The sequence below is a fragment of the Simochromis diagramma genome, unplaced genomic scaffold (genome assembly GCF_900408965.1).
Source record: "Simochromis diagramma unplaced genomic scaffold, fSimDia1.1 OVJJ01000583.1, whole genome shotgun sequence".
NCBI lineage: Eukaryota > Metazoa > Chordata > Actinopteri > Cichliformes > Cichlidae > Simochromis > Simochromis diagramma.
The window spans coordinates 219,093-476,965 of NW_024387285.1; the positions used below are offsets into that span (position 1 = coordinate 219,093).

The 257,873-nt window shown below is 44.4% G+C and overlaps 11 protein-coding genes, 2 non-coding genes and 1 pseudogene across 27 annotated transcripts in view; 6 read left to right on the forward strand and 8 right to left on the reverse strand.

Moving 5' to 3' along the window:
- LOC120716210 (granzyme K-like) overlaps positions 1-2,852 on the forward strand; it is a 4,769-nt gene extending 1,917 nt beyond the window's left edge. Inside the window, exons 3-5 of the mRNA XM_040003658.1 lie at positions 689-824; positions 1,433-1,702; positions 1,799-2,852. Of these exons, the coding sequence (XP_039859592.1) occupies positions 689-824; positions 1,433-1,702; positions 1,799-1,951 (559 nt within the window). The 3' untranslated portion in view covers positions 1,952-2,852. The remainder of the gene's footprint in view (positions 1-688; positions 825-1,432; positions 1,703-1,798) is intronic.
- Positions 2,853-12,569: 9,717 nt separating this feature from the next.
- On the reverse strand, positions 12,570-14,164 carry LOC120716113 (annotated as a pseudogene).
- Positions 14,165-19,023: 4,859 nt separating this feature from the next.
- On the reverse strand, positions 19,024-23,549 carry LOC120716186 (GTPase IMAP family member 8-like). The gene is made up of 3 exons (XM_040003621.1): positions 23,331-23,549; positions 21,988-22,590; positions 19,024-21,788 (listed from the first exon to the last, which is right to left on the reverse strand). Exons 1-3 carry the CDS (start codon positions 23,410-23,412, stop codon positions 19,042-19,044), a joined length of 3,432 nt encoding a protein of 1,143 aa, XP_039859555.1. The 5' UTR covers positions 23,413-23,549; the 3' UTR covers positions 19,024-19,041.
- Positions 23,550-36,220: 12,671 nt separating this feature from the next.
- On the reverse strand, positions 36,221-43,819 carry LOC120716185 (GTPase IMAP family member 8-like). The gene is made up of 4 exons (XM_040003620.1): positions 43,710-43,819; positions 43,143-43,202; positions 40,859-41,461; positions 36,221-40,658 (listed from the first exon to the last, which is right to left on the reverse strand). The coding sequence occupies exons 1-4, from the start codon at positions 43,723-43,725 to the stop codon at positions 37,900-37,902; spliced, it is 3,438 nt and encodes a 1,145-aa protein (XP_039859554.1). The 5' UTR covers positions 43,726-43,819; the 3' UTR covers positions 36,221-37,899.
- Positions 43,820-53,234: 9,415 nt separating this feature from the next.
- On the forward strand, positions 53,235-117,413 carry dapk1 (death-associated protein kinase 1). 5 transcript variants are annotated; one of them, XM_040003661.1, is made up of 26 exons: positions 53,235-53,414; positions 54,005-54,189; positions 77,596-77,817; positions 81,984-82,122; positions 84,965-85,094; positions 87,195-87,243; positions 87,372-87,398; positions 90,541-90,693; positions 92,470-92,515; positions 92,599-92,688; positions 93,474-93,566; positions 95,296-95,415; positions 97,228-97,326; positions 98,625-98,723; positions 100,734-100,832; positions 100,927-101,124; positions 101,270-101,467; positions 103,727-103,825; positions 106,775-106,852; positions 108,512-108,728; positions 110,928-111,113; positions 111,204-111,401; positions 111,715-111,853; positions 112,260-112,380; positions 112,491-112,679; positions 113,025-117,413. In XM_040003661.1, exons 2-26 carry the CDS (start codon positions 54,128-54,130, stop codon positions 114,318-114,320), a joined length of 4,347 nt encoding a protein of 1,448 aa, XP_039859595.1. In that variant the 5' UTR covers positions 53,235-53,414; positions 54,005-54,127; the 3' UTR covers positions 114,321-117,413. The 5 variants fall into 5 exon arrangements, with proteins under 5 accessions (XP_039859595.1, XP_039859596.1, XP_039859598.1 ...); XM_040003664.1 differs by lacking the exons at positions 53,235-53,414; positions 54,005-54,189 and adding exons at positions 59,452-59,455; positions 66,962-66,967; XM_040003662.1 differs by lacking the exons at positions 53,235-53,414; positions 54,005-54,189 and adding an exon at positions 54,200-57,539.
- An 8,893-nt stretch (positions 117,414-126,306) lies between these two features.
- Positions 126,307-130,241, forward strand: ctsla (cathepsin La). Its single transcript, XM_040003647.1, has 8 exons — positions 126,307-126,413; positions 127,247-127,383; positions 127,465-127,587; positions 127,784-127,936; positions 128,683-128,907; positions 129,117-129,285; positions 129,436-129,553; positions 129,843-130,241. The coding sequence occupies exons 2-8, from the start codon at positions 127,255-127,257 to the stop codon at positions 129,940-129,942; spliced, it is 1,017 nt and encodes a 338-aa protein (XP_039859581.1). The 5' UTR covers positions 126,307-126,413; positions 127,247-127,254; the 3' UTR covers positions 129,943-130,241.
- Positions 130,242-131,144: 903 nt separating this feature from the next.
- fbp2 (fructose-1,6-bisphosphatase 2) lies at positions 131,145-142,261 on the reverse strand. 2 transcript variants are annotated; one of them, XM_040003648.1, is made up of 7 exons: positions 141,962-142,256; positions 140,779-140,941; positions 139,401-139,493; positions 138,460-138,600; positions 137,234-137,371; positions 134,475-134,594; positions 131,145-131,467 (listed from the first exon to the last, which is right to left on the reverse strand). In XM_040003648.1, exons 1-7 carry the CDS (start codon positions 142,132-142,134, stop codon positions 131,282-131,284), a joined length of 1,014 nt encoding a protein of 337 aa, XP_039859582.1. In that variant the 5' UTR covers positions 142,135-142,256; the 3' UTR covers positions 131,145-131,281. The 2 variants fall into 2 exon arrangements, with proteins under 2 accessions (XP_039859582.1, XP_039859583.1); XM_040003649.1 differs by lacking the exon at positions 131,145-131,467 and adding an exon at positions 132,650-132,797 and having other exon boundaries at positions 141,962-142,261.
- A 585-nt stretch (positions 142,262-142,846) lies between these two features.
- On the reverse strand, positions 142,847-151,186 carry LOC120716201 (fructose-1,6-bisphosphatase 1-like). Of its 4 annotated transcripts, XM_040003646.1 has the most exons (8): positions 151,076-151,186; positions 149,839-149,940; positions 147,127-147,289; positions 146,574-146,666; positions 146,221-146,361; positions 145,973-146,119; positions 145,692-145,811; positions 142,847-143,447 (listed from the first exon to the last, which is right to left on the reverse strand). In XM_040003646.1, exons 2-8 carry the CDS (start codon positions 149,874-149,876, stop codon positions 143,256-143,258), a joined length of 894 nt encoding a protein of 297 aa, XP_039859580.1. In that variant the 5' UTR covers positions 149,877-149,940; positions 151,076-151,186; the 3' UTR covers positions 142,847-143,255. The 4 variants fall into 4 exon arrangements, with proteins under 4 accessions (XP_039859580.1, XP_039859579.1, XP_039859577.1 ...); XM_040003645.1 differs by lacking the exons at positions 149,839-149,940; positions 151,076-151,186 and adding an exon at positions 148,947-149,178; XM_040003643.1 differs by lacking the exons at positions 149,839-149,940; positions 151,076-151,186 and adding an exon at positions 147,980-148,828.
- A 75-nt stretch (positions 151,187-151,261) lies between these two features.
- On the forward strand, positions 151,262-199,974 carry kank1a (KN motif and ankyrin repeat domains 1a). Of its 5 annotated transcripts, none has more exons than XM_040003636.1 (12): positions 151,360-151,468; positions 178,197-178,326; positions 188,205-190,862; positions 192,787-192,951; positions 195,117-195,213; positions 195,429-195,656; positions 195,773-195,860; positions 196,034-196,253; positions 197,636-197,778; positions 198,616-198,816; positions 198,937-199,035; positions 199,151-199,974. In XM_040003636.1, the coding sequence occupies exons 2-12, from the start codon at positions 178,290-178,292 to the stop codon at positions 199,211-199,213; spliced, it is 3,999 nt and encodes a 1,332-aa protein (XP_039859570.1). In that variant the 5' UTR covers positions 151,360-151,468; positions 178,197-178,289; the 3' UTR covers positions 199,214-199,974. The 5 variants fall into 5 exon arrangements, with proteins under 5 accessions (XP_039859574.1, XP_039859570.1, XP_039859572.1 ...); XM_040003638.1 differs by having other exon boundaries at positions 151,362-151,468; positions 178,204-178,326; XM_040003637.1 differs by lacking the exon at positions 151,360-151,468 and adding an exon at positions 151,575-151,714.
- A 1,334-nt stretch (positions 199,975-201,308) lies between these two features.
- On the forward strand, positions 201,309-201,380 carry trnac-gca. The gene has a single exon. It is a non-coding gene; the product is annotated as a tRNA-Cys (tRNA).
- Positions 201,381-210,633: 9,253 nt separating this feature from the next.
- LOC120716197 lies at positions 210,634-230,021 on the reverse strand. Of its 2 annotated transcripts, none has more exons than XM_040003635.1 (7): positions 228,012-228,086; positions 227,260-227,307; positions 225,086-225,718; positions 215,602-216,573; positions 214,779-215,366; positions 213,242-214,396; positions 210,634-213,153 (listed from the first exon to the last, which is right to left on the reverse strand). In XM_040003635.1, coding segments are annotated over exons 2-7 (4,881 nt in total). In that variant the 5' UTR covers positions 227,261-227,307; positions 228,012-228,086; the 3' UTR covers positions 210,634-211,621. The 2 variants fall into 2 exon arrangements, with proteins under 2 accessions (XP_039859569.1, XP_039859568.1); XM_040003634.1 differs by lacking the exon at positions 228,012-228,086 and adding an exon at positions 229,694-230,021 and having other exon boundaries at positions 210,635-213,153.
- A 1,776-nt stretch (positions 230,022-231,797) lies between these two features.
- On the forward strand, positions 231,798-231,869 carry trnac-gca. The gene has a single exon. It is a non-coding gene; the product is annotated as a tRNA-Cys (tRNA).
- A 4,362-nt stretch (positions 231,870-236,231) lies between these two features.
- LOC120716200 (GTPase IMAP family member 8-like) lies at positions 236,232-239,924 on the reverse strand. Of its 2 annotated transcripts, none has more exons than XM_040003642.1 (3): positions 239,852-239,924; positions 238,313-239,467; positions 236,232-238,216 (listed from the first exon to the last, which is right to left on the reverse strand). In XM_040003642.1, exons 1-3 carry the CDS (start codon positions 239,916-239,918, stop codon positions 236,700-236,702), a joined length of 2,739 nt encoding a protein of 912 aa, XP_039859576.1. In that variant the 5' UTR covers positions 239,919-239,924; the 3' UTR covers positions 236,232-236,699. The 2 variants fall into 2 exon arrangements, with proteins under 2 accessions (XP_039859576.1, XP_039859575.1); XM_040003641.1 differs by having other exon boundaries at positions 236,232-238,225.
- A 4,969-nt stretch (positions 239,925-244,893) lies between these two features.
- Positions 244,894-247,899, reverse strand: LOC120716114 (GTPase IMAP family member 2-like; the record flags this gene model as incomplete). The annotated part of the gene is made up of 2 exons (XM_040003493.1): positions 247,866-247,899; positions 244,894-245,390 (listed from the first exon to the last, which is right to left on the reverse strand). Coding segments are annotated over exons 1-2 (498 nt in total), but the record flags the coding sequence as incomplete, so codon positions are not given.
- Between the last annotated feature and the right edge of the window lie 9,974 nt (positions 247,900-257,873).

Below are 257,873 nucleotides of genomic sequence, written 5' to 3' on the forward strand. Positions count from 1 at the left end.
TCTTAGGCCACATCCTTCGGAGGCCGCCAGAAGGAAGCTGACAGGGAGGGCGAGGCACAGTGTGCCGGGAGTGCGGTATTCTCGCCGTCTCTTTGGGCCTTGACCTCCCAGTCAGCTATCGAGCGCAGCGGGTGGGTAACAGACGACTACGAAAACATCGGAGCACTTTTTACAAATATGTGATGTCTTGATAAACCAATCAGATATTTGAAGTTTACACAGCTACATTTTTTCCTGAAAATATCTTAAAATTTTATTTTGTGACCCAGAAAGAATAATATTAAAACTAAGTAGCTGCCACCATTGTTGGAAACTGGAATTGGCTGGGCTGCGCTATGAATTCTGGGATAGGATGGGCCACAAAGGACACACCTACTTTTGCGAGGTCTCGCAAAAGTTCATCTTCATTTTTTTCCTTCCATGTTTGTTGCGGGGGAAAGAAGTGTTGCACTCACTTAAAATAACACAGAAGCCACAGCTACATACACATCAAACATTTAAATTTCTTCATTCAGCTGGAAGAAAAAATAACGCAGATTCACCCAAAGCTCAGTAACAGCTATAACCCAGCCATATGTAGTAATACACAATAATAAAGAACTATGATGACTGTTTTAGAAGCCGCTGACCTGTTAACCTTTTAAATATGTAAACCTTCATCACCAGATTGTGTTTTTTTCTTTTACAGGAGTTACTGGGTGACGCTGGGAGCCCACTCCAGAACGAAAAACGAACATTCCAAGCAACTCCGAGTCGTCGAGAAAAGTTTTCCTCATCCTGGCTACTGTTGTGCAAAGCACGACAATGACCTCATGTTGCTGAAGGTAAGGTGATATATCAGGGTCTGATGATGATGATGATGATGAGATGATGAGATAGCCGTTATTTGTCAGTTGCAGGTCTTTTGCCCACAACCGATACAAACGATGTAAATGCACTGCTTCTTATTTAGCACCTTTCTACTCTACCTGAGCACTCAGAGCGTTACACAACATGGCTTATTCACCCAAACACATCTTTCTGTGCTTAAGTGCTTTCTAACACTCGCACACACTCACACTCTAATGTAGCATCAGAGAGCATCGTGGGGTTCAGTATCTTGCCAAAGGATTTCTGACATGCAGACTGGAGAGACCAGGGATCAAACACTAAACCATCCGATTAGTAGATAACCTGCTGTACCTCCTACAGCCAACTCAGGTTTTGCTTACTTAACTAAAACTTAGTTTCATTTTTTAAAATATAAGATGTATTTCCATGTCTTTATAGACATGTTTCAACTCATCACTGCACATATTTCATATTTTCCAAGCAAAATATTAGAAATAAATGAGTGGTGCTACAACTCTTTAGCAAATATCTGTTTATTTAATGTAGTTAATGTGGAGAGATTCATCACCAATATCTGAGATTCTTTTTACCTTTTTTTCAGCTTAAAGAACCGGTGAGGAAAACCAGGGAAGTGCAGTGGCTCGAGTTTGGCGACACTGTGAGAGACCCGGCAGCTGGCAGCACGTGTCTGGTGGCCGGATGGGGAGTAACTGAAACAAAACGACCATCAGACGTCCTCATGTCTGTCAATGTGACTGTGGTCGGCAGGCAGAAGTGCAACTCTCGTGATTATTACGGCCACAACCCTGTTATCACTGATGACATGATATGTGCTGGTTCAGATGGTACAAACGTCGCTGATACCTGTCAGGTACGTATGAAGAATCCATGTATTTTTCCTTGTTTGAAGTAAATGTTCATTCAGCTCAACACCTGAAACACTGTCATGTGTTTGTTCTTGCTGCAGGGGGATTCAGGAGGCCCGCTGTTGTGCGATGGAGCGCTGGTTGGAGTCACTTCTTTTGGAGAGGATTGTGGTGTCATTAAAAAACCTGGAGTCTACTCGTTTGTCTCAGAGGGACAACTGTACTGGATCAAAACCACGATGAAGTTATTCTAAATGTCTTGAAACCACAGCATGATTTGATTTTACAGGTGTCAAACTCCAGGCCTCGAGGGCCGGTGTCCTGCAGGTTTTAGATGTGTCCTTGATCCATCACAGCTGATTTAAATGCCTTAATTACCTCCTCAACATGTTTTGAAGTTCTTATGAAAGGTACTGGTAATGAACTCATCATTTGATTCAGGTGTGTTGACCCAGGGTGAGATTTAAGACCTGCGGGACACCAGCCCTCGAGGCTTGGAGTTCGACACCCCTGCTGTAGACCATTATCCGGTTTATAATTTCATTGCTCCTTTTAAATTTTATGATAGCTTAGTTTCTGCTAGCTTGCTGCACTTTTTTTATAGATTCTGCACTTGGCTAGTCTGCTGCATACACAATTGGAAACACAGTTTGGCATTTTACCCTCTTTCACCATACAAACTGTACAGAAACAGGGTTATTTCTAATAATAATTTTTTCAAATAAATTAAAGAATTCCCAAACATAAGTGTTCCTGGTTGTTGCAGTGAAAACCAGGGAGAAGCATTTTTTATGTATATACAAAACCAATGAACGTAAAATATTATTGTATTATATCCTACTGTTTTATTGTAGGGTCTACTTTACAATATAAAGCACCTTGAGGTGACTGTTGCTGTGATTTGGTGATGTTTGAATAAAATTTAATTTAATATAATTGAAATTGAAAATAAAAAAGTGAGATATTCAGACTGTCAAACAGATTCAACACATCTTATACAACCAACTGAAAATGAGGCTTGTGGACAGTTTTTTTTGAAAAAGACATTCTTTACATTCTTATTTGTTCCATTTCACATTATGACTGTGTGCTTGATATACTTGCTACTTTTTTACTTTCTAATAAAGCTGGAGGCATGAATAAATAAAGACACAATTCCTTCTCTTTTTCTTTATTTGTTTGCACTGCAGTTTCAAACTGTACCTTTCAAATGTCATTGTTAAAATGCTTAGAGAGTTTTATTGTCATTGTGCAGTTTCTTGCAAAGTGAAAGTGGGTAGCTGGGCCACAAGGTGCAAAAGTAAAGAAGGGAAAACAATATACAATGAGGGGGGGGAAATAAATAAAAACCAATATATATGTATATGTGTGTGAGTGAACTAACATACATGGTGTATACATAGGAAAGATTGAAACACAAACATAACTACAGTATGCAACTGTACAGAATAGAATAAAATAAAATACTATATACAGTAGAACAAAATATACAATAGGATAAAAATAGAATACAAATTCTGTATACAACTGAGTAAAAATACAACGATGCCAGAAAGGAATATTGCACTTAGTGTTATTGCACATGTGTGGATGTGTGTGTTTGATCAGTTGGAGTCTTTGTTGTGGAGTCTGACAGCAGTGGGGAGGAAAGACCTGCGAAATCTCTCCGTCCCACACCGTGGGTGTAGATGATCAATAGCAGCATTAGAGTGGATGTGTTGGAGAAGTCTGCCACCAAGGACTTGTTTAACTTCCTCAGTGCCCTCACCCCCAGTGATGGGCAAGTCTTTCCCCTCATCTTCAGACTCTGCTTCCTCTACAAAAGACATGTCACTGGGATTAAGGAAGTCCTCAAAATATTCCTTCCACCAGCAGGCAATATCCTCAGTTCAAATGATCAGCGCTCCACTCACACTATACACAGTGCAGATATATCACTGCTTTCCCCTTTCGAGTTCCCTGATGGTTTGCCAGAATCTCTTCGAGGCAGTCCAAAAGTCTTTTTCCATGGCCTCTTCGAATTCCTCCCACACCCAGGTTTTTGCTTCACCCACTGTACAAGCTGCGTTCCACATGGCCTGTCAGTACATATCTACTGCCTCTGAAATCCCACAGGCTAACTAAGCTCGATAGGACTCCTTGTGCCTGATTCTTCCCTTTACCTCCAGTGTCTACCATCTGGTTCAGGGTTACCACCGCGACAGGCACCAACCACCTTGGTAATGGAGGTGCTAAACATAGTCCATTTGGACTCAGTGTCCCCAGTATCCATCAGAATGCTGCTGGAGCTCTGCCTGAGGTGGGAGTTGAAGAACTCGCAGATCAGGCATTCCCAGCGCACCCTCCTTATTCGTTTAGGCATGCCATGTCTCCAATTGGGCAAAGCTGTCAAAGACCCTGCAAGTGTCTGGACGGGTATAAACTTAAAAGAAAATAGTTCAGTATCCTCATGTCTGTCAATGTGATCTTGTGCAAAATATATATATATATATATATATATATATATATATATATATGGCTCTAATGTATATATATACTGCTGCTATACATGTATATATATATATATATATATATATATACACACACTAAAATTATTATTTTATCTTACTTTATTTTTTTTATTTTTTTATTTTTTTCTACTGTACCATTCTGCTGAGTGACTGTCTTCTGCTCGTCAAATACATTTGATATACCTTTATTAGTCCCACAAGGGGAAATTTCATTGCGATGTTGACCCTGTGCTAACTTGCATATGACAAATAAAACTGAAAACTGAAAACGCCTACAGACACCAAGTTATTTTTGCACGATACTCAGCATTTTGCACTTTATCGTTGCACTGCCTTGTCTTGTTTATTTTTGGAATTTTTTGCACATTGCACTTTACATAGTCCTGTGTTTGTCTGTTATATGTCATATCTAGCAGTAGAGGAACGCTGTACCACTGTACATGGTTGAAATGACAATAAAAGTGACTTGAGGAGATGGAGAAAAGCAGCAGAACAGCACAGAGAGGACTGAGAGGCCATGACACAAACCTGGTCTGTAGTGATGGCCACATGAAGCTTTCTGAAGCATTAACGCATCAAAAAAAGGCTTCATTACTCCAAGCTTTTCAACACAGTCCTCTTTGGGGACATCTGGTGGCCAAAAGTATGAAGAGCAGCTTGAATCTACAATTTAAATAAACTGGTTTGTTATTATTGCCCACTCTACAGAGCTCAGTTTATTTAACATCATCTGACAGCTCTGTGTGATATCAGGCTGCCATTGTGGTGCTTTGAACAGGTTTTTTGTGGTAGAAATATTGTTACATCCATAATAATAATTTCAATGAATTAACCTTCCTTGTTTAAACATGTGCTATGATGTGTTCTCACTTTGCTTCTGACTTCTTGACATTTGTAAACATAAAAGATGAAAATGCATCATATCTTGTAAAATGCTGCTGCTGTGAGGTCCCGCCTCTATGTGGTATATTTGTATAGCGCTTTACTTAGTCCCTATGGACCCCAAAGCACTTTACACTACATTCAGTCACACACACATTCACACACTGGTGATGGCAGCTACATTGTAGCCACAGCCACCCTGAGGCGCACTGACAGAGGCGAGGCTGCCGGACACTGGCGCCACCGGGCCCTCTGCTTTTGATGGAGTAATGAAACAAATCTTGTTGTGTCGGCTATTTTAACATCTTTGGAAAAAAACTAAACAAAACACTAAGCCAGTATTTTGGTAACATGTTGAGTTTCCTGTGGACTGTTATCTTTCAAGGTAAGGCTCACAGTGTTCCTCTGATCACTGTATCAAACACTGATTTCCAATTCTGAGAATCACTCATCTATGAATGCAGCCAGTTTCTTCTATGATTTTCCAAACAAAGACAGTTTTACCAACCTCAGATAAGTTCAAGTTCAGATTTATTTGTATAGCACTTTTTAAAGACAACAAGTGTTGAAGAAAGTTCTGTAAAATAAAATAGACAAAGCAGAAGACATAAAAGTATTTTAGGAGAGAATAAAATCATTAAAAGAATAATGGTAACAAAGTCATGATGAATCAAAAGCCAGAGAATAAAAATGGGTCTTTAGACTGATTTAAAAAGTATCCAGTGCTGGGGAGGACCTGATATGCAAAGGCAGTGTATTCCACAGTTTGGGGGCAGTCACAGCAAATGCCTGGTCTCCTCTGTGTTTCAGTCTGGACCTAGGGACAACCAAAAGCATTTGGTCTGCAGACCTCAAGGATCTTCACAAGGGGAGAATACCAGGTTAGGAGATTAGCAAGACACGTAGGGGCTAGTCCATGCAACGTCTTAGAAACAAGTCTTAAGATCTTAAAGTCAATTTGAAAGCTGACTGGCAGCCAGTGTAGTGATGCAAGTATAGGAGAATAATGATCTGATTGCGTGTGCCAGTTAGGAGTCGTGCTGCAGCGTTTTGGACTAGCTACAGTTGGCCAGTTGATGAAGAGGTAACACCGGAGTAGAGACTATTACAGTAGATGAGATGAAGGCATGGATTGCTGAAACAGAAAGGGCTTAACCTTTGCAATTATGCAAATATGAAAGAAGCTGGTTTTGAATACATTAACTAAATGTACATTGAAATCTACATTGACCCTAAATTTCTTGCAAACAGTTTTTTATAGTATCCTAAGGTGTCAAGGTCATAACAGTCAGAAGGACCCAAGACAATGACCTCAGTTTTCTGTTCATTTAGAGCCCGCCATGCCTTGACATCTTCTAGACAATCAAACAGTCCCTTCCCAGGATTCACCGATTTCCATTTCAGTGGAATATGAGAATCATCTGCATAGCAATGAAACAAATTACCTTTTTTTAAAACAAGTGATCCCAACGGGAGCGTGTAAATTCAAAAGAGAACTGGGCCAAGGGTAGAGCCTTGGCCCTTGGCCCTTGGCAAAAAAGCGTGGTTCTTGGAGACAATGTGTCTCTGAATCTAACAGAGAAAGTACGATTAGATAAGTAGGATTTAAATCATTCCAAAGCAAGCCCTTTAATTTCGGCACATTGTTCCAGTCGAGAGATAAGAATCCTGTGATCTACCATGTCAAAAGCAGCACTGAGGTCTAATAATACTAAAATAGCAGAATCTATAAATCTATAGTCTGTAAAAGTTAAAAGGTCATTAAAAACTTTAAAAAAAGAGTGGGTTCAGTGCTGTGGTGCATTTAAAACCGGACTGCAATAGTTCACCAATGTCATGTTGATCTAAAAAGGTTTAGAGCTGCAAAAGGACAATTTTCTACAGAACTTTTGACAAAAAGAACAATTTAGAGATTGGACGGTAGTTTGATAGAACTGTTGGACCCAGATTCTGTTTTTTAAGGATTGGTTCAACCACAGCATGTTTAAAGTCAGAGGGAACAGACCCAGACTGAAGACTGCTATTAACAATGGAAGCAAACATGTGCAGTGTCTTGCAAAAGTATTGGGCCCCCTTGAACTTTCCCACATTTTGTCACATTACAGCCACAAACATGAATCAATTTTATTGACGTGAAAGACCAACACAAAGTGGTGTACAGGTGAGAAGTGGAATGAAAATCAGACATGATTCCAAACATGTTTTACAAATGTTTTTTTTTTTTGTGATCACACTTGCTAATGTGTATCTTCCTCCAGAATGGGATAGAAAATTCTTTAAGTCATTTTTTGATGCTTTAATTATAGCGAGCGAATGTATTTTAATCTTTGGTGAAGACTGGAATACTATTCTGAATTTCTCCCTGGATACAACAAGTTGTAAGAGACAAAAATTATGATCTCGAAAAAGAACGGAAAAACTTAGAAATCAAACTATAACAAAACGGTAAAGATTAAAGCTTGGCCAACAAAATTAGAGTACTTCCATCCTGGCGCGAGGCGGTAATATCTGATCTACCTAAAGAGGGTAAAATTACTATGAATCTTACCGCCCCATTTCTATTTTGAATGTAGACTATAAATTATGTACCTTAAGAATCTCTAAAAGACTAGAAGTCCATTTGCTGGATTTAATACATTAAGATCAGACAAGCTTCATAAAAGGCCACCAAACACATGACAGTATTAGAAGAACGCTTCATATTATAGAAGAAGCAAAGAATCACAAACTGAGTATGGCATTAATAAGCCTAGACACAGAGAAAGCCGTTGACTGGGTCAGCTGGCCCTTTCTTTATAAGGTACTAGAGCGTCTAGGATTCAACAATAAGTTAATTAAATGTATACAATTATTATACAGTAATCCAGTGGCCAGGTTAAAGATCGATGGACATCTTTCCTCTAGTTTTTAATTGAATAGAGGCACCCGGCAAGGCTGCGGGCTCAGCTCTTCACTTTGTTTATAGAGCCTTTAGCCCAGGCAATAAGACAGAACCCAGAGTTAAAAGGCATCACCATATCCAATACTGAACAGGTAGTTACTCTTTTTGCTGACGATATCATTACATACCTCCAGAATCCTGATATGTTACTCCCTGAGCTCATGTCAACTCTGAAAGAGTTTGGGGCCCTGTCTGGTTATAATTTAAATATAACTAAAACACAAGTCCTGACAATTAACTACTCTTCATGCAATTCAATAAAACAAAATTATAAGCTAAAATGGGATGCAAACAAGATTAAGTATCTTGGACTTTACATTTCACAGGATTTTAATAGTCTGTTCACTTTGAACTTTGATAATCGAACTCAATTCAGGAGCACATAACTTGCTGGTCTTCACTGACTCTGGACTTTAGTACAAGAATACAGATTGTGAAGATGAATCTGTTGCCCAGATTCTCATATCTTTTTATGGCTCTACCCATTAAAATCCCAGATTTCCAATTCAATGCTTGGGACAAGTTAATATCACGCTTTATATGGGCAGGAGTTAGACCAAGGATAAAATTAAAAACCCTTCAAATCGATAAAGAACATGGCGGACTGGCCCTCCCTAACTTAAAGGAATATTACTTGGCAGCACATCTGAGAAATATTGTTTGTTGGTGTTCCCCAGCAGTGGAGGACCAATGGAAACAAATTGAGTTGAGCATGGGCAAGTCTCCTCCCCAAACATGATTGGTAGAAAAATCAAGGAGAGGCAACTTAAATAACCATATTGTGAAAAACACTCTTAATTTGGCATGAAGTTGTTAACAAATACAATCTGGGGAGCAATATTAAAATTTTGTTCCCACCTGGAAGGTTAGATCCAACATACTCAGAGCAGTTAAACCTTTTCCAATCCAACCTGTGTCTGTTTGTGGAAGGGGGCACTTTTAAATCATTTTAAAAAATTGAAAACAGAATTTAATCAGGAAAATGCGGACCTGTTCAGATATCTGCAGGTACGTCATTTTTGCAATTTAGAAATAAAGGGTGCCTCCTCCCCAGTAATTGATCTTGTCAAAGTTTTTACAAATGCCTACAAATGTCTGCCCACTAAACCCATGTCTAAACTCTACGAAGGGCCACAAAAACAAAATGGCAACAACACACTATATCCATTCACTTCCGCTTATCCTTTTCAGGGTCGCGGGCAGTGCTGGAGCCTATCCCAGCTGTCATAAAGGCAGCTTAAGAAGCTTAAGAAGGCTTAAGAAGGATCCTGTCCGAGTGGACTTTCTTCCTACGTTTAAAAGGTCACCTTTTTCTACAACGTTGGACTAAATGGCATAAATACAAGCAGAGCCTTGAAGATTCTGTGACTTAATTCAGCTAATATATCTCTTTATTTGTATGATGCCTGGAGCAGTGCCCCAATTTGTTCCTCTTTTGTTTTTGTTGGGTTTTTTTGTTTCTTTTTGTTGTTTTTTGTTATATTCTTGTCACAATGAAAATTTAAATTAAAGTTGTTGGGGTTTTTTAAAGTAAAGCAACACTACTTTTATAAAGCTATTTGTAGTAAAAAGATATCATTGAAAAGGTGACATCCCAAAATCAACCAGAATGGGTTCAATTTCATTATAAAACTCATAACTGATCCCTTATTTGTTTAAAAATAAAGGATACTGTCATGGTCCTGCGACCATGACTTGGTGACTTTGTGTTTGTGTTCTTTATTGTTATTACTTTCATTATTATTCATGGGCTGTTTTGGGATGGTTTGTGTTTTGGGATTTTAGATACTGGGTTTTGGGTTTGTGCTCCCTCTATTGGTCCCTGGTGTCAGTGTTCCCCTGTCTCGTCAGGTTAACCAGGTCCAGCTGTGTCTCCCACCTGTGTGTGATTTCCCAGTGTCTCTCTGTGTACTTATAGTGTGTGTTTTCCTCTGCTCCTCGTCGCGTCGTCTGTATTCATACCTTGTGAAATCCCCTGCGTGCTCTCCCTGCTGTTCTCCCTGCTGTTCTCCCTTCATGTTCAGGTTTGCCACTCCTCTGTGTAGTTTATCCCAGTTTAGTTCGTCCTTAGTTCTGTTTGCCATCTCCACTTTATGTTCAGTATTGTCAATAAATCACCTTCACATCTGAGTAAGTGCTGCATTTGAGTCCTCCTTTCCACTCTTCACACGGCCGCTGCCCCGGACCGTGACAGATACAAATAGCATGTGTTCTTTTCAAAAACTGGATTGTAGTAGTGTCATTGCAACTAAAAATCTCCACTTAGAATGAAAAAGTAGCATCACAGGAAGAGTAGTCCCAGGTGGGGCTGTGGGACTTGTAAATGGCAAGGACCTGGTTTAATTTTGATTCTTCACTGGAGAACATAGATTTGGTTACATAGACATTCATTTGCCACGATCTTCAGTATGTAGGCTCTCAGGAAGAGATACAGTTCAATGGATTTATCTGATGTGCTTAGTGGAAGTCAGGAGTTCTCTGACACTATAAGGCAACACAAGCTGAAAACTGTTTCATCACAGGTATAATTTCCTCTCTGTTGGCATTCCTGCTTACAAGCATCCACTGCCATTATAATGTACAAACATGAAAAGTATATTGTTAGAACAGTAAAGTCTTCATGGTATACCTCTATTTCTCTTTTGCTTGGGTGGCAGCTCTATGCTTCTGTAACTTGATCCAACAAAACTGAAGAACAACATTTTAGCCCTTTTAGATTATTTATAAAGAAAGTCTGCCACATATCCATATATGTTCCCGACTTTCCAGTAATCAGACCACACACAATGCATTAATAGGAGGACATTTTATTTTTATAAAACATTCTTATTACATAATGACCAACAAACTTTTTTTTCATTCACTCTGATTTTCCATATGGAAACTATGGCCTGCAGGCGTATAGTGTCCAACAATAAAGTCAGAGTAAAAACTGTTCATAGTCAATAAAAGTCAATAAAAACATTTCCTACGTACTGAAATAATTGCATCAAACTATATAGAAACATAGAGTGCTCAAATGCATTGTTTTATTTTAAACAGACCAGGACATACATAGAAAATAATGTAATAACATCATATAATTTTTTAACCCTCAATATCAGTAATTATTCCGTGCATGTATTTTGACATTCACCAGTTTTATATCTAAGTTTGTTATCTTATTCTTTACAAAGTAAATTTAAAATACATTTTTCACAACTATTTTTCTTCCCATTTAAATGAATACAACTTGCAAAGAACACTTCAGAAGTTATTACAATTATGTTTTTAACCCTGCCATAAAATATTTGTGGCTCATATAATACAAATCATACAATTAATATTTCAGATACATCATCTGTAGACTGTTCAGTATTTCCAGGTTTGCAGTGGAAATCATAAACAGACAATAATTTGGTGAATTACTTTTACTTTCAAACAGAGAAGATAGAAAATTAATGTCCTTTTATGAGAGCACCACCTGCTGGGCACAATAGTAAAAACACTCACAGTGTAAAAATATGGCTCTAATAATAAACACAGATGTTGGTGTCTTGCTGACACTGCTGCCTTTCCAGAGTCTAAAAATGACAGGTTTCAGCAGTCTTCTTCTTCATTGCAGCGATTTTGCATTTTGCTGCTTTGTTAAGTAAAACAACAAAAGTGGTGCTCTCTCTATCACTCGCCCATTTTTATTTTATGTTCACTTTCAAACACTGGTATGAAACTCATGTGTTCTTCTCTGTTTTACTGCTGCACTGTTTAAAGTCATCAGGCTATGATGCATTTATGCTTTTGTTTATATTTCTTAATTTCATCTTCGTGCTTTTTCTGCATTTCCTCCAATTCTTTCTTCAGTCTTTCTTCGTTGTCACTGGAGACCTTGTGCAAATCAGCATAATTATGTTTCTGTTTCTCATGCTCCTGCTTCAGATTCCTTATCTCATCATTGTATTTCTCTATCAGAGATTCAAAGTCCCTGGTGTATTTCTCTTTGAAGTCATTGATGTCTTCAGCTTGATTTCTGGCCTCGTCTTTATGTTTCTGCTTCATTTGTTTCATTTCTTCCTTGTGGTCTTTCTCTAATTCTTTTCTTTTTCTTTCCTCCTGTTCTATTCTGACACTGTATCTTTTATTCTTCTGTGATAATCTTCTTTTTCCTTTTCATATTTTTCTGTCAGCTTTTTAATTTTCACTTCTTCTGCTTCTTGTCTCGGTTTACTTTCTTGATCCCTATTGTCCCACCAGTCTTTCCTTTCCATTTCCCAGGCCTCTCTCTCTCGTCTCATTTCTTCTCTGTTTTGCTCCAGCTCTTTGATGAGCTCTTCTTTTGATTCAGATTCTATTTGCTTCTCCAAAGTTTCCAGTTTTTGTTTCCATTGTTCTCGTTGAGTTTCTTCCTGTTTTTTCTTCTTTCTCTCCTCATCTTCTCTGATTTTCTGTTCTGTCTCTCTCGCTTCTCGCTCCTGGTTAATGCGTTCCTCCATCTGTTTGAGTTGTTTCATACTCTGCTCTTTCTCAGACTCAAATTTAGAGATCTGTTCCTCCATTTCTCTTTTATTTTTTGCATTTCTTCTTCATGTTCCTTTTAAGCTCCTCCCTCTCTCTCATCATGTCTTCATCCTTCTCTTTCAGTATCCTCTCCACTTTCTTCTGTATCGCTGCCTCGGCCTCTTGGAACATCTCAGTGGTGTAGTATCCACCACCATTGTCTTTCAACATGGCTTCAATTTTCATCAGCAGGTCTGACACTTGTCTACGGTTTTTTGGATCTTTGTTGTTGAAGATGTGGTATCTGCCTCCACAGTCTTTAATCAGAGTTTTTACAAAATCAGAACAGTCTTCTTCTATGTAACTTTCAATGGATGTGTCTTCAAGCTCATCTCCTCTGGTGAAGGTAACAATGATGAAGTTTCCTGACTTCTTTCCAAAAATCTCTTTGATTATTTCACAGTTTCTTTCTCCTCCTCTGTAAATCGACCGATCTGCAGCACCAGTAAGAACACGTGAGGTCCAGGAGACAACATGCTGATACAGTTCAGAAGCTCCTGTCGAACTTCATAACTGGACAGTTTTGTGTCAAACAAGCCGGGGGTGTCGACCACAACAACAGGACATCCATCAATCTCTCCTGCGGCTTTCTGACATTCTCTGGTCACAGAAATCTGACTGACTCTGGATAAAAACACCTTTTTGCCCAAAATGGTGTTTGCAGTTGCACTTTTTCCATTGCCAGTTTTTCCAAGCAGCACCATCCTGATGGACTGTTCAGCTTGATGTGCATCATCAGATGAAGCCACACTGCTGCGTTTAACTTCCTGCAGTTCAGCTTTAAGTCTTGTTACCTTCTCCATTTGAGCTTTGGTGAACATGTCCTTTGTGAAGCATTTGGATCCTTCAGCTTTCATATTTTCCACTTCATGCAGAAGGTTCATGATGGTTTGCTTTTCTTTGATGTTAAGAACAACATATTGTCCTCTGTAAGTCTGACAGAGCTTCTGAATGTCTTTGTCTTGTCTTACAAAGTTAACAACAGCTGGATCTGTAGGATCTGAGTCCACAGTGAACAGAATCATGGTGAAGTCATTGACTCGAGAGCTGAATGTGTCCTGGATGGTCTCTAACTCTCCCTTGTCGTCATCAGTGAGGGGAGCCACAGGTAGGACCAGGATGAAGGCATGGACACCCTCAGGATCACAGAGGGAGATACACCTGAGTGATTCCTCCATCACTGCCTCCTGAGGTTTTCCATACAAGGCAGGCAGCTCCACCAGGGAAGCCCAACGTCCACACACCTCTCCCGATGTTTAACACACTCTGATGAGTTTGAGGCTGAATGAAGCTCAGTCTGACCTAAAATGGCCTTGGCTGCTGACGTCTTCCCTGCTCCTCTCCTCCCAAACAGAACCAGGTTTAAAGATGGTTTGAAGAGTTCTGATTCTATTCTTCTGATCTTTTCAGGTGGTTCTTTTATGTCTTCAGACTTTGGTCTGATGGTCTCTTCGGTGACTGTGAGGAATTTTCCTTTGAGAACATCGTGCATGAGAACAATCTTCTGCATTAACTGTCGATGATCATTTTTAAACATGTTGTAGTGTCTACCTTCACAATCTCTAAGTAGAGAATTAACTGAACGTCCCATCTTCTCCTCATCTGTGATGATGACCATTGAGTGTTTAAAGGCATCTCCATTAACACACTCAGGGTCAAACTGAGAGTTTTTCTGCTCTGCACAGTGAAATCAGAAGGTTTCACCATCAGCAGCAGAACGTTTGGTCCAGGAGGACAGAGACTCACACAGCTCTTCATCTCTTCTCTCGCTGCTTTCAGAGACGGACTTAAGAAGTCGGGAGTTTTCACTACTGTTAAAGGTTTTCCTCTCCACTCTCCATGGAAAACTTGTCTGTCTGGAGAAAATCCTGAAAAATCGTAATTTTTCTTCACAATAAAGTTACAGAGTGCTGTCTTCTTTGCTGAGTTTCCTCCAACAGCAACATGCAGAGTCCACGTCCTGTAAAGGAGCAAAGATACAAACAGGAAATTACTCTCAGACAGTCTGACTGATCCTAAAAGCCTTTTGGTCTTTCTTCACTTTTTCCATCTTCAGTAAATGCTGCTTCATGTTTTTTTGGTGGATCGTTCCTTCTGAGCACTTTAGAAGTGTCTTTATGTTAAAATATCTACAGATAGAGTTTGGGGGTTTTTTACTTACCAACAGGCTGAGGATCATTCAAAGTAACAGGAGCTTCTTTTCCTTTGTTCAGCGCTGGGTGTGCTGACAGGTCACATGTGTTCCATTGTTCATTTCTACATGCGTTCCATGTTTTCTAGTAACTCCCGAATGTTGAGGTTTTCAAGCTGCAGTGACTTGTTATTACATCGTCTGATCATTTCCTGTATAGGTTGCATGATACATGACACGATGCCGTAAACCTGGACGCCTGGGTGGTGATATCAGAACCAGTGAATGATCAAAGGAATGATCACTGAAGAAGTTCAGGACTCTGCAGAGTCTCGTTTTTTGATGCTCAGTGAAGTCTTCAGGCGGTAGAACCAGCAGGAACACATGAGGTCCAGGATCAGAGAGCCTCACACAGTTGTTCACATGTTCCTTTAATTCTCCTCTGAGATGTTTGGATGAAGCAGATCTGGAGTGTTGATGAGAACTATTTCTTTCCCTTGAATCTGTCCGCTGACTCTCACACATCGGTCCAGATCTTCCTCAGGGTTGAACTTGTTCTCTCCCAGTATAATGTTCCCCGCTGAGCTCCTCACAGACCAGCTGTTCCCCAGCAGGACAGCTCTGAGCTCAGACACTGAAACGACAGCAAAGACCAACACTGAACAAAGAATCTTTCAAAGTTAATACAAGCAGCAACAACATTATATCATAGGTTTTAATTAATCTAAATTTAATCATTTTCCACTTGTAACCACTGAGTTACTGAAAAATGCACAAAAATTGTCAGTTTGTTTAAATATGTGTTATTTTTTTCTCGTATTTATGGATCATTACTGAGCCATAATATATATTCACATGTGAGAATACAACATAAAGTTTGAGAGTTGAAAAATAAACTTAACCTCTGTTAAAAGCTCAGTTTTACATCCACAGAACTGAAGACCAATTTTTTTTTCTTGTTTGGCACAATTTTATTTCTATAATCTCTTTTGATCATCATTACCACAGGATACATCACAGTTTCAATAAATTGCACCAACAATTATACATATCTTTTTTATGGTCTAACCCATTAAAATCCCAGATCTTCCAATTCAATGCTTGGGACAAGTTAATATCACGCTTTATATGGGCAGGAGTTAGACCAGGATAAAATTAAAACCCTTCAAATCGATAAAGAACATGGCGGACTGGCCCTCCCTAACTTAAAGGAATATTACTTGGCAGCACATCTGAGAAATATTGTTTGTTGGTGTTCCCCAGCGTGGAGGACCAATGGAAACAAATTGAGTTGAGCATGGGCAAGTCTCCTCCCAAACATGACTTGGTAGAAAATCAAGGAGAGGCAACTTAAATAACCATATTGTGAAAAACACTCTTAATTTGGCCATGAAGTTGTTAACAAATTACAATCTGGGGAGCAATATTAAAATTTGTTCCCACCTGGAAGGTTAGATCCAACATACTCCGAGCAGTTAAACCTTTTCCAATCCAACCTGTGTCTGTTTGTGGAAGGGGGCACTTTTAAATCATTTTAAAAAATTGAAAACAGAATTTAATCAGGAAAATGCGGACCTGTTCAGATATCTGCAGGTACGTCATTTTTGCAATTTAGAAATAAAGGGTGCCTCCTCCCCAGTAATTGATCTTGTCAAAGTTTTTACAAATGCCTACAAATGTCTGCCCACTAAACCCATGTCTAAACTCTACGAAGGGCCACAAAAACAAAATGGCAACAACACACTATATCCATTCACTTCCGCTTATCCTTTTCAGGGTCGCGGGCAGTGCTGGAGCCTATCCCAGCTGTCATAAAGGCAGCTTAAGAAGCTTAAGAAGGCTTAAGAAGGATCCTGTCCGAGTGGACTTTCTTCCTACGTTTAAAAGGTCACCTTTTCTACAACGTTGGACTAAATGGCATAAATACAAGCAGAGCCTTGAAGATTCTGTGACTTAATTCAGCTAATATATCTCTTTATTTGTATGATGCCTGGAGCAGTGCCCCAATTTGTTCCTCTTTTGTTTTTGTTTGGGTTTTTTTTTGTTTCTTTTTTGTGTTTTTTGTTATATTCTTGTCACAATGAAAATTTAAATAAGTACGTTGTTTGGGTTTTTAAAGTAAAGCAACACTACTTTTATAAAGCTATTTGTAGTAAAAAGATATCATTGAAAAGGTGTACATTCCCAAAATAAACCCAGATGGGTTCAATTCATTATAAACTCATAACTGATCCCTTTATTTGTTTAAAAATAAAGGCTACTGTCATGGTCCTGCGACCCATGACTTGGTGACTTTGTGTTTGTGTTCTTTATTGTTATTACTTTCATTATTATTCACTGGGCTGTTTTGGGATTGGTTTGTGTTTTGGGATTTTAGATACTGGGTTTTGGGTTTGTGCTCCCTCTATTGGGTCCCTGGTGTCAGTGTTCCCTGTCTCGTCAGGTTAACCAGGTCAGCTGTGTCTCCCACCTGTGTGTGATTTCCCAGTGTCTCTCTGTGTACTTATAGTGTGTGTTTTCCTCTGCTCCTCGTCGCGTCGTCTGTATTCATACCTTGTGAAATCCCCTGCGTGCTCTCCCTGCTGTTCTCCCTGCTGTTCTCCCTTCATGTTCAGGTTTGCCACTCCTCTGTGTAGTTTATCCCAGTTTAGTTCGTCCTTAGTTCTGTTTGCCATCTCCACTTTATGTTCAGTATTGTCAATAAATCACCTTCACATCTGAGTAAGTGCTGCATTTGAGTCCTCCTTTCCACTCTTCACACGGCCGCTGCCCCGGACCGTGACAGATACAAATAGCATGTGTTCTTTTCAAAAACTGGATTGTAGTAGTGTCATTGCAACTAAAAATCTCCACTTAGAATGAAAAAGTAGCATCACAGGAAGAGTAGTCCCAGGTGGGGCTGTGGGACTTGTAAATGGCAAGGACCTGGTTTAATTTTGATTCTTCACTGGAGAACATAGATTTGGTTACATAGACATTCATTTGCCACGATCTTCAGTATGTAGGCTCTCAGGAAGAGATACAGTTCAATGGATTTATCTGATGTGCTTAGTGGAAGTCAGGAGTTCTCTGACACTATAAGGCAACACAAGCTGAAAACTGTTTCATCACAGGTATAATTTCCTCTCTGTTGGCATTCCTGCTTACAAGCATCCACTGCCATTATAATGTACAAACATGAAAAGTATATTGTTAGAACAGTAAAGTCTTCATGGTATACCTCTATTTCTCTTTTGCTTGGGTGGCAGCTCTATGCTTCTGTAACTTGATCCAACAAAACTGAAGAACAACATTTTAGCCCTTTTAGATTATTTATAAAGAAAGTCTGCCACATATCCATATATGTTCCCGACTTTCCAGTAATCAGACCACACACAATGCATTAATAGGAGGACATTTATTTTTTATTAAAACATTCTTATTACATAATGACCAACAAACTTTTTTTTCATTCACTCTGATTTTCCATATGGAAACTATGGCCTGCAGGCGTATAGTGTCCAACAATAAAGTCAGAGTAAAAACTGTTCATAGTCAATAAAAGTCAATAAAAACATTTCCTACGTACTGAAATAATTGCATCAAACTATATAGAAACATAGAGTGCTCAAATGCATTGTTTTATTTTAAAACAGACCAGGACATACATAGAAAATAATGTAATAACATCATATAATTTTTTAACCCTCAATATCAGTAATTATTCCGTGCATGTATTTTGACATTCACCAGTTTTATATCTAAGTTTGTTATCTTATTCTTTACAAAGTAAATTTAAAATACATTTTTCACAACTATTTTTCTTCCCATTTAAATGAATACAACTTGCAAAGAACACTTCAGAAGTTATTACAATTATGTTTTTAACCCTGCCATAAAATATTTGTGGCTCATATAATACAAATCATACAATTAATATTTCAGATACATCATCTGTAGACTGTTCAGTATTTCCAGGTTTGCAGTGGAAATCATAAACAGACAATAATTTGGTGAATTACTTTTACTTTCAAACAGAGAAGATAGAAAATTAATGTCCTTTTATGAGAGCACCACCTGCTGGGCACAATAGTAAAAAACACTCACAGTGTAAAAATATGGCTCTAATAATAAACACAGATGTTGGTGTCTTGCTGACACTGCTGCCTTTCCAGAGTCTAAAAATGACAGGTTTCAGCAGTCTTCTTCTTCATTGCAGCGATTTTGCATTTTGCTGCTTTGTTAAGTAAAACAACAAAAGTGGTGCTCTCTCTATCACTCGCCCATTTTTATTTTATGTTCACTTTCAACAACTGGTATGAAACTCATGTGTTCTTCTCTGTTTTACTGCTGCACTGTTTAAAGTCATCAGGCTATGATGCATTTATGCTTTTGTTTATATTTCTTAATTTCATCTTCGTGCTTTTTCTGCATTTCCTCCAATTCTTTCTTCAGTCTTTCTTCGTTGTCACTGGAGACCTTGTGCAAATCAGCATAATTATGTTTCTGTTTCTCATGCTCCTGCTTCAGATTCCTTATCTCATCATTGTATTTCTCTATCAGAGATTCAAAGTCCCTGGTGTATTTCTCTTTGAAGTCATTGATGTCTTCAGCTTGATTTCTGGCCTCGTCTTTATGTTTCTGCTTCATTTGTTTCATTTCTTCCTTGTGGTCTTTCTCTAATTCTTTTCTTTTTCTTTCCTCCTGTTCTATTCTGACACTGTAATCTTTTATTCTTCTGTGATAATCTTCTTTTTCCTTTTCATATTTTTCTGTCAGCTTTTTAATTTTCACTTCTTCTGCTTCTTGTCTCGGTTTACTTTCTTGATCCCTATTGTCCCACCAGTCTTTCCTTTCCATTTCCCAGGCCTCTCTCTCTCGTCTCATTTCTTCTCTGTTTTGCTCCAGCTCTTTGATGAGCTCTTCTTTTGATTCAGATTCTATTTGCTTCTCCAAAGTTTCCAGTTTTTGTTTCCATTGTTCTCGTTGAGTTTCTTCCTGTTTTTTCTTCTTTCTCTCCTCATCTTCTCTGATTTTCTGTTCTGTCTCTCTCGCTTCTCGCTCCTGGTTAATGCGTTCCTCCATCTGTTTGAGTTGTTTCATACTCTGCTCTTTCTCAGACTCAAATTTAGAGATCTGTTCCTCCATTTCTCTTTTTATTTTTTGCATTTCTTCTTCATGTTTCCTTTTAAGCTCCTCCCTCTCTCTCATCATGTCTTCATCCTTCTCTTTCAGTATCCTCTCCACTTTCTTCTGTATCGCTGCCTCGGCCTCTTGGAACATCTCAGTGGTGTAGTATCCACCACCATTGTCTTTCAACATGGCTTCAATTTTCATCAGCAGGTCTGACACTTGTCTACGGTTTTTTGGATCTTTGTTGTTGAAGATGTGGTATCTGCCTCCACAGTCTTTAATCAGAGTTTTTACAAAATCAGAACAGTCTTCTTCTATGTAACTTTCAATGGATGTGTCTTCAAGCTCATCTCCTCTGGTGAAGGTAACAATGATGAAGTTTCCTGACTTCTTTCCAAAAATCTCTTTGATTATTTTCACAGTTTCTTTCTCCTCCTCTGTAAATCGACCGATCTGCAGCACCAGTAAGAACACGTGAGGTCCAGGAGACAACATGCTGATACAGTTCAGAAGCTCCTGTCGAACTTCATAACTGGACAGTTTTGTGTCAAACAAGCCGGGGGTGTCGACCACAACAACAGGACATCCATCAATCTCTCCTGCGGCTTTCTGACATTCTCTGGTCACAGAAATCTGACTGACTCTGGATAAAAACACCTTTTTGCCCAAAATGGTGTTTGCAGTTGCACTTTTTCCATTGCCAGTTTTTCCAAGCAGCACCATCCTGATGGACTGTTCAGCTTGATGTGCATCATCAGATGAAGCCACACTGCTGCGTTTAACTTCTTGCAGTTCAGCTTTAAGTCTTGTTACCTTCTCCATTTGAGCTTTGGTGAACATGTCCTTTGTGAAGCATTTGGATCCTTCAGCTTTCATATTTTCCACTTCATGCAGAAGGTTCATGATGGTTTGCTTTTCTTTGATGTTAAGAACAACATATCGTCCTCTGTAAGTCTGACAGAGCTTCTGAATGTCTTTGTCTTGTCTTACAAAGTTAACAACAGCTGGATCTGTAGGATCTGAGTCCACAGTGAACAGAATCATGGTGAAGTCATTGACTCGAGAGCTGAATGTGTCCTGGATGGTCTCTAACTCTCCCTTGTCTTCATCAGTGAGGGGAGCCACAGGTAGGACCAGGATGAAGGCATGGACACCCTCAGGATCACAGAGGGAGATACACCTGAGTGATTCCTCCATCACTGCCTCCTGAGGTTTTCCATACAAGGCAGGCAGCTCCACCAGGGAAGCCCAACGTCCACACACCTCTCCCTGATGTTTAACACACTCTGATGAGTTGGAGGCTGAATGAAGCTCAGTCTGACCTAAAATGGCCTTGGCTGCTGACGTCTTCCCTGCTCCTCTCCTCCCAAACAGAACCAGGTTTAAAGATGGTTTGAAGAGTTCTGATTCTATTCTTCTGATCTTTTCAGGTGGTTCTTTTATGTCTTCAGACTTTGGTCTGATGGTCTCTTCGGTGACTGTGAGGAATTTTCCTTTGAGAACATCGTGCATGAGAACAATCTTCTGCATTAACTGTCGATGATCATTTTTAAACATGTTGTAGTGTCTACCTTCACAATCTCTAAGTAGAGAATTAACTGAACGTCCCATCTTCTCCTCATCTGTGATGATGACCATTGAGTGTTTAAAGGCATCTCCATTAAACACACTCAGGGTCAAACTGAGAGTTTTTCTGCTCTGCACAGTGAAATCAGAAGGTTTCACCATCAGCAGCAGAACGTTTGGTCCAGGAGGACAGAGACTCACACAGCTCTTCATCTCTTCTCTCGCTGCTTTCAGAGACGGACTTAAGAAGTCGGGAGTTTTCACTACTGTTAAAGGTTTTCCTCTCCACTCTCCATGGAAAACTTGTCTGTCTGGAGAAAATCCTGAAAAATCGTAATTTTTCTTCACAATAAAGTTACAGAGTGCTGTCTTCTTTGCTGAGTTTCCTCCAAACAGCAACATGCAGAGTCCACGTCCTGTAAAGGAGCAAAGATACAAACAGGAAATTACTCTCAGACAGTCTGACTGATCCTAAAAGCCTTTTGGTCTTTCTTCACTTTTTCCATCTTCAGTAAATGCTGCTTCATGTTTTTGGTGGATCGTTCCTTCTGAGCACTTTAGAAAGTGTCTTTATGTTAAAATATCTACAGATAGAGTTTGGGGTTTTTTACTTACCAACAGGCTGAGGATCATTCAAAGTAACAGGAGCTTCTTTTCTTTGTTCAGCGCTGGTGTGCTGACAGGTCACATGTGTTCCATTGTTCATTTCTACAATGCGTTCCATGTTTTCTAGTAACTCCCGAATGTTGAGGTTTTCAAGCTGCAGTGACTTGTTATTATATCGTCTGATCATTTCCTGTATAGGTGCATGATACATGACACGATGCCGTAAACCTGGACGCCTGGGTGGTGATATCAGAACCAGTGAATGATCAAAGGAATGATCACTGAAGAAGTTCAGGACTCTGCAGAGTCTCGTTTTTTGATGCTCAGTGAAGTCTTCAGGCTGTAGAACCAGCAGGAACACATGAGGTCCAGGATCAGAGAGCCTCACACAGTTGTTCACATGTTCCTTTAATTTCTCCTCTGAGATGTTTGGATGAAGCAGATCTGGAGTGTTGATGAGAACTATTTCTTTCCCTTGAATCTGTCCGCTGACTCTCACACATCGGTCCAGATCTTCCTCAGGGTTGAACTTGTTCTCTCCCAGTATAATGTTCCCCGCTGAGCTCCTCACAGACCAGCTGTTCCCCAGCAGGACAGCTCTGAGCTCAGACACTGAAACGACAGCAAAGACCAACACTGAACAAAGAATCTTTCAAAGTTAATACAAGCAGCAACAACATTATATCATAGGTTTTAATTAATCTAAATTTAATCATTTTCCACTTGTAACCACTGAGTTACTGAAAAATGCACAAAAATTGTCAGTTTGTTTAAATATGTGTTATTTTTTTCTCGTATTTATGGATCATTACTGAGCCATAAATATATATTCACATGTGAGAATACAACATAAAGTTTGAGAGTTGAAAAATAAACTTAACCTCTGTTAAAAGCTCAGTTTTACATCCACAGAACCTGAAGACCAATTTTTTTTTCTTGTTTGGCACAATTTTATTTCTATAATCTCTTTTGATCATCATTACCACAGGATACATCACAGTTTCAATAAATTGCACCAACTTCATGTCTGTGGCATAGAGCTACACAAACACTGGTATCCTGAATGTTTGATCTGTTAACATGAAGTTAAGGAGACATTTGCTGTAACCTCTCCCAGATATGACCCCCAAAAGTTTACATAAAATAGTTTTCTTCACTTTTCTATACATTATATGAGCTCTAAATGTAAAGAGAGAAAGCAGAGTCCGTGCACTAAGAGGTTTTTCATTTTTCCAAACAGGCTTCACACTTCCTGCTATATTTTGTCTTCACCTGCTCCTGTCTAATGTCTTCCACCTTAAATTGCCCAGTTAAAGTTTGCATTAAACATAATCTTTTCTTTAAAAACTCACTGTGGGGTGGCACAAAATCGATGCTCTTCCTGCGACGTCTGGGAAAAGTGTCTTGTGGTCCTGCAAAGATAAAGAAAAACATGCATTGTGCATTGAGACGTGTTATCCTGCAATGACTACATCAGATGGAACAAAGCACTTTTAATGTCAACGGCTGACTGCATGAACAGATCACATTAGTTCTGGGAAAGATTATTAAATGTGACTTTTAATTTTCAGAAAACACATTCTGTCAAATGTTATTGGTTAAACACATTGTTAAAGCATGTTGCATGCAACACAGCAGCCTGGTTCAGCAAAGACACTCAGATGAGACCTGCTGTAAAATATTCACCTGTAGTCACATCGTTTATCCTCTAATAATCACGTTTTCTTCATTTTTTTCACATTTCTCCAAACAGGAGAAACCAAGAAACAATTAAATTATTGTCAAAAAGTGCTTGTAGAGGGAGGTAACTCACAGGTACTGCATGTAAGTGTGACAAAGTAAGACTCACCAGATGCTGCTGCCATGCTGTCATTCAGCTGCAGAACTCACTGACTGTGGAGTTAAAAGAAAAAACAACAATGACAGAGAAAACTGTTTGTTTTTCATGTTTGAACCTCTGACATCAAAGGAGTTTTGCACAGACGGTGCTGGATACAGACACTTGGATGGTTTTATGTAAATATTCACAACAAAGCGAACAAAAACTAGTCTTCAGAAGCATGACTGCCTGTAAAACATGGCAGAAAGTCCCTTTCAGACTGTTGTTCACTTTAAGGTGAATGAAAGTACTCTCAATGAATCATGTTCGGTTCTTCCAAATGAACTCTCCTTATTTGAGTCAAGAATAAAGTTGGGGGGGTTCAAACTGAAATCCAAAACTTTTCCGTTTGAGTGTCTAGTGAAGATCATCCACCCTTATTTCAGCATTTACTTAGTGGGTTATTCTCAGTGTCATTTGGCCATGTTGCTATCATTAGTCACAAAGAAACCTGATCTCTATCTTACAGACTATCTGCAGGTCAAAGATATGACTGTTTTTCAGCAATAAATACTTCATTTGTCAGTGTCTCGAAAAACTCATTTAAAGGATTTGCACATGTCATCATATACCCAACACATATAAGTTCTATAGAGTCTTGCTAATGACCTACTAATGTTCTTCAGGTGTGTTGCAGCAGAGACATTTAAAAGTTTCAGGACACCGGCCCTCGAGGACTGGAGTTTGACATCCCTGCCATAGAGCAGAAACCCACCCCAACCCCATCCCCCCTCCTTTGTGGGGTTTTCAGTCTGAGTCTCAGGATGTTTGTGTGTATTACTTCTAGTCTATGTACCCACCTTGCTTTTCTTGTGCTACAGCTCTCTGGTCACACCACCTGTTTCACGCTCTGACTCCTGGGAAGGATTTCAGTATGGCACCTGGCTGCCCTCTTGCCACCGCTTTGCACTGGATCTCTTTTAACTCAGGCCAGCCCAGCATCGCTCTCTTCAGCTCACCCGGACCTTCAGCTGCTCCTCAAAGTGTCACCAACTCTGCCTGCAACATGAGTCATATTCCTCTTTCAAATTCATTCACGCCTGGAGAAGTTTCATACCCACGCTAATCACCCACTCCTCTGTCCACAGTTACAGCTTTAGATCTCCACACTACGAGTCGTGTTCAAACAACAAGCCCCGAATCCCTCACCAAGTTTATTCCTTTGCTTAAACTTGTAAATAAAGTTTGTGAAAATTGCTCTGCTGTCTCCACAGTCACATATTGGCCCCTTTGACACTAAGCTTCTGATCTCTTATTTGTTGTGCAGTGTGTACAGTCAATCAATCAATCAATCAATCAAGGCTTTATTCGCCACGTGCAGGTTGCCCTGCAGTGAAATAGGACACCCCCCCCCCCCGACCTTACACACACAACACAGACATCACATGGGCATACAGGTCGGAGATCGGCAGCGTTACAGAAAAAAACACTGAAATATACACTACAATGGGAAAGTACAAGAGGAAAAAAAGAGACCTCTACTCATGCTGGGCTACAGGAGGACAGCATGAGAACAGGAAACAAAAAAACTCCTCTGCACAAAAAGCACATAAATGTCCACAGCACAACATTATGGAGCACGTGACCAGCAACAGGGTCGGGTGGGGGGTGAGGAGTCATCCGAAGCGAACACAGCAGCCATCCTGCCCAGCGCTACCATTCCAGCGCGGGCTCAGACCCGCCGTGTTCCCAGGAGGCAACAAGCATCGAAGGCGTTTGGAAAGGGAGGGGGATGAGTGTGTGCATATCAGTGTATATGTGTGTGTGTGTGTGTCCAGAGTCAAGCTGAGACAGTGTCCTTCGCCCTGCCAGGCTAAGTAAACAGTCTTCCAGCCAACCCAGTTGGCCTTGCATGGAATGGGAAGGAACAGACTAAACACAGTCGTTATCAGGGTGTTGTTGTTCAGCTCCAGCCTTGAGGCAGCAGCTGGCGCCAAAGGGGTATCCGCATGAAGTGATGGTGCTTTTTACTTTAGTGCGAACAGCTCATATGAATTTCAAAGCAGTTCTACAGTCCAACACTGGTCTCTCAATCTCCCATTGGAGAGCCGCGAGCTTCGCCATACTTGCGTTCTGTGATGTTGTCATTCTTGTGCTCAAGGAGCCGATTCTGCTCTTGCTCTTGACGAAGGCGGTCGCACTTTTCTCCTCTCCTCCTCCTCTCCCTTATCTTCCCTGCTTAGCCTCTTGTGTCCTTGTCTAGTTTCGTGTTTTTTGTATTACTTTTCCCTGGAATATTCTCTCACAGTCTGTTCTCTAAAACCTAAAAGAGGAATTATGGATTTGATCAACTAGTCTCTGAATGCAATTGACACCCCTTTCTCAACGACAAGTATGGGCTTGGGTGAGCCTGAGTACTGAAGATATCTACCTATTTGGAACCATGGTAACAGGGTTCTGGCTGATCGGAGCTGGCTTGGCCCTGACTTATCGCAGAATTAAGGAAGCGGAACCGGCTGTTCAAACCCCCACAAAGCTGCCCGCTGGGATTGGAACGATGGGAGAGGCGTGAGTTTCTCAAAATGGGCTCATTGAGTGCAGCACGGAGAAGATCTTGGAGAGGCTACGGCTGCTGTGGATACTCAGAATAAGATCTCTGACTGCAGACTGGATACATCTCAGGGAGGCTCACTGTCGTGTCTCAGACATTTGTGTTCACCTGTCCTGATAAAACACCTGGTCGCTGTGTCATCAAATACATGCTTAACTACATCTGCATGCACATCCAACAGCAATGTCGAGTAGCCCTGACCATCACTGCTGAGGTCATAAATAAACCTCCAGATTTGCATATACAAGAACTCTGAGAGGTCAGGTTACTCTAATATTTGCTCCCACCAAGCTTAGAGGCTTTACTTGATGAGTTTGCCTCTGTTCAAATTAAACAAGGTAACAAGAAGTCTGTGTTTATCTGTACACAGTGGATGTTATCTACTCTGTGGTCAATGTTCACTTTTTTCACACGTTATCATTTTCTTCTTTGTGCATGCTGTTACTCATCGACTCACAGGACATGATACACATCACATTTACTTTATATCTAACTGCAGGTCAAAGGTCGGCTTTATTAATATGAATGTTAGTTAATGATTTAAAAAGGCCCTTTCTGAATATTCTCTGCTCTCAGTTTTATGTTCCTAGATAATCTGAGACTAAGATTTATGAACCTTTTTAAAGATTAATACAAAAGTTTCAGATGTTGGTGCAGAAGAGAAAATTATGGCTACGGTCACAAAAATAAAAATACTTGAATACATAAAAAGAAAAATACATCAGGTTATGATGGAATAAGCACCTGATGTCATTCAAGTTGGGTTTTTTTGTTTTTTTCCTACAGACTAACAGGAGGTCATACAGGTCACAGTGAGTATTACATTACTGTTACTCAGCTGTATTCCTGTATTCATATTTATTACTCTGATGTCTGTAAACTGATGAAAAGAAGGAAAGCATCCATAACTGTGATGGCCATGAAAGCAAACTTAAAACCAGATGGGACATGACTGTCTGAAACTTTCTGAAAACCAAATGTTATTTTGACGGCTCCTGGTTATTAACATGAATAGAAGCTGCACTAATACACACAGATCTACATTTACACAGTTAATATTCTTACAGTTAAATATTATACTTTTATTATTGAATTTTTTATTGCTCCTAACATTATGGCTGCAATTAAATTCATCGTCCCTGGACTTTAGACTCTCCGCTCTTGAACAAAACTGCATCTGCCCGGCTGGATTAAAAGCGTAACTTTATTAAAATCTGAACAAATTTAAAACAGACGAGCTTTTTGACACGAAATTCAAAAAATAATTTCTCTGGATTTTTGTCTTTGAGATCAAACGTCACAAACAGAACCACAGAGATCCTGCAATCTGTGCATGAACTGATTTTAGTTCTTATTATTGATCAGATCATCCTGCAGATCTTACCTGAGCTGTGTGTCTGTGACATCACTGTGCTGGGAGCAGAATTCATAAAGTGACTCTTCAGATCTTTAAGCTAAAAACAGTCGTCTTTTGTTATTCCACACGTTTCATGCGACACCTCTTCAAAGTGAAAACTCACCTGTAACAAAGTCGTCTCAGCAGAGTGGGCGGGAGTCTCACTGCTGACATCAGCGTGACATCACTGAGACACCTGAACACCTGAGTCAATGTTTAACCTGCAACACCTCAAAGGAAACTGAGATTGAGAAATTTTACAGCTGAATAAGACCAAGGTTTCTCTTCAGTAAGCAGCCTGTAACTATGTCTGCTGGTTAATTCTTGCATTGTGAGCTGTCAGATTTTAACAGCAGAATTCAGTTTACCAGAGAATCACTGAGAGAGAGAAATGCATCAAAGTAGGTTTCTCACTGTAGCCAGGCTGACAGTCAGAGCTCTGTTGAGCCAACCATCCCTTTAACGTTAACTAGTAATGACTTCATGAACTTCTTCACAAATAACATTTTAACCATTAGAAAAAACATCACCAATAATCATCCCACAGATGTAATCTATCCATGAAGCCAGATAACACACACCAATGAGTTAAACTGCAGGAATGTCTTAAAGACATAAAGACCTGGATGGCCGCTAACTTTCTGCTTCTTCATTCAGATCAAACTGAGGTTATTGTACTCGGCCCTGAAAAGCTTAGAAATATGGTGTCTAAGCAGATTCTTACTCTGGATGGCATTACCTTGGCCTCCAGTAACGCTGTGAGGAACCTTGGAGTCATTGTTGACCAGGACATGTCCTTCAACGCACATATTAAACAAATATGTAAGACTGCTTTCTTCCATTTGTGCAACATCTCTAAAGTTAGAAATATCCTGTCTCAGAGTGACGCTGAAAAACTAGTTCATGCATTTATTACTTCCGGGCTGGACGACTGTAATTCATTATTATCAGTCCAAAAAACTCCCTGAAAAGCCTTCAGCTAATCCAAAATGCTGCAGCAAGAGTCCTGACAGGGACTAGAAAGAGAGAGCAGATTTCTCCTGTTTTGGCTTCCTGTTAAATCCAGAATTCAAAATCCTGCTCCTCACATACAAGGTCTTAAATAATCAGGCCCCATCTTATCTCAATGACCTTGTAGTACCATATCACCCTATTAGAGCACTTCGCTCTCGCTCTGCAGGCCTACTTGTTGTTCCTAGAGTATTTAAAAGTAGAATGGGAGGCAGAGCCTTCAGTTTTCAGGCCCCTCTTCTGTGGAACCAGCTTCCAGTTTGGATTCAGGAGACAGACACTATCTCTACTTTCAAGATTAGGCTTCAAACTTTCCTTTTTGCTAAAGCATATAGTTAGGGCTGGACCAGGTGACCCTGAATCCTCCCTTAGTTATGCTGCAATAGACGTAGGCTGCCGGGGGATTCCCATGATGCATTGAGTTTTTCCTCTTCCGTCACCTTTCTCACTCACTATGTGTTAACAGACCTCTCTGCATTGAATCATATCTGTTATTAACCTCTGTCTCTCTTCCACAGCATGTCTTTATCCTGTCTTCCTTCTCTCACCCCAACCAATCACAGCAGATGGCCCCGCCCCTCCCTGAGCCTGGTTCTGCTGGAGGTTTCTTCCTGTTAAAAGGGAGTTTTTCCTTCCCACTGTCGCCAAAGTGCTGCTCATAGGGGGCCATTTCTCTGCATATATTATTGTAGGGTCTACCTTACGATATAAAGCACCGTAAGCAGCTGTTGTTGTGATTTGTTGCTGTGTAAATAAAACTAAATTGAAAGTGAAAGAGCAGCAACTGTCCCAAAGGAAAGAATGAAACAAGGTCGTCAGACAGATGACTTTGTTATTAATTCAGTGTATTCGATCACTTTGCTCAGTTATCATTGAATAATGTTTACTTGCCACTGTGGTGAAACAACCTCAGAAGCAAATTATAACTCAGACATGCGCGTGCATGTGGCGCTCAGCTCCCTGGACAAACACCACAACACCCTCTGAGTGCTTCCTGCTCCACAGCAGTGTCTTCATGTCCTTGGAGGTTCATGTTGGTGCAGTGGTCCTGGATACAAGCCTCCTTATTGGCTCAGGTGTTTCTATGTGCAGTTTGCCAGGTCTGCCTGTGCCTGTCCTACTGTTGCTGAGTGTTGCTCTGATGCTCTTACACTGAAGATAACAAACTCATTCACGTACAGTAAGGTGATGATGAACTGCAGTCTTACTTTTGTCTTGATTTTAAACAACAATTTTCAGATATTTGCTTCAGTTTTTATTGCTAACATTGAACATTAATCTGTGTACTTGGTTTTATTTCTCATTGGGTGTAGTTTACCATTGTGACCACCAGATGACGCACGCTACGTGTTTAAAGTGAGTGAAAATGAAGCAGTTTTTGTCTGTGAAGGTTCTCAGTCATCCAGGTCATCGTAGTCAAAGGAGCTTGCAAAGAAAAGCGTCTGGACTTCTTTGAGTTGCTTGAAGACGTTTCACCTCTCATCCGAGAAGCTTCTTCAGGTCTAAGGTCAAATGGTGGAGAGTCCCAGATTTAAACCTAGTGGGAGTTTCCCCCCACAGAGGGACAAAAGGACCCCCTGATGATCCTCTAATCACACGAGCCAAGGTGTGAAAGCACAGTTTTTGCACAGTTTTTGCTCCTCACTTAAATACTTTGGACAGAGAGACTTATTCCAGTGTTTAAACACTCAGTTTAAACACTTGGTGCATTTTCTATCTTCTATGATCAATTAAATCTGAGTTTTGCAAATCACTGAATTTTTTTAAAAAATTTTTTTACGCTTTTGTCCTAACTTGTATGAAACCTCTGACAAAGCACTAAAACCTGCTTTGGGTTAAGTTCCTGCTGCAGTTTGTTTCCAGCATCATATTTTAAAATGACACACAAACTTTCAGAAGAATGAAAGAACACCAGGATCGGCTCTGCAGCCTCTCCTGCTCTTACTATAAATGACCAGAATATGAAATGAATACTTTGGGGCTGAAGCCGTCACATCACTGTTATTGTGGTGTTAATAGGAGCTGATGGAAATGTCAGAGGTGGAAAAGCTGCTGGTTAAACAAAAGAAAAGCCCAAAGATAAACGAAGTCAGCAGACTTTGTTTCCTCTCAGGGTGGTAATCTGTTTAATACTGGCTGATAATCCAATCCAACCATTCGGTGCGCCAACGACATCATCTTCTTCAAAACTCTTCATCTGTCCCTCTGGCTGCAAACTGTGACAACAGGAGTCGTTTAATTTTCCTCTTTTCAGCCCAAACGTTCCTCTGCTGCTTTAATCATCTCCCAGTTTATTTGGTTGAGATGTTTGACTAAAAATAAATAATATTTTTAAATATTAATTTTTTAAACCTATATATGAAGATCAGCTGCTGAGAAAAGACCTGCAGCTGTGATCAGCTGTAAACATCTGCTTTGGTTGAAAACTATTGATCAGGCATGAAGACGCCCAGAGAGTGAAAGGTCAACAGAGACTTTAATGTATAAAGTTTGTTTCCTTGTTAATCAACCAGACTGTAAACTGCCTTTTTACCCTGTGTGCAGGAGCAATTAGTGAGTTATTCATTTATTCTTATACATCACATCTTTAAGAGAAGTTTTCTACTGAAAAATGTCAAAATCAGGTTCATGCTACAGTGTTTAGAACTTTCTTCACAGACTGACAGATAAATATCATCTTTTTAATCTCATATTGCATTTTACTTTAGATACTGGTCATGTTTATTCTTCTCTCTCTTAAATAAACATAAATACAGGCAAAAGCTACAGTTTTACATGTTTTAGTTCCAAAACACAAAAACCAGCTTGTACACAGCAAATCCAGCATGTCCAAATTAACACTGTCAGATTTGATTTCAACACTATTAAAGTGTCTATATGGGCCCACACCAGAGATTGTTAATTTTACTCTTTTTGGAGAGTTGGTACGTTAACTCTGATTTAGTGTGAAACACCAAATCTGTCTGGAGTTGATAATTTAACACTTGGTGTTAAGAGTTTATATATTAACTCTCAGAGAGTATTTTAGTTTAACTACGTAAGAGTTATCTTCTAATTCATTCTAAAAAGCGGGAATTTTACTGTTCTGAACTTCTAGAAATTTTTTTTGGAAATAAACATTTACTAAAAAGACGCAATGGTTTTTGAAAAACATTTATTCTGAACTGTGCACCACAATTTCAAAACATTTTCTGAAAGATGTAACAGTGTACATGTTCTCACTTTCATTAGAATTGTGTTTATCAAAAGGTCTGACATAGGTGAGCTGGTAAATGCAAATAACAGCATTCTCATCACTTATTTCTTCAATACAATATGCATGTCCTTCATTCATCCCTTTGTGGAACTTCAACGCACTTCTGCTCTCCCCCATATTCCATCTTCACAAGCATATCCTGTGCGGAGATTGAATAAAAATTAGTTGACACTAATTAATGGCACAAATAATCCAGTAAACAATTACAGCACAGTAAAAAAAAAAAGGAATCCTCTTTGAGCCATTACTTGTGTAAAGTATTTTCCCAAAAGACAAAGACACAGGCAACAGGTAATACTGAACTAAATGTAAAACCTCAACCTTTTTCATTTTTACCTAAACCGTGTGCACAAAACTCTGGAGGGATCTATGCTAACGTAGAACCCAGTCAGGACGTCTGCTACTGCTGTTTGCTCGTTTTTGTTTTTTTTATGGGCGATCGTTTTCAGGCTTCAAGCAGCACCATTATACCAACATTTCACATTCAGACATTGTTTTAGGTGTATTTGACCAAAAGTTTGACTGAAAATTCACATGCAAGCTTTTTTTCAAGGCTGTGGTATTTGCCCGCAAACAATACCTTTCAGCTAGCTAAAACAGAATATTATGCTATCAGCGAGCAACATGGCTAATGCCTTTCACACAGCTTTGTCTCAACTCCAAAGAGCCACAGAAGTAAAAGCTCATAATAATAATTGAAACAATCTTCGAAAAAATGACTTACCAAGCATGGCAAACAACTCAAATATGTAGAGCAAAATGTTCTGAAACGGCTTCACTTCAGCTTCGATTGGAGCCGTGCTGGGGGCGGAGTCTGTGAATTTACTCTATTGGTGTCATAGCCCCTGTAGGAGTTCAGAGTTAAGAGGTCAAGAGTTAATGTTTCCATTGTAACACCTCCAGATTTGACATGGAAACACTCGTTTTTAACACTCGATTTTAACTACTATCATTTTACACCTCAGAGTTACATTAAAAGAATGTGACTCTGCTTAGAGTAAAATTAACTCTACTTTTGCAAGAAGACTACTAACACCAAAACATTTAACACTTTTGAATTTGCTGGTTTCAAATGCAGCTGCAGTTAAACCAACAGTTCTTTCTTCAGTCTGCATTCACAAACCCCAGAAGGTATTTAAAAAGCACAAGGAGCAGTATGTATATTTGAATATGCAGTGTATTAATCTGTCCAGATGTCTGAGACCACACAGAAAATCATTCAAATTTAATAAAACATTGAAGTAATCAGACAGTGTTAGAAACATTCAAACCTTGTAAGATGGACATGAAGTTCTTCTGATTCTGAGTTTCTCTGTCGGCATCAGGGCTGGACTGGGGCAAAAATTCGGCCCGGGCATTTTGACTAGAGACCGGCCCACCAGGTATTATAGGAAAAACCATAAAGCCTTTGAATAAAAACAAACGTCGTTGTCACAGTGATGTACACTGTCTTGTTGGTATATATGTATCAGTCTAATAAACTTAAACCTACACCATCCTCCCTATTCTGGTATTCTAAACAGGACCCGAAAGTAGACTGCTTGGTCGAGTTAACCTCCTGAACTATCTACAACACATGGTGAAAACCTGAAATTAAGACAGAGGAGACTAGAGGTGAGACATGATCATTACTGATTACTGATGACAGATTTAGATATATTTTCATAAACCATTCATTTGCCACATCAATAAACAGCACGGCAGGGCAAAATATTTTTCCTAACATGGCAACCTTTAAAAAGTGAAAGGAGACAAAGACAGGTGAGAAAGAATAAAACTTCATTGACTTTTTGATGGCATTTTACACACAGTACTGGTGCAGTATCTAGAAAATGTGGGAAAATACTGGCATCATATACAGTACTTAGTTACTTCTGAAGAAATTGTGATGGGACCCTAAAGAAATTACTATGTACAATAATGGATTTCTATACATTCTATACATTGAGAATAAGAAAGAAAAGTATTTCTTTGTGCCCCCCTCTCCCTGTTAATACCCTACCTGCCCCCTGGCAACACTTTGCTAGACCCGCCCCTGCACAGTTACCAGCTGTCAGCTACATAAAAAAGGATCCTGGTGTTATTAGTCTCTCAGAAACAGTTCATAACTTCCCTTCAACTCATTCATGTCACCTCAAAGGTAAACCTGTTTCTCCATCACCTGTTCAGCTCTGATGATTCAGTAAGGACATCTCCTGGTTTCATCTTCATGTTTCCCTCTCACCACATATCCAAACCGACATCATGACCAGCAGCTTTACAGCTGTGGCTCCAGCAAACATCAGCTGATACTAGAAATTAATATGAAATAAATTCTAACAACAGCTGATCAAGTTTAAAGGCGCTTCTGCTGTTTAACGCGACCTCCGCTGGTTTCCTCTTTCTGGCGCAAAGCGGGAGATAAACAACCAAGAGAGAAAAGCCGATCAGCTGATTATTGATCAGTTTCATGATTGAAGTAGTAGCAGGAGAGGGAGGGGGGGAATGAGAGAAGAAGAGGCAGCTGTGCAGCAAAGATACAGAATAACACCAGCTTTGTGTCTTTTTTTTTCCCTTGTAGCTGAAGTACGGGACAAATCGTGTTTATTTTCAGCTCAATACAAAACGTGTAATAATTTCTCTGAATACCAGAGGATTCTGTTTTTTACAAGACGGTTGGCAACTCTACTACTAACCTTATGAATTAAATAAAGTTCACTATCAGTAACATCATAGCACCACCCAGCTGTATAGAAACTCCGTCATGCTGGCTAGCATGCAGTACGAGTTATTGTAACTGACTGTAAAAAGTCAGCATAACAAAAATAAACTCCACCTAAACTTGGTTTATATCTGACCCAGATAGACTGCAGGTCATAACTTCTTACCTGAAGTCCAGTTCACCTGACACCCGGAACGGTGGCCGCCTTGGGTCTCTGCTCCTCCGCCTCCCCTTTCCCCCATCCACCTGCTGGCCTCCACCACTTGCTAATTTTACTGAACCTGTGAAAGCTCCACCATAGCCACTACCAAACAATTGAGTTATTTTTACACACCGGCCAGCATCTGTCCAATCTGCCACCTTTCACTGTTTACAACGTTACGAAAAAAAGACAACAACAAAAAAACATCGGCCCATTTAAAACGAAAAATTACCATCGGCCCACTGGGCCAGTCCAGCTATACGTATCAGTCAGAACAATAGAGTTTATCAAAAAATACCCAACAACAAGAATAACAGTGGTAGATGCGTAATATTGGGGAAAATTTAAAGTAATTATTGAACGGGAATTGTTTTAGTCAGCCTGATTTTATGTTTCTGGCCAATGAAATATGACTTTTTTTCCTATTCTGAACACAATGATAATAAGCCTGGTTTACAAGCATGATGGCTGTTAAAGCCAACTTTTTATCCTCTCTCTGTCTGTCTTTCTCTCAACCCCATAAGGATCAAGATATTTCGGTAAATGTCTCACAGTACTCTGCGTGACAACATAACCTGCCTGAATGCAGTTCAGGTGGTGTAGTTTATATCCATGGACCCTGCCATGTCCCTCCAGTTGATCAATAAGAAATCCTGCCACCTCAGTCGGATCTGACTCTTTCTCCTGTACGGTCCCATGCGTTTTAGGTTTCTTCTAAGTGTCCGCATGCTTATCACAGTACTGTCCAAACTGCTCAATAACAGCAAGATCTCCCCATGCCTCAGTCCAAGCACGAAATAGAACTTAATGAATTCAGATAAACGAGCCATTTTGTCGCACTCTGATCTGCACTGTCATCCACTTCACTATGTTTTAAGGCAAACAAATATATCGTGTTTGAACAATAAAAGATATGCTATAACGTAAAAACTTTATTGTTCAAACAATATGATTATCACATTTGAACAATATAATATTTATATTGTGAGAACGTGAAAGGCTTTTTGTAATAACGTGATATTATGTTGTTCAAATGTGAAAAGTATATTGTTAGAACAAGTTTTCATGTTATAATGTGATATACCTCTATTTTTCTTTTGCTTGGGTGGCAGCTCTATGCTTCTGTAACTTGATCCAACAAAACTGAAGAACAACATTTTAGCCCTTTTAGATTATTTATAAAGAAAGTCTGCCATATTTCCATATATGTTCCCGACTTTCCAGTAATCAGACCACACACGATACATTAATAGAAGGACATTTTATTTTTATAAAACATTCTTACATAATGACCAACAACTTTTTTATGTTCACTCTGAATTTCCATATGGGAACTATGGTACTGCACGTGTATAGTATCCACCAATAAAATCAGAGTAAAAACTGTTCATAAGTCAATAAAAGTCAATAAAACATTTCCTACCCCTTAAATAATTGTATCAAACTCTATTATAAACACAGCGCTCAAATAAATGCTTACAAAGACACATTAGAAAATAATGTAATAACATCATATCATTTTTTTAAACCCTCAATATCAGTAATTATTATGTGCATGTATTTTGATATTTACCAGTTTTATATCTAAATGTATGTTATCTTATTCTTTACAAACTACATTTTTCAAAGCTATTTTCCTTCCTACTTAACCCTTGTATGGTGTTCGGGTCTGTGAGACCCATGCCATTTAGAGGCTGCTGCCCCTTTAGGTAGTATATACCATCAAAACCTGCAAAATATGGTATAAAGATATTTACACTTGATTATAACTGATTTTATTTTTTTTATAACATTTTATTTTTAAAAAAAATTAGAAGCACATTAATTCATAAATGTGATGAACAAAAGTAAAGGGGAAAATGAACCATGTTTGCTGTTCACATGGCTCGTAACTGGGATGAAGTAAACATCTGAGTAATGTTAATTTCGGTTCTTTTGGATTCTTCAGGGCCAAGAAAGACACAAGGCTCAAAGTGGTGAAACTCAAAAAATATTATCTTTATTTACATATTCCGGAATATGGAGACCTGAGCACACAGCCCCAGGTCTGAAGCACAAACGGAAGCCTAGTTATTTCTATACTTGCTCTCACGTCACACCACACTTTAAGTTTCGATCAAACAGCCTAGTTGGTTTCACTTTCACTTCATTCTAGCTGCGAAAGCATGCAGTTACCTGTCAGCCTGCAACCTAGTTTTAAACTGAAGTCTGGGTCTCTCTTATATAAACCAATAATAATCAGCATATAAGCATTTAAGATTATATATTTATTACCTAACAGAAATTTAACATAAAATTGTTTGATAGTGTTAATTGGAAAGCCAAAACTCTAGCGGGTCCACAAGACCCATGAACATTGGCTGAGTAACAAAAATATGAACACCACACAAGGGTTAGATGAATACGACTTGCAAAGAACAGATCAGAAATTATTATTACAATTATGTTTTTAACCCTGCCATAAAATGTTTGTGGCTCATATAATACAAATCATACAATTAATATTTCAAATACATCATCTGTAGACTGTTCAGTATTTCCAGGTTTGCAGTGGAAATCATTAACAGACAATAATTTGGTGAATTACTTTTACTTTCAAACGGAGAAGATTAATGTCCTTTTATGAGAGCACCACCTGCTGGGCACAATAGTAAAAACACTCACAGTGTAAAAATATGGCTCTAATAATGAACACAGATGTTGGTGTCTTGCTGACACTGCTGCCTTTCCAGAGTCTAAAAATGACAGGTTTCAGCAGTCTTCTTCTTCATTGCAGCAATTTTGCATTTTGCTCCTTTGTTAAGTAAAACAACAAAAGTGGTGCTCTCTCTATCACTCGCCCATTTTTATTTTATGTTCACTTTCAAACACTGGTATGAAACTCATGTGTTCTTCTCTGTTTTACTGCTGCACTGTTTAAAGTCATCAGGCTATGATGCATTTATGCTTTTGTTTATATTCATTTATTTCTTCTTTGTGCTTTTTCTGCATTTCCTCCAATTCTTTCTTCAATCTTTCTTCTTTGTCACTGGAGACCTTGTGCAAATGAGAATACTCATGTTTGGGTTTCTCATGCTTTTGCATTAACATCTTATATGTTTCCTTCAGATCCCTTATCTCTTCATTATATTTCTCTATCAGAGATTCAAAGTCACTGGTGTATTTCTCTTTGAAGTCATTGAGCTCTTCAGCTTGATTTCTGGCCTCGTCTTCATGTTTCTGCTTCATTTGTTTCATTTTTTTCTTGTTGTCATTCTCTAATGCTCTTCTTTTTCCTTCCTCCTGTTCTATTCTGACACAGTCATCTTTTATTCTTCTGTGATAATCTTTTCTTTCCTTTTCATATTTTTCTTTTAGCTTTTTGATTTTCTTATCTTCTGCTTCTCGTCTCTGTTTACTTTCTTTATACCTATTGTACCACCATTCTTTCCTTTCCATCTCCCAGGCCTCTCTCTCTCGTCTCATTTCTTCTCTGTTTTGCTCCAGCTCTCTGATGAGCTCTTCTTTTGATTCAGATTCTATTTGCTTCTCCAAAGTCTCCAGTTTTTGTTTCCATAGTTGTTGTTGAGTTTCTTCCTGTTCTTTCCTCTTTCTGTTTTGATCTTCTCTGATTTTCTGTTCTCTCTCTCTCTCTTTTCGCTCCTGGTTAATGCGTTGCTCCATCTGCTTGAGTTTTTTCAAGCTCTGCTCTTTCTCAGACTCAAATTTAGAGATCTGTTCTTCCATTTCTCTTTTTATTTTTTGCATTTCTTCTTCATGTTTCCTTTTAAGCACCCCCTTCTCTCTTATCATGTCTTCATCCTTCTGTTTCAGCAGCCTCTCCATCTCCTTCTGTATCGCTGCCTCGGCCTCTTGGAACATCTCAGTGGTGTAGTATCCACCATAATTGTCCTTCAACATGGCTTCAATTTTCATCAGCAGGTCTGACACTTGTCTACGGTTTTTTGGATCTTTGTTGTTGAAGACGTGGTATCTGCCTCCACAGTCTTTAATCAGAGTTTTTACAAAATCAGAACAGTCTTCTTCTATGTAACGTTCAATAGTGTCTTCAAGCTCATCTCCTCTGGTGAAGGTAACAATGATGAAGTTTCCTGACTTCTTTCCAAAAATCTCTTTGATCATTTTCACAGTTTCTTCTTCCTCCTCTGTAAATCGACCGATCTGCAGCACCAGTAAGAACACATGAGGTCCAGGAGACAACATGCTGATACAGTTCAGAAGCTCCTGTCGAACTTCATAACTGGACAGTTTTGTGTCAAACAAGCCGGGGGTGTCGACCACAACAACAGGACATCCATCAATCTCTCCTGCTGCTTTCTGACATTCTCTGGTCACAGATTTCTGACTGACTCTGGATAAAAACACCTTTTTGCCCAAAATGGTGTTTGCAGTTGCACTTTTCCCACAACCAGTTTTTCCGAGCAGCACCATCCTGATGGACTGTTCAGTTTGATTTCCATCGTCAGGTCCAGCTTCACTCTTGTGTTTAACTTCCTGCAGTTCAGCATCAACCATCATGAACCTCTCAATCTGAGCTTTGCTGAACATTTCCATTGTGAAGCACTTAGGTCCTTCAGCTCTCATCATTTCCACAGTTTCCAACAGCTCTGCAATCTGTGTCTTGCCCTTGAAAACAACATGTCTTCCTCCCCAACTCTGACAGAGCTCCTGGATGTCCTTGTCTTGTCTTATAAAGTTACCAACAGCTGGATCTGTAGGATCTGAGTCCACAGTGAACAGAATCATGGTGAAGTCATTGACTCGAGAGCTGAATGTGTTCTGGATGGTCTCTAACTCTCTCTTGTCTTCATCAGTGAGGGGAGCCACAGGTAGGACCAGGATGAAGGCATGGACACCCTCAGGATCACAGAGGGAGATACACCTGAGTGATTCCTCCATCACTGCCTCCTGAGGTTTTCCACACAAGGCAGGCAGCTCCACCAGGGAAACCCAACGTCCACACACCTCTCCCTGATGTTTAACACACTCTGATGAGTTGGAGGCTGAATGAAGCTCAGTCTGACCTAAAATGGCCTTGGCTGCTGAAGACTTCCCTGCTCCTCTCCTCCCACACAGAACCAGGTTTAAAGATGGTTTGATGAGTTCTGATTCTATTCTTCTGATCTTTTCAGGTGGTTCTTTTATGTCTTCAGACTTTGGTCTGATGGTCTCTTCGGTGACTGTGAGGAATTTTCCTTTGTTCTCATGCACGATGTTCTCAATCTTCTGCATTAACTGTCGATGATCATTTTCAAACATGTTGTAGTGTCTACCTTCACAATCTCTAAGTAGAGAATTAACTGAACGTCCCATCTTCTCCTCATCTGTGATGATGACCATTGAGTGTTTAAAGGCATCTCCATTAAACACACTCAGGGTCAAACTGAGAGTTTTTCTGCTCTGCACAGTGAAATCAGAAGGTTTCACCATCAGCAGCAGAACGTTTGGTCCAGGAGGACAGAGACTCACACAGCTCTTCATCTCTTTTCTCACTGCTTTCAGAGACGGACTTAAGAAGTCGGGAGTTTTCACTACTGTTAAAGGTTTTCCTCTCCACTCTCCATGGAAAACTTGCCTGTCTGGAGAAAATCCTGAAAAATCGTAATTTTTCTTCACAATAAAGTTACAGAGTTCTGTCTTCTTTGCTGAGTTTCCTCCAAACAGCAACATGCAGAGTCTACGTCCTGTAAAGGAGCAAAGATACAAACAGGAAATTACTCTCAGACAGTCTGACTGATCCTAAAAGCCTTTTGGTCTTTCTTCACTTTTTTCATCTTCAGTAAATGCTGCTTCATGTTTTTGGTGGATCGTTCCTTCTGAGCACTTTAGAAAGTGTCTTTATGTTAAAATATCTACAGATAGAGTTTGGGGGTTTTTTACTTACCAACAGGCTGAGGATCATTCAAAGTAACAGGAGCTTCTTTTCTTTGTTCAGCGCTGGTGTGCTGACAGGTCACATGTGTTCCATTGTTCATTTCTACAATGCGTTCCATGTTTTCTAGTAACTCCCAAATGTTGAGGTTTTCAAGCTGCAATGACTTGTTATTACATCGTCTGATCATTTCCTGTATAGGTGCATGATACATGACACGATGCCGTAAACCTGGACGCCTGGGTGGTGATATCAGAACCAGTGAATGATCAAAGGAATGATCACTGAAGAAGTTCAGGACTCTGCAGAGTCTCGTTTTTTGATGCTCAGTGAAGTCTTCAGGCTGTAGAACCAGCAGGAACACATGAGGTCCAGGATCAGAGAGCCTCACACAGTTGTTCACATGTTCCTTTAATTTCTCCTCAGAGATGTTTGGATGAAGCAGATCTGGTGTATTGATGAGAACTATTTCTTTCCCTTGAATGTGTCCACTGACTCTCACACATCGGTCCAGTTCTTCCTCAGGGTTGAACTTGTTCTCTCTCAGTATAAAGTTTCCCACTGAGCTCCTCTCAGACCAGCTGTTCCCCAGCAGGACAGCTCTGAGCTCAGACACTGAAACGACAGCAAACACAAACACTGAACAAAGAACCTTTCATAGTTAATACAAGCAGCAACAACATTATATCATAGGTTTTAATTAATCTAATTTTAATCATTTTCCACTTGTAACCACTGAGTTGTAATTATTGAAAAATGCGCAAAAATTGTCAGTTTGTTTAAATATGTGTTATTTTTTCTAGTATTTATGGATCATTACTGAGCCATAAATATATATTCACATGTGAGAATACAACATACATTTTGAGAGCTGAAAAATGTCATGGTCCCTGTGTCTCCCCGGCCAGCCCAGTGTGGCCACAAGTGTTTGTTGTTTTGCTCTCCTTGCTCTCTCTCTCTCGTCTGTCTGCCTGGGCGGAGCTCAGATTGGGCGGAGCTCAGATTAGGCTCCCGCCCTTGGGATACGCACCTGCATCTGATCACTGGTGATTTACAGTTTGATCTCTGACTCTTCTTAAGGAGGGGGGCTCTGAGCTACTCGTCGCTGGAATATTGAGTAACTCTCGTTAGTATTGCCTGGCTTCATTGCGATTCTGTTGACCCGTGCTTGCCTTGGATTAATCCTCGTCTCTGTAAATAGGTTTCTCTGGCTCTGCCCTCATTGTGACCCCTGGACCCCGTGGGTGAGAGTGGAGCTGCTTGTGTGGAGATCAGGAGCGATTTCAGCCCATTTTTGGGGGGTGCTGAATGAATCAAAGCACCCCCAAAGATTTCTTACTTTTTTTTGACAATATTTGCTGTTCGTGTGACACGTACTAAAAATATAAAAAGCATACAGTACTTGGTTGAGATGTAACATTTTAACAACAAAAGTATAGATACCCCTCCCATAATGGTTTGTTCCAGCTCGCCTCTCCCCTGCTCTGACTCTAGTGCTCTTGCTGCCAGAGCGATGGTGGCTGAGAGCAGCGGCGTGGAGGTCTGGTTTAAAACAGGACATCTTAGCTGCATTAAACCTTCAGTTACTTTTTATATAGTTGGTAGGAGTCAGACCATGTTTCTTTGTAGCTGAAAAACATTTCACCAGGTAACCTGCAGTGTGGAGAGTGGAGCCAGTACGAAGGCATGTTTCCCAACCTATTGACCCCCAGAACCCTGGTCTATCCCCCCCCCCCCCCCCCCCCCTGTGTATATAGCGCACCAGTGTGGTGAATGAAGAACTTTGAACCGTGTTCTCTCAGTCTGTGCCCGAGTCCGATCCACCGCTGTGACAATAAATAAATGTAACCTCTGTTAAAAGCTCAGTTTTAAATCCACAGTGTCATAATCTGAAGACATTTTTTTTCTCCTTGTTCAGCACAGTTTTCTTTCCTACAGTCTCTTTTGAAAATTGCACCAACTTCATGTCTGTGGCATAGAGCTACATAAGCACTGGTATCCTGAATGTTTGATCTGTTAACATGAAGTTAAGGAGACATTTGATATGCTGTAATCCTCTCCCAGAAATGACCCCCAAAAGTTTACATGAAATAGTTTTCTTCACTTTTCTATACATTATATGAGCTCTAAATGTAAAGAGAGAAAGCAGAATCCGTGCACTAAGAGGTTTTTAATTTTTCCAAACAGGCTTCACACTTCCTGCTATATTTTGTCTTCACCTGCTTCTGTCTAATGTCTTCCACCTTAAATTGCCCAGTTAAAGTTTGCATTAAACATCTTTTCTTTAAAAACTCACTGTAGGGTGGCACAAAATCGATGCTCTTCCTGCGACGTCTGGGAAAAGTGTCTTGTGGTCCTGCAAAGATAAAGAAATAACTCTTCTTTTATTATTATTATTTGTAGTAGTTTATGCACTGAGACGTGTTATCCTGCAATGACTACATCAGATGGAACAAAGCACTTTTAATGTCAACAGCTGTATGAACAGATCACATTAGTTCTGGGAAACTGTCGTCTCGTCTCTCTATGTACTGAACTGTATATAGCAGAGGAAACAAAGTTTACTTTGAAAGATTATTAAATGTGACTGTTAATTTTCAGAAAACACATTCTGACAAATGTTATTGGTTAAACACATTGTTAAAACATGTTACATGCAACACAGCAGCCTGGTTCAGCAAAGACAATCAGATGAGACCTGCTGTAAAATATTCACCTGTAGTCACATCATTTATTCTCCAATCAGACAAATTTCAGATTTCAGCAACAAGGAGAAACCAAGAAACAAATTACTGTCAAAAAGTGCTTGTAGAGGGAGGTAACCCACAGGTCCTGCATGTAAGTGTGACAAAGTAAGACTCACCAAATGCTGCTGCCATGCTGTCATTCAGCTGCAGAACTCACTGTGGAGTTAAAAGAAAAAAAGAACAATGTTCTAAATATTCACAACAAAGTGAACAAAATCTTCTGTCTTCAGAAGCATGACTGCATTTAAAATGTTGCAGAACAGAGCATGCTCATTCCCGATGTATAACATACACATCGGGAATGAGAACACGTCCTGAGGTGTCCCATGAGAACGCAAAATGTTACCTTCCGTGTCCCTATGATACGTGTGGATGGAATCCAATAGGTTGATGCTCCCGGTGGTGACACGTGTTTTCCAGCCTTAACCCTAATTATAACCATAATCGCTAACTTTAACCACAACTGTGTTAAGATAGTGTTTTCCAAAGCGATTCATGATGAGAAAGTAAAATAAATGTACATGTGTAGATTCAGTACAAACTGTTCTCATGTTTCCTCCTGTTTCCAAACGTGTAACATAGGAAAGTGTTGGGTGGCCAAAAGCATAACATACAGACGACTTGTCACATAGCGGAGTATGTTACGCTTTGGGAGTGAGAACATGTTGGGCAGAGAGTACGTTTCAGACTGTTGTTCACTTTTAAGGTTTCAGTGCTGGTTTGATCGTAGAAGTTTTCGGTGCATTTAATGCTTCCTAGTAAATCTTGAATGTCAAAGTTATTAAGGTTCAGTAAATATTCTAAATCTTCTCATCCTTTCCTTTGGGGAAATAATTTAACACCATGCTGAAAGTTTGCTTCCCTCTGCCATCTCTGGTCACATGGTTCAGATTTTATTTATTCAGATCAAAAACATTATTACTGCAAAGTGTGACTGAGTGTGGTTAGATGTGTCTCTGGGGAAATTTCAATCCAGCAAGGTGAATAATTAAACCATCACAGTAATATCTGTACCTGTCTGCCAGAGAAGTTGTTGACTGAGTAACATGGGTGTGTCAGCAATCACTCTGGAGTTCGATAAAGATTCAATCAAACTCTGTAATCACTCATCTGTCAGCTTTCCTGGTGTTCGGGCTGCTCGTCTGTTCTTTATGTCTAAGTTCTCAGTCATCCAGTTCATGATAGTCTGAGGAGCTTGGAAAGGAGGTGACTGGGTTTCTTTAAGTCTTCATGCTCATTACACAAGTCTATTCTTTACATCACTTCTACTTTTCCATGTTTTCAGATTTAATTCTGTCTTAACACTAATCCAATAATTTTCTTGCTCACCTTCTGTAAGCCAGTCAGATTCTGTTCTGTGTGCTTTAAATATCTGTTCTCGTCTTTCAGTCTTTCAGTCTTCCTTTCAAACTCATTTATGCAGCACGCTTCCTCCCAGTCTCCGCTTCACCTTTGTCATTCGGAGCGCTGCCTTTGTCTTTGCATCCACCAGCATCTAGACTCTGGGTCTGTCCTCATTCCAATTATTGCGAACCATCTGCTATGATGGATCACGGAAGCCTATTCCACCTCAGCATGTAGTCTAGAGAGTCTTTAATGTTATTCAGGTGTGTTGCAGCAGGGACACAAAAGTTTCAGGACACAGGCCCTCGAGGACTGGAGTTTGAGACCCCTGCCAAAGACCGGAAAACCACCCCCACCACCCCTCCTTTGTGGGGTTTTGGAGTCTCAGGGTGTTTGTGTGTATTACTACCAGAGATGGGCAGTAACGCGTTACTTGTAACGCGATTACTTTTTTCAAGTACCGAGTAAAGTAAGGGATTACTATTGCAAAAACGGTAATTAGATTACCGTTACTTTCCTGTAGGAACGCTGCGTTACTGCGTTACTAAAACCGGGATTTTTTTTGCAAGAATGTCTCATGACAGTGACATAAGCGAGTGCGTCGTTAGTGGCAACAGCTGTGTGCAGATCAACAATGGATCACATATCGAGTGCAGAGAGAGTATGAGCGTGCAGCGTTTAAAGCGTGGAAGTACTGACCTTACTTTGAGTTTGATTCCATAAAAAGTGACAAAAACATTAGTGTCCGCTGTGCGTGGGAAGAAAACTTCTTTTTACAGCGAAAAAACCCCTAAACTTCCAAACAAGCACCGAGTAGCTACGACGTAATGGGAAACTCACAGAGAAACTCGCGGATTCTTCCACTGACCGCGGCACACCTGCACCAGGGTAAACCTCCGCCTACCCCACTCCTGCTTTACAGGTGAAAATAGAGCAACAGGACCGCTGAGTCTTTGACTTTATTTATGTTCTGCTGTGTTTTACTTGCATCTATTTGAAAGACTGAGTGTAAACACACAAAATATTTTGCTTTATGTGCTGGAATGTGCAGAAAATAGGTTTAAATATTAAACAAATTTCTTCCAGTCAGAGAATGTTGCATATAATTAAATTTTTGCTTGATGCATAAAGTTAAAAGATTAAAACTAATAAAACAAGTTAAAAAAAAGAGACTTTTCCATTTGATTACATTTTGTATGATGGATTATGCAGAAAAAGTAGAACTGGGCTGAAAGATCTATCGCTTTATCACCTCTTCAGGTTGTAAATCGTGTTTTTAAAAAGTAACTAAGTAACTAAGTAATTAATTACTTTTGAAAAGAAGTAATCAGTAAAGTAACGGGATTACTTTTTGGGGAAGTAATCAGTAATTAGTTACTGATTACTTTTTTCAAGTAACTTGACCAACACTGATTACTTCTTATTTTATTTTGATATTTGTCCTGTCCAATGTGTGCCGTGTTCAGTTTCCCACACACAGGGAAAGATTAAAGCTTTCATTATACTTTTATTTTGTATTCAGATTTTGACATTTAAACCATCTAAGTGTGACAGTCCGAGTGAGCTGCTGGTAGTTTTCCACCGAGCTCCAGATTCTCCTGTGCCCGCCCCCGGGCGGAGCTGTCATCTCCTCACCTGCCCAACTCACCTGGAGTTAATCCAGCACAATCTACTGAGAATATTTAAGACCAGCGTCTTCATTGCTTGTTTGTCACTTTACCCACATTGGTAAATGGCTCTCATGCTACATGCTTCTAGTTTAAGTCTATGTACCCACCTTGCTTTTCTTGTGCTACAGCTCTCTGGTCATCCACCTGTTTCACGCTCTGACTCCTGGGAAGGATTTCAGTATGGCACCTGCCTGCCATCTTTCCACTGTTTTGCACTGGATCCCTTTTAACTCAGGCCAGCCCAGCATCGTTCTCTTCAGCTCACCCGGACCTTCAGCTGCTCCTCAAAGTGTCACCAACTCTGCCTGCAACATGAGTCATATTCCTCTTTCAAATTCATTCACAGCCTGGAGAAGTTTCATACCCACAATAATCACCCACTCCTCTGTCCACAGTTACAGCTTTAGATCTCCACACTACGAGTCGTGTTCAAACATCAAGCCCTGAATCCCTCACCAAGTTTATTCCTTTGCTTAAACTTGTAAATAAAGTTTGTGAAAATTGCTCTGCTGTCTCCACAGTCACATATTGGCCCCTTTTTAAGCTTCTGAGCTCTGAGTTGTTTTGCAGTGTGTACAGACACATTTGTGTTCACCTGTCCTGATAAAACACCTGGTCGCTGTGTCATCAAATACATGCTTAACTGCATCTGCATGCACATCCAACAGCAATGTCGAGTAGCCCTGACCATCACTGCTGAGGTCATAAATAAAACCTCCAGATTTGCATATACGAGAACTCTGAGAGGTCAGGTTACTCTAATATTTGCTCCCACCAAGCTTAGAGGCTTTACTTGATGAGTTTGCCTCTGTTCAAATTAAACAAGGTAACAAGAAGTCTGTGTTTATCTGTATACAGTGGATGTTATCTACTCTGTGGTCAATGTTCACTTTTTCCAAACGTTATCATTTTCTTCTTTGTGCATGCTGTTACTCATCGACTCACAGGGCATGATACACATCACATTTACTTTATATCTAACTGCAGGTCAAAGGTCGGCTTTATAAATATGAATGTGAGTTAATGATTTAAAAAGGGCCTTTCTGAATATTCTCTGCTATCAGTTTTATGTTCCTAGATAATCTGAGACTAAGACTTATGAACCTTTTTAAAGATTAATACAAAAGTTTCAGATGTTGGTGCAGAAGAGAAAATAACAGCTACGGTCACAAAAATAAAAATACTTAAATACATAAAAAGAGAAATACATCAGGTTATGATGGAATAAGCACCTGATGTCATTCAAGTTGGGCTTTTTTTGTTTTTTTACTACAGACTAACAGGAGGTCACACAGGTCACAGTGAGTGTTACATTACTGTTACTCAGCTGTATTCCACGTATCATATTTATTACTCTGATGTCTGTAAACTGATGAAAAGAAGGAAAGTATCCATAACTGTGATGGCCATGAAAGCAAACTTAAAACCAGACTGTCTGAAACTTTCTGAAAACCAAATGTTATTTTGACGGCTCCTGGTTATTAACATGAATAGAAGCTGCACTAATACACACAGATCTACATTTACACAGTTAATATTCTTACAGTTAAATATTATACTTTTATTATTGACTTTTTTATTGCTCCTAACATTATGGCTGCAATTAAATTCATCGTCCCTGGACTTTAGACTCTCCGCTCTTGAACAAAAATGCATCTGCCCGGCTGGATTAAAAGCGTAACTTTATTAAAATCTGAACAAATTTAAAACAGACGAGCTTTTTGACATAAAATTCAAAAAATAATTTCTCTGGATTTTTGTCTTTGAGATCAAACGTCACAAACAGAACCGCAGAGATCCTGCAATCTGTGCATGAACTGATTTTAGTTCTTATTATTGATCAGGTCATCCTGCAGATCTTACCTGAGCTGTGTGTCTGTGACATCACTGTGCTGGGAGCAGAATTCATGCTGACTCTTCAGGTCTTTAAGCTAAAAACAGTCGTCATTGATATTCCACACGTTTCATGCGACATCTCTTCAAAGTGAAAACTCACCTGTAACAAAGTCTTCTCAGCAGAATGGGCGGGAGTCTCACTGCTGACATCACTGACATCACTGAGACACCTGAACACCTGAGTCAATGTTAACCTGCAAGAAAACTGAGACTGAGAAATTTTACAGCTGAATAAGAACAAGGTTTCTGTTCAGTAAGCAGCCTGTAACAATGTCTGCTGGTTCATTCTTGCATTGTGAGCTGTCAGATTTTAACAGCAGAATTCACAGTTTACCAGAGAATCACTGAGAGAGAGAAATGCATCAAAGTAGGTTTCTCACTGTAGCCAGGCTGACAGTCAGAGCTCTGTTGAGCCAACCATCCCTTTAACGTTAACTAGTGATGACTTCATGAACTTCTTCACAAATAACATTTTAACCATTAGAAAAAACATCACCAATAATCATCCCACAGATGTAATCTGTCCATGAAGCCAGATGACACACACCAATGAGTTAAACTGCAGGAATGTCTTAAAGACATAAAGACCTGGATGGCCGCTAACTTTCTGCTTCTTAATTCAGATCAAACTGAGGTTATTGTACTCGGCCCTGAAAATCTTAGAAATATGGTATCTAAGCAGATTCTTACTCTGGATGGCATTACCTTGGCCTCCAGTAACACTGTGAGGAACCTTGGAGTCATTTTTGACCAGGACATGTCCTTCAACGCACATATTAAACAAATATGTAAGACTGCTTTCTTCCATTTGTGCAACATCTCTAAAGTTAGAAATATCCTGTCTCAGAGTGACGCTGAAAAACTAGTTCATGCATTTATTACTTCCAGGCTGGACGACTGTAATTCATTATTATCAATATGCCCTAAAAACTCCCTGAAAATCCTTCAGCTGATCCAAAATGCTGCAGCAAGAGTCCTGACAGGGACTAGAAAGAGAGAGCAGATTTCTCCTGTATTGGCTTCCTGTTAAATCCAGAATTGAATTCAAATCCTGCTCCTCACATACAAGGTCTTAAATAATCAGGCCCCATCTTATCTTAATGACCTTGTAGTACCATATCACCCTATTAGAGCACTTCGCTCTCGCTCTGCAGGCCTACTTGTTGTTCCTAGAGTATTTAAAAGTAGAATGGGAGGCAGAGCCTTCAGTTTTCAGGCCCCTCTTCTGTGGAACCAGCTTCCAGTTTGGATTCAGGAGACAGACACTATCTCTACTTTCAAGATTAGGCTTCAAACTTTCCTTTTTGCTAAAGCATATAGTTAGGGCTGGACCAGGTGACCCTGAATCCTCCCTTAGTTATGCTGCAATAGATGTAGGCTGCCGGGGATTCCCATGATGCATTGAGTTTTTCCTTTCCAGTCACCTTTCTCACTCACTATGTGTTAACAGACCTCTCTGCACTGAATCATATCTGTTATTAACCTCTGTCTCTCTTCCACAGCATGTCTTTATCCTGTCTTCCTTCTCTCACCCCAACCAATCACAGCAGATGGCCCCGCCCCTCCCTGAGCCTGGTTCTGCCGGAGGTTTCTTCCTGTTAAAAGGGAGTTTTTCCTTCCCACTGTTGCCAAAGTGCTGCTCATAGGGGGTCATTTCTCTGTATATATTATTGTAGGGTCGACCTTATGATATAAAGCACCGTAAGCAACTGTTGTTGTGATTTGTTGCTGTGTAAATAAAACTGAATTGAAAGTGAAAGAGCAGCAACTGTCCCAAAGGAAAGAATGAAACAAGATGGTCAGACAGATGACTTTGTTATTAATTCAGTGTATTCGATCACTTTGCTCAGTTATCATTGAATAATGTTTACTTGCCACTGTGGTGAAACAACCTCAGAAGCAAATTATAACTCAGACATGCGCGTGCATGTGGCGCTCAGCTCCCTGGACAAACACCACAACACCCTCTGAGTGCTTCCTGCTCCACAGCAGTGTCTTCATGTCCTTGGAGGTTCATGTTGGTGCAGTGGTCCTGGATACAAGCCTCCTTATTGGCTCAGGTGTTTCTATGTGCAGTTTGCCAGGTCTGCCTGTGCCAGTCCTACTGTTGCTGAGTGTTGGTCTGATGCTCTTACACTGAAGATAACAAACTCATTCACGTACAGTAAGGTGATGATAAACTGCAGTCTTACTTTTGTCTTGATTTTAAACAACAATTTTCAGATATTTGCTTCAGTTTTTATTGCTAACATTGAACATTAATCTGTGTACTTGGTTTTATTTCTTATTGGGTGTAGTTTACCATTGTGACCACCAGATGGCGCACACTACGTGTTTAAAGTGAGTGAAAATGAAGCAGTTTTTGTCTGTGAAGGTTCTCAGTCATCCAGGTCATCGTAGTCAAAGGAGCTTGCAAAGAAAAGTGTCTGGACTTCTTTAAGTTGCTTGAAGACGTTTCACCTCTCATCCGAGAAGCTTCTTCAGTTCTAAGGTCAAATGGTGGAGAGTCCCAGATATAAACCTAGTGGGAGTTTCCCCCCACAGAGGGACAAAAGGACCCCCTGATGATCCTGTAATCACACGAGCCGAGGTGTGAAAGCACAGTTTTTGCACAGTTTTTGCTCCTCACTTAAATACTTTGGACAGAGAGACTTATTCCAGTGTTTAAACACTCAGTTCAAACACTTGGTGCATTTTCTATCTTCTATGATCAATTAAATCTGAGTTTCACAAATCATTGAATTTTGTTTTATTGTTACGCTTGTGTCCTAACTTGTATGAAACCTCTGACAAAGCACTAAAACCTGCTTTGGGTTAAGTTGCTGCTGCAGTTTGTTTCCAGCATCATATTTTAAAATGACACACAAACTTTCAGAAGAATGAAAGAACACCAGGATCGGCTCTGCAGCCTCTCCTGCTCTTACTATAAATGACCAGAATATGAAATGAATATTTTGGGGCTGAAGCTGTCACATCACTGTTATTGTGGTGTTAATAGGGGCTGATGGAAATGTCAGAGGTGGGAAAGCTGCTGGTTAAACAAAAGAAAAGCCCAAAGATAAACGAAGTCAGCAGACTTTGTTTCCTCTCAGGGTGGTGATCTGTTTAATACTGGCTGATAATCCAATCCAACCATTCGGTGCGCCAACGACATCATCTTCTTCAAAACTCTTCATCTGTCCCTCTGGCTGCAAACTGTGACAACAGGAGTCGTTTAATTTTCCTCTTTTCAGCCCAAACGTTCCTCTGCTGCTTTAATCATCTCCCAGTTTATTTGGTTGAGATGTTTGACTAAAAATAAATAAATAATATTTTTAAATATTAGCTTTTTAAATCTATATATGAAGATCAGCTGCTGAGAAAAGACCTGCAGCTGTGATCAGCTGTAAACATCTGCTTTGGTTGAAAACTATTGATCAGGCATGAAGACGCCCAGAGAGTGAAAGGTCAACAGAGACTTTGTTTTAATGTATAAAGTTTGTTTCCTTGTTAATCATCCAGACTGTAAACTGCCTTTTTACCCTGTGTGCAGGAGCAATTAGTGAGTTATTCATTTATTCTTATACATCACATCTTTAAGAGAAGTTTTCTACTGAAAAATGCCAAAATCAGGTTCATGCTACAGTGTTTAGAACTTTCTTCACAGACTGACAGATAAATATCATCTTTTTAATCTCATATTGCATTTTACTTTAGATACTGGTCATGTTTATTCTTCTCTCTCTTAAATAAACATAAATACATTGTTGGTTTCAAATGCAGCTGCAGTTAAACCAACAGTTCTTTCTTCAGTCTGCATTCACGAACCCCAGAAGGTATTTAAAAAGCATAAGGAGCAGTATGTGCAGTGTATCGTCTGTCCAGATGTCTGACACCACATAGAAAATCATTCAAATTGAATAAAACATTGAAGTCATCAGACAGTGGTTAGAAACATTCAAACCTTGTAAGATGGACATGAAGTTTTTCTGATTCTGAGTTTCTCTGTCAGCAGTCACGTCTCTGCTGTTAACGTCCTCAGCTGCACCCAGAGGACACTCTGATCCACTCACCAGAGACTTTATCAATCCTCAGTCTTTATTCTTCCAGCAGAAAATTGTTTTCTATGTCTCGTGTGATGATGATTCATCAGAACGCAGTCTCTGCATTACAGAGACATGCAGGCATAACTATTCGCTCTTTAATTGTAAAAAGACTTGAGGTGAGGAAAAACGATAAAATAAGTAAAAATTTTATTTTTGTAGATGTCTAATAACAGCTTTGTAATCCTCAATTGTTATTAAATATTTATTTTATCAATATAAATAACTGCTGACAGATGTTAATTCATTGCAATAATGACAAAAAGTCTGGATTTTGCTACTTTTACTCTAAAAATGATTTAAAAAAAACAGGGAGTAAAATAAACAGATTAACATAAAACGTCTGAATTACATAAAAACGTATTTTTGCACAAATTCTCAGCTTCTGTGATTCAAAGTGGAGGTTTGCTGCCCTCCTGCGACTGAAGGAGCTCACACACCCACGCTGCCTTCACGACACGTAGAAACTCGGACATCTCAGCTTCGTTTTACTAAAAATTCGGATGACAAACACCCGCCGATTATAGTGACGTTTAGTAAAATCACTGTTTAGATTTATCCTTCGATCTGTTGACCTGATCGTTGTTCGTTTAACGGTAACACGTGAAATACACACAGCGTGTCCTCCGGTCGCTCCAAGTCTCCGATCTCCTATTTAACCCCAGCCCGTGAACGCAGCACCAGGACCAGCCTGCCTCACATTGTTAACGTTGATTTCTCCCGTTCAAAGCAGCATTTTGTCTTCCGTGAGCCGAACCTGGATCACAGCCTCCCACTAACCGCATGAAATCTCGGCTTCGTCAGGCAGCGGGACCCCCACCGGCACACGGTAAGACCTCCACGGAGTAATCTGGAAACCCCCCGTTTCCCGGTGAGAAATCTTTCCAGCTAAGGTTCATGTCTCAGACTCCGGAGGAATAAAACGTTACCGGGGCGAGCCGTGCTGTTACTGCGGGGGGAGCTGAGGGGTCTGGTGGTTAAAGTAGTTGTTTTTTTGGGGGGGGCACTTTGGCACGCACGGTTAAACCGGGTCCGACACCTGTGCGGCTCGTTATTCTGACTTTGCTCAGCAGTCATTTTCCTCCCCGGGCTGAAAGCAGGAGGTTAGCGTGTTTCCCATGGCTACACCAAGCGTCCACACGGGGGTTATTTGCATTCCTCTCCGGCCTGTGGCGACACACACACGCATGCGTTATTATTATTATCTTAAAACTGGCAGCCAGATAACTGCGCCGGGAGTCCGGGGGCAGAGCGGCAGGTCAGCTCCGGGGGTCGTGACGTCGCCGGGGCTGCAGGTTCACCGCTCCGTCACTTGGGGCTCCTTTTGTTGACCGCACGCCCACCTTCCCCCGCAGCTGCACGGTTTCATAATCTAATGCTCTCGTTTCTTCTGCCCTCCTGTTGATCTCCGTGTGGAAGCCCGAGCATGAGGAGGATCGGTGGCCGTTACCCTGCCCAGACCGGAGGCTGCTGGTAGGGATGGTGTGGCTGTGAAGAGCCGGTGTGACGCGCCTGTGGTCGGGGAAGAAGTGCCTGGACAACATGACTGTTTTCAACCCGGAAAATGTGGAGGAATTTTATGACATCGGGGACGAGCTGGGGAGGTGAGTCCACACCGAGCTTATTTCTAATGCGCATCAACTTCCCCTTTCTGTGCCGGGGCGGGGATGCTGGGAAAAGACCTGTTTTTCATTAAGATAATAAATGCTTCAAAGTTTATTTAGCCCATCTGTGCAGAGCTGTGGTCCACGCGTGTCTGAACCCCCCACTGTGAGTGAGTGAGTGTGATAAGCTGTGATTAATACAGTCTTTAATGCAGTGTCGTCAGTGATGAAGAGTTGCTGTGTCTTCCTGGGCTTTCTTGCAGGAGGCTGATGTAGATCTTTGCAGGGAGCAGGTGTCCATCCTGGCTGTCACTCCGTGTGTGATCGGTCAGAGGTGGATGCTGATGATCAGGGTGAAGGAGCCGACTGTGTATGAAGCACTGTGGCAGAGCTGGACCTGAGTTTGGTTTGCAGGGCGACTCGAATGTGGCAGATGATTCCAAACATAACGTGTTTGTTGACTGGAGCAAACTGCCGACCTGGCTTTACCTTCCTCATCGAAAATCTCTCGTGCCGTCATCTTTGCTCGAGCTGAGCTGACAAAACCAGTCAGGGAGTGAGTTTGTTTGGGCGGTTAGAGAAGAGCAAGGATGTGCAGCAGCAGCACAGAGTTGATCTGGATGATGTTCTTAACCCTTCATTGTAACCAAATCCAGGTTTTGGTTAATTGAACAGCTTCACAAATGTTGTTTTTTAATCATAAGTTAGTTTAAGTGAAAGCAGATTTTCCTGTTTTCACTGTGACTTTATTGCTGATTCGGTAAAAAAAAATGTCATTACGTAATAATAAAGGCAGAAATGATGCGTTCCAGCTCCCAGATGTGAGAGTCACAGCTGTGGAAGTGGGTCTCTGAGTTTGTGGTTATGAAACGTTGGTAATAATCAGCCAGCTGTTTTCTGCTCCTCGGCCTTTGCGGCGTTGCTGATTGTGTGTCGTGTTCACCTTCCTCTCTGAGGAAAGCCTGCGCGGCTGCAGCTGCTGTAGCAACAGAGACGATCGGGGAGCTGTGTGTGATGGGATTGAGTTTCTGGCTGAGGTAAAGTAGATGGCTACGCCAGCGTGATCGTCTCGATTGGCTGTTGCTCCAACGCCGGGATCCGCTCTCTGTTGAGGGAGAACAGGGAGCTGATATCACGTCACCCGCCATCATTATTAAATCATCCTAAATATTCCAACATCTGCAGTGTTGGGATAGAAAATATTTGCTCCTGTCATTCATGCATGCTGTTTGCTGGAGAGCGCTCCAGCAGCAAGGACTCAGAAATGAACGTGTCTGTGGGAAACTTATTTTGCACACAAAGAGGCATGCACCATGTGTGCAGCTGGAACTAGACTTGTTCTTGTTTCTGCTGCGTCTCTTATGGGTGAGGCTTGTGTTACTTCTCTCATCAGTCACTCAGAATCTGACGTATCTGAGTCCGGTGACGTCCTGCAGCGTCCTCAGGCGTCTCCTTGCTGCTGCGTCACGTTTTAATGAGCAGATCTTTCCCATAGATGCTGCACACAGGTGGTCTTATGTAAGACGGGTGCACTGATCACTCCCAAACTGGGCCTGACACCTCTGCATTAGCAGCCCACGTGCATTGAAACGAGGCAAACGGAGACATTTCTGTGCAGCTAAGCTCGCTGTGTCTGAATTGGAGCACTTGTACTGTACAAACAGACGAGCTGCACAGGAAGAAGAAATCAGAGGTTCTGGATGAAAATGCAGAACCTACAGTGACTGTGCAGTCGTTATATATTTGTGTTAGTATTGGATGAACTTTAGCATAAACCAGAGTCTGTTAATGATGAAAGCTGCTGAGTCTTTCACTGTAAAGCCCAACATGCCTGCAGACTGAGGGCTTTTGATCCGACTGTACTCCAGGCCTGCTGCTGGCTGCACTTGGATTAAGGCCCATTCGGTTTGGCAAAATGGGAAAATGGGAATTCACCCAAGCAGTGAGTCTATCCTGTCACTGACACCGACACTGCCTGCTTATGCATGGAGGACTGATGCCCGGTGAAGCCGAGCATCATGCATGAGCATCTACGCGCAGCGAGCACGCAGGAACAAAGCCAAAGCATACATGTTAGCAGCGCGGTCTTATATAATGCTGTCTATGAATGTTGCATTATTGCTGAAGCTCTGCTCAGAATCGCTGCCTCATCTTGATTTTTATCACCTCTGTGATCGGGGTGCCATTGCTCGCCCAGTTTTCCGAGCCTTCCAGAACAAAACCTGGAAAACTGGAAATATTAGACGCGCCTAATAAAGTGTCAGTCAGAGAAACGATTGTGAAACTGCAGGTCAGCCGTTGAAGATCCGGGCAAAGCATCAAGTTGTTGCTTGCAGAGCTGCGCTTTAAAAAGTGTGATGTGTCTGCACAAGTGCATCAAACTCATCCCTGCAGCGTGGAGCCCGGCTGGGTTTAGTTTAAAGGCCTCCTGACAGACGTTGACCACATCTGTGCTCAGCTGGTCTCTGTAACTGCTTCACAGAAAAGTCTCACTTCACGCCTCAGATTGTTGAAGACGTCGTAGTTTGCCAGCATCTCAAAGGGTCTGTTGTTTGACGCCTCCTCACTGTGATGCTCAGGTGTCGGGTGAAGCACCGCTGCAGTGCTTTAATGGTGGTGTGTGTGTGTGTGTGTGTGTGTGTGTGTGTGTGTGTGTGTGTGTGTGTGTGTGTGTTAGACTGCACAGACACAAGCATTCAGGCTCAGAGCTTCTGTCGCTGCAGGGCTTTTTTACCCCATCAAACCTTTTAGTTCCTCCAGTTAGATCAGCAGAAATAGAAAAAGCTGTAATTGCTTCCATTATCGGTGCCTCTGCAGTGCATTATGGGTCGTGCGTGACAGCCGGCGCGTGTGTTTCCTTAATTAAATGATTAAGCAACGGTGTTTGTGTGGTGCTCCTCTGCAGAGGCCTCAGTTAGCAGGTGCTTTATGACACATAATACAATCAGCTGTCCATGCAGGGAGTTCCTCGCCTCGTCGATGGACTTCAGCTGCACCTCCTTGGACTGGTCCTCAGTGAGCCCAGTGCAGCAGGACTTTAACCAGTTATCCACCTGCTGCAGGTGCTTGTTAGAAATCTCCAAAGTAGAAGGCTCCAACTGCAGGGTGAGACCCGCTGGAGAGGCAGCTGAATGAAATGCAGCTCAGGGAGAAAGCTGGAGATGATGCACGACTCCAGAGACAGATGGGAAATCACCGTCAGTGCCGGCCGGCTGATATCTGATCTCTGAGTGGATGCCAGTACTGCTCTAGAATAACAGTAAACCTCTGTAGGTCTGAGCAGAGCATGCGGTCATGCTGCATGCAGCAGGCCTGCGTGAAGAAACGGGCGCAGCTTGCACTCCGGTCATGTGAGTCCAGTTCTGCTTTCCTTATTTTTTGGATTCATTTATTTCTTTTGCTGTGGGAGGTTCAGAGCTGTCACGTGTTCAGAGATACGCTGACTCAGCCTTTCTTTCCTGATTGAGGGAGAAAAATGACACGAGCCCACTCCCACTGTGGAATCCATTTGCTGTGTGCTTTTCATCGGGTCCACGTGGCAGTTTGACACTTTGCATATTTTTGCAGGGCTCTGCTGTGGCTCCATCGTTAGTCTGCATCAATCTGACCGCTGTGGCCCTCCTATTTTGTGTGTGTGTGTGTGTGTGTGTGTGTGTGTGTGTGTGTGTCTGTGTCTGTGTGTGTGCGTGTGCATGTGTGTGTGTGTCTCTGTGTGTAGAGGAGGGGGGGAGGCTGTAGCTCTAAAAAGATTCTGCAATGCAAATGAAGGTAGAAGCTTTGAGCTGAGGCTGCGTTTGGGCTTCATCAGGAAAAACTCCCCAAAGACGAATCGCTGTGAACACAAAACAGGATTATTTGAAGAATCCACCCAGGATCCTGTGTCCTGGAGTCAAAGCTGATAGCATTTCAAAACGTTTTCCCTGAACAAATCTTTGCTTCATTTCTTTCTTTATTGTTTATGGAGGACACTGACAGTAAATCTGCTCCAGACAGTCAGCAGCAGGAATCGGCCCCAACCAGCTACTGACCTACATTTACCCCCCACCACCACCCTTGGTTATTCTGTTGGGTGGAGGGGCAGTCTGGGAAGCAGGAGTGGCCTTGATGAAGCCTGTCACTCAGCCACCCTCCCCCCCGTCCTCCCCCTGGATCCCAGGGAGCGGCAGTGCGGTCCTATCAGGACCACTGCGCCGCTGTGCTGCAGCAGCACATTAGCTGCAGTGTGGTCGTCGCATGCTTTGGTGTGACTGTCCAACACAACAGGTTTATAAAAAGTGGAGGACTTTTAAAAATGAGCACAGGGCCGCTCGTCTGCTGACGCCTGCTCTTCATTAAATCCGTCAGTGACTGTGGGTGTGAACAAAGACGAGAGCACCGCCCGTCAAAGCTCCATCACAGACAGCCGCTGCATGAAGGCAGAGAGAGGCAGCACTGCTCACTGATGCTGTTGTATCGTCTGCACTTTGTTTTTTTTATTGCTGTGCGATCTCATCATTTGCATTTTGGAAGCCTCGCTGGAAGCCTCGCTGGAAGCTGCGTGTCTGTGTCGTCTCTCTGAACTGTGGTCGCTGCCTGGACGCATCTCGCTGTCACATCTATGTATCTGACCTTTCACCTGACCGCCACACCAAAGTCAGAGGACTCGGCATCCTCCACATCTTTGATTCGTCATAAAGATGCACGCGCTCAGTGAAGCCAGATAGAAAAGTTTTTCGAGCCGCACTGAGCTGCTCTGTTTGCAGTTTGTCCAAACTGGCCACAGACGAGCTATCAGGATAACAGCACGACGAGCGTGTTCTCTTAGTCCTCGCTGAGTATTCAGAGGCTCTGTGTAAGAAGTGACTTACAGCTGATCTCATGCTGACAGAGTTCAGCCTCAGTCTGAGTGAGAAATCCTTTCAGCGTTTCTTCGTTGCCCACATTTAGCATCATCTGTCCAACTGCACGTTTCTCTGATCGTGATGTTAGTACGTGTGACAGATCACTGAGAGGCTGCTGTGGGATACAGCCATTAATCCTCCGAGATTTGAGGGGGTTTTCTGATCATCTTTTATTATTGACGTATCCCTGGATCATTAAATGAGTAAAATATAGAAATATTAATAGAATTAATGCAATTTTAAAAGTTGTTGTTATATTAGTTCATTGTGTAATAAAACAAATCTTTAGAGTGATTTAAAAGGACTCTTTTAAAACCATTTCAGGACCGTGTGCGCTGCTTTTATCCCCGTGCTCGGTGCTCGGCGTCGGGCAGGTTGGACGAGCTGTTAGTCGATCTGTTGAGGAAGCTTTACGCTGCAGCAGAGGCCGAGCAGTCAGCCGCCTCTGATCCTGACATGTGAGGAGGCAAAATAACCACGTTTCAGTCCATATGTTCCAGCTCATCAGAAGATTGGTGGTAACTGGAAACCAAGCCTCAATAACTGGGTCAAAGGGCCAAACTGGGAGTCATGTAGATGCTGGTCATAAATCCTGATCAGAGGAAAACATCCGACTCTGGTTTGTGTATCTGCTGCTTCGCTGTATGTATTTACATTCAGTCATTGAGTGCACGCACACCCTGAGCTTCAGCCTGCCAACATTAGCAGGAGTAATAAGTACGTGAGTCAGAGGAGCATCTAATGTTCCTGCGGCCTCGAGATTATCATTAAAGACAGACGAGGTGGGAAAACGTAAACAAGACGAGTCAGCTGTGAGAAGAGTTGATCAGGACTCTGAGGCTGACTTTAGTCTGTTATTGCTGCACTTAGACTCACATTGAAATCGGACTCACTTGGATTATCCTCGCCGAGCGTAATGAGTTATTTTCAATTAATCTCTGCAGTCAGGGCGGGATGATGGGATTCCTGCCTGCTGTGGTAGCGGGTGAATGGCAGGGAGCGGCGCTGTGCGTGAAGCTGAGTGTGTGTTGGAGCGCACGTGGGACGAGCTACAACCCTCTGCGGTCAATTAGGGGAGACGTGCAGGCGGTGGAGCGTGGAAACCGAGGGGTGGTAAACGGTGGAGGAAGACAACTTCTCCCGTTTCTGTCTCTCGTCTTCTGCAACCTTCCAAGCTTAAACTCTCACGCAGGGTTTCCTCCTGCTGTGAACGGGAACGACTCTGACGACTGCACTTAGACAAACTGCACGCAGCCTTCTGAACTAATGAAAACGTGCACTTGGAAGCTTTTGTTTCACGTTCTCTTGAACTGATATCGCTGCGTACTCCTCGTCTCGTTCCTTGGAATATCCGTCTTCTTTTCACACATGCTCGCCCACTCGTGACAGTGAGGGCCAATCAAAGGCTGCGATGAAAGCAGCACCAGACCACAGAGGTCTGCAGATGCATTGTTCAGTATCGGGTCGGTGTGCAGAGAGCAGACAAACCCGAGTGGGTACAAACAAACAATCACACCAACGTTGGGTTGATGCAAAGAAACCTTCACGGACGGCTGAACCTGTGAGCCCAGAAAGATGCTCATTTGGACTCAACTACACGTCCAGCACAGCTGAACTCGTCTCTGCGTCCTGTGTGGGCTTACATGAAGGATCGTTTGAAACACTACGAGTAAAATCTGATTAATCCTTGAGCGGATTAAGTGTCACTGTTGGAAAAATATTCTGAGGGCTTAAAGTATAACTATTGTAAACAGTGTTTTAGGTAAAGCCTCGTTTGGGCTGCGGCGCTGATGTGATGTCACATGACTACATGTCAAACCTCAGTGTTGATCAGAGAACATGCAGCCTCGCTCTCTGTCAGTTATTTGGTCCGAGTTGCGTTCTTGTTCCTCACATTAACAGGATTCTTCTGTTGACCTTCACAGATCCTCCTGACAGACGTTTTCAGCTGCGTGTTTTTAGTTGGACTCGTGAGATGAGGAGGGAAACGAGCAGGAGCTTTCAAAATGAACTTTTAATTAATGCTGACAAAGTCGGAGGTGAGGTCACATCAGCTCAGAGCGTCTCTGCTCAACCTACAAAACCAGTCTGCGCCTGCTGATTTCCCCTGAGTCACGGCGGAGTTAACCGGCTCGAAACTTGCTGAATGTCAGTTTCGTCAGACATGCGGGGCCCTGTTGGAAAAAGCAGCAGAGAGAAAGCCCTCCTCCTGCTGCCGTCTCCTCGGTGGACTGTGCAGGACTTCCCTTAATTTACACACAGTGCTAAATAAAGTTTGTCGTGTTTTCCTTTAACAAATGCAGCGCATTAGTACCCACAGCAGACGGGTAACTCATCGCCTCTGTAAACACACGTCTCTAACACGCTGAACAAATGAGCATTTTTGATTCTTAGTACCAGAAGCTTTCGCTCATACTCAGCCTATAAACGCACCAGCAGCCCCACAGACGCGTCGTGATCGTCAGACCATCAGACGTGACGATCGAGCCGAGCGGACGCGTCTGTTCCAGCGACTCGTCGGTGTTTACAGCCTGCAGATGAAGTCACGTGTCGAGTGTACAATGTGGGCTTAAACGTTCATATTTCTGTAAACATTAAACATGTTTGATTAGTTATGAATTCAATTTATTTACACAGCACCAAATCACAACAGCCTCAGGGTGCTTTATATTGTAAGGTCGACCCTACAATAATAAGTACAGAGAAAAACATGAGCAGCACTTTGGTGACAGTAGGAAGGAAAAACTCCCTTTAACAGGAAGAACCAGGCTCAGGGAGGGGCGGGGCCATCTGTGATTGGTTGGGGTGAGAGAAGGAAGACAGGATAAAGACATGCTGTGGAAGAGAGACAGAGGTTAATAACAGGACTGATGCTGGTGACCAGTTTGAGATGTGTGCGCCTGTTCGACCACTAACATCGGTGCTTTGGGGGAAAGAAACCTTCATGTCTTCATGATGATTTATTGTTCTGAGAACTTCACAGTTCATCAGCTCTTTCCACTGTTTCACATTGTTGGTTTTATCTCTGGGTGTGTGTACACATCAGTGTGGCTGCGAGGATTCTTCCAGGATGATTATCTCTGCTTGCTGGCATTCGGTCCTCTCAGAGTTACAGCTGGATCAGAGCAGGAGTCTGTTATTGTGTCTCTGCAGCGTCTGAAATCTTTGAAGGTCCTGGAGGCTGTTGGTCGTAACAAGTGTGAAGATGGCAAAGGAAACCTTTCACCTCTCCTCTTTACCTTTAAGCACAATGTCTCCATTGTTTGTGCCGTGGAAAGCTTGGGCCTGGGGGAGGTGACTGACATTCCTGCCACACTTGAATGTCCTTTCACTCCGGCTGCAGACGAGGGCAAACACTGCCTGCCTCTCATTTAGCTTTCTGTCACTTATCTCTCCATCAGAGGAGACATTATTAGTTCCTTGAACCTGCAGTTGTGTCTGAATGAGACTCCTCCCCCCTGAGTCACACCTGGCTGCCAGGCTGGGAAACAGCTGAGCGGAGGAAACAGGCTGTTGAGCAGAAAGTTAGCAGTCGTAATGTGAACGCTCACAGGGATTTGAGTCTGCTCCTGGTCTCGAACCACCGATCTTTTATCTGTTAGGCAAAAGTGCTCACCACCAGGCCAATGTAGTCACTTTAAAAGCCCTCACTGATCTTCTGTGTGTGTTCATATCTTTGAAGTACAAAATTGGACGTTTAAAGGCCTTTATGAGACTCAGAATGTGATTTTTGATGGTACGGGGCCAGAGAAAGCCTTGTGTCAATGAGATGTCCTCACTGAGTTTGAAAACGAGTTTGTGTGTGTGCTGATGGAGAGGTGGCATGGCCCGTACACACACACACACATACAGGTGTGCAACACCTGCTACACAATGCTGTTTTGTGCTCTCCTGCAAATATTTAAGTCCCCGAGTGTGTTGTGACATATAAATGATGAAGTATTGCAATCAGCTGCGTCTCTGCTGCAGCCGCTTGTCTCGCCTCGGTGACGCAGCCACGAGCGGGTGCACTTTCAGAATAAGAGCTTTCATACTGACCGCAGACAAATAACATTTTGTTTTAGAAATGCTAAAGTGGGTCATGTTACATCCAGGTGTGTTGCTCAGGTGGAGTCTGTTTGTTGGAAACATGATGTCAAACATCAGGCCGATCGTTTCATCACTGATTCAGCTGAACAGCTTCTGGATGCTTCGCTGAGGCTCAGCGGGCACCTTTGCATAACAGACTAACCACGCGGGGAGATAACCACGGTAAGGCTGGGTCATGTCCACAGTATCAGCGCTCCTTCTTACAGTCTTATTATAAGATCGTTGGAACTGGTTTTTAATGTCTGTGGAGCCTTTAAAGCCGAGGGGAGCGATGGTGCGGCCTCTCAGGGCGTTAATGACGTTTAATAACTTTCACCGGTGTCAGAAACACTGCTGATAAAATCCTTATCTGAACACAAACACTCGCACACGCGCTGTTTACACCCACCCAGGATTATACCGCACTCTTCCTTCCTCCAACCAGCGCGGTTCCTCAGTCTCTCGGCCCTGTTGCCGTGGTTACCCTTCCGCCGTACACAATGGCGCGGCGGTTGCGTAATGTTTTTTCTGCCGGTGCAGTTTGTGGCCCACACTACCGCAGAGTGGGCCGGGAGCACTCCACGCCGGCCTCCCACACTTGGCTCCGTGCTAATGAAAAGCCTGGCCTCGCCGGGAGTCTTCAGGCTGACGCCTCGGAGCCTGCGGCCGCTGCGCCGCTGCAGACGCTTTGTCCTCTGACTCCTCTGAGCTGCAGAGGTGCTGCAGTTACAGTCTGATCTCTTGTGTTTCTGCTGAGACTCAGCCGCCCGTGGAAACAGAACCGGAGTGAAAAAGAGCGACTGGCCTCTGATTGTTTTACCCTCGTGTCTATAAGGAGGATAACCTGCGGCTCCTGCATCGTGTTGGTGTGATGAATGTGCCACGGCACACCCGTGACCTTTGCAAGCAGAGCCAGTCAGATACATTCAGGAGTGTATGTTTCATTGTATGTGGAAATGTGTAGTCTTCCACTCACAGGCCTGATTCTCTCGTACTAACAGCAGTTTTAAAAACCAGGCAGCATCAGATGATCAGCGCTGAAGCTGCACAGCCACAGAAATAACGTGAAGCTGCGAACTCACCAACAAAAGTGTAAAACTGCTGATTATTCAGAGATGTAGCATCTGCATCAAGGCTGGCTTATTAAATTAAATTAAGTACAAACTATAACGATGCCACGTACACACTGTTTATGCAAAACTTGTAGTTTTTGTGTGTTGCTGCTCTCTGGACGCCTGCTTTAATGTAAAGATGAGTTCAGTGTAAAGGAGAACCAGCAGCCGTGTGTCGCTGAGAAAAACCCTTTGACGGTTGTGACTGTAACGTTTCAGCTGCTCTTACTGTAAAATCAGCTGACGACGAGAGCGGCACTGAGGTTCAGATTGGGAGGGGCAGCAACTGATTATCATCTGTCAGCAGTCTGTGGTTTCACTTCACTGTTTCTGTGCGTTGTCGTCTCTACTTATTATTTCCTTCAGCGTGTTTGCAGCCGACGATGCAGAGGAAGTGTGGAGAGCTGAGCAGGAACAGGCTGATGTTGTGAATGTGGACGCAGGCTGGCCTGCAGAGCGCTGGGACTGCATCCATCCCCCGTGAGCCAGAGACAGTTTAATTAAGTAGAGAAGCTTTAATTGAAGTGAGCAGGCACGTTTAAAGGGATGCATCGCCCAAAACGAAGGCGGTTAGTTCCCTTCTCTTTATATGATGAAATAAAAACGACACAGAGTCTTTCAGGGGTTTGTTGCTGGAGAAAATGTTCTTGTCGTCGTGTTTGAAGGCGTTCAAACCTTTGTGGAGACCTTCCTGGGGGATCTGATTAAGTCTGAGCTGGTCTCCACTGATGCGCTGCTGGTTTCCTCTCACTGTGCAGCAGTTTGGCACCGATGCAGCCATTTGTATCCCCATCAAATATTCATCTCTGATTTTAAAAGCAAAATGCGCCGTCGCTCAGCACCCCGAGCGTCCGTCAGTGTGAAGCTTTGACAGCGAGCAGCGAACCACTCAGTGCGTCGAGGTCGTTACCTGGAAGGTGAGCCAGAAACCTGCTGAACATCTGATGGAGCTGCTGGCCGCGGTGTGTTAGTGCTGATTAAAGGATGGCACAGTCATATATTTCACATTACACGAACAAACTTTTACACAGCAGTGTTTTTGTAGCCGTACTGTACGATGAGCATTCGCACAGACGGGGTCCTCGCTTGGAAACTGCACACAGACAGAAGGTGAAGATGACGCATTAGTGTACCAAGCAAAAAATAACAATTTCATGTCATCTAAGACCAAAGCTGTCAACATCAGGAAACAGTGCGGGCTACTAACCCTCCGCAGTTTCAGGTATTCACGTCAGGTCTTTGCAGAAACCCTCCTGCAGCAGAACAGCTTCTTCTGCTGTCAGCTCGAGTCGTATACGCACACAGTTGTCACACTGGATGCATTCACAGCTAACCGCCGCTGTCCACGGAGACGGCATAGAACTGCTGATGCTCGTAACTGGTCAACCTGACGTTTAAAGATGGCTGCACTGGTTTACATCATAAATACTGGCAGCTAAACACATGATTTCATTTTTAAATGTCGGTTCTGCTGCAGCTCTGACTGACAGCAGCACCTGTCTGAAAACCTGCGAGGTGAGAGGTAAATGAAGCGGCGTGCTCCTGCAGCACTATGAGGCAGGAAACGAGCACGTGGACGTGGATGGCATAAACTGTCATGGAGCCACAGTCAGTGCAGGCGTGTGGGTGCTAGCTGCAGGAAGCCCAGGCTGCCGGTGCGAGCGCGGCTAATATTAGCCGCTCGGCAGATCGATCTGACGGTTTGTGCATGGCCTGCGTTTAAGATATGTTTTGTTATCAAATCGTGTGATTAACAGTTTCACACGAATCTTAAACCTGCACGAGCGTCTGGTAAAGACGTGCTTAGACTTGTCCACGGCACTGAACTCAAGTTTCACTATTTTCTCTGTTTTTTCTTTTTACTTTCAGATTTTCTTTACTTTTGCTGTGCAGGTACAGTGACAGGAAAGAGCTATTCTGCTCTACTCTTTACTATTCTATTCTATACTGATCTAGTCTGTTCCATTCTACATTAGAGGGCATGCACTTCTATGAAAGCACGTCTCCCAGAGCGCTCAGACTAACTCCTCGCAGCACAGGGTCTGATGTCCTGTCATGACTGTTCATGTGACCACAGCCTTCATGCAGGGCGATGACAGGACGACGCTGCTGTCCTACATTAGGAGGAGGGGAAGCCTGTCTGAGCGGGGCGGACACATCAACTATAAAACTGTGTTTATTCCGCTCACCGTAGATGCTGGACTGAACGCGACCTGCAGAGCAACACTTGAGTCTTAACTGCTGCCGGGCGCTGTAATGGATCAGGTTAAATGTAAAGTGTGCAGGTCACGCACCTATCCAGGGTTTGACGAGCACGCCTCGCTTTATCTCTCCCTGGCAGGCCTCGCTGATGAACGATCCCATCAGCCAATGATCGGGCAGCATAAAAGCCGCTTTGTCACAGAGCTGACGGGCAGCGAGCCTCGTGCCAGGTTACAGCGGCTCCCTTTTATTAGACGCCTCCATTATCAAACCTGAAACGTAGACCTGCGTTTAATGGCCTCGGATCTCTTTCAGTGAACGTCTCCATCAGTGGACGATGAAGTTGAGACGAGCACAATCACCCAAAACAGCTTTGGGAGGTTCATTTAAATATTATGGCTTCGGGCTGTGACTTGCTCGTAACAGAGCAGTCTGCACAAAAATGAACAACATGGAGAAAAAAGCAACAAAGCAAAGTTTGCTGTGGGGTTTGCAGCGAAGGACGGCGAGCGGGAGGTGAGATCGCACTCGTTGTTTCCCACTCACTGAATGTGTCGTCCTCCGTCGGTCCGAGTGCGCCCGCGTCACATGTGACAGAGAAGCCTCGTGGGCGCCTTCCCGAAGCTCTCCCAGCCTGCCCGCCATTGTGCTTAACACTTTTCAGCTTTTCAGCACCCTCTCCGATTTCACAGTAGTAGTGCACAGAGCCAATCAATAGCTGGCTCGCAGTAGTGACGGAGAGGTGCAGTGTAGTGTTGGACAGCGCGCTGGTCTTTGTCCTTCTGTGTTTAAAGTCTCAGAGAAACCTCGTCGTTGTGTTTGTGTTACGAAGACGTGATCTTTGAAGCTTGAGTTTATTTATGCGCACTTAGTTTGAGCTCGTGTTCAATGCTGTCGTTAGTGATTAAATAACACAGTCTGTGCATTAAAAGCTGCTTATAACTATCATTTATTTGGCAAATGAAGCGAGACTCTCAGTGTTTATCAGAGCAGTGTTGGTGGGAGAGGAGGCAGAGCAGCCTTTTGGTTTCTTATCCTGTGGACCGAGTCCAACTCCACCATCCTGAACCAGCAGCAGCCCGTTGGTCTTCTTCAGTCCCAGCATCGAGGACCAGTCCCCATCTCCTGCAGGTTCTGGGGGGGGCTTCTCCCACTATCAGCAGCTTTTCAGAGCATTGCCACCTTAACTGACTGCAGTCCAAACAGCTGGGATCTGTTCAGTGTGGGGGGAGGGCAGCTGAGTAATGCGACCTGGTCAGCCAGCTGCTGGAGATGCATGAGGTGGTGGGTTGGGATGATTGCCTGTTAGCAGCTGTGCTGTAACAGCAGGGGAAAGGATGCGTTAACACGTTGCACAGTGCAGACGCTCTGCTGCAGGAAGGGCTTTTATTTTACCCTGTATGTTTATACTGAGGGCTTAAAATGTCTTTATACGTTGAATTCTGCTCCCACAAGCCTGGCTGTGATGTATGGCTGGATTATGGCTGGATTGGGGCCAAAGATTAGGAGGCTGAGCATCTTACTTTCCTTTTCAAGCCCAGACAGCCACGGAATTACTTACACATCGGGTTATTCTGCAGAACCTAATGGCGTCCACACAAACACAAGTGTCTGCTTGGACAAAGCCTGATGATGTGGAGTAAAGATGTAGATGTATGAAGATAACACCGAGATTTGTTCTCATCTCTGAGAACAGAAAGCCAGCAGGATCGTGTTACAGTCAGCTGTCCAGCAGAGAACAGTGTGTGTGTGTGTGTGTGCGTGTGTGCGTGTGTGCGTGTGTGCGTGTGTGCGTGTGTGCGTGTGTGCGTGCGTGCGTGCGTGCGTGCGTGCGTGCGTGCGTGCCATCAGCCCGAGCTGTGCCAGACACCCTGCGTTGACAACATGAACTTCCGTGAGCTTGTTATCACTTCGTTCTCACTGAGGAGGCTCCTTTCCAACACAACCCTGTGCTGCTAAAATAATCCTGTGGTGTTTATGAGGCCTGCGTAGTTTTAATGTTCATGTGATTTGAGGTTCGATGTCAATCAGAAAACTGCGCTGATGCAGATCTGCCTCAGTGTGTTTCTGACCTGCTGATCACATCGTCACAGATCAGTTTCCACACCTGAACGTTCACCTGTGGAGATGCAAACACATGTTAGGGACCTCATAATTAGAGACTCAGAGCTTTTTATTGTCATCCTGCAGCTTCTTGCACAGCGATGTTGGGATAATATCATGTTGTCACTCAGACTGAAGCCTGCATGAGTCTTCAGCTGTCCTTCTCCTCTCCAGTGGACTCTGATCCAGTCTGGACTCAGCAGACAGACTGCTCTGCTTTTAAGACCTTACATTTTAAACGCTTATAGTTGGGCCTGGATCAGGTGACGCTGAAGTGCTCCGGCTGCTGGGGGACTTCCCAGGATTTATTCCTTCTTCACTTCCCTCTTTTCTCTCCTGATGCATTTACCTCTTATTCCTGCATGTCCTTAACTCTCCCTGCACTGACCTGACAGTAGCTGCTGGTAAAAGGTTCATATATTCACAGCTAGCGAGTTGTTGCCCCGTGTGGCAGCTGCTTCACCAACAGGAGGAGGATTGCATCTGGAGTAGAGGCCATCTCCTTCATATTCAACTGCGACGTGATTCTCGGACTCTGTGAAAACAGCAGGAACCTCAGGAATAACCCAGAAGCTTTCATCGTGTACTTCCTCTGCTGCTGGTGCTTTAACCTGAGCAGCTGTGATGAAATGAGCAGAAACACTTTCTTAAACCTTGTTTTTGCTTCACAGCGAGTAAAGTGTTTATATTTGATTAACTGGTAAAAGAGAACTTCACTGATTAGTGTCAGAGCTGAACTTCCTCAGAGTCGGAGGCATGAAAGTAACTGAACTGCCCATAAAGAAAAGCACAGTGAGTCTGTGGTAGCAGCTCGCTGTCACTGCTCAGCTTTGGCTCCATTAAACCGTCGCTGAGGGCCTCCTCTGGTTTGATGCAGACGTCTCGACGTTGGCGTTAAATTAATAAACTGTTTTCATCAGGCTGTACTTAAACATTACTGTCCTGAGTAGTTTCTCCTTTTCCTCGAGCAGCTGAACGCTGATGATGACACCTTATGTTATCAAAGCTTCCCAGCAGCTGCTTCGCTGAGCGTCCTGCAGCTCCGACCGTCTCTGTGACTCTCGCTGCTTCAGTTCTTACAACGACGAGCTGTTTGTGGAGCAGCAGTGCTGCAGCTGTACAGATGCAGCTGTACAGATGCATCGGCACCTGCAGGTTTGGTTTGGTCACCGACACACAAACCTGCTTTATGACCTCATGTTGGACCCACATGGTCCAACATGAGGTGGGTGGATCTGCGCTGAGAGCTTTTAAGCTTCTCCCTTCTCTCATGTGCGTTTGCACATCGTGCTGTAAAGAGCAGCAGCTGCTTCTGCTCCCGGGCGTGGCCGTTGTTCCCGTGGGAGTTCACGCTGTAACAACAATTACAGATAAGAACAGAAGGAGACGAAACACAGCGACGTAGCAAACATGTGCGGCCGCGTGTTCTCACCCAGATGCACCGGCCGCCCTTCCTCTCTGCTGCGTTGTGCTGCGTTGTTATCATGAAGCGCGTTCCCTGCCCACTCCCACTTCACTGACTTGTGTGTACGAGGCCTTCCTGCTGCTCATTACCACTGAACATTGTTCATTCCGGCGCTGCCTCACCATGACAAGGCCGAATTCCCGACAAGAGCAGCGACCTCTAACTAAGCATCGAGGTCGCGTCGATCCAACATCGCGCCGGCGGCGGGTGTGCGCTCAGGACTCGAGCACCCACGGCTCAGGGCTGCTTGTTTGTGCGCTCTTCAGCTTCCTCATACATCTTTCTGTAACGAGGCAAAGCTGTAATAAGAGCTGCTGATCCACAGGTTGGCTGCAATTATTAACGCCACTGGGAAAAATTATTATATGAAAGCTGGAAAAATGATGTCGCAGCAGCCAAAAGACTCGATGCAAGCTCTGAGAAACTAGCTGAAGGAAATAAGGACAGCATGACAGTGAAGCGAGCTCCACAGCAACAACAGAGCAAGCAAAGAGCTTCATGAGTAAAACTGTAACTAGATAAACGGCGGTGCTGTAGCATGAGGCAGGAGAGACTTCCTGTATGTGACGCGGCGCTCGGTAAATGAGCACGTTATTGGAGGAGCTGAGAGGCCGCAGACACAAAATGAAATTGTCTTTGCTCCCTCGGCTGGACCGATGCTCTTCACAGACTGAGCTCTGTGTAATTCAATTCAATTCAATTTTATTTATATAGCGCCAAATCACAACAAAAGTCGCCTCAAGGCGCTTCATAGATACAGAGAAAAACCCAACAATCATATGACCCCCTATGAGCAAGCACTTTGGCGACAGTGGGAAGGAAAAACTCCCTTTTAACAGGAAGAAACCTCCGGCAGAACCAGGCTCAGGGAGGGGCGGGGCCATCTGCTGTGATTGGTTGGGGTGAGAGAAGGAAGACAGGATAAAGACATGCTGTGGAAGAGAGACAGAGGTTAATAACAGATATGATTCAATGCAGAGAGGTCTGTTAACACATAGTGAGTGAGAAAGGTGACTGGAAAGGAAAAACTCAATGCATCATGGGAATCCCCGGCAGCCTACGTCTATTGCAGCATAACTAAGGGAGGATTCAGGGTCACCTGGTCCAGCCCTAACTATATGCTTTAGCAAAAAGGAAAGTTTTAAGCCTAATCTTGAAAGTAGAGATAGTGTCTGTCTCCTGAATCCAAACTGGAAGCTGGTTCCACAGAAGAGGGGCCTGAAAACTGAAGGCTCTGCCTCCCATTCTACTTTTAAATACTCTAGGAACAACAAGTAGGCCTGCAGAGCGAGAGCGAAGCGCTCTAATAGGGTGATCGGCTAGGAAGACGCAGGATCGGTTACTTGTTCATCGTCCACGTGTGTACGTTCCACAGGCGTGACTGCGTGTAGTGAACCTGGGTGGGATAGTCCTGTCACTCTGACCTGCTGCATCAACCTAAAGCTACGCTGCGTATCTAAGCACAGGTAACCTCCCTGCAGTGTTGAGTAATGCAAAGAGCTCCCGGGCAGCTCCGACAGACACAAACAAACTTGTTGTCGACTTTCCCGACCAGCTCCTCTCCGTCATCCCCTCCCTTCCAGCTGCTTTGGTGAAACAAGTAGGTCAAAAGTGGGAAGCCCTGTCTGTGCTTCAAGCACAACAAAGGGAGCTCAGCAATCTGATCCTGCAGACTATCAGAGAGCCGAGGGGGGAGAGGCGCTCTTGAAAACCTGCCTCTGTTTGTCAGCGATTCCCAGGAAGGGTTTTTCCTCTGCTCGTTACTTCTGCCCGTCTCTGTGCTCTGCAACATCCGTGCACGTCGGCGCTCTCCCTGCACGTCTCTGGAGGATGAGAAGGATTTCCTCACTCTGCCAGGCTCTGCTAGCAACGTAAACACGAGGGCTCTGTCATCATGCAGCAGGGAGTCGCCCCTTTAACCTCCGTTAAAGTAGCTCCGGGTTAAACACAGAGTCTAGCAGGGAAAGCCTGTTTGTTTGCTTTTCCTCACCAGGGGAAGACAGTTCAGTTGAACCGCTGCCATTTTCCCCTCGTCTGTGTGTGCAGCTGGTGTTGTTAACAAAGGGTGGGCTCGCTTGCATACACGGGGAGAGCTGCGGAAAAACACACAAGTTAGAGTTTGGGTTTAACTCCCACAGGCGAGCTGTCGGTGTTTACCTCGTGCTCCTTTTTAGCCACGCTGTCATTTCCACTTAGCTTAGCAGACAGGTGTGATGCAAACTTTCACGTGTCCACAGGAGAGTTTCAACGAGCTCTTACATAATTTTGTCACTTTAGGACAAAAGAGGAAACATCAGAGGAAGTGCACAGGAACGCGAGAGCGTGAACACTTTCATTAGTTAGGATTTAATTTAGGAAGTTCCTGCAGTCGTAGTACTTTCTGACTCCAGGTTATAAGCACAGCCGTTGCCCTGTGACTGTGCACATGTTCAGTTTCTGCTTTGATGGCAGCATAGATCAGTTCACTCTGTGTGCTAAAAGAGCACGCTCATGCTTCCTTAAATTAATTAGGAAGTAATAATTCATGTATTCAAATGAAATTCCCCCTCGTAGAAAGTTTAATTGTCAGGTGCAACAATTTATTCATGCGTGGAGTGCAGACACGCTGATGCTAATGAGCTTTACGTCGCTGTTGTTGTTGTGTTACTTTGTGAGGAGCGAGTGGAAGAAAACTTCAAGCCTGAGGATAGTTTGTGGCTGTGGAGGAAACTCCTCGTGCATACCTGAGGTTGGTGCCTGCTCGTGCTCTTTGTTCTGACTGTCACATGATTATCGTTGCTACATCTATAATTACAGTGCTTCCCTGAGTCTGCGTCTGCCCCGCGTGTTACCCAACCTGGGAGGAGATACGCCTGCAGCTCGGCTCCCTCCCATCATGAAGCAATCCTGCAGAGCTGCTGTTAGATCACACCGCAGGTCTTTGTTGGTGCGCAACCCGACACCCTGCAGATAGCTTTTATGCTTAAGGTGCTACTTTGTGTGTGAGTATTAATAAATATCAGTTTCTTGCTGATGCAGTATCATGAAGCTCAGAAATATTCATATTCGCTCAGATGGCAACCACTGAGGGGAAACTGCAGTTCCTCTAGTGGCCTCTAGAGGCGCACTGTAAAGGAGAGTTAGTCCCCACTGAGCCTCGAGGGCCGGTGTCCTCGATCAACACAGCTGATTTAAATGTTAAATGACCTCCTCGACATGTCCTGTAGTTCTTCAGAGGACTGGGAACGAACAAATCATCTGATTCAGGCGTGTTGACCCAGGGTGAGCTCTAAAACCTGCAGGACACCCGCCCTCGAGGCCTGGAGTTCCCCACCCCTGCTTTAAGGGTCATGGCTGCTGAATGCATGAGTGCCTCTGCTCGTGTCTCCTGGCAGGAAATCGCAGCAGGTCGTCTCGTTGCGTGGACTTTATTCTCTCTCTCGCCACTTTGTGTTTTTGTAAATGTAGCATTTAAAAGTTTGTGCTTCAGCTTTCCTGAGAGAAACGTGAACATTTTATTCATGTATGACGTAGAAATGAGTTGATGTGCGTCTGTGTTGGATCTGCACAGTTCTTGGGTGAAGCTTCTCGCCTTAGCGGCTCATTTAGTCCTAAATATGGTCGCAGCGTCCGTCTTTTGCGTACAGTCTGTGTGTTTGATGATGGGTGTAGCCGCGGCGCCTCGTCGTTAACACTCAGCAGTGCTCCTCGTGCGCTGTTTGATGCGAGGCCTGTCAGGCAGGATGAGAGCACTTCCAAAATGTCACACAAAGTGGTTTCTATTGTGTGGAGAAGTTTCCAGTGTGCTGCTGGTTTGTGTGTGGAGTTGTTTCCCTTTGTGCTTCTCTTAAACAGCGTGATGATGGTCCTCATGCAGACGCAGCGCCGCGTTTCCTGTCGTACTTTCAGCAGAGAAGTGAAAATGAATAATTAATATTCATTTCTGAGGAGTCACAGAAAGTCTCGAGCTGCACAGATGGTGTTTAATCAGGAACAGGAAGTCAGCCGTGTTTTCCTTCTCATCCCCGACGAGATTTTCGCAGCAGGTCCCGCGACTTCACAGATTCCACGTTTCCGCTGCACGAGCCGGCGGCGGCGGGACGTTTGAGGAAGATGTTCCGACGGCTGCTGCTGTTCCAGCCGTGCACGTGCACGTGTGCGTGACAGGTGACCGGAGCTGTGTGTGCACGCACGCTTATTACAGTGTGAAACACTTGACTTCCATATGAACACGATCACATCCTGATGTCTTTCTTTCTGCTCCGAGGCCTCAGTCACAGAGGTGGAAGCAACAACAGGGTGAGGTCAGGCTGAGTGGGAGTGGGAGTGGTATTAGCATGAGAAAGCCTTCGTCCTCGGCTCTCTCTTCCTCTTCGGTCACAGGACGGTTCGCTCTTCTTAAGCGTGCAGTTCAGTTTCTGAGGAAATCTTTGTCCACTGGTTTGTTTCACTGTGGTAAACAGAAGAGACGTGAGTCTGTCACACAGCACAACACTGAGATGAATTCAGCCTCACATGATTCATATTTATCAGAAATAATCATTCACCAGTGACTGATCCAAACATGGATCCGTGCGTGCTGCTCGCATTATTACTGAGCTTTGAACTCGGTCATATCTGACGTTTCTTTTGATACAAAGAAGCAACTTGTTGCTGCAACATTTCTGGATGATGGAGACACGAATGCTTCTGCTCGATGTCTTGGAGCGGTTGATGCCTTCTGCCCTGACTGACCCTGTGAGTTACACCGTCAGGTGGGACTGCTGGCGTTGGCCAATCAGAGGAGCTCTCATTTACAGTTTTATATATAAGGCAGTGCTGGGATTGCTGCCCTCCTGCACGTGTTGCCTGCTCGCAGGGAAACGTGCTGCTCGTGTTTCTCTTGCTTTCTGTTTATTTGCACAAACTGAACTCGGTAGAAGAGTTTTTGTCTGTTTGGCTGCAGAACGACTGGGAAACGAGTTCATTTCATTATAAATGCTTTTAAATCCAAACTAAGATCCTTGAGGCCGTTTCCATAACACACAACTGTTTCAGTTAGATTGTTGTCATTTTAATTGAATTGAATTTTGTGTGTGTTGTTGTTGCCTGTGTTTAATTGTCTAATTTTTGTAACTGTGGAGTATGCTGCTGCCTGTTTTGAGCGGGCCTCCTTTGGTTTGTGGGATCTTCCTCCTCGGGGCGACAGCATGGAGCTCGCCTTTGATTAAAAACACGTTTACTGCACAGAATCACCAGGATTGATTGAATTCACTGATAGTGAAGAATATTTGTTCAGTGCTTTTCTTTGAATGGATCTAAACTCTGATGAAGTCTTCCTGAGCGAGAAGCTCCACCAAACGAGCCGATCGATGCCGAACGCTGCACGAGCCGCATGCAGCCGGCGCAGCAGTAATCTGGCAGCACGAGGAGCAGCGCCGCTCTGCTGCTGCTCGTGTTTGTGGAACAGAGACGGGAGGGGGTATGGAGTCTTTTGTTGGCAGCAAACTTCCAAAATCAAATGCGTTTTGTTGTTTTTCCAATTATTTTCCCACTTGGCTTCAGGCCCCGCCGATTGGCCCTTTAGAGCCGCGGCTGTTACGGGTCACATCGGGGTCACGGATGCTGCCTTCAAACTCGTCTGCAGCTGGCGGTCTCACACGAACTGGGTCAGTCACACTGTGGAGTGAGGATGTGCAGAGAGCTGAATCACTGCTCTGATTCCTGACGACTCGGTGCCGGCAGGGCTCAGGGAGTCGGATGACTCTCACTTTATTGCCCATTTCTTGGCCGGAGCCGAGGAGACGTTTGCCATCGTCTCTGCTGGAAGCCTGTGTGAAAATCTTGCTGTGGAAATAAAAAAAAGAGGCAGAATGTGGCGCTCTCTCATTTTCGCTCACTCTTCTTTCTCTCACCCCCTACTCCCTTGTACTCTTCCTCCCTCCGTGGGTGTTCGGTACACTAAGTGCTGCGTGATTGCCGGGGCCGTGAGGAGGCGTGAACAGCCCTCAGCCAAGTGTCCCTGCTTCCCCGAGTGGTTTTTCTGGCGCTGCTTTGGTCGAGTGGCAGAGGAGTCAGCAGTCTGATCAACCACAGCGCTGCGTGGCAACGCGACGGTGCGATTTCCATAACAGCCTCTGTGTTGTTGATACATGCAATAATCGTCACAGCGAAATGTCACGCAGGCTCGCCACATCTGGGCGAAGCGCTCACGTGTGCCCTTCAGGAACGTGTGCGGGGAACAGCAGCATTGTCTTTGCTGCAGCCTGTCAACAGCAAATAATAAAGACGGGCTTGAAGGGCGGAAACATCTGTGCAGATGTGGTGACGGAGGAACTTCAGTTTGAGTTTGTCGCCTCTCCCACAGGATGCAATCTGCTTATTATCTGTTACGTGGCGACTACACGATGTCAGGAGACAAAGTTACACACCAGCGGTCGGTGAGGTCGTTGTGATGTCACTCACTTTGTAAAGCATCATCAGTGTTTCGATAACAAGCCGACTGTGAAGCTCAGCGTCACTGAGCATGCTCCGATCAGCCTCCTCGCTCAGGGCCCAGGTTAGCGTGACCGTCCACGGATTTATCATCGAAATCTTTTCTTCCTTTTAAAAATCAAACATTTCTGGGCCATTTATAGTCTGTTTATGGGCTTTTTTCTACATAAGAGCAGTTAAAACGTTCCCAAATGTTCCCAGCCTGTGTGTTTATCACATAACAGAACAACAACCACACGCCTCTAATGTGTGATGGGTAAAAAACATACAGATCTTCTCATTTTCGTCGGCCCAGGTTGGATACACTGCACAGAGTATCTGTGCCGGACACGCCAACGAGGACACGCAGCTCATTATTGTTGAGGTGCACGTCTGGTTTCAGAGTAAGAGTTTAAAGTTTGAGTAAGTCTGGATGTTTGTCGGCTCCGTGGACGAGGTGCTGATGCTGAGAGCTGTGCTGCTTTTTGCACACTGTTCCTGAACTGATTACGAGGGGCTGCTGAAGGTGGAGGAAGGTGGAGGGAGGTGTGCCTCTGCACTCTGTGCACAAGTCTTTTATTAAAGATGTGGGAGCGTTCTGCATCAGAGACCAAGGCCACGAGAAATAACCCGACTGCACCCGTGCAGGCTGTCGTGTTGCACTGACGTGAGTGTGAGCGTGCACGCTGCTGTCTTTATTCCTGCGTTGCTATTTCAGCTTCAGCCGTGATTCATCCAGCACTTATTAATTAAAGCTGTTCCTGATCACCAGTTTGCTTCTCATAGTCCCTCCCACTCCCTTTGGCTCAGCTGTCTGTGTTTACCATATTGACAGTGATGCATATATGCAGCCTGAAGTCTGTTTTTAAGGTCGCTGAGCAGCCGAGGTTCCTTTCAGCTCGCTGCTACACATCTTTATGTATTTCTCATTTTCTCAGGTTTGTTCTGAATGATTTCTCTGCCCTTTCAGCTGCAGTCATCATATCGCTCCATATGTTCTATCTTAGGTCTCTGCTACAGCAGCTTTGTGTTCACACTTCAGAATAATCCTTCTGTCTATCACCTGTCTCAGGCTTCATCCTCTGTCTGAAATAAGCTGTTGTAGTGTTTGCTGAGCGCTCTCTGTGTTCCCTCCCGTCTGCAGCGGTCAGTTTGCTGTGGTCAGAAGATGCAGACACAGGACTACAGGTGTGGAGTTCGCCGCCAAATTCATCAAGAAGCGGCGCAGCAAGTCGAGCCGACGAGGGGTGACGCGGGAGGACATCGAGCGCGAGGTGAACATCCTGAAAGAGATCCAGCACCCGAACGTCATCGCGCTGCACGAAGTCTTTGAAAACAAGGCGGAGGTCATCCTGATCCTGGAGCTGTGAGTTTGTCTTCTGTTTGTCAAATAAAATGTGTAAAATACATTTAAAACCACAAAAGGTCCAAAAACATCAACAAAGTAAAAAAATAAAGAAGATTTGGCGTCAGAAAGGTTCAAATCAGAACACGTGAAACACGTGAAGAGCAGATCAGAGGGATTCATTCATCAGATGTTTAAAGCATTTAAAAAAAGCCAAACGCCCGACCAGACTTGCTCCTCCTCTCCTCTGATAAACGTCCTGCAGGAGCCGGTTTGTCTCCAAACAGACGGCTGATAAAAACCGTGACGGTAACTGTCTCCCACCAGTTAAACCAGTTTTACACGCTTACTTCAAACATCAGCAGTGTTTGTATTCCAACTATGCGCCATTATTCACCATTACCCTGCGCCTCAACAATAAGGTCACCGCGCTGCAGATAGTCGCCCGGCGGCATTCCTGCCCGCTGATCGCGTCTGAAATAATGGCACCGTGTTTGTTGTGGTTCGCCGCGACCTCGTCTCCACGCCGATAGTGAGCGGGCAGACCGCGTAACTATAGCAACAAATAATCTCTTTTCCATGTCGTGTATCTCTGTTGTTTATGTTCTTTAGGCTGTTAAAGATGTTAGAACATGTTAATAACAGCAGAATGAGATTAGCTGTTGTTTTCCAGTTTTCATGTTTCCTCGTTCCCAAAACAGGAAACACAGCCTCTCTGCTCCTGATTGGTCTCTGTTCATGGGCTGTGAAATTACAGGTTCAGCAGTAAAATCAGGGGAAACTCTCATTAGCATATAATCAGTTTACTGAGAACATTCATGGGTTTAAAAATAGTCACGCCTCGGTTCATGTTCGAATTCTCCACCCTAAGTAGCCGTTTATCTCCTCTCTGAGGCCTTTTTAAATCTAAGCTCATAAGTTTATAAGAAGTTCATAAGAAGTCGCGTCTTTCAACCTGTAAGACTGTCGGAGGCACTTGTAAGTGGACGGTCTGAGAGCCGCCGTCTCCTTCCTGAGACACGTCGTGTTTCGGGAGGTTCTCACCTGTCAGGGACGCGTGTCAGCTGAGCCACCTTTGACCTCGGGTCATTCTAAAGACCTCCACCTCTGCTCCATCCATCTATCCTCTACCTCCATCACACACAGTATCCCACATGTTCACTGCTCACTTTATTTTCACTACGTAATGACGTAGTTAACCTCATAAAGGACAAATATGGAAAATTCATGCTTTTTTTCTTTGTGTTGTTGAAGTGCAGATGTTGTGAGTCTTTCAGAGGAAGTGGAGGTCTGTTATCTGTGGGCGTTATTAACGAGTGAGTGAAGCAGGAGACGTTTCGGTCCTCGAGCTTCCTCTGTTGGGTGTCGCAGCTCGAACGTATGAGAGTTCAGAGGAGAAACACACCAGGCTCCCACAGAAGCCACACCAGTGCCTCCATAAGTGATGGAGGCGCTGATGGTTGTGAGAGTATAGAGTTCACATACAAGCCAAATATTTCAGCAGAAAACACTTAAGTTTCCCTGAAGTCTTCGATCCGTCTCGTTTTCACGACGCACTTTGATCCGCTGATGGTGACGAGACGTCTGTCGGTGTTCAGCTGCTGCTGATAGAGGATCAAATATGAACCAGGAAGTTTGTTTTAAAGGCTTTAAATGTTTAAATGTTACACAAGAGCTCGAACCTCCTGGATTGGCTGGTTTGATGTCTGAGGTAAACGCTGCTGACAGGTGTGGCTGCGTTCTGGATCTGGTAACGTGTGATTTTGATGTTTTTTTCTGTACTTGGAACGAACCTCTGATCTGTTATGGGTCAGAACCACAGGCGATATGAAAGACTGATGAAGCCACGGCGACACCACCCACTTTCTGGATGGTTAGCACCACACAGTCGTAACGTCAGGCACAGAACCCGTTAAACACCCAGCAGGAGCCCCGGTTTAATGACGTGGGAGAAGCTGTCCACAGAGACCCAACACCTCCTTTGTCCCAGGCGTGATTTTTAATGCAGGCAGATTTTAAAGGCGTTCGCTTCATTTTTCAGCTTCAAAAATGGGTTTTAACACAACTCCATGATTATTAGAAGGTTTTAAAGTCGCGACACGTTTCGCCTCACGCTATTTGCATACCCACCGTCTTTAAAGCGTTTCAGCAGCCCGCAGATATTCACCTTCCTCCTGATGTACGTCACAGTCAGTAAAGCGACACTTTCAGACGAAGCGCTGAGACTGTGCAGACGTCAGACGCGACGCACAAATCGTGTTCAGTGATGGTGACATATTGTCGTCATGTGTTGAAGTGTATTGATGTCCCGGTGCCAGTTTTTATTTCACAGGAGTCACCTGTTTGTGCAGACGCTGCATGTGAAATGGAAACAGCTGATGTCGGTACAGTTTGGTGTTTATAGTCAAAGTCGGCTCTCGAGCGTGCGGCGAAATCGAAGTGACAAGATGTCGTGTTTTGTTGATTTCGGGGCCCTTTTGTGTCTTTGCGTTGCCGTCGTGGTAAATACAGCCACGATAATGACGCACAGCTACGAGCTGCAGAGACGCGACAGAGCTGCTGTGTGTGTGTGTGTGTGTGTGTGTCCTGTGAACCACTGAAGCAGATGATGAGGTAAAGAGTGGGCGGAGCTGTGCAGCTGGTCTGGTGTTCCCCCTCGAACGGGTGGAGAGTGTGTGTGTGTGTGTGTGTGTGTGTGTGTGTGCGTTTCTATTTCAGGATAAATATGGGAAACATTAACTGTGGTCATTTTATTTTTCCACAGCAAAGTAAACACAACTTATCAAAGTAAATGTGTTTCTAACAATCAATAGAAAAGAATAGAAAGCAGAATCTTTATTGTCACTGATACAAGAACAATGAGGTGCAGTTGCTACTATAATAAATAATAAATACAGTTTAAAGTGGGAGGGATGTTGGTTCCATTAAAGTATAAATAAACATGCAGTTTATAAATGAAGTGTGATGTCCATGAGTGTTGGCAGTGAAGTTATCCTCCAATCAGGGTGGAGGTAGGACGTGTCTGACAGCCTGTGGGTAAAAACGTCTGTTGCGTCTGTTTGTCTTCGACCTGATGGAGCTCTAACGTTTACCAGAGGGAAGGAAAAGTGAGTGTCCAGGGTGTGAGGGGTCTTTGATGATGAAGTCTGCCGGTGTAAATGTCTCTGAGGGGGGTTAGTGAGGTTCCTCTGCTGCCCTCACCACCCGCTGCAGTTTCCTCTTGTCCTCCACGGTGCAGCAGTCGAACCTGAGTGTGCAGCAGTAGGTCAGAAGGCTCTCGATGGTGGAGCTAGCAGTCGTCGGGCCTGACGCAGCTTCCTGAGAAAGTACAGCTTTGTTGTGCTTTTCCTACCTTGCAGTGAATAAATGTGAGGAACTGGAATTAGACTTACCCGCACCCCCACTCGTTTTCATATCTTAGTGAGGACATGTCATTGACATGTTTCCCCTAGCTGCTTACTATAACCATCAAAAATGAATGTTAACCTTAACCATAACCTAATTGTAACCCTGAGACTAAAACGTGAGGATGTGACTGTTGGCCCTCACAAGTATAGTAGCAATATGTGGGCCCCACGGAGATGTCTAAACAGGCACACACACACTCTCTTACTGCTGCTAGTTTCATCTCACCGTGACGGAGACGAAGCTCCGTCCTCTCCGTTCCCCGTCTCCCTGTTCAGAGCTTTCCTCTGTTTTATCCTCACGTCTCTCTTTGCTCTTCCTCACTGTGAAGAATAAAATATGTAAGAAGTTTTGAATCTCAGCTTCATTGTGTTCGATGAGCTCATATGAAGTAAAGTCAGCCGGGTTTTTAGGAGGTTGGTGAGAGAAGCTGCAGAGTCTTATTTTATTTATTTAAAGACTGTAATTGCAGCACTGGCCGGTGTTATTTCTTCATGTTCGTGTTTGAACTTGAACATTTGAAGCTGTTTATTGAAATGCAGACAGGAAATAGTGCACCATTGTTAAATAACCCAACAGGTCGTTTTCATTGAAGGGTTTCATTGACTTAAAGCGGTTTTGTGCAGACAGCGCTCCTCTGGATGTGTAAATTGGTCGGCTGCTAAAGCATCAGGATGATTAGATTACATCAGCTGAGCTGTGTTAATCTGGGATTTGTAGCTGGCTTTGATCTCAGAGATCTCACTTTCTCCCTCTCCCCGTCCTTCTTTCACCTCGCCCAGGGTGGCCGGAGGCGAGCTCTTCGACTTCCTGGCAGAGAAGGAGTCCCTGAGCGAGGAGGAGGCCACGCAGTTCCTCAAGCAGATCCTGGATGGAGTCCACTACCTGCACTCCAAGCGGATCGCTCACTTCGACCTCAAGGTACATCTGCAGCTGAACAGAGTCCGCCGTGCGTGTGTGTGTGTGTGTGTGTTTACATATCTTTGTGGGGACCAAAAATCAGAAGTATACTTGTGGGGTCCAACAGCCCTTTTGGGGACAAGTGCGTCCCCACGAGTTCGAAGAGAGTCAAAATGTGGTTTTAGTGTCAGGGTTACAGTTGGGCTATGGTCTGGGTAAGCAGCTAGGGAAAGCATGATGTCAATGAGGTGTCCCCACAAAGATATGAAAACAAAGTGTGTGTGTGTGAGTGTGTGTGTGTGTGTGTGTGTGTGTGTGGGTGCTGTACCCACTGATAAAAAAGATAAAATAGAAGCTGTGCGATAGTTCAGTGGCTCACATTAATAACACGCAGGGCTGAGGATGTTGTGCACTCACAATGAAAAAGATCTAAAACAACGAATCGATTCATCGAGTCATTCATGACTCTGAGTCTGTCCGTGTCTCCTACAGCTTGTCCAGGTTTTTCCAGATCTTGGCTCATTGCTGTGTCAGAAAATATATGTATGCTTTAAGATGATTTCCACTTCCTGCCTCTACACTGTGATGCTGTCCAGTGAAACAGAAGGAGATTCGCCAAATATTCAAACATAAAGAGAAAATTGACGATGAAAACTGATCCGTTCATGTTTAGTTGGGATAAAACGACTGAAACCATCATTAACATTTAATTAACTGTGCACATATAAAAACCAAACTGGAGCCCTGATAAACGTACTCAGACACAAACCACGTGTCTGAGTGAGCGCGCCATTCAAATGCACTTCTTACATGCTAACTAACTGGCTGTGTGATGTTCAATAGTTTGATTGTCTCGGTTTTCCAGGGATTCGTCTCATTAACGTCCTTAAACAGGAGAACCAAACGTTTGTCACGGTTTTATGAGAACACTTTGGAAGATGACGCTCGTGTGTTTGTGTCTCAGTGAAACCCTCGGAGTGTCCTGCTCCTGACCGTCAGCTGACTGGAGCGCTGATAACGATACGGTGGCATCTTTCTGACCACTCTGGTTTCTCTCTGTGTCTCCGGGCTCATAGTCATGACTAATCTGTTGTTTAAGGTCTCTGTTGTTAGTGGACAGTTTTCCAGAGGGAGCAGAGGTCAGGAAGCACTCGGCACAGTGCAGCACATTATGTTTCCTCCCTGCTGGACGAGCTCCAGCGTTTCTGGCTGTGAGTGTTCTTTGTTTGTGTCTCGTCATTATCATTGATCAGTTTTCCACTTGCGCGGCGTCCTGGTGTCCTCGTACATCACAGTTTGGGACACGCTGGCCTCAGGCCTGCAGATAATGATAACCTCTGAGCTCAGCCGCTCGTGATCAATGCCGGAGCTTTTACCGAGCACGCAGCCTCCGCTCCGCGCATTAGCCACCGTTATTCACTGCTCAGCTTCAGACTTCATTTAATATACTTTACTTACTGATCCCACTAAAAACTACACGTCAGGCGTCTTTTATATTTCCACCCGTGTTCTGGTCATATGACGCTTCATAAGATGTTTTGTGAGTTTTAGTTGGAGGCTGTTTACGCTGCTTTTATAAGAAAATGCAAAAGTTTTCTTTTCCAATCAGCTGTTAGAGACCGTAACGCGACCTGTGAACTCAGTGCGTCTGCTCACAGCCACATATGCTGTGCTGCGTGCACTTGTGTGATTTGCATAATCATTCAGGCCATAATCGTTTAGAGTCACCTGCTCTTTTACTGGAAAGTATATGAAATGAAAACTCGGCTCTGTCTCTGTTTACCGATCATGTCTGTGTTTGCGTTCGCCGCCTTGTCGCAGTTTCCACTTTGCTCCTGGTTTAAGGTGTCCACACGATGCAGACGGAGACCTGCAACAGCTTGTAACCCACATTGGATCATCTTCCTTCACTCCAGCATAAACATGAGCATAAACAGCGCTGCTGGTGGAGCAGAGAACAGAGCGGGCGAGCTGTTGTCAGCGCTGCCCACAGCCAATCTGTTCATCCCCGCACTGAATCCCAGGCTCGTAATCGTGCTGAAAGGACGAGACCTGAAGGGAACGCGGACTCGTCTAAAGCTCGTCTTTGGCTTTCTATCCTTTCTCCCACTTCCTCGAGAGGTTTCCACTCATGATTTGCATGGGATTTCCATCCCTGATGAGCCTGCTTCCTGCCAGACTCTTCCTGTGTGCTCCTGCCTCCTCCTCTATTTGCACACACAGGACACGCTGTGTTTCCTGCACACGTCTGCTCTGTTTCTGGACGTCTGAGCTGTTTTTCATTGAAATCATGGCGGGCAGATGGACGTGCTTTATGGAAATGTCACCTCCTCCTCTGTCTAATCGCTTCAGTTTGATTTTTACAGTCGATTCATAACAGTTCCCTGAAAGGTCGATATTAGAGAGACGATCAGGTGTCAGCAGCACTGTCTGACAACCAACCTGCTGCAGAGGAACCGCAGAGAGAAAACCTGAACTGTGTGAGAGATAAAGGTTGATGACATGCAGCTGTTGAATGTAAACACATGTGGAGTGAAAGGAGGAGAAGTGTTGTGTGCATCATGGAAAATCACAGGAAGTCCAGAGCTGCACATGTTTGCTCAACAAAGACAGTTTGAAGCCTGATCTGAAAGTAGAGCTGAGTCCATAAGAGCGCCCCTGACAGCTGAAGGCTCCGCCTCCCATTTACTGTTAAATACTCATAGCGTCTGTTTGGATAACAGGTAGTCTTTAAGATGAGACGGGCCTGATTATTCAGGAATTATTAGATTATGAATAATAATAATTATAAGTCCAGCCTGTGAGTAAGTCTAGTTCCCGTCTGGTTCGGCTGATGAATCCTGTTTTCTTTGCTCCTCTGCAGCCGGAGAACATCATGCTGCTGAACCGCTCAGTGCCTCACCCGCGCATCAAGATCATCGACTTCGGACTCGCCCACAAGATCGATTTTGGCAACGATTTTAAAAACATCTTTGGAACTCCAGAGTTTGTAGGTCAGTGTCCCACAGCTGTGCACACGGGGCTTTGTGTTTCTGACACTGCTCTGTTTTCCACCATGAACACACACACACACACACACACACACACACACACACACACTGCACCACCCTGTTCTCCTGGCTTCATCCCAGAGGTTGCATATTGTGAGACTGGGCGCCAAATGTACCGGAGGGACCAAGAGAGAGAGACCTGATAATAGGCCGGAGATTATCAGGACTGGCCCCTGCTGCCCACACACACACACACACATTCTTGTTTTGATATTTTAGTGAGGACATCTCATTGCCACTTACCCTAACCATCAAAAATGAATGCCTCAGCCTAACTATAACCTAATTGTAACCCTGACACTAAAACCACATTTTGAGTCTCACACTCGTGGGGACGGGCACTTTGTCCTCATAAGTGACTGTTGGTCCCCACAAAGATGTCTAAACCAGTACACACACACTCGCAGAGACACCAGTGCCATCTGCCCTCATCTACTCTTCTCTGGGGCAGCAGCCAACCCTCCGCCTGGTGCCAGTGCCCACTACCAGCAAGATCCAGGCCAAGACCAGAGCACGCTCCCGCTGCAGCGGGGTGTCAGCGGGCAAATGGTGTAAATAAAGATCAGGTGGAAGAAAGCCAAACGATGTGTGGGATAGACGATGCTGGAGAATCGAGTCAGCTGCAAAACATAAACATTCATGCTTTCCATAGAATAACATGTTCTGTATTTGTTCTCAGCGCTGAAAACCTAAAGTGTTGAAGCAGCAAATAAGAATAAAAGCTCAATATAATAAAATAAGATTCAAAATAAATTAAGTCCTTCTGCAAGTCTCGTCTGAGTTGGTATTTTAAGCCATTTTAAAATTTCAGTAAAGTCTGAGGCAGAAAAACTGAATCAAAAGTTAAAAGTCAAAGTAAAGTTTAAAAGCTTTTCCCTCCACGGCTGCTCTCGCTGCTCCTGCAGGCTGTTTGTTTAAAATCCAGGATTCTTGAATCCTGCTCGTCTCGTCTCCGGTATGAAGCGAGCAGATGAAATGGCAGATGTAAATGTAAATGCCAAGAATAATAATAATAATGGATTGCATTTATATAGCGCTTTCAAGGCACCCAAAGCGCTTTACAATTCATTCACACACTGGTGGAGGCAGCTACAGATGTAGCCACAGCTGGTAAAGTGTGTTGCCCAAGGACACAACGACCAGGACAGAGAGAGCAGGGGGATCGAACCAGCGACCTTCCGGTTACAGATGTGCTTCCCAACCCCCTGAGCCACGGTCTTGCTTTTGCAGTTTCAGTTTTTGCTCTGCCTCGGGAACGCAGCGCTCGGCCGCTGCAGGGCGAGCTGGAAAAGGTGAGTGTGTGATACTGACGGCGGCGTGCTGGGGCTGTAAAAGCAACAGGAAGTTAGTTGTTGTAGTTCGCCCTGCTGTTCTGGCTCGTTTACCAACACAGTCGGCTGTTAGAGGCGAGGCCCTGATGCACGGCTCATGGAGGAAATTAAGGTAGTTTAGATCCTTTAACACATGATTGCTGCAATTTGCATCGAGTTGTTCTCCGTCTCTGCGTCGCAGCTCAGTCACAGCTCCACACAGAGACGTAATGAAACGTACGTTAACGCAGCGCTGCACCCAAATGTAAAAACCACACCGATATACAGACACTTCTGCAGGTGGGAAACACTGTTAGCTGATTTATTGTCAATAATAAACTAATAAAGGCTGAAAACGTGTTGTTTACAGTCTGGAAGCATTTGATTGGCCCATAAATGGAGTTGCAGGAAAAACGATGACATCATCCCGTTGATTTTTGTGGGTTCTTCTTTCAGATGAAGGATGTTTTGTTTCAGCACGATTAGAAATGAATTCGGTGATTTGTCTTTGATTATTCACACATTTACAGACAAGTGGAGAGAAAAGAAATCGCAGCTTTAGCAGGCGCCATAAAAAAATCACACCTCTGAAGGAACAAACAAATCAGCGAACCTAGCCCAAAGCGATCGTGCGCTCCAGTAAAGCTCAGCAAACTCTGAGAATAATTAGTGTGGAGAAGAAGTAACGTCTGTGTGCCGACCTGAATGCTAACAATCTGCTGTTTCCTCGCAGCTCCTGAAGTCGTCAACTACGAACCTCTGGGCCTGGAGGCAGACATGTGGTGAGTAAACACGCAGAGCTTCATCCCAGCTGTGCGTCTGCTGTAAAATACATCGAGGATTTTCATGGCGTTTGATGTTCGAGATGTTGAAAAGCTGAACTCTGTTTCTCTCTCCTGCCTCCGCCCAGGAGCGTCGGTGTGATTACCTACATCCTGTGAGTATCTCAACCCCGCAGCAAACCTGCTCTGGCATAAACTGTATGTGAGCGATGGAGCTTTTTGAACCTGCTCTGCTTGTCTGACTGTAATTGGAATAATTACAGGATCAATCGAGCCGTCCGCTCGTTTTGCTATTGCAACCAGAGGAGTCGCCCCCTTTTGGCCATCGGAAAGAATGCAGGCTGACGGCTTTTACACCTGATGGGAAGGGACCAGTTTTTATGTTTCACTTTGCTGTGTTTTCACTCGCTGAGCGTGAGCAGCAGCGTGTTTGCCAAGACGCGGCGATCTCAGCGGCGTCTCTCTGACCTCGGTGGGCGAATCTACGGTGGCCCTGAGAGCTCAAATGCACTGAAACATCAGAAATTAGCAGCAAAAAAAAATAATTCAAAAGCTCATAAAACGTGACGGCCCAGCTGCGAAAATCACGAGCTAACAGGAAACAGCTGCGAGCAAACACGTGTCCGCGATTATGAATCATGTGATTAAAACACGCGTTTCCTTCCATCTTTGATCTTTTTGACTCTTCTTTTGTCTTTTGTGCGAAGCCTTTTTTTTTTTCCTTGATGGCGCTTCGTGTCACACCCAAACCAGCAAACACCCACAGGGCGCTTTAAAGATGGCGTCAGAGAGCTACTGTTGTGATTGTGTTCGTATTAAATATCAAGCTGCGAGTCGTCGACTGCATCCAGCCCACAGCTGCTGTATTTCCACGGTCAGCGGCTGGTTTTCACCCGAAGAACGTTTTGTTCCAACGTCATCATCAGTTTCTTTGATTTCTTTGTTCTTCGTGGTTTCATTTGAGGAAGAGTTGAGCTCAGTCACCAAACGAAGCCGTCACAGGGTCAGCGACACACTTCCTGTGGGCTCGCCGACTGTCACGCTGTGATGGGACCCGCTCTCATCGCACGTCCAATTATCCACTGACGGAAAAGGTTGTTTAATATAAAACTGATTTATACTAATAAATTCCTGCAGTGTTTGATTATTTTTAAAGAAGTGGCCTTTTTAGGAGGATGTTTGCTCCGGCACACTGAACAGCCCTGTTATTAAAAGCTTGTTTTTCCTGCTGCGCGCACTCTGGAACCTAAATGAGCCGAAACTTGTCACAATATTTAAAACACTTTAAACGGATCAGATATTTGCCTCTGAGCCACAGATGGGATTTTCCCAATCCTGATAATCTCTGCATGTAACTCGCACGTTAAGCTGTTTTTAATATTTGAAAACTTTTCTTTTATTTGCTCTGATTCTTAAATATTAGCGCTAACGTGCACTGTTGTGCCTGTTTGAGGCTAGTCTGCTTAAGCTAATTGACTCTGGACTTTATCCTGCTCTGCCGAGTCTGCTTTGATCTTATCAGCATGTCGTTGGGTTGATAAAGGAGCTCAGCTCGGAGGATCGCAGTAGTCTGATTAGATCCAACAAATTCTCCTGAATTCACTTAGTTTGGTCTTTAAAGCAGCCGTTTGTGTGCTCTGTGTTAGTGAAGCAGTCGCCTGCAGACGTGTCAGCACAGTTTAATTCACCAGCAAAAGTGAAGTTCACATCCTCGACGACCCGCCGGTCGACTGCTGCCGGCTCTCGATGATCCCGTCGCCTCTCTGTGTACTCAGCTGAAGGCTTCCTGAGCTCCCGCGCACCTTTATCCTTCAAAGTGACACCTACACCAATTTTTCCAAAAAACAAATCGCACATTAGTTGCGTTTGCCTACACAAACATGCGAGCGTGCCAAACAAAACAAGGCAAAAGAGAGAGAGAGAGAGAGAGGGAGAGAGAGGGAGGGGGTAAATGCCAAACGCCAACCTGAAGGTGTCATCAGAATATTCAGTAATAAGCAGCTGCAAACAATACAAGCTTTTCAGTTTGCATGATACACAATCTCAAACAAATGTGTCTGTGCTCACACACACACACGTGGGGTATTGATATCTTGTGGGGACATCTACCCAGTCCCCACAAAGACATGAATACAAACGCACACTCACACATGCATCCCTGTTCGTGGCGTCCGCCCACACAGCTGTCACAGCTCAGCCTGGCAAGGTAGAAAATAGATTGTTCTCAGCTTCTTATCACAGCAGAGCAACAGAGAGGTGCGCTGACTCTTCATCTCTCACTGGCAAATGTAATGTATAGTGTGTGTGTGTGTGTGTGTGTGTGTGTGTGAGCGTTCGGTGAGCGTGACACGATGACCACAGAATCATAAACAGTGCTCTGGGTAATGAAACGCGCTCTTATTTCCTCTTTCATCAGGCCTGGCGTGCCGTACGCCACGCAGCCTGGAATCATATGAGTGAAGGTGGCGCCTCTCTGCTCTGCTCACGCCCAGTCTGGCTTTCAGGCTGGTCACAGGGCTTGATTTCGGCCTGGTGCTCAGTGCACGAGTGTTTTGGAGAACCAGGAGGTAAAACGTCACCAGGAGTCCCGACGTCACGCTTCCCTGCCGATTGTATCGCCTGGCCTCGTAACGAGCCGCCGCAATGACTCGTTTGTTGTGAGCAGCTTTATACAGTCGATAAATTCATACATTTCCGCTCGACCTGCACCAGCTCCACGCCTCCCCCAGATCACATGTTAATTAGCAGCTGGTGACGGGATGCAGGAGTCGGAGCAGAAGGGGAGGCCGGGTTTGTCGGGAACTGCTGTTCGGTTTAACGGGCTAAAGTCCGGGAGGCCGAGCCCTCATTAACGTGCACGACTGCTCAGCCCTGCGTGTGCTGCGCCGGGGTCTGTCCATTAAAGCGTGCTCCCCTCAGTGCATCTGCTTTGTGTGTGCGTTCAGTGGAGGTGTGAAGGTGCATTAAAATTCCTGCACTCACACCGAGAGCGGTCCAGCTGGTTTCCCTGAGAGTGTCTGATAGCGACGCTTCACTAACGAGTCAGTTATTTGCAGCTCTTTAATCACATTCACTCAGCAAAGCGTTGTAAGGTTGTAGTTTGGATTTCAGGGGCTGAAGCTCATCAGTGTTTGGACTAAAATTCCTCTTCCTTTGATTGCAAGACAGCTGAGCTGTAGTCAGAGAAGGTTCCACCTGATGTGATGCAGAGCTGGTTTGTTAAAGTCCTCACACAAAGATAAAAACCCGCCAGCCTGCACGTTTCTGACCTCTCCGTTAACCTTTCTCGTCCTGCAGCCTGAGCGGAGCCTCTCCTTTCCTGGGCGACAACAAGCAGGAGACTCTGGCCAACGTGTCGGCGGTGGACTACACCTTCGATGAGGAGTTCTTCAGCAACACCAGCGTGCTGGCCAAAGACTTCATAGCGAGGCTGCTCGTCAAAGATCCAAAGTATGTTCTGTTTCCGTTGTATTTGAGATGAGGCGTAACATCAGAGCAGGAGCTGCTTTAATCACGACAAACGTTTCCATGCACAGCTGCCAGACTGCAGGGTGACTCCTTCAGACACAAGTTTCTGCTTTGAGGCCTTCCTGCGTATCCTGACTCGAGGTGGTTTGGTTGACGGTGTGATTTCCTCCAGTCAGCTGAACAACAAACGAACACATTTAGTCTTCAGCTCTGAGTCTTGGCTGTAACAGCAGCGTTTAAACGACGCGTTGACTTCTAAATGATCGCTCTCTGATTGGTCTCGTTTAATCGCTTTTAAAACGCTGACAGGAAAATTGAATAGGTGCTTTCTGCAGATATTCCAGCTACGCCTGCCTCCTCGCTCGGCGCCGTGCCTTTTGGCGCTGGCTCCTAAAATTGTTTGGACTGTTCCCTCGTTACAGAGTTGCTGTAGCAACAGCTGAATGGCTGCAGCTGTGCTCGAGGACAGTTACCGCCATCCAAGCTCTTTTCTGCTCGTAATTACGCCAGCTCCTTTCAAAACAACGGCGTGAGAACGAGGGGGCTAACAGAGGTGATTAATTGTAGGTGTGAGGATGATTTCATTTGGATAACCTTAAGTCAGAGAGGAGACGGTGAGGGGGGGGGCATGCGCTGCTGTAAACAGAGAGACTTTACCAGCTTCACCTGATGGGGCTTTCAGAGATGACGGGCCGAGCGCTTCGTAATGGAACGGCTTTTAATTGATCTGCGTCGAGGTTTGCATTCACTCGGCGGCAGGAAGATAATGAAGAGATGCTGTTATGAAGTCTGCTGGGTTAAAGCTGCACCAGCACAGGCCTGGAAGTCTGGGAACCTGTGTGGTTGGTGTGAATGCAGTCGCCTCGGCTGCAAACGGGGATGTGGTGGCGATCGGGCCGAGCCGAGAGGAAGCGGCGCCTTCGCCAGGTTCCCCAAAATCTATGTAGGACGTACGGAAACCTTTCCTGAACAACGGGCTGTTGTTGGACTGAGGCGGTCCCTGAAGCACATCGAGCTTTACTAAATATTAATCATTAATGTCGGTGCAGCACTCTGTCAGGTTAACTTCTGCTTTGTTTGGATGAAATGTGAGCGTTTTAAAATCTGTCAAACTGTTGTCTGTCTCAGGAAGTAGCACCGAAGTGCATCACGTAGATTTGTTCCCTTTACTCAGACGACCACGCCGAGTTTCTCGGTACCGCCTTTCATGAGACGCCGCGTAGAGAAGCATCGAAAGAGGAAACTGAATATTCCAGGTTAACAAAGAGCAGCTGTTATATTTATATTGCTCATTAGGTGCAGAGCGACAAAGGTCAGCTGTGTAATATCAGCAAGCGATTATTAAAAGACTCATGGAGACGTGGCCGAGGCTGCAGCCTGACACGGACGGACCTACAGCCAGTTTACACTCACCCGGTGTGGGTGTCTGTGGACTGTGGGAGGAAGTAAACCCACACAGGAAGCCTGGCAGGTTCAAACAGAGGGCAGCAGGTTCAAAGCACACAAAACATTTTACAAATAAAACCAAAAATCCATCTATAACCTGTAACTGCCTCAGATTAAAGCAACTAAGATGAAAACAATTAGGAGATAAATGAAAGTCCTGCTGCTGTCAGGCTTCGTGTCTCCATCCCAACTGTTTGTTTCCTTTGTAAAACAAAATAATCAGCATTAATGCACAAAGAAAAAGACTGAAGCTGAACCGCAGCAGCTGGAACATCTGACGGTGAATCATCGAGTTTCCTTTTCTGTCCACAGAAAGCGAATGACCATCCAGGACAGCCTGCAGCACCCCTGGATCAAGGTGGGACTGATGTCAGCGTTTGGATTTTGTTGTCCGAGCTTTTCTAGCTTCAACATTTATCTCGTTTTGTTTCCTACAATCAGCCAAAGGACACTCAGCAGGCTCTGAGCAGGAAGGAGTCGGCCGTCAACATGGAGAAGTTCAAAAAGTTTGCAGCCAGGAGAAAGTGGAAGGTGAGAGTTTTCCATCTTACTGGTTTCTACGCTCACGCTGAAGCTTCAGGAGCAATAAAATACATTTCCCATGATGCACTCTGAAAGCTTCTTGCTACAAAGTCTCCTCATTGGTGCTTCGCTGTCACTGCTGATCGCCGCGGGGTCGCCGCAGCCATCAGATTCACCGCCGGCTTCTTTACTGCGTGTCGGCTTCGGTTCGTCACAGCTGACCCGGCGACGCTCCCGGCCAACACAACGCAGCGGTGTTTGAAGCTGCGGCGCTGCTGTCGCCATGTTTCTGTCTTCTGTTTGGTGACTCACAGCAGCTCCTGGCTTTGCAGCAGCCTTCATCTGACTTTGAGGATTTATTTGTGCTTGATACAAAAAACCCTCCAAAACACACAAACATTAAACGCAGCTCAGGTTCATCTCGAAATTCAGAGGGAAGAATAAAAAACTGCAGCGACACAAAGAACACCTGCTTTTACTAAATGAATTCTTATTAATTGGACAAAATCATTTATGTGTTTATTGATCATTTGAGGTCATCAGTTCGCTCTCTGGTGATGATGGTTGATATATAATCTGTAACATCGACGTGAAGCTGGAACATTTGCAGACGTGTGAGGTCGATCCACGTGCAGGTCAGCGGGTTACGAGCGATGAATCGGAGCAAAGAACTCAACCAGAGCAGAAAATCGCTCTCCTGCCTGTCGGCGGGGATCCTTAACGTGACGTGACGTGAGCTTGTTCTGCTTCTGCACATTCACCGACCCCGTGTCTTCTCTGTTTGTCTCTTGCAGCAATCGGTCCGACTCATCTCCTTATGTAACCGCCTGTCCCGCTCCTTCCTGTCCAGGAGCAACATCAGCGTGGCCCGCAGCGACGACACGCTGGTAAGACGCGGAGCCTCACACCAGCAGAGTAGCACATAAATGCATTCAGCTTCATGCACCTGCTCCAGCTCTGAAGTCGGTCCTTATCTCCAGCCAAGAGTTAGAGTAACTGAGACGTGCAGCGCGAGCGCTTTCAGTTTGACTGAATGTTCAGTTACAGCTCAGGTATTTGTGGCCTGACAGACGGCAGAAAACCATCCTTTTCCTCATTCCTGCTGCATGTTTATAGAAGTGTGTGTGTGTGTGTGTGTGTGTGTGTGTGTGTGTGTGTGTGTGTGTGTGTGTGTCTTTGTCTTTGTTGGGAGGTTTACTGTACTTGTGGGACCGTCAGCCCTTATGGAGACCAAAATCCTGGTCCCCACAAGTTTGAAGCCATTTTTGAGATTCAAAGTGTGGTTTCAGTGTTAGTTACAGTTTGGTTATGGGTCAGGCTGAGGTTTAGGAATTCATTTTTCATGGTTAGGGTCCAGGGACAGCATTATGTCAGTGAGATGTCCCCACAGGTCATGAATAACCAACGTGTGTGTGTGTGTGGTGTCCAGGCTCCCGGCGTGCGTCTGACTGTGTGCAGTAAATGATGAGTCAGCTTGTTCGGACACACGGAGGCTTTTACGTTAGCGTGTCCGTTTCCAGTCGACACGATAAGCTGGACAGATGTAAACACTGCAGCTTCTGTGAGGAGCTTAATCATTCACAAAGCAGCCGGGGCCGGCCCTCTTATGTCATCAAAGGATTACACAGCAGCTTCCTGCCGTCACAGGTGACCTGACAGGTAGGTCTGGGCACGGTGAGGTCACAGCGCCCCCTGTGGTTCAGGGTAACAAACACAAGCTCTCTGATGGAGACTTCCAGGCACGGTTTAGTGACTTACCTGAAAAGCAGGTACAGGTGGGTGTCCGTGCTCTGAGCACAGCCCGGCCTGCTGGGACGGCTTTGTGAATAATTAAGTTTCTCACAGAAGCTGCAGTGTTTACACGTGTTCAGCTCATGTTACCGAGGTCAGCTCCGGTAGTTCAGACAGCTCATTATTCCTGCATGCTCCTGCAGGACTGTTATGGTTTCTTCCTCAAATGAACCTTTTGATTGTTGTCTGTCTTGTTTTTTTATCACACATTCAGGTATTTGTTCTGCAGTTTGGATAAAAACATTTGAACTTGTGAAGCAGAAAGCCTTCATGTGATTAGAGCTCGTTCTTGCTGAGCGTCTCTTGCATCACCGCTCGATGAATAAATGGATGAGTGTGGTTACCGTCGCAGTGGGAAGGCCGCTTCTTTGACTGCAGTTATTAAATCATTTCTGTGTATTTTGGAGGTCACAACGAGACCCGGAGGTCTTTTTCACATGTGTGCGAACGATGTGGGCATGGAGCTCCCAGCAGGGCCTCGCTGCTCGTGCATGTTTGTGCTGTTTGCAGCTCTCCGAGGTGCTTTAGTCACGGCTCGCCCAGCAGCGAGGTTATGTTGAGGAATGCGGCCAAAGAGTCGAGCTTGGCTGAGCAAACGCCACATCAGCCTCGCTCTCTCGCTGCCTCCTCGCCTCCCCGCCTCGCTCATCGTCGTCTCTTTGTGCAGCGAGGCGGCACGGCCGGTCGCTGCGCTGCACGGCTGACTCTGGCTGAAGGTGACCGGGTCACGTGTCGCTGACAGAGTCGTAATCGCTGGATTCTCGGTTTAGATCAAGTGAGCAGCAGAGGATTAAATGTCTTTAACCGTGTTTCTCGCCCGTTTAGGACGAGGAAGACTCCTTTGTGATGAAGGCCATCATCCACGCCATAAATGACGACAACGTGCCGGGTCTGCAGCATCTCCTCGGCTCGCTGAACAACTACGATGTGAACCAGCCCAACAAGGTGACGCAGACACGCTCAGCTCGTTCCTGCTGAACCCAACGAATCTGAAGCAGTGACGCAGAAGCACGTCTGCCAGTGTGTCTGTTCAAAACTGAATACATCAGAGTGAAGCAGGCGCCACCCTGATTCATCCACACAGAGACGTGTGTGTGGAGCTGTGGATGCGCTGCCTCCATCTTTCTCTGAGAAGTCACGCTTTGAGTTTTAGACGCTGGGACCAGGTTAAGACTCGGTAACGAGTTGGCTTTGTGCTGAGGTTGGGAAACAGGTCAGACTCACACGAGCGCGAGCGGCGTTTCTTTAAACGTTCACATTTAACAAAGTCACCATTCAAACAGATAAAACCGTCACATTTGCAATTTTTATAACTAAATAACTTGTTTAATCTTCATGATCCCAAGAAATTGTGAAAATCAGGGAATAATTTTCCCTTTTCGGGCATTTTTCACACCTGTGTAGGAACGCTGGCATCAGCTCAGCGGGAGCAGCGATTTGTTAAACTGAAGATCTCTGTTATTCCACTGCAGGCACGTCTCACAGTATCCAGTGGGCTGGACTGCACCGCTGTGCTCCAGATTCAGATGAATCATGCAAATAATTTGAGAAATTATTCAGTTGTTGTGCAGCCTCGTGTTGCATAATGATGTTTGTGATGATGTTTGATCCGGCTTGTTCCAGCTCTGATCGACGCAGAGAGCTGATTGGCTGTCAGAGTTACATGTCTGAGCTGTGCTCCACACTGTGTGGACGGCAATCCTGCTTTCACATCCGAGGCAAAACGTAGCAAAGTGGAATATCCACCCAGGAATATAAAGTCTGACACAACCATCCCTCGACTTTATTAACCGCTTATCCAACAAATCCCAACGCCGACGAAATCATGACAGATTAAAAGTTGATTAAAGAATAAATTGAAAGCTTGAATCGTCTCAAAGATCTCCATAAAAATCTTTGTGTCTTTTCCATGTTTATTTAAAGCTGCCAGCATCCCAGAAACTAGGTCGCCCCGTCCTGCAGCCAAAACACAGCAGAAGAAAAACAGCCTGACGTTTTAAACACTGACGGTCCACAGAGCATGTTTCCACAGAGCGTGTTTCCACAGAGCGTGTTTCCACAGAGCATGTTTCCACAGAGCGTGTTTCCACAGTCGGGCCCACAGTTGCTTCCAGGCTCATCTGCCACCTGCAGACTTTTGCACTGCGTGTGTGTAAACAGGTGAAATCTGCAGATTTGAAGTGTTATTGTGAAGCATCATCACGTCTTCATTAAAGAACATCAGTGAATGTGGGCGGAGGACGTGCTCGTGGTGCAGCGTGTTAGGGAGGCGTGTTCACGTCCGGTTTGTGGCACCGAGGGAGCGTTTTATGGGTTTTTATCAATCAAAGCACAGCCTGGGCATGATTACACAGAAAGTAAAACACGCTTAGTGTTTACACCGCGCAGCCTGATGGTCGAGTACATGTCAGGGCTTAACTACGGTCTCATCTCCATTCGGCTTCGATGGGGAAGGAGACGCTGTGTGCTGACAGCTGACGGCGATGTGAGGACGAGAAGCCATTAAACTCAGTGAAGTGTAAGAAAATAGGAAGAGGAAAGAAATGAGGAGGGGAAGGATGAACAACCAGAGGCGGAGTCGGTACCTGACAGACTCGTCGGCTCAGTCTGTCTCTGCTCAGGGACTCGGTCTCGTTTACTTCCTCGCCACGTTTTCTGTGTAACTACAGGCTGTCAGATTGAGCTTTACCGCACAGATTAAAGACGCAGCGTTCACACATAAACAGGAAGCGTAACACGCGTGTGTGTGTTTTGCAGCACGGGACTCCTCCCCTGCTGATCGCAGCCGGCTGTGGAAACATTCAGATCATCGAGGTCCTGATGAGGAAAGGAGCGGAGATCCGGGCCCACGACAAGGTAAGAGCCGGACCTGCTGTGACGAAGACTGCATGGAGGAGCTGTAAGGCACATAACAGCTGACCTTTGACCCTGCTGTGAACCAGGACAGCTTCAGATGCTAACAGCAAACTTTTTTTGTAAAATCAAATATTATAAAAAAATCAATATTTCAGTGAACAAACCTGCTTCGACGTTGCATAATGAAGGTTCTCATGATTGTGAATATTTGGGCCTGTGTAATGACAGAAATGGTAAAAACACATCAAACACAGTCGAGTGATCAGAGCCGCTCCTCTTTGCTGATTGGCTGTTTCATACGCAGTGCATGCGTGCACGGATGCTGTTGTGGTGCCTCAGAGGTTTCCTATCATATCTTATAAACACATTTTAATTTGAAATAAGAAAAAGTGTGAGATATCATCATCTTCTTCTTCTTCTTCTTCTTCTTCTTCTGAAAAATCAGAAGCTAATGTAGACGTGAGGGTTGAGTTTAGCCCTGCGGGCTCTGCCTGCAGCACAGTCAGAGCCCACATGTGACAGCTGACGTCGACTTGTTTCTTTGAAACTTATGAAGTTGCTTAAGATTGTTCAGAACCAACAAAGTGCATCAAACACAAAACTTGTGCCGCTGCTAAAACTCTTTGTCACAGCTGCATCTTCATCAGTGAAGCGTCAGAGACGGGAGGAAGACTTTAGCAGAGCCTGAAATCGTTTCCCTTCCGATAGCCGACAGTTCCTGGAAGTTCTGTGAGCAGCTGAACATCCGCAGCAGCTTCTCCCTGACAAACTTCCTTCATCGTGCCGTGCAGTCACTCTGTGCTTGCACCGAGCTGCAGGTCCTTCCTTGTTTTCCAAGATGTTAGAAAATAAGAGACATCTGGAGCTGCTGACCCACACCAGGGTCGACGTCACGTCTCTGAACTCTGACGCAGCGATCTCGTTGCCTTTGATTTGATTTCAGTGCCACACATGAAATCAGGTTAATGCTGCACAGACTGACTTACAGCATCAGGCTGCCATTAAATAAAGTTTCATTCTGTCATCATCGGTGCAGCGAGTTCAGGAGATTTATATAGAGACGTTATGAATTTATACAGAAACAATGAAAGAACGCGTTTTGATCTCGTTCCTCCGGTTAGAAACCACAGCTTCAACGTTGTGTCTGAGCCCAACATCCAAGCACATCCTCAGAACGATCCCGTGTTAGAGAGCACGGCGCAGTATTGTCCAAGGATGCGTTCCTATCGTGTGGCTGCAGACTCTTTACTAAAGGTCAGGGATAAATCCTGCAACGCTGTTCTCTCTCCAACCCTCAGAGCGGAGCCAACGCCATCTACTACGCGGCGAGACACGGCCACGTGGCGACCCTGAGATTCCTCCATGACAAGAAATGCCCGCTGGATGTGCAAGATAAGGTAGAAAAGCAGGTCCTCTCTGCACGTCTCACACTCACATGGAAAAACACACACTTACTACGACTCATCGTGCTCTGTTATCTGTCAGCAATTACTCACTGCCTCCTACCCACAAACCCCTCGAGAAGCATTACTTTGAAATGCCCAGAAACACACACACACACACACACACACACACACACACACACACACACACACAGCTTTACACATTCACACTCTCACATTTCCACACCTGTGGAGAAAACCAGTTACTCTGGCATTTTATCAGCTTATTTGCTGTTGCTATGGAAACAGGCCTTGCAGGGAGAGATGGGATTGGTGCGTCTGTGTGTGTGTGTGTGTGTGTGTGTGTGTATGTGTGCATGTGTGTGTGCGCGTCTGTGTGTGTGTGTGTGCGCGTCTGTGTGTGTGTGTGTGCGCGTCTGTGTGTGTGTGTGTGCGCGTCTGTGTGTGTGTGTGTTTGTGCGTGTGTGTGTCTGTGTGTGTGTGCATGCGTCTGTGTGTGTCTGTGCGTGTGTGTGTCTGTGTGTGTGTGCACGCGTCTGTGTGTCTGTGCGTCTGTGTGCGCGTGTGTGTGTGTGCGTGTGTGTGTGTGTGCGTGTGTGTGTGTGTGTGTGTGTGCGCGTCTGCGTGTGTGTGTGTGTGCGTCTGCGTGTGTGTGTGTGTGTGTGTGTGTGTGTGTGCGTGCCTTGCCTGGGCGTCCAAAATCCCAGAAGCGTTTTCCCGTCTCTCCGATCTTCACGAGGTGTCCTTTCCTGTCTGCGAACGCTGAGGCGGAGCCTAATCTGCGCTGCACGCGCTCTGCTGATTACTCTCCAGCTCCCGTACAGGCGTCGTTAAAGTTTCATCTTTCTTTATTACACAATAAACCCCAAATCACAAGCCGAGGCGTTTGTGTGGAACTAGATAATTGCTTTGTGAGAACAGAGAAGCCAAAGGACCTTTCAGGTTTATCATAACAAGGTGAATCTGCGGCGGCTTTTTATGTAATTCGCCAAATTAAACCGCTCTTTGAGGGTTTTTCCTTTTTTTCAGAGTGACTCAGTCTCTAAGAAACAAGTAAACACGTCGTCTCGCTAACGAGCGTTTACGCTGACTGCCAGCCCCAAGTCTGAAACTCACGGGTCAGTTTTTAACGAAAACAGAAGCGGAGAATCTGAAGTCAGAGTTCTAGTCAGAGTCAGAGTCAACATCCACAGCGTCCACGCTTGGTGTGCACGGTCTGTGCATGCAGTGCACACATTTGGCTCTGTGTTGTGTTTCAAGAAGCAGGGAGGTGAGTCCGCTGCTCCCTGTTCACATCTACTGGAGGTTTTGGCTACTATACGGAAAATCTGGGATGTTTGACCAAACTACAGAATCTAAACTGGAGACAGCATTCCCACTTACGGTGTCAGGATCACAGAGGCCCCCTGCTACCTCCCCCTGCTCCTCTGGGGGACACTGATGTGGAGCTCTCACCCGTCTCTAAGGGTGATGGAGGACCGCCCTCTGAGGAAGCTCTTTCCCGCTGCTTGTATCCTCGGCCCTGTTCTTTCGCTCGCTGCTCTCAGGTGAAGATGGAAACAGAGGCTGTGCCGCGTGTTGTCTCCTCCAGTCTTTCACACATTGTTTTTGTCATGCAAGAGAAAATTTGCACGCGTGTCAATCACCTCTCATCACCGTCTAGCAGCTCGTGCAAGCAACCAGCGCCTGGAATAATAAACATTTAACTGCTGAAAGGAAGGTTCTCCAGGGAATCCTCCGGACACCAGCAAAGCTTCGTCTCTGTCACTGCGTTTATACTTTTACTCTGAGATTTCATAGGAACCGTTTTTATCTGAACCGTCCGACGTGTCACAGACGTGTTAGACGTCACGTGTGTCAGTCAGGTGGGTGTGAGCGACAGACACACAGTCGCTTCTTTTGTTCTTTTGTTTAACTTTTATGACACAATTTGATCGTTTCTAGCTTACTGCTAGTTTAATCTGCTGCTTTGTTATTAACATATTGGCTGTTGGTCACCTCCAGTCCGGCGAGACGGCGCTACACGTGGCTGCTCGCTATGGCAACGTGGATGTGGTGAGCTACCTGTGCAGCATCCGAGCTAACCCGGACCTGACGGACAGGGTGAGCGAGTGCAGCGACGGCATCGGAATAATAACCGAGGGGTTGTTCGAGGGCCGCGGGGTTTTATCTTTGCGTTCCACGTTTCTGTCTGCAGGAGCAGGAGACGCCGCTGCACTGCGCCGCCTGGCACGGCTACTCTCCGGTAGCCCGAGCTCTGTGCCAGGCGGGCTGCCACGTGGACGCCAAGAACCGCGAGGGGGAGAGCCCGCTGCTGACGGCCTCTGCCCGCGGCTTCGTGGACATCGTGGAGTGCCTGGTGGAGCACGGAGCCGAGCTGGAAACCACCGACAAGGTGACCAGAGCTCAGCCTGATTTATTTTGGCACATTTTACTTTTACGTGTTTTTGTGCGAGGGTTGACTAACAGGTCTCACAGCACACAGGTCTCACCCCCTGTGCAGGTCACAGACACTGACCCGTCTGTGTTTGTGTCTCCAGGAAGGACACACAGCTCTCCACCTGGCTGTGCGTCGCTGTCAGGTGGAGGTGGTCCGCTGCCTCCTCAGACACCGCTGCCAAGTGGATCAGCAGGACCGCCACGGAAACACGCCGCTCCACATCGCCTGCAAGGATGGAAACCTGCCCGTCGTCATGGCGATCTGCAATGCTAAGGCCAGCCTCGACCTCCCCAACAAGGTGAGTGCAAGCATTTCCCCCCCAGACGGCCCGGATACGCTCCCTGAGGCGTTCCCAGGCCGCGCTGAGAGGACTGGTGGTTTCACATAGTTTTCAGACACAGCTGTCCTCCTGAGAGCGAAGGTGGAGGTGAAGGACCTCCTCCTAACTCTGCGCTCCGCCCCCTGCCCTCATATTCAGACACTGATGTTAGCGTGTGGGGGTTTTTATTTGTCGTCCCGATGCCGTTAACATGAATACGCTTTCTGTTCTTACTCTCCTCTTACATAATCTTCAAGCACATCTACTTCAGCGCCAGCTCAGCGATGCCGGTGTTATGTGATGTGTTACAGCACCTTGATGAGTCAGGCCGAACGTGTCTCTGTCTTATAAAACACGCTCTGCGTGACCAACCTGAGTGATTGAGCTAGCAGCCTCGGCGCTGCAGCCTTCGCCCTGCGGATCGTGCTGCAGATGGGCTGCAGAGCGTTTTGCATTACTGTCACCGGAGTCTTAGAAGCACAAGAAGAGCAGAAGTAAACGACAGCTAACCGAACCACACTCAGCTTGACGCTCTGCAGGAAGTGAGATCCATGAAGTAATCTTCCTCACGAAGAAGACTCCTTTAAATCAAACCTCATCAGCTCAGCTGTGAGTCAGACCTGCTCCACATTGACCACAGTTTCAGATGATGAGGTGTCTGTGCCAGTAATCCCTGCTCTCACAGACTAATATGGTCGCCTCACTTGTGTGAGCACCCAGAAATAAGCTCCGCCCACCTGCTGTTCGGTTTGTGAGGAACGGCCAATGAGAGGAAACTCTCTCACAGGTAAAGGAGTTAGAATAGTTTGACCTGAGAGCTGCTGCAGAGCAAATGTAGCTGAAGAAAAATAAGACGAGTTTAAATGAGTGTTTTAGATCTTTGTTTTGCAGCTGAGCTAAATGAGGCCTAATCACAGGTGGAGCATTGATAAAAACACAGGAAGTAGAATATAACGCAGTGCAGGGTTTACAGAGGTACGTGCTGTTTTCTGCTGACATACTTTAAAATCGTCTTTCTTCTGATATCTCCTGCCCTCCTCACACACCTCTGAAGCTCCCGTCCTCTCGCCTCCCGCATGTTTCTGTCTGCGCTGCTTCTACTTTCTATTTTGACACCATACATTTAAATAGATTCTGCGACGGGGAAGCTTTTCTCGGCTTTTTCTGCAGAAACGTGTTTTCAGCGTCGCACAGGGAGGCGATGTGCATCGGGAGCAGACGGCGCTGCCAGAGTCGTCGTGGTTCATGCATTATTCTCAGCTGGAGCTCGTTTCTTTTAAGCTCGTGTGAAGCAGCGAATCACAGGCTGCTGACTCTGGGTCGGTCTTTGCTGTCAGCTGCAGACACCGAGCAGAGAAATAAGAGGGTGGGATTGAAACCGTCTCCAGCTCAGTTTGCAGCATCACAAAAACAGGGTGGATGTTCTTAGTTCTTCCAAACTGCTGCAAAGGAGAATGGATTGAAACGCCTCCGTCACTGAGCTCTGATTAAATCCCAAAGCTTTTACTGTAACATCAACATCGAACTGCTCTGGATTTATGAGATATTGTGGTATGAAATTGATGGCAATTATATGGTGTTTACAGTAATTAGCGTTGTTTTCAGGGCACTGTGTTCCTGCTCTAATCAGCAGTTTTATTCTTCAGGCCGAGCGACCGCAGCGGGAACAGCGAGCAGCCGATCAGCCCGCCGAAGCACGACCGTGCGCTTAATTAGGCCGAGTTAGCGCGAGGCAAGAGGGGGAACGCCGTTCAGTGTTTGTTTAGAAAATGTGATAAATGTTGATTTCAGTGTTTGTGTCACTCTTTTTCCTCCACATTTGTGTTACAGTGACAGCAGCTTAAAGAGGGCCACGTTTTATTTTTGCCAGCTTTCTTCTGATTGGCTGCTCCTCATTAACAGGAAGTGGGTGGGGCTTCTCATAGAGAGATATGTACCTGAGAAAACCATCAGATATCTGCTCTGTGTGACATCACGCAGAGATTATTTATTGATTTATTGAAAAGAACTGAACGTGAGCTTCTTAAAAAGCTTCTGCCTCAGCATTTAAACTGAGCACGCTCAGAAGGTTTTGGCGTTTTCAGGAATCCTTACTCGAGCATTTCTGCTCAGCAGCCTCAGTTATTAAGAATAACCTGTGAGTGTCAAAGCGAACATGAATGATTGTGTGCGTGACTTTCACCGTGTCCGGCGCTGTGTGTGCTGAAAGCTGCTTTCTCTCTCCTCTGTGCGTCACAGTCCGGCAGAACTCCGCTCCACCTGGCGGCGAACAACGGGAGCCTCGAGGTCGTCCGCCATCTCTGCCTGGCCGGAGCGAACATCGACGCCGTCACCAACGTAAGGCACCTCTCTGTTTTACCGCTCGGGCGGGTGCAGCAGCACCTCCTCATCATCGTGATGAGACTCTGACAAACCCAGTGCAGCCTGTAGGATGTGTTCACACGTGAAGCTGCTGCGATCTGTGACTGGAGTATGGTGGGGGCGTGGTCCACGCCGACACGCCTCATATAGTATGTAAATTGAAACGTCGCTCCCGTGCTTGTTCAGATATCGTTTGCGTGGCGATTGTTCATTTTCTGCTCGGGCTGCAGACGAAGGCGCCGCTCATGAATCCTCAGTAAAACTGGGAAATTCTTCTGGCATCGTTCCCTTAGCTCCGCCCTCGTCTCCGCCCGGCTCAGCTGCACCACCTGTTTGTTTTTTAATAATCTCGTCCTCTCAGAGGTTTTCAAGGCGAAACCTTCTCCATGTTTCTTCTTTCTTCATGTTACTGAAGTTCTCTCGACCTCTTGAACCCTGATTAGCTTCCTTGCAGTGTCTCATCCACTTCCCTCACAGTCTGTCGCTTTGAGCTCTTAAACTCTTATCAGCATATTTAAATCCCAGCTGGCAGTTTTTTACAGCTGCACCATTAAATCAAATGAAAAGTCTGCGGAGGATTTTAAACATTAGTTATTAACATGTTTGGGGGCTTTAAAATTTCTCTTTGAAAGTCCAAGAAGTAAAAAACTGTGAGCACAACTTCAAGAATGTTTCATTTCCAAAGACGTTTCCTGTAGTTTACATCTGTGGGGTCGTTACGAGCGCTTAGCTTTGTTCAGGAGATTGTGCAGCAAGACTCCTGTTTGTCACTGTGTTTGCTGCGCAAGGCAGAAGAAAGCGAGCAGGAGAAACGGCCTCGCTGTTGTGCAGATGAGATATTTAAGACGAGTGGATTCAAGCGTGGATTTGGTGACTGCACAGAGACGTTTGTGCCGAGTCTGCGGCAGGTGAGGCGTTAAAGGCTTCAGCAGCCGCGGGCTGAGAGCTTTTATCCAAGCGCTCGGGATCAAATGGTTCCACATTCAGCCCTGAGTGGGTTTGACTTCACGGATAAGTGGGAGTTCATGTCCAATCGTTTTAGATCCGAAAGGATTTTTATTTCTCGTTCAAAGCTCAGCGCTCTGAGCTCATGCTTCTCCACGCCGAAGGCCAGGAGATGACTTCATCCGAGCCGCGTCCAGGATCCAAGTGGTTTTATGAAGAACTGTTATCATGATTTTATAAAATCAAACGGAATTGAAAGAGTTATGTCACGAGCTAAAATTTCATTTATGTGAATGTTAATGTTGATCGTTTGAAGTCTCTAACAAACAAAAACACTCGTGTCAAATGTTCGGTACAAGAACTGGACTCACAGTGAGCGAAGAAGCAGCCAAAGACCGAAAGAGACCTTCAGCAAACCTGGAGCGCACGTCAGGGTCGGCGCGTCAGCCTCCATCACGGGCGCCTCCCTGCTTCTCCTGCCAGAGCTCACAACATGACCTCAGTTGTTATTGTGCAGATGTTTTCAGCCTGTTCAGATATGATTTCCAGATGTTTCCAGCGTTCTCCGCCGATATCAGAAGTAACGTGTTTTTGTCCGTCATTGAAACTCGTCTCAGAGCCTCAAATCTAATTCTGCTCGAGTCCTGATGCATTATGTTCTTTCTTTCATGAATTCCATTGAATTGATCTGGTTCCAGCAGCAGACGATCCGCGCTGAGCTTTTTCCCTCTCTGCCTTCCCGGGATGTTAATATTGTATGGCAGCTGATGTGCTGTGCATGTTTCATGTGGAGCGCACACTGGGATGTATAATTCAGTGTCAGGGAGGACAACCTTCCACGGTGCCTCTGTGATCTCTGCCTGGTTTTTCTGTGGAGGCTGAAATATTCTTCCAAATCATTCCAGCCTCTGCGATTTCACCGTTACTCCTCGTTCCCGAGCTTCCGTTTCAGCAGATATTTAGTCTGGGCTGGAAATACTGTGGATGATCTAATATTCCTCACATAACGCCAGCCGTTCATCTGTCACTGCCAGGCATCAGTAGTAATAATCGTGACACTCAGCCATCTGTGTGAGGCGAGCACCGCGAGAGCGTCCACGCGTCTAAATGCTCAGACTTCATTTACCCAATCCAGTCGGCTCGGGAGGTCGACGATGTCGAAGTCCGATCGTCACACGAGTCATGCTCGTGAAAGGAAGGAGAAATGATTTTATTAAAGCTTTCCAGTCGAACAGTGAGCACGCTGTGTCGATCTTCCTCTTCATCACAGACGAGCTGTTTGGGAGGAGGCGGCGGCGCTCTGTGGGCGTTTCAGGCGTCCGTGCAGGTTTTCCCAGCGGAGCGTCAGCCGAGCCGGACAGTGACAGATGGTAGTGCCAGATACATGAACGCTGTCGGGAATGTGGCGTTTGTGTCGGAGCGCTGGAGCGGAGAGGGGAAGTAACACATGTGTGCGTGTGTGTGTGCGTGTGCGTGTGTGTGTGTGTGCGCAGCTGTAATTAATCCACTGACATCAGCTGAGAGACGACGCTGCGTGATGAGGAATAACTGTCATAACAAATAAAGGTCACTTCAGGCGCATCGATCTGATTTACGTCGATGTTTTTGGAGAACATCCATTAAATGGAAACAGCTGACTAATAAATCACTAACAGCAGACGTCAGCGTCGATCAAACCAAAATATCTGCTGAATTTCCTGTTATGGATGAACAAGTAAATAAATATACAAATATAAATGATTTGTGTATCTAATCTGCTGGTTCTGATCTAAACTGGTTGAACACGTGATGTAAGTTTGGGGGAAACAGTTAAAGTAAAAGCAGCGTCTGCTGAACTGGTTTAACAGGAAGTTATTTACAGACGTGTCTGGAAGCTCTTTTTTGTGCTCGAGCTACGAATGTCCTCAGTGGAGCTGAGGAGGAGCCAGAGGAGATGTGATGTTTACTAAAGACCTGACTTTTTTTGTTTTCCTCCTGCAGGATGGAAAGACGGCGGAGGATTTGGCTTCGGCCGAACATCACGAGCACGTCGTGTCGCTGCTGGGAAAGCTTAAAAAGGTAAAGAGGAAGAAAAAGGCTCAAAAGCCTCGAGTTGGACTGATGTGTTAAACCAAGTTGTGTCAGCTGAGCTTGTTTGAAGAATGAGGCTATAAAAATAAATGATGTGATGCTGTGAACGCGGTTTAGGAAGTGCAGATGATGATGATGATGATGGGGGTGATGAGGCACAGTCGGGCTTCACAGTCGTCACACTTGGTCTATTTCGGTGCAGAGGTGTGGAGAGAGACGTCTCGGGAAGACGGGAGGTGTTAGATTTTAGCGATCCGCCGTTTTTAGACTTTGGGCCGCAGTTTGCTCGACACGTGCAGGTGAGAGGACGAACGCTCGGTGAAAGCCAAACCTTTCATCTCCATGACGATCAGCTTCACCCTCCACAGCGGCGTGTGTGCGTCCGGTGTTCCCGGTCACAGCTACCAGGACACGCTCAGACTCCTCGTCTAAAGCTACGTGACGCCGACGTCTCTTTTTTTCTAGAAAACCTGCTGAGAATCGGTGAAAACATGAAGCAGCAGCTGTGAAAACAGCCGCCCTCTGCATATGCTGGGCTAATCTCAGACACTTTGGCACGTTTGAAAAGGCCGACTTGTCGAGAACCAAGAGGGGCAGAAACCCGGCTTGAAACGAGAACTCGTTCGTTTTAAAGCCGGATTCTGTGAATCACACGTTTTGAAATTGGAAATGAATTATTTTTTGACACGTTAGCATAACCCAGGTGGGATTAGGAGCGCGTTCACATCCCACGCATCCGCTCGCAGCGTTTGGGGCCACTTCTGATGCGTGACTCATTGGATGGTTAGAGAAACGTCTTAAACGGCTCCATCGAGCTGTCAGATCTACGGCGGCGTGAGCAAGCAGCTGGCTTTTGTTGTAAATGTTTCCTGCGGCTGAGTCACTGTTTCATTTTTACAAAAACATTAAGAGCAGTTTTAAAAACCGTCCTCGTAGCCCGAAGAATCGATGATGTTTGGAAGAAAGCGTCTCCTGTAACGCCGCTCACAGCCACGGCGTTTTAATGCTGTCACATTTAAATGTTTTATAACTGAAGTATTTATAGACACATAAGATATGGAACGTTTTGTTTGAGGCACAGGAACTCTCCTGTTCATCCACCAAAATAAAAGCATTTAGTGATTTTGATTCGCTCTCCCCAACCAATCACAGCAGATGGCCCCGCCCCTCCCTGAGCCTGGTTCTGCTGGAGGTTTCTTCCTGTTCAAAGGGAGTTTTTCCTTCCCACTGTCGCCAAAGTGCTGCTCATAGGGGGTCATATGACTGTTGGGTTTTTCTCTGTATCATTGTAGGGTCAACCTTACAATTTAAAGCACCTTGAGGCGACTGTTGTTGTGATTTGGCGCTGTGTAAATAACACTGAATGAATTGAATTTGTTGGATGGAGCTGACACTGCTGCCTGTGGCGTTGAGCTAAAGTACAGCCCAGCTCTGGTTCCACATCAGCTGATATCTCTTCAACACAATACGCTGATGTGTATTTTTAAATAAGCTTTTCTGCAGTTTGAAGCTGACATAATGTGCAGCAGCACAAAATCTGATTAGTTGAAATGTGTCATGTGATTTTTGGGGCCTTGTGGGAGTCGTGTACAGGTGTCTGTGACCTGAGCTGTCGATGTCTTCTTCTGTGGTGTGTTTTTGGTTCAGGACAACCACAAGCTGAGCTACATCCAGCAGCTGCGGCCCACTCAGACGGTCCAGCCCCGGATCAAACTCAAGCTCTTCGGACACTCGGGAGCCGGGAAGAGCACGCTGCTGGAGTCTCTGAAGTGCGGCATCCTGCGCAGCTTCTTCAGGAGGAGGAGGACGCGCATGACCAACGCGGCCCGGCACCCCAACTCGCCCGTCAACTCCAAACCTCCCGGTAGGTGACAGACAGGTGGAGTCGCGTCGTCAGCAGCTCGGCATTAATGCTTTCACTGCCGCAGCGGTTAGCACCGCCCCCTCACAGCAAGAAGATCCTGAGTTTGTGCAGGTACAGACAGGTGTGTGTCACCTGGTGACAGCTCTGAAAGGCTCCACCCCCTCCAATCACCCTTCGGCTACACATGCGAATGTTGTTTGGGAAAAGCAAAGAAAGACACACAGAGACTCCTTCGTTTATTTGTGAGGAGTGCAGTTAATCCCTCGCACATCTGTCTCAGAAAACTTCAGCGTGAGTCATTTTATTAAATGTCTCGTTTTATCCACGTTGTAGACGCAGCTGTTGTTGCTGCTCTGATGTGAGCATGAACGTGAGCCCTCACAGTCTCGTACTGAGATGCAGTTTGAATCTCACAGGGTGAAATTGATAATAATCCTCTGGATTAAGTGATAGATGAGCACAAATGGAACAACTGTCTGCTGAGGGAAACAGTTCAGGTGCTGCTCTGAGGCTCGGATATCTTGAGGTCTGTGAGGTGTTCGTGGTTTTCAGGAAAGTGCAGTGACGACGTGTTCAGTGTCTGCCCTCCTCTCCACCCCCTCTCCCCTTTAGCTGCTCTGTTATGCGCCGCTTGCAGCCATTGCGTGACGCCCGGGCTGATAACGGTCAGGTGCGTGAGCAGACTCCTCCATCTGTGAGGCTGCCGGCGTCTCAAAGAGTCAGCGCCGGTCCGTATCGACCGTTTGTTGTTTCTGCAGCGATACGTGACGTGAATCCAGCCAAAGACAAAGAAACACAAGTGTCGATATTTTAGCGTCGCCTCCCGAGACCGCTGAACGCTGCATATTGATTTTGTGGCTTTCAGCCTCGGCGTGCGCTGATATATTCTTTTATTTCCTTATTTGTAGCGAACTTTGAAATGTCGCGGAGCTCCATTAACGAGAGGCCTCGTCGTGAAAGGTGCTCCTCGGTAAAAGCGGCGCTCTTTTTAGGCCTGTTAGCGAGAGAAGACGTGAGCAGCTTCGCTTCACTGAACTCTGAACCGCCCGACGTTAAACGGCATGAAAACAGCTTTTTCTCTCCACGTCGAGAAAATGAGCGGAACCTGTTGGCTTTAAGGATTTCACTCATTTTACACCGATCACAAAAACCAGGACGTGAGAACATTTTCCTCACGTTTAGGATGAGAGAAGACGAGATGGGTTCATTGTTTTCTGCAGTTGCCAGTTGGTGGAGGATAAAGTCTTCATCATCGTCGTCTGCAGTGCCGAGCAGACGCTTGCATGTTCAAACTGAAGCCGTGACAGCCGACTGTGAAACGGCGGAGGCAGCTTTTATGTTAGTGCAGAGAGGAAAACGTCACACACACACACACACACACACACACACACACACACACACACACGGGTTTTTCACAAAATGCACATCTAACAAAGGTTTTGGCCTCCCAACGACTGGAATTAAAAGATTTGCAGCCACTAATACTTTACAATCTCTTTATTGAAGTATAAAATCCCATCAGAAATGAAAACATTCGGATGAAATAAACATCTGTTTTGTGGATGTGTCCAGATGTGCCTGAGTTTCTGACTTGTCCTTCGCTGTGCTGTGAAAAACCATCGTGCGTCTGGCCTTTTCCCCGATTTATCGTCCGTCTCAAACATCTTCTCTCCTCCAGCTCTTTACGCCAGCGATGATGTCACACTGATCTGTGATCACCCAAAGACCAGGATGTCATTTTACTGTGATTAAGACCTCAAAAACAAGCTGTAGGTGTGGTCCCGAAAATCCAAACTGTCCCTGCAGAGTGGATTCATGAGCAGGGAAATGGCGCCCCCCTGTGTTTGCAAGCGGCGGTTATTTGGTAAAGATGATGCAGATGTGTTTGCTGCAGCAGAGAGAGACATCTGCACTTAATCTGAAATACTTTGAGCGTTAGTCACAGTCGATCGCGCGCTGAAGTACAGCAGAGATCAGAACAACAACCTCTGAGAGCAGAAACCAGCCGCTGTGTCTTTAAACACCATCACCGCTCAAACTGTGGAGTCAGGATTTATTCCCTGATCTAACAGCAACATAGTGCTGCAGGTTCTCTGCTTCTCCTGTGTGTCCCTGCTAAATAAAAATCAGTAAAAATTCTGCATTAACTGAAAGTAGTCCCGGTGGTTGTCATGGTTTCTCCTCCATGTCTGTGTTCAGTGTCGGTGAGCATTTCCAACCTGTACCCCGGCTGTGAGAACGTGAGCGTGAGGAGTCGCAGCATGATGTTTGAGCCCAGCCTGACCAAAGGCGTGCTGGAGGTCTTCTCCCCCGTGCACAGCGCTCTGTCTGCGGCTGACGAACAGGCCACCAAGGCCATCGACATCCAGCACGCCAACATCCACGGTGAGAGCCGCGAGGATCCCCGCGGAGGACGTCCACGGTTAAACCTGTGTGTGAAATTCAAGCAAAGCTCACTCGGCTCCCTCTCTGTAGGCGTGGGAGATTTCAGCGTGTGGGAGTTTTCTGGAAACCCGGTCTACTACTGCACCTACGATTATTTTGCGGCCAACGATGTCACAGCGATCCACGTGGTCCTGTTCAGCCTGGAGGAGCCGTACGAGACCCAGCTGGGCCACATCACCTACTGGCTGAACCTGCTGAAGGCCCTCACCCTGCCGCAGGAAAGCATCTGTAAGCAGACCAACCATCTACTGCCTTCGTGCGGTCGGTGGATGGTCGACTTTAATCTTTTTCTTAAAAACATCGATATGTTTGAGGTTAGGAGCAGATCTGCAGACAGGAAGTAGAAGCTGCAACGATAGAGAGTCGGCAGGTTTGAAAGTCTTTGTTTCCTGAGTAGTTTTGGCCTTTTTGAAGCTTCATTTAAACAGTTTCGTGCGAGGCTGTGGGAACTACATTTGCTGTTGCAGCAGCCAGACAGTTACACAACCTGACCATGATAAGCTGTCTACTGTGACGGTTCACAATCTTAACTTTTCTTCAGCTTTCGGTGGTCGGATCCAGCAGCCTCTCGCGGTCGTCCTGGTGGCGACGCACGCCGACCTCGCCGACGTTCCCAGAGCGTTCTCCGGAGAGTTCAGCTACGACAAAGAGAGGGCGCTGCTGAAGGAAGTCAGGAACAGGTGAAGAGCACCTCCTCTCCATACTGCACCGAGTGGTGCCAGCTTAAATCACGTCAGTCACATGATCCGGTCACAGCGAGCGTACGTGTCAGCCTTACTGATCAGACAGCAGATAGCAAATTCAGCAGTTTCACCGCTAACACAGCAGAGCTAATGTTTTGTAAAACCAGATCTAGAGAGAGGAGAGCTTGAGAATCTTTTAATGTTGCTTTGATGTTTATGCTTGAAAAAGTTAAAGAGCCATCAGTCAGTGGAGATTATGTTGATGAGTAAAAAAGCGAGCGGCTTTTTGTCAAGACAGTCGATGCGACCTCAAAGAATCCCTGCAGAGAATAAATTAGACGTATTAATCACACAGATTTCAGTGATTTGTTACAAAGTTTGGTGTTTTTGGTTTTCGGTCCAGGTTTGGGAACGACCTGCAGATCAGTGACAAACTGTTTGTGATGGACGCTGGAGCCTCAAACTCTAAAGACATGAAGCTGCTGAGGAGTCACCTGCAGGAGCTTCGAGCCAGCGTCGTCTCCGTGAGCTCTGCAGACTCTCACTCGCCGTCCTCTTTATTCTAAATGTCCTCATACCTGAACAAACACAGCGTGGTCGTTTATTGTCGCCGCTTCCTTCTCCGTCTCTGCAGAGGTGCAGTCCGATGACGCTGCTGTCGGAGCGTCTGTTGGCCGTTCTGCCGACCTGGAGGAAGCTCAGCGGACCCAACCAGCTGATGTCGTGGCAGCAGTTTGTCAGTGACGTGCAGGAGCACATCAACCCGCTGGTGAGCCAGGATCACCTGCGCACGCTGGCCCTGCAGCTCCACAGCATGGGGGAGGTGAGTGTTTGACCAGGAGCAGGAAAAAGGAGTCAGTGTTTTACTCCTGAGTGCCAGCAGGGGGCACTGCAGGCTCCTGAATAAACCAAACCAGATGGTTTTCATCTGTGAGAACAGCAGCAGGAACACTGTGTTCTGTTTCTGTGCCTCTGCTCAGGAAGCTGAATGAGGAACCAAAACTTTATTTATTTATTTGCATGTTTTTCACAGATAAAGCAAAAGTTCCATTTAATGTTGTTCCTTAAATATTTATTAGCTTCTTTCTGTATTCTGTCTTTGTCTCATGACATTAATTTTTCTGATAAACGTCCACGCGCTCACATTTCTCCCTCGTCTCCTCCACAGATCAACATCATGCAGAGTGAGACTGTGCAGGACGTCGTCCTGCTGGAGCCTCGATGGCTCTGCAGCAGCATCCTCGGCAAGCTGCTCTCCGTGGAGACGCCCAAAGCCATCCACCACTACAGGGGGCGCTACAGGCTGGAGGAGGTGCAGGCCCTGGCGCCTGAGAGCGACGTGGACGAGCTGCTGCAGATCCTGGATGCCATGGACGTCTGCGCCCGGGACGTCACCAACCCCACCATGGTGGATGTTCCCGCGCTCATCAAGACAAACGGCCTCCACCGGTCCTGGACCGAAGAGGAGGAGGAGGATTCGCTGCTCTACGGAGGCGTCCGAATCGTCCCGGCCGAGCACCTCACTCCCTTCCCTTGCGGCCTCTTCCACAAGCTGCAGGTGAACCTGTGTCGCTGGAGCCACCAGCAGAAGCCCGAGGAGGACGGCGCCGACGACAACGATGGAGATATTCACCTGTGGACCAACGGCGCCAAAGTGAGCCAGGCAGGAGTGGAGGCCATGATCCTCCTGGTCAACCACGGGCAGGGTGTGGAGATTCAGGTCCGTGGACATGATTCTGAGCGGGCCAAGTGCTACACCCTGCTGGACACCCTCTGCAGTATAACAGAGAACCTGCTGGCCTCCACGCTGCCCGGACAGCTCACCGCCAAATACTACCTGAGCCCTCAGCAGCTGCGGGAACACCACGCCCCCATCATGGTCTACCAACCCAAAGACTTCTTCCGGGCTCAAGTCCAGCGAGAGACCTCGCTCACCAACACCATGGGCGGCTATCGGGAGAGCTTCAGCAGCATCCTGGCGTTCGGCTGCGCTGAAATCTACCAGCAGGGGATTCTGGGAACGGACGTCCACATATCGGACGTGCCGCTGCTGGCTCGCCGGAAGCTGTGCCGCATGCTGGACCCTCCAGACGCCATGGGGAAAGACTGGTGCCTGCTGGCCATGAACCTGGGCCTCACTGAATTGGTGGCCAAATACAGCAACGGGACTCCAAACGGCACCTCTGAGCTGGACTTGGACTCGGACTCCCAGCAGGCCGCGCTGCAGCCCAGCCCGACGGCGGCTCTGCTGCAGGAGTGGAGCGGGCGAGCGGGCAGCAGGGTCGGCGTACTGATGGCGAAGCTGAGGGAGCTCGGCCGGCGCGACGCCGCGGACTTCCTGCTCAAAGCGTCGCCCGTGTTTAAGGTTAACACGGAGGCGCTGGGAGGAGCCGCCAACGGCTACCCGCCAACCTGCAACGGCGGCACATCGTACAACTCCATCAGCTCCGTCATTTCCCGCTGAGGGCTCGCTGTTCCCCGCCAGACGTCAGGAGGTCGCTCTGACACGACGGACTCGTGCAATCTTTCCGGTCCAGCTGCTCACACTTTAATCGCTCCGTTTTGTTGCCGTGCAAACCAGATGTTGTGTTTGTGCTCTCCACACCTGTACAGCCGAGCTTTCCTCCCGCTACGAATGTCGTGAAAGAACCGAACGCTCCGAGCTCCAAAGAGGAATTCTGTGTTTTTCTTCTCTTTCTATCTTGTTGTTTGCTGCTTCCTAACGTCCCTCCTGCTGTCACGCACACTCCAGTCTCACTCCAAGGAACAGCGCCGTTTTCTAATCTCCACGTGCGGTCAGAAAGTTGGCAGCTGCACGTGTGGCTCGAACCCGAGGGCTGAGTGTGTGTCGTGTTGCTCGCTCCATCCATCGCTTACATCTAATATCAGCTCCCTCCTCGCTTCTGGTTTACTGATGTGAAATTTGGTCGTTCAGCTTAGCGTTTAATACATTTACAGCATTTCTTTCAGAGTGCCTTGGTGGCCTTCTACCTCCCTGAAGAGCACAGCCAGTCTCATTGGTACAAAGCAGAAGTCTTTTCCAGATGTTTGGAGAACTGTGCCTTGTTGATATAAAAGTAAAATGAGTTTCTAACACGTCTATTTATCTGGCGGCTGTCACTAACACGAAGAAGACCATGTTGTATAAAAATAAAGGAGACCTGGTCTCGTGCTGTTTCACTTTTCACAAAAGCAAACGCACACAGATGTGTGGAGACGACACGTGTCAGCAGTGGGTGGAACCATTTCCTTCATGTTTGATTGGTGTGTTTGTTGATGTTCCTGCTAATCCTCAGTTCAGATTTCTGCATTCTTCCATCCAACAGCTGAAACCTTTACAGGTCCCAGAACTTCCCGTGAATGTCTTTGAATAAACTCTGTCTTATTACAGTTTTGGTCTCCAGTTGGACTTTAAAGTCTGCTGGACTCAGACAGTCTAAGTCAAACCTCACCTTCACCATCACAGCTGCTGTTTTCAGATCGCTGTTCAGACCTCTGGCACGTGTGCAGCTGTGATCTCCCCAGAGCTTCAGAATTGTGCTCAAGTTAAACATCGACTTGTATCAGATAAACAGATTTATGAGTGCACATCATATCAAACCATGTCAATGTAAATGTCATTTGCATATTCAAGAGAACTTTTCACTTTTTTTTGCCAATCCAGAGCAGCTTACTTAGTAACAGCAGTCTGGTGTATTAGAGCAGCTTTGCATGATCCACAGTGCAAACTAATGCGCATTTATCTGTTGCTGGGCCTTAGTGCAGCCGCTCGGCCTAAAACAAGCTGTTTTTGCCCCTTTCTCTTTAAGCTAGCCTTCCTCGGATTGGCTGCCCCTCTCTAAAAGTAGGTCAGAATAGCAGGTGGGCGGGGCTTCAGTGCCTAAGATATTAGGTATATCCCGTCTCTGTGGTGTCATGGAGACACCCCGGAGCCAAAACCTTAGAAACAGAACGTTCTGCTTTGTACTCGCATTTTAATATCTGCGATTCCTTTTCCTGAAAACTCCAGGGAAACTTTGGGACCTGTAAACATCAGTGTTTCTGTAAACATCATCTTTCATTCACACAAAGGGAAGCGTAGCCATTTTTACAGGAAAAGGAGGGTTTTCTAAAGGACTGTGTGGTATTGGGTTCATGTTGACCTTTCTAAAGTGTAACAAGCTGCAAAGTAAATGTTTAACCCATCACAGGGTGGGCTGAGGACGCCCTCACGCTGAGTACTTTGAATAGAAAGTTTCACTAAAACGCTAAATTCTAATCAGAAAGGTGATTTTTTTTATAATTGGGTTGGTTTCTGTACTTTTGTACTTCTCTTAAACGAGCAGCGGTTACAGTAGACGCTGACGCCGCGCCTCTTCGATGCCTCCTCATCAGGTTTTTAAAGCGTTATCGCCGGCGCAGGGGCGTCATTAATCAAGCTGCCGTCCGCGGTCAGAGTTTTGCACAGTGGCATCCACGCCACCTCTGTCAAGCTAAATTTGAGCTTCGTTGTCGGCGGGCCGCGCGTGGCTTCATGCCTTCTTTCAGTTTGTCTTTGTGAAGCATGAAGCCGCAGCCCGGCCGCGGTCAGCACAAGCACAGGGAAGCGGCGGCGTGATGTTAGTATTGTTAGCTGAAAAAGGCCAAAGGCTGCTGATGACAGAAATGTCAGAGAAAAGCATTTTCACTTTGTGCGAGCTGGTGTTTTGTAACGTTTGTGCCCCTCACTCTGAACCTGAAGAAGAAAACAGCTTGTTTTTCAGCGCACGTGTGCGTCGGACGGTTTCACTCCTGAAGTTACATTTGACGGATGTAAAGGACTTTTTCAGGACGCGCTGTGTAAAGACGAGCTCCGTGCCAGAGTGCAGTATTTGCTGTCAGCTTCTCTTCCTCCAGTGTTACCATCTGTTCACAGATTTAAACTTTCTTCTCGCCAATCAACACAGCAAACTGTTAGCTGTGATGTAAATACTCAAAGCTTTTTGTTAAGCTGTTTGTTTTTTGCTGAGGCAAAAATGAATGTACTGCACATCTTTCCTAAACATAGTGACAATAAAAATGAATCAAAGACGCCAACATGTGCGCAGGAACACGAGGAAAGGAAATGTCCCAAACTGATCTGAAACGCGATTTGAGTTTTCTGTTTTTTATTGAAGCTGTTGTCGGAGTTGTGTATAATCATTGCCAATGTTGTGTGCCTCAAACACACTCGTTCATTCCTCTTTCTGCCTTGTACAGTACACGAGCTGAGAGGTGGCGTTTGGAAAGGGAAGAGACTCTTCTGTGTTTCAGAGGATCGTTTTGTAAAAACTGAGAATCACTATGATGAGTTTGTCTGTTCGGTTTCTTCTCCCTGGAAGCTTCTGCTGAGGTTGAGATGTTTCTGTCGATGAGGAGGGACCGACTCGGTTTTACTGTCGGGTGACTTTTCCTCCTTGGAGAATAATCGCCGCATTGCACAAATCTTTCTGTTGCTATTTATGTTACATCCTTAGCATGTCCTGGAATGCCATGTTCTTAGTACTGCTGACACTTTATAGTGTAATACATTTTATAATAAATTCTTTACCTAATGCCAGTGTGGTTGCATCATTTAAGTGTTCGTAGTAGACTGTACAGGTGCAGCGTGCCAGCACAGGTGGGCTGATTAATGCTAGTTCAGTGACTCTAATGTGCAGTTCGGTTGCTCATATTAGCAGGAGCCTGTCTGTCTGTGTGTGCACACGTATCAATCAAAGGACTGACACACCTGACTTTACTTTAAAGATGAGCTCTAAAAACATCTTTGCAGTTTGCACTGACCGAACACTTTTCAGGCACAACGTTCAAAGAAAGTTTACACACTGCAGTCTGTAAGAAGCTTTAGTAAGATCCAACTAAAGGTTCGATTTTACATTATTCTTTTTTTCTAAGTAAGCAAACCTACATACTGTATTTTTTTTGGACCATAAGGCGCTAAGCGAAACAAAACAGATAAGTCAACTGAACTGAACTCGTTCTTCTTGCTTCCTCCACTTCTGTACCTCTCTGGCAGCTGCTCTATTCCCGTGTTGTTGCAGTATATTAATGACTAACCTCATATTGTGGATGGATTATCTCAGTTGTTCTCCTGACTGAAGTTTGGTCCGTTTACAGCATCCTGCCATGCGACTGTATTTGTCTCTAACCATCGGGAACCCTCACGTTAACTTTTATCGAGTGGAAAAGTGTTAGCGTTCATCCTCCAGCTTCACTGTTTATATTATGCTAACATAGCTGTGTAGCTAGCCACCATGTAGCACATCATTATATAGCAGCTAGCCAAACTTCAGTAACCCTACAAACGTCACTGCTGTTTAGTTTTCTGTCTTCATTTATGTTGGAAGTGATAGCAGAGCTGTACATTTGAATGTTTTCAGAAGTCTCTCAGTCAGAACATGCTATATCATGTTTAGGTGGAAGCTAGCGAGCTAACTTCCTGCTAACTTCTAACTCTGTTAAATGTAATAAATTCTGTTTTCATGGATGCCTGGATGTTAAACTTAATTGTTACACCTGGTAGAGCAGCAACACTGATCATTTTATTGAAGATGAAAGAATTTAGACAGTTTTTAACTCTCAGTGCTGCTGCAGTGTTCGTTTGACTTTGCGATATGAAGTAACGGCGTTTTAGACCCAGATTACTCCGCGAGGCTCCTGACTACAGCAGCCGTAATGCTCCAAGCCATCAAGCGGCGCGGCTTCCTAGCTTACCAAAGTCATACTAAAGCATTTTTTGACTGATTTATATATATGTACCACATAAAATCAGTTCAAAGTAAATAAGCACAACAAGTATTCATACATAATGCACACCGGATTATAAGGCACACTGTAAATTTTTGAGAAAAATTCAAGGATTTTAAGTGCGCCTTATAGTGTGGAAAATACGATATATGTTTGTATATCCTGGTAAAAAGTCTCCAAGATCCATCACGGTCTTCATATACATATACTGGTGCCTGCTGGCCATATACCTATATGCAAAAAGGGTCTTTGTATATATTTTTGTAGTTTAATTGTTTTACTTATGTCATCTGCTTCTGGTTCTAATAATATTGCCTAAATGTAGCATGTATACTGTAAAAAATACTCGTCCTAGCACAGAACCCTGTGGAACTCCATGACAACCTTTTACATATGAAGAAGACTCCCTGTTTACATGAACACAATGTAATGTGTAAGATACGATTCAAACCACTGCAGTACAGAGTTTATCTAACAGGATAAACACAAAGGTGAGTCCATCACCAGAGGCCATAAGATGTTTTGTAACTTAGCACTACACTGCGATACACTCTAAATCCTCAATGAAAATCTTCAAATAAACTGTGCTTCTACATGTGCTCAGCTACTGTTGAGGTTAAAAATCGTCCCATAATTAGGTAAGACGGCTGCTACATAGTCTTTTAATAATAAAGATAAAATGATGTATGTAAATTTTAGGATTAATTAATAGCGAAACAACTTTGAGCAGTCTTTAAGGAATGGGGCTTTAGAAAGGTGAAAGATTATAAATATCAGCAGTTATTAAAGCTCCTGTAGGATGTGGATGGTTGTGAATAATTTTTTTCTCTAATTAAAAATGTTTTTATTTCTAAAGAAACGAGTGAAGTCATTGCAAGTCAGAATTCTTCTGACTCTTTGTGGCTGCAGGGCTGAAGAGAAACCTGCGGTTGTTCCTGTTTTCGTTGATCAGGGTTACAGTGAACGCTAAGATGTCCTAGTTTTACAGAGTGCTTCTGCTTTACAGAAAAAGACACGGGCAAAAACCGAGAAAATGTTGATGACTGCAGCAGGATTACTTGACAAACTTAATGTAGATCACATCGTGATGGTGATCATGTAGCTCCAGAAAGTTCATCCTGTATCACTCTGAGTGGGAGAAACGTTTTGTCACTCAGTAGAGACTTTTTCAGTCTCACGGCTCGCCCATATGGAAAAGATATTTATAAATCTTATAATGTTTGTATCTGTCTTGTGTGAAACTTGTATGAAAAGCATACAAGAGTGAAAACAGATATAAGATCCCTTGAAAAATTATATAAATGAAACTTGTATGTTTTGGATACTAAAACAATATATGAAAGTAATGAGAAAGTGGCCACTTTCATGAGTAAATCATTTTTACTATTTCTTTTCCATATGTTATTACATTGTTAGTCACTGGTGATAGTTTTGGTCATTAAGCAAACATACAGGGAAACCTGCAGTCAGTCATCTGATCGAATGATGAAATATTTCTGCACTGAAACAATATGTCCAGACGAACGGAATCAACCTTCTGGGATTAATGTGGATCAGAAAGATTTGGATATTGCTGTGAAATAAGGGCTGCAGACAGAGGCCTGCTCTTCTCCAAATTCCACACCAAGTTGTTTCCACTCCTCTGGGTTCATTGTGGAGCTTCAGCAGCAGGGACGTCACAATAGTTCACCCACAGAGACTCTCACATGATTGGAAACTGTCCCAACTTTCTGTGTTGTTAAGAAATATTTGTTGTAGAGAAGAAGTCGAGCTGTTGAACATGTTTCTGAACCTGTCACCTGATTCTGAGCAACAGCAGGATTGTTTGATTTGATTTGGGAAAGTGTGCCGAGGGTTCTGTTTACAGGGTCTGTGCTGGTTGGTACAGGCAGCGCCTGCAAAATGCTTCTTTAGCACATTTAATATCAATACTCTGATTCTTATTCATCTGGCTTCTGGTAACATATTAGGCAAATGCTCAAAGAATACATTAACACATATACAAAGTTAATTCAGTGAACATCAACACTGCCTGTTGTTACTCTAACTGCACTTCATGTACAGTTAGGCCCACACGGTTTTGGACTCTAGTTTTACTTTGTACAACAGCACACTGGGTTTGAAATCAAACAAAGATATTTTAACTTTAATTCAAAGGTTTTTTACAAAACGTTGCATTAAAAAAAGGAGAAATTATGGTCATTTTAAAACATAATCTCACATTTTCAAGGCCTAAAAAGTGGTTGAACGACTGGTGAACAGTTCTTTGACACAATGAGCAGATAAAATATCTTCAGCTGATTCCAGGTTTTAATCTCGTATTTGGTTTCTTTTCAAAAAGAGGTCCAAACAGACGTTGATGCAACTGAGTGAGACTGAAAATCCAAACTAAACCTGTGAGAGAGACGGAGAAACCTTTAGGAACGACCAAATCAACAATCTGAGTCTTTAAAACGACACGAGTCGGATCATCAACAGCAAAAACCTGACAGAGCACAGAAGACGACAGAATTATTTCTATGGTTAACAGAAAACAACTTCAGAACATCTAAATCACTGTTGAGGAGGCAGGTGGTGTAAGAAGACGCTTCCTGAGTGAAAATACGGAGCGTTTACCACAAACATCTGATTACACTCAAAAACACAAACACAAACATCCATAAGGGCCGCGAGGGTCACGAAGAAAAAGCAGATTCATTGAATCCATGACCTGATTACAGCTTTATCTGCCAAACATGGTGCAGGAATGTTATGATATGGCCATGCGTGGCTGCCGAAGGTCACGGGTCACCGGTGTTTATCGATGACGTGTTGATAGAGGGGTACAGAGCTACGTCTCTGCTCAGATTCAGCCAAGTGTTGCAAAACTGATTTGCTGTGAAGAACTCGAATCAATAATGACCCAAAGCGCACTGCAAACAGCAAACCAACAGCTTCTCCAGGTAAACAGATGGGACAGTGCAATGGCCAAGTCAGTCACATGACTGAAAGAAACCATCCAAACGTGTTTGTAAAACTGAGTCACAACTGAAAGTCTGCACTCTGATCACTTCTTCAGGCCCAGAAACCTCTGAGCCTCTCTGCATCTGTTGCGTTTCCACTTCCTCCGGTCTTGCCCGTCTCCATGATTTGTCTTTTGTCTTATAGTCCTGTAGCGTCTTTTCTCATGTGTTGCTTTGTGTCTGACGTCCTTCATAAAAAGAGAAAAGGAGCTGCTGTGCTGTGGAGTCTGACTGTACAAGTCAGCTAAACATGGTCACTGTTGTTTACCTCCACACAGTCAGGACCAGATGCAAACCAGCGTGACATGTGACTGTGAAACGTGTCGGTCATCCGAGGATGTGATGTAAAGACTTCATGTATAGACAAACTGGTTTCATTCCTGTCAGCAAAGCCAAAGGGAAGTTTGTTGGAAACAAGAGAAGCATCAGCTGACTCCATACGCTTCATTACATACATGCAGCGCACTTCCTTAATCCACTAAATATTCACCGACTGTTCTGGTCAAAATCAGACGATAAATCTCGTTTTAAGGGGTTTTCAAAACAGAAGATAAAGACATGATGACCACATAACATGGATGTAGAGGCGTAATCTGTGCTTTCTGCTTACAGACGTGATCAATCGACACAGCGACGCATCGCTAACTAAGAACCTCTGACCGTCTTTCATGTTTGCATGAACAAAAAGCTCAAATCAAGATTATCATCAGGAAGTAAATCTGAAAGAAAACACTGGAAACAAACTACAAAAATGCAAAACGTCAGTGACTCTGATGATCCCAATCCAGAAACATGAAGGTGGTCCAAACAGGCCTGTGTAACACACCGATGCATCGCTAGTTAGCTTCTTCAAACGTATTTAATATGGAAGTTTATTCAATAAATCCACTTCCTGGCACCGTACAACCACAAGTTAATGCATTTCAAGATTTTTGCTTCACGTGAACAAATTAAAACATTTTAAGATGAGCAGTGAAAATAAAGTCTGTGTGAACTGTTTAACAGAAACCTGCTTTTGTGATGTGGAAGAAACTACGTTAAAAATCATCATAATTCTGTAACACGTTCTTATTGGCACAAATATGAAACAATGTAAACACAAAGAACAAAACCAAACAAAAAAGAAAATATTTTTAAGAAAGTTTAATTATGACTGAAAAGAAAAAGTGAAGCAACATAAACACGAATAATTAAATAAATAAAAATACATTTTTGTTATGAAAGCAAATATTTACGACTCTTTGCAAACACTCATGTGACCTCTGCTCTTCGTGGCTGATTGTAACGTGCACGCTTCACGTAACGCCGTGGACACACTTTCATCTGACTGCTGCTTTTTCACGTTAATGAGTTGCTCTTTTTTTTTTTTACTTTATCAAATTTAATCACCAGTTTTGTTATTTTATTTTTATTTTATTATTTTGCATTATTTTATTTTAATAAATGAGAGCAAATGAATTTCTCTCATTCTAATAGTTTAAAAGTTTGGAATATTTAAATTTGCATGATTTTTATTTCACATTTCTACATCCGGCTCTTTGCTGCTTTGACTTCACTCTTGTGTGCTGAAATATTTCTGTGAGTACTTCAGTGTTTCTGTGAGTAATGAGGCTGTTTGCACCTCCAGCGATTCCTGGACGACTGCAGACGTTTGAATGACTGTGAACAGAAACAATCACTGACAATCATCAGTGTCACTGAGTGATGGGCCTGTTGTGTTGATCACTGGCCGTGTGTTAACCTTTGTTTCGGGGTCGGCAGACGCGCGCAGCAGCTGATAACCCGGCGGAGTGTTTGAGCTGATTAAACATCCTAATCAGAGGAATGTGTCGCCTCGATGACAGAAACATTTACAGTTCACAAAGTTCACCCGTGCGTCTTCATCCGCAGCATTAAAATATTTACACAATGATAAAACCATCATGAGCCGGTAATAAAATGATTCTGCATAATGAGTTTTTTTAGTTTTAGGAACTAAACATAGTTTCATTTTTGCACATTACAAAAACACTGAGAGGCTCTCGTACATCCAAACTCTACACTGATTTCTGATCTTATTTCTCATTGGTCCTCGCTGCCTTAATCTTTCTTACGTTGCAGTTAGTTCAAAGTGTAAAAGCTGTTTCACTTCCATGCATTGACTTTGCTACTCTGCTCATCTGTGTTTGTGTTTATGAGAAAATATGTAGAAATCTAAATTTGCTTCATCCAAACCGGCCAAATTTGGGAAACATCTTTGATGGTTCATGGTTTTGTAAGAGGGTGACGCATGAATCTGAAATATTCTTGTGACACAGAAACATTTGGAGTTAGCTTCTTTGCTGGTCCGGCCCACATGATGGCTCAGACTGTGCTGTTTGTGACCCATGAAGGAAAATCCATTCATAAGCCAGCACTGTGTGTGCTCCCCTGCAGCATGCTTGATTGATTTAAATCACATTTCTTTGATAAACTTGTTGGAAACAGCTGCTGATAAAGTTATCGCGTCTGACAGATTCCTCTGAGAGAAGCTTTGGGTGGATGACCGCACAGAAAACGCTCGGGCAGTCGCTGTCATGTGTGCCACGGCTTGAGCAACACATTCAGTCATATGCCTGCTGTGCTCAGCAGCAGAGACACATGCAAGGAAGGACACAGTGTTTTTTTAGACTGCTGTACAGTAAAGAACGATGCTGCGCTAATTTAACCGCTTCCTATATGTGACCACACAGATGCATGACAGACAGAGGGGCAGATGTGGATGAATCACTGCTGATGTGTCTGCTGCTGGCACTCTATACTCCGTGTTTGATGTGCATTGCTGGTATTTAACTGTGTGGTTTAGACTCAGTGTGCTGAAACCAGTTTGGGGAAATGCAGTTCAGAAGCATCCTGCTGCAGTAATGTAGGTAACATGAAACTAAAGCCGTATCGCAGCATAAGGATGAAACCAGCAGGAGAAATGAAACCCGGCTCTGCTCAAAGGCAGCAAAACACTCCGACCGGCGTTCACCCGTTTACTGGGTTCAAAGTAAAGAAAGAGAAACAACTGTTATCAAACTACATGCAACTTCTGCTTTGGCGTCACTTTTCAGGCCCAAACATCCATCTTCGTGTTGATGGGCTGCACGAAAGATCTCGGAGGTCCTAAATTATAAAGTCGTTGTTTCTGTGTAGCAGCTCGTCCATGGCAGCGTTTTTTGCCACGTCAAGTGAGGAAGGATTCTGGACACGGGAAAATAAATTGAACTCATCTGAGCTACAGCCAGTAAGAGTCCAGGTATTAAGATGAGCACACGTGCAGAAATCACACCACAGACACACCAGCAAAACCTCCAGAATCCAGAGCGAACTTGAGATGTTTGTGCAGCAGTTTTGTTCTGCTGTTGCATTATCATGTGAAGAAGCTGCTTTTAGTTGCTCCCTTATTCACACGGACCTGCCACAGTGGGCACATATGTAAACTTCCACACATTGTGTTTTAAAGTTGTAACATATTAGTGCATCACAGTTCACGTGCATTTTAAATCTGAACCTGCAGAGTAATAAAAACCTAAATATCATGATGTAATTCCTGAGGTCAGATTATCACAGCTCTGCCTGTTCAGAGTCCTTCAGTCTTATCAATCACATGAACACTGATTGACTCAGGGTCAGTGTTCATGTATATTCATGTGGCCCGTCTCTGCTGCTCTGTATGTTAGTGCGGTCGTTGTCAGGCTGTTACAGTCTAACACCTGAAGGATCACACAAAGTATACTTTGGAAACGATGGCAGAGTGCACCGTCTTCATTTTACAGAGTAAATGATATGATCATATATCATCTACTCTTCTCCATCTATCATCATCAGCTCTTATTTTTATTAAATAATAACCTAAAAAGGGATTAATTTAACCTGTTTTTACTTCGGCAAAATTATTGGAGTGAACCTTAAATCTGGTGCTGGCGGGGTGCACTGAAGGAAAATACAAAAACATACACAAACACTGTCTACAACTAAAGATTCAGCACTTTCCCCCTTACAAATCTCCTTTATGACCCAGTAACAAACATTCAGTGTTTACCCTCCATCTCAGGCTCCTGTTGTTGTGCAACTTTTAAACTCACTGAGAGGCCTTCTGTGGGTGTTTGTTGTCCATACCTATTTTTGCAGTCGCAGTTTCACACAAAGAAAACGACATGTCTGCAGATGAATCTGGAAGCCTTTCTCTAATTTCCTCCTCTGGTTAAACAACAAATGCAGCAGAAAACCTGCAGGCCTGGTTCTCTGTGGGGTTTCACTTCAGTCTCTCCACACACTTTCAGTAACAGTATATTTATTTACCAGTTTAACTTTTTAAAAAAGTCCCCCACACACCACAGAAATATAAAAGTACAAAAGCAGACGTGTTTTCAGTAACACACAGAATAAATCGTTATTACTAATCATTGTTACCAATAGTTTGCTGGGTGTACTTTTGAGTGTTTTCCTGAATACTTCTGTCTTGTAATCAGCGGTATTGAGCAGCATTGGGATGAATCAGAGGCTCTGCGACTGAAAACACGTTCAAACAAAAACACGCTGATTAAATCGATTCTTTTTAAAATCGCGCTTATCTAAAAAACCATCGACAACAACAACAGCTACCCGCAGGCTGGTGAGGGGACAATCACGTGCTGCCATGATGACATCAGACCCCCGTGTGGGCGGAGCCTGGGAGCAAACAAGAGCGGACCAATCACAGGGCAGCCTCGGAGCAGCTGGGTGTCCGTCCAGCCTTTATAAAGTTTAGCGCAGCGTTACTGCAGCAGGTTATTTTTCTTCACTTTCAGCGTCGAGAATTTTTTAGAGTAAGTGAAGTTTTCAATCTCGTTTTCAGGTCTGACGGTTACGTTTTAGAAACAGGAAGTTTAATCAGAATTATTTGTGGGATATTTCTTTCGCCTTTTAAACCTAGCATAAACATCGTGCCAGTGTCCGTTTTAAAAATCTGTAATTTAGCACGTTTTAAATTTAATGTTTTTTAGCGACGATAATCAACATTTTGCTGTTGTTTCCATCACACCCATCGCTTTGTATTTCGTTCGGCTGTGTGTGCGGTGATCTGCGGTTTGTGCTTCGGTGGCAGCCATCGTTGCTTTTTCGCCACTTAGCGTTAAATAGATTAAGAAAAGCCGGGACCCCGTCGATCAGGTGGTGTTTCTGGCCGGATGCTGGTCAAGTTTTGGTTTTCTTTTCGGTTTCCTGGTAGTAGTTTCGGTGACGGCCCGGTTTCTTGGCTCTGCGCCGGGACTGCCGATCCCGTGACTCTGCACAAACACAAACAGGCTCTGCTCATTGTCGGGGTCTGGCCTCGTTTCCGTTCGGGAATGTGCAGGAAAATGGCGATGAGGAAATCGGCAGCATCGATTTTCTTGGATACACTTTGATGATGATTATTCTTTTATTCCCGGGATCCAGCGGGCTCCTTTTGTGTGTTTGGCCTAACTGTTGCCCCACATTTGGCCCGGGGGGAGGAAGGATATGACTGCGCTGTCGGGAATGTCTTTTACTACTTAGTCATTGTGATAAATAAGAAAAGGACTGTGTTGAGTAACCGTGTTTCTGCGAAGACCTGCAGGACTGAGTTCTTCAGAATCGCGCCTCTGAAATCTGATCCTGACGCTGTGTTCTTGTTTTGCAGTAGGAGCCATGATGAAGCTGCTGCTGGCTGCACTGGCCGTTGGCCTGAGCTCGGTCCTCTCAGCCCCCCATCTGGACCCACAGCTGGATGAGCACTGGAACCTGTGGAAGAGCTGGCACGCTAAAAAATACCACGAGGTGATGCGTTGTTGTTCTTTCTGTAAAACCTGGTGCTCTTCTGTCCAGCCGAGGAGGCCTGACTGAGTTTTGTCTCTGCAGAAGGAGGAGGGCTGGAGGAGGATGGTGTGGGAGAAAAACTTGAAGAAGGTCGAGCTGCACAACCTGGAGCACTCCATGGGCAAACACACCTACCGCCTGGGCATGAACCACTTTGGAGACATGGTGAGCCAGCGGTTTGCGCACACACACACTCGTATGGTGAAACTTATCTAGGCTCTTTTAAACCTTTGGAAAGATGAATGAGGCAGATATCACTGGAAAACATGGCTCATGCAAAAATAAAGGTGATATAGAAGTTTGAAGGTGTAAAGTGCAGCATGATGTCGCTTTAGTTACATTCCTGACGTTGTTCCCACAGACCAACGAGGAGTTCAGGCAGCTCATGAACGGCTACAAGCATGAAGCACAGAGAAAGGTGAAGGGGTCCCTGTTCTTGGAGCCCAACTTCCTGGAGGCCCCTCGTTCTCTGGACTGGAGGGATAAGGGCTACGTGACTCCCGTTAAGGACCAGGTAACTGCTGGGTTTTTTTCACCCTGGTTGCTCGAGGCCCTGTGGCAGCACATGCGTAATTAAGGTGGAGCTTCCTTGGTTTTACAGACTGTAGACTAGATCAGGCTGCAAGTAGGAGGCAGGAGGCTTTTTCAGGTGACACCTCGTGTGGTTGTAACAAACCAGACTGGTGCATCATCAGGTGTGCTGTGGCTGTCTGATAAATGCCTTTAGATGATTTTTGAGTCATCCTGCACAACCTGCAGGTTTCATGACCACAGTGTGGTCCGTTTTCCTTCAGTAAAATTCCACAATGCAAATCCTGAAGATTTGCATTGTGGAGACGCAGACGCACCTCTTTACATCAGCTGTTTGCATTAAGCCTGATGTCATGTGCATTGTTCCAAATGTGTTGAAGGGCATTGCTGTAAATGTTTTGCAAGAAGATAAGCTGACTGTTTGCAGGGTATTTATTATCTATTTACTGCACTCAACCAATGCCCCTCCTCCCTCCTTCCATGAGTGCACAGCCTGTTCTCTCCGCCCCTCGACATACATTTTTCACTCGGTGCTGTCAAACAGGTGGAGCCAGCTCACTGTAAACAAGGCCAAGGTGCAGCAGGCGGGTGTATACGTTTATTTTCTGTCGTTCGATTAGTCCCCTCTGCCTTTGCTCTTAGGTTTATGCAGAAGTTTACAGCCACAAAACTCTGACATTGTGTGCTTTCATTTCTTCACCATCATCGTGTCCTGTCTGCTCTCCTCAGGGTCAGTGTGGCTCCTGCTGGGCTTTCAGTGCCACCGGAGCTCTGGAGGGTCAGCAGTTCAAGAAGACCGGCAAGATGGTGTCGCTGAGCGAGCAGAACTTGGTGGAATGCTCCAGACCCGAGGGTAACGAGGGCTGCAACGGAGGTCTGATGGACCAGGCCTTCCAGTACGTCAAGGACAACCAGGGCCTGGACTCTGAGGAGTCCTACCCTTACCTGGGAACCGTACGTATCTCTCACGTGTCCTCAGCACTAATGAAAAGAAGTAATTTGTCTTTTACTGACCTGTCAGCAGTTTACTTATCAGTTGTCGGCATAATTGAGTCACTGATCATTTAATTCATCTATTAGTTTTTTAAAGAAAAGAGCTAACCACAGAGCACTGATTCAGAGCTCAGTGTTGTCCTCACTCACCACCACCTTCCCTCTTACAGGATGACCAGAAGTGCCATTACGACCCCCAGTACAACTCTGTCAATGACACCGGGTTCACAGACATCAAGAGCGGCAGCGAGCATGCTCTGATGAAGGCCGTTGCTGCTGTTGGCCCCATTTCAGTCGCCATTGATGCCGGCCACGAGTCTTTCCAGTTTTACCAGTCAGGTCGGTGTTTGCCAGTTATAAAACACATTTTAACTTAAAGCTTATAAAATGCACGGACAGGAGAGGAGTAGTTGACTTGACGAAAGCTTCCTCCGTCAGGTTTCATGCTCAAACTGAGCTGCAGGTTTGACTCGTGGCTTTAAATTTCAGGAATCTACTATGAGCCACAGTGCAGCAGCGAGGAGCTGGACCACGGCGTGCTGTTGGTGGGCTACGGCTTTGAGGGGCAAGATGTGGACGGCAAGAAGTACTGGATCGTCAAGAACAGGTCAGTCAGGCTTTCACAGCTGCAGCGTGCTCGGGCTTCAAGTGTGTAAAATCCACTCCACAAGAGTAGTTTCACTTCTTCCTTTCAATGCTGATGAATTTCACTTCCAGTTGGTGTTGAAGCTCCTAAATGTCACAGACTTCTCAGCCTGATGGAAAACGCTCTGCTGATATGTATGAGAGCCGTTCTAATGTAAATAGGACTGTTTCAGGCCCTTTGTATCGTCGTCTCTGCATCACAAAGGAACCAAAACCAGTCACCTCCTGACTTTTGTTTTATCTCTCTGCAGCTGGAGTGAGACGTGGGGAGACAAAGGCTACGTCTACATGGCTAAAGACCGAAAGAACCACTGTGGTATTGCGACAGCAGCCAGCTACCCTCTGGTGTGAGGCCGGCTCCACCTCGTAGCACCGTAGTGTTTTTATTCTAATACTCTGGACAGGAGGGACGACGCTGCAGTCGACGTGAGACACGCAGGAGATTCTGAGGTCTCGCCACCAATAACACTGATTTTAGGGAAATTGCCCTTTTTTGTTTTCTGCTACTTCGTGTTGTCAGGAAAAAATTAGCTCATTGTTTTATTCTCTGTAAATATGTACTAGGTAAGTGATCATTACCACTTGCTATGGTCATTGTAAATGAGTTCTTTTCTACTTTTACTGTGATCAATTAAAGTTTTAAAACACTAGTCTGGTCTCAGGACTGTTTTTAAAGACTCGTTTCACCCCGAGCGCTTTCCTCATCTGATTATAATCAAACTGACGTCAACATTAAACTCTGTCCCTGCAGAAGTCACAGTATTGCTCTAGAAAGCTAATGAAGTTAGCTAACATTAAGTTAGCTAATTTTAGCGATGCAACAAAGCTCTGTGCTTCTGCTGGTTTTAAAATGTAAAGCAATGAGGCTAATGAGCTCACAGTATGTGGGATCTCGTGGATTTCTGATCAACAAAGGTGCCAAGTGAGAAGGAAACATGACCCAGTAAATACTGCTTACATAATGCTTTTCTCATAAATCTGAGCACTTACAGTATCTCATCCAAAGACGCCTCTAACATACGAGCAGGGGGAGCCAGCGATCAAACCAACAGCCTTCTGGTCAATAGATGAGGCTCTTTACTTCAAACCACCAAATATTTCAAGTATAAAAAAGCACCTAAAAACTACACTTCGTGATTGATGATCATTATTGACTTCTACTGGTTGATTACCAGATGTTAACAAGGATAAAACCTCAGTTAACATTCATGCTAGCAACATTATGGTGATAGCTTTAGATTACAAAACAAAAACCCAGCTGATTGCTGTCGGACTGGTTCGTGGTATTTTAAGGCCAACTGTTAAAGATATTTGAATTCTCACTTTTCTATTTAATTAATTTATTATTTATTTAGCACTAAATAACCACAGTGGCCTCTGCAGCTGGAAGCTAAAGGCCCTGCGATCGTGCGGAGGAAACTCTAAAATCACAAGTCCCTCTGAGCACAAAAAAGAGTCAAAAACGGTGATACCTGGATTCTTTCTGGTGTCATATTTCTTTGTTTTTATGCAGCATATATGACCCAACACAGGCGCTTTCATAAATCATGATGTCACAGTTAATAAATCTAATTATTTAAGGTTAAGCTGAATATTTAGCTGTTACCGTTAAAGCAGAAAACAACATCAGGTCACGACTGTGAGAAAACCACATTTTAAGAATCTTCAGCCAATCGAAGCTCCCGCAGCTTTATGAGAACTTCTTGACGAAGGACAGGTACTCGTTGACGTCATCAGGTGAGCCGACGACAAAGGGCACCCGCTGGTGGAGCGATTCAGGCTGAACGTCCAGTATCCTCTGAGTGCCCGTGGTGGCGAGGCCACCGGCCTGCTCGATGATGAAGGCGATGGGGTTGCACTCATAAAGCAGCCGCAGCTTCAAGGAGAAGAAGAAAAAAAGGACACAAGTACTTGCGTTAATATTGAAAAGATCAGCGCAGCTGTTTACAGCTAAAGGTCACACGGTCACAGCTGGAATCTGAATCATTTCTAAAGATGGTAAATATTCACTCTGAGACTGATAACCACCTCACAGTGGGCAGCCGAGGCTCACAACAGCACGTTTCCAGTTTTGTGTAGCTACAGTTTGCAGATGACCACCAACATGTCGCAGGCGATCATCAGGACAGACTCGTGTTCATGTTTAGTTTTTAATTATCACGGATAAAAAGCTGAATGCGTGCTGGACTCTGGACACGCAACAAACGGGATACGAACCCCAGACTAATAATCAGAGGCACCAATAATCTCACATAATAAGCACGCACAGGTCCCAGCGCGATCTGTTGTCATCTAAGTGATGACGTATGAACCCTGCATCCGGGTCCAAATGTTTATTAAGGCTGTTGTGTTTTTAACATGTTTTAATGCTTCGTATCTGTTTAACCTGAACACGCTCCTGTTAACTTTTACCGGGTGGGAAAAAGTTAGCGTTCATCCTCCAGCTTCACTGTGTTTCTGCTCAGCTGCTGTTATTGTTCTATATTTCCTCATACATTCTTATATATTTCTATATTGTGTATGATTATGTACAGTTATCTTATTTTCAACTTTAATTTATATATTTTATTCTATTCTTTCCCAGTTAAATTTACCCTTTTTAATTTCCATATTTATTTCCTATCCATAGTCCTTTTTTTCTTTAGGTCACAGCAGTTATTTAAGCATTTTACTGCATATGTACTGTGTATGACTGTGTACGTGACAAATAAGATTTGAATTTGAATTTAACATAGCTGTGTAGCTAGCGATCACGTAGCACATCATTATATACCAGCTAGCCCTACAAACGTCACTGCTGTTTAGTTTCTGTCTTCATTTATGTTGGACGTGACAGCAGAGCTGTACGTCTGAATTCTTTCATTAATCTCTCAGTCACAACATGCTATATCATGTTTAGCTGGAAGCTAGCGAGCTAACTTCCTGCTAACTTCTAACTCCATTAAATGTAATAAATCCTGTTTTCATGGATGCCTGGATGTTAAACTTTGTTACACCTGGTAAAGCAGAACGCTGATCATTTTATTGAAGATGAAAGAATTTAGACAGTTTAACTCTCAGTGATGTCACAGTGTTTGTGTGACTTTGGGACCTGAAGCGGAGTTTGGACCTGGAAACAGCTGATGACAGCAGACTAAAAGAGCGGATACTCATCTGTTTCTGAGACACGCTTCTTTCTTTGACTCTCACATGTAGTGGGCTGATTCCTGGCAATATTAGAGAATGACAACAAGAAAAAAGGAAGAAAATTCTCTCAGAATTGGGAAGTGGAGTAGTTTCTTAGTTTTTATTGTGGCTGCATTTCCTTTTCTTGTGTCCATCAAATCCACATAAACCGTTTCTGATTCGTGACCTTTCAACCGCCACTCGACCTTTCCTACCGTCACACTGAGCTTGGAAGGCGTCCGTCCACACGCTGACTTATGAAAGAACCCTTCGCTGATTTGTGGGGCAATAAACGGTGTGCAGATTCACACCTCGGTGTCTGAAACAGACTTCACCTCCAAAGGTCATATAGAGTGTCTTTATTGGAGCGCTATGGCACGCTGAGGCATTCTATTCCCCATAAAACTCTCAGCTGGGATTTGATCTAGGTAGGGGGCGCTCGTGCTCAAGAGTTGCGTCGTATTGTATCGAGGTTGCCGTTGAGCCCGGCTTGGCAGTCTCGGTCGTTGCCTGGGCAGAACCGTTGCCTTGTCAGTGGCGCCGGTCCAGCCTCGCTCTGTGGCGGGTGGCTGTGGCTACAATGTAGCTGCCATCACCAGTGGGTGAATGGGTGGATGTGTAAAGCACTATTCAAATACATTTAACCATTTAGTGTTATATTTGTTACATTCAGCTATATACATCAGTCAGATCAGAATTCAGACACCTGCTTGTGAAAGACATTAACTTTTTGATGGGGGGCATGTTTGGGAGTTTACGTGGTGCTTTTGTTAAGCATTAAAAAAACACCCTAAATTTGGCCAAAATGTGAAAGTTTTTGTTTCCAGGTTACTTTTAAATGCTCTTCGTCAGTATTTCAATAATAACACCCGCAGTGAACGAGCAGGTCGTGACTATGTGCTGAAACTAGACAGTCTGAGTTTCATATTCCCGTCTTCACTGCAGCGCACAGGCTTGTTCACAGCTGCCTGCTGCCTGTGATTTCCCCTGTATTCAGTTTACATCTTATCATATGTTAAGAGTATTTATATTTTAGTTATTTGCTGTTGCTTTTGAAACTGGCGCTCAGCAGCTGTAGCTCGTGTTTGCCCAGGAAATAATGGTGGAAATATGACATGTTGTGTTCGAAGCGCTCACAGAGGGAAGCTGCCTGGATGCACACTGACACATGAGGTTTGTGGGTTTTCTTTACCACCAGTCTCTGCTGCCTCTGAGCTTCATTTATCTCAGGACAACCTTGGATTAGTCCACGGACACATCCACGGCAGTGTTTGGTCACACGTCACAGTCAGAGTCATTTCATTTTGGAGCAAAAACTTAAATCAAACTTTTGGAGTTAAAACAAATTTAAAACTGAAACACACGTTTGTTTCTTCTTTTGTGGAGTGAACCCATTAAAGGGGACCTGCTTTGCTCTTCACACTGTTACACTGATGTGTGCTGATACTAAACACAGCCAAAGATTCAGATAATGAGTTCAGTGTATAAGCAAGAAATCCCCGAGAGCCAAAACCTCAGACTGCTCTGAAAACTTTTTTTCCTCTTCTGGGCTCTGCGTGATGTCAGTGAGAGTCGATATCACTTTCATGTCAGGCACACCTGCTACACCAAGGCCCAGTGTAAGATAAATAAGCATTATTCTGATTGGTAAATCATGCAAAGCCACTCAAAAGCACAACGAGTCCCCATTGAACAGCTGCAGCCTTCTCAGTGGTTACCTTTCCCTTTGGGCTCTTCTCATTGGCCGGATACATGAAGATCCCTCCGTAAGCGATGGTGCGGTGAATGTCTGAGACCATCGAGCCCACGTATCGCGCCCCGTAGGGCGAACTGCCGTCCTGCAGGAGAGAAATTCATCTTAAATGTCACTAAACTAAATGTGACTTTCACATTTTCTATGCTCCACATCACATTTTGGTTTATTTTAAGAAATAAATTTAAACACACAGATTCCATTAGCATTAGCATTAGCATTCCCAGAGATTCTGTGACCTTTACAGTTTTCCCAGTTTTTGACTGGTATTTTATGTTGGCTAATTCTTGGATGTAAAGCGTTAGTTTATCTACTTCCTGTGGTCACTGTCAGGTAAAAACAGCCCCAACAAATAACTGTATATTACAGATATTACAACCATTTAAAAACAAAGAGCTGTAGAGCAACAGCGTCATGTGACCAGCGTCTCAGCGTGGCAAACCTGAGTTCAACACTCCAGCTTTATCACTACCAGTGCATTTTAAAAACTGACCTGTAAGTAACGTCTGAATGAAATGACTTTGGACAAAAACATTTGCATCACATTTCATATTTTGTAAAACTGAAACAGCTTCTGAATGTCTGGTTTTTACACAAGAACACATTAAATGGGATTTTTGTATGAATGAAGCTGGTCTGCACACAAAGACACGAGTGAACCAGAGTGACTGAAGCCCAGCAGGCAGGTCAAAGTCCACCTGCAGCAGCTGCAGCACTCGCCCGCACAGACGGGCAGACGCTTCACGGCGTCAACGTCTGCTTTTACATTTGTGATTAAATATTCTTCTCAGTGAACTTTATTCTCAGAATTTGTTGTTTAACAGGTTAAAATGTGACGACGTCATGTGACGCGAGCAGTCGAAGGTGTGTGGAGTTCCCACCAAGCGAGGTTCGTGTTCTGACCGGCACGACGTGATGTAGAGTCATGTGCCTGCTGAGTCACATCCCATAAGGGTGTGTGTGTGTGTGTGTGTGTGTGTGTGTGTGTGTGTGTGTGTGTGTGTGTGTGCAAAGTAAAGCAGGGCTTCCCAAACATGACACACGATCAAAAAGAAAAGAAAAGAAAAAAATCCACCTCGAGCGAAACTACCTAAAATAAAATAACGAAGTCAAAAGAAAGAGCAGTGAGCAGAGAGTGAGGGGAAGTTATCGAGGGTGTGACGTGTGAACGTATGATTTATGATCTGAAGCATATTAATGCTGAGAGACGTCCTGAGCAGCAGGGGTGCTGATCTGGGAGCAGTGATCAGAGCGAGTTTTGTTTAGTGTTGAAATCTGGTCACCTGACTGTACGGCTGCTCCGCTGTAAACAAATAAAGCTTTTTCAAATGCAGACGTTACATTTGTAAACGATCCTTCATGCAGGTGAGAAACTGACGGGTTTAAAAAAGGAGCAGAGACTAAAAACTTCCCTGCGCGGCATTCAGAAAGTGTTGATTTCACTTTAACCTCGTGACTGAAGATCTGCTGCTTCATAAAGAAACAGAGTGTGTGAGTAACTCTGTGGTCACTGGTGGATTGTGCTGGCTCATGATGCGCTGTGTGATGTGTAATGTGAATGACAGTGAGTGTTCACAGAAGAGATATTAGCAGAAAATCTGCTGTGACGCAAACTCGGCCTGATGGGAACTGCAGCGTGTGCAGAATGGACTTTTACAAAAACACAAAACCACCCTCGAATATACCCAACCTTAGTGTGTGTGTGTGTGTGTGTGTGTGTGTGTGTGTGATTTATGCTGTGTGGACATGTAAGAGTGCTAGTTTGTTATGGTAGCGTTACATTTAATACACATAATCCCACAGAGGTTGTTTTTGTGTGACGAGACGTTCATCCTGTAGCTGCTGTGTGGAGTTTCTTGGTCTTTGTGTTTGAAATCAAACCCACGAAGCGTCGACAGAGTCATGTCTCACACGTGACACAATGCACCACTTTTAATTTGAGTTTTCAGTTATTCTAAAAGCACATAGGAGGGTTTGGTTTTTTTGCTTTTTAGGAAAAATCAAAGGCAAAGGAAACTGAAATGAGAAAACGAGAGCATCAGCGAATCCCGGGCTGAAGAAGAGGACGCTCATGACAAGCGCAGGCTTCACAAAGTGCTGAGTGTGCGTGTGCAGGCAGAGTTTCCAGTTGAGAAGCTCCTGCAGTTTCCTGAGGAACAGGATGTGCACTCACATTAGCTGTTTCACCATCCTGCAGCTCAGCTGACCGAGCCGCCACTCCTTCCTACAGCCTGACCGACCGGTCACGCTCCGCTGACTGCCCGTCACATGTTTCAGGGCATAGGTAACCTCTACCTGCTCTCGCTACACAAATGCATTGAGAGTATTTTACTGTAAATCACCCAGAATGCACTGCATGTGCATGTAGGGCTGAAGTAATTTCTCCAACAAGCAAACGAAATGGTTTTATTGAGCAAGTCCAACGGTGAAGTATACACGTACCATAACACTAGACTGACCAACAAACATGTTCTCTGTGCCTGTGAGTCTGTAAATGTGTTCTAGCCCTGCGGATGCTTCGTCAGGACTCACATGACGAGTGCGAGCAGCTGCTTGTGTGTGAACTGTGGCTGCAGGAGTGTTAGATTCAGCTTTGAGCCCGCAGACCTGAACAGATGCTCTGTGGGTCGATAGCTCGCATTTCTACTGCAGCTTCAGTTAAAGGTATCACATTTAAAACCATCAACGCGCTCTGAGTAAGTGGGACGCCGTGCGCGCTCTTACCTCGGGGTACTTCTTGTGTTTGAGGTATTCATTGATGGAGGGGTGGAAGTACTTGGCGTAGCCCTCGTTCAGACTGTAGATCTTCCCCTTGGGCTTGATCCTCACGCTCCTTTCAGTCAGGATGAACTCGCCGACGGCCTGATAAGAAAACAGACGTTCAGTGGAAACAATAGAAATGATCAGGATAGAAAAACATCAGCAGAAGTGAACCAGCGCCAAAGGATCAAATCCAGATGTTAGCCAGTGCCTTCCTTTAAGAGCAAAATCCTCAGGTCGAAGAGTTCAGGTGTTTAAATTACAAAGTCAAGGTGCCGCATTACACACGACTGTAAACACTGATGATACCTGATAAAGGACAACAATCCTCCTCAGCAGGACAACATTACTCTCTCCAGCTGTCGAGACCTCCGGAGGTTTCTGGACTAAATTCTTTTTCCTACATTTCTGTTTGCATCAAAACTCATTTCTTCAACGATATCAGAACTAAACCTGCTTTTTAAAAAGGCTGATCAGAATGTTTTTAAAGACCAAAAAACTCAATATCAAAGAAAAAGTGAAGTTTATTGAAAAGCTGATTAATCAAAGTTGTTCACTAAACAACAAAAGACAAAAACACAAAGCAGGACGTGATGAAGGACGCAGGCTGAAACAGGAAAACTCACAGGAAGGAAAAGAGAGAGAGGGAGACGGGACTCGTGCGCTCACTGAAGAACGAGGAGGAACGAGAAACAGGAGGGCATCAGGTGAGAGGAATAAAAACACTCAGACAGACAGGAAGTAAAACAGGAAGCATCAGGAAATTTGCATATTTGAGACAAGAAGACCCAAGATGCTGAAAAATGATGAGAAGATGTGTACGTGATCTTTGTTTAGACTCTTTTTACCTTTGAAACCCAGAATGTGACACAAGTGAGATGATGTAAACTGATTTAATCAGAGATGAGGTGCCAGAAACATTGTGGCAAAGCTAAAAGGATTGACGCGTGTCTACAGTCCTGTGATTCCACTGTGCAGATGTGCCTCACGAGGGATGACTGACAGCATCGTGACTGCTTTCTTTGGCAGAAACAATAAACCAGAGAAACAGGAAAAGCACGACTGTGAGGGATTAACCGCGAGTTTATGAGATTATCACTGACACAAGGAGCCATGAGAGAAAAGGGCCCTTCAGGTAACGTCACGTGGTGCTCTGTGGAGGTGTGGAAACCTGTGACCGCAGTACTCACAGGATCGAGCGTGAAGAAGTTGACCCCGGCGCCCGTGCTGAGGGCCACCAGGGTGGCGCTGCCATAGAGGGCGTAGCCGGCGCACACGATGTTGTTGCCCTGCTGCAGGGCGTCTTTCTCGGTGGGCTCCCCCTCTGAGATCTGAACATCACAGCAGGGAAAAACAACAGCAGACCTGAGAGATTATCTGCAAACTGCTCACAGACTGAGTGCCTCAGTGGACAAAGACTGTAGCATCCGACCAAAAACTCACAAACTGACATCAGATTAACGTTTTTCTCATTTCAGAATAAAACATGTGGATGAATCACACCAGGTTTCATGGTATGAACCTCACGCAGGCCTGTCTGGGTCTGGGTTTTGTGCAATGTTGAAAAAGCTCAGCAGGCTGCAGCTGTAAATAATCAGAAGCGCTCAGAAGCCAGGTTTAGCTGGGCAGCAGCGCCCTCTTGTGTCTGCAGGATGTTACTGCACCTCGACCCTGCAGAAATCTGAAGTTTCTTAAAATCCCAGAAGCCTTTAAAGACTCGAGGTGTGTTTGAGCAACATAGATGGTTCTGTTACAGACGGCAGCTTCACAGTATGAGAACATTTCCTGGATTTTGAAAAACGTGGTAGCGGAGTGATCGATAAAAAGGCGTGTGGTGGGAGACGCAGGAAATCTTAATATAGTGGACACTGGGTGTGTCCTGTTATTACTGCACAGCATCATTGATGCGCGACTGTTTACCCAAGTAACTAATAAATAACTTAATAGCACAAAAGCTGTATAATGAAAATATATTTAAAGTAATCACAGTAAATGTACTCAGATATTTTACTGTTGATGGTTTGAAATACTTATGACTTCATTCAGTACCAGGATTTGGCTGTTTTCCTTGACTCGGGAGCAAAATGTTTGTGATGCAGATGATTCGGCGAGACTCTGAGCTCAGACTCACCCGTTTGTAGATGGCGAATATGGTGCCGATGGACGCCAAGCAGTCGATGTTACTGGAGCCGTCCAGAGGGTCGAAGCAGACCACATACTTCCCCTGTGGAGAAACACACTAAATAATGAAATATGACGATAATAATAAATTATATTCCAAATAACAGTGAATGAGTCATGCATCCATCTAAAACCAGTGCTGGGGGTGAGCGGCAGAGACGGGAAGTAAACAGGAAATAAACAAAGTGTCGGTTGTTAGACTGGAATCGTATTATTTCAGAATAACGTGTTTATCACTCAGTGTGCTGTATTAATGCGTCACTACAGCCACTGAAAGAACCAACACGTCCCACATATTTGATCACATGACTCGCTCACCACTGGAGCCGGTGAGCGATTAGTACAGAACACGGCCATCCACCTGCATCTAAAGGTCAAAGGTCACTCTTGAGGATGCCAATGTTCACATTTTGGACAGAGAGGATGGTTTGAAAGAGGAGTGAAAGAAGCATCTATGTCCACTGTGAACGCCATCTGTGAACAGAGGGCGGGGCTTATGACACCAACCGTCTGTCATCTATAATCCAGTTTTGAGATCGTTGCCAGACGCCTGAACGCCCACTCACATCCTGGGCCTGGGGCTGGGCTTCACCTGCAACCTTGGCTGATTGTGACCTGCACCCGTTTTCACACCGTGGCTCGTACAGTTAGGTGGAGGATCAATAGGGGGTCCATGACCCTCTTGGGGACACTCCCACAGGGCTTTTGTCTCCGAGCTCCTTAGACAGAACATGCATGACGTCATTCAAACATCCAGATCCAACAGCTGTCGTTCAGGAGTTTCACTCGTCCACCTGCGATGTTGTGGGTGATTAATACAGTTAGAGCCATAAATATGTGCACAAAGGAACATTTCTTTTTTCTCTGTAACTCCGGACTGTGGACATCCGCCTGTACAACTACTCCTCAACCTTAAATTTCATACTCTAACTGAATTCTTCTGCCATAATAAATCAATTCAAGTGTGAGAAATCTGACTGAGTTTTAAGCTAACAGCACAAAGCTGTATTGTGCTGACTGAATTTAATCTGAGTGCTGTGATTATGAGACACGGACCGACTGTCTGGTTTAAAATGGTGACAAATTAAAAGAAAACCTTGAAGCTTGTAAAATAGCTCGATGCTCCACAGCTCGGCTCCTCGTTGTGCAAAATCTTCTCTTCATACTGAGCTGGATCTCCCCGGCTTAGATGTGGTGAGGTGTCACACCAGTCCTGACTGACTGGACGAGGTCACGCCCATCACCACCGATGTGATTCATCAGAGGATAAAGATGGACTCACCTGTGAGGGTGGAACAGAGACACCTGGCTGTGAGGTGGCTGCTTACCCTCTTCTCCTGGGGGGTGACGATGAGCTCCTTGTTCTCCTCAGACACCATGCAGCAGGTGCTGTAGGAGGCCCGCAGCATGTTGATGACCAGGTCGTTCGACAGCACGTCCAGCTTCTTCACGTCGTCCCCCGTCACGTTCACAGCGCCCGCCAGACCGTGCCTGCACGGACCAATCAGCAGCCACACGTTAGCCACGCCCACACACAGGACACCTGACTGAGAGCAAACCTGCTCACATCCGGCTGAGCAGAGAAATTCAGTTAGTCACAGAAAAATTCGTCATTATTGCTTTTTCCCCCCACAGTGGTTTCTTCAACTGGAGATCACGTGTGAGGCGAACTCCAGTCACTGCCAACAAAGCTGAGCTGTGATTGGTTATGTAAGCTCTCTGATGATGATGCTTTCTTCACGGGCGGGCACGATGTCAGCAGGCGGTGCTTTGGGATCCTCGTGAGCTCCGCCTGCAGCTTTAAACAAACCAGACACACTAAACTGTAAAGCGGGCTGTCAGGGTCACGCCTGCGACCCCACGTTGACCTGAGGCGGGCTGCACCACTGACACTCCTGCACAATATGACAGACATGGACACTTTTTAATAAGATAACCAATGAAAAATGATGACATGTCTTCAGAAAAACTAGCTTTGTTTAAATAAATGTGGTAAATGTTTCCAGTCGGTCGGACCAGCAGATCTGTGACTTCACACTAAATCATTTTATGCTTTTATGATTTGAGCCATTTGTCCAGATCTTAAAATCGCTGCTATGTTCACACTTCAGTCGTGAAGCGGACCAACTCGGACCCTCAGATGGGCTTGTTTTGGCCCCGGAGCCGCGTGTTTGACACCCCTGCCCTTAAAGAATTTTAACAATGCGCACAGCTCCGTCCTTTCACTGCACCATCTTTTATTAAAGTCACGATTAGAGTGTTGAAATCACACAAAGCTGTGTGTGCTGCTTTCACTGCAGCGGTGCGACCTCTATCCAGCACAAAGCCTCCGTTCATTCTTATTGTGCAGTGTTGAAATCAGAGGAGATTTATCTGTGACGGCTCCTACACTGAACACAAACAGCCGGTCGCTCCACCAGCTCTGTGACGGAGGCCGACCTCCAACAGCAAAGTTCACGCACAGCTTTGTCCCCGCATGCTGAACTGTCTCTGTACGTAGGTGATACTCACAGGTGGGCCAAGCCTGCCTTACGCACAGCAGATGAAATTGCTTTGATGGCCGTCAGCATGGCGTTGATGAGCTGGGTCAGCTCACCCGTCGCCCCTTTAGCCTGGCGCCCCGTCTCGATGACAAACCGGGTCAGGGTCCATACGTCCGTCTCAAACGCCGACTGGTCCGACATGCCGGATCCTGGTTCTTCTGTCCTTCCAGCTGGGCAGCAAGCTACGAGTGAGCCTCCTCATTATGAGCCTCGTCCTTTACGTGCCCAGAACTGTGAAGCTGAGCTGATCTATTTGTGAGCGCAGCCGAGTGGAAGAGCGGGTGTGTACGTGGAGATGGTGTCGGGTGTCAGCTGCAGACTGGCACGCTTTAATCCTGCACAACACTTTTATCAGCTCTTTAATTCATTTAGGCAACAGGTTTACAGGCTGTTTGACAACAGGCGCCCGAGGCTGGGGTGACGTGGCAGCTCTTTGGGCCGTTTAACCTCACATGAACCTGACAGCAGGTCTGCAGCAGATTCTAAACATGCATCCAGGTTTACAGTCAAAAATAATCACGGCTGACTTCGAGGTTAAGGTTTAAGACACTTCAGCTGCTACAAAAAGAAGCTGAAGTATTTGTTTCAGTTTGATGTTGTGTGTCTTTGTGTTACGGGCTCGGGGACACAGATTCGATTCTGCAGCCGTGTTTTAGCACAACAGCAGCTCGAGTGAGCTTTAAATGTCAGTCGGCTCTCTGAGCTTCAGCTGACCCCGGCTTAAAGGTCGACTCCACTGAAATAAGTATCTTTGAACTTTAGCCTCTAACTTGAAGATTTCAAGATATTATCGAGGGACACAAACTGAATAACTGTGAGATGATGACACACGTCTGAAATGATCAAACACCCACTCGTTCTTATCATTTATTGAGAGACTTCATTGTTCCAAACAGCTGTTATTTCACATAATAAAAGAATCACGTTTGGTTGCAAAGAGGCTGTTTTTGGTCTTTTGCACATCTGGAATGTGTCTTTGATTTAAGGCACAACTGGAGGTAAACTGAGGAGCAAAGGTCTCAGACTGAAGTGCGTTTGTGTGTTTTGGCACATGTTTGGTCTTTGGTAGCTTTTGTTTAGCAGTATGTGAACTTATGAAGCACCGCTTAAAAATGGGAGCGCTAACGTGGCATGAAAACACTGTGCCTCCAAATCGCTTCACATTTTTGGTCTTTAAAACCCATTTTTACATAAAAACCATCATTACAGAGGCAGTAACGTGCATCCCAACAGGAGGACCGCTGTGTGAGTCCCGTGCGGTCTCACTTCTTGGCGTGTTTCTGGCAGATGGCGATGTACTCCAGCACGTCCTCGCTGGAGCCCATAGCCACAGGAGCTCTTTGGTGGATGCTCTCGGGCTGGATGTCCAGGATGTTCTCGAAGCCCGTGGAGGCCATGCCGCCCGCCTGCTCCATGATGAAGGCCATGGGGTTGCATTCGTACAGCAGGCGCAGCTTTGAGCGAGAGGGGAGGGAAGGTGTAAGTGCTCATGAGAAAGTCTGGAAAACTCACAGGCTCGTTCAGCATTTTAGTGCTTGAAGGAAAAAAATACGGAGCCCCGCAGGGGACATGGGAGAAAAAAAAATTAAGACGGACTTTTGCGAGATCTCGCAAAACAAACTTGGGATCTCGCAAAAGACCGTCTTAATTTTTTTTCTCCCATGTCCCCTGCGGGGCTCCGTAAAAAAATCAGATAGATGGTTTATTTTCCAAGTCTGTTTGAAAAGTCACAAATGAACACTGGACCAGGACTTTCTAGAAGAGATTATTCCTCCTGTTCATGTAAAGATCTTCTTTTTGTGCTTTAAATGTAATCGACAGTCTGCTACAATAGTTCATAAACAGGCCTTTTAGTGTAATTTCATATATTTTTTGCACATTTAAACTGTCAGTTAGGGCTGCACGATTAATCGTTAGAAAATCGCGATCTCGACTCATACTTATGTGCGATCTCATTTCCAAATGACAACGATTTAAAAAAAAAAAAAAAAAAAAAAAAAGACGACGACGATTTTACCGCATTTTGATCCGGGACGTAATCTGCATGAAAACAAGCGCTCACTCTTCTTGCTCAACAAATGACAAGGGCGGAGCCTTATACCACGTGATGCAGAAGCTGTGCCGTGTGACGCTAAAATTAGCAGGAAAAAACAAGGAGAGCACGTCAGGGATGACGAGAAAGTGACAGGAGAAAATCCGTCCCGGTCAACCACCCAAACATCAATAACAGGAACCTTATACAGCGCTTCCCTATACACGTCGAACTCCTGCAGGCACAAAGAAATTACGGAGGCTATCACTTATCACCTGACCAAAGATATGGCTCCCATCAACACTGTGCAAAACAAGGGATTTAGGAAAATGATCAACACCCTAGACAAACGCTACACAGTGCCGTCCCGCAACTATTTTTCTATTGTTGCACTACCTGCTCTATACACGCAGCGTCGAGCAACGGTGGAGACGGAATTTCAAGCAGTACAACATTTGGCAACAACAAAACGTGAGACATTTGTTGTTTTTATGTTTATTTATTGTTTTTATGTTCAGTCTCAACTGTTACGAAGTTGATGTGCAGTTAATAAGTGCAATAAATATTTATACTGGAAAAGAAAACCGTGAGAGAATCGTGATCTCAATTCTAAGCCAAAAATCGTGATTCTCATTTTATGCAAAATCGTGCAGCCCTACTGTCGGATGTGTTTTTTGGTTTTAGGAACCGTTACAGAGGAGCTGCTTAATCCTCCTGAATGACCAAAGTTTACTAAATGGTTTTTCTTCAGTATGAGTCAAACTTACGGCCAGCTCAGGTCAGGGGGGCATTTTCCTGCAGACCTCTGGCTGTACCGGCTTCACTTTTCAGAACCAGGAACCAGAATGTCAAAGTGAGCAAGCTGATTTCATCAGCCATAAATAATATCTGCCAGTTAGTGCAGAGTAACAGACTGAAATGCTCATTTAAACCAACGTAACCGAAGCACAAACTACTGGAATTCAATTCTATTCAGTTTTATTTATACAGTGCCAAATTCAACAGTCGCCTCAAGATGCTTTATATTGTAAGGAAGACCCTACAATAATACACACAGAGAGAAACCCAACAATCATATGACCCCCTATGAGCAGCACTTTGGCGACAGTGGGAAGGAAAAACTCCCTTTTAACAGGAAGAAACCTCCAGCAGAACCAGGCTCAGGGAGGGGCGGGGCCATCTGCTGTGACTGGTTGGGGTGAGAGAAGGAAGACAGGATAAAGACATGCTGTGGAATGATCTGTAACTCACAGCAGGTCAAAGTTTCTGTCAGATAATTCAAATAGAAATGCTCCAAAAAGCACCGACAGCACCAACACTTCAAATCTGTGAAGGCGGACAGCAAATCCGTCGCTCAGCTAACTGGACTTTAAACTTTACCAGAGTGGGTGAGTTTAAAAACCTATATTCTACCTGCAGCTGAGTGACAAACTATCGACCCCAAACCATCTATGTACCTGCACAAAAACACTGTAGACATTAGTTCTGCTTGTAATCATTTGTAATCATCTGTGGGAACTGAGCTGATTTTGATCCCAGCCTTGAGGGGCCAATCGAGGAACTCAAGTTTTTACACGTTTTCCAAGTTTTTTTTAAGGTGCTACAGCACTGATGTCACGGACGCCTACACTGCATCCATCTTTTACATACAGCTGCAGGACCTTACCTTTCCCTTGGGGCTTTTCGTATTTCCTGGGTATAAAAAGATCCCTCCATACATCAGCGTTCTGTGCACATCTGCCACCATAGAGCCAATGTAGCGGGAGCCATAGGGCTCACTGCCGTCCTACAGGGGCGTCAAAAACAACATCTGCTTAGTGACGAGGTCTACGGTAAAAATACATCAGTGTGCATTATTAGTATTTAGTGTTTATTGTATATCCAGCATGTTTGTGGATACTGCTGGAATGTATGAATTTCCCCCTGGAGACAAACATGTCTGGACACCTGCGTTACCTGAGGGAACTTCTTGTTCTGCAGGTACTCTGTGACAGCAGGGTCAAAGTACTTTGCATAACCTTCATTCAAGCTGTAAATCTTCCCTCGTTTCTTCATCTTCACATCCCGCTCGACCAGTATGAACTCCCCGATCGCCTAAAGAGCAAAAAGCAGTAACAACAAAAACATGTTTGTAGATAAAATCCGTTTGCAGCATTTCTATGTGGAACACGCGAAACCTTCAAAAGAGCGCTAACCGGGTCGAGCATGAAGCAGTTGACTCCCTGGCCGGTAGAGAGCACTACCATGGTGGCGCTGCCGTAGAGGGCGTAGCCCGCTGCCACGAGGTTCCTGCCGGGCTGCAGAGCGTCCTTCTCACAGGGCTCATCATCTGTGGTCTGAGGGAAACGGCATCAGTCGTGTCATTATTGATTCTGTTGGCTGATTCGACATCAGTGGAGCGTTTGCATTAAAATCAGTTTAGTCCCTGCTTTAAACATCTACAAGTGATGCAGCTGTAAAATCCAATACAAACAGTTTGCCAACACTTTAACTTTTTAAATCAAGAACAAACCAGTTTCATCATAAGCTCTTAACCCTGTGCTAGTACCTTTTTGTAAATGGCAAAGATGGTGCCAATGGAGACGAGACAGTCGATGTTGGAGGAGCCGTCCAAAGGATCAAAGCACACGATGTATTTCCCCTGAAGAAGTAGAAAAACATGCAGTGACTATGTGACGTGTTATATACAAGAGAGAGTTACTTCTACAAAGAGGCGTCTCAACAGCTGCCTTGAAACGCCTCTGGGCAGCGAATCTGAGGCCTTATCTAATTTCACTGATCACCTGGTGATCACCGAATCTGACTGTATCTATGCAACTGTCAGATGTCAGAGAAAATAGTTGGTTTCTGAGTTTGCTCCAAAGGTTTTACAAAGCAGATTTCCCCTGGATGTTACACTCCGGATGATGTGGAATTCACTGTTAAAGGAACTTTTAAAAAGGTCAACTTAGAAATATCTGAATGATCCGTCTCAGTTTTCAGAAAACGTCCCACACAAATAAGATCAGGTTTTTCAGGCTCGATGGGTTCTTAGAGGAACCTGGAGCGTTAAACCCGGTTAGGCTCAAAGTCTCAAATATCTCACCTGGTCTCACACTTACCCTCCTGTCTGGCTCCACTATGATGGCTTTGTCATTCTCTTCAGACACCAGCACGCAGGAGCTGAACGATGACTTGAGCATGTTGATGACCAGATCGTTGGACAGGATGTCCAGCTTCTTCACCTGATCGCCCGTCACATTGGTGCTGCCGGCAATGCCGTAACTGAAAAAAGCAAAAACAAGTGAGCGTGAAAAGTTCACACACACACACACACACACACACACACACACACACACACACACACACACACACACACACACACACACACACACACACACACACACACACACACACACACACACAGATCCACCAGGTAGTAACAAAGCAGTAAGCCTGCCTGAGTGAAACTGCTGGGACTACTTGCGGCTGCTCTGGATACTGAACAAAGACGTCTTTGTGTGGAATTAAATGACAGAGACTTCCTTGTTCAGTCAGACTGGATAAATAAGAGTAACAGAAGCGTGACGCTGCACTTCTGAAACACTCGTTACTCCTCTGAGACGCAGTTCTGCAGGAACAACATGCAACATGTTCTCTTACTTCACATAAACCAGCGGAGATGGTGAAATAAAGACAAATGCAGAAGTGAGCAGGAGCTGGCCCGTTCCCCGACTGGTTCGGGGTAAAAAAAAAAAACAAGTACCGGAGTAATAACCACCTGTGGACCGAAGCATGTCTCATAAAATGGGCGTGTCTGTTCCAGGTATGCGCTTTCTGATTGGCGCAGAGACCCTGGAGCCCTGCGTGCCGCTGAGGGCTTTAGACAGCGCTGCATTCAAGTACGGAACAGTGCTGGCAGGGCCGTAACAGCTACTTCCAAACCGAACGGCGTGTGTAACGCGGCTCACTCACAGGTGGGCGATCCCAGCTTTGCGCACAGCGCTGGAGATGGCCTTCACCGCCGTGCACAGCGAGTTGAGCAGCGTGGTCAGCTCCCCCGTGCCTTTGGCCTTCCTGCCCTGCTCCATGACGAAGCGGGTCATGGTGACCACGTTGGTGTCGAAGGTGCTGCTGTCGGACATGGTGCCGGTGAGTCGCTGGAACTGCGGGTTTGAGGAAACTCTGCAGGATTTAAATGCGGCAGCAACGCGGAACTGCGCGTGGACAGCCGTGGGGGGAGTGTATGTAGCGGAGAGGTGTGGCCCCGCTGTGCACACTGAGCGCTGCAGCGATGACACGATAGTGTTACAAACACAAGGATGTGAGCAGAACAAAGAGAGCTGCACAAGCCCGAGTCCAGACTTTTGTTCCCTGAGAGCGACAGCGCGACACAGATACGAGGAGTGCGGACACGCATTGTTTCTGCGCACGATAGTCAGCGTTTACATTCCTCTTGCGCACACGAACTTTTCAGCGTGTTGCCCTGGATTTTCTCTTTGGAAAGATTAGTGGCTCCAGAGACGCTCGCATGCTCATTTCATACCTCTGACGAGTTTTGCACAGGGAGCTACGGAAGTGCCTCGGTCAGGGTCTGAATGGCGAAACTTGTGCAAATCAGCTGAAGTCATAAAACCATCAGGTCGAACAGAAGCGTGGGAGTGATGATCTGAACTCCTGAAACTCCAGCATGTAGAAAACACCGAGTCAAATGAAAATGCTTCATGCAAACATGAAACTGTACAACATGCTGTGAGTCAGGGCGAAGAGGCTAAAACAAGCCAGTGCAGAGACAGTAGTGCTCATGTCCAGTATGTGGTAGTGCGATGAGCTTCCATTAGAACAGTTTTAATGACGTCTGCAGTGTTTTAACGCTGAGGTTGAAAGATTTTTCTAAAAGTCACTCCAATGCTCTCATGTCCTTATTGTAAGAAAGTCTCACCTTCCTCTTGAACACTTCAGTGCGATTGTGACACTTGAAGATGCTGCAGTGGAGCTGAAAGCCGTTTTTACCACATACTGCTGAAGACACACAAGCAAGCTGTCCATCATCTGTTTCAATAAAACCGAGGAAGAAAGGCAAAATGTGACGAAGCTGCACATTCAATAAAATCCAACATGTACGCCCGTTTGCACGCACACACGGAAACACAAGGATGTTTGTGTAGTTTAGAAGAGACCGAATCAAAACCATGGAGGAAATCTGATCTTCCACAAAACAGTTTCCCAGAGTACTAACATGTATCTGGGGTCACGCTGTCAGAAGATAAAGATATGGGAACAGCTCAAACATACCTGTATGTTGAATCGTTGCTTCACAGAGAAACACTGGTGACATTTCAGACCCGTAAATCTGCTTTTCAGTTCAGTGCAGTGGAATAAACTCACCGAATCTCAACACAAATATAACTCATAATAATTGATTTTCACTCAGGGCAGACTGTGTATGCTTTACCTGACTTAAGTGTAATGAAAAGAGTCAGATGAAGCACTCTGTCTTATAACCTTTCAGCCTTTAATCTCACGTGGCTCTGTAACATACAGTAAACTTCACTGCTGACGAGCATCTGTGACCTCAAAGTACTTCAAGCAAAAATGATCTCTGTAAGCTTAAAACTCATCACCATCTCCAGGCTTTATCTAACTGAGCTGTTTACTTGGTGATGAGACAAAACACTGACAGTTCAGCAACAGCAAACACACTTTTATAAAAATCTACTATGACTGACTGTTTAATAGTCCTTAAGCTCTCAGAGCCAGTCGGCTGTTATCAAAGATGACCGGGATTATATCTATATCCCACATATTCAATAGATTACTGAGCATGAACTCACTTCAGAGATGTTCTCCTGCCTGCAGCTGCGTCCAGCATCCAACCGGTAGCATCAGCAGCACATCAAACCATATGTTAACTTTCTTGGGCTTCCATATGAAGGCTGTGATTGACAGATATAGGTTTTGTAGTAGAAGGGTGAGAAAAAAAAGAAAAGGACAGTCCCATGAAGGCCAGATGTCCCAGTTCTGCACTAGCACTTAAACGCAGCTTACATTTGTGGGTCGGGTAGCGTGAAAAGTGCCCCCCCCCCCACACACACACACGCACGCTTGCACATGTGACGTCATATGTGCGTTTTTTTTTTTTTAAACAATCTGTGATAGTGTTAGACGTTTGTCCTGCAGCACAGGAAGCGTTTAAAGGTGAAAACGATCCGATTTATATACATTAAATTAACATTTGACGCGTAATTATCAGCATTTATTCAAATTTTGATACTTACCATTTGAGAAATAGTTTTAGGTGAGACCAAATTGCTCTGTGTGTAGACACACGTCCGTGTACTCACTCATTTGTAAACTGTGGCTTATGCTATTAAGCTGTAGGGACTGTTTTGCGCACAAAGATGTGCCAACAGTAGCCGTTCAAATAGTAGATCTATATCAGGTCTAATTACATTTGTTTTCTCTAATGAAAACAAAATAAAGACGTTGGCTTTAAATGTGCAATGAAGGTAAACAGTCAGCTGTCAGTGCTGCGTGTTTATTCCACAGACCACATTAGATTCAGGGAGTTTGGCTTCTCTTTGCTGTTAACGCCACTGGTCACCAGATGGCGCTGTCGGGCAAACGCAGCCTCCGGCGGGACGCTGACTCTGTCCAAAGCAGTGAGGATGCGTTTCTGAAACTTGTTGTCATCATGTATCTTTGAAATAATGATCATTTTTATCTACATGTAGGTATTCGTGTGTCTGCCTTAAATATTTAGGTTCATTTAAAAGTGTAAGTATTTTAAAGACCGTAAAAAATGAGCCCCGATAAGATTATCCGACACAGAACAATTAAGAACACTTGATATTAATGCGCCAACTGAAGCCGCTTCCATCTATCGTCCCGAGCTCTATATTGTATCGCGGAAGAGAAACATCTTCGTTAGTTATAGTAAGTTAAAACTATAAAACTTTAACTTTGTAACGTACATGTCTTTTTCTCCCCGGTGTGGTCACAGTTTTACGACACAACGTGTAGACACTGGTTAGCAAACGATGCGCTAACTGCATTAATCTACACGTTTACCTGAGTTTTAAGGTGAGTCCGGAGCGCGCTGTTTGCTCTTCGTGACTCAGCTAGTGTAAGTAGGCCGAGCCCTGTGCGCAGGTAAAGCAACACCTGTGCCTCTAACTGACCTTCACATCAGCTCAGACTGGGCTCCTGGGAGGGCACCGACTGCGCATGACCGCGGGTTAACTTGGAGCCCAGACACGAGCGGACAAGTACAAAGAGGCTGCTGCTGCTGGCGCAGAGGGGACGTACCGTGTGCGGCGGGCACAGACTGGAGCTTTGCACACTTTTGCGCAAAGTTAACGCATTACCCAGCTTTTACCCTGCGAGACTCCGACCCCGAGCACAGAAAGGAGTCCGAGGAAAGGAGCTGCACCTCCAAAGGAGCCCGGGAAGCGTTAGCGTGGGGTAAGTTAAGGTCGCTTTTGCTAATACAAAGTGTGTTTTAAAGTGCTTCAGTTGTCCCAGGTGTCTCTGTGGGCGCGTGTAAGCGTGCACGAGCCCTCTGCTTAATTAATTACGTAAGTTGAGCGTGTCTTCGGTGCGTGTTGTCGGCCAGGTGGTCCTGCAGCGAGCAGACGAGACAATCCCATGAAGCGCTGCTGGTTAAGCTGGATTATATTTAAAGTCAGCTGGTGTTTGGGAGTCCTTCAGGTAATCTGGCGCTGTGTTTTTTCCACTTCCGTCTGCGCTGCGCAGGTGTTATGAGGCTGAACTTTGAGCTCCAAGAGCGGGGAACCGGAGGCGAGGGACGGCGGAGGTTTTCAGGGGGATTCGCCCCTCGAGACCAGTTTCATTAAACTCGCGATTAAATCCACAGTGAGCCGCCTTCGCTCGGATTCAGTGTAAGTCAGGTGTCACCACAGGCTCGCGGACACCTTTAGCTCAAGCGCGAGAACGCAGAAATGTCTTTCGTGGCACTGTTTCCACAGCCGCGTCCTCGTAGCGCAGTGCGTGATGAGCTCTTAACAAAAGAGTCTCCGTGGAGCTCTAAAGGTCACTCAGCAACCCCGAAATGCTGCTAAATGGAACTAGTGTTGGACACGTTTCCTTCTTTGCTACCTGTTTTCATGCGGGGGGGGGGGCTCAGACCTGGATGGTAGTCCCATTGTGCTGGTGAAGAGCTGGGGTCAAACAGAGGGCTCCTCATCCTCTCCTGGCTCACAGGCCTTTCCACTCTTCAGTACAGATGAAGCACTGGGGAATTGATATGTGAAGAGGAAGACTAATGGCCTTGTGAAGCTTCCACTGTGGGGTTGTTGCATATCTCAAGATCCACTTGTCTACACTTAGATAATAAGTGCAGATTTCATCCAGGAGGCCACACAAAGCATTCCTTCAGGGCCCGAATGCCTCGCATTTTGTGGCTTTGCAGAAAGCATCACACTTTCTGCAAAGTCGCTTCTCAAAGCTGCTGCTTTGCTGTTTGTAGCACTGATTAACAGCTTTAATGGGGTTTGAGGGTTAGCGAGTCATTCACTAACCTTAAGGTGGTTAAAGGGCCATCTCGGTGTCTCTAACAGCTCAGGTCTTCTTTACTTCACTGCGGGGAGCTTGTTTCATATTTTCATAAGAATAAACTGAAGATGAGATAAAAATGATATTTCTGGAAGCTTATTGATTTCTAATGCTCTCCTCCTCGGTATCGTGGACATACGGTGGAGGTCTGTGAAATGACGCCTGACTGAGACGACCCTCACATCCGCAGGATCAAAGCCGGGTCTCATCTGCTCAGACGTGTGGCCTCCCCCGCCTGTGATTACGACTCCCACCCCTCCTGTTTGTTTAGAGGAAATGACTTCCACTCCACAGCTCTGTGCGAGCAGCTTGCACGTCACGACTGGCCTCGCTTCTCTTGTGGGTGTTCAGTTTTTTTGTGGAGTCCTTGCCGTGGTGTTTTCTCTGTAATTTTATCTCGAGGGGGTTGCTGAGTTATAATTTTAGTTTTGGTTGAACATCTGTGCATACTTGTCTTGTTTGTGCTTCTCTTGCATGTTTTTGGTTCTAAAAATAAAGCTGCTCTGCCTGGGTTCACTTGAAAATGTTAGTTTTTGCGTGCGTGCACGTGAAGCTTCACTGCTGGGTAACCCCGAAGAAACCACTCTTACTGGCTGGACTGGAGGTGAAGGGAGTCGTCACAGCTGCTCGGCTTTAACGTGTGGGATGAGGACCTACATGAGCCTCGGGGTCTGCCCTGTTATTACAAGATCAAATGTACTTTAGTTTGAGTGGAAGATCCACTTAAACTAAAACCATAAGAGCCCCCTCCTGCAAAAACAAGAACAGCCCAAGATGCATTTGAGAGGATATAAATGTGTTCATGGAGATCTTAGATAAGACGTTTCACAAAGGACACAACGGCCGCGACTGTCGGAGCCGGGGCTCGAACCGGCAACCTTCCCATTACAAGACGAGCCGCCAACTCTTGAGCCACCATCGCCCCCATTTCACACACAAGTAGCACTTATGTGTTGGCAGTTTGTGGCAACAGTTGGTAGTGTGTCTTGTAACTGGAAGGTTGCCGGTTCGAGCCCCGGCTCCGACGGTCTCATTCGTTGTGTCCTTGGGCAAGACACTTCCCCCGTTGCCTACTGGTGGTGGTCAGAGGGCCCGGTGGCGCCAGTGTCCGGCAGCCTCGCCTCTGTCAGTGCGCCCCAGGGTGGCTGTGGCTACAATGTAGCTGCCATCACCAGTGTGTGAATGGGTGGATGACTGAATGTGTAAAGCGCTGTACAAATACAGGCACCATGAAGCCTCTATAATGATTCACAGCTTTATTTAAGGACATGATGAAGGTGACACTGCTTACTCTGTAAATGAGCTTCTCTGAATCTCACCCATTCTGCAGTGAGCTATTTGTGATCTTGGCTTTTTAATTTCTAAACAATGAAACTGTCTGGTTTCTAACCACCTTTACCAATAAACTGGGATCATTACTGGCTCAAAATTGAGTTTCTGGTTGGTGACTGACGCTGAAGCCCAGCTGGTCTGCATAGTGTTAAGGCAAAGAGTTATTATTGCCTTTAGTAAGAATAAGTCAGAGTCGGGGAACACTGGAGATGAGCAAAAGAGCTTCAAGTTGCTGTGAAGCTGCCGTCCTGCAGCTCTCTGGGCAGTTGTTGCAGTTATTCTGAAGCATCGGCTGGTATGAAACTGGTGCTGCACCTCCACTCACAGTGCATGAGTTTTGGATGTAAATAAAACCTTTTAAAAACACCAGTGGACCGGCTGAAATGAAAAGGCTTGCATAGCTGATTCTAAGTAAAGGCGATCTTCAGGGAGTCCTCACAGATTTCCAGCAGCTCGGAGCAGCTGCCAAGTCGGCACCACGCTGTTTGCAAATTTGCAAGGAAGTTATTACCGCGGTGATCAAAGCTCTGGCAGGACCGCGCGAAATTCTTTTCAAATCAGTTCTTGTGGATTTAGCAGCTTAATGGAGTCAGAGTGGCCTGAGATGGATTGGGAGACATTTGTGTGTGTTGGCACAGATTGTAGAGGAGGCTGTGAGGTGTGTTGGACTGATGCTTAAAGCAGAGGTGAGATTATTTAGTTTCTTCTACAGATGTTTGGTGTCTGGGGATTAACGCATTAGATGCTTAATTGTTTGGTTGTAGTTTTGCATGGATGACTTGCAGCTGGAGTTATTCTGCACAGCCAACATTTTGGGTGATTCAGCAGCCCGGCGAGGCCGACGGTAAACATGATCCCGGTCGCTTCTACCTGCAGAGATTATGAAACAAACCAGGTGAAGTTGTTGTGACTTTGAATTTCACTGACAACTTGCATAAGAACAAGCGGACACATGAGCTATCACGATGAATGTCAGCGGCCCGCCAAAGAGCCCCGGATAGTGTTTTATGTTGTTCCGCCTGCTGATGATTCATTTCTGCATGCTTCAACTTGCGAGATTCTCGTTGGGTAGAAGATTGCTGCGGCGAACATGAAGGAGTGAAGCTTTTTGCTCTCTGTGGCTGGGATTAACCCTGCCTAAACCTCGGAGTGCGTTTCACAAAGATGTTTTGTTTCCTGGTATGTTAATCTCGTTCTTTCTTTCATGCTCCCTCACAGTCGTCACATGCTCGTCGTATCACAGACGATCAATAAGGATCATTGACCTCTGACATTATGAAATTAAGAGTTTAAATGAGACGTTTTTGTTTCTCAGCTTCGGCTCCTCACAGACTTCGTTTCTTTAAACCACCCGAGCTGTTGGGACAGCAGCAGCTTTGTGACGGGGTCTTCTACTTAATATTTGTGTTGGTGTCGGCTGTGGAAAACTCGATCTTTGCAGTGCTGATGGGACCTTTTGAATCAATGTGCCGGGACGACGCCCTCGTGGAAACGCGCTCTGCCTGACAAGACTTGCAATAAATGATTGTTTTTAATTTTCACTTTGATGGGAGGAGTGATGGTGCGTGGAACTTGAGGCTAAAGCGGGAACACCGTTACACACCAACCCTTACAGGGGAAGGAAGTTATTCTTCCAGTGTGGAGCTGACGCCTCACACACTCATCCAGTGTGGCATTCTGGGAAATCAGTTTTCAGCTTGCTCGTTTTTAGTAAACAAGTTTTTGTTCTCGAGTCGCACAAATATTTCAGGGCATGTATAAATGTTTATTACTCCAGGCACCTGTTTGTGGAGGTTTCAGATCACAGTGCTCGTGTCGTGTAAGAGTCTGTTAACCTTCTAGGATAGAAGTAAATGTGACTTTGATTTCATTTGGACCTGTCGGTATTAAAACATTTGAATAAATGTTTAAGGAAATCTTTGGATTATAAAATAACTGGAGGGTTTTTTTTTGTTTTAAGAAAAATGACTAAAAACCTTTATTTTATGTTAAAATAAGTATAAATAATTGGGTGGCATTTATTAATTTGTGCAGTTTTTCTCTTATCAAGGTGAAAATTTGAATATTATTGATATGATTTATATTTATTGGAGCAGAACAAATACTTGCTAATAAAAATCTCGGTAAATGGTCATAAAATCAAAATCTGAACGATGAAACCAACAGAATCATTAACATCACCAAGACTTTCATATAGAGTCGTTCACATGGTGACCACCATCTGTCCATGAAGCCATGTCGTCAGTTTTCCGAGCAGAAAAGCTCTGAAAGTTCAGCTGTTCCTGCACCGTCGTGGCTTACAGGTGTAGCACCTGCAGCAGGTGTAGCACTGGTTCATGTGCTGGTGAAGGACTGTTGCTAACTTCTCTCCTCATATTCACAGAAGCCGTTTTCTACAGCATATTTCATAATTCTTTGAGAAAACTTCATTAAAACTGAAAGTAAGAACTATTGTATGGTGCATCAGGCGCTGGCAGCTGACTCCCTTTTGTGGTGCATGTAGATCAGAAACGATGGCGTCCAACACACGAGACGAGCTATTAACCCGTCTTCTTGTTCCAACCACAAAACTCTGGAGCTGCAGGCGGGGAGCAGCGGCACATTCGACTCCTCTGAACCAAACATCCTTTGCTCTGCACGTCAGGGGGAAGCGTCGCTTCTTAAAAACGTCTCACCCGCAGCCTGTCATTATCCTTTCAGAGCTGCTGATGAATGAAAGGTGAGCAGTCTCAGAGAGGAGGGAGCGAGAAATCCCACACGTTTCTTGTGCATTAAGCAGGACAAGGCAGGTGCAAAGGGGATTCAGGGCTCAGTTGATACTGTGATAATCCCTCAGCTATGCAGGCATGCACAGACTCTGCTTGTCAAGTCGAAGCATTCCACAGTCCGGGGGTCTGACGAGGCTTCACGTTAGCCAGAACCTGACCTGCTGATTAGAGATGCAGCCAGCTGTGCGCGGGACACATTCAAGCCTCGTTTGCATACAAACCTTAGCATGAATGTAATACAAATGTCTTCATTCTTGGTTCATTGTTTGTTTTTTGAGGGAAATGGATGATGCCCATTTTTGTGAGCAGAGTAGTGTACAGTAAAGCACTTTAAAAATACACCTTAGCGCTCATTATTTGAGAGTTTTGCCTTGTGCAGCTTTTTTTGCTGGCAGCTCTCGGTCTGAATCTCCCATCATCCTCTGCAGCTCAGAAAGGGCTGAGTTTGTTCCCTGTCAGGGATGCCGCTGTTTACGGCCGAGAGCCTCGGCCCAGTGGTCACCGTGCTGCTCATATTACAGCCTCCCTCACTGGCTGCTATTGTCAGGTTACTCTGTGTGTGTGTTCAGCGTTTGTGTGGCCGTGCTGCGATTGGCTGTGCCGTGTGAGACGGCGCCGGGTGACGTCTCTGCTGTAATCCCTCGTTTCTCTCTGGTAGCGCTGGCTGCTCTGTGCCAGCTGCAGCTCTGTGAAATGCTTTCACAGGTTTCTAACTGAGGAAGGTGAGTAAAAGGTGCAGCAGTTACCAATACAGCTGTTGTAGTATTATTGTTTTGGTTTTTTAAGTTGTGTTTAGTTTCTAAAACTTGCTGGTGCAGGTTTTAACGTTTGCATGGTGGGACCAGTGAATGTTATCAGAAGGAGATGTGGGGAACAGGAAGCTTGAGTCATGGTCGTAGTCACAGTTCGGGTGTTGTTCATGTAAGCATCTGATCCCTGGTTTGGAAAGCCAGCTGAGCTTGTAACCTGGGTTTGAGTTCAGATTTACACTGGGATGTTGGTGCACATAAACTGCTCAGATGAACCTGGATCGTGCTCTTACACATTTCTCATGTCACATGCCATTACCATTATCTGACCAGAACGTGGATGCTGATGTGCGTGTAAACAAATTATCCAGGAGGAACGCAGTGAAGTCTGCGTGTGGAGATGCTGCCGCTGTGTGACGGTGTTACTGCAGCTGCTCGGGAGATAAACCTGCGTGAAACGCTGCTGTCGTTGCTCTGACTGCAGAGAGCACGTAATGTTAAATGCTGCTAGTACAAGTCATTCACTTTATCTGCTTGTTAGTGTGAACGGTTCAAGGGTACAGCCGGGGTTTGCTGGGCGAGGGGGTTTGTTGTGTCTACAGCTGCCACTCGGCACATTCCGACTCTCGGGGCTCTGCAGCTGTCTGAAAAGTTTTGGCATCTTTAATGAGACGCAGGCTGATGTGACTTGTTTTTCTTGGGTGCTTTCAAAACCAACCTCCTCCTGATCGCTTGCAGAGTGATGCTGTGTTCAGTCATGTGACCTTGTAGTTTTTAGCATGTTTTTGAACTGAGAGATGCACTACACAGTTGCATTGTGGCCTCACCACAAGAAGTGGTTGTAGACGAGAGATGAGATGAATGGATGAAGGCGGTTAAAGAAGAGCCACGAGGACTTTATTTCCTACCGCGTGTTGATTCAGGAGGACCAGAGTCACTGACATTGTGTGATACGAGTTACAGCTGAGTCCACATTAAAGCCTGAACAGTGCTCGAGTTGTTTTTAGGGTCAATACAGAAGTAATAAATCTGATTACATCAGTAAATGAAGCGTAATCGACTTCACACATGCTTACCTGAAGGCACTGCTCAGCTGTGAGGTGTAGTCAGCTACATGTGCTGCACACTGGGCTGTATGGCTGTAGCATGCAGTGGCAAGGTTTCCCTACTACCCCATTATGTTTAGTTTAATAATTAAAAACGGCTGTACACCAGCACTGAGCTGATGGTGATTAACCAGTGCATCTGTTTATCTGTGGGCCAAAATCCTCAACGTTTAATCCTCCTGGTTTCTCTGGAAAAATCCTTCATGAGGAGAGAGCTGGTTGCCTCTCTGCCACGTCTCCGTCTTGCCTAAACTTGGCAACGAGTACTTGAGGACCAAATGCAGAAAAGCATTAAAAGGAGTTCAGGTGAGAAAGTGAAAGACGCAGCCTGTACCTGTATGGAGGGAAACTGTAGCATTCATTTGTCTCATTTAAATGTGATGTGTAGAGCACGGCCGACAGTCTGTGGAGCTTCATGCAGTTTAAGAACAGGCAAAGATGTGGGTTACGATCCCCCACACAGACCCTGCACAGCAGCTGTCCTCTTGGCCTGTATCAGGTCACTTTATCAGATCTACTGTAATTGCAAGCTGCAGGAAAGGCAGGAAACTCTTTGTATGCTTTGCATCCTTGTGGAAGTAATCAGCCGGACATTTGGGAATTTTTTTGCAGCGTCACAAATTGTGGCAGTTTGTAACACAGATGGCAGCCATTTGTGCAAACCTGCAAATCGACAGCGATGCGCGTAAGTGCGAGGAGCACCTCCGGTACAGTGAACTCTTTCAAGCTGTGGTAACAAATTGTCGTAGAGGTCGTTGCATCAGTTTCAGGAACTTTCCACAGGCAGGTGACGAAGCTCCGTGAATATAGAAACACCTCTCTTCATGAAAGCCGTCTGTGGTTACATGCCTCTGATTTGGTGTATAAACACCGTCCTGAAGGAGGTCGGGCGTTTCACTGTTAAACTTCAGCAGTAAACCATTTCCTGTTGCGGTCAGCTGGGCTTTGTTTACAGTGGAGATGGACTCCCTGCTGGCACCGTTGATCTTATCTGGGCTGGTTAATGTTCCTGTCAGCACACATGGGCACGTTTTCATATGAGGCTGCGCTCCCACACCTAAACTTTGAAGTGGGGACGAGTATCGATGATAAATTTGATAGTGATGAACTTTGAAATGGTGTTACTATAGCGACCGGTTTACAGCGTTTGGCTGTGTGTGTCCTCATCGCTGTGGTGGGGTGACGTAGGCTTGCTAATGGCCTGGCATCCTCTCAGGTTTCAGCCTCCACAAAGTGACGGGCACATCACCATGGCGATACCAGTCCTCGTTCCCCTGTAGTGGAGAGCATTAAAGGTCCTGCATACTTCAAATCCACACTGCAGCAGCTGAGAAGGATGTATGACGCGTGAAGATGGGAGTGGATGCAGGTCCATCAGAAACCTCCTACGTGATCATCTCAGATTCAGTTCTTATTAGGAATGATGTAAAATTTCAGCTCCTTTTAATTCTTTGGGTTTTATAAACCATTTAGAGAAAATTAATCGTCTGTTAGGCAGGAACAGACATGCACAAGCTTTACTCATCAATCTACAGACTGCTGCACACCTGCTGCTGCACACCTGCATCCTCAGGCTCGTGTGGTGTGTGGGGCCACAGATCGTTTAGATGGAACAAGCTCACAGATGTGAATGTTCTTCATTAAGGACATGTTTGAAATCCATTGATGGGCTTGTTGTCTGAGTAAACAGAAGTAATTCTCGCTGACGTTGGATGCTGCGCGTTGTGTAATTAGTTTTATTTGTTCTAATCACACGGCTCAGACGGTAACGCTGTGGGAAAGGAAAATTACCCATCAGGACGCGGCTTTGTTGGTTTAAGGTGTTAGCAAAGCAGTAATTGGGTTATGTTGTGCATAAATCTCTGATCTTGTCGTTGTTGAAAATGGTCTCGCTCGATTAACATCGTCTTTGTTGGGAGAAGCAACCGTAAGCTCGTATTCAAAAGCTGCAGTCGTGAACATCTGTCTTATCGTACTGTAAATATTGTACTTTGGTAGTCGTGCACAGTAACCATTAGTCCTGGATGGGGGGGCTCGTAAGATGTCACGTGCCAGTGACCCACGCCCACAGTCAAGTGGAGCTGCTTTGCTTATTCAAAGCAGAGAGCAGGTTGTTGTTTCAGCGCGCTGGCTGATGGCAGCGCTGCTGTTGTGATGAAGGAAGCGGAGAACAGTTTTCTGTTGCTGCTCTAAAATCACTTTGTTTGTTTTTATTGTACTTTTTAATTGTTATGGACAGTTTGTGTCTTTACTGCACTTTTTAAACAGCTGGTGCGTGTTAGCAGCAGCAGCTCGAGGTTAGCACGTGAAGATCGGGCAGATCTGACTTTGTTTTGTTTTCTCCCAAGTTCTGTACGATTACCTTGGTTTTGTTGTTCTTTAAACACATCCAGACCCCAGTGCAGTGCTGAGGGTCACACACAGGCCTGCTGCCCGACCCACAATACTCCTGACCATAATGGCTGTCCCTGGGAGCGGTCAGCCCTCGAGCTAGAGGATCCTCGTTGTTCTGGCTATGCATGGCCAAGCTCAGTGAATTCAAGCCTGAGCACCAGACACATGCCTGCAAGCTCCCCTCCCTGCACTGGCTCTACAGGCCCTGGTTTTTACTTCCATACAAGTTATCCAGAGTCCATATCATGACCCACGTTGTAGTTTGTAAATACATGCTTTTAGTCTGTGTCCTGGGAGACCCTGCCAGGAGCCTCTGTCCGTGCCAACACATCCCCCCCCATCTTGTGTTGGGTGGCTCGGTCCAGCGTTGGAGCTCGGGTGAAGAGCGCAGATGACTGAAGCAGCTGCTGCTCTAATATGTCCCAAGGAGTCAGCTGAGGTGGTTCTTGGATGCTTCTCTTGGAGGTTTTTGTGGGAATACTCAGAGGTGACACCCAGAACCCACTGGAGTTCTCGGGGTTGTGCAGAGGGTCATCTGGCTTGGGAACGTCATGGGATGCTTCAGATGCAGCCTGCTGCCACAGGAATCGGATAGATGAATGCAGTAGACTTTAGCTACAGTAGTTAATGTTAATCCTCCAAATTGATCAATTTGTTTGTCCAGTTTTATTTTTGCAGGTCTGTTTGCTTCGAGTTTGGTTCTTGAAGGCGCAGAGTGTGTTTGTGGCGTCTCAGCTTAATGGTCTGATAATGACAACTCTGCTTAATGGGTTTATTTGATAGAGCCACTTTAGAGTTGCAGCGTGGCGATCACTTTTCCACTGAGCTCATTTTAAACAGAAACGGGCCGAGTTTTGTTTCCTGTTAGGCTTTGGCCACAGATTTCCACCAGTATCGGTTTTATCTGCTGTTACTGGTCGATGCATCTGCTCTTCCTTCCTGTCTTTTGCATATTCAGTGACATCTGCCACCAGACTGCTCCCACATTGTTCTTGCCCTCCAGTGAAGCTGAAATAATAGAAGAGCACAGGCCAACATTCGAGTCAATATTTGCTCATGAGCTGTACCTTCTGGCCTCTGTTTTAGAGAAGCTTATGTTATAATTCATAATGAACTCTGTTCTGTTAAAAGTCAGAATAAGGTTGGACACCCAGCTGGAGTTATGAGGAGATTCATCCCAGCAGGACAATAATCTCCTGAGGAAACAGCTTCCTGTTACTTTGGCTACTTCAACAGCAACCAGACCAGATTTGCATTTTAGTTCAGGACCAGACGTTAGTTCAGACGTTAAAGATGGCTGCTGCATGTTTGTTTGTAGTCCTGTTTTCAGGGCTCATGATGAGAAAATCCCCCATCTCTAAGTGTGAGGCTGATCTGTGATGCACCTACAGGCTGTCAGGTCTGAAGTCTTCTCTGCTTCCTGTGTTTAACTGGAACAGGAAGAGCTCAGGTTGTCTCATCAGTCTGCAGAGAAATGCAGAGTCACTGGTGCACAGGTGTAAATGCAATAAATGCACTGCAGCGAGGATTCAGCGCAGTGATGTAAACCCTACATCTGTCATACAGTATCGTGTACTTACAGCAGCATTTCTATCTCTGATAAGACAAACACAGATCTACCACTGAGTATGTCTGCAGTGTAAATGTGCAGCAAAGTTCAGCAAGCCAGAAACAAAACGGATGCTTGAAGCTGAGATGAAATATTCGGGCAGTCATTCTTGGACGGATTGACGAGTGTGGGAATTTGACTCATCGCTGTCAAAACACGCTGTCAGTTTAGCAAATATGACTGTTCACAGGTAGGAAAAGCCGGACAGCAAAAGTTACTCTGTCATTCCTAAAGGTGACACAAAACATTCCCAGAATGAGTTCATCCCTTTGTTTTGGTGGAAGTGGCGATCCTCCCAGCGAACAGACGCCCTCCACAATGCCACAGTGTTTCCAGAGGAATGCTGCTGCTATTGTTGACCGGGATGACTCCCGCTGGGAAGACCGCCCCGCCTCGCCCCCTCAGCCCTCCACTGCCAACACAATACAATGTGTTGCATTATACCTATGAAGGCATGCTACTGTTTTCATAGCCTGCGACCCTGCGAGGCCAAGATAATGAAAAGGATAACACGGAAGTCATTAGTTAGTCCCACAGTTATTCCCACTTCCTCCACCCAGCGATGGCTGGGAATCCGACGCGAGCCCGACCGTGCAGATGAATTTACATCTGCATTAAATGTCCAGAGCTTAGTCTTAGCCCCGAATTCATGTTATGAATGTTTAGAGATGTGCGTGATTTACTAGCTGCAAAATAAATGTGAAAGTTTTCCGACTCGGAGCGGTTTTCGTTGGTTAAACATCGCTGATGATGTCCTCTGCAGACGTCTCGTCTGTCTTCACCTGGAGCGGCGTCTCGCTGAGCCAGACACCCATTTGGTGTTTAACGACTTCCTGAAGCTGCTGAGGTTTGCTGTAACGAGCCGTGCTGTCAGGGTTGGAGGTTGCACCTCTCACTGATTCCTTTTTCTGGCTCTGATCTTAACGCTCTGCTTTACGCTTGTTAATCGTATATGTTAAATTTAAATTGTGTAAACTTGTTCTCGAAGCAGATAATGAGACTTTTTAAGGCTTGTTTGGGAGGTTTTATCTTTTGTGGGTCATGGTTTTGTTTGAATTTGGCGTGTCCCCCACTTTTATTTGGTGGTTCCTTTTCTGCTTCCCCTCTTGGGAACAAATTAGACTTTCAGATTAGGGCGTCAAGTGACGTGTGGACGGCTTCAAGCGCTGTTGATGCTAACGGGGAAAACGGGAGAGGTTAGTGCCTGGTCATTACTGTCATCCCTCCCAAAACACCCCCCCTTCTCTCCCTGTACTTTCCTCCCCCTCCCTCAGTGGAACAAATCATTTAGCTAATGGGATTAATCCTCTCTCCCTGCCTCCCCCCTCCCTCCTTTCCTCTCTTGTCTTCTTTCTTTTCTCAAGTCCATCCTTGAGTTCCTCTTTCTTCTTGGCAAACACTTCGTGTCATTGAAAAGCTTTAGAGGGAACACTGAATTAACGAGGACTAAATGCAGGATTTGGGAGCCTCGATCACCTTCCTTGTTACTAAACGTTCTCGTTGCTGTGATCATATAAATGAGGAGTCTTTTCTCCAGACGACCCCTCAGTTGGGAGCCAGAATAAACTCTTAATCGCTGTATTTAGGCTGCTTTGTCGTCCCAGTAACAGAGTAGGGATAACGGCCAGCCCCCGAGATGGCATGCTCGATATCCCCGATGACAAATGACGCTAAAGCCAGTTAATCAGGGCTAGCACTGATGTCACCACATTAACCTCTCCATGACAAACAATGAGGCCAGCTAAGAGCGCACAAAGGCAGCCAGCGTCGGGACCAGCTGGGGCGGACACGCTCAGCAGATGGACATTAATATATTCTACATTACATTTAAATTGAGGCTTTTATTTAGAAGCTGAACTACAGGATCTGTAATAACTCAAGAACAGAGTTTACTCACATTAACTGACTCACTGCTCTCTGACCAGGTATGAGCTGCAGAGTGGTTAACCGACTGAGAGTTAAGAACCTGGGGTTTATTAATACGATTAATACGGTGATGATGGTGAGATGTGATAATAGGACTTAAAACGTATTCATTTGATTTATTTGTACTGGTCTTCTAGGCTCAGTGCAACTCTACTGCGTACTGTTATTTACAGTCAAGCTAGTCCACCTCACACATGCTGCTGGCGCTCCACCTTGCTGCTGGCGCTCCACCTTGCTGCTGGCGCTCCACCTTGCTGCTGGCGCTCCACCTTGCTGGCTCCCTTGCTGGCGCTCCACCTTGCTTAAATCAGCACTTTGTCTCCAGTATCCGTTCCAGCTTCTCCAGACTGGATCGATAATCTGTCGAAATATCAGAAGAAGTGTGAAGGCAGTTTTTAGGCCATTAAATGATCTTTGAGTTGCTGGTGGAGGTGGAGCAGGTCGCCTACTAACCGGAAGGTTGCTGATTCGTTCCCTATCCTGCTCAAGGATACTAACCCCATGTAGCTCTCTGATGCATCCACCGGTGTGTGACCTCTGCAAATGGGAGGATGTACAAGTTGTGTAAAGCTTTGAGTGCTCAGAGTAGAAAAGCGCTATACAAGAACCAGTCCATGTACCGTTAACAAATTCCATGTGTTCTGTCCGAGGTGGGACTGCAGAGAACTCAGGATGTGTGGGCAGCTAACCTTCTGCCCAAAGGCTGATTCCTGGAGTCATAGTTACAATAGATAATTATCAACAGGCAAAGTCCACAAACGAGCAGCAGCAGGTCTGATGCTGCTTCATAACTGGTGCTTGTGAGGCTGTTTCATACTTCCTGACAGTAAGGCTGTTTTGTTGTGAGGGGAAAATGAAAACAGACGCTTGTTTTCAGGAGTTTTCGGCTGTAACTTTGGCTGCTTGTTAAAACCTGCGTGCTTGTTGTTTGCACAGTGATTCGCTGCTTTCTGTTACGTCTCGGTCATGATGAGATTTCTATCAAACTGAACGGCCAGCTGCTTTCAGTAGCCGAGTGTTCAGTGGAAAACACTTTATCGTGTGGAGGCGGTTTCATGCTCCCCTTGTGCTTGAAAGCCTGAATCTGGCAGGTGTCTTTTGTTCCCGGGACCTGGGCCGCGGCACAGCTGGGACTGCAGCCCCCAGAGATAAAACTGCCTCTTCAGGGAGTCCTGATTGATTCTGAAAGCAACCCGCATAAACACACAGCCTGCGTTGTAACAGCTTTGTGGTGGTTTGACGATACAGTGAAGTGCAGCAGAGCTGCTGTTGTGCTTCTAAGCAGTGCGTGGGATGGGACTGCAGCTGTTAAAGTACTGTAATTATTTAAGGTGTGTTATGCTAATTTCTAGTTACATACTGGAATTGCTAAACTCAGAGTAGCTTTGCATGATTCAGAGTTCAAAATACTCCAAATAAACCTTATTTCTGTTACGCGGGGCATCAGGGTTTCTTCTGATTGGCTGCCCCTCATAAACAGGATTGAAATGCAGGTTGGTGGGCTTCTGTGCCTGAACACAAAATGACCTAAATGTACACAGGAAGAGTTGAATAGGTCCATTTTATTTGAGACAAAGTTTTATTCAGAGATGTAGGTCGGCTTAAAAAAGGAATGTGAAACAGACTGACGGGGAGAATAAGTGAAAGATACCAGGCTGTGGGTGTGGGTGTGTTGCTCGTGACCCTGAACCCGGTCTTGCTTTTATCTCCACAGCCTGCGCACTTTCTTTCATGTGTTTTCTGAAGAACAAGCAGCTGCATTCTTAGTGCCGCTTTAGAAACTCTGAGCAGTTTCCACAAATGTGTGTTAGCTGTGCAGATTTCTTTAAGGTTTCCACCAATAAGAAGCGGCGCCTGTAAACACACCAGTGCATGCCCATCAGCAAGTGTGCCGATAAGAGTTTATTTTCTCTTCCATGCTGCATGATCCGTAAACCTACACTTTTCTGATAATGCAGCAGTCGTCTGGAGCATGTGGGCCTCGTATCTGTGGAGATATGAAGCTTGTGTATTTTTGTAACACGAACTTTACGCTGTGAAAGAGTGTATTAGCGCCCCTAAACCCTGCACAAACAGACTCCATAAGACAACTGAAGGTGGGAAAGTCCAGTGGATGAGTCCTCTGAGCCTTTCCAGCCCCCAGGGGCGGGTCCTTGTCCCCATTCTAACCAGGAACATGACTTAAACTGCGTTGCTCTAATGGCCACCAGGGGGCAACACCTTGAATTGCACAAAAGAGTTTATGGACTCAGGTTCTTATTTTAAGGTTATACTGAATAAAGCATGTTAATATATTTTGATTATTATAAGTGTCAGTAAGTGATGCTCACACATCACCTGCTGGTTTTACTCGGTTCTGAGAAAATCACGTTTTTATCTGTTTAATGTTGGGAAAAACCAACGAGTTTAGACTGTCAATAAAAATGACCGTCCGCATCCTCGAACCTAAAGGACCTGCGAGCGCTTCTCGTCTGTGCTCGCTTTGTTCTTTTCCAGTTCTGGGAAAAAACTCAACTTGTATTTAATGCAGATGGTCCAGTTCTTGTTTTAAGCCCATCGGCGCGGCCGCGCGTGGTTGGAAACTGTTTCGCATCTACAGTTTTGAGGGAGATGCCTCTTAAATTTCTGTAAGTAGAAATATGCAACAAAAACAAACCATTTTTAATTTTGTTTTGTAGTTTAGTGCACTTTATTGCAGTTTATGTAGTTAATATGTATGCATTAAGTCCATAATATTAAAATTTATGATATAATTAATATATAGCAACTTGAAACACTCTACAGCATGTAGTTCTGGGCTTCAAAGGGGCCAACATCCAAAAACAGGTGTGAACTCAGCCTGCCTCATCGACATGCAAAATCAGCTTTCAGCAGTAGCTGCAGCTCATTAGCTTACATGCATGTGTGACAGTGATATCTCTTATTACTGTGGGTCAGGGAGGACGCTGACCTGCATCTCTGTACGTTACAATGCTCCACAGCTGCAGCTCTCCTCCGCCTTCCCCTGGCTGTGATCCGGCTCAGTGGGACTCATTAACGCCATAATTGGCCCACCGGCTCAAGTGTTTGGAGCTCGCTGAAAAGGAGGGAAAAGTAGTTTATTAATAATTACAGCCTCCAAAAATATTCCTGAGATCGTTTCTGTTCAGGTAACACAAACTGCAGAAAAATACGTGGAGGCTTTGTTTCTTTAAAAGAAGCTCATGGTTTTATTTTACCCTCTCGTTTTGGCGCCTCTTGGCTTCTTCGCTCCACCACATGTTGTGATCACTTTAATTAGCTTGTCGTTCATTGTTCGGCAGCTGTCGGAGGAGAAGGGCAGCGCAGGAGGCAGCGCTGCATCTCATTGGTCCGTCTCCAAAAGGTCGTCAGAGTGGGCTCGCTTGGCACAAAAGCAAACACGGGAGCACTTAAGTCGGAATTTCTCCCACAATGCGTCTTTGAGCGAGCTGACAACATGAGTGAAAGCTGTGGGAGGGACCGCCTCTCTCTCTGGAGGTTGCATCTGAGCGCTGTGGCGTGTTTAGAGCAAACACAGACGTGTGAGCTGTGAAGGTGTCCACGCGGCTCGTACCAAAACTTTAGTGTTTGTAGAGAAGCCGGAAGGCTGACGTTTGTCTTTGTTCTGATTCGTTGCACCTCTCACATGTTTGGAGTTTACGTTGTGGTTGGCTGACTCTTTGTTTTATTGAATTAAATTAAAGGTGATCGACGAGTTTCAAAGTAAAGGTGAGTGCATAACACGCCTTGTAATTAAGGCTCATTCATGTGGTTTCGCTGTTGGGTAACACGAGAACAAACCCAGTGATCTGTGTGCTGAATCACGATGGCCCAATAAAACCAGTTTGAACTGAAGGATGAGTTTCAAAGTAAACTGTTCCGACTCACTGCTCTGCAGGAAACTTTAGCTTCAGTAAAATCAGTCATGTTTGTTGTTCTAGTCATAGATGTGAACTCCATTAGATGGAGAACAACCTCTGTGCAAAGCATGTAATTTAAAAGTAACTTGGTGCCTCCACCGGCTGCGAGTGATGGGCGGTGTTCACCGGCCCATAGCTCCACTCCGCCTTAGTGACTCCACTCAAGAGCTGAACAAATAAGCGGCTCCAGCCTGTCCTTGGTCAAGAGCAGGCCAGACAGAGGAGGACCTGTGGGGGGGGGGATAAAGAGAAAACCAGAGTGGACACAGTGATCCGGGGAGACGGCGTCTTCTGTAAAAGCAGCTCACAGTTTTAACTCTTAGAGCGCAGAAAGAGACGGATGTGTTGATCTGTGGCGTTTTGGTTTTTATGTTTCACATCTTTCAGCAGTAACCTGGAGCTGAGTCTTGTTCCTGCAGGGGGCAGTGTTGTCAGCAGGAAGGCTTCGTGTGAGTGCAAAGACTGGGTGACCTCTTAAATCTGTGCTCAGGACGGCAGTGAGGCGAACAGGCTGATTAATGGCGTACCACGGCGTCTGCAGTAAAGTCTTCTTTTCCCTCTTTATTGTTCGGTGCTGGAGGAGCGGCGAGCGAGACAGAGGTGTAAACGGGTGTTTTGCTGATTCCTTGAGGCTGAAAATGACCTTTTTTAACTCACTCAGTAGTTCATCCAAAAACAGTTACTGGTGCAGCTAAATGTTTTTCTCACTGCAAACAAATTATTAACTCAAATAAGCTGAAGGACGGACAGTTTAGAGCCTGGCAACTTTGGCATGTTTAAAGCAGCTGATTGGCTCTTTGGCTGCAGGCGAGGAAGTAAAACTTGGAGGAATAAATCAGAGCAGAGCTGAAGTTTCTCCGTCCTGGCAGACAGAAAGCATATGCCAGTGTAATAAACACCAAATTCACTCAGCTGTGAGCTTATTCTTCATTTTGTAGCCCTCAAGGTCTAATTTCTTTATTTGTTCAGAGCTGTAAGAAGGAGGAGGAGGGACCCTGACAGACCTGCAGGGTCTGCTGTTTGTGTGCATTCGATGGTCTTGCACCGAATTCCTTTGTAGGGACTCTGAACCTCTGGAGAGCAGCTGTCGAGATAAATGGCTGAAGCAGATAAAGTCGATTCCTAAAATAAAGGGACAGCAATCAAAGACGCTTCTGCACCATGTCGTCCTCTCTTGGCTCTCTTGGAGGGTATGACGAGGAGCCACGCTGGGGGGCTAAAGGCATCTGTGTGCACTCAAAGGTGCAATGATAGGAAAAAAGCTCAAGACCCCAACAAGCTGCATTGTTAATGGCTGTGAAGAGGACATTTAACACAATATTTAGGAGCTGCCACACGATGTTACCCTTATTAGGCGCTAGCTAAACTACAGTACATATTTACTGTGTGGCACCAATGCCATGTTTGCATGTGTTACAAGCTAAATGTCAGTTTTCGGTCATATTCCTCTGACCTGTACATGCACCGCACACAGATGTTGGTTTTCATTAACATTTGAACTAAAACCTCAGACGTGAACGCGGAGCGTCGGTGCGGTGGGGGTGGCCTGTTAAAGGCTGAATGTTTACACGGTGCTTGGCCACTTGAGCGCTGAGTTTAAACACAATATAACTGAACAGACTAAAGGAAGGATTGATGCAGCATGGAGCACAAACAGCCTGCACTGAGACTGTAACTAGAATAGATCTGCATATTTTTAGGATGGCCTATTACGCTCTGTTTAAACGCTTCGGTTATAAGCGCAGCTACACTCCTTTTGTGGTGAAACGTACACAGAACTCTTGATATGCAAGTACACTTCAAAAACGAGTATGAATGAAAGGTTGGAGGCACTAATTTAAACCGAGCAGGCACACTGTGGTTTTAAAATGCAGTGCTGTCTGTCTGATAAGTGCAGGTTAACGTCTGGAAGAAGTGAACCAGCGACTGCCTCGTCTCACAACATTTTCACTCCTGCCGATACCTTTCCCAAATTTCAAAGCATCCGAACAGCTGATGCTGGAATTCGAAGCGCGTGCGGTATGGTGCGGATTTCAAAACGAGCTGGATTTAGATCTGCAGGTGTGACACAGATGTGCTGTGATCTGAAGTCCTGGTTCCAGTTTGTGCTCAGATACTGATTCTTCTGAAATGACCGGGCCGACTTCCACGTGCACGCTGCTCAGATTTTTATGAACGAGATAAAGCGAGCGATGGCTGGGAGCGTAATGACAGGGCCAGTATGTATAATTGTCTTTGATTTCTATAATTCCAGTCTCAGTGGAGGAAATGCTCGTCGTTCGCCAACACTGTGTTTATCTGCGAGCACGAGGCTCGCGGCTGCCTCGGAGGAACAATAGCAGGGAGTTGAAAGCGTCTGCGCCAAAAATAACTCCATGTGTGATTATACAGGAGCAGGAGTCTCTGCAGGTCGGCTCATCGGCTGACCTCACAGTGTTTGCAGGGTAAGTTAAAGTGTGTTGGGTTTGTCTGACCTCAGCCCCTAACCAGACACAGTAGTGACAGGTGATCACTGAGGTTCTCTGTAAAGAATACAGGCTGCAGCATTTACAAAGAAAGCAGCATGAAGCGATGCTCTGTGAACGCCTCTTTTTCCTCTGAAGCAATACTAAGTTAGAGGCACATTAGTGGGAAAGGACCAATCGTAGAGAGGCGAGGCTGAGCTGGTTTGAACACGTGCGGAGGAGAGAGTGGATCTACTGGACAGGCTGGAGGAAAAGAAGATTAAAGGTCATACAGAGGGTTTGTGTGACAGGATGCTGCAGGGAGCATGGCGAGATGGAGGGAGATGAGCCACTGTGGCGCCCCCTAAAGGAGCGAGGCAGCAGCCCCACTGCAAATAGGTCAGCGTTTGATGAAGCAACATGGCTGCTTTCACTGTCTTTTGCTGTGTTGCACTCTTTGTTTGTTTGACGGAGACCTTATCTCTGCTCATATTTGCATCAGACGCCTGAATGAAGCCTGGACCTCTGGATCTGTGTGTGTGTGTGTGTGTGTGTGTGTGTCTGTGTGCGCATTTCCACGTCTTTTAAAGAAGCTGCTGAACTTTGCGTCTGTTAAACGTCGTTGTGTTTATCGTGTGGTCTTTGGAGCTCGTCAGCTGGGAGCGCCAGTACGTTTACACTCATGGATGTTTAAGAGCAGCAACATCAGCCTCGCTGCTGTTTATCACTGAGGTCCAAAGAGTTTGTTCTCCAAAGATCGTCACCATAAGAGACGTCTATAGAAAAGCAAAAACACAAGCCCGTCTTTATCCTTTCAATGAGTAATTGATCGTATGTTGAGCTCACGTGTACCAGCCTGACTTATTGAGCCTCAGCATTGATGCCACAGCCTGGCACTCTTAGCCTCTAATGATTCTGTTTCATGAACTTCTTCTGATCTTAATCAGCTGCTGGAAAAGATTCCTGAGCTTCCCTGAAGATGGGAAGTCTTTGCTTTTCTCTTCCCACCTCTGCCCATGTGACTTCTCTTTAAAAATGCTAAGTAGGGGACACAATCCTCTGGTTCTTCCGGGTCCTCCCTCCCTGGTGGAATAATTGAGAGGCTTTATCACAGGCTCTCCAGAGTCAAACTCGGCAGGCTCCGTCAAAGTGAAGTGAACAGTTGAACAGAACCAGCTCTGCAGCTGCCAAACTGTGGAGCTCGTCGGCGCGTCCGTCCTCCTCGCCTGGCCCGGCTCTTCTCCACGGTCGGCACAGCAGCTTCCCCTCAAAGCTTCAAAGGCATTTCCTAATGAGGCCCAGATGCAGAGCTGAGCTGACAAGCAGCTACTGCTTGTTCTGCAATTAGTCACATTTGCGCTCGTGCACACGTTAGCGCTGCAGCACAGGAGCACGCCGTTTCCTTCAGTTTAACTTTCCTCTACGTTTGAATTCTTACGGACATGAAAAAATAAAACGAGGTGGACTCGATGCTCCACGTGCAGCCGCTCTGTTACGCTGCTGAGCTTTTCCTGATTATCTGAATGAAAACATCCGGTTCCTCTTGAGGCTTTTTCCCTCCATTAAAGCTGCAGCCTCTGCTTTTATTAGGGGAAAAACAGCTCTGCTGAATATTCAGCGCAGCGGGTCTGCAGCCTAACGGCCCTCTGGTAACTTCTCCTTCTGTTTACTGTCCACACAAAAAAGCCTCGAGTCTTTGTTTTACTGCAGTGGAAAATGTGAACTGTGGCACCACATCCTGTCAGCTCGAACTTCTTTATGTGTGTGTCGATGTGATGCACGCGTGAATGTTCTGACAATAACGGCGGGCATCACCGTGAGCCTGACGTCACTGTTAGGAAGAATCATTGTTTGCACGTCTGTGCTTTAAAGCCACATTTGAGAGGCTGACGTTTAAAACGTGTGTGTGATAAAAACTCTTGTTCAGTAAAATAACATTTAAAGTTCCATTATTATGAAATTAATGAAACATGTAGGTATTCAACATTTTATTGATAATGTCACATGTTGTATTTTTGCACATGAAAAAGCCGCGTGTTTGAAAACTGTGATGAAGAAACTGTTCACTGACCTTTTTCTGTCGTTCCTGAAATAAATGGAAACAAAAACAAGACTAAAACATGTCGTTCCCATCCACGCCATCGCCAGGAATAAAGGACAAAATGTTATCCTTAGATGAAAGTCGTCCTCCACGTTGGGATTTCCTTCAGTAACAAACGTGCTTCATTAGATTTCCTGGGATCTTAAATAGACGCTGCTTCCTGTTTGACTGACAATCCAAACAAAGTGTTTTCTTACATTTTGTTTGTCGCTTGGTGTAGCTTCACTTCACTAAGAGGGGAACTCGGTGAAGTCAAGTAATATTTAAAGATAAACTTCATACTCATTTACAGAACATTTAGAAACTCGTTGTTTTGGTTCAGCTCTTAAACAGCTTTGTGTTGATGTAATCGGATTACTTTTGTGCGCAGAGAAGGGGAAGCTGGTGGACCCAGGCACAGTTTTGAGTGGACGTTTTAGTTTTGTTGCACTGAAACACAGAGCTCATTTCTACCTGTACCTGCTTCTGCTGAAGTGCTCTTGGGCTCGTTCACCTTTCTCTTGGCTGTTTGTACTCGAGTACTTAAAGAGCTCAGCCTGTGTACTGACTCGAGCCCGCCACGGGATGCTGTTTGAAGGCTCGTGCGTCTGTTTGCGTAGCTCGTCAGGTGTCTGTCACGGTAAATAATGTAGCTGTGTGTCTGTCAAACGCACCTCCAGGTGGAGAGGAGTCACGCCTGCCGCTGCTCAGAGCTGTGCGTGCACGTTTGAAAATTATTTAACAGCTGAGAAGGAACCGAACGGGTTGTTCCGGTTTGCGTCGGCGCTCAAAAGTTTCCTGCTCGAGGAGTTTGAAGCTCCTGAGATCAGCCGTGGATCTGCTCTGGTCAGCGCGGTGAGTGAGGCTCTGTTTAAATGGGAAGCTTTGATTCACAGGAAAGGCTCTGAGTACATTTAAAGTGGCTCCTCTTAAAGCTGAAGGATGTCGGAGATTAAAAATAGAATGTGGAGTTTATGAAGCAGAAGTCAAGATTTTATTGACAAACATGGGCTTCGTTTTTAGTTTGACCGCACGCAGACGCTCTGCCTTAGAGCGCACAGGTCACGATTTCACAGCTGCTTATTACTCTGCTGCCTTTACTGTAAGTGGGAGAAGTTTTTTATATGATCACTTAAAACTATAATAACTGGTAACACTGGATCCCTGAGACCTTCAGTCTGTTACTAATGACAGAGCAGTTTTACCTGAACGGGGGGCGGGGTTGGAACCTGACACGTTAGACGTGGTAATGCATGCCATGTTGATCACTTTTTTTATATTTCTTTATTTTATCTTTTGTCATATATGATCAGCTCGCTGAATATCCTGCCTTTGCATGCAGTAGTCATGGAAACTGGTTACCTCAGAGGGCATTGGCTGGGGGAATGTGGCCAGCAGGTAATCGCGTTTATTTGAAGTGGGTATGTTTTCAGCCACTGAGGTCTGATCCTGAGTGGGTGCTTCTGTGGAGTGTTTTTATCCTGTGTGGTCTGATGTTATGATGAAATGTGTGGTTAAGATGAGTTCAGCTGAATTATTTCTTTCTTCACTGATTACTTCCAAATACGTTAAATCAGTTTTCTGTTGACCGTGGGCAGAAATGTGACGGGTTCTTGCTTAGCTTGACCTTTGACCCTCTGCTGTCCCACATCAGCCCCGATTCTGAGGCCCATCCACGGCGCTGCTTTCTGTTGTTCGCCCTTCTGTCTTCACCTTCAGCAGCTGAGCCTTCAGAAACGCTGCCGTGCTGGTTGATGTGCAGCCATCTGAAAGGTTTTCCATTGTGTTCAGCTGCCTGGCTCATTAGCTGCGCTTCAGCTGAAGGGCGGAGGGTGTTTACCCACGCCGGCCGACTACGCGCTTCACCTGGAGGCCCAGCGGAGGGGTCGTTCCACCCAAACGGCCTTAAAGTCCTGTTTCCTCTTATAGGACTCGGATCGTTTGGCTGTCATCTGAGGAAGTCGTCTAATCTTAGCCGTGAAACGTAGCTCTCTCTCTGAGGGCTGCTCGGTGCAGGCTCGTGTCTGAGGGCTGCTCGCTCTGTTTGTACCTGCGTCAAGGGGCAGGAAGTTAGAATGAGAGTTGCAGGTAAGCAGCTTCATTATTATGATGGGAGGTGTCACTGTTGTGGTTTGGGTTATTGTTAATCTATCTGAAGTGTTTGTGTGTGTGAGAACTCCTGTTTGTGGTTGGTGTGACTCTGGGTCAGCTCTCAGGCCTCCACCTGCAGCTTCACCCTGTGCGAAGCTGCACAAACACAGATTCTGGTTTATTTTTTAAAGCTCGCACTGAAGTGTGGGTGGAAACTCTGTAACCACGTAATCATGAAAATGTCAGAGGCTGAGTTTATGTCGATCATTAACTGCAGGAATGTGCAGACTAGACCTTAAAAACCTCACAGGAGGCTTCGTGTCGCTCATTTAAAAAAAGGATGAGCAGGTTTTATGTTAAAGGCTTTTGCAAAACATGGAAAAATTCAAATTGGAAGAGGAATAAAATCTCTTTAAAGAAATTCTTTGGTTAAATATCTGTTTATACAGACTTAAGAAGAGGGCCTCAGTTTATAAAGACTTTCCTTTTTTCTCTCAGCAACACTAAATGTTTGCATAACTTCAGTATTTACCTCAGTATATCATGTTTGGATTATTTGGATTACTGTTTATTTTTATAGGTTATGTTGTTAATTGATTAAACTTCTGATTTATTATGAATGATGTCAGAAATAATCCTTTAAAATAAATGTTTTTATTTTCAGTTTTATTGCTATTTTATGAATTATCAGGTCATAATTCTGTTCATTCCTGCAGAGTTATTGTTTCGCTTTTATTATTTATTCCTGTAAGTCTCTTTATCACAGTGTCTTTACTCAGGAAAACATTAACGGATCAAATTTGCAGATATATTGATGTCAGTCAGTACTCGCTGATTTTTAAATTGGTGCGTCTTTATTTTATATTTTCTCCTGGAAACAGTTTCATAAAAGCGACCTGTGACCGCTTTAAGGCCTGTAGTGCATTAAAAGCAGGCTGATGCTCTGACTCCAGGATCGATGGCTTCTCCCACAGTGGTGGTGCAAAGCTGAACAGTAAATAGACTCCGCCTCCTTCTCTCCTGCTACTTCCTGCAGGTTTGTGTTCTGGCGGCTCATGGAACAGGACATGTGGGAGATCTTTGGTCAGTCTGTATATTATTCATTTTCCCTTCAGTTAGAATAATTTGCATGGTCTTGGCAAACAGAAGTTGTGTGTATGTGTTGAAATGCTTACTGAGCTTCATGCTGCTGGAGAGCAGCTGCATGAAACCTTTGCTTTGTGTTCGTTACCTGTTGTCTCAAGTTTCAGTTCATCAGTGTTTGTCCTTTGAGTCGCATTAGTAGGTGTTAGCAGGCTCAGGCTCATCCATTGTAATCATAATGTTTTAAATGGGCCAGCCGCCCACAGCTCGATAGTCTGACCTCCTCCACAAACACCTTTTCTTGCTCTCTAGCAGAGGAGCACCCAGGTCTGCCATGACGAGTAATCCTAGCATCCCTTTCATGGTGTGAAGGAGCAGCTCTGCTAGGAGCTCGTTAGCCTGTCTGTGGAGAGCCTGAGGATCAACTGACCAATAAAATAACAGCTTCACCTTTTATGCTCGTCTCTCCTGGAGTTCCCCACCTCTGATTTATTTGGTCCATGGCTTTCTGACTTTTCTATCCAAGAATTTCTTTCGTGTCCTAAAACAGCAGATTGATTGTATATTATTTTTTATTTCACCCAATGACCCGAAAGCCGAGCACGGAGCTGAGCAGATCAGACCCAGACACCAGCTCTTTGTGCGACAGGATCCGAGCGATATCCAGACGTCGTATCGATGCATCTCTAAATGTTAGTGGCCATTTCTTCCACACATTTCTTTTTGTGTGACATGCTGGAGCCAGTTTTAAGTGTGAGGGAGGAGAACAAACATGCCTGCAGTCTATTTGGGTGTTGGAAGGGTCTGTGTGCTCTGCAAAGGCTGCTCTCAATCCTTCGTCTCTGTATCGCGACTATAATAACTCCCCGGGGTGATGGACGGTCAGGACTTAGAGGCTCCGGCCTGATGACACTACGGCGCTGCTTTATTTGGCTGCACACTCTAAACAATGATTTACTTATGATGCAGCTGACTGACAAAGTGACCTTTCACATGTTCCTCAGACGCATTTTGTGGCAGTCGGCTGCATGTCGTCACAGCAGGTGCAGCTGTTGGGTAGATGTGTTTAAATACTTTGTTTGTAACACTTAAATATGCATCGTTACGTTAAACTGGGCCGATCGTGGCTCAAGAGTTGGGAGTTAATCTTGTAATCGGAAGGTTGCCGGTTCGAGCCCCGGCTTGGACAGTCTCGGTCGTTGTGTCCTTGGGCAAGACACTTCACCCGTTGCCTACTGGTGGTGGTCAGAGGGCCCGGTGGCGCCAGTGTTCGCGCCAGAAATGTTTCGGGTGTTTGCTGGAGGTCTCAGCTCGGTCCTGGTTTGTTCAGCGCCGTTAGCTCCAGTATAAACGTTCTCCAGAGGCCTGGTAATGAACTCATCATTTGATTCAGGTGTGTTGACCCAGGGTGAGATCTAAAACCTGCAGGACACCGGCCCTTGAGGCCTGGAGTTCCCACCCCTGTTCCTGAGGTATGCGGCCTCACTGACCCTGATAATCGAGTAAGACCGAGTATATTGTAAAAGTCTTAGATTGTCCTCGACTCTGTGACCACTGCGGGGCTGAGCTCTTGATCTCTAGCTGTCAGAGTCACGTGTTCAGTGTAAAGGTCAAAGGTTTCAGCTGTATCGAACCTCGTCTACATCTGTGCCCCCCCCCCGGCCTACTGACTCCAGTTTTCGTCTTATATTTGCAGCTTCTTATAAGATGACAACGGCTCTTTTGTTTTGTTGCTCATAATGTGTCCATTGATGATGAGCAGGCGACTGCACACAGGACCTCGGTGCTTCGAAATGTCAGGATGCAAACACACCTGTGAAGGAGCGGAGGCCGGCCGGGCTTCAGCTCCCATAAAGACACGCTTCAGCGTAACAAAAGGTCAAATACGTGCACTCACACTTCACATATTTCAAGTTACACTGAAGGTCAGAAAGCCAGCGCTCTGTTCTCATGTGAACTTTAAAAAGGAACCAGGTGTTGAAGTCTGACCGCTGGGACAAAGTGACCTCCTTTACTGACACTTTTTAATCTTTGAAAGGTTGCCTTGTGTTGTTTCTCACTAATTGTTGCTCACCTGTGTGCGTCACTAACGGAATTCCTTTGTGTTCTGTCTCAGGTTGCAGGTTGCATGGTAGTCTGGACTTGCTGCATGGCAGTTGCATGACGGCACTGAGTCTTGTTGTTGGACTGAGAGCACGCAGCTGCACCCATGGCTCAAACCGTGCACGTGAACGGCAATGGCCCAGGTAACGTGTGTGTGTGTGTGTGTGTGTGTGTGTGTGTGTGTGTCAGTCTCATTCTTGCAGGGATGTCTTTGACCTTATTTCATTGCAGAGCAGTTTGAGGGAGACGCTGGGTAAATGCGTCCCTGCATGTCTAAAGGTTACAGGCTGCCTCCGTGACTAAGATGTGCTCTCTGGGCTGTGGTGGGCAGGGGTACAATGGGACTGAAGTGGGATTAGGGGTCCAGTTTCAAGCTTAAGTCATGCTGGTATATTTAAGGTCTTGGCTCCGGCTCTTTAGACACAAACACCATGAGTTGCAAGAAGTAATTTTAGTCGAGTCATCCAGTAACTTTTCAGACCTCAAGACAAGAGTTTAACATCTTCACACGCTGTTTGTGCAAATTTGTATTCAAACACTGAACAGCCTCTAACAGCTGTGTGAATAAGTGTGAGCTCACATGCACTGTGGTGGGTGTTTCAACATATCAGCAGAGGGTCCCTATGATCAAAAGTTTGTTTTTATTTTTCTTTACTTTTGGCTCTGTATGACGTCAGGAAGAACATGATAATAATAATGGATTGGATTTATATAGCGCTTTTCTAGACACCCAAAGCGCTTTACAATTCCACTATTCAGTCACTCTCACATTCACACACTGGTGGAGGCAGCTACAGTTGTAGCCACAGCTGCCCTGGGGCAGACTGACAGAAGCGAGGCTGCCATATCGCGCCATCGGCCCCTCTGGCCAACACCAGTAGGCAAGTAGGGTAAAGTGTCTTGCCCAAGGACACAACGACCAGGACAGAGCCCAGGGATCGAACCGGCGACCTTCCGGTTGCAGATGCAATTCCCAACCCCCTGAGCCACGGTCACCCCCAATGAGGCGAGCGTGCACGTGTCCACCATCCAGCTGAGTATGCTAGGCTATCACCAGCTTCTGAAAGAGGGTGCTGTTAAAACAGCGCTATTATTTGTTTTATTTTTTCCTGTTGACTGCTTCTATTAGCTCATCATTATTAGCAAACTTACTCGTGGACAAATAAATAAATCGCCCAACCTTATTCCACAGTATATTTTTAATGAATAATCATAATCTTGGCTCGAACCAGATTCAGTGATATCTGAAGCACAAAGGGCAAAGAGTTCTGACGGAGAGAGAATTTTGGCACTTCAGTGTGAACACACACACACACACACACACACACACACACACACACACACACACACACACACACACACACACACGTGTGCGCTCTCATTCCTGTGTAGACTAACGGGAGAGCGTGAAGCTTCTTGCTTCCAAATCCCTGCTGGAATGTGCAGCATGCAGGTCGGATGCTTCAGGAGCGCCGTCCTGAGTGTCAGTCTGCCATCACCACACTCCACTCTGCTTGTGTTTCTCAACATGATAAAGTCTGAGCTTCAGTGGCCACTTCGACAATAAGTATGTACCGAGGAACCCGCAGACCGCTGAACCCCTCGTCGTACAAATAGCCTCTCTGTCGTGTTGGTGGTCAGCAGGCAGACGCGGTGAAAGAATGCAGAGCAGATGGTGATATTTAACCTTTTATTGTAGAGGTGGGTGATGTGCTTTGGGAAGAATGTCGATCCGTGATCCAGGGCTGCTCAATCATGGTAAAAAATTACAACTGATACTTGGAAAATGTTGCACTTGTTGAATTTTGAGAAGGATTTGTTGTTCCTCACCAGACTTCCTGTTTTCAGCCTGTCTTATCATCTTGGCTCGAGCTGAACTAAAGCAGCTACAGTGTGAAGGGGGGAGTCTGAGCTATCAGAGCAGGTGAAAGTGCAGACTTGCAAAAATCTACAAAACCAAAACACAAAACAAACAGTTGAAAAGCTGCATGTTTTCAACTGTTTGAAGAATTGTAGCCAAAGTCATTGAACAGCGTAATATTTAAACTGGAGTGCTGCATGCATCTTACATATCTGAAGCTCGAGAATGAAGCTTCTCTCAGATTGGAATAAATGCCAGATGTGGGACGCCTCAGCGCATTGAGCAACAAACCATTAAGCACATTTCTTCCAAACAAAACCTCAGCAGACTTTAATGCGACTCCAGCACTGTTTGCAGGACTGATCCCACAATCTTAAAATACTTCTCCTCAAAAATGTTGGCCTGATTTATTTATTTATTTATTTATTTTAGACCAGTGGGGAGTGAAAACACTCAGGATGTGATCATTTTATATTCTGCACAAAGCTGACATCGGGCAGTGTGAAGTGTTACTCCTGAAACTCCGATCCTGGTCCAGCCCCGGGTTGTCTCTCGGAGCAGACCATTATGGGTCTGACTGGTCTTCAGTGGCACCGGTCGGCACGGTGACGCCGCGGTGGCCATCAGGCCAGTGAGGCCACTCCCTGCAGCTCCTGTAAACCCACAGAAGTGATTTTGTTTCAGTAGCAGTAATGGACCCAGCTGCCCTTTTAAACCTCCCCCATGGTAGCTTTCAGTCACTTTCCTGTTTGTGTAAGAGCTTCGAGTTGATAATGATGTGAGCCGGAGGGGGCGGGACGCTGCGTCTTTGTAACTGTTGTTTGTTTCTCTCTCTGGAGCTGGCTGCTCCAGACCCGTACTGTCTTTACACAACAGCACCGATGTGCCAAGTGTGGTCGTGTCTCTCTGAGCATTAATCACTTCATTGTTGTCATCTGCATGCGCCTCCACAGTCAAGCAGCACAGTGCAGTGATTCAGATTCCTCTCACTCATAAGTTGCATCAGTTAATGCGTTTGCAGTCAGGAAGCTTCCCTCGTATCTTTAAAAGACACAAATCCAGTCCTAAATCTTAATGAGCAGAATCCTGTTTAATGTGCAGAGTTTCATATGAATTTATCTCATTTCCAAGTTATGATGGCAGGTTCATCTGTCACACTTTTGTTTCCTTTAAAGGTTTGCTGTGACTGCAGCTCCAGAAGCAAAGGCAGTCGCATACATTTGTTACTCTTTTGCACCAAGAAGTGAGAAACCAGCCACACTAGATCAGCCAAATTATTACGTACACTTCAATGAGTCTCCTGCTGAAAATGGTGTTTCAGTAGTTTTATGAAATGTACACGAGCACCAAGGAGGCGACTGAAGGTTCTCAGTCATCCAGGTCATCGTAGTCGAAGGAGCTTGGAAAGAAAAGCGTCTGGACTTCAAGTTTCCCTGAAGACGTTTCATCCGAGAAGCTTCTTCAGTTCTAAGGTCAAATGGTGGAGAGTCCCAGATTTAAGCCCTGTGGGAGCGTCCCTGTGAGGGTCATGGACCCCCTATTGATCCTCTACGTAATCACACGAGCCGAGGTGTTAATACGGGTGTGGGTCACAATCAGCCAGGGTTTCAGGTGAAACCTTGTGAAATTGATCATTGTGAAACCCAACCCCACCCTATCGTCTGATTTACTGGGGTCAGATGGCCCAGGATGTGAGTGGGCGTTAAGGGAAAGGATCTCAAAACTGGATCATAGATGGCAGACAGTTGGTGTCGTAAGCCCCGCCCTCTGTTCAAAGATGGTCATTCACAGTAGACATAGATGGCTTCTTTCACTCCTCTTTCAAAGGAGGAGGTCCAAGGAGGTGGCTGTGCCGAGCCTTCCGGAGCCTCGTTCCGTTTGATGGCACTTCCTGTTAAAAGGGAGTTCTTCCTTTCAGCTCTTCCCGTGTTCTGCTCAGAGGATCGTTTGATTGTTGGGATTTTCTCTCATAGATTACAAAGTTTCCTAAAGTTGAATTAAAAATAAAATGTAACCATGACGTTAAACTGTGACATTCATAAGTTTACACCCAAACCGATGGTCCCACCAGCTAATTAAGAAACGCTGGTATGTTTAACTCACTAAACCAGTAAACACTGAGGCACAGATGTGTGTAGTAAACACATCTGTGCCTCAGCGAAAACATGTTACTGAATATATCTGGAGAAGTATTTAACAAAAACACAAACCCGTTAACTCCGACCGTCTCGTACCCGTACAAACTGAAACTGGATCATCACATTTACGTGTCGGTTGACTTGAAGCAGCCCGCACACTGTCGTTGATGTTTTTCTTGACCATCTATGAGAAAATCCAGAGAGGGGGCACATTTTTTCAAAGTGCCTCAGTGTTTGCAGAGGAAGCCCAAACATTTCCCTCGGTCTGCATCATCATGTACAGCGCTGGGTTGTTGAATTTGGCAGCTGCGTCTGGCGCGACCCCGCGAGTTCCTGGAAGAAGCCCACAGTCGAGCGGACCGGCCTGCGTGCAGCTAATGTGCAGCTTTAATGGACTCTTTGTGTTTTTGTCTTGTTCTGGGTTCAGATGAGGACGGACGCGTCTTGCCTTTGTTGTGTTGAACTGCTGCAGCGTTGATCAAACGTTGGCTCTATTTTTCTTGGGAGTAATTAGGCTCACGGGCAGAGCCAGGAAATACCAGGCTCCGTGTGTGTCTGTGTGTTACTCATGTTGTGGGGACCGAATTCAAGTCCTCATAAGGAAAAGCGCAAAACTTTGGTATGAAGCTCATTTTGAGCAAACTCGAGTGTTTCGTCTTCTGAAGGGGTAAAATCAGAGCTGTTTCTGTGCCGTCGGGCGGGTGGAGGCTGCTCCACCCAGGCGCTTGCATCATGTTTGGCTCTCACAGCTATGCGGGAGCACAGCCCTGCACTTCCAATGAGTTTGCAAGTTTTTCTCTGCACATCCTGAACGGCCCTGAGTTCACTTTCACTTCTTTCAAGCATTTCACGAGTCTTTCAGTGTTTCTCCTGGATGCTGTTGGTAGTGATGGTTGTGTTAAAGGTTCATTATTGCAAAACCAACGTTATAGACAGACTGTGTGGACACGTGCTTGGAATTGGGCTGCAGTCTTTTCTTTGCTCACAGTGTAGGTAAACAAACAGACGACGGGCAACACTGACAAACGCAACATCACAGACGATAATGGCACGTGTAGCACATAAGTGCACTGGTGCAAAGATGTTGGGATAAATTATGGAGTTATAAGGGTTTGATAATGTTACACATGTATACAGTTAAGCGCACAAGGACTCGACTATATAGCATGCTTTGATTTGGCAGCAGGTATGGGGGCTGTTTAAGTACAGACACTATGTGAGTGTCTAAGTGTTGGTCAGAGCGACGGCCTGAGGAACGAAACTGGATACGACTGAAACGGGTCATGTGACGGGTGTGCTGTGATGTTACCTGCTCGTTTCCTCCAGCTCCAGGCCTCGAGCGCCGGTGTCCTGCAGGCTTTAGCTGTTTTTGACCCAACACAGCTGATTAAATGGCTGAATTACCTCCTCAACATGCCTGGAGTTTCCCCACCCCTGCTGCAGGGCGTTTAGTCTCTTTGCAACCACAGGTTCCGCCTCCTGGTGGCCATTAATTAATTAGGTCGGTACCTGTGCAAAAAAAAAATACAGGTTAAAGGCACACTTCACTTTTCAGACCCAGAAGCAGCATGTGCATACTGGATACTGGTAAATATGTACACGTGAGGTACCAACAGTGAAACGGGTGTTCCCAAACAAGTTTGTTTTCTTTGTTATTTCAGGACTTTTTGGAGCGTCACTAAAGATCTTTGAACACTGGAGACTCGATCCCCTTTGAGCAGGAACTTAAATTGAACGTGAGCTGTTGGGCAGAACCGATAAGATTAAAATCTAAATAAAAGGGCAGTTTGCTCAGATCTGAACACTCCAGTGTTTTCTTCTGTGGACGTCGGCGTCTCTCAGATATCCACAAGGCCCAGTGCTTTGTAGTTGGGCCTAAACTCATTTTGTCTACATCACTAACGAGCAGTTCACTCATTTATCCTAATATCCCCGGATCGCCCCACGCGTGGGTCGTAATGTTGTTGTCTTGGACCCCACCTAAGTGCACATGTTATCAGATCATAACAGCTTTAACTCCAGACTGGTCGTACACATTTAAAACATGTAGTTAAAGATTACTGACACCCTAACTGTCCACAGACTGATGAGGAACTGTGCTCTAAGGTGAGATGTAACCTTCTGTAACTGGTAATTAAAGTGTGTGTGTGTGTGTGTGTGTGTAAGCAGGTAGTTTGGCTTTAATTTCTCTGGTTAACAAACAGCTGGCAGACACATTTAGCCCAGCAGCCTCATTTATTCAGCGTCTGATGGCGCTGTGGAATTAAAAGGCTTTCGTCAGCTCTAAATTTAAACTTTTACAGAGCCGCTGTAAAATAAGCACGGCCCCGCTTGTATATTTTTCTTCAGAGCGTCAACATCGGGGCCCGGGCCGGCCTGCAGTCCCATATTTTAAGAGCAAACACGGAGAGCTTGAGCGGCGTGAATGAATGAAGGCTGGACATTTTCAGCAGCTGATTGGAGAAGCAGAGAAAAGCTCAGACACAGTTCGGGGTGTTTTCCGTGGCTCACATGTCTGTGGACATGGAAACGACTGAAACGTGTTACCGACGGTGCGTGATGCTGAGTTTGGCTGCAGAGGGACGTGTGAGGAACTGGTGTTTGACTCTGAAGCAAGTTTCTGTTTGAGCTGCGAGTCCTCATTGTGAGCTTGTACATATGGCTCACCTTTGATAATTAGGCAGAAATATTTGAATATCAAAGTCAAAGTCAACTTTATTTGTCAATTCTGCCACATGTACAGGACATACAGAGAATAGAAATTTCGTTACTCTCAAACCCTAGATGAAATAGCAAGTGAACATTTAAATATAAGAGAGTGATTAAAAAATGCAAATAAAATAATTAAAAAGTAAAAATTTAAATAAATACAATACAAATTAACAAGAAAGCTATGCAATATACAATATACAATATTCAAGTAAGGGTAAATATCTATATCTGAGGGAAGTAGAACAGAGCCGGGAACGGTGTGGTCAAAACTACCTGATATTTTTAGGTTGGCACTCGCAGATCAGAGCTAAACTCTGCTCCGCTGGACGACTTTGACTAAAAGAGGCATTTTTGTTTATTCTGTCTTCTTTTATTAATACACGGTGCACATGCTCATAGCTGTATTTGGTCTTAATGTCCTTGGATGGGTAAGAAAAAAACATGTATCCCCCTGAAACTAAACTATTAAAAACCAGCTGTTTATACTGGAGCTCAGCTTATTAATGGTTTGAGTTCAGAGACGATTTGACTTTCTGTAAAAGGTGTCAGATGATTATCACCTGAGGAAACGGCTTATCTTCATCAGCTGATTAAAGCACTTTTGGACCCTCAAATAATGATTTCAGTTGTTTGTATGTTTGTTCTGCACTTGGAGTCAGAGCATTAAACCCACCTGGTCACAGCTGAAGGAACGAGGCTGAAATTCCCACATGAACAGGCTGAGCTGTGAGCTTTGGAGCAAGAGGAGAAAATGAGGTGGAAATCTATTTATTTATTTTTTGCTTTGAAAAGAGAGGAAGTATGATGAGTCCCTAAATTTGCTAAATTAAAAACGCATACAGCAGCACTGTTTCCTCACAGCAAGAAGGTCGATTCCACCATCAGGCCGGATACACTAAACAACAGTAATGTTTTAACATCCAGAAGCTTCAGGATGTTCAGGGGAAAATGAGAAAATAATTTTTATGACCAAATTGTAACCAGAAATGTGCTTTTCTCTCCTCTCATTGGCTGCTGAGGCAGATAAAGAGGGAAGTTTGCAGGTCCTGTTTTCGAGGGCTTGGTCACACTGGTGCAGCTCAGTTTGGGGAACAGAATAATGCCTCCTTTTCATGGCTGTGCAAACGGCTTTAGGCAGGGCTGAAGGCGTGGTCTGTAAGAAGGGAGATGAAGTCCAGCAGCCTCGCTGTGCTAACTGTCATGTGACCCCTCAGACTGACGAGCTCACAGCTGTTAGCTGCAGCAGACGCCCGGGCTCTTCTCGCTGTCCTGCTGCCCGACCCCGTCAGTTGTCGGCTGATGAGGTCATCGCTCAGCTGTTCGGAGTGTCCGTGCCACAGAGCCGCCCGTCACATGCGACACGGCCGGTTGGCGCTCGTGCCACAGGGGGACTCCTCCAAACCAGACAGCACAAGACCGTGACTGTGCGCTCAGAATATTTATACCAGGGGAAAAACAGGACGTGACTCTCAGGGCAGCAGAAAACAGCCGGGGCTTTGTCTGCAGACGGAGCTGTCAGACGCTCGATTCACAAAAACAAAAAATCAGAAAACATGAGGAAACTGGCTTTTTTTTTCCCCCCCCAAACAACTGTCAGGAGTGCAGACTAGTTTAAAATTGTGACACAGCATGATTTAAATAAAAAGCCTTTACCTTACAGCATAAAGCACCTTGAAGCGACTGCTGCGGTGATTTGGTGCCATATAAATGGAATTGAACTGGAATCCATGCAGTGTTATCATCACAGGCTGAACACTGAGGGGGTAGATTTAGCCGTGCACGGACCAGGTCACTCCCTGTGTGTGTGCGTGTGTGCGTGCGTGCGTGCACGTGCACTCAGGCGTTTCCCCTCAGTTTTCTTTACCTGGTAGAAAAATGAACTTCTGAAAATAAAGGCGTGGACACAAACTGACTGTAAGTGACGGATGAGTCTTTGTATCATGGAGCATAGACCAGTGTAAAAGTGTGACTGGTGTCAAGAACAGACTGTTATTGTTGTGGGTTCACCTCCCCTCCATGCATAACAGGACTCTTATTTAGGAAGGGAAGCGCCCGGCTCTAGCCTCACACGATTGGAGGAAGCAGCTGTCCAATGGTGCACCAGAGCAGCGCTGCGTGTAGTTTACACCAATAGTGGAGCTTTTTATGTCCCGTGTGGAGAGAGGATTGTGAAAGCGAGCACAGAGTGAGGAGAAGGCGTAGTTGCGATCCCAGCACAGAGCCGTGAATGTGAAGCCGAGAGGAGCAGAGGAGGAAACGTCCAGTTAAAGAGCTGCTGGTGTGCGGTGAGTGAAGTTTGAGCAACACATGCAGAGGTTTTAGCAGCAGGCTTATCCCTGTAGTTCCCTCCTCCTGTTGCTGAATGGAAAGGAGCTGGGCGGACTGGAAGGGAAGAGCAGGGCTGTTTATTTCCAGCCTGTGTTTGCTTTAGTCACTGAGAGTTCCAGGCATACCAAGAACAAGCCTCTGTATTTAGCCAACGCGGTGTGAATGCGGCGGCCTGGCTGTGACTGAGGGCATTTTCAGCTGGAAGTGTTGGAGTTTGGACTTTGATTTAAGCAGCTTTGATTGGCCCGTAGCTGCTCTTTTAACTGGGTGATAGCTCGTGGTCACTTCTGCCTGTAACAGCTAAATGTTGACACTGGATGGATTTTGAACGAGGGAATATTGACGTCGCCTCTCAGAGCCCTTTGCCTTCTTTCTTGTGTGAGCTTTGGAAGCAACAGTCTGTTTGTGTCACAGCTTTGAACCTTTGGTTTCGTCACACCTCGGCGAGCCGACTTTGACAGATTAATTTTGTTTTAAATCTTCTGCCACTTTTGTGGAAAAGACTGAGTTCTAATTATTTTGGCAGAGAGTGTTTTAGTTGGACCCAAACTATGTGAGACGCAGAGATGTGAGAAATTTGAGATGTATTTGTACTCGCTCTGTCAAATTATGACGACCGTCTGTGGCCAGAGGTGCCGGCAGCGTGCTGCGAGCATTAGACTAACTCTGTGTAAACAAAGAAAATACCTGCACGTTAAGAGTCGGATCAGATGAAGCTGTTGGGATTTGTGGACTTGTCCTCTTTATTTTCCTCCTTCTGTTTTTACCATGTGGCTGAATGAAATGTGCATAGATCTATTTATATGTCAGAGTGGGATTATTGTGATTTTATGTCTCAAATTAACAGGATAAATGATTTTCCTGACTCTCACACTTTCACAGACTTGCCTCAGTAGATCCTCTCAGTATGTACGAGCTCTCTAAATTGGTCTGTTTCCAGCATTAAAGCGACACTAATAAATTTTTGTGGTCTCTCTTACAGAAAGAGGACAAAGATGCCCAAGCACAGAAGACGAGAAGGACTCTGAGGCCCCCTACTATGTTGAAACTCCTTATGGTTACCAGTTAGACCTGGACTTCCTCAAGTATGTTGACGACATCGAGAGGGGCAACACTATTAAGAAGCTGAGTATCCAGAGGAAGCCCAAAGTGGCCAAACCCTCGGCGGTGCCTCGGGGCAGCACTGGCGGGGTCGGCGCTCAGGCTGAATGGACCTCCACAGACTCGCTGTCCTCCTCCAACAGTGACGGCAAACAGTCCCCGGTCTTCTTCACCAACAGGGCCGCTGCCCCGCTGACCCCCACCCTCTCCAGGGCAGCCTGTGAGGTGCCTCTGCATCAGCCGTGTTCAAGCGTCGCAGAGCAGAAACAGCTCCTCCCCCCGCCGTCGCCCAGGTTTGCCCCTCGGCACAACCCACAAGTGGAGAAGACCCTCATGGAGACCCGCCGTCGGCTGGAGCAGGAGCGTGCGCTTCTGCAGCCGCTAAGCGAGCCTCCGATGCCCCGCCGGCGTCTCGCCAGCTTCGGTGGTATGGGCTCCAGCAGCTCGCTGTCCTCCTACTCTGGCTCCATAGGCACAAGCCAGATCTCTCCCAACACCTATCAGACTCTCCCCATCAACGGTCATCTCCCTAACGGAGAGTATAACGCCTATTACCCACAATCCAGGGGCAGCTCCATCCGCCACAGCCCCATGAGCTCTGGCGTGGCTACCCCGGTAACGAACGTCAGCCCGTTGCACCTGCAGCAAATCCGGGAGCAGATGGTCGTGGCGCTCAAGAGGCTGAAAGAGCTGGAAGAGCAGGTGAAAACCATTCCCATCCTGCAGGTGAAGATTGCCGTTCTGCAGGAGGAGAAAAGACAGTTGGCTGCTCAATCAAAAGGTCAAGGTCTTGGCGGCTTCCGCAAACGTTCCTACAGTGTAGGCTGCGCTGACCAAATGGAAAACCCGGGCCCCATCCAAAAGGAAACGGAGCTGCACATCATCGAGCCAGAAGCCCAGGAGCAGAGCGCTCAGAGGCTGGAGGAGTTCAGACGCCTGGCTGCTGAGGTCCAAGCACTGGAGAAGACTTCCAAGGACAACGCAAATGAAAATCAGCCTCAAAACCTCACGCAGAACCAGGCCCACCAAAAGTCTGTTGGCATAGTTACTGATCAAAATATGAATAATCTTCCAGCCACCCAAAGAAAGCCAGAGAAGGAACGCTGTTTTCGGGACGCGGGGGTGTCTACAGACCGGCTGGAAATCCGGAGCACTGCAGTTGGCGTCACCGAGGCCATGCTGGGCATGAGCAGCGAAGCTGAGAAAGAGATCGAGCTCCAGCAGCAGACCATCGACTCCCTGAAGGAGAAGATCTACCGCCTGGAGGTGCAGCTCAAAGAAACCACTCATCAGATGGAGATGGGCAAGCTGAAACTGGAGCTCCAAGCTGCCGGCGGGTCAAACAAGAAAAAAGCAGACAAAGGTTTGATGGTCAGGCCGGAGATGTACAGCGCCTGTGTGGAGGCTAAAGTCCAGACACGCAGCCAGGGAGTGGGCGAACATCTGGAATTCAGCCATGTTAGCACTGCTAAAAGTCCACAGACTCTGACTAGAGGAGTGTCCTGTCAGCCTTCTGTGCACAGCGTCGCCACAGGACCGGATATCCCCATGGACCGGTGGGTGGTGCACGAACAGATGGAGGTGTCTGACCAGTGTGTAGGACGGCACGTGGAGACGTGCCATCGGCAGGTAGGCGTAGAGCTCAGCGTTTGTGAGGTGGGAGTGAACACAGAGGAGCTGGTGGACAGCTTGACCCTCGGTGAACCCGCGATGGAAGCCAGCAAAGAGCAGAGATCCGTGGGCTGTGGAGACTGTTCGGTGGATGTGATCGTTAGTCCCATCAAGACGCTGGTGTCACAAGGAACTGAGACTGACCGTGTCAGTCAAGTGGACTCTGGAGTCACGGCGGCTCCTGAGTTACTGACTCAGGAGACCAGCACTGAGGCAGAAGTTGCACACAAGTCCACGAACACGAAGCACGCTGTCCTCTCAGACTCATTCACTCACATGGAGTCGGTTACATCAGATAAGCAAACCAACACGGTGGTCACAGAAACCCGGACCGTGGCTGCCGGAGAAGGACTCGTCAAAGACGTTCACTCAACGGCAAAGATGCGTTCGATCGCCGTTGGAACCACCTCGGACGTGGAGCTCTTGCCCGGCAAATTGAGCTCAACTAAAACCAAAGAATGCGGGGTGGGGCCAGTGAGCGTCCATGAGAATTTCCTGGTTGGTTTAAAAACCAGAAACATAGCGTGTGGCCCCTCCCAGCCGGCTGAGTCTGTGGCGAGCATCGGCAGCCAGGAGACGGCAGAGGTGAAGCCTGCGCCGGCCGCTGTGCACGCTGATCCGGCCGACCTGCAGGCGCACGGTGGCGTCAGCTTGGACCATTACATCGAGCGCGTGCAGAAGCTGCTGCAGGAGCAGCAAATGCTGCTGGCCGAGAACTATACCGAGCTGGCGGAGGCATTCGGCCAGCCCCAGTCCCAGTTTGGGGTCATCAACAGTCAGCTGGTCAGCACACTGTCATCCATCAACTCAGTCATGAAGTACGGGAGCGCCGAGGACATCCTGAAGCTGCAGGCGGAGTCAAAAGAAGGTGAGGGTACTGTTTATTTATTATATCAGACTAGAGTCTGACATGTAGACTGGCTCGAGCTTTCCTCCCATTATGATAATGGCTCTTCTGTAGCTAACGATCGTGTCATTTGATCTTCCTCAGCTGATGGAGTTTGCTCCGCTGTCACAGAGATGTTGTGATTTCCATTTCATCCTCTTCATGTTTGCTTCTCCATTTTGAAAGCGAGCATTTCCTCCAAACCTAAAGTTATTATTCTGTTTGTATGAAAGCAAAGTAACAAATTCATAAAATACTGAAATGCCTCCTTCACTCAAAACTACAGCACAGACCTCGTGCTTATCTTTATATTTTTACATGCTGTGGGGCTATTTCTGGGAGTATTTCAACTTGCTATGCAGCAATACAAACGTTATATCCCAAATTTTAATAATGTGTGCATTAAATCCATAATAACTACACATATTGCAAAAGAAGTGCAATAAACTACAAAAAAAGGATTTTTTTTTTTTTACACATGTTTCTACTTACAGAAATTTCAAGTGTCTTCATAGTTTCATTTTTGAGATACACAATGTTTTTTATTAACTGCAGGAAAAACGAAATGACTATTATTGTGCATAAATTGCAAAAAAAACAGCATCAAGAGAATCTACTTCCAACAGGTCAATTAAGCCTCCAGAAACTGTACAGAAAGGCATAAACTTTCATAAACACCAGTAAACCTTTGAGAGGCGCTGCAAGGAAAAACTACGTTTCCCCAAAACATGACATCACGTCCGGTTTTGACAGGTGATGGTGAACATGCGATGGTTTGCGCTGACGTAGGAAGTGCTGCAAACAGCTGATCAGATTGGCAAAGGGTGTTTCAGGATTATTATGTTTTTGCTGTTGCAGCAATTTTTATGTGGGTTTTTTTTTCTTTTTTTTTTTTGCAAAGCCATTTGGAAAAAAAATTGAATGCATGTTATGCAATTACAACTCCTCCAGTTTCATATACAAAAAAAGTGCGCCAGCTTATGTGGTTGCAATTCTACCAGGATTTAAAAATGTTACATTTAAGCTCCGATGGGCCTAAACGGGTTACAGACAGCTGTGACGGCACAAACCTGTCAACATTCAGCTGAGTGATGTGAAGTTTGCAGTAGCTACAGTTAAAGTTTTAACATGGGAGTCTATGGGGACTGCCTCAAGTGGTCATTAGAGGAACTGCAGGTTTTTCAGCCCTGGAGGAGTGCTGCTCGTCTCAAACACATTTGTATGCATGTCAGTGTTCTAATGAGCTGAATCAAGGTGTAGTTCAGGACTGAAGGGTGGGTGCTGGTTTGGAGTTTAGGGGGTGGGGTTGTCACACACGTGTAAAGAGAATCCTGATAGGATCAGACAGGCCGTGCTGATCTGTGACCCTGAAATATGTGGCAGGGCCTTTGGACTTGAACCAACAATGAGCTCATTTCTTTCAGGAGGCAGTAATGTCGCACCATTCTTCCACTTGTTGTTTTTGCAGGCCGCCCTGCCTTCACTAACAGCTCCCTGCTGATGCTGATTCATGGCTCCTTCTCCCTTACATAACACACGTTGTTGCAGATGAGCACGCGGCGACTCTGTGCTCCTTTCTGGCCTCTTTTGCGATGTCATCACACGTTTCCTCTTTTGTTTTTATCCCGTTCTTGTGACTTTACTCCTGCCATCAACATTCAGCACAGAGTTGCATTAAAGTCACGGCTGATGCTGCTCCTTGGAGCACCAAGAGCCTTTTTCTTACTGAATGCTGCCGTCTTCAAATCAGTGAGGAGTGAAAAACTGTCTTTGATTTAGAAAACTGGATCTCAAATCGCTCCTCGCCTCTGTGGCGCTCTGTCGTTTCAGACGGTAACAAAGTGAACGTTCAGAGAGCTCAAAATGTCTAAACCTGCCTGACCTTTTCTTTTGTTCCCCTTGTCAGAGAGCAGTCAGCAGCTCCAGCTGTCGTCTGTCGGGGCGAAGCACGTGGAGAAGTCACCTGACCTCACGGCAGCGAATACGCCTGCGAACACGCCGTCGCAGCAGCAGATAAGTGCGGCCGAGCAGAAGAGCCGCATGGACCTCCAGATGTCTACAGCGCTGCATGGTGCGACTGCAACAACACAGCTCATTATTGTTGTTATTATTCCAATATTAAATATTTTAAGAGCGCTGCAGTTTACAAGCTGCATATAAAAGATGGACCTGACCACTGTCTGTTAGTTGGAATCAACATCTTGAAGTTTCTGTTTGTTTTGTGGGTAGTTTTGAGCTAATGCTAACAAGTCTGGCTAGTCCAGAGACTCTGAGGCGTCCCACAGACGCCTGCTCGTTATTTCTAATGAACTTCCTGATAAAATACTACAGCTTCATCCTAATTGGACAGCCAAAAGTGCTCCAGGCCACGCCTCTGACAGTGTAAATGTACCCCTGTCCTCACTGTGGAGGTTGCAGTGTGGTTCTGAGATGGAGGTCTGGAGGCTGATGGTGGTTTCGAGTATCATAGACTCCCAGATCTGTGTTGCTTCTGCTTTTAGCTCAATCAGTTTTATTTTGGTGCTGCAGCCACACCCACCTGACTGCTACGTCTTATGGTCAAGTGCTGAACCTTAACATGATTCAAAGGTTTTTCCTCCACAGCAGACGGGCTGATGTCTGATGCTCTGTGACCCAGGAACATGAATCAGATTGTCAGCTCGTGTTTTTTGGACTCTGTTGCACAGTTTGAGAGTCAAACACATCTTATTTGCCTTCTTCGGCCCCCGAGTCCATTTATCAGGGTTATAAACACTGCGAGCTAAAGTCACCGGTTCAGCTTCAGTTCCTGTTCCTGTGCAGAAGCAGAGCCAGAACAGTAAGAGCGAGGCTCTGGAGCGTGAAGCAGATGTTTTCCTAAGTTATCTGACCAGATGTTTAGGCTGTGGTCTGCTGGCTGTAGAGACGGCCCCTCAGCAGAACATTCAAACGCTTCTTTCACAACCCGGCTGCTGTAAGGTGCGCGTTACCTCACCTGAGCTGACTGTAGGAGGTCACCTCGCGCAGACGCCAGGTGACGTGTGAAACGCCACCACGAGCGCCGTCATCGGCCCGACGAGCGGCTCACGCCACTCTCACTCCCAGCTGTCAAAACACGGGAAGCGTGCTGAACGACTCTGTTGCTAATGAGCAGCGCACACGCCTGTGTGTACACATGCAGCTCCCTGCATGCTGATGCATGAACACATGCTCTGTTTCTCCCGCAGCGTTAAGGAGGCCCCTCGGTGGAGGCAAGTCCTGGCAGATGTGCTGAGTGTTTCTGGCTCGCTCTGCTGGTATTTCGGTTTTCGAGGCCTCTACTTAAAATGACTGAGATACTTCGGGCTTTGAGTCGGCTTCCAGCGCCTCGCGGACAGATGAGACGGACACTTAATGGCTGCTTTCGTCTCTGCCAGAGCTCTCGATCATGTCAGAACTTTTAGTGGAGCGTTCAGGCGTTATCGGCTCTTTGTAACCAGCTCAATGGGCTGTTTAGTTACATGGTGTGTTAATTATGCAGGAGGAGAGTTGGAGGGATGATTTTATGAGGAGGATCGTGATGAAACATGGGAAAGAGACGGAAACAACAAAGAAAAAACACTTTGCACTCCGAAAAGTCTCACCTTACACACTATAAATAACGGAAACATAAATGCTCTTATTTTAATGATGCATAAACTCCAGATAAGTGTGTCTGTCACAGAAGCTGGAGCTTACAGATGTCAGAGATCTGATTTAACCTTATTCTTTATTCATTTAGTGACGAGGGTCTGTTTGAGATGAAGTCCTGACGAGGAACGTATCTTTGTTCATAGCTGACGTCTGAATATCTGCAGTGTTCAAAAATATGTGAACGCGCAATCACATGACGGCGGTTAAACGTGATTCTGTCGCTCAGGAAACGAAAGCATTCTGCAAATCAAAGTGACAACAGGAGGAAACGGTGCAGGCGGTGCCGTCGCTCGTCCTCGTCGCCGCTGCGTCCTCGTCGCCGCTGCGTCTTCATCGCTTCCTGAAGTTGAACTTTGTGTCACACTGTGATGATGAAGGGTTCCCTTATTTATGTATCGATGAACTATTCATGTTTTGAAGTGTTTGGATATAACAGCGCGCCTACATGGTGCTTTTTACTAACGATAAACACACAGCTCTGTTTTAAAGCAGCCTGTTCGATTTATCAGATTCAGAGTTTAAGTTGATTCTGGATCATGTGTCATGTTGTCGGCTCTGGTTTACGATGTTCTGCGTCTCCTGCAGGGCAGAGCACCCTGAAATCCATCATGAAGAAGAAAGACGGCCGAGCCGACTCCAACGGCACGAAGAAGAACCTGCAGTTCGTCGGGGTGAACGGAGGGTGAGAATGTTTTTAATCAGAAGTTTGCAGCGTGAGAGTTTTTCTGTGTTTGTGTCCCGGCTGAGGTCAAAGGTGGCAGGGCTCACGTTTGCTCAGCTGTGTGTCGACGCCGAGCCTCACGAGCTCGTTAGTGTTGTTCGCAAATATGAAACCCGAGCTGCTGATCTGCACTCACATCTTTGTTTCTGCACCTCTGTCGCCCCCTCGTGGCGCAGATACGAGACTACGTCGAGTGACGACTCCAGCTCGGAGGACAGCAGCTCCTCTGGGTCAGACGAAGAGGACGAGGACGAGGAGGAGGAGGAGGAGGGCTACGGAGGAAAGGAGGAACACCAGAAAGTGGAGGGGCAGAGCACGAGGGAGGAGTTCCAGCCCGAGGGAGCAGAGGACGTGGACAAGAAGGATGACGAGGAAAGTTCAGAGAAGCAGGAGACGAGAGAGAGGCGAGTATAGAAGATGAAATCATGATGATATTTTTCTGTCTGTAAATTTGATCAGTTATGTTGGGACGAGGCTGAAGCTATTAGAAGAATGACGTCTGTTTGACCTCGACTCAAAGGTACGAGCTGAGCGAGAAGATGCTGGCTGCATGCGGCGTTCTCAAGTCGCACCTCAGTGACTCCAAGGCTGTGACCAACAAAGACCTGGTGAGGAATCTGATCAGCTGTTTGTTAAATGATGTCATGAAACGTGGTTTGGAGCGCAGCGCTGACCAGTCACCACGGTGGATTCAGTGTGACACGCCCACTGTGCACCCAGAGCTGGGCCTTTAGTTAAATTTGCCTGTTGGCGTGCTGATGGTCACTTCCTGTCTGTGCAGAGAGGCTGTCTCAACACGGTGCAGCACGAGTGGTTCCGCGTGTCCAGTCAGAAGGCGGCGGTGGCGGCCATGGTGGAGGACTACCTGGGAGCGTTCACGGACTTCTCTCCCGCCGTGCTGCGCCACATCGTCAACATGGCCGACGGCAACGGCAACACGGCGCTGCACTACAGCGTTTCACACTCAAACTTCCAGGTGGTGAAGAAGCTGCTGGATGCAGGTGAGAGCTGCGTTCGTGCGAGGCGGCTTTGAAATGATTGGCTCCCAGGAGAGACGCTGCTGAGGGAGGGCTTCATCTCCCGCCTCCAGCTTCTTCTTCTCCATTTATACTGTTTGTTTGTTTTTGTTTTCTAAATGTAAAAAATGAAGACAACAGACCGTCTGTAAGTCCTCGGCTCGTTCACTGCTGGAGCGCTGCGGGTAGGATGAAGTTCAACTTTAAAAAAACGTATTTAACTTGATGCGGGCACAGAGCAGTGAGACGTTCGTGTTGAGGGACGTACAGTCTTTATTTGTCTATAAAACTTCTCAGATGTCACGATGGTCAGATTTCACCTTTTTGTCTTCCTGGTTTCTCCTCATGCTTCGCCTCCGTTTTCCTCCATCCTGACAGTCGAGGAGGATCCTCCCTCTCTGTCCCCGCAGCTCCTGCTGTTAACAGCAAAATAATTATCTGATAGTTTGACACGAAGGCAGCTGAGTGACCTCGTGATGCAGAGCCACAGATGCAGGCGGGACACGGCTTCACGCTGGAAGACGATGAAGGAAAACACTGAAAGTGAGGATACAAGGATACAAACGGCTTCGGTTGGCGCTGTCTCCACACAGCAGGAGGCGTCTCCTCCAGCTCCTCCGCCTTCCTCTCAGGCTCGAGGCTTGTTTGGACTCAGTTGTAATAAGGAGTGGTTAAATGTGGTGGCAGTAATATGAGTTCCAGTCAGCAGGACTAGAAACGGTCTGTTTGCATTTCCATATCTTCCTGTGAGAAAATATATTTTAAAGCCCAGGCAGGAAATCTGCACATGTGAGTTAAATGTCACCAAGAACACGTAGACGACACAGACGCTCACATTTGGGCTCCAAGACAGGAAAGTTTTCTCGTCCTCGCTGACGCTCCCACAGCGAGCTCCGCGGAGGCTCAATAGACTGTGATGAGGTCGCGGCCACTCGCTGCTCTGAAGGCCTTTTGTCTCCTCTGCCTTTTGTGTCCTTGTGTCCGTGACGCCGTCTCCGCCCCCTCCTCCCATTGTAGCCTTTGTCCGTCCCAGTTCTAGCTGAGGCCTCCGCTCGCTTCGCTCCCATCCGGCCTCTGACGGCTCACGGGTTTTTTTCCCTCTCCATGTTGGCGTGTTCAGCTTGTAGAGAGTGTGAGGAGGAGCAGACGATACGACACGGGACTCGAGTGTTTCCTTTTTGTTTATTCACGAGAAGCGACTGACAGAAGCGCCACATGCTGACACGTCTGTGTCGTCGTTGACTGGCGGTGACGAGTCAGTGTCACAGGCTGACCCCCCCCCCCCCAACCCGAGACCACCAGTGACAAAAATGTCTTTGTCCAACCTTCTGGAAGTTTTGAACTGTCTGTGTTGGTGTGTGTTTCAGACGTGTGTAATGTGAACCAGCAGAACAAGGCGGGATACACCCCCATCATGCTCGCCGCGCTCGCAGCCGTGGAGACCCCCAGGGACATGCGTATTGTGGAGGAGCTCTTCGGCAAGGGTGACGTCAACGCACGCGCCAGTCAGGTCAGTGAGAGGAGGTCAGAGGTCAAAAGGTCGCGGCAGTAATACGAAGGTCACGACGGCCAGACAAGAGCAGAGTCGCTCTAAAAAGCAAACGAAGCAAAAGCAGAAATGAAACGTGCACGATGGACGGAGCAGAAACGGGAACGTTACTGGAAAAATCAGAAATGCACAAATGAAGCTAAACATGAGTCGATGAACGACTGCCTGCAGAAGTTTAAACAGTTTAGTTTAAACCTCTGGAGCTGCTGAAGGGGGAAATTGCACTTTAGTGACACCGTGTGGTGGAGAAAGGTAACGGCCTGGACTTTTAAAAGTGAGACAAATTTAAGTTTGTGAAATACTGAACATTTGATCTGGAGTCGTGTTTGGGAACGATGCAGCTTCACCGGGAACACGACCCGTTAGCTTCCAGACAAAGGTTCTTAGAGCTGCTGGAGAGATGTTGACCTGGTGCCACTCGGTGTGTTTGTGGCACAGCGTGTGCTGATGAACACAAACCAACGTTAAGAGTTTTCAAACATGTTGAAATATAGAAAAGGATTGTTTGCATCCTGTGATCATGAATGAACAGTAACATCAATCATCTGGATGATTGTTCCTTCGTTACCTGAACCATGCATCGTTGCTTCACCCAGGCTCCGCCCACCGCACAGTTGTACTGGCTGTGCTGTGATACTGTGGATGTTTGTGTGGCTTCATTGAAAACAGCACCTCTGTGTGATCAGAGCTCTTCGTTTAATGAAACCGTTTTAGTTCAGAGTTGATATTTGCACGAGCGCGTCGGCGTGGAGGCCGGAAGCGTCGGGTTTGCTCACCGTGCTTTTGTCCCCGCCGCAGGCCGGCCAGACGGGGCTGATGCTGGCGGTCAGTCACGGCAGGATGGACATGGTTCGAGCCCTGCTGGCTCACGGCGCCGATGTCAACATCCAGGACGACGAGGGCTCGACGGCGCTCATGTGCGCCAGCGAGCACGGCCACGTCGAGATCGTCAAGCTGCTGCTGGCCCGGCCGGGCTGTGACGCCACGCTCAGCGACAGTGTGAGTTGTGTAGAAGAACTTTGTTGCTGTAATGTTGGACCCACTCGTTTCTAACAGAAGAACTGCAGGTGTGTAGATGCTGTTTTTGGTCATGCTGACTTATTTTGTTTGCTCCACCAGGATGAGAGCAGCGCTCTGTCCATAGCTCTGGAGGCGGGACACAAGGACATCGCCGTGCTGCTTTACGCTCACGTCAACTTCTCCAAAGCCCAGTCACCAGTGAGTCGTCCTTTTAATGTTGCACCAAATCATGGAAGCTCCGTTACACATTTCAGAACCTAATAATCTGCTGTGTGTGTGTGTGTGTGTGTGTTTGTTTGTTTGTTTGTTTTAGGGAACGCCTCGACTCGGCAGAAAAACGTCCCCGAGTCCGACCCGGAGAGGCATGTTTGATTAAACCCAGCCCCTCCTCTGCCCACAAACCCTGCGCTGCTATTGGTTCTCGTGCACGACGCCTTACCCATCGCTGGATTTACCCAACCAACCAATGAGATTTCTGGATTTCCTTTTTTCTTTGATCTATGTGCACGTTTGCCTCCACGACGAGCCCAAAGTGCCCTTTGAATATGAATGTAAGCAGCTGGTGCTTCACAGACTGTGGCTGAAACGTGTCCAAAGTCACAAACTCTGAGTTCAGACCAACCTTCAAACTAAAATATGCCTTTTTTTTCTTTTTTTTTTTTTACTTGATGCTCAGTGTTGATCATAAAGAGCACCAAACCCTTATCATTTGATTTTATTTTTAATTATGTGTGCGAGCGTCAGAGATGGAGCGCGATCCGGCCATCCTGTACATACCGCTGGCCTCGACATCCCGGTGTCACGTCGGCGTGAGCTAAACTGGAGAAGTTTTACTTTTATACAAATGATTTGTATCTATTTAAAAAGAAGAATCACAGTATTTTGAATATTTCCTTTTACTACTTAACAATCCACGAGGTTATATATTTATCAGAGTATAGTTTTTAATGCAGAGATGTATTACGTTGTACATACGGTGGTCGTTTGACTCTAGTTCTCCTTTTTGTCTTCGTGTCCAGTTTCCTTCTGTGTAAAATAAGTTCTCTAGTTTTCATCAAGGTACTGACTTTCATGCTCACGTGAGATTTGAAGTGCCTTAAACTTTACCATGTAACAATAAACACCAATTAAAGAATCCAGACGTGTCGGGTTTGTTCTCACCGCTCGACGTTTCTGCAGAACGGTTTCATACCAGTTAATGAAGAAACTGACCTGTGAACAAAACCGTGGTTCATGAGCAGCAGGGAGGTCAGTGTTGGAGTAAAAGGCATAAAAACAAGTCTTCAGATGAACCTTTTTTCTCTTTTACAAGAAAACTGGGGAAATACTGAGATTCGTATAGATTCATATGTCGGGGGGGGGGGTTTAAAGATCCTCAGGTATCAGGACTAGAGAGGAAAAATCACACAGTCCAAAGAAAAACCCTGAAGACTTTCAGAAAGCTGCAGAAGTATTGCTCAAGACCACTTTAAAAATTAAAGTCTGGCTCCTCCAAAACAAATTCACTGCTGCAAACAAAAGGAGCTCGTTCCAGGAGACAGTGGTTACTCCAGGAGACCTGGACAGGACTATAACCCATCGGTGGGACCAGTAAGTGCTCCTTGGTGCAAAGAGGAACAGGCAGAGCACAGCCAGAGCAAAATGACCTCCAGCAGTACGCTGGTGTGAACGTGTCTGACCGAACCAACAGACTTCATGACTGGCCTGAGTGTCTGACCTCTTCTGGTGGGTCCTGTCACTGTCCAGCACCGAGAAGCTTTTCTGTTTGAGGAGTCCAGCGCTCGTTCATGCAGAGACAATGTCACAGTGGGATATTTGTGTAGTGCAGCCTTAAAGTTATAGTTTGGACTCTTGGTGGTGATCAGTGGATCGTTTCAGAAATGTCCTGAACTATTTTCATTGATTCTGAGGTTTCTTTGGGCTCTTTGTTCAAACATTTCTGGGTTGTTGCCCAAAAATGGCAACAACTGTTTCATTTGTACATATTTTATTATTTCATCTTAAAGAAAATCAGCATCACATAAAAAGCATGTGCACAGGGGTCGATTCAAATCAGTACAAAAAATATCAGCTTTAATTTAGAAAAGCAGCTTTCAAGACGCCGCCAACTCACTAAGGTTTATCCACCAGGATCAAAACAAGAAGGAGCCAATCACAGAGCAGAAAGAACAAAGTGAGCACGTGCAAATTCTGCTTCAAAAAGTTCTTTTCACTTTAAGATTTTGGTCATTTTGTTTTACTGAGTTTAAACCGTTCTGCTGTTTCTGACCATAAGCTGACGGTTACATGTTTGATGTGTTCAACAACTCGTACCTGCTGGGATTTTCCAGCTTTGGGAGATAAACACAATAAATGAAGAGACTTCATTACCCAGGTTAATATGATCAAGGGCCAGCTGACTGACCTGAGCTCTGCTTTTACTGCACTGTTCAGACAGAGAGGCCTGATTCTGCCTGAAAGCACAAGCAGAGGGGGGCATAGCTCAGTGGTAGAGCGTTTGACTGCAGATCAAGAGGTCTCTGGTTCAAATCCAGATGCCCCCTGTAGAGGCTCGGTGCTGTTTTATCTGCCCTGCTGACAACAAGCTCTGCGAACCTGTGAGGAAACGACCTGCTCACACTCATAAGACATTTGATTTCTTATCACAGATGATGAAACCATGCAGCAGATCCTGTAGCTGCTGCTTCACACTGTTGCTTAGTTAGCTTTCACCTGCCTCCGCCTGCTGTTGAGCTGCTCTTTCTGTTAACAGTTACTGTTGCTGTGGTAACCATCATCTTAGGACTCATTTGCACTTTAATTTAAGAGGTCACTTACCTTCATACATTTCTGTGTTTGTAGTTTTCTGCAGTTTGGTTCAATGCAGCGCAACAAGGCCCTGATGACCTGAAGCCCAATGTCCACACACCTCTCCCTGATGTTTAACACACTCTGATGAGTTGGAGGCTGAATGAAGCTCAGTCTGACCTAAAGTGGCCTTGGCTGCTGACGTCTTCCCTGCTCCTCTCCTCCCACACAGAACCAGGTTTAAAGATGGTTTGAGGAGTTCAGGCACCGACATTACTGTCATGGCTGGACCAACATCTCAGATGCTTCAGATCCATTTTTCTCTCTAAATATTTGACCCAAGCCTGATCACCTGTGATGAAGATCACCCTGTGAGTCCTCCTCTGTTGTTTTAGGATCCCTGGAAGTCTATTTTAAACCTGTTGTTCCTGACCTTGGTTTTAAGTTGGACAGTGATTTTAAATTGGACAACCAAATCAGAGCAGTGAAGTCCAGTTTTTATCATTTCAGGCGACTGGCACGAGTAAAATCTTTTCTTTCGAGGCAGCACCTTGAAACAGTGATCCATGCTTTTATTTCTTCCCGCCTGGACGACTGTAACTCACTTTATGTGGGGGTCAGTCAGTCGTTGCTCTCACGTCTGCAGCTGGTTCAAAATGCGGCTGCACGACTTGAAAAAGAGAGCATATAACCCCCGTGCTGGCCTCTCTGCACTGGCTGCCTGTGTCTTTTAGAGTTCATGTTAAAATTCTCATGTTTGTTTTTAAATGCCTTCAGTCTTGCCCCGCCTTACCTCTCTGAGCTTCTTCATCCCCACACACCCTGTCGGTCTCTCAGGTCAGCTGACCAGCTGCTCCTGGAGGAAGCTCAGAGGGGGCGGGGCCTTCTCTATCGTGGCTCCTAAATTATGGAATAATTTGCCCGTGCACGTTAGAGAGGCGCCTTCACTGTCCGCTTTTAAATCACGTCTTAAAACCCACTTTTATTCCTTGGCTTTTAACCTCAGTGAGACTCAGTTTCTCTTTTAATTGAAGTAGTTATTTAATTAATGATTTCACTCTTTTACTTGTTTTTTATTTATATCTCATGTAATTTCATTTTACAGTTCCAATGTACAGCACTTTGTGTCAGCTTGTTTTCGTTTTAAAGTGCTTTATAAATAAAGGTGATGATGATGAAGACACGCAAATACAAACAACATGCAGTTGCGTTTTGTCAGAGCAAGAGCAGCCTACAGCAACCTCCGTGTTGCGCTTGGTAGCTTAATGAAAAGGTTTTTTTGCCTGTCCCGTTTGGTTCTTTTTGCATCAGAATTATTGTCTAAAGACGGATTTACTTTACCAAATGGACCATCCCAGCCTTGCCGTAATGGTCTATTTGATTCACCTTTTATTGTTTATTTTATTTTATTTTCACTTGCTACACACGTGACAGACATGACTGAGGGAAAGAAAGAGGGAAGAGGGGCGGGGGTAAAGGGCAAAAAACAAAAACAAACAAACAGACAAAAAATCCATATATCAATCACCTGGATCACCTGTTGAGAAAGAAAAAAGAGAAAACAAGCAAAGAAAAAGAGCAATATAACAGACAACATCATCGTGATGATCTATGTGAATAAAACAGTAAATACTAAATATTAAACATTATTGTGCAGCACGTAAGATCGACAGCGCACAGTGTGCTTTGAGGTAGGAGCCAAAAAGGGTGTCAAATCTGCTCACACAGACATGTAGAGCCAAATACTGTCAATAAGGCCTCTGCAATGTTCTGAAGACAGTTAACCTTGTCAGGTAGTGATGTCCAGCAGGTGAACATGCAGCTCCATGAACACGCACAGCTGTGGATTCCAGCTGCTTCGATGTTGCATTAACTCAACCATGCGAGACAAACCCAGCTGCTCATTAAAGATTTCAGGTTTGATCAGACAAGAAAACTTTGGTCCAAACACCTGAAAGTCCCAAAAACACATTGTGAATTCTGTCTCGAGTCTACGGATGTATCCGTGTGTTTCCGTGGTGCTGATGCTGTGCTGAGCGGACAGCTGCTGAAGCTTTTGAAGTGTTGGAATGTGGAAAGCTAACAACGTCCCTCTGACCAGTAGGCTAAGTTATTTTTAGCCAATGACAAGTTGAATCTGGTAGTTGGGTTGTTAGCTAAGATGCCATCATTAAGAAGCGGCACAACTAATGTGTCTATGTGAGCTGATTTGCGATGTGTTTTTAATGCACCTTCTCAGATTAATTCACTGCGTGTCGTGCCCAGAGCTGGACTGGGACAAAACATCAGCCCGGCTTGACTAGAGACCGGCCCCCCAGGTATTAAAGCCATAAAGCCTTTGAATGAAAACAAACGCTGTGGTGACAGTGATGTACAGTCTTGTTTGTATATGTATGATTTCTATACATTTTACATCAGATGAAAAATTTGATTGTAAGCTTCAGATAATTATTTATTAAAAGCTAGACATTTTAAATGAGAATAAGAAAGTATTTCTTTGTGCCCCCCTCTCCCTGTTAATACCCTACCTGGCCCCCTGGCAACACTTTGCTAGACCCGCCCCTGCACAGTCACCAGCTGTCAGCTACTTAGAAAAGGATCCTGGTGTTATTTGTCTCTCAGAAACAGTTCATAACTTCCCTTCAACTCATTCATGTCACCTAAAAGGTAAACCTGTTTCTCCATCACAGCTCTGATGATTCAGTAAGGACATCTCCTGGTTTCATCTTCATGTTTCCCTCTCACCACATATCCAAACCGACATCATGACCAGCAGCTTTACAGCTGTGGCTCCAGCAAACATCAGCTGATACTAGAAATTAATATTAAATCAATTCTAACAACAGCTGATCAAGCTTAAACGTGCTGCTGTTGTTTAGCGCGACATCTGCTGGTTTCCTCTTTCTGGCACAAAGTGAGCGATAAACAAACGAGAGCGACGATCAGCTGATCATTGATCAGTTTCATGATTGAAGTAGAAACAGGAGAGAGAGGGAGGGTGAGAGAATGAGAGGAGAAGAGGCAGCTGTGCAGCGTAAAGACAGAATAACCAGAGGTGTGGACTCGATGACTTGGACTCGAGTCAGACTCGAGTCATTAATTTTATGACTTTAGACTTGACTTGAAAAAATGTTCTAAGACTTGTGACTTGACTTGGACTTTAACACCAATGACTTGGGACTTGACTTGGACTTGAACCGGTTTACTTGAAAAGACTTGATATTTTACCCCAAATATAAAATTTAACATGCATATTATATAGAGATTGAAAATGTGACGTCATTCACGGGTAGAACCGCAAAGGATTCTGGGAACTCGTGGCAAGCGGTACTAGCGCACGCAGGCTTTCAATTAAAATCAGTTATACAGCGATAAAAAGAAACACAAAAATGTCAAGAAGCTGTTGTATTATTAACTGCAATAGCCGGTCGCATGACAGCCACGGGAAGCCGACGGGTAAAGAGATCGGTTGTTATCGGATTACGTCGTTGAAGAGAAATTGTTCGAGCCATGTTTCCGAAGTAACAAAGAGGCGACGGGTGGCCTGGATTGCAGCCATTCAAAGACCAAATATAACGTCCCAGAACACTCCAGCTCACAGGTTAGTCTGCTCCAAGCATTTCCACACAGGTCAGTCTGCTGTTGTAGTTAATGCGTCATTTTTCTTAACATAATTGGTGATATAGGTTACAAGCAAGTCTGGCGCTGAACAGAAATTGTCGCGCTATGCTCCTTTGTTTATTGTGCATAAATAGTGAATTGTCCTGACACAATATTGTGTTTCGCTTCTGTTATTATGGTACATTGACAAAAACATATACTTTTATTCACAGGGTAAAACAGTTGTTTTGTATCACCAATTGCCCAGTACGATTACAGCATACAATATTATTGTCACTTCTACATTTCTGTAACATGTACCAGAAATTATTTCCACTACTAATTAATTACCGTTGAGCTCAAAGGTTATATTAATAAACGGTTAACGAATGTGTATTTATGAAGACAATTTGTGAGACTGGTAAACTTATGATATGTACGATGGTCTTTACTTTCTACACGGTGCATTTCAAGGTCCTGTACCCATCCGTCGGTAAACTGTACCTGGGCTTGTTGCAGTGACCTGAAGTTACTAAACTTCATGAGCGTATGCACTCACTCCAAGAAGCGTATGATTATAAATATGCATATAAATATGCTACGATGAGATAGCTGACTTCATCTAACTAGCAAATGTTGTCCAGGCTACGTTGGTGATGCAGTTTTTTTTAATGTGTATGATATTTTTGTCATGCGATTTTAAAGCCGGTCCTACAAGCGCATCCAAGAATAACATGCAGCTTATCTCAGAACTGTCGGTGAAAATTATTCTTGGAGCTAGGTTTAATTGAGCTGCATTTTAAAGAGGTGCAATTTCACAATTTGTGTATATTTTCTAAGTTCACTATTTTGTCATGTGTTGAGAAAAACACAGATTTAAAAATTACATGGTCTAATATTTACATTTAGCATAACTGCAACATTCTTTTTTCGTTTTTTGTTTTTTTTAAAGACTCGAAAGGACTTGAAATTCAAAGTTTCAGACTTGTGACTTGACTCGGACTTTTACACCAGTGACTTGAGACTCGACTCTGACTTGCCTGACATTACTTGAGACTTGACTTGAGACTTGAGGATAAAGACTTGAGACTTACTTGAGACTTGCAAAACAATGACTTGGTCCCACCTCTGAGAATAACTCCAGCTTTGTGTCTTTTTCATTGTAGCTGAAGTCCGGGACAAACTGTTCCTTTTCAGCTCAACACGAAACGCGTAATATTTTCTCTGAATGCGGGACGATTCTGTTTTTTACAGGACGGTTGGAAACTCTACTAACTAACTTTATGAATAAAATAAACACCAGTAGGCGGTAGGGTAGATTTATTATATTACACTATATTATCCAATATTATATTACATTATATTATATTATGTTATATTATATCCCCTTACACATTAGAGCCACAACAGGACCCACTAGAACATGGGAACAAGTAAAAGTGAAATATAAGAATATTCTACAGAATGGTAATATTTATCACTTATATTGCTTTTCATCTCTTGGAAAGAGACCCTGGAATAATCTGTTTGTTCATAACAGCAACCAAGAAAAGGGCAGAGCAAAAAAAGACAGGTGGTGGTCCTGCACCCCCTCGTCAACAAGTTGGTTAAGTAAATAATACCCTCACGGGAATATCGATATCTCTCAATGAGCACACTGTCACGCTGAGCTAAAGGATCCTGTCTATCCCGCAATATACGCTGAATTCTGAGGACTCTCCTTATCAATCTTGCACCTTCCGCAATGGGTGGCTCGCGTATACGGACAGGACATGGCTGCGACAGGCTTCCCAAATCCACCTTCGCTTTTATAGCCGTGGTCTCTCATCTTGATTACACGAAGTAATTTGCAATTACTACTCTGAAATATGAATTACATCTGTAATAATCACTTACATGTAATAGAATGTTAATAGTACATTTCCCTTTTTTAGGAAATGACCTGTATGTATCTGTATGAAATCAATAAATGGATCAGGTGCTGCATTATCTTTAGTTACATTGATAATATTTATTTATGGTGAAACAGTGGTGGAATATCGCTGTTGCTTTCGTATAAATGAAGCGGACATACCTGCGTGGCCGCGATCTAATCCTGTTTACATAAAGTGAACCTGCTCCCGAGCAGGTTTACGCTTACGGCTCTGTTGCTATGGCAGCAAGTCCCGGATGAGCTTCGGGGAACCGAACGATCCAAGATCACGCGAAATCGTCAACAATCAAATCCAGCTAACCTACTTAGCGAGGTACGAAGAACGGGCCCCTGGGCCCTATTTCAGGAAGCAGGTTCAGAAAACTCAGAGTGAAAAACGATACTCAGGGTTGAGTAACCCCGAACTGTCCAACTCGGAATATTCGGTTTCAGAAAGGCTGATAACAAGTAGTTCAGTCAACGCGGAGTTGCTTTAACCTCAAGTTAAGCGCACGCACGAGGATACATAAAGCCCTGATTAGTGGAGCACAGATTAAGCGAGTCACCATGGAGACGGAGGGAACGAAGGCGCGGTCAATGTATCTTACAGCGCTTGAGGCCGAAATTCTGATGGCAGCATATGCTGATAACATGCAAATTCCGCGGAAAAAAAGTAACACAGCCTCAGCTGCAAAAGAAAGGGAACATGCATGGCAAAACAAAGCCGACAGAGTCAATGCGTGAGTGTTAATTTAAACATTGATCTAGGGATTTCCACCCATTTAACACGTTATTTTATTATATTATATTTTCCTTTTTATTTTATACATTTGATTTTGTGATGTGATGTGAGCGCAGGTGCAACCCAACAGGCCCCAAACGTTCCTGGCAGCAAGTAAAAATGAAATATAAAAATATAGTCCAAACAGGTAAGGTGTAATTGTATTATGAGCCATAGTGCTTGGTCTGTGTGTCCTATGTAAATCAATTGCAGTTAGAGGCTACATTAATTTCCCCTCTGTAAGCACTTATTGAAATGATCTGAGCACATTACAAGTACATATTTGCTTACTCTGTATGCTCAAATGTGACCCGTTATAGCCAACAGAAAAAAAGCGGAGGCCCGAAAAACAGGTGGGGGTCCTCCACCACCACCACTCACAGAGGCTGAGCAGTTGGCTTCCACATTTGTGATAATGTTGGCAGCATCACATATGATCTTCACAGTGCAGAGAACACAAATTAGCATCCATTACTATAATGAAATAATTTGTTAGTTTGAAATGCTACAGGGAGCTATGTACCTGTACATTAATGCTGTGGAAAGACTTCCTGTTCACATAGTCTCCTTCATTTACTGAAGGAGCAATGATTGGAATGTGAGTGCCATCTATACAGCCAATCACGCCTGGGAACCCTGAAAATAAATGTAAAATTTAAGTAGTAGTCCAAGTATCACCACATCATAAATTAAGTTTTGGTCATCCTGATACCTGCAATTTTGTGGAATCCCTCTTTGATAAATCTTGTGGGTCTATGACCGGGGAACACCACAAACGAGTACAGGAGACGTTTCAGTGCAACTGTAACATTCCTGACTGCCCGACAGACGGTAGCCTTGGAAACGTGCTCAGCGTCACCAATATTATACAGAAAGCTCCCGTTTGCAAAAAACCAAAGTGCAATACAAATAATATGTACAGAACTGAGAGGATGTCCGCGATGTGTCACATGAGCAATATTAGGCCTGAGGATGTTATTCAAATAAATTATAGATTGTGCTGAAAAACGGTAACGTTCACACAGGAAATCATCAGGAAATGATAAAATGTCCAAACGCGCTCTAATCACTCTCTCCCGGCGGAGAGCTCTGCGGAGAATTTGGGCTTCAACATCTACTGGCTCTTCAAGGAAGGAGCACGCCATGTCTGACACTTCCTACAGTCAGGTTTCCGACAAAGAGGCGGAGAAGGTCAGGGTTAGTTGAAGTAAACCTGCTAGGGGGCAGGTTAGCTTCACGGAGTGTGTCGTCATAGTAACTCACTCAGAATTAATCTAAACTCGCTTTGTGAAACCGAAAACCCAGAGTTTTCGTTAACTCAGGGTATACTTACTCAGAGTTTGCACTAAACCAGCTTCCTGAAACAGGGCCCTGATCACCAAATGTGTGTCGTCTTTCTTTGTGATAAAACATTTAACACCCCCCCCCCACACACACACACACACACGCAGACAGACACACAATGATAACATTTGAATGACAAAGTCACACTGATAACTGTTCTGTTCTTTACATATTTGAATATATTTATGTGCATTTGTTTATTTAATTTATTTATTTATTTTTGGATGAACGTGAAGTGCATAAGATGCCAATAAACACCAAACTAAAACCAAAGAGAAAAATCAGTTGATGTGAATCTTCATCCATCTTTTCTCCTCTGCTTATCCTAATCAGGGGTGGAGCCTATCCCAGCTATCATAGAGAGGCGGGGTACCCCCTGGACAGGTCACCAGTCTGTCGCAGGGTAACACAGAGAGACAGATAGTGTTGGGGAGTAACGGAATACATGTACCGCCGTTACGTATTAAAAATACAAAAGAAAAAGGTGGTATTCAGAATACAGTTACTTTGTTGAAATAAATGGATTACACTGCGGTACTTTCCTGTTTCATTTTGTCGCGGGTCAGGACTGTTTCGGTTTTGTTTGACAGCTACGTTCTGTTGTTCCAGGCGGCAGCGTTACGGTTGCCATGGTTACAGGGTGACGCTCTCGCTCTGCGTGTTTCTTGGGTGAGAGAGCGCCTGTTGTTGTTGTTGTGCTAAGCTAATAGGCAGAATGCAGAATGTAGCCTCATGGGCAGTGTAGTCCGTGCTGCAGGGAGAACGGACTGCCATACCCGTTATGTGAGTGGAAAAGTACGAGCTGTCACCGAGCAGAAACGGGAGCTGGAAGCATGTAAATATAATAATAACCACTGCAGCCAAGAAGAGTGCCTGACGAGCCCAGTTGTAAGTAAGCTATTAAGACTCGACTGTACACTGTGTTCGTGTTTTCCTCTGAAACAATAAGTTCCGTTGGAGCAGTCTTTCAACGCCTCTCTCTGTCTCTGCTAGCAAAGTTGACCCAGACAACAAAGTAAAGCTAGTTTTCGGCTACGAGCCGACACGAACCCGACGTATTAGCCAGAGGTCCCTTTACTACGGTTCGGAGCCGCGGACCTTCAGTAATAGTAATAAATCACATTCATGTAGTTGTAAAATGCATGATAATATGTTAAGTAATCCAAAGTATTCAGAATACGTTACTCTCATTGAGTAACGTAACGGAATACGTTACAGAATACATTTTAGGGCATGTATCCTGTATTCTGTAATGGAATACATTTTAAAAGTAACCTTCCCAACACTGGAGACAGACAACCATTCACACTCACACTCACGGGTTATTTAGAATCACCAATTAACCCCACTAACTGAATGTGTTTGTGTATCAGGGTCATAAATCACATTGTTATAATTACCCAAAATGTGCTCTAAACCCCCAAACCATTCCTTTTATACCTGACTTTTAGGGCCTCCAAGCCTGTAGTTGTGTTCATTATCAGTTAGAGCCCCTCCTCATTCTTTTCTTCTTCTTCTTTGGTGCAATCCTATAAATACAGTGTACCCCTTTTGCCTCTCCCCTTTTCTACAATTCCCCTGTGGGAGAGGTGGGTGTCATTTCTTTCCAACACTTTAAAACACACATATAATGCATATTTAGCCACCTGGATGTTTCTGATTGCGATTTTAATTAGTTATTGTCATTATTAAGCCTGTTTTTGTTAGATGTTATAAGTGTGTAGTATGTGTGTATCATAAATGTGTTTTAGGCGCCATAAATGCTGGCATGAATATATACTCCTTGCTAGCTTGGGAGTTGTGGTGGGTTGAGCTAACCCTCTTCCCCACTGTTTGTATTTGGTCGTCGGAGCTGGAGTGGGCAAATTATTTACTTGGAGGTCTTTCTTTCTTTTACCTTTTTTATCAGACACAACGCAGAATCACACCGGTTACACTTGGACTGTGGGAGGAAAAACCCAGGCAGACACAGGAAAAACATGCAAACTCCACACACTCCAGGTCAGGGAGTCAAACTCGCAACCTTGTGATTGCTTCCACTCTACCAGGTGGCAGATTAATGAGCTGAGACAGGAGACTACATGCTGGTTCCACGTGAGTCTTTTAGTAACTAATACCTATTCAGTCTTTGGAGTTAGTTTAACCAGTCAGAAGCTTTGGTAATGTTGGGATAGTGACTTGTGGTTTAATGGTCAGACTGGAGTCCGACACTGTGTTTAAGGCAGGTTAGACGCACCAGAATTATTTGCTGTTGCGAGGAAATCCCAAACATTTAAAACGTGCAGAACAACAAATCGGTGTTTTTTTAATGTTTTTCCCAGTACAATGAAAGAAAAACAACTGAAATCATTCATTTCTCGTCATGAAATGCTGCAGCCTGACGCGTCACTGACCTCCTTACTTAAGATTTTTTTAATCAATTCACTTAATTGTTGTTCATGTTCTTCCTGTAGTTCGTCCTTGTCCTCCTCAGTTTTTGCATTACTCATTTGTTTTTCATGTTTTTCCACTAGATATTTGATCTTTCTCAGGTTTTCACTATTCTTGATCACACGTTTCACTAAGTCGTTCATTTCCTTCGCGTGTTCTTCCCGCTGAGCATTTAATTCGTCCATGTGTTTCTTTTGGGATTCGTTGAACTCTTCTGCTTTCTGTCTGGCTTTTCTTTCATAGCTCTTCTTTAGGTCCTCCAGTGTTTTCTGATGATTGTTCTCTGTTATTTCCATTTCTCTTCTTATTTGTTCCTCTTGTAATTTGTTGTTTTCGTATTTTATTTTTTCTTGTTTGTAACTTTCCAGCAGTTTGTTTATTCTTTCTTCCTCCTCCTGTCGTCTCTTTTCATCTTCTTGTCTTTGTTTCTCTCGCTCTTCTCTTCGTTCTTTCTCCCAGGCTTCTTGTTTTCGTTGCATCTCTTCTCTGGTCTCTTCCAGATGTCTGTCGACACTTTCCTTTGCCTCTTTTTCCAAATGAATTTGTCTGTCCAACTTTTCAAGTTCTTCTTTGAATTGTTGTCGATATCTTTCTTCTCCAGTGTTCTTTTCCTTTTCTATCTTTTCTCTCATTTCTTCTTCTTTTTTTTTCTTCTCTTGTTCTTCCTTAATTTTGTTCATCATTTCCTTGAGTTCTTCAGCTTTCAGTTTTCTCTCATTTTCTGATTTTTCTCTCTCTTCTGCCATTCTTATTTTCATTGCTTTCATTTCTTGCTTATGTTTTCTTTCAATCTCTTCCTTTTCCTTCTGCATCTCTTCTTCCTTCTCCTTCAGGTTCCTCAGCATCTCGTTGGTGTAGCAGCGTCCTCCATTGTTCTTCACCATGGTGTCAATCTTTGCTATCAGCTCATTGACTTGTGTGCGGTTTTGCTTGTCAGAGTTATTGAACACATGGTATCTTCCTCCACAGTCAGAGATCAGTTTCTTAAGGGAACTATGACATTTATTCTTGATATAATCATCAATAGACTCTCCCATACGTTCCAGATCATCTCCTCTGGTTAAAAGAAAGATGGTGAACTTTTCTGAATTCTTCCCAAAGAATTTCTTGATGAGTTTCAGTGTCTCCTTCTCCTGTTCTGTGAACCTGCCGACCTGCATCACCACCAAGAAGACATGTGGTCCTGGAGCCAGCTGGCTGATACATTTCACCAGCTCTTCTTGAATTTCTTCATTGGTCAGAGCTGTGTCAAACAGACCTGGAGTGTCGACCACAACAACAGGACGACCGTCCACCTCACCCTCTGCCTTCTTACAATAATGTGTAACTGATATTTGACTTGATTTAGCTGTAAACTCATCTCGTCCTAAAATGGTGTTTCCTGTAGAGCTCTTTCCACAGCCGGTCTTCCCAAGCAGCACAATCCTGAGACAGTCTGAGTCCTGTTCTCCACCTTCACCACCTAAAACATGAAAACAGTCAGAGTTAACACTTGCATACTGGATTAAAACTCTGGGTCATTGGAAAATATCACAATCTAAACTACTTACCAGTGACAAGTTTTAAGACTTTCTCCATTTGTGCGTGTAAAAATGTTGTAGTTGTATAACAGCACAGTTGTCTTGTAGGCTGACTAATTTTGTCCACAATCTCAAACATCTCTGGGATCTGCTGTTTGTCCTTGATGTTGAGAACAACTGATCTTCCTCCACAGCTCTGAAGGAGCTTCTGGATGTTCTTATTTACCTTTATAAAGTTAACAACAGCTGTATCTGTAGGATCTGAGTCCACGGTGAACAGAATCATGGTGAAGTCATTGACTCGAGAGCTGAATGCATCCTGGATGGTCTCTAACTCTCTCTTGTCTTCATCAGTGAGAGGAGCCACAGGTAGGACCAGGATGAAGGCATGGACACCCTCAGGATCACAGAGGGAGATACACTTGAATGATTCCTCCATCACTGCCTCCTGAGGTTTTCCATACAAGGCAGGCAGCTCCACCAGGGAAACCCAACGTCCACACACCTCTCCCTGATGTTTAACACACTCTGATGAGTTGGAGGCTGAATGAAGCTCAGTCTGACCTAAAATGGCCTTGACTGCTGACGTCTTCCCTGCTCCTCTCCTCCCACACAGAACCAGGTTCAGACTGGACTTCAGTCTGGGTTTAGCCTCTTCTTTTAATGTTAGATATTTTCCCCAGTTTTTACTCACCATCTCATTCATTCCTGCCATCAACTCTGAGGAATCTGAGAAGGAGTCTTTCCTGTGAAAATTAATGAACTGCTGCCTTTGTTTGGATTCTTCAATGAGTTTATCCACTGAGTTATTCCCTTCCTCATTATGTGTTCGGATGACGATGGAGTGATTAAAAGCATCTCGACCAAACAAGCTCAGGACCAAATTCAGAGTCTGTCTGTTCTCCTCAGTGAAATCAGAAGGTTTGACTAACAGCAGCAGAACGTTTGGTCCAGGAGGACAGAGACTCACACAGCTCTTCATCACTATAAACAGCACTTCCACAGGCAGACTGAAGATGTCGGGTGTTTTTACAACTGTGGGAGGTTTCCTGTTCCTCTCTCCAGAGGCAGCACCAGATTGCTTTCCTTCAAAACCTTTAGACTCTTTTTTCCCAACGAGGAGCTTTTCCAGGGCTGATTTCATTCTTTCACTTTTTCCAAACAGCATTATCCTGAGTTCACGTGCTGCAATATATTAAAAACTTAAACTGGTTAATAACCTTCATACAGACATCATTTTTTTACATTTCATTACACAGTGTGAACTGTTAATGACCGGGCCCCTCAGTCTTGCATTTGAGCTTTGAATCCTTGAATTCCACAAACCTGCATGTTCCTCATGTTCAGTCTCAATGATTATTCAGATCAGCTGACTTTTTATTTACTCATGTTTAGGTTAGAGAGAAGCTGGCAGTCACAGCCTTAAACTGATTCAGGCTGAGGGGCCAGACTAAGTGTGATCCAGGTGACTCGTATGAAGAAGAAATCAAAACTCAAGACTTTCAAACAAGAATGTCAAACTTATGTAAACGTTTTAAAAATACCAGCTAAAAAAAGCTGTACTTACCACAACGTTTGACACGAGGAACTGGCAGTGAAACCGATGTTTCCTCACTGGAAACTTCCTCCCTCATGCTCTTCTTCACCACTGTATCTATGGCTGCTAACAGCTGCTCTTGTTCCAGGTTCTTCTGCCACAACAATTTTTCTCTACATTTCTTGATTATGTCTCCTAACTGTGGATGCTGCAGATTCATTTCTATGGAAGGTGAAGTCTTGTCTTTGGGCATTATCAGAACCAGTGAACGATCAAATGATGGATCACCAAAGAGTTCAAGGACCATTTGTAGCCTCTGTCTGTGATCCTCAGTGAAGGCTGCAGGCTGGAGGACCAGCAGGAACACATGAGGTCCAGGAGCAGAGAGTCTCACACAGTCCTCTACTTGTTTCGTCAGATCTTCTGGGGAGATTTTAGGAGACAGCAGATCTGGAGTGTTGATGAGATCGATTTCTTTCCCCTTCAGCTCTCTTTTGACTCTCAGACAGAGGTCTGCTTTATCCTCAGAGCTGAACACAGTCACTCCCAGTATGAAGTTGCCCACTGAGCTCCTGTTAGACCAGCTGTTCCCCAGCAGAACGACCCTCAGCTCAGACACTGGGGGAAAAAATAAAATGAGTGCATGTGTTAAAACATTTATGTGATGTTTATGTTAGTCACTAATTTTTGTAGTAAACAAATAATTTATGTCTCAGTGTACGGTGATGATTGATTGAAATGATTCTGCTCGTCTCCCCAAACAGGTTTTTGAACATTTTTACTAATTTCCTTCAAACCAGATTATGTCAGCTCAGGGAGAGTACAACCTTGACTGAACTGGAGACAAACTCACTGTCTGTTCTTCGGTCGGGCACAAGTCGGACGGTTTTATTGAGTTCTTTTCTTTCTTCTTCAGGTTTTTCGTTCTTTATTTCATCTTTCTGTTTTTTATTTTCATTAATTTCTTGTTGCAGTTGTGTTTGTGTTCTCATCAGTTCTTCTTTTAGTTCCTTTTCTTTCTGGTTCCAGCGTTTCTGTAACAGGTTAAACTCTTTTCTGTGTGCTTCCTCTTTCTGCTGCATTTCTTCTTCATGCTGTTGCACCAGTTTTGAATTGATTTGATTTTCTTTTCTTGTTATTTCATATTTTTCTCTTTCCTGCTTAAACTCTTCTTGGAGCTTTTTCTGCTTTTCTTCCTCCTCCTGACGTATTCTTTCAATTTGCCTGGACTGATTTTCCTGCCACTCTTTTTCTTTCCTCTCCCAGTCCTCTTGCTTTTCTTGCTTTGTCTTCTCTGCAGTGAGGATGAGGAAGCTTTCTTTGTTTTCTTGCAGCATGTCTTCAATCTTCTCCATTAACACTTTGTGCTCATTGGTAAACATGTTGTAGTGTCTTCCATCACAGTCCTGAAGGATCTTGTTCACAGAGATGCTTGTTTCTTTCCACTGATGTCTGTACGTGCTGATGATCATCGAGTGTTTAAAGGAATCTTCTCCAAACAAACTCAGGATGAACTTCAGAGTTTTTCTGTTCTCCTCAGTGAAATCAGAAGGTTTGACCAACAGCAGCAGAACGTTTGGTCCAGGAGGACAGAGACTCACACAGCTCTTCATCTCCTCTCTCACTCCCTGCACAGACAGACTGAACATGTCGGGAGTTTTCACCACTGTTACTGGTTTTTCTTTCCACGCTCCACCAGCATCTTCACAGTGTTTAGCTGGAGAAATATTTCTGAACTGAAAATAATTTTTCTTTGTGATGAAGTTTCCAAGTGTCGTCTTTTCTTCCTCGTTTTTCCCAAACAGCACAATCCTGAGTCCACGAGCTGCCAAACAACAAGGAATAAGAAGAGTTTAGTGATGCGCTCATCAGCGTCTTAACATGATGCATCTCAATATATCAATAATCAAATAAATAATCAGTAATTAAAACACTTTTTAAGACACACAAGACTGATTTTTCCATCTGAACTTATTTTAATTTCACTGTCTGTTTCTGTTTGCAGATCTCCCCATCATTTCACACTCGGGGGACACAGAAGCAAGAGCCCAGCACAGAAGGACGATGTATTAATAACAACACACGTGACTTTACTGGAGGTGGGTTGCAAAGTGGTTTGTGTGATATTATCTTTTGGGAGACTCCTGTTTCATTTCCTGTCAAAACAACACAAAACAAAACAAAAAAAACAGAACAAAAAAAGTTGCTGGTTGAAGAAAATTAACTTTAAGTCAAAATTTGTCAGGGGTATAAATAATTATGGGCTTGACTGTATATCCATATATACTGTCCACACTTACAGTGGAGTGTTTATATAGTGGAGTCACTGTGTTAAGCATTTAACTTGCATGTTTAAATCACATGATGCATATAGGTCAAATATATCTATGAAAAATATTGTACCACTTTTTGTATAACACATGCTTATCAATACTGTATGAAAATGTAATAATTAGGATCAATAAGTAACTGTTACAGTCCACGGGACAGACCGAGTGGAGAGAGTGAGGTGGACCCCGGAGCAGACACAGGTGAGGTGAGAAAACTTACTTAGCATAGATAGCAGCTCACGTCTGGCATGCACACCCACACCTGTCGAACTGATCAAGTGTTAACTGCTGGTTTGCAGACTTTCTGACTCACTTTGGCCATAAAACTGACAAAGGGACCCAAATTAGTGATGGATGGAAGAGCAGTTTGCAAGAAGTTAGTGTAGTTAATGTGTTATAAGTGGAAGATTAAAAGAAAGAACAAAGGATGAAAGGGGACCTGATGGCAGTGTGTGTGTGGGGGGGGGGGGGGGGGGGGTCGCTAATCCTATACAAGTCCTATATATATATATATATATATATATATATATATATATATATATATATATATATATATATATTAGGGGTGCAACGATACACAAAATTCACGGTTCGGTTCGGTTCGATACTTTGGTGTCACGGTTCGATATTTTTTCGATACAAAAAAATGTTCATGCCTTTTTAATTTGTCATTTATTAAAATTATAAATATATATTTTAACTCAAAAGTACAGTTTTTAAATTTAACCCTAACCCTTGTGCGCGTTTTTTATTTTGACAGCGAATGCGCACCTGCGGACCACTTATGTGCACCCCTGGTTATTTAGCTCGTCATATTGCAGCCACAGAAATTCTTTTGTCCATGAAACCATAAAGCTGCACTTTCTTTTTGCCTTATAGTCTGATTTGTCATAACTTCTCCGTTTTGTGGTAAGCTTTTCTTTGGCTGTCACTTCTTCACCCTGACCTGTCTTATTTGGCTCAGCAGAACTAAAATATATATCGTGCTGCTTTTACACACGGACTCACATAAGCTCAGCGATTCTCTGCGCGATCAACCTCTCACATGTTTAAGCTTGCTGCGGGAGATTTCACTTGTCATGTTTGCATAGTAAGCTAACGATTAATAAGACGATGTCAGAGGAATTGGTGCACAAATTATCATCACTCACAGATCAGTGCTGTCGCTCTCTATACACAGTTCGCACGATTGCAAAGTGAAAGCAAAAAAACAAGCGCAAATTCAAACGCGATTTCAATATGTCACATATTGACAGTGGCTCACCGATGCCAATGACATAATTACCCAGCTACATTTCTGAAAGAATGCAAAAGCATTGACATATATTTTCCTTCCTACAATAAGCCCGACGGGCAGGGTAGCCCGTCTGAAAAAAATCGCTAGCCCCAGGACGTCGGGCTAGCGATTTTGCGAGCCCTGTATCTGATTGAGGAATTACTCATCTTTGGAAAAGAGAGTTTATTACAGAGAAATGGCTCTTTCCAAAATAAAAGCTATACTATCCGCTTCTTCTGGGCTATATTCTCAGCAGCATAAGGAGAATCATGTGCTAACAGCTGTCTAAATGACTCGGCTAAAGTTAGTAGCATGCTTGCTTTTTTTTGTCTGCTTCCACTTGTCTTTGCACTAGGATGATGTCGGCGTAAATGTGCAGTCATATTCGTTGTGTTCCCACTAGTGCTTTCAGGTTAATCTCGTTGAAATGACCTTAACGCCACAACACGGCAAATCTCCGTTAACGAGCTACCGCCGATCGCTCCGTGCATGGGGCTAGACGGCCAACACGTTAACGAGCTAACTGCGCTAACACACTAGTTCACACCCATGTAATTAAGCATTGCTTGGCACATCCAACATACTGTTTTACTTTAGTCCATGACTCGCTTACCTTCAGGGTCATACGTCACATGAAAACCAAAATAATTCCAAACGCCAGATCTGAATGAGAGTGGGGGAGGTCCATCTTGCAAGGAGAGCTTAACTTCTGTCTTGCTAGCTTGCCCTGCGCTCTTCCTTCTGACTATGCTGTCTGTGTTGAGCGCTCAGTGGATCTGCGCTCGACAGTGCAGCCTAGGCGGAGTAGTCGAACGCAGATTCACTGAGCGCTCAACACAGACAGCATCGTCAGAAGGAAAGTTGATAAAATAAATTACAAATGTTGTATTGTTCGATACATATGCGTACCGAACCGAAAGCACTGTATCGAACGGTTCAATATCGATACGAATATCGTTGCACCCCTAATATATATATATTAGGGGTGCAACGATACACAAAATTCACGGTTCGGTTCGGTTCGATACTTTGGTGTCACGGTTCGATATTTTTTCGATACAAAAAAATGTTCATGCATTTTTAATTTGTCATTTATTAAAGTTATAAATATATATTTTAACTCAAAAGTACAGTTTTTAAATTTAACCCTAACCCTTGTGCGCGTTTTTTATTTTGACAGCGAATGCGCACCTGCGGACCACTTATGTGCAGCCCTGGTTATTTAGCTCATCATATTGCAGCCACAGAAATTCTTTTGTCCATGAAACCATAAAGCTGCACTTTCTTTTTGCCTTATAGTCTGATTTGTCATAACTTTTCCGTTTTGTGGTAAGCTTTTCTTTGGCTGTCACTTCTTCACCCTGACCTGTCTTATTTGGCTCAGCAGAACTGAAATGCTTTTACACGCTCACTCACATAAGCTCAGCGATTCTCTGCGCGATCAACCTCTCACATGTTTAAGCTTGCTGCGGGAGATTTCACTTGTCATGTTTGCGTAGTAAGCTAACGATTAATAAGACGATGTCAGAGGAATTGGTGCACAAATTATCATCACTCACAGATCAGTGCTGTCGTTCTATACACAGTTCGCACGATTGCAAAGTGAAAGCAAAAAAACAAGCGCAAATTCAAACGCGATTTCAATATGTCACATATTGACAGTGGCTCACCGATGCCAATGACATAATTACCCAGCTACATTTCTGAAAGAATGCAAAAGCATTGACATATATTTTTCCTACAATAGCCCGACGGGCAGGGAAGAGATAGATTTTGGTAGCCCGACTGAAAAAATCGCTAGCTCCGGGACGTCGGGCTAGCGATATTGCAAGCCCTGTATCTGATTGAGGAATCACTCATCTTTGGAAAAGAGAGTTTATTACAGAGAAATGGCTCTTTCCAAAATAAAAGCTATACTATCCGCTTCTTCTGGGCTATATTCTCAGCAGCATAAGGAGAATCATGTGCTAACAGCTGTCTAAATGACTCGGCTAAAGTTAGTAGCATGCTTGCTTTTTTTTGTCTGCTTCCACTTTTTCTTTGCACTAGGATGATGTCGGCGTAAATGTGCAGTCATATTCGTTGTGTTCCCACTAGTGCTTTCAGGTTAATCTCGTTGAAATGACCTTAACGCCACAACACGGCAAATCTCCGTTAACGAGCTACCGCCGATCGCTCCGTGCATGGGGCTAGACGGCAAACACGTTAACGAGCTAACTGCGCTAACACACTAGTTCACACCAATGTAATTGAGCATTGCATGGCACATCCAACATACTGTTTTACTTTAGTCCATGACTCGCTTACCTTCAGGGTCATACGTCACATGAAAACCAAAATAATTCCAAATGCCAGATCTGAATGTTGCAAGTAGAGCTTAACTTCTGTCTCGCTAGCTTGCCCTGCGCTCTTCCTTCTGACTATGCTGTCTGTGTTGAGCGCTCAGTGGATCTGCGCTCGACAGTGCAGCCTAGGCGGAGTAGTCGAACACAGATTCACTGAGCGCTCAACACAGACAGCATCGTCAGAAGGAAAATTGATAAAATAAATTACAAATGTTGTATTGTTCGATACATATGCGTACCGAACCGAAAGCACTGTATCGAACGGTTCAATATCGATACGAATATCGTTGCACCCCTAATATATATATATATATATATATATATATATATATATATATATATATATTTTTTTTTTTTTTTTTTTTTTTTTTGTCCACCTCTGGCAGTTGTGCCAGAGGTGCATATACATATATGCCTTATAATGGAAAATAAAATGTGTTTATGAAATCTGTAAATCACTGTATTGAGTTGTCTGTGAAGGTTCTCAGTCATCCAGGTCATCGTAGTCAAAGGAGCTTGCAAAGAAAAGCGTCTGGACTTCTTTAAGTTACTTGAAAACGTTTCACCTCTCATCCGAGAAGCTTCTTCAGTTCTAAGGTCAAATGGTGGAGAGTCCCAGATATAAACCTAGTGGGAGTGACCCCCCACAGAGGGACAAAAGGACCCCCTGATGATCCTCTAATCGCCTGAGCCAAGGTGTGAAACTGGGTGTGGGTCCCAATCAGCCAGAGTTTCGGGTGAGTTCATTGTGAAACCTGGCCCCACCTTATCATGCGAATTCCTGAGGTCAGATGGCCCAGGATGTGAGTGGGCGTTAAGGCGTCTGGGAAGGGAACTCAAAACTGGATTATAGATGGCAGAGAGTTGGTGTCGTAAACCATCGCCTCTGTTCAAAGATGGTCGCTCACAGTGGACATAGATGGCTTCTTTCACTCCTCTTTCAAACCATCTGTCCTCTCTGTCCAAAATGTGAACATTGGCATCCTCAAAGAGTGACCTTTGACCTTTAGATGCAGATGGACTGCTGAGTCTTGTCCTGTGGAGGTGGCTCTTCTGTGCTGTGCCATGCGCTTGTGAAGTGGCTGTTTGGTCTCTCCAATGTAGAGGTCTGGGCATTCCTCGCTGCACTGTACAGCAAACACCACATTGTTAAGTCTGTGTTTTGGCGTTTTGTCTTTCGGGTGAACCAGTTTCTGTCTGAGTGTGTTGCTGGGTCTGAAATGCACCGGGATGTCATGCTTGGAGAAAACTCTCCTGAGTTTCTCTGATACACCGGCTACATAGGGGATGACAATGTTGTTGCGTCTGTCCTTCTTATCCTCCCTCGCTGGTGTCTGGTCTTCTTTTCTCTGCCTCTTTGCTGACTTTAAGAACGCCCATTTAGGATAGCTGCACGTTTTGAGTACTTCTTTTACATGTGTGTGTTCCTTCTTTTTTCCTTCAGGCTTAGAGGGAACATGTTCTGCCCGGTGGTGTAGCGTCCTAATTACTCCAAGTTTGTGTTCCAGAGGGTGATGGGAGTCAAAGAGGAGGTACTGGTCCGTGTGTGTGGGCTTCTGGTAAACTTCGATGTTGAGTTTGCCGTTCTCTTCAATGTGCACGGCGCAGTCCAGGAAAGGCAAACAGTTGTCCTTTGTGTCTTCCCTGGTGAACTTGATGTTTTTATCCACAGCGTTAATGTGCGCAGTGAAGGATTCCACTTCTTGTGTCTTGATTTTGACCCATGCCTTCCTTTCCACTTCCTCCATGTAAAGGTTGGCTACAATAGGTGACACGGGGGAGCCCATGGCACAGCCATGTTTTTGTCTGTAAAAGCCTTCGTTGTATTTGAAATATGTAGTGGTGAGGCAGAGGTCTAACAGTGTGCAGATCTGATTGGGTGTGAAGTTGGTCCTGTCCTCCAAGGAGCTGTCTTCTTGTAGTCGTTTTCTGACAGTCTCCACGGCCTCCGTGGTGGGTATGCAAGTGAAGAGAGAGACTACATCAAAGGACACCATGGTTTCATCTGGATCCAGGGTAAGTTTCTGGACCTTGTCGGTGAAGTCGGTGGAGTTCTTGATGTGGTGTGGGGTGTTCCCCACGAGAGGAGCAAGGATGGTAGCAAGGTGTTTAGCAATGTTATAAGTGGCTGAGTTTATGCTACTGACTATGGGTCTGAGTGGGAGAGCTTCTTTGTGGATTTTAGGAAGTCCGTAAATGCAGGGTATGGCATCCCCTGGGTAAAGGCGGTGATATGTGAGGCGGTCAGTGATTTTGTCCTTTTCAAAGTCTTGAAGGCAAGCTATAACTTTCTTTTTGTAGCTGCTTGTGGGGTCTCGCTTTAAGGCTTCGTAGGTATTGTTGTCACTGAGGAGAGTAGTGATCTTTGTATGGTAATCTGTAGTGTTTAGTATTGAGTTTTTATTTACGCTCCAACTATTTTGGAATCAGGGTTTTATTTGTATATATTTGAAGATATTGGCTGAGAAATCAGATGATGTGGGCTGATATTGAAATCAGCTGATCTGAAGGTATCATGGCTGAGCCAATGATTGATGTGTAATTTTAGCTTCATATATCAAATAGTTTTCAGATGCCTATCAATCTGACCTTCATGTCTGATTTTGTCCTGCACATTGAAATCTGAGGCAATGTTTGAACATGAATATCTCAACAACTTTTAAAGATTATTCTCAACTACTCAGAGTGGCCGTCGACCAGCGCATCCAAGACGGAGGCGTGGCAAGAGAGGTGGGCTACATGCTAGACTAAAGGCTAGAGCCACACGACCACCTCTGCCTAGCCTTTTGTTAGCCAACGTCTGCTCTCTCGAAAACAAGATGGATGAGCTGAGAACCAGGATAACATCTCAACATGAGATCAGAGAGTGCTGTGCTCTGATTTTTACGGAAACCTGGACTACGGGAAGCTCGCTAGACTAGGCAATACAGTTACAGACACACATCAGCAAACACGAGACCGCTCACACAGATGCCGTGTTTGTTGTTGCCGTGGATTTTAATCACTGCAACCTCAGGACTGTGCTCATGAGGTTCCATCAATATGTGGGAACATCACGTCTACAGCAATGTAAGGGAGGCAAACAAGGCAGTGCCTCGCCCGCACTCTGGACAGTCCGACCACATTTCTGTGTTCCTCTGTCCAGCACACAGGCAGCTCCTCAAACGAGCCCCGAACAAAATGGTAAATGGCCTGTATTTGTATAGCGCTTTACTTAGTCCCTACATTCAGTCATCCACCCATTCACACACACATTCACACAAACATTCACACCCAAAAAATACTAAAGTTTGGAGCAAAGAGATCTGATTTGGTGCTTCAGGACTGCGTTGATGTTACAAACTGGGGTGTGTTTAAGACCGCTGGCATAAGACAGGAGAGTTCTGTGAATTTAGAGGAATATGCATCAGTGGTTACCAGCTACATCAGCACATGCATTAGCAATATTGTCCCCACCAAGCGCTACAAACATATCCAAATCAGAAACCATGGTTGACTCTGAGGTACCTTCCATGCTACATGCACGCTCCACTGCATTTGCGTCTGGTGACGCTGTGGGGGACAAAAAGGCCAAATAAGACCTGCGTAGATCCATCAGGGAAGCCAAGAGGCAATACAGACCGAAGCTGGAAGGACACTACAACAGCTCAGATTTCCGACGCATGCGGCAGGGCCTTCAACAAATTACTGATTTCCAGCAGAGGAGCAGCAGGGTCACAGTCAGCTCCAACACACTACCAGATGAGCTGAATAAGTTCTACACCTCAACACCAACCAACTCAGAGGGATTCTACCAGCAGAGGCAGCACGGAGCTCTTCACTCACTGTGGCTTCAACTGAGGTGTGGAAGGTTCTGAGGAGGACTAACCCCGAGAAGCAGCTGGCCCTGACAACATCCCTGGCCGTGCTTTTAGGGTCTGCTCTTCAGAGCTCGCTGAGGTGTTTACAGACATTTTCAGTTTGTCCCTCACCCAGTCAGCTGTGCCCACCAGTCCACCACCATAGCGCCCCTCCCCAAGAAAAACAACATAATCTGTTTGAATTATTAGACTAATATCTGGAAACTCCAGTATTTTGTTCCTATTGGATGGGAAAATATGCTGATATTTGTCTGTGTGGTATAATTTCTCACATTTGCTCAATCCACCATGAACGTTGAGGCATTTTCTTCATTTCTGTGACTAAAAGTTTCACCTTAAAAAGTACTGATTTCATGGCATTGTGTCACTAGTTGTTATTAATTAATTAATTTTTATTTCTATAGTGTTTTTAAATATGGGCCTTACTGAACTTATTTATATTTTGTCCTCCTGCCAGCAGAAGAGCTCAGAGTACAGAGAGACCCAACAAACATTTAAAAGTAATAAAATGTTTTCCTGAACTCACCAGCAGCTCGAGCAGGATCCATGTTTGCAGGCACTGACAGCTGATGTTTCAGGGTTTGATGAGAACCATCTGCTCCAGTTTCAGATAAATCACAGCTCACATGCTTTTCCTTGTTCTCTCTCACAATCTGACTGAAGCGTGTCAACAGTTCCTGAAGTTCAAGATCTTTCTGTTTTAAATATCTGTATCTGCACATGGTGACCAGGTGCTTCAATGCTGGATGCTGCTTGTAATTTTCTGTGTAAGCTAATTGTTCCTCTGTAGGTGATGACATCAATATCAACGAGTGTTCAAATGACTGATCACCAAAGTCTTCCAGGACTGTTTGCAGCCTCAGTCTTTGCTCCTCAGTGAAGTCTTCAGGCTGTAGAACCAGCAGGAACACATGAGGTCCAGGATCAGAGAGCCTCACACAGGTTTCTATCAACTCTGTCAGTTTGTCCTCAGAGATGTTTGGATGCAGCAGATCTGGAGTGTTGATCAGAACGACTTCTTTCCACCTGCACCGCCCGCTGACCCTCACACAGCAGTCTGGTTCCTCAGTGCTGAACACGGCCCCTCCCAGTATGAAGTTCCCCACGTCTCTCCTCTGAGACCAGCTGTTCCCCAGCAGGACAACCCTCAGCTCAGACACTGGCATCAAAACACAACGACAACAGGGAGTCAACAAAACAGAGCCAGGATCAGTCTAAGATGTTTATTGTCTTAAAATCATGTTTGCTGATCATCAGAGAGGAAACATGTGATAAATAGTTTGAGGAATCTTCTCCAGAAAAACATTAATACCCATAAAATATACATTAATTTGCAAATGTTAAAAAACAGTCATTCATCAACAAATACATCATGCTATTTCCAAAAAATGGTTTTGATAGTTCGAGAAAGAAACCCTGCAATATTATTTGTGTTTTGAATGAAAAATGTGATTTAATTTAGGTTCAACAACATTTTTCAGTTTTGTCATTTCCAAATGAAACAGACACTGCCCGACCACAACAAACTCACACCTGGATTCAACCAACAGGTTCCACTGCAAAATGTCATGCTAACTATGTGTATACAGTATAATTCATTGCATGCAAACTCCATGTGCTTCACATAAAAGATGGAAACATAAAGACCCATACAAATCAACAGTGCTTTGAGGCAATTAAAAAATAATGTATAATTAAAGTTAACATTCAAACACACAATAGAAAGAAACTCGTGGAATTGGCACTAAACATCTGTGTAACTAAGAAAAACACTGATCAGTGAAATTAATCTGCAGAAAATGTTTCAGTTTGATTGGGAGCAGAAACACTGGGAAAGTGATGCATACATCATGTCTAGTTATCAGGATGTGACCTGGAGTTTGTTCCAGTTGGTCAGGTCCAGGTTCTGTAGTGTTTTGTTTTTTTTAATAATAGTTTTTTTTTAGCCTTTTTCAGCTTTATTTGATAGATGCAATGAAGAAAGGACAGAGACAGAGGGGCAGACATGCGGCAAAGGGCCACGGGTTGGACTAGAACCCAGGCCGGCTACTCTCAGCCGTTTGGTACATGGTCGCCCACTCAAAGCCAAACCAGTGCCTGAGAGTCTGTCGTGTTATGTCATCCAAAACAAAGATGACAGCTGACTGAATATACTGGATTGTCAACTTTTTTCCATCAGTGGATATTTTCTGACTCAGATTGTGAAATCAGGGATCATGAAACATTATTTTCACACATGGATTGACCCCAGAGTCTAGACATTAACCACACAGAATCTTTGGGAGGTGCTGTTAGACTTTCCCATCAGCGAGATGCACAACTGGGGCAGGGACAGCTCAGTAGGTAGAGGGGTCGCCCCATGATCGGAAGGCTGGGGTTTGAATCCATTGAGACACCCTTGAGCAAGGTACTGTCCCTACACACAGCTCCCTGAGTGCCTGCTTAGTGGCTGCCCACTGCTTCGCTGAGTGAATGGATCAAATACAGAGAAAAAAAAAAAGTAATTTCCCCACGGGATCAATAAAGTATACATTATTATTATTAAACTGTGGATGGAAATAATACTGTGATGCTGCATAAGGTTATATAAATAGAAATAATATCACAATGAATATGTACCATATCAAAGTTAGTCCAAAGAAATATTACAGTGTGACTTTTTGGGCCAAACAGTTTATATTTGAGTCAAGATTAACTTACTGTTGGGGGGAATAAACTCATAGCTGCTTGTTCGCTGCTGAGGCACCTCTGTGAATATAAAAAGAAAAACAGTCACACACAAACCTAAACTGTGTCAAATTCCCACAGTGATGAAATTTCTTTGTTGACAGTGAAGGAGAAAGTGGGAAAAACCAGTTTCCAACATATAATGTTGCAGCAAATATACAGGAAGAGAATGTTTTTATCCAAGCGTCTGTTGCACCGAAACTTATGATCTGTTAAATGTAACTAATAATATAAGAGTGTGATGAGTGCTGATGATGAACTCTTTACTTTACAATATAAAGCACATTGACTGTTGTTGTGATTTAATGGTATAAAAATAAAACTGAAAATGATAAAACATGAACTGGAATATTGAAACATGGCAACAAAAAGCCTCAAAGATATCAGATCAGAGATGATCAGCAACAACATCCCAGAAATGTCAAACCTGCCCAGGTTTAAAACAAAAACACTCCCAGAAATGCTGTCAGTGAAAGAACAATAAATAAATAAATAAATAAATGAAGATTGAAACTCAAAGAACAAACTGGATAATTAAGAAGATCAAATCTCATCACATTTAAAACAGTTTCAGTTCAACCACAACAGTAAAAGAGGAAAAGAGAAAAACGTAAAAAGATAAATAAAATGAGTGATTAGAACAAGGACAAAAGGAAGTAGTTTTATCCACGAGGACATCGAGCACTTGTGAAGCGTTAAACATGGAGCTTCCTGCTTAAACACACCTGTGTAGCTCTCTGCTGAATAGTGATGGAATTTCCGGCTCTTTTTAGAGAACCGGCTCTTTCGGGTCCGCTCACTAAAAAGAGCCGGTTCTTTCGGCTCCAAACCGGCTCTTCAGGTTGTTTTGTTGCTTTAATTAATTAATTATGATCAACAATATAAAATTATGCACAAAAGGAATTAGTAATGTAAAAAAAAAAACGTGGTTTTCTTTATGTATGTCTATATATAAATATTTATGGGGGCCCCCAGAGACAAAGCACGTACAAACTCCAAAACACATTTCTAGCGTTAACTGAACTTCCAAAACGAGCTGCCTAGATCACTTAAATTGTCTATTGTTTTTGTATATATTGTACACAATAATAAAAAAAAAAAAAAAACTTAATTTACCTGTTACTACCACACACCCAATCCGATTGTTGGTACTTCCTGGCTTGCGTAGCCACTAGGTAACAAAAGCTCAACACGGCCCCTAGCATCCTGGAGCACTTCTGTTGTGTTTTGGAGTGTGTACGTGCTTTGTCTCTAGGGGCCACTGTAAATATACTTTTATTTATTCACTCCACATAAAATGTAATAAATAAATTATAAAATACAAAAACCAACTATTTACATTTCAACTTTTAACTACTTAAATTTTCAGCTTTTTCCTTTTAAACAAAATTAAAGAGAAACAACACAAAACACTGCAAACCACAACACAATTAAATATAAATTAAAATATGGAAAAAAGGGGAAAAAAAGAACGCCCAGATCTTTAATTAAGGGAAAGGTTGGCATTTAGAAATATTAATATCACACTCAACTGACTGCGTTTTATCTTCCCATTGCACTGATGAGTGGACAGTTCTTAGGTGCCTGTGCATGTTGTTTGTGGAGCCGGCTCTATATGATATCCTTTTCTTGTAGACTCTACACTCTGCCTTTGTTTTGTCAATAAGATTGAAATGGTTCCAGACTTTGCTTCTTTTCTTGGTGTCACTCATTTTCTTTACTGTACCTTTCCAATGTGATGATGTTGTCTCTTGTTGTTGCTCCCAGCTCTCTTTCTTTCCCTCCTGCTCTTGTTGTGTGCTACTGCTGTTGCGAGTGTAACTACCGCCCCCTCAGCTCAGCGCTGAGCAGAGGGGGCAGGGGCACAAACGCAAGGCTCTGTTTGCCGTCTCTGCTTAGGGTAAACACAAGGGTGACTTGCAGCGTGAACCGAAAAAAGTGAAAGCGAGGGCAAGAGAAATAAAAGACAAAACAAATCCCCCCCCCACGGCTCGCATCGTTCACGTCAAAGAACCGGCTGTAAGAGCCATTTCGTTCGCGACCGACCCATCACTACTGCTGAAGGCCGCCCAAATCCAACATGGCGGATGAGCAATGATTACGAATGTGACGGTTAACACGAACAAACAAACAAACAAACAAACAAACACTGACGTTATCTAACTGAGGACCATCAGAGTCAGACTGGGATCTCTCTGAAATCAAACAGTGATAATAAAAAGCTTTGTGCGGTCGGTCTGTTCACTTCCGTCTGTTTCCGCTTCAGCAGCTGAAGTTAATCTGATTTTACCTGAAAACTGAAAGTTTCTACATTTCTGTCAGTTTATTAAAAGAAACATCAGAAAACTGCGTCCTGCTCAGTTCCTGTGATAAAAACCAGCTGACAGTGTGATCAGCCGATACTCACCCATCGATCCGGATCGATCAAAATAATCCTTTTAACGTGTTAGAGTCACCGGATCAGCGTTGATCCATCGATGTCAGCACAGCCGCTTCATGCAGAAACTTCTTAATGCTTTACATTTAAACGTGTTTCTAATCAGATGATTTGTTCTGCTCAGAGTTGAAATTTAACGTAAAAACAACTGAAACACTTCAGTCTGTCCCCGCTGAGGCGGAGCACACCGAGGATCCAGCACAGGTCTCACATCGGTTTCGGTTTTATTTGTCATATGCAAGTTAGCACAGGTCCAACATCGCAATGACATGTGTTTGACGAGCAGAAGACAGTCAGCAGCAGCATGGTACAGTAGAAAAAAATAAAATACTAAAAAATAAATAGAAAAATAGTAAAGAGCAAAATATTAATAAGATGTAGTAAAAGAAAAAACAGATTTTCAGTTAACTGACAATATATATATATATATATATATATATATATATATATATATATATATATATATATATATATATATAAAAAATATATATATATATAATTTATATATATATATATATATATATATATATTTTTGTATATATATATATATATATATATATATATATATATATATATAAAAATATATATATAAATATATATATATATATATATATATATATATATATATATATTTTTTTTTTTTTTTTTTTTTTTTTTCTGACTCTGGCTGATATCTAAAACCTGATTCTGCCACTTTATTTTTTTTAATTCAGATTTTGTGTCACATGCTGTGCAGCCGATGATTAAATTCCACCACATGGGGGTGTAGCTCAGTGGCAGAGCATTTGACTGCAGATCAAGAGGTCTCTGGTTCAATTCCAGATGCCCCCTGTGGGGGGCTCAGTGTGCCCTTCGGTCTCTCTGCTGTAGAGATGATCGTTGGTACTTTCATCTATTGTCTCAATATGCAAATCTATGAAATGCTGAGGACTGTGTGCTGCAGCTGCCCAGAACCCAAAGTGCTGATCTTCACTCAGTAAAGGGATTTTCAGCATTCTGTAACAACAGCCAAGCAGAATCATGAAGACTGTGATAAACAACATTTATAACATGTTTCCTGTTTCACTGCACAATAACAGACAAGCTGTTTTCATCACAGCAGGAACATTATTAGTTTGTTACAGAGGCGTCACCTTTACTGTAACAGGCTGAGCTCACAGGAGTCTCAGTCGATGTCAGACTGAACTGCAACATAATCGACAGTTTTTAGGAGATGAGTTTTGTTACTGTCACTTGAGTTTGGTCTGTTTGGAGGTCACAGCTGGATCGGTGAGCTTCACAGAGCTGTCCGCCTTCAGACTCGACGGTTTCCTGGATATAAGAAAAACAGAAGAAGAAGAAAGTCAGGTGACATAAAACACTTAAAGCTAACAAAGGGAAAGCTCCAGAGCAGCAATGTCAAACTGCTTCAGTGGCCACCTCTCTCCATCACTGAGTCAGTCTCAACTTTACGGCATTTAAAACATGTTTTTAATAACTAGATTATTTTGATGCTGCTGAGGCTTCACTGACTTAAATGTTAGTTGTAAACAGCTATATCATATAACTGCAGCTGTAGCTGTGATCAGACATCCCCCTGCAGACCCTGAAGCTGAGCTCTGAGGTCCTCACAAACCTGCTGGAGCCAGCTTCCATCCTGGGGAGCACGTTTTTGTGTTTCAGCGCGGGGCGAGGCACAAAACCCAGATCTCCCGGCCTGTAGCGGGCCAGCTGGAACTGGAAACTCCAATCTGGATCCAGACTTCTTGTTCTACACAGACGATATAGATGCAGGATTTCTGTCAGTCATCGACCTGTCGGGTATTTGCAGACCATCTTAGTGAGCACTGATTTTATTACCGGGCTGCTGCAGAGTCAGCCATCTGCAGCTCGTTCACTTTGCCGCTGTCAGCAGCGGAGCTGGCAAATCCGTCTCTGCTTAAAAGCACCAGCATCCTCTGCATCAGCTGCTTCCACTGGTCCACCTCTGAGTCCTGCTGCAGGTGAAAACAAGACTGAAACAGTCTGATTGGCACTGCTTTTACTGCACTGTTCAGACAGAGAGGCCTGATTCTGCCTAAAAGCAGAAGCAGAGGGGGGCATAGCTCAGTGGTAGAGCATTTGACTGCAGATCAAGAGGTCTCTGGTTCAAATCCGGATGCCCCCTGTAGAGGCTTGGTGCTTTTTTTTATCTGCCCTGCTGACAACAAGCTCTGTGAATCTGTGAGGAAACGACCTGCTCACACTCATAAGATCTTTGATTTCTTATCACAGATGATGAAACCATGCAGCAGATCCTGTAGCTGCTGCTTCACACTGTTGCGTAGTTAGCTTTCACCTGCACCTGCCTGCTGTCTGCTCTTGAGCTGCTCTTTCTGTTAAAAGACAGACATACCTTGGAGGGGAGCTTAATGAAAAGTTAAATTCCCTCTTTGTCCTCATTTTTATGAGAATACTGAAAGAGGGTGAACACAGAAGAAGTCTCTCAGCCAGATGCAGCAAAGACATTACTCCTGTTTAAGACATATTTAAAACTAACTGAAGCCAGAAAGCAATGCTGTGATCAAAAACAACTATTTTAACAAAAGAAGTCATGCTAAGACTTTAGGAAAAAAAGACTATTTGCCACAACTTATACTGTAAACTAATGCTTTTAGTGGAGATTGATAAGCTTGTTTTCTGCTGGTGTGATTACAGATGCAGTGGTAGTCATGCTCCCCAGGCTTCCACTGATGACATCCTAACGTCTGCAACCTGGCAGCAGGTGGAGGGACATTCAATAAGGCGTGCTGCTGTCCCCGCCCAAAATGACCCTACTGCTGCTTCATGGTGCTGGAGCTTTTTCTTTGTTAGACATGTGAAAATGGACATTTCCTAAAAACTAGAGCAGGGGTCGGCAACCTCTCTGATGATGAGCGCATCTAAAATTTCCTCAGAAGTCAGTGTGCCATATGATTGCATTAGCAATAAATTTAATAACGCTCTATATTAACAGTTACACACAATATAGAACCACTAGAATCATATTTGTTCACAGATGTTTGCAGCTATCAGCGAATAGTTATCAGCTATTTGGAAACAAAAAAAGACTTTTTATCCATAACAGCAAATGAACTGAACAACAGAAAATACAAACGCTATTTATGGTCTCCTCACAACAATGATAAGAAAAATAAACTAAGCCAATATGGCATGTTTGTTAATAGAGAGACACACATGTTAATGTGATCTCTGGTCTCCCACTCAGACACACAGGTCTCCGAGTGTCCAGCATTCAGAGGCTACCTGAGAACTCGTGAGAGAAAATCTGCTCACACAGACATGTAGAGCCAAATACTGTCAATAAGGCCTCTGCAATGTTCTGAAGACAGTTAACCTTGTCAGGTAGTGATGTCCAGCAGGTGAACATGCAGCTCCATGAACACACACAGCTGTGGATTCCAGCTGCTTCGATGTTGCATTAACTCGACCATGCGAGACAAACCCAGCTGCTCATTAAAGATTTCAGGTTTGATCAGAAAAGAAAACATTGGTCCAAACACCTGAAAGTCCCAAAAACACATTGTGAATTCTGTCTCGAGTCTTCGGATGTATCCGTGTATTTCCGTGGTGCTGATGCTGCGCTGAGCGGACAGCTGCTGAAGCATTTGAAGTGTCAGAATGTGGAAAGCTAACAACGTCCCTCTGACTGGTAGACTAAGTTATTTTTAGCCAATTACAAGTTGAATCTGGTAGTTGGGTTGTTAGCTAAGATAAAGTCATCAAGAAGCGGCACAACTAATGTGTCTATGTGAGCTGATTTGCGATGTGTTTTTAATGCACCTTCTCAGATTGATTCACTGCATGTCGTGCCCAGAGCTGGACTGGGACAAAAGAATTCAGCCGGGGCATTTTGACTAGAGACCAGCCCCCCAGGTATTAAAGCCATAAAGCCTTTGAATGAAAACAGACGCTGTTGTGACAGTGATGTACTGTCTTGTTGGTATATGTATGATTTCTATACATTTTACATCAGATTAAAACTTTAGGTGTAAGATTCAGATAATTATTTAATAAAAGCGAGACATTTTAAATGAGAATAAGAAAATGTTAAGAAATATATTCTAAAACACTTCTTCAGTAAAGACTCAGAGAAGAGAAACACACAGAACTTCTTGTTAGCAAGGGCAGCCTCCAGAACTGAGACTCGCCCTGAGGACTGCCCTGGTCTTTATTTATATGCTTCAGTGAGCGTTTGTTCCTTACATTGGAATGTGTGTGTGTGTGTGTGTGTGTGTGTGTGTGTGTGTGTGTGTGTGTGTGTGACCCCATAAATGACTTCCCGAAACCTGCTGGTCTCGAAGTCCAGCGGTTCATCTAAACAAAAAGCACTTAGCCTAAGACAGATATAGCTACGTTAATCCTACCGTAAAACAATAAGACAAGCTACGCCCTCTCCCATACTCCCAGGATGTGGGGGTGAAGCCAGAACACCCTGGAATGTTACAGACCTCCTAGGATGAGACATTCTTTCAATATGCCACCAACTACATACTTCTAGACACAAATGATTACATGCAGTATTCTACCATATGCAAACTTATATCACTAAAAGATTATACTGACTACTAACTGACTACTAAGTACAATTTTCCTATTGACAGAAAGAAAAGTATTTCTTTGTGCCCCCCTCTCCCTGTTAATGCCCTACCTGGCCCCCTGGCCACACTTTGCTAGACCCGCCCCTGCACAGTTACCAGCTGTCAGCTACTTAGAAAAGGATCCTGGTGTTATTTGTCTCTCAGAAACAGCTCATAACTTCAACTCATCCATGTCACCTAAAAGGTAAACCTGTTTCTCCATCACAGCTCTGATGATCCAGTAAGGACATCTCCTGGTTTCATCTTCATGTTTCCCTCTCACCACATATCCAAACCGACATCATGACCAGCATGTTTACAGCTGTGGCTCCAGCAAACATCAGCTGATACTAGAAATTAATATTAAATCAATTCCAACAACAGCTGATCAAGCTTAAACGTGCTGCTGTTGTTTAGCGCGACATCCGCTGGTCTTTCTGGCGCAAAGTGAGCGATAAACAAACAAGAGAGAAAAGCCGATCAGCTGATCATTGATCAGTTTCATGATTGAAGTAGCAACAGGAGAGAGAGGAGAGGAGAAGAGGCAGCTGTGCAGCAAAGACGCAGAATAAATCCAGCTTTGAGTCTTTTTCATTGTAGCTGAAGTTCGGGACAAACTGTGTTTCTTTTCAGCTCAACACCAAACGCGTAATATTTTCTCTGAATACGAGACGATTCCGTCTTTTTACAGGACAGTTGGCAACTCTACTAACTAACCTTATGAATTAAATAAAGCTCACTATCAGTAACATCATAGCACCACCCAGCTGTATAAAAACTCCATCATGCTAACTAGCACGCAGTACGAGTTATTGTAGCTGACTGTAAAAAGTCAGCACAACGAAAATAAACTCCACCTAAACTTGGTTTGTATCTGACCCAGATACACTGCAGGTCATAACTTCTTACCTGAAGTTCAGTTCACCGCCTCGGGTCTGCTCCTCCTGCCTTTCCCTCATCCACCTGCTGACCTCTGTGGAAGCTCCGCCACAGCCACCACCAAACAACTGAGTTATATTTACACATCTCCCAGCATCTGGCCAATCCACCACCTCTCATTGTTCATGCCGTAACAAGAAAAAAATAAAATAAAATAATCGGCCCACCGATGGCCAGTCCAGCTATGGTCGTGCCGTCAGTTAAACCTACGTGTGCCCAGGGTTGCCGACCCTTGAACTAAACTTTACAGTCATATAGCTGTCTATTTTTAAAAAAGAAATCAGTGATTTTATAATAAAACGTGATTACACAAAATGTACAAAACACAACCAAAAAAAAGAAACACCATGAAAACAGTTACTCTCAAGAAAATACAAGAAATCAAATCACAGATATCCAGATTTTTACCAATCATTACAGAAAACAACAAATCAGCAAAGACTAGAATGACTGATTCAACTTACAGTCCAGTACAGAGCAACACTAACACAACTTAAATGAACATCCTGGTACTTAAAGAGCTCAGCCCAGGAAAAACTCTTTGATCCATAACTTCAAAAAAAGACAAGAATAAAGGTACCTGATCACCAAATGTGTGTCGTCTTTCTTTATGATAAAACATTTAACACCCAGAAACAACACACACACAGACAGACACACAATGATAACATTTGAATGACAAAACTGTTCTGTTCTTTACATATTTGAATATAAATATGTGCATTTGTTTATTTTATTTATTTATTTTTGAATGAACGTGAAGTGCATAAGATGCCAATAAACACCAAACTAAAACCAAAGAGAAAAATCAGTTGATGTGAATCTTCATCCATCTTTTCTCCTCTGCTTATCCTAATCAGGGGGTGGAGCCTATCCCAGCTATCATGGAGAGGCGGGGTACACCCTGGACAGGTCACCAGTCTGTCGCAGGGTAACACAGAGAGACAGACAACCATTCACACTCACACTCATGGGTTATTTAGAATCACCAATTAACCCCACTAACTGCATGTGTGTGGACTGTGGGAGGAAAAACCCAGGCAGACACAGGAAAAACATGCAAACTCCACACACTCCAGGTCAGGGAGTCAAACTCGCAACCTTGTGATTGCTTCCACTCTGCCAGGTGGCAGATTAATGAGCTGAGACAGAGTGGAACATGCTGGTTCCACGTGAGTCTTTTAGTAACTAACACCTATTCAGTCTTTGGAGTTAGTTTAACCAGTCAGAAGCTTTGGTAATGTTGGGATAGTGACTTGAGGTTTAATGGTCAGACTGGAGTCCGACACTGTGTTTAAGGCAGGTTAGACGCACCAGAATTATTTGCTGTTGCGAGGAAATCCCAAACATTTAAAACATGCAGAACAACACATCGGTGCTTCTTTAACGTTTTTCCCAGCACAAATGAAAGAAAAACAACTGAAATCATTCATTTCTCGTCATAAAATGCTGCAGCCTGATGCGTCACTGACCTCCTTACTTAAGAGTTTTTGCATCAATTCACTTATTTGTTGTTCATGTTCTTCCTGTAGTTCTTCCTTGTCCTCCTCAGTTTTTGCATTCCTCATTTGTTTTTCATGTTTTTCCACTAGATATTTGATCTTTCTCAGGTTTTCACTCTTCTTGGTCACACGTTTCACTAAGTCGTACATTTCCTTCGCGTGTTCTTCCCGCTGAGCATTTAATTCATCCATGTGTTTCTTTTGGGATTCGTTGAACTCTTCTGCTTTCGGTCTGGCTTTTCTTTCATAGCTCTTCTTTAGGTCCTCCAGTGTTTTCTGATGATTGTTCTCTGTTATTTCCATTTCTCTTCTTATTTGTTCCTCTTGTAATTTGTTGTTTTCGTATTTTATTTTTTCTTGTTTGTAACTTTCCAGCAGTTTGTTTATTCTTTCTTCCTCCTCCTGTCGTCTCTTTTCATCTTCTTCTCTTTGTTTCTCTCGCTCTTCTCTTCGTTCTTTCTCCCAGGCTTCTTGTTTTCGTTGCATCTCTTCTCTGGTCTCTTCCAGCTGTCTGTCGACACTTTTCTTTGCTTCTTTTTCCAAATGAATTTGTCTGTCCAACTTTTCAAGTACTTCTTTGAATTGTTGTCGATATCTTTCTTCTCCAGTGTCCTTTTCCTCCTTTTCTCTCATTTCTTCTTCCTTTTTTTTCTTCTCTTGTTCTTCCTTAATTTTGTTCTTCATTTCCTTGAGTTCTTCAGCTTTCTGTTTTCTCTCCTTTTCTGATTTTTCTCTCTCTTCTGCCATTCTTTTTTTCATTGCTTTCATTTCTTGCTTATGCTTTCTTTCGATCTCTTCCTTTTCCTTCTGCATCTCTTCTTCCTTCTCCTTCAGGTTCCTCAGCATCTTATTGGTGAAGCAGCGTCTTCCATTGTCCTTCACCATGGTGTCAATCTTTGCTATCAGCTCACTGACTTGTGTGCGGTTTTGTTTCTCAGAATTATTGAACACATGGTATCTTCCTCCACAGTCAGAGATCAGTTTCTTAAAGGAACTGTGACATTTGTTCTTGATGTAATCATCAATAGACTCTCCCATACGTTCCAGATCGTCTCCTCTGGTAAAAAGGATGATGGTGAACTTTTCAGAATTCTTCCCAAAGAATTGCTTGATGAGTTTCAGTGTCTCCTTCTCCTCTGCTGTGAATCTGCCGATATGAATCACCAACAGGAAGACATGTGGTCCTGGAGCCAGGAGACTGACACATTTCACCATCTCCTCTTGAATTTCTTCATTGGACAAACTTGTGTCAAACAGACCAGGAGTGTCGACCACAACAACAGGACGACCGTCCACCTCACCCTCTGCCTTCTTACAACAATGTGTGACATATATTTGGCCTGATGCAGCTGTAAACTCGTCTCTTCCTAAAATGGTGTTTCCTGTAGAGCTCTTTCCACAGCCGGTCTTCCCAATCAGCACAATCCTGAGACAGTCTGAGTCCTGTTCTCCACCTTCACCACCTAAAACATGAAAACAATCAGGGTTAACACTTGTATACTGGATTAAAACTCTGGGTCATTGGAAAATATAAAATCTAAACTACTTACCAGTGACAAGTTTTAAGACTTTCTCCATTTGTGCGTGTAAAAATGTTGCAGTTGTATAACAGCACAGTTTTCCTGTAGGCTCACTAATTTTATCCACAATCTCAAACATCTCTGGGATCTGCTGTTTGTTCTTGATGTTGAGAACAACTGATCTTCCTCCACAGCTCTCACGGAGCTCCTGGATGTCCTTGTCTTCCTTTAGAAAGTTACCAACAGCTGGATCTGTCGGATCTGAGTCCACAGTGAACAGAATCATGGTGAAGTCATTGACTCGAGAGCTGAATGCATCCTGGATGGTCTCTAACTCTCCCTTGTCTTCATCAGTGAGGGGAGCCACAGGTAGGACCAGGATGAAGGCATGGACACCCTCAGGATCACAGAGGGAGATACACCTGAGTGATTCCTCCATCACTGCCTCCTGAGGTTTTCCATACAAGGCAGGCAGCTCCACCAGGGAAACCCAACGTCCACACACCTCTCCCTGATGTTTAACACACTCTGATGAGTTGGAGGCTGAATGAAGCTCAGTCGGACCTAAAATGGCCTTGGCTGCTGACGTCTTCCCTGCTCCTCTCCTCCCACACAGAACCAGGTTCAGACTGGACTTCAGGTTGGGTTTAGCTTCTTCTTTTAACATTAGATATTTTCCCCAGTTTTTACTCACTATCTCATTCATTTCTTCCATCAACTCTGAATAATCTGAGAAGGAGTCTTTCCTGTGAAAATTAACGAACTGCTGCCTTTGTTTGGATTCTTCAATGAGTTTATCCACTGAGTTATTCCCTTCCTCATTATGTGTTCGGATCACTATGGAGTGATTAAAAGCATCTCGACCAAACAAGCTCAGGACCAAATTCAGAGTCTGTCTGTCCTCCTCAGTGAAATCAGAAGGTTTGACTAACAGCAGCAGAACGTTTGGTCCAGGAGGACAGAGACTCACACAGCTCTTCATCACTATAAACAGCACTTCCACAGGCAGACTGAAGATGTCGGGAGTTTTTACAACTGTGGGAGGTTTCCTGTTCCTCTCTCCAGAGGCAGCACCAGATTGCTTTCCTTCAAAACCTTCAGACTCTTTTTTCCCAACGAGGAGCTTTTCCAGGGCTGATTTCTTTTTTTCACTTTTTCCAAACAGCATTATCCTGAGTTCACGTGCTGCAATATATTAAAAACTTAAACTGGTTAATAACCTTCATACATACATCATTTTTTACATTTCATTACACAGTGTGAACTGTTAATGACCGGGCCCCTCAGTCTTGCATTTGAGCTTGAATCCTTGAATTCCACAAACCTGCATGTTCCTCATGTTCAGTCTCAATGATTATTCAGATCAGCTGACTTTTACTCATTTTACTCATGTTTAGGTTAGAGAGAAGCTGGCAGCCACAGCCTTAAACTGGTTCAGGCTGAGGGGCCAGACTAAGTGTGATCCAGGTGACTCGTATGAAGAAGAAATCAAAACTCAAGACTTTCAAACAAGAAAGTCAAACTTATGTAAACGTTTTAAAAGTACCAGCTAAAAAAAGCTGTACTTACCACAACGTTTGACACGAGGAACTGGCAGTGAAACCGATGTTTCCTCACTGGAAACTTCCTCCCTCATGTTTCTTCTTCACCACTGTATCTACGGCTGCTATCTGTTTTTTATTTTTATTAATTTCTTGTTGCAGTTGTGTTTGTGTTCTCATCAGTTCTTCTTTTAGTTCCTTTTCTTTCTGGTTCCAGCGTTTCTGTAACAGGTTAAACTCTTTTCTGTGTGCTTCCTCTTTCTGCTGCATTTCTTCTTCATGCTGTTGCACCAGTTTTGAATTGATTTGATTTGATTTTCTTGTTATTTCATATTTTTCTCTTTCCTGCTTAAACTCTTCTTGGAGCTTTTTCTGCTTTTCTTCCTCCTCCTGACGTATTCTTTCAATTTCCCTGGACTGATTTTCCTGCCACTCTTTTTCTTTCCTCTCCCAGTCCTCTTGTTTTTCTTGCTTTGTCTTCTCTGCAGTGAGGATGAGGAAGCTTTCTTTGTTTTCTTGCAGCATGTCTTCAATCTTCTCCATTAACACTTTGTGCTCATTGGTAAACATGTTGTAGTGTCTTCCATCACAGTCCTGAAGGAGCTTGTTCACAGAGACGCTTGTTTCTTTCCACTGATGTCTGTACGTGCTGATGATCATCGAGTGTTTAAAGGAATCTTCTCCCAACAAACTCAGGATGAACTTCAGAGTTTTTCTGTTCTCCTCAGTGAAATCAGAAGGTTTGACCAACAGCAGCAGAACGTTTGGTCCAGGAGGACAGAGACTCACACAGCTCTTCATCTCCTCTCTCACTCCCTGCACAGACAGACTGAACATGTCGGGAGTTTTCACCACTGTTACTGGTTTTTCTTTCCACGCTCCACCAGCATCTTCACAGTGTTTAGGCTGGAGAAAATATTTCTGAACTGAAAAGAATTTTCCTTTGTGATGAAGTTTCCAAGTGTCGTCTTTTCTTCCTCACTTTTCCCAAACAGCACAATCCTGAATCCACGAGCTGCCAAAACAACAAGGAATAAGAAGAGTTTAGTGATGCGCTCATCAGCGTCTTAACATGATGCATCTCAATATATCAATAATCAAATAAATAATCAGTAATTAAAACACTTTTGAAAAACTAAACTGGGGATGACTTCTTATAATAAGTTTCACTTGGAAACTTTAAACGTAGCAGTGGCAGATTATTAAATGCATAAATGAGAAATTTTGCCCACAGTATGATGAAAATATGACAAACACGGAGCATCGATACTGAAGTCCAAACTGCAAAACATTTACTGGAGGTGACGCTTATTATTATATAAGTAACGTGTATAAAAGAGGATTCAGTTTTTCTGCTTCTGAGCACTTCTGTTGGACTGAACCACATTACTCATACATCAGTCAAAACAAGACTGATTTTTCCATCTGAACTTGTTTTAATTTCGCTGTATGTGTCTGTTTGCAGATCTCCCCATCATTTCACACTCGGGGGACACAGAAGCAAGAGCCCAGCACAGAAGGACGATGTATTAATAACAACACACGTGACTTTACTGGAGGTGGGTTGCAAAGTGGTTTGTGTGATATTATCTTTTGGGAGACTCCTGTTTCATTTCCTGTCAAAACAACACAAAACACAAAACAAAAACAGAACAAAAAACTTGCTGGTTGAAGAAAATTAACTTTAAGTCAAAATTTGTCAGGGGTATAAATAATTATGGGCTTGACTGTACACTCATATATACTATCCACACTTACAGTGGAGTGTTTATATGGTGGAGTCACTGTGTTAAGCATTTAACCTGCATGTTTAAATCACATGATGCATATAGGTCAATATATCTATCATTATATATAATGAAAAATATTGTACCACTTTTTGTACAACACATGCTTATCAATACTGTATGAAAATGTAATGATTAGGATCAATAAGTAACTGTTACAGTCCGCGGACAGACCGAGTGGAGAGAGTGAGGTGGACCCCCGGAGCAGACACAGGTGAGGTGAGAAAAACCCTTACTCAGCATTAGGGCTGCCACAAACGATTATTTTGATAGTCGACTAGTCACCGATTATTTTTGCGATTAGTCGACTAATCAGATCATCATCCATTGGACGTAAAACTACAGCTTATTGCACCAGCAGCATCTGCTCTTATATAACTATCATTAGCTTACAGCTTTAAGTGTTTAAGGTCTGTGCTAACTAAAAATAAAGACAAGATGATAGTTTATTAAAGTTTAATGAAATTTGCAGATTGTTTCGGTGAAGTTTAATAAACTCCTTGCTATCTAAAATATAACAGGACACCGGAGTAAATTCTCGATCATCTCACACTTCTGATAATCAGCTGTCTGCTTGACGTTTATTCAGCTGTGTAAAAACTATAACTTTAATCTCAGCCAAACCGATTTACTCAGGAACAAATAAAATACTAAAAAAAGCCAAACAATAACATTTTAAGTTATCTAAGTGACTTATATATATTTAACCTGAGTAGCGAAAGACGGCGGTGGGTTTGAAAACGATTAGCCGGGAGTCCGGTGTTCTCACGGCTCTAGTGACCTAGCCCCCGGCTAGCTATCGAGCTAGTGGGTAACAGACGTCTCCGAAAACATCGGAGCGCTTTTGAAAATATGTGGTGTCCTGATAAACTGAGCAGATATTTGAGGTTTACACAGCTACATTCTCGCCTGAAAATATGTTAAACGTTTATTTTGTGACCCAGAAAGAATAATAAGAGTAATATTAAAACTAACTAGCTGCCGCCATTGTTGGAAACTGAGCAGGGCCGCGCTATGAATTCTGGGACACAGCTTCTTCTTCTTCGGGTTTAAACCGGCAGCTGGCATCCTTGTACATGCAGTGCTGCCATCCTTCTGTTCAGTCCGTTATTACCACTCTTAAATCCTGCTACTTATTCCTGCGTCTTTTCGGATCTCACAAAGCTTCAAACAACGTGTCGACTATTAAATCAGTCGTCGACGATTTTCATAGTCGACGTAATCGTGACTAGTCGACTAATCGTGGCAGCCCTACTCAACATAGATAGCAGCTCACGTCTGGCATGCACACCCACACCTGTCGAACTGATTAAGTGTTAACTGCTGGTTTGCAGACTTTCTGACTCACTTTGGCCATAAAAAAGGATGAAAGGGGACCTGATGGCGGGGGGGGTCGCTGATCCTATACAAGTCTGGCAGTTGTGCCAGAGGTGCCTTATATTGGAAAATAAATGTGTTTATGAAACCTGTAAATCACTGTATTGAGTTTTTATTTACATTGCACTCAGCGCTCCAACTATTTTGGAATCAGGGTTTTATTTGTATATATTTGAAGATATTGGCTGAGAAATCAGATGACGTGGACTGATATTGAAATGAGCTGATCTGAAGGTATCATGGCTGAGCTGGACTTCATGCCGTACCCAACCTTATTCTACATTCCATGTGTTACTTTTGAGTTAATTCCAAGTCCCAAAGAGAAGTTAAGGATCATTCCTCCTCAATCAGTAAATTTTCATTTATCCTGCTTGACCATCTCCAATTTGCTTTAGACGTTATGATCCAAGTTTGGAGATAGAAAATGATTGATGTGTAATTTTAGCTTCATATATCAAATAGTTTTCAGATGCCTATCAATCTGACCTTCATGTCTGATTTAGTCCTGCAACATTGAAATCTGAGGCAGTGTTTGAACATGAATATCTCAACAACTTTTAAAGATTATTCTCAACTACTCAGAGTGGCCATCGACCAAGCGCATCCAAGACAGAAGCGTGGCAAGAGGTGGGCTACATGCTAGACTAAAGGCTAGAGCCACACGACCACCTCTGCCTAGCCTTTTGTTAGCCAATGTCTGCTCTCTCGAAAAACAAGATGGAATGAGCTGAGAACCAGGATAACATCTCAAACATGAGATCAGAGAGTGCTGTGCTCTGATTTTTACGGAAACCTGGACTACGGGAAGCTCGCTAGACTAGGCATACAGTTACAGACACATATCAGCAAACACGAGAGCGCTCACACAAGACGCCGTGTTTGTTGTTGCCGGGGATTTTAATCACTGCAACCTCAGGACTGTGCTCATGAGGTTCCATCAATATGTGGGAACATCACGTCTACAGCAATGTAAGGGAGGCAAACAAGGCAGTGCCTCGCCCGCACTCTGGACAGTCCGACCACATTTCTGTGTTCCTCTGTCCAGCATACAGGCAGCTCCTCAAACGAGCCCCGAACAAAATGGTAAATGGCCTGTATTTGTATAGCGCTTTACTTAGTCACTACATTCAGTCATCCACCCATTCACACACACATTCACACACACATTCACACGTTAAAATTACTAAAGTTTGGAGCAAAGAGATCTGATTTGGTGCTTCAGGACTGCTTTGATGTTACAAACTGGGGTGTGTTTAAGACTGCTGGCGTAAGACAGGAGAGTTCTGTGGATTTAGAGGAATATGCATCAGTGGTTACCAGCTACATCAGCACATGCACTGATATTGTCCCCACCGAGCACTACCAAACATATCCAAATCAGAAACCATGGCCTGAACTCTGAGGTACCTTCCATGCTACATGCACGCTCCACTGCATTTTCCTCTGGTGACGCTGTGGGGGACAAAAAGGCCAAATAAGACCTGCGTAGATACATCAGGGAAGCCAAAGAGGCAATACAGACCGAAGCTGGAAGAACACTACAACAGCTCAGATTTCCGACGCATGCGGCAGGGCCTTCAACAAATTACTGATTTCATGGCATTGTGTCCCTAGTTGTTATTAATTAATTTATTTTTATTTCTATAGTGTTTTTTAAATATGGGCCTTACTGAACTTATTTATATTTTGTCCTCCTGCCAGCAGAAGAGCTCAGAGTACAGAGAGACCCAACAAACATTTAAAAGTAATAAAATGTTTTCCTGAACTCACCAGCAGCTCGAGCAGGATCCATGTTTGCAGGCACTGACAGCTGATGTTTCAGGGTTTGATGAGAACCATCTGCTCCAGTTTCAGATAAATCACAGCTCACATGTTCTCCATGTTTTCTTTCACAATCTGACCTAAAACGTGTCCACAGTTCCAGAGGTTCAAGGTTCTTCTGCTTCACATATCTGAATCTACACGTTTTCATCATGGCCTTTAATGGGGGATCTTCCATATAACTTTCACTGGAAGCTAATTGTTCCTTTGCAGGTGTTGATATCAGGACCAGCGAGTGTTCAAATGACTGATCACCAAAGTCTTCCAGGACTGTTTGCAGCCTCAGTCTTTGCTCCTCAGTGAAGTCTTCAGGCTGTAGAACCAGCAGGAACACATGAGGTCCAGGATCAGAGAGCCTCACACAGGTTTCTATCAACTCTGTCAGTTTGTCCTCAGAGATGTTTGGATGCAGCAGATCTGGAGTGTTGATCAGAACGATTTCTTTCCACCTGCACCGCCCGCTGACCCTCACACAGCAGTCTGGTTCCTCAGTGCTGAACACGGCCCCTCCCAGTATGAAGTTCCCCACGACTCTCCTCTGAGACCAGCTGTTCCCCAGCAGGACAACCCTCAGCTCAGACACTGGCATCAAAACACAACGACAACAGGAAGTCAACAAAAACAGAGCCAGGGTCAGTCTAAGATGTTTATTGTCTTAAAATCATGTTTGCTGATCATCAGAGAGGAAACATATGATAAATATTTTGAGAAATCAGAATCTTCTCCACAAAAACCGTAATATCTATAAAATATACATTAATTTGCAAATGTTAAAAATGTCATGCCAACTATGTGTATACAGTATAATTCATGCATGCAAACTCCATGTGCTTCTACATAAAAGATGGAAACATGAAAGACCCATATAAATCAACAGTGCTTTGAGGCAATTAAAAATAATGTATAATTAAAGTTAACATTCAAACACACAATAGAAAGAAACTCGTGGAATTGGCACTAAACATCTGTGTAACTAAGAAAAACACTGATCAGTGAAATTAATCTGCAGAAAATGTTTCAGTTTGATTGGGAGCAGAAACACTGGGAAAGTGATGCATACATCATGTCTAGTTATCAGGATGTGACCTGGAGTTTGTTCCAGTTGGTCAGGTCCAGGTTCTGTAGTGTTGTTTTTTTAATAATAGTTTCATTTTTATTTTTATTTTTTAGCCTTTTTCAGCTTTATTTCGCAATGAAGAAAGGACAGGAAAGCAGGGACAGTGACAGAGGGGCAGACATGCGGCAAATGGCCACGGGTTGGACTAGAACCCGTGGTACATGGGTTAACCCTAACCCATGTACCAAACGGCTGAGAGGAACCCAGGCCGGCTGCTCTCAGCCGTTTGGTACATGGTCGCCCACTCAACGCACTGAGCCAAACCAGTGCCTGAGAGTCTGTCGTGTTATGTCATCCAAAACAAAGATGACAGCTGACTGAATATACTGGATTGTCATGTTTTTTCCATCAGTGGATATTTTCTGACTCAGATTGTGAAATCAGGGATCATGAAACATTATTTTCACACATGGATTGGCCCCAGAGTCTAGACCAGGGGTCGGCAACCTGCGGCTCTTTGGTCCTTTTAGTGCGGCTCGGTGTGGTTTGGGAAAATAAATGAGTTTTTTAAAGTATTTAGCTGAAGTGCATTTTTATTTATGTTACTTTTTTTAACTTGTAGTTCTAAATTGGAAGATTATGTGATATTGAAATATAAATATAAAATTATATTTTATTATTTTTTTCATCGCTCAAAATAAGCGTCACACTCGCGGAAGCCGGGTGTAGCCGCCGAAACGCCGTGCATTTATGGACACTTTCGACCCCATGTAGGCCAATTTCGGATCCACATTATGTCAGCAGCTCCACTGTGAACTATGTTAAAACAAACACCGCTCACACCTCACAGACGACCGCTTACAGTCCTGCGTAAAGATGAAAGTGACTTCGCTGTGCGCAGAGGTTCGGGACCATGTAAACATATCACGGCAGACCCGACGATGTTTGCATGAACACACTTATCATTCTCTTTATGACCACTTTTCACACACGGTTGCTGTACGCACACAGCCGTTGTAGCTTTGCAGCTCACAGCCCGACACACACCAACACAACAGCATAGAGAGCACAGAAGTTAAGGTGGCGAGGTGCGTCCGACTCCCCTGCAGGGTGCTGCAGACCACGCCCCGCCACACACATTAACCAGGTAAAATACATATTTAGGCAGAAATTTGCAAATAGTTTTTTAGAAGCATAGAGCTTTTTTTTCCAATTACTTTTTAAAAGTCAGGTCAAGGCTCCAAAGCCCAAAGGCGATATAAGGGTGGCTCACAGCAGTTTTTGTTTGCTGGATCATTTTAGTTCAGCTTTCCTTTTGTTATATTTCTTCAAGAGTTCAAATGTGAATTACATAAATAAAATGTCATTTTCTCTGTAGCACTTCATGGATTTCATAAGCAGCACACTTAGTTGTTCACACAAAGCATAAAGGTAAAAACATATATGCAGTGTTATCTTCATTTTGGATGTCAAAAGTATTTGCGGCTCAGTGTTTTCTTTTGCGTGGAAACCGGCTCCAAATGGCTCTTTGGTGTGTAAAAGGTTGCTGACCCCTGGTCTAGACATTAACCACACAGAATCTTTGGGAGGTGCTGTTAGACTTTCCCATCAGCGAGATGCACAACTGGGGCAGGGACAGCTCAGTAGGTAGAGGGGTCGCCCCATGATCGGAAGGCTGGGGTTCGAATCCACTGAGGCACCCTTGAGCAAGGTACCGTCCCTACACACAGCTCCCTGAGTGCCTGCTTAGTGGCTGCCCACTGCTTTGCTGAGTGAATGGATCAAATACAGAGAAAAAAAAGTAATTTCCCCACGGGATCAATAAAGTATACATTATTATTAAACTGTGTATGGACAATAATACTGTGATGCTAGCCTAAGGTTTATAAATAGAAATAATATCCACATGACTATGTACCATATCAAAGTTATTCCAAAGACATATTACAGTGTGACTTTTTGGCCCCAACAGTTTATATTTGAGTCTACGATTAACTTACTGTTGGGGGGAATAAACTCATTAGCTGCTTGTTCGCTGCTGAGGCACCTCTGTGAATATAAAAAAGAAAAACAGTTTACACCACAAACCTCTAAACTGTGTCAAATTCCCACAGTGATGAAATTTCTTTGGTTGACAGTGAAGGAGACAGTGGGGAAAAACCAGTTTCCAACATATAATGTTGCAGCAAATATACAGGGTAAGAGAATGTTTTTATCCAAGTGTCTGTTGCACTGAACTTATGATCTGGTTAAATGTAAACTAATAATATAAGATTGTGATGAGTGCTGATGATTGAACTCTTACTTTTACAATATAAAGCACATTAACTGTTGTTGTGATTTAATGGTATAAAAAATAAAACTGAAATGATTAAAACATGAACTGGAATATTGAAACATGGCAACAAAAAGCCTCAAAGATATCAGATCAGAAGTATGATCAGCAACAACAATCCCAGAAAATGTCAAACCTGCCCAGGTTTAAAACAAAAACACTCCCAGAAATGCTGACTGTCAGTGAAAGAGCAATAAATAAATAAATAAATGAAGATTGAAACTCAAAGAACAAACTGGATAATTAAGAAGATCAAATCTCATCACATTTAAAACAGTTTCAGTTCAACCACAACAGAGAAAAACGTAAAAAGATCAAATGAGTGATTAGAACAAGGACAGAAGGAAGTAGTTTTATCCACGAGGACATCGAGCACCTGTGAAGCGTTGAACATGGAGCTTCCTGCTTAAACACACCTGTGTAGCTCTCTGCTGAAGGCCGCCCAAATCCAACATGGCGGATGAGCAATGATTACGAATGTGACGGTTAACACGAACAAACAAACAAACGAACAAACAAACAAACAAACAAACACTGACGTTATCTAACTGAGGACCATCAGAGTCAGACTGGGATCGCTCTGAAATCAAACAGTGATAATAAAAAGCTTTGTGCGGTCGGTCTGTTCACTTCCGTCTGTTTCCGCTTCAGCAGCTGAAGTTAATCTGATTTTACCTGAAAACTGAAAGTTTCTACATTTCTGTCAGTTTATTAAAAGAAACATCAGAAAACTGCGTCCTGCTCAGTTCCTGTGATAAAAACCAGCTGACAGTGTGATCAGCCGATACTCACCATCGATCCGGATCGATCAAAATCATCCTTTTAACGTGTTAGAGTCACCGGATCAGCGTTGATCCATCGATGTCAGCACAGCCGCTTCATGCAGAAACTTCTTAATGCTTTACATTTAAACGTGTTTCTAATCAGATGATTTGTTCTGCTCAGAGTTGAAATTTAACGTAAAAACAACTGAAACACTTCAGTCTGTCCCCGCTGAGGCGGAGCACACCGAGGATCCAGCACAGGTCTCACATCGGTTTCGGTTTTATTTGTCATATGCAAGTTAGCACAGGTCCAACATCGCAATGACATGTGTTTGACGAGCAGAAGACAGTCAGCAGCAAATAAAATCAAATAATAAAAAATAAATAGAAAAATAGTAAAGAGCAAAATATTAATAAGATGTAGTAAAAGAAAAAAACAGATTTCAGTTAATGACTAAATATATATATATATATATATTTTTTTTTTCTGACTCTGGCTGATATCTAAAACCTGATTCTGCCACTTTATTTTTTTTATTCAGATTTTGTGTCACATGCTGTGCAGCCGATGATTAAATTCCACCACATGGGGGTGTAGCTCAGTGGCAGAGCATTTGACTGCAGATCAAGAGGTCTCTGGTTCAATTCCAGATGCCCCCTGTGGGGGGCTCAGTGTGCCCTTCGGTCTCTGCTGCGTAGAGATGATCGTTGGTACTTTCATCTATTGTCTCAATATGCAAATCTATGAAATGCTGAGGACGTGTGCTGCAGCTGCCCAGAACCCAAAGTGCTGATCTTCACTCAGTAAAGGGATTTTCAGCATTCTGTAACAACAGCCAGCAGAATCATGAAGACTGTGATAAACAACATTTATAACATGTTTCCTGTTTCACTGCACAATAACAGACAAGCTGTTTTCATCACAGCAGGAACATTATTAGTTTGTTACAGAGGCGTCACCTTTACTGTAACAGGCTGAGCTCACAGGAGTCTCAGTCGATGTCAGACTGAACTGCAACATAATCGACAGTTTTTAGGAGATGAGTTTTGTTACTGTCACTTGAGTTTGGTCTGTTTGGAGGTCACAGCTGGATCGGTGAGCTTCACAGAGCTGTCCGCCTTCAGACTCGACGGTTTCCTGGATATAAGAAAAACAGAAGAAGAAGAAAGTCAGGTGACATAAAACACTTAAAGCTAACAAGGGAAAGCTCCAGAGCAGCAATGTCAAACTGCTTCAGTGGCCACCTCTCTCCATCACTGAGCCAGTCTCAACTTTACGGCATTTAAAACATGTTTTTAATAACTAGATTATTTTGATGCTGCTGAGGCTTCACTGACTTAAATGTTAGTTGTAAACAGCTATATCATATAACTGCAGCTGTAGCTGTGATCAGACATCCCCCTGCAGACCCTGAAGCTGAGCTCTGAGCTCCTCACAACCTGCTGGAGCCAGCTTCCATCCTGGGGAGCACGTTTTTGTGTTTCAGCGCGGGGCGAGGCACAAAACCCAGATCTCCCGGCCTGTAGCGGGCCGCTGGAACTGGAAACTCCAATCTGGATCCAGACTTCTTGTTCTACACAGACGATAAAGATGCAGGATTTCTGTCAGTCGTCGACCTGTCGGGTATTTGCGACCATCTTAGCGAGCACTGATTTTATTACCGGGCTGCTGCAGAGTCAGCCGTCTGCAGCTCGTTCACTTTGCCGCTGTCAGCAGCGGAGCTGGCACAATCCGTCTCTGCTTAAAAGCACCAGCTCCTCTGCATCAGCGCTTCCACTGGTCCACCTCTGAGTCCTGCTGCAGGTGAAAACAAGACTGAAACAGTCTGATTGGCACGGCTTTTACTGCACTGTTCAGACAGAGAGGCCTGATTCTGCCTAAAGCAGAAGCAGAGGGGGGCATAGCTCAGTGGTAGAGCATTTGACGGCAGATCAAGAGGTCTCTGGTTCAAATCCGGATGCCCCCTGTAGAGGCTTGGTGCTTTTTTTTATCTGCCCTGCTGACAACAAGCTCTGTGAATCTGTGAGGAAACGACCTGCTCACACTCATAAGATCTTTGATTTCTTATCACAGATGATGAAACCATGCAGCAGATCCTGTAGCTGCTGCTTCACACTGTTGCGTAGTTAGCTTTCACCTGCACCTGCCTGCTGTCTGCTCTTGAGCTGCTCTTTCTGTTAAAAGACAGACATACCTTGGAGGGGAGCTTAATGAAAAGTTAAATTCCCTCTTTGTCCTCATTTTTATGAGAATACTGAAAGAGGGTGAACACAGAAGAAGTCTCTCAGCCAGATGCAGGAAAGACATTACTCCTGTTTAAGACATATTTAAAACTAACTGAAGCCAGAAAGCAATACTGTGATCAAAAACAACTATTTTAACAAAAGAAGTCATGCTAAGACTTTAGGAAAAAAAGACTACTTGCCACAACTTATACTGTAAACTAATGCTTTTAGTGGAGATTGATAAGCTTGTTTTCTGCTGGTGTGATTACAGATGCAGTGGTAGTCATGCTCCCCAGGCTTCCACTGATGACATCCTAACGTCTGCAACCTGGCAGCAGGTGGAGATACATTCAATAAGGCGTGCTACTGTCCCCGCCCAAATGATCCTACTGCTGCTTCATGGTGCTGGAGCTTTTTCTTTGTCAGACATGTGAAAATGGACATTTCCTAAAAACTAGAGCAGGGGTCGGCAACCTCTCTGATGATGAGTGCATCTAAATTTCCTCAGAGGTCAGTGTGCCATATGATTGCATTAGCAATAAATTTAATAACGCTCTATATAATAGTTACACACAAATAGAACCACTAGAATCATATTTGTTCACAGATGTTTGCAGCTATCAGCGAATAGTTATCAGCTATTAGGAAACAAAAAAAAAGACTTTTTATCCATAAAGCAAATGAACTGTACAACAGAAAATACAAATGCTATTTATGGTCTCCTCACAACAATGATAAGAAAAATAAACTAAGCCAATATGGCATGTTTGTTAATAGAGAGACACACATGTTAATGTGATCTCTGGTCTCCCACTCAGACACACAGGTCTCCGAGTGTCCAGCATTCAGAGGCTACCTGAGAACTCGTGAGAGAAAATCTGCTCACACAGACATGTAGAGCCAAATACTGTCAATAAGGCCTCTGCAATGTTCTGAAGACAGTTAACCTTGTCAGGTAGTGATGTCCAGCAGGTGAACATGCAGCTCCATGAACACACACAGCTGTGGATTCCAGCTGCTTCGATGTTGCATTAACTCGACCATGCGAGACAAACCCAGCTGCTCATTAAAGATTTCAGGTTTGATCAGAAAAGAAAACATTGGTCCAAACACCTGAAAGTCCCAAAAACACATTGTGAATTCTGTCTCGAGTCTCGGATGTATCCGTGTATTTCCGGGTGCTGATGCTGCGCTGAGCGGACAGCTGCTGAAGCATTTGAAGTGTCAGAATGTGGAAAGCTAACAACGTCCCTCTGACTGGTAGACTAAGTTATTTTTAGCCAATTACAAGTTGAATCTGGTAGTTGGGTTGTTAGCTAAGATAAAGTCATCAAGAAGCGGCACAACTAATGTGTCTATGTGAGCTGATTTGCGATGTGTTTTTAATGCACCTTCTCAGATTGATTCACTGCATGTCGTGCCCAGAGCTGGACTGGGACAAAAGAATTCAGCCGGGGCATTTTGACTAGAGACCAGCCCCCCAGGTATTAAAGCCATAAAGCCTTTGAATGAAAACAGACGCTGTTGTGACAGTGATGTACTGTCTTGTTGGTATATGTTGATTTCTATACATTTTACATCAGATTAAAACTTTAGGTGTAAGATTCAGAATTAATTAATAAAAGCGAGACATTTTAAATGAGAATAAGAAAATGTTAAGAAATATATTCTAAAACACTTCTTCAGTAAAGACTCAGAGAAGAGAAACACACAGAACTTCTTGTTAGCAAGGGCAGCCTCCAGAACTGAGACTCGCCCTGAGGACTGCCCTGGTCTTTATTATATGCTTCAGTGAGCGTTTGTTCCTTACATTGGAATGTGTGTGTGTGTGTGTGTGTGTGGTGTGTGTGTGTGTGTGTGTGTGTGACCCCATAATGACTTCCCGAAACCTGCTGGTCTCGAAGTCCAGCGGTTCATCTAAACAAAAAGCACTTAGCCTAAGACAGATATAGCTACGTTAATCCTACCGTAAAACAATAAGACAAGCTACGCCCTCTCCCATACTCCCAGGATGTGGGGGTGAAGCCAGAACACCCTGGAATGTTACAGACCTCCTAGGATGAGACATTCTTTCAATATGCCACCAACTACATACTTCTAGACACAAATGATTACATGCAGTATTCTACCATATGCAAACTTATATCACTAAAAGATATACTGACTACTAACTGACTACTAAGTACAATTTTCCTATTGACAGAAAGAAAAGTATTTCTTTGTGCCCCCCTCTCCCTGTTAATGCCCTACCTGGCCCCCTGGCCACACTTTGCTAGACCCGCCCCTGCACAGTTACCAGCTGTCAGCTACTTAGAAAAGGATCCTGGTGTTATTTGTCTCTCAGAAACAGCTCATAACTTCAACTCATCCATGTCACCTAAAAGGTAAACCTGTTTCTCCATCACAGCTCTGATGATCCAGTAAGGACATCTCCTGGTTTCATCTTCATGTTTCCCTCTCACCACATATCCAAACCGACATCATGACCAGCAGGTTTACAGCTGTGGCTCCAGCAAACATCAGCTGATACTAGAAATTAATATTAAATCAATTCCAACAACAGCTGATCAAGCTTAAACGTGCTGCTGTTGTTTAGCGCGACATCCGCTGGTCTTTCTGGCGCAAAGTGAGCGATAAACAAACAAGAGAGAAAAGCCGATCAGCTGATCATTGATCAGTTTCATGATTGAAGTAGCAACAGGAGAGAGAGGAGAGGAGAAGAGGCAGCTGTGCAGCAAAGACGCAGAATAAATCCAGCTTTGAGTCTTTTTCATTGTAGCTGAAGTTCGGGACAAACTGTGTTTCTTTTCAGCTCAACACCAAACGCGTAATATTTTCTCTGAATACGAGACGATTCCGTCTTTTTACAGGACAGTTGGCAACTCTACTAACTAACCTTATGAATTAAATAAAGCTCACTATCAGTAACATCATAGCACCACCCTGTATAAAAACTCCATCATGCTAACTAGCACGCAGTACGAGTTATTGTAGCTGACTGTAAAAAGTCAGCACAACGAAAATAAACTCCACCTAAACTTGGTTTGTATCTGACCCAGATACACTGCAGGTCATAACTTCTTACCTGAAGTTCAGTTCACCGCCTCGGGTCTGCTCCTCCTGCCTTTCCCTCATCCACCTGCTGACCTCTGTGGAAGCTCCGCCACAGCCACCACCAAACAACTGAGTTATATTTACACATCTCCCAGCATCTGGCCAATCCACCACCTCTCATTGTTCATGCCGTAACAAGAAAAAAATAAAATAAAATAATCGGCCCACCGATGGCCAGTCCAGCTATGGTCGTGCCGTCAGTTAAACCTACGTGTGCCTGCCGACCCTTGAACTAAACAGTCATATAGCTGTCTATTTTTAAAAAAGAAATCAGTGATTTTATAAAACTTGGTTACATAAAATGTACAAAACACAACCAAAACAAATAAACACCATGGAAACAGTTACTCTCAAGAAATACAAGAAATCAAATCACAGATATCCAGATTTTTACCAATCATTACAGAAAACAACAAATCAGCAAAGACTAGAATGACTGATTCAACTTACAGTCCAGTACAGAGCAACACTAACACAACTTAAATGAACATCCTGGTACTTAAAGAGCTCAGCCCAGGAAAAACTCTTTGATCCATAACTTCAAAAAAAGACAAGAATAAAGGTACCTGATCACCAAATGTGTGTCGTCTTTCTTTATGATAAAACATTTAACACCCCCCCCACACACACACACACACAGACAGACACACAATGATAACATTTGAATGACAAAGTCACACTGATAACTGTTCTTTACATATTTGAATATAAATATGTACATTTGTTTATTTTATTTATTTTTGAATGAACACGACGTGCATAAGATGCCAATAAACACCAAACTAAAACCAAAGAGAAAAATCAGTTGATGTGAATCTTCATCCATCTTTTCTCCTCTGCTTATCCTAATCAGGGGGTGGAGCCTATCCCAGCTATCATGGAGAGGCGGGGTACACCCTGGACAGGTCACCAGTCTGTCGCAGGACTAACACAGAGAGACAGACAACCATTCACACTCACACCTATGGGTTATTTAGAATCACCAATTAACCCCACTAACTGCATGTGTGTGGACTGTGGGAGGAAACCCAGGCAGACACAGGAAAAACATGCAAACTCCACACACTCCAGGTCAGGGAGTCAAACTCGCAACCTTGTGATGCTGAACCTGGAAAAACACTGACCATAGCTTCCACTCTGCCAGGTGGGAGATTAATGAGCTGAGACAGAGTGGAACATGCTGGTTCCACGTGAGTCTTTTAGTAACTAATACCTATTCAGTCTTTGGAGTTAGTTTAACCAGTCAGAAGCTTTGGTAATGTTGGGATAGTGACTTGTGGTTTAATGGTCAGACTGGAGTCCGACACTGTGTTTAAGGCAGGTTAGACGCACCAGAATTATTTGCTGTTGCGAGGAAATCCCCAAACATGGTAAAACAATGCAGAACAACACATCGGTGCTTCTTTAACATTTTTTCCCAGTACAAATGAAAGAAAAGCAACTGAGATCATTCATTTCTCGTCATAAAAATGCTGCAGCCCTGATGCTTCACTGACCTCCTTACTTTAAGAGTTTTTGCATCAATTTCACTTATTTGTTGTTCATGTTCTTCCTGTAGTTCTTCCTTGTCCTCCTCAGTTTTTGCATTCCTCATTTGTTTTTCATGTTTTTCCACTAGATATTTGATCTTTCTCAGGTTTTCACTCTTCTTGGTCACACGTTTCACTAAGTCGTACATTTACTTCGCGTGTTCTTCCGCTGAGCATTTTAATTCATCCATGTGTTTCTTTTGGGATTCGTTGAACTCTTCTGCTTCGGTTCTGGCTTTTCTTTCATAGCTCTTCTTTAGGTCCTCCAGTGTTTCTGATGATTTTCTCTGTTATTTCCAATTTCTCTTCTTATTTGTTCTCTTGTAATTTGTTGTTTTCGTATTTTATTTTTTCTTGTTTGTAACTTCTCAGCAGTTTGTTTATTCTTTTCTTCCTCCTCCTGTCGTCTCTTTTCATCTTCTTCTCTTTGTTTCTCTCGCTCTTCTCTTCGTTCTTTCTCCCAGGCTTCTTGTTTTCGTTGCATCTCTTCTCTGGTCTCTTCCAGCTGTCTGTCGACACTTTTCTTTGCTTCTTTTTCCAAATGAATTTGTCTGTCCAACTTTTCAAGTACTTCTTTGAATTGTTGTCGGATATCTTTCTTCTCCAGTTGTCCTTTTCCTCCTTTTCTCTCATTTCTTCTTCTTTTTTTTTCTTCTCTTGTTCTTCCCTTAATTTTGTTCTTTCAGTTCATCGAGTTCTTCAGCTTTCTGTTTTCTCTCATTTTCTGATTTTTCTCTCTCTTCTGCCATCTATTTTTTTCATTGCTTTCATTTCTGCTTATGCTTTCTTTCGATCTCTTCCTTTTCCTTCTGCATCTCTTCTTCCTTCTCCTTCAGGTTCCTCAGCATCTTATTGGTGAAGCAGCGTCTTCCATTGTCCTTCACCATGGTGTCAATCTTTGCTATCAGCTCACTGACTTGTGTGCGGTTTTGTTTCTCAGAATTATTGAACACATGGTATCTTCCTCCACAGTCAGAGATCAGTTTCTTAAAGGAACTGTGACATTTGTTCTTGATTGTAATCATCAATAGACTCTCCCATACGTTTCCAGATCGTCTCCTCTGGTAAAAAGGATGATGGTTGAACTTTTCAGAATTCTTCCCAAAGATTGCTTGATGAGTTTCAGTGTCTCCTTCTCCTCTGCTGTGAATATGCCGATATGAATCACAACAGGAAGACATGTGGTCCTGCGAGCCAGGAGACTGACACATTTCACCATCTCCTCTTGAATTTCTTCATGGACAAACTTGTGTCAAAACAGACCAGGAGTGTCGACCACAAAACAGGACGACCGTCCACTCACCCTCTGCCTTCTTACAATATTGTGTGACATACATTTGACTTGATGCAGCATGTAACTCGTCTCTTCCTAAAATGGTGTTTCCTGTAGAGCTCTTTCCACAGCCGGTCTTCCCAATCAGCACAATCCTGAGACAGTCTGAGTCCTGTTCTCCACCTTCATCCACCTAAAACATGAAACAATCAGGGTTAACACTTGTATACTGGATTAAAACTTTGGGTCATTGGAAAATATTAAAATCTAAACCTACTTACAGTGACAAGTTTTACGACTTTCTCCATTTTGTGCGTGTAACAATGTTGCAGTTGTATAACAGCACAGTTTTCCGTAGCTCACTAATTTTATCCACAATCTCACAACATCTCTGGGATCTGCTGTTTGTTCCTGATATGTTGAGAACAATGATCTTCCCTCCCACAGCTCCACGGAGCTCCTGGATGTCCTTGTCTTCTTTAGAAAGTTACCAACAGCTGGATCTGTAGGATCTGAGTCCACAAGTGAACAGAATCATGGTGAAGTCATTGACTCGAGAGCTGAATGCATCCTGGTATGGTCTCTACTCTCCCTTGTCTTCATCAGTGAGGGGAGCCACAGGTAGGACCAGAATGAAGGCATGGACACCCTCAGGATCACAGAGGAGATACACCTGAGTGATTCCTCCATCACTGCCTCCTGAGGTTTTCCATACAAGGCAGGCAGCTCCACCAGGGAAACCCAACGTCCACACACCTCTCCCTGAT

Excerpts from the sequence above, each read along its gene's own strand:
- LOC120716197 (XM_040003634.1), bottom strand. Across the intron at positions 225,719-227,259 it reads TGAGTTTATTCCCCCCAACA|TGTCTGAGCTGAGGGTTGTC; the intron begins GTAAGTTAATCT and ends TTTTGATGCCAG. Across the intron at positions 215,367-215,601 it reads GCCCGACCGAAGAACAGACA|TGTCTGAGCTGAGGGTCGTT; the intron begins GTGAGTTTGTCT and ends TTTTTCCCCCAG.
- fbp2 (XM_040003648.1), bottom strand. The coding sequence starts at position 142,134 with ATGTCGGACCAGTCGGCGTTTGAGACGGACGTATGGACCCTGACCCGG. Across the intron at positions 140,942-141,961 it reads AAGGCAGGCTTGGCCCACCT|GCACGGTCTGGCGGGCGCTG; the intron begins GTGAGTATCACC and ends TGGTCCGTGCAG. Across the intron at positions 139,494-140,778 it reads TCACCCCCCAGGAGAAGAGG|GGGAAGTATGTGGTCTGCTT; the intron begins GTAAGCAGCCAC and ends GTTTCTCCACAG.
- LOC120716200 (XM_040003641.1), bottom strand. The coding sequence starts at position 239,918 with ATGAGGGAGGAAGTTTCCAGTGAGGAAACATCGGTTTCACTGCCAGTT. Across the intron at positions 239,468-239,851 it reads TCCTCGTGTCAAACGTTGTG|CACGTGAACTCAGGATAATG; the intron begins GTAAGTACAGCT and ends AATATATTGCAG. Across the intron at positions 238,226-238,312 it reads AGTCTTAAAACTTGTCACTG|GTGGTGAAGGTGGAGAACAG; the intron begins GTAAGTAGTTTA and ends TTCATGTTTTAG.
- LOC120716201 (XM_040003643.1), bottom strand. The coding sequence starts at position 148,149 with ATGTCCGACAGCAGCACCTTCGACACCAACGTGGTCACCATGACCCGC. Across the intron at positions 146,667-147,126 it reads TAGTGGAGCCAGACAGGAGG|GGGAAATACATCGTGTGCTT; the intron begins GTAAGTGTGAGA and ends CTACTTCTTCAG. Across the intron at positions 143,448-145,691 it reads CGAAAAGCCCCAAGGGAAAG|CTGCGCCTGCTGTACGAATG; the intron begins GTAAGGTCCTGC and ends TCTCGCTCAAAG.
- LOC120716185 (XM_040003620.1), bottom strand. Across the intron at positions 41,462-43,142 it reads CGATTTTGTGCCACCCTACA|TGTCTGAGCTCAGAGCTGTC; the intron begins GTGAGTTTTTAA and ends CTGTCGTTTCAG. Across the intron at positions 40,659-40,858 it reads GAATGATCCTCAGCCTGTTG|GACGTAGACTCTGCATGTTG; the intron begins GTAAGTAAAAAA and ends GCTCCTTTACAG.
- ctsla (XM_040003647.1), top strand. The coding sequence starts at position 127,255 with ATGATGAAGCTGCTGCTGGCTGCACTGGCCGTTGGCCTGAGCTCGGTC. Across the intron at positions 129,286-129,435 it reads TTTCCAGTTTTACCAGTCAG|GAATCTACTATGAGCCACAG; the intron begins GTCGGTGTTTGC and ends TTTAAATTTCAG. Across the intron at positions 129,554-129,842 it reads TACTGGATCGTCAAGAACAG|CTGGAGTGAGACGTGGGGAG; the intron begins GTCAGTCAGGCT and ends ATCTCTCTGCAG.
- dapk1 (XM_040003660.1), top strand. The coding sequence starts at position 66,894 with ATGAACAACATGGAGAAAAAAGCAACAAAGCAAAGTTTGCTGTGGGGT. Across the intron at positions 108,729-110,927 it reads CGTCAACTCCAAACCTCCCG|TGTCGGTGAGCATTTCCAAC; the intron begins GTAGGTGACAGA and ends GTCTGTGTTCAG. Across the intron at positions 111,114-111,203 it reads CCAGCACGCCAACATCCACG|GCGTGGGAGATTTCAGCGTG; the intron begins GTGAGAGCCGCG and ends CCCTCTCTGTAG.
- LOC120716186 (XM_040003621.1), bottom strand. The coding sequence starts at position 23,412 with ATGTTTTTCTTTATCTTTGCAGGACCACAAGACACTTTTCCCAGACGT. Across the intron at positions 22,591-23,330 it reads CGATTTTGTGCCACCCCACA|TGTCTGAGCTCAGAGCTGTC; the intron begins GTGAGTTTTTAA and ends CTGTCGTTTCAG. Across the intron at positions 21,789-21,987 it reads GAATGATCCTCAGCCTGTTG|GACGTGGACTCTGCATGTTG; the intron begins GTAAGTAAAAAA and ends GCTCCTTTACAG.
- kank1a (XM_040003636.1), top strand. The coding sequence starts at position 178,290 with ATGGCTCAAACCGTGCACGTGAACGGCAATGGCCCAG. Across the intron at positions 198,817-198,936 it reads ACGCCACGCTCAGCGACAGT|GATGAGAGCAGCGCTCTGTC; the intron begins GTGAGTTGTGTA and ends TTGCTCCACCAG. Across the intron at positions 199,036-199,150 it reads TCTCCAAAGCCCAGTCACCA|GGAACGCCTCGACTCGGCAG; the intron begins GTGAGTCGTCCT and ends TGTTTGTTTTAG.